Source organism: Patagioenas fasciata, chromosome 5 (genome assembly GCF_037038585.1).
Source record: "Patagioenas fasciata isolate bPatFas1 chromosome 5, bPatFas1.hap1, whole genome shotgun sequence".
NCBI classification, from domain to species: domain Eukaryota; kingdom Metazoa; phylum Chordata; class Aves; order Columbiformes; family Columbidae; genus Patagioenas; species Patagioenas fasciata.
The window spans coordinates 63208126-63463333 of record NC_092524.1 but is presented as its reverse complement, the minus strand read 5'-3'; the positions used below and the strand labels follow the sequence as shown (position 1 = coordinate 63463333).

General features: G+C 42.8%; 3 protein-coding genes across 5 annotated transcripts; 2 read left to right on the top strand and 1 right to left on the bottom strand.

The window, feature by feature from the left end:
- Positions 1 to 9813: 9813 nt before the first annotated feature.
- PPP1R36 (protein phosphatase 1 regulatory subunit 36) lies at positions 9814 to 27499 on the top strand. Its single transcript, XM_071809725.1, has 11 exons — positions 9814 to 9923; positions 11251 to 11315; positions 12521 to 12601; positions 13310 to 13431; positions 13551 to 13617; positions 14427 to 14525; positions 18333 to 18473; positions 23117 to 23156; positions 24427 to 24623; positions 24711 to 24899; positions 26128 to 27499. The coding sequence occupies exons 1-11, from the start codon at positions 9915 to 9917 to the stop codon at positions 26372 to 26374; spliced, it is 1257 nt and encodes a 418-aa protein (XP_071665826.1). The 5' UTR covers positions 9814 to 9914; the 3' UTR covers positions 26375 to 27499.
- A 20056-nt stretch (positions 27500 to 47555) lies between these two features.
- BRF1 (BRF1 general transcription factor IIIB subunit) lies at positions 47556 to 227524 on the top strand. 2 transcript variants are annotated; one of them, XM_065838810.2, is made up of 18 exons: positions 47556 to 47910; positions 62456 to 62536; positions 93502 to 93675; positions 119672 to 119703; positions 129787 to 129859; positions 138065 to 138214; positions 139868 to 139961; positions 150535 to 150661; positions 152173 to 152212; positions 152302 to 152394; positions 153093 to 153371; positions 178952 to 179013; positions 181221 to 181302; positions 181394 to 181449; positions 183295 to 183551; positions 218602 to 218662; positions 221673 to 221841; positions 223888 to 227524. In XM_065838810.2, the coding sequence occupies exons 1-18, from the start codon at positions 47724 to 47726 to the stop codon at positions 223923 to 223925; spliced, it is 2055 nt and encodes a 684-aa protein (XP_065694882.1). In that variant the 5' UTR covers positions 47556 to 47723; the 3' UTR covers positions 223926 to 227524. The 2 variants fall into 2 exon arrangements, with proteins under 2 accessions (XP_065694882.1, XP_071665824.1); XM_071809723.1 differs by lacking the exons at positions 47556 to 47910; positions 62456 to 62536; positions 93502 to 93675; positions 119672 to 119703; positions 129787 to 129859 and adding an exon at positions 136129 to 136149.
- BTBD6 (BTB domain containing 6) lies at positions 131723 to 135105 on the bottom strand. Of its 2 annotated transcripts, XM_065839823.2 has the most exons (5): positions 134580 to 135104; positions 134032 to 134326; positions 133725 to 133815; positions 133334 to 133452; positions 131723 to 133111 (listed from the first exon to the last, which is right to left on the bottom strand). In XM_065839823.2, exons 2-5 carry the CDS (start codon positions 134235 to 134237, stop codon positions 132079 to 132081), a joined length of 1449 nt encoding a protein of 482 aa, XP_065695895.1. In that variant the 5' UTR covers positions 134238 to 134326; positions 134580 to 135104; the 3' UTR covers positions 131723 to 132078. The 2 variants fall into 2 exon arrangements, with proteins under 2 accessions (XP_065695895.1, XP_065695894.1); XM_065839822.2 differs by having other exon boundaries at positions 134032 to 135105.
- Positions 227525 to 255208: the final 27684 nt, after the last annotated feature.

The following is a 255208-nucleotide window of genomic DNA, read 5'->3' as shown; positions in this document are numbered from 1 at the left end:
TTTGCCCAAAACTCGTGGCTTGGGCTGTGGTGCCCAGTTCAGCTGCGCCGGCAGTGGAAACGTGTGGGGGGGGTTTGTTGTGTTCATGTCACTGAAATAAAACAGTGGGGAAATGAGAATAACAAAAACAGTCCTTCTTGGCAGGCAGCTGGGCTTGATAAAATAGAGACTGGTTGTGGCCAGCTATATTAACTGCTGAGTTATTCTTGGGTTGCTAGTGCGCAAGCTGAGCTTTCAATATTTTTACTGAATGTGTTGGTTTTCCTCTCCTAAGAGATCAAAAGTACAGCTGCTGAGGTCCCTGAGAGCCCTGAGAGCTGAATGAGGAGCTGGGATGCTGAACTTGATAGGACAGGCAAAATTTGTAGGAGTTAAACTTGTCTGGTTTTACTACATGCCATCTCCAGAGCTCTTAATTTGTTTCGGAGGGCAGAAAAGCACAGAGTTGAGAGTCTGAGGAGCTGCAGATTAATTAGCTCTAATGGAGGAGGCTGATGACATGCACATTTTGGACTGGCTTGTCCTTTAAGGGAAAAAACTGCAGAGCAGTGGGCAGCTGAAGGAACCGTCTGCTATGTTGTTGTTTGGTTGTTCGTTAGTAAGTGGGAGTGTTGGTGAGCTGGAAACAGGGCAGGCGCTGCCCTCCTGCCTCTCCATCCTGCAAAGAACTTCCATGACGTTCCTTAAACTTGTAGGCAATGTATATTAAAAAAAAAACTATAAAAATATTCTGTGATGAGAAGGCAGACAAAAAGAAACTTATTTAGTATTTAATGATCAGTGGAGATATAAGACTCTGGTTTACTACATGGGTTTCTCTCGGCTGGTTTGCCAGGGGAATGAGAGGCTTGTAAAAAGCCTGTTTGATCAGCTGTTGTCGCAAATGATTCAAAACCACTGCGAGTTTATCGAACGGTTCGTCAGTAAGTGGTGGTGCCATCACAGGGAGACCGGAGAAGTGAGTTACAGCAACCCCAGCACCTGCTGGGGGCTCCCCTGAAATCTGGGGTGCTGGAATCAGGCTGGGTACGGTTGGTGCTTATATACACAGCATCTTCCTGGCTATCAGCTGCTTGATTTCCATGCTGTAATGTATATAGGACCCCTGAGAATGAGAAAATAACCGTGACTAAATATTTTTTTTTCCTTGGAGCTAATAGGTAAATATGTTTATGAATATCAGTAGATTATCTGTAAGTGAAAAGTTGTTGCTGCAAAGTGTAATATTTTGGCAGAAACACGCTTCCTAATCAAAATCCCACTACTATGGGATGACCATAAGGATTAGGCAGCACCCTGTTCAAATGTTCTTTTATTAAGTGACTGCTAATTGCCCATGCCACATAGTTTCCTTTACGTTTCAGCCCTTGGTGTGCATTCCTCAGCATCGCTTCCCAGTTATTAAACACATTTTTTTGTTGTTTTCCCCAAACGTCTGTTAAAGTGTATTGCAGAGCTAATGTAGCCAGATGTGTGCAGCAGTTTGTCACACGCTTGTGCTGTCATCTGTCCTTTTCCCCCACCTCAGCCACTGCTGCTCTGAGCCTCTTTCAGCAGTGGGGCAGAAGCGGGGTCCCCATTCTGATGGTTAAAATACCCCAGGGGCTGAGGACATGAACAGGTTAACACTGGAGTAATTGTATATTTCTTTTTCCTAGGAAAGGGTTATTTTTTTTTACTATGGACACACATAGACTGTGTGTGGGATATGTAAGGAACAAGAAACTTCTGACTTAGAGGACCGGAAAAATATCTGAAGTCTCAAGGTGCAAAGTAGCCTTTAAAATATGTGAACAACCCCTCAAAATGCAAGAGGCAGAAAACTTGAAGGGCTCAGAGCTAGGTTCCTTGCGTAGTTTATGAAACAAAGAATAACTTCACATTGCTTTTCGGTGTTTTGTACTTACTCTAGAGCAAAACTCCGATCCTGTTTCAATTAGTGGAAATTTGCCACTGACTCCAGTGGGTCTACATATTTTCCCTTGGTTTCTTAAAGAAATAAAGTAAATGTCAGAGGGGAAAATGCTGCTTCTTGTTTGTAAATAGGTGTATTTGGTGTGTGCATGTAGTTCTGGGGAGCAGTTGCACGTTTCAAATGAATTTGGCAAAGTCAGGAAAATAATCTTGTCTAAAATCTGCAGTATCATTGCTTCCACAACTCAGTGTCTCTCCTCCTTTGCACTGCCCTGACTCACAGGGAAAACCATCTCCTTCTGTCAAAATCCTGGGCTCCTGAGCTTTGCTTATTCTTAAAACAGGGCTGCATGAAAGACCAAACCCATAGGAAGGATATAAAGTGGTTATAACTTCGTAGCACTTATATAACTACAGTGTTAGCTTTTGACAGCTCCTTGTATTTGCTGATTGAGTTTATATGAATGGTACTATTTTATATAGAGGAACACCCATGGCATTAATACTGGATAATTTAATCACCCAAATTAAAACCATTAAGCACCTTGGCACCTCACTCCTGGCGCAGCAACGCAAAGCAATCCCTCCCATGTGCAATGCAGGTCGCCCTGCAATTCTGACCATCGCTTTGCAGCGGAGAGGGAAGAGCCTAAAAAAGACAAAACTGAAAGCATGACTGAAATAATGTGACATGTGAGAGCCCTCGGAGGGAGCTGAGGACAAGAGAGCTGTCTGAGGGCAACCCACTCAGGAGCTGGAAAGCTGAGATGTGCTCGGACCGGCCGCGTCCACCCAGCCAGCCCCTGAACTTCTGGAGTGTCTGTTTGAAGTTCTGCATGCAGGACTTAGCAGACAGGCTGCAGCCCTTGCAATATCATCTTAAAGGCAGGAATTAATATATCCTGGCAGCCTTCCTTTTATCTCTCAGGAGACAGTGCATAGAGCCCTGCAGGCTGGGCAGTCTTTCTCCTGGGAGCTGCCTGTCATGTATTTGAAAGGTTCTCCTTGAAGGTTTGGGACACCATGGGGTGCAGCCAAGGGGAGACGGCTCTGAGGGAGATGTGGCATTTCAGGACTGCACCATAAATTTTGTCTTCCCCATTGTGAGCCACTCCCATGCGTGCCAGGAACAGGAAGAAAAGGGAAAAATCTTAAGCGAATTCACGTTTCCAGTCTTGGCAGTCACTTGGTGCTTGGTTAAATGCAAAGCATCGTGTTATAAAGCATGCATGCACTTACAGCCAGCATGCATAAGTAATTTAAAAGTTCCTTTTTTCAGTCTCGTCAGTGCACTGCAATGTAATAGCATTTCAAGCTCTACTTATTTAAAAGGTGTTCCACATTTCTCCTCCTTTGCCCTGTGCCTGACATGTGTTTCCCTTACTGTGTCCCTTTAGAAAGCGCACAGTGGTCTAATCTCTACCAACCTCAGGGACACTGTACCTTGGCACATGGGAATCCGGTGATATTAAACCAGCAAAGCTTGTGGATGCTCTTACGGCAGCGAAATTATGTTCTGTAGTTGTTCATCACAGGAAAGTTATCACCCCTCCCTACCCCTAAGCGAAACAAGTTATGCTAGTAAAGCTTCTTTAGCACACCTATGTGGGTCAGGTATCACATCTCTCCACCACTCTCATCCGCGTATTTATGCAGGCAGAAGCCTGTAGCGCAGACCTGCCTCTAAAGTAGATTTTGCTTGCAGCAGCAGGGTGATTATATAGTTGGGCAGGCCAGCATTTCCAGGTGCAACAACATATTTCACTTCCACACATGAAACAGCAGTATTAAAAACCCCTGATCCACCCTTGCATGACCCATTTGCTTTTACTCTCTCCTGCATCAGTAGGGTGGAGACATGGACAAGCCGGTTCCTCTTGCCATCCCAGTAACAGTACCAGACAGCAATTTTAGAGAGGGGATAAATTTCCCTCTAAGAGCCAACTCTTTTTTTTCCCCTAGTCTTTCTTTTAAGGAAAATCAGGAGCAGTATAGGAAATTCTTGTTCGTTTTCCATTGCTGCAGACACTCTCTCCCACCATTCAGGAGCTGGTTTTGTGTGTTGACATGTGCAAAAGTTGACAGATCACTGTTGCATCCTGAACCAAGAAGTGTGAGGTCATTGTTGCTTGTGCTTAGGTAGCAGTTAGCAACACCTGTACCCTGTCTCTTGGGGAAGTTTGAAATATCACTGCTCCAAATGATTGCAGCTCAGCAGTTAAAAATCTATTTTGAATAGCATTAAGGAGATAAAAACACTTCCAGAAGAGCCAGTGCTATGTATTGAAGGCAGGACTCTACAGAAAACCCCGTGGGTTTAGGGGTCTTTGGTTGCCTTGCTGTTCGCTGGCAAGTGTCATGAAGTATTTTATGTCAGTCCCCTGGTAAGAGCTGCTCCACAGTTGAACTGACAGTCTAGCAATCACATATCACAGCTGAAAGCATTTCTTTTTGCCAGGCTGTATCTAAAAACATAAACATTTCTTTCAAAACCACGTTTATTTCTCGTTTGGCAGACTCCCTATTTTTCTGCAGACTCCCTGTTTTTCTGCAGACCTCTTTCACAACATATTTGCAGATGTAGTAACACAGCCTGCTTAAAGACAACTGATGCTACTGAGTCCTTAGACCTATCCTCAGCACTACAGGTGAAAGATAACTAAACTAAAAATTCTAATAAGCTAGAAAGTGTAATGAACTAAAAACTAAAAATAAATTATCATCTGCAGTAATTACCTTCAAAGCTCACACAGTTGAATAGAGATCTTGTCTATAGTACATCTATATTAAATTTTCACTTTTTTTTTTCCTTCCAATTCTATAGCAGGAAGACAGCTATTATATGCTACAGAAGAACTAGAAACTAGGCTATGACATTTTTGTGAAGCTCCATAGATTTCTGAGCACCTCAGAATACAGAATCAAAATAAAAAATTTGAAAATACCTAGTGAGTGTGAGGGTTTCATTTAAATACTTCTTCCTTTCTGTTAGAGGCACGTTAATAACAAAAGGTTGATTGTTAGGAGCACAAGGCAAATGCCTAGCTGCGTGCAAATAGCTGACAACTGCTGATGCTCAGTAATCTCATCTGATAAAACCAGGCAGAGGGAGTGATTGCAGGAGGATTTCAGTAAAAGAATCTGCAGCTGGTTTTTCTGGCTTTCCAAAAGCAGCCCAGGTTCCCATAAGCAGTGCTGGGCAACCATCGCCTCCTGATTTCCCTGAGACCTTCCATCTGGACTCAGGAGCTAATTCTGCCTTTGCCTCTCAAACACTTACAGCTAGTTTGCCTCTGTGGTTGTAGTTGCCACCAAACATGTCAGGTAGCCAGGCCACAGGGCTCTGAATCTGAGGCAAGACTGGTGCTGGTGTCCCAGAAAGGTGAGGATGTGAGGTGGACATCTCTCCAGTTACAATGCAGCTGTTGTGGCAGGTGCACACCTCCATAATGAGATTCTGGAGCTTATAATAGGGCAGCTGATGGCTCTTCAGCATCTTTGGTGCCTCACTGTCCCTGTCCTCACACACACACACCTTGGTCTGTGTCAAAACTCACATCCCCCCACCCCCGGGCATAGTGACTCCTCACATTTACCTCCCACTGGCTGGGGGGGCAGGAGGGGCAGGACCCTCAGTCGATAGACAGGGTCCTCAGCCAAGGAGGTGCCCAGGCCAGAGAAGCTGGGAAGCTTCTGGACCAGCTCGTAATGACCGCAGCCAGATCTGACCAGGCTATAAAATGGGGTACCATCAAATATCGCCTATGGGTGATCTTCTGGGAGCAGTGGGTCTGTGAACAAAGCCCTCCCCTGAGATCAGGGACACCATCTAAGGAGACTTCCCAGGTGTCCTCACCTTCTCCTCGGTGAGGGATTTTCTTCTGGATACATCCTTGAGTGAGCCTTTGCCCATCCTGGGCAAGTGATTATTTTCTTCTGGATACCCTTGAGTGAAAGAGGCCTCTTGTTTTTGTGAGAGGATGCATGCACGCTGTGGATCCTCGTTCCCATGCGGTTGTATGGTTTCAATATCCCCAAGCAGTACATAGAACCTGCCGTTTATTAAATGTTGCTGGAGTGCTGAATAATTTTGGATAAACCCTGTTTCTAGCTGATTTTCCGTTAAACAGTTCTAGTTAGAATAAAGTCTGTTTGGAGCTTACGTCCTGCCTAAATTGATTTCAGGGGTGCCTCTGCCTCCGTGACACTATTTAACCACCCTTTGTTTTGGATGATCCCAGGAATGGGACTGAAATGCAGCAGTGTTGGTATGTGAAAACAGTGTAAGTTGTCAAAAACAAGGAATCAGAACCTTCAATTTTGCACAAATCTGAAGTGAAAACCCACACCAGTGTTCATAGTATTAGGCCTGAGGACAGTATTTATTCCATTCATATAGCATGAACCTGTTTTTAATGAGCAGGCAGCAGCACTTGGCAGGTAAATGGTGTAGACATGGACTAAGTATTAGCTACTGTGAAACTGAATTCTGTACTTGTATGTCTAACACAAACAGTAGTAAGCACACACAGAGTCTAACATTCCCAGAGAAACCAGGGCTGACATTTAACTGCCCCTGGGAAGAGAGGAGGAAATTAATATGGTGGGTATGGAAGACAGAGACTTCACATAGCAAGAAGAAACAAGAGGCAGCAAAGAGCTGAATGACTGGACGGTGAGTCAGTGATTTTTTTGTTGAGTTTATGCATGTGTTTATTTTTTGGGTGTGATATCCAAACTAAACATTAGATGTGCTTAAAGAATGGATACATATACATACTGTTGAATGTTCTCAGCTACTGAGACGCACATGGACACACAAATACCACAAGCAACAACATTAAAAGAAGCCTATTAAGGCTGCAAGGTCAGTTGTTCAGAATTATGACCATCAGAGCAAGGTTATTTCTTCTGTCTTTATGCTTATACATCATAACCCAGTTTTAAATTACACAGTAACAGAATTTTTAAATTTTTGTTCTTCTGTAGGGCACCTGCCTCAGTTACTCTAGGAAAGTAATATTTCCCAGTTCAATGTCCAGCCCCAGATCTGGAAAAGAATTCCCACTTAGAACGTTTCCTGTAGAGCTCATCACCATCACATCTTGAGTGCTTCACAACATTAACCATTTAGTTTTCACCCCTGAGATGTGTATAATTCCCACAGAAAGAAGGTGATAAAAGAAATTAGAAGAAGCCAAATGCCATCTGTCTATCATGAGGTCTTACACTGGAAATGCAAGAGAACTGTTTATTCAGACAGATTAGTATTATATACACTTCTTGGACTGTTCAAAGTAGAGTTCCCATTGGCTTCAGTCACCACTGTGGATACTGAGTCCTGCATTTTAGACTGCCATGAAGCCAGGCGGTTTGCTCAGAAAGCAAAAAGTATGCAAATCACGGTCATTAGGGTTGAATGTGGGCTGGAGTGATTTGCCTGGTATTCTGTGACTGAAGCCCATGTGGAAATTGATTTCCCACGTAACCTTCAACTGCTTCAACCATTACTCCTTAATTTCACTTCTTATAATCTTCCGGCTCACTCATAGCTTCCAAGTCTTGCAATAACTGAAGCAGGGATCCAACGGACAATAATTTCCTTTGCCACACAATGCCAAGCTTTTCTTTATTTGATTTTTTTTTCCAGACACCCATTTGTGCCATCAGCACGGGTAGGATGTTTGGTGCTCACCTCTGCACCCTTAGCTCACGGAATACCTGGGCTGAGCTGATCTCTTCCAGCACGCACTTGGTTAAGGGTAGTACTGTGCTGCATCTGGGTACCCCGAGTCTGCTGCCCTGGTAACTCGGACAGCCTCAGGGTTCCCTCTAACACTGTTGTCTGTCCTGGCCTCTGTGCTTGGCCAGAGCCAATTCTGTCTCACTCTCCACAAATCTCTTTCATATTTGTTTGCATTTTCCCCTAGATCACCTGTCTGCAGTTATTCCCAGGCCTTGCCTGCCTGCCCAGCCAGCTCTGTCTTCAGCTCTCAGTCCCAGTCTTCACATCCACAGTTGTTCTCCCTGTAAGTAGTTATCAGTCTTAGTTTCTCCCCATCCTTTTTTCTGGGCTTTTTGTGGCAGTTTGCTCCCAGCTGCAGTACAGCTGAAGGTTTGTCTCCCCTGCCTCCTGCACCATGAACACTAACATAGGTAGCCCAACTATCTGCAACATGTCCTTTACTTTTGCCAGTTCTTTTGGCACAACTTTTCCTGGAGCCGAGACGGGCCGTTGGTCTCCTGAGACTGTTGGCAGCCTCTGTAAAATGAGTTGATGAACCATAGGTTCCATACCTCCCACTTGACCCTGATGAGGAGCCTATTTCTGTAGTGCTGCCTGGCTGCTGTGGGTGAGATCTGAGGTCGTTCCCAATCCTGCTTCTCTCATCCTCTTAAATATGTAACTTGGCTGCCAAGTCATAGATATGTACTTGGCAGCCTGCAATAGCAACTGGAAACACAACATACACAATATGATTGTCAAAAAAAAAAGTTGGCTGTAGAGAACAGAGCCAGAGCTGAATTTTCAGGATGATTTGAGATTCTTGCTTAGCTGTCCATGGACTGATTGTGTTTGCATGAATAAATCTTTAAAGAGTAGCTACAGAAGAAAGGTTGCATTGCTTGGAAGGCTATGGAAATGGGGAGAAGTTAGGGGCAGGTTGTTATATGGCATTTTTCTTTTCCCACATTGTGTTGTCTGTTTCTTCTTCCATGTGGTCATGAGCATCTCAGTGTTGCTTTCAGGAGTATTTTCTCAAGTTAGAAACTCTTGCAAAAACGAAGGATGCCATCTTTAAGAGCTGAAAGCATAGGAAATACTCCTTCTGTCCTACCGAACTGACCTGTCTGAAAGTCTTAGGTCAGGTATTCTCATCTTTTCAAAGTACATACTGACCTAGTGCAGCTATATTGGTAAAATTTTTCCACATTGTGGCTGTTTTTCACATTATAGCTGACCTGGTCTCTTGAGAGGTGTGGTCCTCCCCCTGCCCCCGTCCCCTTATCTTTACCTGCATCTCTGCTGGCCCTTCTCTGACTGTACCATAAACTGATGTAAAATGCTAACTCAACAGAAAGCTTTTCATTTATTTTTGCTGGATTACTATTTTTGACAGTTTAAGGAGCTTGCTGTGGGGAACAGAGAAGATAAAGAATCAACACAGAGATAAATGACGGGAAAACTTTGATGGGAGCAGGAATGCCTCTTCCATCAACAACTAGCTATTAGGCTGGATTAACTGTAACATGAAACCTCACCCTTCACGGGGGTTTGACTTGTATCGGCAAAAAGTGCTTTTGTCGATGTAATTTGTACCAATTTTGAGTGCAATCTGAGCAGTACCAGTTACACATGACACTGATCGACCGTGAACGCCTAGTATGAGAGATTTCCTGCTTGCAAAAAAAATGCTTCATGGTATCTCAATGGTCAAAATCCCTCCCTCAAAATCAGGCCCTTAAGTGAATTATTTCTAGGAGCAACTTGCAAATCTTGAGCTGGCTGCTCGCATAGGGACCTATGCCTCGTCACTGGAGGCTTGTAACCTGGTAGGTGTACATTTAAACCTTGCTAAGTGCCACGCTAAAGTATGTTCAACATTCAGAGCACTGTACACCCATCAGTAAGAGAGGGATTGGAGCAGCTGCCTTCACTGCTGCTGGTCCTGGGCCAGTAACCAGGAAAACTTGTGCAGCTCCTGACCGTCAGACAATGCAGGAGGCCCAAATCAGCGTCTGCGGAGATGTTATTGCATGGAAGGCACTTAATTTCCCCATTTGGACTCAAATGTTACTCAGGGAAGCTGCTTAGCAGAGCTGGGAAGGAGCAGAGCGCACAGACATTAGTCCCAGTCCACATGGCAGGCCGGGCGGGGGGCGGGATTTGTGTGCTGGGATCTGCGGTTCCCAGGGGACATCGGGCTGTCACCAGGATACGGCCATAAACAGTGCCTGCCTCAGCCCCAGGGCTCCTGGCCGTGTCCCAAGCAGGCGCCATGCTCACCGTGAGTCTCCCCACCTTTCCCAGCTCCATCTTGTTGCTGCTGGTCACGTTTGTCTCTGCAGCAGCTCCCGGGGACCACGGGAGGGCCCGTGGGGTGGGCAGGGGTGGGACCTGTCCCTGTGCCCCAGCCAGGGAGCAGGGTGCTGGGGACAGTCATTGAGCCATTTGTGTTAGTGAGGAACAGCTGAGATGTGTTTTGAAGATGCAGGAGAGGTGTTTCTCCTTCCTGTGATGCGTTGGTAGGCCTTGCTCTGCCACACTACCACCTTTTCTATTTTTTCTATTTTTTTCTCCCTTATTTTACTATTTTTCAATTTAATTTTTCTGTTTTTCTGTTTTTCTTTCCTGCTTCATAATCCCTTGTGTGTAACATAAAGGCATAGCATTTGCATGGCCTTTTTCTTCTGAGAGTTTTAAACCAGGATTAGAAAGCTGGAGCCAAAGACTAGAACAGGCAAGTTGAAATAACCACTCTTTTGCCAAAGGACTAGAGCCATGGTTTCCTAATATTCCTCTCTTTGGTATAACCATCTCATGGGCTGCTCACTGAAATTCTTCACGTGTTCTGTATCCAGCACTTTACTACCAAGTTTGGTTGAAAAAGAATTTGTGAGAGCCTTGTGGCCCTCTGGCTGAGCGGTACCTGGCAAAAAGTCACAGAAAGCCTTGAAATTTCACTTGATTTAAATTTGTAGGCAGAAGGATTTCAGCAATAAGAGTCATTTTGCTTTAAAGGTGACCTGCAAATAATAGTTTGCAGTTTGCAAGTCTCCCTTCTTAATTAAGGACTAATAGATCTTTTTTATTTCCAGGGGATTTATTAAAAGGATTAAAAAAAAAAGTAGATATTGCAAAATACTGTTACTAGAAGTTTTATCCAGATTCCCCTGAAGGGTCTATCATCTGGTGTTTATTTAAAGTTGTCAGACTATCACAGAAGTGCATAACATATTCCATTTTTAAACAAAGGTTTCCTTTCTCCTGATACTTAGTCTCTACAATTACATAAACATTATTGAAAAAACAAAACAAATAAAAGCAATGTGTTGTTTAATGCATGGCTCCATTTGCAGACTTTAAATTATTTATTCATAACCTGAAATACATTTAAAAGGACAGATACATCTTTCTTTCTTATGCTGGCAACCTTGAATCTCAGAGAACTTCTATTCAAATAGATCACCCACAAACAACATCTGGGTGAAGAGCAGGCTGGAGGAAGATAGAAAGTGGCTCATATGCAGAGTGCTTGCATTATAAATGCTTTGTTGGGCTTAGAACTTGAACACAGATTTATGACATGTACTCTACATGCTGTTTTCTTGCAGACGATAAAGCTAACTCCGGGTGTGTGGTACTGGAAAGATGATACTAACACGCTTGAATTTGCAAGGTAAAACGATGATATTTAGTTGCAAATTAGGCAGGTTTAGGCCTTGAAACAGCAGTTCCAAGTAAGGTAAAGTCAGAGTCTAATGTTGTTTTGCCTAAAGGTGAAGAGCAGGACAATTTTATTATTATTATTATTATTTATTTTTGATTGAGACTGGAGCTCTGTAACAGTTGCTCTGTGGCATTTACCCCATCATGTTAATGGAGAAAATGAGAAATATGCATGGTTTCCACACTGCTCTCAGGCTGAACCCACTACAGAGGGGCGGCTGAAAGAGAGTGTGGTGGGTCCTGCCCTGCGTCAGAAGTGTGTACCATACACTGGAGCAGCAGCGCTGGACATCAAGGCCAAATGCCACCCCAGGTGTCTCTTGGTGGGCATCCACTGAGTCCACGGACTGACGTTCCCTCTTTCCAGTGTTATGTATGACCCTGTGCAATGGTGAGCGCTGGAGGACTGCAGACCTCTAGGGAAACTGCAGCTCTGTGGGAGACAAAGTGCACGTAACCGTGCTTTGAATTTCTGCAGAAGCTGTGGATTAAGACTTTATCATTTAAACTATTGGGGCAAAAAAAACAACACCCAAACTACATGTCCCCCACTGTCTTCTCAAGCGCAGGGCAGGAAGCGCGGTGGATCGCGGCGGCGGTGGGTCGGTCACAGGCTGCCCGCTGCTGCCTGCCCGCGCTGCCGGGCATTTTCCACGCCTTTGTCACTGTGGAGCTGCTGCTCACCTCTCCCCTGGTGACACGGCTGCTGCAGGTGCCTTTCATGGTCTGTGTCTCAGCAGCTCCAGCCAGCTTCTGCCTTGGGCTTGGGAACGCTGCTGACTCTGCCCGGTAGCTCTTCAGGGAATGGAACCAGTTTCCCAGTGACCTCTGCCTGTCTTCCCTCAGCCATCTCAAAGAAAAGCTCTGGAATGGAGCACTTTACATGCAAAATCCTCCTAAAGCCACTTGAGACACCGATTGCTTGAAGGGGTTATATGGCTCAGTCTGTATCGTAGCAGGAGACGGAGCAGGAAGCCCCAGGGAAGCCCCTTTTTGCTTCTGCATTCTTGAAAGCAATGTCTCATGTGGACATCAACCACAACCTAAAAGTTTTCTTAGTGTCAGAGGCCAAAATAGACATGCCTTTGGATCATGGGATGTTGACCTCTAATAACTTAAATTCATGCTACTTCATGCTCATATTCTATATTTCAGCTCCAATACAGCAACTGAGGAAACCCTTAAGAACGGAAAAAATATTCACTTTCAGGAAATACATGTCAAGACATTAAAGAGGTACTGCAATTCGACTAGCCTGGCTCAGAAAGAAACAAGATGATTTGGGTGGGAATATTTTCCTCCATTGTCTGAGGATCATGTCTGAACAAAACACATGAATCAGGAAGCCAGTTGCCATTTCAACGGGGTGGATGAGTGGTCTGAACATAAAAACAGAGCCAGACATGCCTGCTGTTGAATGCTAGCTCCGGCACTAGCCTGGTATGACATGGTAAAGTCATTCAGCATCTTTGTTGCTGTTTCCAGATCGCTCAGAATGAGGTAATAATTCTCATCTACCCTAAAGAGTATTGTGAGGTAATTAATTCATCTGTGTAAGGCACTTCAAAGATTAAAGTATTATTATTGTTATTATTATTATTATTATTATTAATTTTATAAATTCACAACACGGTATAGCTGACTTTCATCCATTACTGAAAACTTCTTTGATCTAAATAACACAGTCACAATTTATTATATTAGCAACTAAAAGAGCAACTTCAGACGCAACCTTACAGGTGAAATGTCCTATTTCTCTCAACATCCCCAGCCTGTTTTGTGATTCTAATAGTTGAATGTTAGTTCAGGACATCTGCCAAACACATTTCACTGCCTGTCCCTTTGAAACTGACTGCAATGAAGTGACTTCATACCAGGTAGATAATATTCTCAGACTGGAATTAGCACAGTGTCCTTAAATGTTATGTATTGGCCAACCACTAGCATCTTCCAAGATGACTGCAGTGCAACACTCCCTGAAAAAAGGCTGGCTGACAGAGAAGAAAAACTGTATATGCTGTCCAAGTGGGAACCACATGAGTATGTGACTTTGGATGATGTCAAATGTGAGTAATTGCTGGTGTTCCATATCAGCAAGGCGTCACTCATACAAGTGAGAAAGCTGTTCCTACTAACAGTAGCATTTTTTGAGGAAACATTCTTTGTCTCCTTTTTATGTTTTCAGATGCTGCTTTGCTTTTGAATCAAGCAAATAAGTCACATCTCATGTTATCATTTGCAGTGGTTATGAGGTATGTAATTTAGAGTTTGTTTTGAGAATTATGTGTGTGTAGCTGGTAGTGGAGGGAATAGAGAAGCAGAATATGAAATATCAGAGATTTAAAATCTCCTGCCTGTGGGGTTCGGTAGGAAACAATACCAAATGCATTTCATCTTTGACATGCGCAGAGAAAAACTCCTATCACATGTTTGAAAGTCTTCCACTCTGTTATCTAAAAGAAGCCAAGAACTTGGGCCTGAATATAAAGAGGTTGTTATCTGTCTTACCCTAAGTTAAATTCCATGTTAGCCAGTGCATCCACAACAACTGCGTGCACAGGGAGTGCTCACATACCTGGGAGTCTGAGCTGCCTCCCTGTGCTGCTGCTGTTCCTCTCAGAGATAGAGGGTTCATGATTTGCTGCTGTCACTCACCAGCATCACTTCTCTGCAGGCTAAAACGGAGGAGGCAGCAGGCAGAGCGTTGTATCTCAGAGGCACAGCCCTGAGATCACCAGGGCCATTTACTGGCTGCGTTGCCTTTGATTTAGCAATGTACCTGTCGACATTGTTGAGCCTTACCCATACTGGCCTTTCAGAAGAGGAGTGGTGTCTGAGTTATCCGCCTTTTCATTTAAATGTGAATGACTCTATTAGTAGTTTTCTAAAAGCCTTCCAAGTCTTGGTGTGGGGCAGAGTGCTTGCTATGAATAGGTCTCAGCCATAGAGCAAATATTTGATATAATGCAGGCCCTTGAGCAGAGACTTTGTTCTTTTTCATAGTGGTGTCCATATCTGCAAATCTGTAGACTTCATAGTGACCTTTCTACCTTCCATTTAGGAATGAGAAACTGGATGAGTTCCTCATGGCCCTACTCCTCTACCTATCTTTCTACCTGGGAAAAATTGCCATGGAAAAGAAATGCAGATCCTTGACTTCGTGAGTAGAAGACTTCAGGTGTCTAAGTACCCAGAGGTTGCCCCAGCAAATCTGGAATCACAGGGCAGTCTTTCATGTTGGAATAATTGTGCATATGAGCAAAGACTGCTTGCTTAAGCAAAGATTGCATGTTGGCCCAGTACCTACGTGGAAGGCTAAGGAGAAAAAACCCTTGATCTCACTGTTTATGTACCCCATACTCTTGCCCTCTGTGCTCTCCAGGGTATAGGCTCCTCTGACTATGTAGAGACAGATTTTCTGTGAGGGTTTGAACCCTGCTTTGCCCCAGCCTTGCCCTGAAAGGTGTGTACTGCTGTTCATGTGGCATGGCATCACCACATCTCCCTTTCATGGTGGTGGCTGGATCCAGTCCTGCTGCAATGGGGTCACCAAGTAATTTGGATCCTCAAGGTAATCCTGCAATTTGAATAAACCATTACTACTACCACCAACATTAAATCTATGTGAGTGCCCTGGATTGAATTACCATCCCTTAATGCCATTTCCCAGTAATAACATTAGCAACCAGTCATTTCTGCATGCAATACAGAGCACCAAATAGTCACAACTGAATCTGCTGGGTGTGAATTTGTTCTGTGGGTCACATCGCTTTAAGACTCCATTTCTAAATACTTTGCCAAGCAGGTTCAGATGAGTCTTAGGTGCTAGGAACATGTTACAACACGAGGAATATATGCTAGGAAAGCAGTTCCCAAATAAGGGTGTGTGACCACACTTGCTACCTTGCAGAGTGCAAGTGGATATGCCAGGGGAATAGTTTAGGAGCTGCTGTGTTAGAGGGTTATATGCCTTGAGAGAAAGCAATGCAAAGTTAAAAACCATGATTGTAAGAAACTTCAGTGATTTTCTGGAGTCTATAATAGTCTCTGAGCATTGATTCACCATGTTCTTAAAACACCTACTTAACAATTAAACACTTGCTTCACAATTCTTGAAGCCTCAATATAAAGAGGGGCTGATTAACCTGGATTGAAGAAAAGACTGTTGGAGGACTGCTGGTCTTAAGGAACTGATTTGTCCTACATCCACAGATTGCCAGAAGTTTCTCTCATTGTGCAAGGAATAATTAATAAATAAAGAAAACCATCAGTGTAGTTTCATACACAAAGGTCACAGAAGTAGTTGAGGTGCTCTGGGCTGTAAATTATGAAATGATCCCCTCACTCTTGGCTGGTAAAGGAGAAGGAAGCCACTCCATGGGCCATGACATATCAAAATGGCTCACATCATCTACTGGTGTGGCAAATACAGAACCAGACTAAAACAAAGAGGAGTTAGGACCTATTGCAATATAGGGTTATGTTCCCTGCATCAAAGGTGCTCTTATTAGTAGGCATCAGCTATAAGCGCTGGATAAACCCTGCCAGGAGAGACTTTTCAGTGTGTTCTGGCATGCCGTGCTCCCAAAGTGACTCCTGCCTTTTGGTGAGAAACATGTACTCCACTTCTACAATACTGTTTTATTGAGATTCATTACCTCCCCAGAAGGGAAGTGGCTTGCTTGTCAGGATTGCCTGCATGCAGTGTAACTTCAGAGAAGCTCTAAAAGGAGACACTTAACATGCAGAAGCAGGAATTCAGGATATTGATCTGCTGAAGTATAAATATAAGGAAGGAAAATAAAATCACATCGGCTGACTTGGAGGAGCAGGGAGATATTAATCATAGTGTGAAGATCTTTCTGACATCGTGACTTCTTTCCCTGTTCAAGATCTCCCATTTCCTTTGTTATCGACCTGTCCTAACTCCCAACTTGGTATGTGCTATACTTCAAATCAAATGTAGCAAGGACTGTCTTTTCCCTTCTGTTGAGTAAAGTTCTGGAATTGTCTTCCACTACAAAGTAGTGGGGACAGGCAAGAAAACTACATTTTTCTGAAGGTGGTGCTCCATGATCTTGTGAAAGGGATTTTATAACTACATAATAGAGTCACAAAGACAAAATTACATTTGTGATAAGAACCTTTGGGTTTGTGATATGTTGATGTATTTGGGAAAATGTGAAAGAAGACTGCATAGCCATTTGTTTTCCTATATCTATCCCACATAAATCCCATGCTCAGGGCTGTTGCTACTGCCCTGCTCAAGAAGAAAACTCACTCCCCCTTCCTCCAAGATATAATTTAGTTTCAGAGGGTTTTTGCTTTCCTGTGTAATACTGGCTATGTGCCACAAGTAGAGACAGACTAGAGGCAAGACATGCCGGTACCACTTCGTGATTCTTGCTAGTGGCACCTGTAATTTGCTCCCAGTTAAACGGGCAGACAGACTCCTTGGAGACAGGGCTTGGTGACCCGCCTAGTCCTTTATCAGCCTGATGTTCCTACATGACAGACACATCCAATGGCTGTGCAGTCCTGAAGCTGCTCTTCTTGCAGACCCTGTGTGATAAATGTAGTAACACAGAAAACAAAGCTGGTTATTTCTGCTCTTAGTTGGCGTGTTTTGGGGTTCCTGCCATTTGGACTGTCTGTGAGTGATGTTCAGAGGGAGACTGTCTTGAACCTAGACCATGTAGAATTATCAGTGTCCACAGTGCCTCAACAGAACATCTAAGACCATCCTGGCTTCAGAAGGCATTACTTCCGTGCATTTAACCTTCTTTGAAAAATAAAGTATTGAAAGGGTTGCCATGCAAGAAAGTCAGGATGAATCTGGACATCTTTGACTTCTTGTGACTTTATATTTTGTTGATGCTGTACTGATTCTTTGTAAATCCAAGCCTGAGGCTTTCCCAGCTGCTTCTAAGTTCAGGAAGGTTTTGTAACTAACTTCACAAACAACTGACCAGTTCTCCAAAGCAGTGGCCATGAGGCATTCTGCAACCAGAGACAGCTTGGGAGTATTCACCTCTGAAATATGTGATTCTAAGAACAAAAACTCAGCAGTGGTGGATGAGACATGACTGGAACAAGGGCTATTATTTCTGCCCTGCATTTTCTTTCCCCTTTAGTTTCTGTCTGTTTCTGCTTCGAGCCCTTTCATGTCTTTTGACGAAAATCTGCTGAATTTTATTAGCCATTATCCTTGAGAAGCCTAGAGTAATTGTCCTAATTTATTAAAGTGGGTTGTGTAGGAAGCTTTAGAGCTGGAGGCCATCAGGGATAGGACAGATAAAAAACCCAACAACTGTGCTGAGCGTGGAAGGAGGCTGGTAACTTTCAGGCCGGCAGCGCTCCCAGGCACAGGCAGACAGTCGGGTGGATTACAGGGGAAGCAGAGGAAATAGAAAGCTCTTTGGTTGGGCATTTCCTTAGCGTTTGATCTGAAATGGTTTAAAATACAGGCTTGTGGTGTCAGCCGTTCCTGTGTAGTAGAGGCAGTCCCAAAAGCACTTCGTGTGCCTTTTTGAAGAGAAGTTAAGTGCTGTCTGTGAACGAGCCAGACCCGCCGCTCCGGGCTGCTGGTGACAGAGCCTGCACATGGAGGTACCTAAATGCACCCCCAGGACTTTTATGTAGGCTGCAAAAAGGGTTCATAAGCTATGCAGGATCAAAGACAGCAACCTGACGGGTTGTGGGCATGCAGCTTATAAGCTGTGTGGAGCAAGAGAGTCTGTCTGTGCCTAAGCCCCAGGCCTTGTGTTCCCAGCGGCATCGCCACACTGTGCTGGAAGCGTCGGAGCCCAGCCTTGCTGCAGAGGGGTCCCCTGGCAGTGGTGTCACACGGCCTTGGTTTATGTGTCTGAAAACCACGCTCACTTCTCGGGAACAGTCACTCTTTCTAGCATCCCTTCTGTCCAAACAACCTTCCCTGAAAACTTTTTTCCCTTTTTGTTTTAAACAGGACTATGGTAATAGGTGGGAACAAAGAAATGGAGGATGTGTTGACGCAGTTGGCGGTGTCCAGGATTCACCTTGCCGAGGTGTACTGTAACTTTGTCCTCAGACGAGGCATGGCACAGCATCAGCACACGCCTGGTGGAAAGTAAGCCAAGGAAACCTTTCCCTTCTGGGGACCTTCACTATGTCAAGGACCACAGCAGCCCAGGGCCAAGGCCCCTGTCGAGTGACATAAGTGAATATCCAGGGTAACAAATGTCTTGTGAGCCAAGAGTCGCAGAGGGCTAAGGGACCACAAGACACATAAGTGTCCTGATGTCCCTGCAGTGCCTGTTAACTAACTCCAAAAGTGTCTGTGGTGAACTGTTGCCAGCTGAACAGGCCACAACAAGTTGCAGCAGAGCGCTGGATACCAGACTGGAAAGATGCAGCCCTGGTATGCGGAAACCTTGCTAGATAAACAGAGCAGGAAACTTTGATGGGTTCAACATGAAAGCCAACAGGGCACAAATCAGTGCCAGCCCTGGGTCTTACCCCTGCCACTTCCACTTACTAAATCTTGAAACCAAATGATTATGCACTTGCTGGTTGCCACTGATCCCTGCATAGATTTTCTCTTATGCCAAGTCTGAGATAGCATCCAACTAATTCAGCAAATGAAGGAGACCATGTTCCTGAAGGGCAGCAAGTGAAGGGAGTAGACAGAAGAAGAGGTTGTGCTTGAGCATCGAAAGTGCAGGACTCCTATCTCTGAGCGAGGAAGACAATACATGGCTTTTTCAGAGTGGTGGAGATCAACTACTCTTTAGATGCAATGGTCCCAGCAATGAACGGAAAGGTATTATTTAATTCCCATAGTGGGAATTGAAAAAGAAATTGAAGAAGGCAGGAGAGGATGGGAGGGTGTTCTTATAGGCAGATAAACCAAGGGAATTGTGAGGACAAGAAAAGGGGAGTTTAAACAGGAGATGAAGGTGTTGTGGTTTAACCTGGCCTGGCAACTAAGCACCACAAAAAATGGTTGGTGGAAGGAGAACGTAATGACAGGGACATCATACACTGCGCTAGTGTCAGGGACTCTTTCCTCAGCTATGTGTGTTCCTGCACAATGTTTTCTTTCCGCAGTAGAAAGGAGCTGGCAGTCCCCACCCAGCACCCCAGTCCCATGGGATCTTCTCAGAGCAGTTTCAGGCAAATTTTTTGAGTCAGGTGGTGTGAAACTGCTGCCAGTCTCCCAGAGGAGTCACAAACATTCACCTGCCTTCCTGCAACGCAGCTCCAGGCAACTTTGCTCCTGGCTGGGGTGGTGGAACCTTGCTTTCCTTCTAATCAAGAGAAGGAAACCTGTGAAATGATGGAGTCAAACGGGAGCTGAAATTGCTGTCCCAGCAGAGCTTTCATTTCAGTTTGCCCCATCCCACAAAGTGCTGGACCCTAAGAATTAAGGTGTTCCCTCTGCGTCCTGGCACATCGCTGTTTCACCGGGAACTCCTGGGAGAAGCCGTCTGTGCCAAATCCCTGTTCCCTCCCACGTTCCTGCTGAGCAAAGACATCCTCTTAACCTCCTCACTGGTTGGACAGGGAGGTTGGTGACAGCATTTCATTATTTCTGTTGTATGGCCCTAATGTCTGCATTTATGAGACTCGGTTGGAGGAACTTCTCACAGAAAATTACTTGGATCCCAGAACTGGAAGCAACTGGATAAAACAGCCTGTCATATATCCGAGCAGTGGGCTCTGCTGCCTCTTCACTCACTTGTATTTTCTGGTGGATGGAAATGTGCAGGATTAGAGACAAGCAAGAGGTCTAGTGGCAAAAAAACCAGCAACATGGGAGTGAGAGCAGAGAGCTGAAACAAGAAACTCTGTTTAATATTTCCGTCACAGTGAGGGTTAGAGGCTGGCAGTGGGTTGGGATGCTGGTGTCCAGGCTGTGAGAACACAAAGGCTGGAAAGGAGCTGTGTCTTAAAGCCTTTGTTGTGTAAGGTGCTGTGTGGAGACCTCAGTGAGTTACTCATAGCAGGGTGGTGGTAGCTGACTACAGCTGGCTTCAGAATTGGGCTAATGCTGAACATGTTATAATATATGGTACTTCCCATACCATACTGAAATTATATAGATATCTTCTTTTCCAGGCTGACACAGTTTTCCCTTCAATGTTATCTGGATCCTTCCAGACCATTATATGAACTGCCAAAAACAAGAGCTTAGGGACAGAACTGATTAACACTCTCAATTACCAAAAATGGTTAGGAATTTTTTGAGCACACGTGTTCTTGGATGTAAAAGGTCCTTTGTCAAAATAGAAACTGTGGGGAGGTATACTTTTGATGAATTTTTTCAACTTGAAAAATGTTTAGATTAAAAAGATGGGAAACTATTGATAGTGTACCACCTCCGGTTTTACTAGATTCTTTTAGAACCCAGCTATGGGTTCATGATGGTGTTGAAGTTTTTGCTTTTCACTCCAATTCACCATAGCAACGTTTTAATGAAATGTTACACTATGTTGGTAAAGTGCTTTCATTCCAGATCTGCCAAATGTTTGTATATGTTCATATGGAATTATTGATTCTTCATGTAAAGGTTTCCTCTGAAATTTTAAAAAGGGAGGCTTGGGTAGAGAACATCTTAATCTTAACAATTTACATGATTTGTAAAGTGCAACATTAAAATCTAATCTTGATACTATCCCAGACTGGAATTTGAGAGAGTTCCTCCAGACCTGTTATTTGTGTATGTTAGCATTAGTCCTTTTGTGCCTCCAACGCTGAGGAAGGAATAGGTGTGTCTGGCTTTCTCCTTTTAAGTTGATGGGGGTTGTGCAACCTTTCTGTGGTGCCAGTTTCCTTATGGGCATTTGTCATAATGGGAAAAATACAGCATGTTCCCAAAGCTGCGTGCATCAGTGGTGCAAATATAGTCAACCCAGCCTTACTGATCCTTGAAGCTGGCTTAATCCGTGGGCAACTAGACTCATGGCTGCGGCAGAGGGAGCTGCCAAATGGAACAGGAGCCATTTCTCCCCCGTGTACCCCTATGCCTAACAGTAGTTCTTGTAGATGTTTGAAGCCACTCTCATTTTGCATCCAAGCCCCACACTTACTGCACTGTCTGCCCTTGGCTGTGCTCTCCTCTTTTATACATGAACTCACCCCCCCTTCCCCCCCAGCTCTGATAATCAATATTACTGTATTGCTAGAAGACACGATGCTTTTTGCTCACTCTTTCATGTTTCTCACAAGTCCTGTCCTGAATCTTCTTGCAAGTTTGATGTTTTCCTGGCCCTTTCCGTATTTTCCTAGGTAATTATCAGCTGTGCCCTAGACATGGGAGTTGCCTCCTAGTTTGACACTTATTTTAGGAAACTTTATTTCAAGCAGGTCTCTTAGTTTAATACCTCACTAGAGGGAACAAAGCACTGGGAGAAAGAAGGGTGAAGATCCCTGGCCTTATTTCACTCTATTAGTGTTATTTTCCTTTTCTGGCCTCCACATACATTCCTCTGCACCAGCTGTATAATGTTAAAAGGTGGGGTTTAAAAGTTAAAAGTTGGGTTTCATATTTAGGTTTAAGAAGCTGGTGTCACTTCAGGCTTCTCTGCTCTAGTATTCTGAAGACAGAATACTGCGCTTTACCGGAATTCATAAGGAATCAAAAACATCAGAGTCATTCTGGGAGTTCTACTTTGGAAAACACAGCCATGCCATGCTTGCAGAGTCAAGCTTCTTTTTGCTTGCACAAAGTTGGATTATGGCTGGTGAGAGCCCGGTAGGGAGATACATGGTCTTCTTGATAAAAAAAGAAAAGAAAAAAAGTCAGAAGATGGTAAACAGAGCTATAGGGCTGAAAGGTGTTATCTTCATGGTCTGCCCCGCATTGATGTTTCTGGTGTGACGGCAGCTAGGGATACCCTAGATGTGTGTAACACTTGATATTATCAGGAAGACAAGGGACATTTCAGGAGCTGGTGAGTTGATGTAGAGACAGGCGTTCCTGTGCATCTGGGAGGACCGAGCCAGATCTGTGGGATTCTGTAGGCTAGCAGGGAAAATTTGCTTTCATTTCCAAGAGGATGAGCTGTACCGTCTCCAGGAGAAGTGAGTGGCTGCTGAGATGTGTGCATCACCCTCTGCTTTAATGGCCATTTCCGTGATGGACAGTCATTTGGCTTTGCGTGAGAATCCCCGGGCTTAAGTGGGTGGCCAGAGCATCTCTCAGGCTTCCACTGGGCAAATTGCTTCTCCTTTAACAAAGGCCCTTTGTTATTCTTGGGCATGTTTTACGTTTCTTCTTGGAGATACATCAGGCATCTCCTTCCTGGTTTTCAAATTTATTGTCTCAGCACTGGCCTGGCTTTGTGCCCTTGGTAACTCTGCTTGTTGCTCTTCCAGTGATGTCAGGAAGAGTTTTTTGTTGACTTCAGTGGGAACTGGGTTAGATCAGTGCTGACCACTTTTGAGAGGCCCATTCAGGGAGCTCAGTCTAGATAGCATAGCAGGGGAGCCTCGCCTGCTCATCACATCCAGCTTTGTTCTTTGTTAGATTTAATTAGCTCAGCCATACAATATTCTGCATTTTCTCCTTCTGAGGCAAAGCAGAAATCCTGCTTTTCTCTTAGACAGTGGGTCTCCGCAAGCCAGTAATGAGGATCTACCAGCAACAACTTTATTGGGCTGGTGAAATGCCAGCTTGGCATAGCCCCGTGAGTCATATTCAGTGCTCTCTTCAGAGGACTGAAAGGACAACTGCTGCTATTAATTTTGTGCTCTTGTTCACTGCCTTAGGAGAAAAACATCATGGAAGAAAGACCGGACCTTCTTTGAGGTAAGAAAGACACAAAGATAAATGGAGAGTGTGACTGAGCGTCAGCCCAGAGCATGTCCCTCCCTTGCACATCCAAATGCTCCTTTCCATTTTGATTCCCCCAGTAGTTTACTTGCAGGGAAGAGTACCTAGAGTAAAATTTTACCTCTAGGGCCTAGATGTCCCTGTAAAATAGCGTCTCTTTGCCCTTCAGCCCAAGCCTTTTCCCCTTAGAGCTGGGGAGTTTCAGTCCCTCTGTGGCTTTTGGACCCCAGGCAGTTCCCACCACAGCCTGAGGTCCCTCTGGGAAGTCTGGTCTATAGACTTCTTCTCATCACTGGGCTCATAGTTTCGCCTCTGTAGGTAAGAAATTTTACAGCCTTCTTTTATTTCCATTGCCCTTGGTGATGTTTCTAGATGCCAAAAAGCTCTTCTGGCCTGCAACATACTGCTCCATCATCCATTTGTGAAACTCGCTATGTAGCGGGGCTTCAGCAAATGAATACAAACCAGCTGGGCCCAAATTATACCTTGTACTTCATAAACTGGGAAACCATTACTTGGAAAAGGGGAACTGTAGATTCAATTCCAAGGATACACAGCAGTCCAAGAGATGCTATACTTTCAAGAACAGACTTAGAGATTTGATTTATTTGGAGTTGATCCAGCTTATGCTAGGGATCACAAATGTTAAATACGAGCGAAAAGCTAGATTATTATTTTTTTAATCAGCAAGCAGACATGCGGAGGTGGGATGCGATGAGTTCATATTTGGTAGTAATAGTTTCTGTGATCATAATGCCATCATCGAGGGTGGGGATCATCTTGTCTACCTGCAGCTGCCCAGACAACAGCTGTCCAGTCAGACCATGCCCCTGGGCTGCCTTGACAGCCATCACAGAAAAGAGGAGCTCAGCCAGAGGGCGAATTGTTGCTTTTTGAGATAGATGTGTGTGATAGGAACCCCCACAGAATGACTCATCTCACCAGTCTATTTCCATTGATTATTGAGGGAAACTGGGTGGTGATCTGAGGTTGTCTCCTCAGCTTCCAGCAGTAAGACTAAGCCAAACTGGCCAGAGTTGAGCAAGATAAAAACCATCTGTTTCTAGCCTCGTCTGTCTTCACACCTTTAAAAAAACAGTCCTTTCAAATCTTCACTGCTGCATGGTAAAATTTGATGCCAAATGGTTGCTGGTGTCTTAATGGAGTCACACCAGCCTGCGCTCTGGGGCACAGTGGGCCTCTGGGCCTTTTCCCAGTGAAAAGGGGCTCTGTGTTTTCAATTTAGGGCTTCTACAACTTCTCCAGCTACGTGGCTTGGCTTGTGTTCAGACGGAAGCACTTCCAACTGATTCGAGAAGAAATCGGCAGGCTTCTTTTCTCCGACATGTTCAATCCCGCTTTAAAAGATGGGAAATATGTTGACTTGCAGAAAGCAGGAGATCGGACCGCTGCTGAAAATACAGCGCAATTGCCATCTCCGAGGTACACATTTGACGTACTGGTGAGTCCTTAGGGAACCTGCCCTGTTCTAATACACCGAGGTAACACCTTTATTTGTTTTCTTTCAAGAAAAGTCTGTCCCAAGCACCATTCCATAAGCAGCATGATTAACGAGCACTCGCCGATGCTCCGCACAGTGCTGCCCTTGACGAAGGATGGTGCGCAACACCTCTTCCAGAAACACGACTCTCAGGACAAAGACCCTCAACCTGGCACATATGATGGCCCATCAGACTTCTCCGAATTGTTCAATACCAAGTAAGAGGCTATTTCGCAGCAGAAGTAGATTTGGTAGTGCTGTGAGGAAGGATGGCGGACATCTAGCTCTTCCTCCCTGGGAGAGGGACCATTGGACTGAGGATTTGGTCTACACGGGAGTTAGAGAGGAACAGGAGTGTAGGTCCTGGGAGACCTGAGAGACCCCAAAACTTGCAGAGATAACACTGCTGGTTAACTGATGGCAAAGCAGCTATGGTCCATCATAGCGCTTTGTTAAAACTCAAAAGTTTTTTGGGAAGAGGAAATATGCTTTAACACAAATTTGAACAGAAATTAATCAAAACCTCTCAAAAGCAAAATAGGATTTTCCCTCTCATGATTCATTCATATTTCTTATTTCTTCTTGACTTTTAGTTTGTAGTAATGTTCTGGTCAGACATTACTGATGTACTTTATTCTGAAAAAGTAACTTTGTTGCTATATTGTAGTTTTAAAATATATTTTCCATTGCAATATAAATAGAACCTTTTCTTCTGATTGATGGTAAAAATAAAATCTCTCAAGCCTGGGTATGCTGTACAGAGGAATTCCATTTCCCCTCCAGCCATGATTAACAACAGTATCACTACAGTACTGCCATATCTCATAAAAAGGACCACTGTGAATCAGTTTCACTTTGTTGAAGTGCATGTAAGGTTCCCTGTAAGATTTTCTCCCATTAGCCTTCTTTTTCAGCCTGGAAATTAGAATTTGAGAATTGCCTTCGTTTGTCTGGATCTTCCAGGGTTCTGAGAACCTAATGAATGCTACAGTACTGTACATGCAAAATGTTTGGACCTAGCTCCAACACATGACCAGTGAGTCCAGTATTTGTGGGGTGTGAAATTTTCTACAAATGCACATGTAATTGTTTGGTGCATGCTGTGGAAGCTGGGCACATCCTGAGCATTTTGGCTTTGCAACTTATGCAGAGAGTCACGTAATTCACGTGTAATAGGGCCGACCTTTCCAGGGAGCGCTGAGATTCGCTTGGACGTCTGCAATTTATGTTGAGTGCGTTCACAAAACAGACAGAAACATGACGTGATGTGCAAGGTGCTGAGGGTATAAGCATGGTTATTTATTTTTCCCTAGGGGAGAGCCACTATTCTCTGCTAAAGGAGGCAAGGTTCCTTGCTGATTTACCTAGAAAACATTACAAATCTCCTTTCTGCTGTTTTCCTTTACTTCATTGTTTCAAGCAGATTAACATGATGTTTTCTAACAGGGTGGGCATCATTGGAGCTCATGGTAGTGAGTTAAAATCATTGATGAGCAAGCCTGTTGGGATGACGGAGGAGGATGAGGAAGAGGAAGAGAAAGAACAAGAACAAGAAAGAAAAGACAGTGATCTCTCCAACCTGACAGGTGGCCTGAGTTTGCTGTCTCTGAGAAATCCCCGAAACAGGCTTCACAGCCGGAGCACTGTGGTGTCCAGACTGATGGCAGAAGCTGACTGTAATCAGAGCAACTAGCAGACGTGGTATCTGTGTTGAGTGGCGTGGTTTCACATTGCTAAGTAAATCACTTTGAAATTGCAGCCTAAGAAGCCTAACTCATTTGTCCAAGTGGGATATTTAGCACAGAAGTGCCTTAACTGGGTGACCGGAGACCTGGGCTGTAATTCCTGGTTCTGTCACTAACAATTCCCCCTTCATCTTGATGCCTTCGTTGCACCATTTCTGAGAAGATTATTTTACTGACTTATTTTGAGAAGTGCTTTGATGCCTGAAGATGAATATGATTATTGATTTTAATGTCAACCCTCTTTTTCCAAAGGATTAGCAAAGCAATAAGGAGGCATGACTTACTCCAGTCTGAAAGTTGCAGAAATTTTGCTTTTGAAGGAAGTTACTCTGAAATCTTTAATGTATTTCATTTACTTTTTTTTTGTTGTTGTTGTTTTTTAATTTCCATCAGGTCTTATTTTGTTCTTGGATATAGCTAGCCTAAATTGTGACTCATTGTGAAATAAGTATAGCAAAGAGAAATGCTGTTATTTAAAATATCTACCAGTTAATTTCATTTTATCTTTTTCTATATATTAATTTTTATCATTGCTTTATCATGATTGGGAAAGTAGTTCTTAGATGTGCAAACATCAAATATACAGTTGGGATGTCAGTATCTTGAAATAAAATTAACTCATGGTAAAGAAGTGGTATCATTTTACTATAGGACTATCTGTACATGCTAATCATTAGCATTGGGAGGAATATTTAGGATGAAATCCTGACCTTATCAGAGTCAATAAGAATGAATGAAAAAATAATGGATGATTAAAGAGTGGAAGAAAACCAAAGCATTAGTATTTTCATCCTTGCTAAGAGGAGAAATTCCAAATATTAATGCTAGTTTGGAAGGTTTTCAGCAAAATATCTCTGTGCTGGATAAAAATAATACAATTTTTCCTTGAAACGTGTGGTTCAGTTTTTAAAAGGATGAAATTTTGCAGCACAATTATGAGAAATTTCCTTCTTCTGTGGTAGCCAGTAGTTCAGGGACTGGATTATTTACATGCGATGGCCCTGCACCGCCTTATTGAGACAGACACTTGAACTGCAGATTCACAAGCTATTATTTAGTCTCTTCACTTAGACTGGCACGTGTTATATTAAAACCTTAGTAGCAGTGTGGCCTAGGCTTGGTTTCCATGTGGATGAGTCTGTTGTGTCCTGCAGTTTCTCTCTCAAGCTTTTCATTAGGCATTAGTATAGAACAAAAAGATTTAAAAATAACCTCTCAGAAATGTTGTGGGATGGAAAACACATATTCTCTCCCAAAGGAGAAGAAATATAAAAGATTTCTATTTAGAACTGTGTGAGAGACTATTATGTCTTCCTCATATACATGTGTACACTCTATTAAAAATGTATGCTGTAAATTTGCATTTGTTTTGGGTGGGCGGTTTGAAAAATGGTGATGGGGCCTTGAGAAAGTGCATGAGCTGCAGGTTTCCTGAGAGCCTGGCTGGGCCAAAGCACATTCAACTGTCTTTCCTGGCTGCGTGGGCAACACCTGGATGGTGCTGCCTGGCTGAAGATGCAATAGGTGGTGGTGGTATCACTGCCTTGCAACAGCGTGGTCTCCCTACCCAATGATGCAGCAAGATGTTCATAAAATCATGGAATCATAGAATCATTTTGGTTGGAAGAGACTCTCAAGATCGTCAAGCCCAACCATAACCTAGCTCTAGCACTAAGCCATGTCCCTAAGAACCTCGTCTATGCGCCTTTCAAACACCTCCAGGGATGGTGACTCCACCACTTCCTTGGGCAGCCTGCTCTAGTGCTTCACAGCCCTTTCCGTGAAGAATTTTTTCCTCATATACAATCTGAACCTTCCCTGATGCTGCTTGAGTTCATTTCCTCTTGGTTGGCTAATACTTGGAGCTGAGGAAGGCTCCAGCCCAGCTTTGTCTCTTGGTCTTGGGAGAAACTTTTCAGTTCCTACATTAGGAGACCTCTATATGCCAAAGGTTGGGTCCAGCTTTGTCTCTCTAGCTGTGACACCAGCCCCTCTCTGATCTATAGATTGACATCCCACTACATTAGTCCTTGCAAAAGTGCCTTTCTTTGTCATGGCAAGCAAACAGGCATTGTATGGACCTTAGAAAGGGTATGAGGGAAAGGTGCAGGGCACCTGCAGGGCAATGTAGCCTGTGGCATTTGCTAATAACTGGGGTTTGGGATCAGTCCCTGAAGTGCCTGGGGCAGAGATTTCACAGAGTTGTACACTTGGCCTGTGGTGGGCCCAGGACTACAGGAGAAGACCAAAGGATGGAGCACACACTCGTGTAGGCAGCAAAGGTCCTGGATGTGGGCAAGCCTTTTGTGCCCTGTCACTTACCTGCAAGGTCTATGTTGCTGCAGAGGAAGCGCTGAACAGCTACTGATGTTGCTCAAAAGTGGTCGACAAGCTCCTTAAACCGAGAGATGATGTTCAACATATTATATTTGCCCCTCTCCAGATTCAAGGCAGGTTCCTCACAGTCTCCTTAAGTGGAGTGGCTCCATGGGGCTACTTTCTCACCATGAAACAGTGAGCAACAAGTGACTGCTTTCAGCACACCATTTTCCTTGGACAAAAGACAGCTCCGGACCAGGCATGGTCTCAGCTACTTCTGTCTTCACAGAGAACACGCTGTCTGGCTCACTCTGCAGGAGTTACCTGGGTAAAATCTGACGGTCCTAGTGAGTTCTGGTACAAAATCCTGTGATCATGAGCCAAGCTCTCAGCCATGGCTTTGGGTGTAAGTTTTCTGGAGTGATTTAACAACAACCTTGAACTTTCCAGAAAGGATTGAGAAATACCTTGAAGTTCTGATCCTTTAGTCAGCATAGTCTTTTCCAGGGTTGCTTTCTCAGTGTTAAGTGTCTGCTGCTTCTGAGGTAAAGTACACCTAACACAGACAACCCATGCTTGTTTAAGCATGTAAGCAAGACCTGGCAGCCTTTCACACATGACAGTGAGTCATCCTTCCAGTGGGAAAGAGTGAGTCAGAAAGGGCAGTGGACAAGCTTTATTTATCAGTCTCCTGTTATTTGGCCCAGGAGAATTTACCCTGAAAAACCCACCCCTGTTAATGACAGGCAGAGCTCAGACTTGTATCATACAACTACTGTTTGTTGTTTTGTTTTGTTTTGTTTTGTTCTGTTTTCCCCATAGGTTTGCACATAGTTTTGTATCAGGAAATCACAGCAGGTTGGCCATTTCCATGAATTTTTATTTTTTAAAGGGGTTCTGAACGTGCCAGCTCTATTGGCGTAACTCACCCGCCCTAGGGTTACCATAAAGAGCACAAACTCAAATGCCCCTCAGCAATGCAAAGCGCCTGGAGGTTCTGTGCAACAGGGTTCATGGAGTTCCCATTTACTTTATTCTCTTAGGGTTGCTTTACTCAGAGCCTTAATTGAATGCTGCTAGCGTGTCCTACCATCTTGACTGGCTTTTGATTATGGTTCTGCCACTTGTAGGCTCCATATAGGGTGTGTCAGGTTTTCCAGCGTATCTATTTTCAGAAGTTATATTGCTCCGTTGTAGAAATTCACGCCAAGCAGAAAGCTGGCAAGAAACGTTGCAACTGGAAAAAGAGACGGTGAAAAAAAAAAATCTGCCTGATAATTAATCAAGGAAGTTCTGCCCTTGGGGGTTTCAGGCATTGCAGCTGGGACAGACAGCAGTGTAGCAAGGGCAGCCATCTAGAGGTGGGGTGAGCATAATGAGTAGTTGAGTGTCTTGAGGTATGGAAAGAAGCAAAGTAAGCTCAAACCCATTCTACTCACGTTGCAGGTTGCTTTGGAGCAGTAATCTATGAAGGCAGCAACCACGTCATTGCAGGGGTATAGGGCTCAGCAAGTTCTCTGTGAGCTGGCATGGTAGGACCTGGAGGTCTTGCAGGATCCTTGTCTCTGGTCTGTCTGGTTCAGTCCTGTTCTTCTTGTCCTCTTAAGGGCCAGTACCTGATATACAGAGAAACACGAGGCAGTCTGAGCCCACCCAGTTTTCTGTGAGACAGTCCAAAAGCAGCATTTCACCAACAAATGACAAGTTTTGTCCATTTCTGCTTGGACTTATACAGGCATTTTAGTAGTGTTACACTCCAGTGAGATCAGGGGACTAACATTCCAATATGCATTCAGGAATGTGGCTGTTTTTTACCACTAGCCAAGTGGCTGGGTGCTGCAGTGGTGAAAGATGCCATCGTGTTTCCTGATCCTGCCACTGTCCCCTCTCTGCCTGGGACATGGGGAAATATTTTTCAGTCCACCTTCTTTCCCCTCTCAGAGAGACAAAACACTCCATGAATACCTGACAGATCTCTGAAGATGCTTCTTAATGCTGCTGTTTGCTCTGTGGCTCATCTTCCCTGCCTTCTCAAAGCCAAAACTGCACCTACTGACCAGCCATCCTTCCAGCCAAGGAGGACCAGTAGCAGCTCCTCGGTACAGACACATGGCACCATCACCTCACTTGCTTCTCTCCTGGGGACGGGTGTGTTGCTTCTGATGCCTTTTTACCTGCAGGTGTGCTGGGGGAAAGAGCAGCAGCCAAACTGGAAATTGCACCAGGCAGTGATTTGCAGTAGGAGGAGAGGTTGTCAGTCTGAATTTCCTTAAGCAAAGGTTCCAAATATTGGTGGTCATGTGTTCCTGCTCTGATTGGGACTAACAGTTTCATCCTGCAAACAAACTGCATTGGAAGCACCATGTACGAGTTATCATTCCTATGGCTTAGGCTAAATTGTAAATGTTTGCAGTGAGATGTTTACAACTTGCACCAAAGAAACCAAACTGCAATTCACAGAATGTGAAGATGTTCTTACCCTAGTTGTTCTTCCATGTGAGAGCGAGCATTTAAAGGTTCAAAGAATATGCTGTAAGTATACTGTCACCTGTTATAGACTTTCTATTTGTAATAGACTGATAACATAAATGTAGTGTATTTCTCCACGTGTTCTTATTTATTTACAGAAGGATAAACTGTCTTTTTTCCCCTTTCCTTGAATACAGCAGAAACAAACACAAACAAGTAGTTTCTGGACACACATTCTCAAGTCTGCTGATCCTGACAAGGTCTGATCTTAAAAGTGTCCTCGTCTATGTATATGTATTTATAAGCCAACACAAGCACATCAGCTGTGACCATGTCTGGGTAAGCAGGGAAGTCTTTGACTTTTTAAAGTCCTGCCATGGAAACTAGATCCTTGAGAGAGGGCTTTCACTGTTCATCAGTCTTTACTACATTAAAAAGGAATAGTTATTCTTTCTACTGAACCTGGAAGAGTATGTCTGACATATTTCTGACTCTAATGGGATGCGTGGGGATTGTGGATTAAAGACTTTCCCTAAGGCTGTTATTAGAATTTTTTCAGCGTAATAATCATGAGATAAAGGTGCAACATCTAATTTAGATCTTCATAGAAAGTCACCTTCAGACAGTGCCCAGATCTTTTATTGGTTGGATTGGGAGACACAGTATTGCAGACCTGGATAGGCAGGGGATTGACCCACCCATTGCTCCTTTGAACTGAGAAGCTATAAGAGCTGCAACAGCTGAAGTGCTGTGATGGATGGATATGTGCTTTTCAGAAGGAGGGAGGTGAGATGTGCGAGAGCATTATGCTCTGCACAGAGAGAAGCAGCTCAGACTCACAAAATTCTGCTATGGACTGTGTGATGGGCTGGTCAGGAGCTTATGGGCCAGGATCAAAGGGAAAGCCAACACAGGTAACATTGTGGTAGGCATCTGCTACAGATCACCTGGTCAATAAGGTGGAACAGATAAAGCCTGCTTTGGACAGGTAGAAGATGCATCACTGTTTCAAACCCTGGCTTTTGTAGGATATACTAACTGACCTGACATCCACTGGGCAGGAGACTCAGTGGAGCACAAGCAATCCAGATTTCTGGAGTGAGTCAGGGACAATTTATTGACACAGGTGCTGGACAGGCTGAATAGAGAGAAGTTTGGATTGACTTCCTGCTCACAAACAAGGAAGAAGTGGTTGGGGTTGTGATGGTTAATTGCGGTCCCGGAGAGACCAAGAGGTGGTAGAATTTAAAATAATGAGAAAAGAGAAAGGTGAGTAGTAGGAGGAGAGGGTAATAGTGGTGGTACAGGAACTGCAGTTGCCAGGAAGGTCTCTAACCTCTGGTCACAAAGATTAGCAGGGTTTAAACAGCGCTCTCTTGCTGCTCCACTCTAGTCTGTCACCCTTTAGGTGTGCTGTAGGTACTTCAGGACTTCCTGTCCTGAACCTCCTAATGCTCAAGGTGTTGGTGTCTCCAAAGACTTCATCAGACCCTACAAGATCTTTCTCCAAGAGCCTTGAATAGGCTGATAACTCTCTGAGACTGTGTTACCACAAATGTGAGCAGCTGTGGCAGCTGACAGCAGATCTGTTCTTGTTCTACTGAGCTGGCAGATGTTACGACAGCAGTAGAGTACAGCGCAGGTCTTGCCAGGGGTTAGTCACCAGCACACAAGCTCTCTGAGATCCCTGGGCATATATTCAGGTTGCTAGGGTGAGCTGGCACCTCTGCCACTGGATCCTCGCAGCTCTTGGTACCTACGCTGGAAGCTTGCGCCACGCACACCTCCAGTGCACAGTGCAAACATACCCCAGGAAGACCTTGGTTTTCTTGTTATGCTTTTACCTCATCCCTGAACAGCTGCTGTGTCAGATGATGTTGCACAGCTGCTGGTTCAGCAGGTTCACACCCTCAGGAAGGCTACCATAAGTATTTCAGTTTTAATTTAGGTTTAATCAGTGTTTTGGACATGTTAACATTCTTTATTTCAACACTATTTCAGAAGGGCTGCCTTGGAGGCTACTTAATCCTCTGGAGACTTCTGGTTGGAAGCACGAGCAGATTTTCCAGGCCCATAGCATCAGAATGTGTATCTCTACAAATGAGACACTCTGTCCCTTGCTGACTGACCAGATGGAGCCATGAATGTCCCAGAACAAAAGTCAGTGATTTTCTGGAGCCTTTCTGTGGATGACGAAATCTTGAGGAGCAAAACCTTAAAATAACTGAGTTTCACTTTGCAGTAAGGATGTAACTTTAAACAGGACAAAGCTGCATGTACTTGTTTGCAATTAAGTAGACATTTCATATTATCTCTTTGAACAGTCTTTCTCTTTGATGTTGAGTCTGAACTATTGGCCGAAGAAAGTCCAAATGTCAGTCCCATGTATAATCTTTCAGCAGAAGTTTCGCGACTATGGACATGTGAGAAACCTTACTGAGAACATATATGCATTAAAATAGTAGGTTTCTGTGCAATTCTAAGTGTTCCTTTCCAAACAGGGCTTGATTGCTGTATCAGTGTCCACTTGGCATGAGTAGAATTATATTATTTACTTAGCTTTAGACCTTCTCTCCACAGTCAGAAACACCTGACTGTTGTGACTAGAATACCACTCAAGAGGGGACATTCTCTTCAAAGAAGAGAAAACTGATGTATGACATTGAGCAGAAGGTTGATAGCAAAGGAGGGAAGTTAGGTAAAAATCCAGAAATCTAGCTTTAATATTAAGAGCAATCTACTGCTTAGATGGGCTTACATGTAATACAATAAGCACTGCAGGATAAGAATTGTGTCTGGATTTTTTTTTAATCAAAAAGAATTGAAAGATTCCTTTCAAAATAAGCATCACTGCACCCAGGAGAGTAAGAGTTATCAAGTGAGAACACACAGACAAATTAGCTCTACATTTTGAATTTCTCCATAATGTTCTAATTTAAAACAGAATAGGCAAAGAAAAAAGAAAGCAGTGGAATAGTAACTTTGTTCCATAAAATAACAGAATTCAGCTATTAAGAGGACATTTACAAACACTGTTATTAATGCCAGAACATTGTTTTACCTTTCTAGTGAAGATTAGAAACTTATCTGTATATTGTATTTTGACAGAATACTTTTCTGTGGTTTCACATTCTCATCTGAGGTATCATCCAAGACAAGCTCGACCCTGATGAATTAATATAGAGTCACACAGCAGGAGTGTGGCTCATTTGGTATCATTAGTCTAGGATCAAACTGGTATTTAATTGGTCTAGCCTGCAGAACTGACCTCTGGCTCTCACTCAAGCCACCCAGTGCAACAAAACATGGGTATTTTGAACCTGCCACATCCTTCTCTCCCCTCCCTTTCCCAAGCACACATCATTTTCCATCCAAATTGGTGAGATACATTCAGGCAAAACATGCAACTCAACTTAGCCCAGATCTTTCTGCCATGCTTCTGATTCTCATTGAGATCACCCATTTGTATGTTTTAGTTATTTTGTGTTGTCCATAAGCCTCTTCTGCTTCTACAGAGCACAGCACGTAGCAAGGCTGAAACTCCCCAAAGTGGACCTGCGAGCTGCTAAAGAGACCTCACAGCAGCAAGGAAGGACTAGAGAGAGAGAGGAGTCCATGTGGCTGATCGTATTTTGCTCTTCCTAGCTCTGAGAGGGTCGGCAGATTTTGGAGACCGAGCACTGTTATGCACAGTGTACTTACAAGTGGGTCCCAACTTCTCCGAGTCTTGGAGGGGCAGAGACGAGCCCCATGGCTTTTGAAGTCACAAACGCTTTTTGCCTTTTGGTGGAAGAGAAGGACCCTGACTGGTCACAGCAGGTACACGGCAGCCAGCAGAAGGTACTTTCAGTGCACAGCACAGGGTTATTTTGGTCTCACAAAGTGCAGTACCTTTGCTATTTATCCTTGAGTGTCTTTTACTAGCACTGCGTTTATTTATACTCACACAACTATAGCACCCTCGGTAACAACATCAATAATTCTCAGTGCAATGGCATTTGTAGTGGTGAGCAAAACACAGGAGCTGGCCCCAGGTCCAGTGACAACGGCAATTTGTGACAGAGAACTCGGGAATTCTTGGCTTGCTCTCACCTGGAAAAGGAACGGAAAGAGGGAGATGGAGTTCACAAGGGCAAGTCGCAAAGGCATCCCCATAAAGGCTTAGCGGTTTTGCCAAGTCAATTAAAAATGTTTTATGAGAAACCCGGTAGGTTTATAGGAAACCTGGAGATCTATGAATGTCAAGAGCTTCTCATACCTACAAGGCAAAGCTGTTAGCATTGTGCTTCATATAGTTAGTTCCTGAGGTACCCCATGCTTAGAAAATTCCTCAGCTCACTCAATTCATGCTTCAGTGATGATATTCTAGTTTGGCAAAAAGGAAATTAATTGTTTCCAATAACATGCCATTTTACTCTCTTCAGGAAAAGAGTGATACAAGGGATAGAGAGCAGATCCAACATACTCATTAGTTACTATTTACATCAAAGAAATGAGCTGCTCTTTTGGCTGACCTCTGAAAAAGAAAGCTGAATTTGTTTGAGCAGGACATTTTAAGTGTTTTTAAAAATCCTATTTGATAACACTACGCAATAATCGAGGCACACGTTGTATCTGGACCTGCATGCTCTGTTGGTAAGCGTGCCTTGCCCGTTCAGAGGGACACAAATTTCCTGGCACTGACAACAGTGATACCTCAGGGCTTTTTGAGGATTAAGCCTTGGTTCCCTGTGCTGACATTCTCCATAAAGGTCAGTTAGCCTTTCCTGTGTGCCCTGACAAACTCACTGACACTGAACCCCTTTCCTTTGCTAAGGATGATTCAAGCCTTGGAATATGCCCTTGACTAATGAGCTATTTTGGTTTCCAAGCCAGCTGTTCCTCTGGTGCAAATCAGTGTAGCCCTGATTTGCAGTAAAAGGAGACAGCTTTGGCTTTGACAACCTTAGCTGCTTTGCCAGTCTATCTGTTTTGGCAAACCCTCCAAGCAGAAACACAGCTGGTAGCCACAAGAGAGTGCTTTGAGCAGTAGGTTGGATTCCAGCCATCAGCATGAAGGGACGTAGAGCAGCAGAGGCTGCTTGGTTGAGGCAACGGCATCGGTACGAGGTTTAGCTCTCATCGCAATGAACGTTATTCTTTTGCAATTGTAATGAAAAAGGCTAGTCTGACAAATCCCTGGAGTGTGGGCCAGGGTTGAGGACCTGGCTGTATATTTAGATGTCCCTTACTGTCATTTTCAGTTTCTTTGCTGAAAGCCCTGTGAGCTTCTTCATTCATCAGTATCTTCTTGATGTGAGGTCTCTTAAGAACTTGTCCCTTCTCTCCCAACGTGCCAGCCACAGTGTCATGTCATTAGCCATGGCTTTGCCTGGTACAACTTGTGCCTTCCTCCCAGGCAAGACTTTCCTCCCCACAGCACTAATGCTCCTGACATCTCAACAATGATCCTTGTCCCACCAGCTCACCACTATGTCATCTGTGTGGATGAAGCCTCTCCTTTGGCTCCGAGCTTGCCAAACCTGTGCTTTGCTTGTTTCTTGGATCAGGTCCCCATTAATCTTTGAGTGGATTCTTCCACCTCATCCTGCCCTTCTTTCATGGTCTAAGAAATCTCTCTCTTCGTCTATGGCTCTGTATAACACTCTAGAGGAGCCAAACAAAGAATAAAGGGCTTTAAGTATCCATATCTCCATTTCATAGCTACATAACTTGGAGCCAGCAATATCTGGTGGGTAGTCCAAGGTCAGAAAGAAAGTCTGTGTCAGAGTCTGCAATCGTGACCAGTTTTCCTGAATCCAAGGCCCTTATCTTAGTCATTAGAGCACCCATAACAGCTCTCTTCTACACTTCTCCTTGCAGGTACTAAGGAATGTTTTTCCTTCCACATTTAGCAATTTCTGTCACGAACTCGTTTCTGTGTACTCAGACACAGTATGACAAAACCGTACTAAAGCGATGGAAGCATATACTTCTGATGAGATTTGGCTTCTTCAGCTAATAGACCAGCAAAGTTTTTTCTGATGTTGAATTTTCCTTAATTCTTGAACTCAGCGTTGAGACAAGTCCACTCGCACGACATTTTTCTGCTGATAAATTATGGGATCCTGAATGTGAAATCCAGACTTCTTACATCAGTGTGAACATACCAGACATTCTCTAGGTCAGTATTTGAAAAAAGATATCATGGCAGCTTATGGGGCAACAGTGGATTTTATACGTATGACCTATACTCTAGTTTTAGCATAGGAATATCTGAAGCATGTATCAGTGACTCATTTGTTAAAATATTGAATCTTGAAGCAAGGAAATCATCTTGCGGATTGTGTTTCTCTGCTTTCTAGTATGTGTCATGGAAAAAATTGGCTGTCATGCCAGACTTTGCCTCCAAGGCAGGTCGTATTCCTTTAGCACCTGTTGATTAACACAATACCTGAAACTCCTTTCCCTACTTTTAATTATTAAGCGTGATTGAAACCTCTGTGGCTATTTCTAATAGTTGCTGGAATGCTGAGATAGTAGATATTTACCTGTTCTGGCCTGCTGGGCTGGAAGAACCCAGAAGTATTCATTTGTTTATAGAAAGATTTCAGTTCTGATGAAGTTTTCCCCAGAAGACTCCCCAGCTGGAGGGTGCTATATCTGCTAACGTCCTGACGAGTCCTGCGCTGCTCTTCCAAATGTCCTTCAGTGCTGGCTAGATGTCATCATTTGGGTCTCTCAGGCACATTTTCTAGTACAGAGATAATGCAAAGCCTCTTGCACCCCAGAGGAAATGTCACCTAGGTGGGATTACGTGACAGTGAAGGTGTAAAGTGGTGGCGTTGTGGACAGTGGGAAGCTCTGATGGGTCATGGTCCTGTGGCAGACACTGAAAACAATGCATGAGCTACTCAGTAGAATTGCATGGAGTTAGATGGCACGTCCCTAGTCTTGCTTTCTCTCTGAGACCTGGCAGGGTCATGGTGCAGGAGAATAACCATGCAGAAGGAAAGTGGCCATGGTGAGGTATCACAGGTATGTGCACTATGAGCTTGGCTGCAGAGGAGTTTGGTCTCACATTCAAGTCATGGGAGTTGATGGAATGGATTGGGCTGATGAAGACATGAAAGGGTCCTTGGGTAAGGTGGACCATGGTATCCCAACCTTGCCTTTTGACTCACCTTCTGTTTGCTGCATGTCAGCATCCCCCCATGTCAGTAATGGAAAGCAAGAGCTCTGTTGACATGGCAAATACATATCTGAAGCCACTTACATCAGCCCTGTCCCAGCTGCCAGGCGTGTTGTAGCAGAAACACTGGATTTCAGCAATGCTGTTCAAGGTTCAGAGGCTTTTCAAGAGAACTGTCAACCCAGGCCAGTGCTGGCTGCATCCCAACTGAGTGAAAATGGTGTGGAGGAAACCTAAATCGGCAGGTTAGGATTTTATTTCTGAACTGGAAAAAGAAAATTTTCGTGTGGTTTCCCAGCTCAAACTCTCAATGTGGGCATCACTCATTTTTTTTTCAATATTCCTATAATTTAATTGTGGGATTTACTCTTTGGAGAACAAAAAAACAAACAAAAAGACAAACAAACCCAAACAAAACCAAAATACTGCAACAATCTTTCAGGCCTGTTATTCATACAAAAATTCATTAGCAGGATACATGCACTGATTAAATTAGAATGTTTATTGGTTGCTCATTTATTCCTTAAACTATGAGAGGAAGTTTTCTCTTTCTCATCTTTCCCAACCTGGTTCTGTCTGGGAAATCTGATAAAATCTCACTTTGTAACTGCCATTTCTCATCCTGTTTTTAGCAGACATAATGTTGCAAATGAAGATGACCGCAGAGGGAGTGACTAAATTGTCATTGTTGTACATTGTTGTATGGGCTGGTGATTATTAGTCACAGTGTGTATTGGGAAAGGCTCTTTATAATTTTATATGCCACAAAAAATAGTTTGTTTTTGCTCTGAGCCTGCTGAATTGCTGTTTCAGCTGGATCTTTGTTGTAGCTTGTTTGATTACAAAATCTTTGGTCATCTGGATAGTATTTCTGTAGCACGGGTGAGAAGTCACGGTAGTAGCTCTAAAGCTTTATGAGGAAGAAAGTCCTACTCCTATTGTTTGGCATGGGATAGACTATGAAGGGAAGATAGGATACTTGTTAGAAATGCCAACACTGTAATTTTATTATTTTTTTGCCATCCTTTCTACTTACATCATATATAAAGCCCCTTTCAGTAGGAGCTCTACATACGTAAAATAGCACATACAAAATTGTATGGGAACATCTTCTTCTAGCTTTCCCTTCCAAAAGAAATCATATAATAGTTAAGCTTAACATTTTCTGAGATGCTGCATGCGTATGGGTGTGGAATTGAATATGCTCAGAGCTCCCTGCAATGCTTTTCATGCTGCCATTAACGTACACACTTCACTAACAACGTGAACTATTGAGAACATTGTTGGCTACTGTACTCATTGCAATTCAATGCAATTCAATGGTTTTGTGTAATTCTCAGCAATATGATACAAACCTAATAAAAATGGTTCTAAAAGGGACTGAGGACCTCATGGTTCAGTGAAATACATAATCTGCTGACTGCTCTGTGCAATTTGGGCTTCAGGCTGTAAACTCCTGGGTCAGGTTTTTATAATCTTGGTGTGCACTGACTGATGTAAGGGCAAGCCAAATGCTCCAGATCTTACTGGCATATTACTATATCAGATTCCCTATTTGAATTTATTGAAAAAATATCTGTTTACCCCACGAGATGGGGAAGAAGAACTCAAAAATGGTGAAAGTGCTAGTCTGAATATCCAGCACCTTGAAAGACAGAGCAAAGAGATGCGAACCAACTGCTCCTCCAGGGTAGTGATGATTTCCAGACCTGTCCCTCCGTCAGACCATCAGTCCCACAGCTCCTTGTTCCCATCTAAGAGGGTGCACTGTAAAATGCAGAAAAGAGAGATGATCTCAGCCCTCTTTGAGTAAAGCAGAGGTCATCACGGCCATGGTTACAGCATTCCTCCTTTGCACTACTGCCATGGCCTTTTTTTCTGAAGAAATTGCAAGATTTACTGCTTTGGGGATGGATCCCGTTCTGCTTCTGGAGGTGTAAAAGAGATTTGCTACCTTTGGGTAAGAATGGGGTAGGAAACATGTGGCTTGCACAGCACTAGAATTTTTCTCTTAAACTATTTTTAATTAAGAAAAATGGATGCACTGAGACCTGAACTGATTATAAATATCTCCTTTTAAAAATCGTGGCAGATTTTTGATAATTTCACATTTAAAGAAAACATTTACATGATTCAAGTGATTTTTTTTTCTCAAATTATCAGTATGAAATAGTTTGATTTACTTCAAGTATTTTTATGTCTGCCCTCTGAAAAATGTTAGTCATCTGATTTATTCAACTAATTCAAGTGAGGAGACCTGCCAAATTCTCGAAAATCCTCCAGAGACAGGAAAGGATTATATTGTGGCTTCTCTCAAGTCTAGAGTTGTTTTTGTTTAGCATGGTCACAGCTTTAGGTAGTGGACAACAACTTGTAGTATTGACTGATGGTTTCTTTAGCACTGGGCTAACTTTGGTGTATTTCAGATAGTGGGACTCTCTCTACAGAAAAGCAGGCAATGACGCACAGCGCATTGAAAGGGTAATTATTTGATGTCTCTTATGACCAAACTGGAGAGAACTGGCCTCACCCACAGGCCAACCAGTACTTATCCATGCTGCTTGCTCCATTGTACCTTTTCCTGGTGCTAACGGGCTGTGTGAAGGAGAACACTGTGCTCCTTACCCTGCGTCCAGCCTTCCATGCACATTGGCAAAGGCAAAGGCTTGTGTGCGACCACAGCAATGTTCTCTCTTCTCCCTGCGGGTTTCAGTCTTGAAGGGGGCTTTGATGGCCAAAGGAGTCATGACATTATCATACAGAAATACGCACTTTTAACTCTGTGTTGACACACAGACATTTCATGGCCTTAAATAACACTTGACTGGCACATCCTTATTTGATTCTAACACAGGCATTCTGATTACGGCAGACTTTTGCCTATGAAATGCCAATAAAGAGAGTTTGGACTGTTAATATCACCTGGTGGCAGCAGGATTTTTAATATCCTGCTCTAATGTAGATAGCGAACTCCTGTTTAAGAGGTTATCTTTTCTCCTAATCCTATTTATGACTTGTTAGGTATAATTTGTAAATGCCCAACACTATCTTAGATACTTCACAGACATAGTTTATAGCATTATTTTTTAACTGCACTGGATTTACCTTGATGCTAAGCAGATGATCCACTATGGTGTAACTACTTTTCCAAACTTATTCTTCAAAACTAAAGGACACTCATATTTACTTTTTGATGTACTTCTACAGCTTCCCACTCACTGGTCTGAATTTCTGGCTTGTAGTTCCAAATTTGGAAATAAAATGAGAACTATCAGTAAGATGTATGGTTTGTTTCTGCGTCTAAGTGTGCAGATCCATCCAGTCTAATGTCATTTTTTTTTCCCTTGTACACGGATATTTATATAGTGAAAGCCTCATTTTCCGTCTAAATAGAAAATGTATTTGCACCGAAGTATCCACTTATCAAGTGTGCACACAAAAATGGCACTTAGAACAAGGCATCTCCTCATTTCAGTTCAATTTCTAGGTACATGGCCAGTTGCTTAAATAGGCAATTAGCTGACTCAAATGATTCTCTGATGGTGAGTGATAAATTCATTAATGTTTGAATGAACAAGCCTCAGCATACAAGAGCTGCAGACAAGTGGACTTGTGATTTCACAGGAATATTTGCTGTGCTTACATCCCCAAGTGATGGAGGCCTGTAGTTATTTAGTGGAGAACATAACAAATGCTTCCTTAAAAACTGTTTCCTCTTAAATGACTTCCCTGAACAGATTCTTTTGTGTTCAGGTGGTGGCTGATTAGCATCGCACTGCTTATCTGGAGGAAGAGTTGCTCTTGTGGAGTGATCCTGATTGAGAGAAGCTGTAACACAGGTGTAAAAAATCCCAATTGATATCAAAGAGATGTGATGGGGACATCTATTCACCACACTTTATAGCACTAGAACTCAGGATTACCATTTGAAATGTTCAGGCCATTTTAAAAGTTTTTCACCCAACTAAACTGTGATACACACCAAACCACCGGATGTTGTGGATCTTGAAAGCACACACAGATCAAAAACTGATGAAAAGCCTGCTAGTGTGTTATGAGCCTTCAGATGATAAAATCCTTAAGTTGCAGATGGCTAGAAACTAGGAAGGTATATCTATTTTTACCGTGCTTACGTCCTTCCTAAAAGCACTCGCTGATCAGCCGTGTATCTTCAAGTAGTGATTTGCTGATGAGAGGCTTCCTCAGCTGGTGGTTGCTTCTGCATCTTTGTACTCAATATCCCTGAACTTCCCCTCTGTTAATTTTATGGTGGATTTTCTAAGCCACGGTATTTGTGCTTTCTGCTGTACTTAGATGTGTATAATGGCACGAGGCACGGGTCCTGGGAAGATAACTGGGAAAGCCATGGGATCTCTGCCGCTTGCTGAGGGATCAAGGCACAGTGTCAAAGTGCTGCCTCTGCACAGTAGCGATGAGATTGCAAAGCGATAAGCTCAAGGGTTTGCTAAGCTATTTTACTACCTGATTTAACAGAGCCCAAAAGCTTTTATTCTCAGAATTTTTTTTTCCCAAAAGCTTTAAAAATTGTCGTGTATGGATGAACGTAATGAAAATGTCAGGAAATAATTAGAAATATTATTATTAATAATAAATAATGATGATGATGATGATAATAATAATAATAATAATAGAAGAAATCAGATGGAAATCCAATCTAACCTGGGGCAGTATTGCTATTTCTCGACCATTTCATTTTCCTCGGGTGCCCCCTCGTGTTCATCACTAGTGCAGCCAAATGCATTTAGACTGGCACGGACAAAAACCCGAAGTATCCACTTGCTATCACCTTATAAGGTCAATCCATTTCGAAATCCTTTGTTCCCCCCTCTAGCTAGTACCCGTACGACTTCATCGGCAAGGAATCCATGCGCAAATTTGCAGGTCGAATGCACAGTTTATGCCTTATCTTGGACAGTCCAAAACCAAAGAAGGTATCTTCCTCTGCCTGTGTTTTGTCCTGAGTTACACTCATCATTCAAACTTCTTGAGAGACTTTGGCAACACTCTTAGGCCTGATTTTAAGAGGAGCGATTCCAGCTGAAATGCCAGGGAGCCGAGGATGCTCACAGCAGCTGATCAAATCAAGGGATTAAACTTTCTGCCTCTAGCTGAAAATATTTCGCACACAGGCTGGTGCCTTGGGAGGCTCAGTACCCAGAATGGTGAGCTATGACCAAAAAGCCAGAGAGTCTCAGGGTTTTCTATCACATGACACTTAAGCATCTGCTTCAAATAATTATATTTATAGAACAAGATCCAGTGTGTTATCGGCTTGCTCTAGTATATTTCCTGCTGTGCTGCTCAGCATTTGCAGGAGCAGAATGGGATTCCCTCGTGCTCCAGTTTGGATTTGTACAGCCCATTCACATTCTCCCTACTATTGTATGAACAGTAGGAAAAAAATATTCAAATTTTCAAGTGAATGAGAACAGTTCCTCTCTTTGAAACCTCAATGACTGAACGTCAAACATGCACACCCACAGGTGGCTTGAATTTGGGGTTCCTGTAGACACAGCAGGAAGGAAATTGGTTGGTCTGGGCTAACAGACATCCTGATCACTGCTTTTTGTCACACTTAGGAGAGAAAACAGGTGAGAAATACAATGGCAGATGAAATGCAAAACAGGTCCTTCCCTCCTCTTAACTAAAAGGGCAAAATATTGCAGGGAATGGAGTTTTGTCAATAAATTCTTTTTTTTTTTTTTTAATTGATCAATTCTTGCTGTGGTTCAGGCTTCAGATAATTTACTGAATGGTTATTATTTTGTTAGCCTAAGTGAACCGAGCTATGGGTTACTCATTCAGCAGGCTGAACGTTATTAGTCAAGAACATTTTGGTCAACCCTCTTGCAAGAAGACCTGACAAAGATCTTACAGAGGTGAAAAATTACTTGAGTAGAAAATGGTCCTAGAAAAATGTCTGAAATATTTAAGGAGTATTGTATAAGAAAGCTTTCATGAGGCCAAGGACTTCAGCCTTCAGGGCTGGGAACCATCTTCCTTCATCAGCATTAACCTCACCTTATAAGAAGACAAAAATTAAACATACATTCTTCTTTACTATGGCATTAAATGGGTGGTTTTTTTGCACAGCAGCTGTATATTACACTCTCACTAGGGCCCTCTGCTGCTCACGTTCAAAGTGAAAAACTCCAAACTTGTTTGGGACTCCCAGAAAAGGCTTATAACACTTAAAGCAATTGAAAAGGGTGTAAACCTCAAGCCCTCATGGATCAGGACTACATTAGTCTCTATCCAAGTAAGTTAAGAAGAAACTGTTTGATGAAAAGGAATTTCATAACCGCTTTTTGCAGGATTTATTGTGTCCATGCTGGCCTCTCTCAGAGGCACAGTATATGACAAATAGGCTGATCAATTTTGACAGCTGTTAATTAAAATATTCTGATATTCAAGGGGCTTTGCTGAGAGAGGAAAATTATTTATTTCATGTTTTTTTTCTCTTCCTATTATTGCTAAAAATACATGTCTGTCAGGAATGTCTTTTTCCCCTGGCATGATGTACACAGTGCATAATTTTGTGAGATTGCACTTGGCCGCTGTGGCACTTGCTGCCTCACCAGCAGCAGGAGGAACTTTGGGAAGGAAACAAGCTCCAGAAGCAGAAGGAATCTCAGGAAATCAAAAGTTCTTATTTTCACAAATACATCTCCAAGTACAGATTAAGAGGACAATAAGAAAGCCAAGCTGTGATATAGTGGCACAATCTCCACTAAGATATTGCCATTTTCCTTTTGCAAAAGCCCAGACCTGCAAATTTTTAGGCATATGACACAATCTCATGCCTATGAGATGCTCAGCTTTTTGGATGGAACCATACAGCTTTAGTATGTGCCCCTGAATGTCCTGGAGCAGATAATTTTGTACCATCTACCCAATGAGTCCATAGAGATCGGTATTCGATACTTGGCTGTCTCTGTGTCATTTGGTGGAACAGAGATATTGACAGCAGTGAGTTGGTGAGAAAGTCAAAGTTTCTACTTCTGCACTAACTGTCTTGTGTATTTCAAAGCCAACAGATGAAGGTCAATACAAACATCCAGCTGCAGTGTCTATTCTGCTCAGTTTCTCTCCCATCTATGTCATGCCACAGTCTTTTACTACGTGTGAGTTGAGTGCTGAAGTGAGTAATAACTTCCTTGGATGCGAACTGAGTTATTTGATTTGGGAACTAATAATCAAAGAGTTACAAAGCACCAAATGTTAGTGTTATGGCACCTTTGTTACACGGAGTTCAAAGTGTTTGAGTGAAACGCATTCATTATGTCTCACAAAACCTTTATATATGTATGACAGAATGATCAAATCAGATTTTATTCATTAATTTATCAGTCTTTGAAGCATCATAAATACTTCTGAAATTCAAACATTGTAGTCTCAGTTTTATTTTCAAGGAACACTGGAACTGGCACATGGAAGATGAGAACACAAGGCTCACATTTCTCACAGCGTGCAACATATTTTTGCACAACTTTTAATTATTTCAGGCTTTTTGGGGTGTCAAAAAAAAAAAATACCACTCATCAGCTGCAGTGCAAGTTTTGTTTGTTAGCGATACTGTTTTCCTGCAAATCAAACCACCTGAACTGGGAGGAAGGAAAAAGACTGGCAAAAAGAAAGTGTTATCACCCTTGTTTTATTGTACAGAAACCACTGCACAAAGCTTTTAATGACTTATGTATAGTTACGTAATAAGTCTATGGTGAAATGAATGAATCCTGGGGAATTTTTAGGGGCCCTCATGTTCTGCCTGAAGCACAAGACCCATCACCTCATCTGAACCACCATGGGCCCTGTTCTGCAGAGCTGCAAATCACAGAATCACAGAATGTCAGGGATTGGAAGTGACCTCGAAAGATCATCCAGTCCATTCCCCCAGCTGCAGCAGGAACACCCAGATGAGGTTACACAGGTTCTGAATGTCTCCAGAGTAGGAGACTCCACAACCTCCCTGGGCAGCCTGTTCCAGTGTTCGTCACCCTCACCATGAAGAAGTTTCTTCTCATATTTAAGTGGAACCTCCTGTGTCCCAGTTTGAACCCATTGCCCCTTGTTCTATCATTTGTTGTCACCAAGAAGAGCCTGGCTTCATTCTCCTGACACTCACCCTTTACATATTCATAAACATTTATGAAGTCACCCCTCAGTCTCCTCTTCTCCAAGCTAAAGAGCCCCAGCTCCCTCAGCCTTTCCTCATAAGGGAAATGCTCCACTCCCTTCATCTTCGTGGCTCTGCGCTGGTTTCTCTCCAGCAGTTCCCTGTCCTTCTGGAACTGAGGGGCCCAGAACTGGACACAATATTCCAGATGGGGTCTTGTTCCCTGCTGCTGGCAGGTCCTCACTGCTGGCAGCAGAATATTTAAAAACTTAACTACCTGAAAGGAGGTTGTAGCATGGAGGGTGTTGCTCTCTTCTAAGTAGCAAGTGACAGGACAAGAGGAAATGGCCTCAAGTTGTGCCAGGGGAGGTTTAGATTGGATATCAGGAACAAGTTCTTAATGGAAAGGGGTGTCAAGCATTGGAACAGGCTGCCCAGGGCAGTCACCATCCCTGGAGGGGCTTAAAAGGCATTTAGATGAGATTCTTAAGGACATGGTTTAGTGCTAGAGTTAGGTTATGGTTGGAGTCGATGTTCCTGAGGGTCTCTTCCAACTGAAATGATTTTATGATTCTAAAAACGGAGGAACATAAACACAATACCCCTTCGGAGTGCATGGCCCGCAGTTACTCCTCAAGAAGCCCCTCCAGAGCCACCCCTGGTTTCCCCAAGATCGAGCTCGCAAAGCGCGTTCCCTCCACCCCAGCGAGGCCTCGGGGGTTCAGCGCTGCGCTGACGGGCTCCAAGAGGCGCTTCGGTAACGGCCGTACTCGCTCCGGAGCTCCCGCGGGGCCTTCGGGCCTCACTTCGGCGCCGGCTCTGGCCTCGTTAGAAGAGCACTCGGAGCCAGGCGTGGTTCGGTGATGGGGAAGGGGAGGCCCAAAGTGCAGTGAGGGGACCCCGGAGCCCCGGCCGGCCGACCCACCGCAACGCCCCAACACCCGCCTGTGCCGTCACTGGCGGCCGAAGCGCCGCAGCCGCCCGGCGCTGAGGGAGGGGCCGGAGCGGAGCGGCACACGAAGCCTCGCGAGAGCGCTCGGGGGCGGCCGCCGCGCTCCTCCCCGTGCCGGTCCCGGCGAGCGAGGCCTGTGCCCAGGCCGGGTTGTGCCGGGCGGGCGGCGGTACCGGCGAGAAGGAGGAGGCAGAGGAGGCGGCGGTACCGGTGAGCCGGGGCCCGGCCCGGCCCGGGGCGCTGGGCAAGATGCCGGGCGGGCGAGTATGCGCTGCCTGCGGCTGCTCGGAGATCGAGGTGGACGCGGCTCGCGGGGACGCGGTGTGCACGGGCTGCGGCTCGGTGCTGGAGGACAACATCATCGTGTCCGAGGTGCAGTTCGTGGAGAACAGCGGCGGCGGCTCCTCCGCCGTGGGGCAGTTCGTGTCTCTGGACGGTCAGTGTCGCCGGGCCGGGGGCGTGCTGGGCTGGGGGGTGACAGGGACAATGTGTGGGGAGAGGGTGCTGGGGGGACGGGCGACAGTGCTGGGGAGATGGTACGGGGGGAACAGGGCGTGGGGAGAGGGTGGTGGGGGACAGTGTGTGGGGAGAAGGTGCTGGAGAACAGGGACAGTGTGTGGGGAGAGGGTCCCGGGGGACAGGGGACTGTGTGGGGTGAGGGTGCAGGGGGACAGTGCATGGGGAGAGGGTGCTGGGGGGAATAAGGGGCAATGTATGGAGAGAGGATGTTGGGGGAACAGGGGAGAGAGTGGCGGGGGCGACAGGGACATTGCATGGGGGTGAGGGTGCTGGGGGACGGGCAACAGTGCTGGGGAGATGGTACGGGGGGGACAGGGCATGGGGAGAGGGTTGTGGGGAGAAGGTCCTGGGGAACAGAGGACTGTGTGGGGCGAGGGCGCAGGGAGACAGAGGGTGCTTGGGGGAATAAGGGGCAACGTATGGAGAAAGGATGTTGGGGGAACAGGGGAGAGAGTGGTGGGGGGACCATGGACATTGTGTGGGGGTGAGGGTGCTGTAAGGGGTGTGGAGAACGGAGAGGGCAGGGGGGTGAGGGTGCTGTGCTGGGCATGGGGCTATGGGGATGGGGGACTGGGAGTACTAGGGGGTGAGTACAATGTATAGGGGAAAGGGTGCTGTGCAAAGGGGTACAGGGTCTGTGCATGGGGGACAGCATGCTGTGTAGAGGGGTGTGGGGGACAGAGAACGTGTAAACGAATGTTTTGCAAAGGAGGGACAGGGATGGTGCGTGTGGGAATTTGTGCTGCCCAAAGGGGAAATGGGAGATGGTCAGTGATGTGCAATGTGAGGCAGAAATGGGGTGTGGGGAAGCTGGGATGAGAGGGAAAAACGAGCTGTGCGTGATGGGAGTAAGTGCTCGAGGGACTGGAGCTCTGCGTGGGGTTGTGTGGGTGCATGAGATAAGGTTTGGGGCTCTGTGTGGAAGGACTGGGTGCATGGGGAATGGTGAGGTATATGAAATTATTTGGGCTAGAGAACAGGAGAGTTGGGTGTTTGATGGGCAGAGAGTGTGCATGGAGGCACAGGAGCAGTGTGAAAGAGGCTGGAAGTGAAGGGTCGAGAGTCTCCTGTGAATAGGTGGGTTGGGGTGTTTGTGTGAATGCACTGGAGGGTAAGGCCTGTGTGCCCAGAAAAGGGCCGTGTTAGGAGGACATAGTGATTGAAATGGGAGAAAAGGAAATACGTATAAGAGAAACAAGCATAAGCAAGAAGCATGGGAAGGAGCTTAGCAGTGAAACAAGTGGGACTGCTGGATTTTATGGCTCCGAGGAAGAAAAAGGGAGTGGTGGTGGAGAGGGCAGTGCTGCATGCTGAAGTTTGGGAGTTTACTGCAGACTAGGATTTATCTGATGCCATTACTGTCTTCCAACTCAGGGTGCTGGCATTACTTCTTTTTTTTTTTTTTTTTAATGACTTATGAGCAGCTCTTGGATCCTTTACTTTTTCCTGTAGTGATGTGGAGACTACATTTTTAGGGACTTGTACTGCTTTTTCACTCCCACCCAAAATTATGGAGGACAGATGGCATGCAAGCAAGAGCTCATTTTGGGATGCCTTTATCCTACAAAAAAAGATACACAAGGGAAGGAGAGAAGTACACCATACTTAGGCTTTTTCTTTTGAATGGATGAACTACACAGTATTAAGTTTCCTAAGTTCCTTTGAGGACGTTTTTCATTTTGTGCAAGTCCTGGGATGCTGTTGTTGGCTGATGTTTTTTGATGACTGGTACATTAATTCCTCGATCTTCTTACTCTCAAAAATAATTCTAGCACCCATGAAGACAGATAAGCACTGTGATGATCAGTGGGTATGTAATAGTGAAAACACAATTGGAGCACGTTTTTTCTTGCTTATGGTGGCTTTATCTGGCTGGCACAAGATATGGTTGTAGGGGCTTCACTATGTGTTTATACTGTGATCTTGTAGCAGGTCCCTGTGTATGTTAATGTATGTATTTTGGTGAAGTGTTTTTTGTGGAAACAATAGTACAGGACTTTCAAAACAATGCTGTTTGTAAATTTTCTAAATTACTGCAAGCATGACTGCAGGCCCTGTTTCACACAGTAAATCTTTTAGTGAAATTTGGATGTGGATAGTTTATCTTAGTACAATTCTTTATGTTCCAAAACAGATGCATCTGTTGTGAATAATTTTTTTTTTTGCTTGACTTAAACTGAGTGATGCAAACTAATCTAAAAAGATGCATTGTGCAACAGCGTCTTCATGATGTGTGCTTGTCTATTATGCTTGTATGAAACTGATATAAATAAATCCTTGGGAATGGGGAGAAAAACCCTTTCCTGTGTAAGCAAGACAGAATTTGTATCTCTGAGTGTTATGCTGACTGGAGAATTTCCAATGGAATGTGTATTTCTTTTAAGTCAGAAAACATGTACTTGCTAAAAGGAACGTTTTCTAGTAAGCTATAGTTTTCAGTGACTTCTGGTTGTGTAAGCAGGTTTCCATCAAAGTTACCTGTTTTTTACACCTTTTCCTGTTGTCGTTGTAGGCTCTTTAAGTCTGTGGCTCAGAGGGATCCCCTGTATATGAAATGCATTGGGCTGATTCTCCTCAGACTGCAGCCTGTTGTTCATGGCCAGCTCTAATGTGTGGAGTGTTTGCAGTGTCAGAGGTGCCTGGGCTGCTGTTCTTGAGACCCTCAGTCAGTAGGGCTGGGTGACTCGGAGACCCTTGTCCTGTTTTTGCAAAGTATGAGAGGTCTGTCACGTTCTCTGTTGCAGAGCTGGGAGTGGAATGGGGCTTTCAGTGTCTGTGGAGTTCAGAGATCCTGGTTGTGCAACAAGATTCCCCAGACCCTTCCCAGATCCACAAGGGCTTCTGTTTGTGTGCTAATATGTGTCAAATAGTTGTAGATGCCTTTACTCATAATTTATTTTCATCTTCATCACAAAGAAGCAAAAGGGAACGGAAAGGACTAAGATACTGTTACTGATTTCTCTTTGATACTTCCAGCAAAACCTTTTGTTTTGCCAAGCTGTGTGTTAAAAATTCAGAATCTTGCATTTTTGCTGAAGGAGGAAGAGAGTCTTGCACTTTTCTATATTAATACAGTGTCCTGTCCAGATCATGCCAAGTCCTTGCTAATAAGCCCAGCAACCTCACTATAAAACATAACAAATCCCTTTTGTTCCCTCGGTGTTCGAAGAAGGTGTGAGATCACAGTTAAGTTTTCCCAGGCAGTATTTACATTCAGCTATCCGTGTGCTTATTGTAGGAAGCCACAGCCTCAACACAGAAGTTTGCTATAGCCGATGTTTTCCAAGGCAGGTGTGTGAGTCTGTTTCTTTAAATTGTTTTGACCACTTTAACAACTGAGCATTGCTGAGAATGTGGGGAGTTTTGCTTGGATATGAGGGAGATTTTGCTTTGCTACTGCACGAAGGTTTGGGGAAATGCAGACAAGTAAGTCTGGGCAAAAGGGCAGAAGCAGTGAAGGACAGAATAGCTAGCTTTACAGGTAAATGTGAGGGAAGGATGTGTTTTTGGCCGAGTGGCATGCTTTGCAGATCTTTAGGTAGGAGCTTTCTAAAGAAGTCAGTAAGTGGACAAAGCAGATTATTGGATTTGCAAAGGGAGGTCAGTGAGATCCTTCAGCAGAAGCTTTTAAAGAATTTGAGCTGCCATGGGTACAGGAAAGTCCTTACAGAGCAGAGCAACTACTCAAATGATAAGAAACATAGACTAGAAATAAATAACCCGAAGGAGGTGCCAGTGAAGTTCCACAGATTCCAGGCTGATGATCTGGAAAACAGGTGAATGGTGACTTAATGAGACTTGCTGGCAGCATTGAATTATTTGGGGTAGTAAAGACTGTAGAAGGATCTGTTGCTTTTAGTAGCTGGGTAGTAGGCTATCAGGTGGGATCGAGAGTTGCAGTCAGAGGGAGGATTGTTCCTTTCTTCCACCTGTGGCATGGTAGCATTTGGACTGTCTAGTATAACTTAGGAAGGAGATCGCTAGGTCTTAGTGGGTAGCTTTGTAAAAATAGTTAGCTTAATGTCCATTTGCAGTACAAAAAAAAAAAAAAAAAGAGATTGCGTTGGGGAATGTTAGAAGTTATCAGGAGAAGAATATGATCACATATACAAACACTGTTACATATCCACAGCACTATATGCAACTTAAATACTGTGTGCAGTTCTGGTGTGTTTCTCTCTTTTCTTGCCCATCAAGAAAACCACTAACAGAACTAGAAAAGATACAGAGAGGAGGATGGGGTGATCAAGAGGAGGGCTTCTTGAAGAGCTTCTCAGTTAGAATGACTGAATACACTCAGCCTCTTCAGACTGGAAAATAGAAGATTGGGGACACAGTAGAGGTTTGTAAATACAGTAGCATAACACAGCAAGGATGAGCAATTGTTCAGTATCACAAAACGCAAAAACCAGGGAGTGCTAAGAGATCTAGCAATGAGCTTATTTTAGAAGTTGGAAGTAGAAGGTTCAGAAGCACTAGGAGTTTGTTTTCATTTTTTTCAGAAAAAAAAATGATTACATTGTGACTCTAAAGTTGCAGATTTTGAAAGTTTACATGAGTTAAAAAATGATTGGGCAAACAGATAAAAAAGATACTATTTCTGGCTCAGGAAATCATTGAGTCACAGATCTCTAGACTCTGCCAGTTTATATGAGAGAAGTATCTCAACAAGCTTTCCTCCCATGTTTTGTTTCCACTTGCAGGCATATATATTAGTGGACTTTACCATTCAGAGGTGGGATACTGAATTAGTTAGTCTTTAAATCTGACTTGGCACAGCTGTTCTTTTGAGTCTTCAGTGGAAGATCATGTTCTTTGAGCTCTGCAAAGATGGTTTTGAGAGTTTTGAACATTCTTTTAAAACTTGTCCTAGAACTGTTGGGTTTTGCAGTGTAAAATGTAGGTGTCCCTAGGTGTTACTGGTTTTTTTTCAGCTTGTGTTTTGGGAAGTGGTGAGCACAAAGTTCCCGTGACTCTCACACTTTATATAGATATGTTATCTCTTGAAAATGCTTAGCTAATTCTTCTGATCTCCTTATGAGAAGTCGATAGTGGAGATATTTACAATTGCGAGAGTCTGTGATAAAGTCCAGAAATCCAGACTGCAAGGCGAAGATGTATTTAAGGTTTATGAAGTTGCGTATGCAATACTTTATAACAAGGATCATGAAATCTTCCCTGGTGCATATAAAAGGAGATAGCATGCTTATATAAATACACAAAGAAAGAGCTAGGCCATCCCAGTCCTGATGCCCTTTGGAGATGGGCATGACCTTTCTGTCTCAGAATAATAACACCAATGCTCTTCATTGCCATGATCTTGATGGAAATGGAGGATATGATTGCAGGTTAGCTAATTCCACAATTGTTATTAATGCTGTCTGTCTCGGGAGTGGCAAGTCCTTTCTTCTTGTGGGGGACTCCTCGCTTGCTGGGTCATGAGCTGGTAAGTTCTTTCCCTAGCATGGGGATGCCCTCTTCATGCTTTACAAGGAGGCTACTTTGTATCTTTCTATTGATCTTCTGAAAGGAATGTCCTCACAAAGCACAACCTAGTGAAAGTTTTGGCAGGTCCTGTGCTGGTCCGATTAGTTACAATTCTTAATTCTGTTGCAGGTGATCACAATCAGATAAGAGTCCAGCCTCAACACTTAGCCGTGGCCATGTTGTTGTCTTGAAGCTGTGAAGGCCATGCATTGAAACTGAGTTTCTGAGCTTGACTGGTTTGACCCTGGATAAGTCCGATACTAGTGGTAAAGGGTTGTTGTGCATGTTTGAGCTCCAGTGAACTCTGTTAATTGCACAGAAAATGTTTGAGGAATGTGCTTTTCCTATCTGAGTCTAGTTTTGAAGAGTAGCTATCCACTTTATTGATGACCAGTTCAGACTATCTCAGACTAGCCAAAAGAGTTTGTTCCCTGTGGCTTCTTGTCAAATTTGGGGAGCATTTGAATTAGAATTCCTCATTTGGCTAATTGGAATGAATGCCCCTTCCCTTCCCTTCCCTTCCCTTCCCTTCCCTTCCCTTCCCTTCCCTTCCCTTCCCTTCCCTTCCCTTCCCTTCCCTTCCCTTCCCTTCCCTTCCCTTCCCTTCCCTTCCCTTCCCTTCCCTTCCCTTCCCTTCCCTTCCCTTCCCTTCCCTTCCCTTCCCTTCCCTTCCCTTCCCTTCCCTTCCCTTCCCTTCCCTTCCCTTCCCTTCCCTTCCCTTCCCTTCCCTTCCCTTCCCTTCCCTTCCCTTCCCTTCCCTTCCCTTCCCTTCCCTTCCCTTCCCTTCCCACCTAAGTTCATAACAGACTCCTATTGGTCATAACAATTGCACACATCTCAGCATGAAGTACAGCAATACAGAGTCTAAGAGTGAGCTACGTTTTTCCTTCTCCATTATACTGTAATTGCATCCTGGAAAACAATGCTCCACCGACCTCTTTGCCAGTCTGCATCAATTTTATGGCAGCTGCTTTTGCAAAAGGGCAAGTTACGAGTTGTGTGCTGCGTTTGAAGGCAGGATATTCTCTGATCGCTCTCACTGTGTCTGGGTGGGAGTCCCTTGTCTTGTGGTAGTTGTTGGGAGAAACTGTTTTCACAAGTATTTTCCCTGAGACCGACAGGAGACAAAAAGCAGCTATGAAGCTGAAGAGAGTGAGAGGAGGAAAGCTCAATGTGGTGCAAAAACTGATGGTCCAGATCTCTCATCAGGTTTTTGTTTAAAGAAGCTGAGAAAGTGGAAGTCTAGGGCTTCAATCTGACACTAATCAAAGGAGAAGAAAACAGTCCCACCTGAGGAAGCTGATGTGCCGTCAGCGCAGCAGCAAGCTGGGAGACATGACTGAGAAAATGCAGCATGAGAAAAGGGCAAGGCAAGGCGTACTGTGCTTGTGATAATAAAACATACTGTGTCTGGGGAAGCTCAGCTGCTTTTGTTCCAGAAATCACCTTTAAATGCTTGGTAGTAAGTTGAGAAAAATAGCATCGGATAAGCTTCTTGGGCACAAACCATAAGGCAGTCTGGAAACTTGCCCTTTAGAAGTGTCGGGTGTGTGTGTGTGTGTGTGTGTGGTTTTGTGGCAGGAGAGCCCGCTGCTTCACCTGGCACTGCTGGCTCTTGCTGTCCCCAACCATCTCCTCCTTCTAGCTCTTCCTGTGGACCCCATGTCAGACCCCTGGGGATGTCAGCCCCTGCCCTGGCGATGCCACATCAGGGCCGGTCTCCAGCTCCCCACAGTCCTGCCCAGCCATGAGCCCCACTGAGCCGGCCAACGTCCCTATGGCCTCAGCCTGTCCCTGTGACCATCCTGGGGCTGTGCCTGACCTGGTTCCCCTCGCTGGGCCCCATCCTGACCCCATATGCCTCGCTTAGCCCATCCCTGGATCTACAGAAGTGCCCAATGCCCTGGGCTATGACTGCCTCTGGCCTGCTACAGAGTCTGGGGTCACATCTCTTGTAAAAATTTAAATCAGAATTATTTTATAGAAGCTTTTAGTTATCTCTTACTTAGCATGTGCCTTCAACCAGTTACCTATTTTTACAAAACTGAGAGAAACCTTTTTGTTTTGAGACCTCTGTCCCCATCTCAGATTTGTCTGAAGCTGAGTAGAGAGAGGAGGGCAATGGGCAGTGCTGCTGTGTGTGCTGTTTTCCCCAGGGAAATGAGGATAAAAAATGGAGCGTAATGAAATGCAGCCTCCATAGTCTGAGGTGACACAGCTGTGGGATGGAGAAGGTGGTGGAGCTAGGGGCACTTACCAAGTCCAGATACAGGATACTACTTCAGAGGAGGGTTATGGAGTGGCTGTAGGCCAGCAATGTGGGTTCTTACCCCACAGGACTTACCCTGCTGTTGGGGTCTGAGGTGAATGTACATTGCCTGTATGTCTGTGTGAGGCTGAACAGAGTGACTGTCTTGAGTCAGCCTTACTATTTGATGGTTGATTGCTTGGAATTTCTGTCTGTTTTGATGACTTTTGATTAAAAATACATAACAAACTAACACATATATTCGCTTCTTTAAATGCTAGGTTGGAATTTGTTATTTGATATTTACAATAATTGGTGTGAATGAAGGTAATTTGACTTACTCTAATGTAGTGACATGGACCTGTTTGGAGAGGGTCCAGAGGAGGTCACCAAGATGATCAGAGGCTGGAACAGCTCTGCTGTGAGGACAGGCTGAGAGAGTTGGGGTTGTTCAGCCTGGAGAAGAGAAGGCTCCGGAGAGACCTTATTATGGCCTTTCCGTACTTAGAAGGGGCCTAAAAGAAAGATGAGGACAGACTTGTTAGAAGGGCGTGTTGCGATAGGACAAGGGGTGATGGTTTTAAACTAAAAGAGGGGAGATTCAGGCTGGACATGAGGAAGAAATTTTTTACATTGAAGCTGGTGAAACCCTGGCCTAGGTTGGCCAGAGAGGTGGTGGATGGCCCATCCCTGGAGACATCCCAGGCCAGGCTGGACAGGGCTCTGAGGAACCTGATCTGGGTGAAGATGTCCCTGCTCATGGCAGCGATGGCACTGGATCAGCTTGGAAGGTCCTTCCAACCCAAAGTATTCTGATTCTATGGCTAGGCCAGGAGGTTTTAGGATGGTGATAACTACACTGACATCGTCATGGAAATGTGAGGCTGCAAGGGACATTGACAGCATTAGTCCAGTGTCAGCACCGAGGCAGGATCACGTCAACCTCATGGCTCTCGTACAGTAAATGTGCATTAGGACTCTTCCTCATCAAATGTACATGAGTTTGCAGGATTCTAATTTGAGTCTGGTGGAAAGAATGTTGCTTGTGGAAAGATATCTGCTCGCTTTTGCTCATAGGGAGAAAGGAAATTTGTGAACCAGTAGCCTTTAATAAACCAACAAGTGTTTGTTATAACTTCTAGTGTAGGAGGCTCCACAACATTTGTAAGTGGTCTGTTTCAAATATTAGAATATCAAGTAAAAGTTTCTTCCTGATAATACTTTGTTGTTGTTGTTGTTGTTGCAAGTAAATTATAATCAACTTACTACAGTGACCCGTTTGCACTGCCAGAGGTGCTGAATGTGTACTCTTACTCTGCAGCGTCCCTTGGCAAACTGAATGTATCTTTCTCTCTAGTAAAGCTGTGGTTATGCTCCATGTTTCAGCTGTGTCTGTGGAAGCTTACTGACATGTTTTGTAAATACTACTTTATCCTTAAAAACTTGTTTATGTTTTTTTACATTGCAGTGTGTGAGCTGCATTGACCTCAAGTGCAGAACTTTACTGGGGTTTGCCTTGATCGAAATATTTCAGTCTTTTGGGGTTTGTGGAAATGGAAAGTTGTCATCAGCAATCTGTCAAGAAGAGAGGGACTAGATACAGGGAGGAAAAAGCTTTCATTAAATTTGAGTTAAGCTTCCTAACCATTCATCTTCTATGCCTTTTTTTCCTCTAGAACTTTGTAAGATGGACAATTACTGTTGCAGTAAGTGCTAGTGAGACAGTTGGTAAAGGGGATGAACTCTGTGTTTGTATCACATTCTGTGTTTTTGTCTGGCCAGTTGTTACGTACGATAAAGGAGTCTTCTATATTTTTCACTATCACAAAAGTAGAAGGAGCAGGGGTTTTGTTTTTAATTGCTAGTTGTTAATTGGTTTCAGTGTAGGATATATTGATAGAGTAAATGCTGGCGTAAGATATTTTTGTAGTGCAGCTTTCAACAGTCCCCAAGTGGGTCCACCAGTAATGCACACACAAAACTTGAAATGAAAACCCTGCATACTGAAAAGTGAAAATAATATCAGCAAAATTCCTCTTACTTGTTTTCCAGATTTCTAGAGATAAGGCTAATTCACAGTTAATTTTAAATTATCTGGAGAGGTCATGATGTAATTTGCAACACAGAAGAAAGTGTGGATATGCTGGGTTTGCAGACCTTTTTGGGAAATCCTGAAGAGTATTTAGGTGTTTTATTTTGTGTGAGGTTTTCTCATTACCAAACTAATTCATGAGCGTGTTGGGAAGGAAGAGGGGAAACTTGCATATACTTCGTGCAAAAAATAATTATTTGCTTTACATTTTAAGTGAGATGAACTGAATCAATTTTTGCTTGTCTTCTGAAATCCTCCAGGTGGCAATCTTGCACCAGGGTTAAGTATATAGTGCTTTTTCTGGCCTTAAGTCTTTTATATGCTGTCCTTGTGATGGCAACAAACGCTTGTTTGAAGCGATGCGGCGTCGGTTGTGAAAATGCTGAATCTTGCACGTAACTTGGACACAGGCTGGTTTCATAGACTTGTGCAGCCCTAAACTCGGGGGTGGTGGATGCAACGGTATATTTATCTCTTTGCTTGGTAATTATGAAAATAAGCCCGTAGATAGCTGGTTATGATGGACTAGATTAAAAGCTTTTCTACGTAGCTTTATTCAGCAGTAGCATTTTGTCAGGCTATGGTGTACACAGGTCTGTTAACTTGCCTGTAAAAGTGAGAAAATAGTTATTTTGGCAACACACTTTAGTAGTTTTGTGTGTTCAAAAAACTTTAATCTCATAATTTTGCTATTGTAGGCATGAATTGTAATGGGACACTGACTCTCCTTTTGACTTTTATGGTCTAACTTAAGTAGGAAGGTCACTGATTTTTTAATTTTTTAATTTTTTTTTTTTTAATATTAGATTATCGAGTCTACCCTGATTATGAAACTGTTGGTATGATGCCATCTGTAGTCTTTGCCAGACCCAGATTTTATGCTGGGTGTGTAAATACGTGGGTTGTGAACTGAAAGTTTTTCCCAACCTTGTACTGCAGAAAGGGCTGGTGTTTTTTCAGTTTAAATTTCACAGGGAAGGATTTTGGTAGGACTGCTCCTATCAAATCTCAGATACACTTCAGCTCAAGTTGCAGGCAGCTTCATTCCCTGTCTTCACATGCTCATTTATGCAGAAGAAACACAATCTATAACACTGAGGCTGAAGCTGTTTCTTCTCTGGGTGTTGAATCTGAAACTCAGCATGTTGCAAGCTCTGAAAAATGCCCTTTAAGCTGCAGATGCTCGAGTGGCTGCTCTTGGCCTCCTCCATACAGAGGGATGTGATAAGTGCTGTTCCTGCTCTCTGTCGTCTTTCTGTTGCTGTTACCACAGGCTCCAACCTTTGCTTGCTCCTTTTACTGCTTGGGGAACATCTTTGTAGAGAAGCTGAGTGATGTGCCTTAATTTGTAAGTGAGTTGGTGGAGCAAAACCAGACATGGCTGGAGTGCCGGGGTCTGACCCTGCACACGGCAGCCGTGCTGCCAGCAGCAGATGTGGGGACGGCTGCTCTTGGCTGCTTGAGGGACAGTCACTGTGGTTCAGCGCTTGGGTAATGCAGGGACAAGGGTGGAGTCTGGACCTGTGTAAGCTTTGGCTGAGTATCATTAAGTTTCCAGGTAGATCTTCTCTTGCATCTTCAGTTCTCTTCTTTTGGTGTCTTGGGGCACTGTAGTCCACTGAGGGGACCACAAAAAATTGAGTAGTTGTACTTTTGAGCTGCCTAACATATCTCTCCACACGTTGTTGTCCAAAATTTCATTTAAGTGTCCAAAGCTAACTTGGAGAGGAGAGGAGAGGAAAGGAGAGGAGAGGAAGCTTCAGTTGAGCAAAGCTGAGAGTCTGAGTTAGTTTCTAAAAATGATCAGTAGATGACAATGTACCTTGGGAGGTGCTGCCTCACGAAGGAGGGTATTTGAGTTGGCTTGGGGAAATGTTAGTGTTAATGTTGAAGATTTGGCAGGCAGTACTTGCAGACACCAAATACTTCTCAGATATATTTTTGTACATCTTGAAAGCTGAATGTGAAAAGCCAAAAGCCTGTTTAATGCACTTTTGAAATTGTAAAGGGAAAATGGAAAAGGTCAAGAAATGTAAAAGTTTCAGCTAAGCTGGGATGTTAATTTGGTTGTGCCTAGCAATTGCTGTTCCTCTTCTTTGTACTTTTTAAATTACTAGCTTTGTAGGGATTTTTGTCTTTAAAAGAATTTGATGATTTCACAGTTCTCTTTTTTAAGAGTTTATCATTTTATTACCCAGCCGAACAGTTGCGGTAATGAGTTTGGTTTGCGTTCTGCTTGTAAAGATTAAAGCTGATGGTGAGACTTCATAGTCAATGGCAACATTAGTTTGCAGTTCTGAGAGTCTAAGTGCTCAGCGGACTAGTTTTCTGTTAGTTTTCAAAGCCAAATGCTAATTAGAGCTGTACAGTGTTTCCAGTTAACTCACTGAGAAATGGGCACATAAATTCTGATAGCAGAATTTGTCTTTCAGATAGCTCTGCTAGTGTTCGCAGCAGACTCTATAGCTTGGAAGGAAATGGCTTTTATGTACAATGTTATATCTTGATGTCTGATGGAGAAGAATCTTAAAGAACAAAACCGCTGAAATTTCAGTTTAATCTTATTTTGTTTGTACTCCTTCTGGAATTTAGTTTCTGAGTAAGCTAATGTATTTTGTTAATAGCATTGTTTATCACCTCTCTAAGATTGTTTTTGCGTAAGCTTTTTGGTGGCAACAGGGAAACCCGTGAAAGAGTAATGAAGCTGTTTTGACAACGACAGCCCAATAGAGTTCAGTATTTTTGTGTGTTCTGAGATAGAGGGGACTGAAAAGTGGAGCCTTTGTGCACAGGAGAGGGCAACGGTGCCTTTGCTGGTATCTCCAGCCCGTTCCCATTTGCTCCTGCTCTTACCCTGCAGCTTCTTGTCCCCTCCACCCCACTGATGCAGAGGCAGAATTCTTCAAGTTAGATTTGCTACTGAAGAAAAAGAACGCAGACATATTGCCACTATTGATGTATTTTTTTTCCAGGTAAACCATACTTATTAAATGTACATCAAAAATGTGATGTGTGCTAGGGTAGTTTGGGAGCCTCTTTGTTTTGCCTCGTTGGTTTGTTTTGGAGCACTTGTGGCAATATGAGACTGTACCCGTAAGAATAGCAGGGACACACTGCTGTCTGCAATAGTCTGGAGCAAATACAGAGTTGGGAGAGTTACCTCTATATCCAGTGAAGAGGTCACTATTGAATATTTTTCATTTCTAATGAGGATGTTGAACTGAAGTACTTAAGCTGTGGGGCGTTTATGCAAGAGCTTCTGGTTATTGTTTGTTGAAAAGATCTGTTAATGAAGTGAAAGTGAAGTTGCTTTCTGTTGTGGATAGCACTGGAAACCTAATGTAAAGGTTGTATGGGAAATTTATTTTCGAAGGCTTGTAGACAATAATTCTGCAGGAATATTAGCTTTTCTCTGTGTGTGGTTGTTTTGCCTCCCCCCAACATAGATGTATATTAAATGCAGCTGAGACTAGCTAAGAAGGTCTAGTAAGACTGAACAATTTAGGTCACAGTTTCTTGAATCACTTGTACCTGCTACAGAAGGAGCTTATTCAGGTGCGTAAGAGAAATGTCCTGAACTGCTTTCAAGTGACACTTCACTCCTCTGTGTGCTTCTGTGCCAAAGCCATTCTAGTTTGTTCTAGAGAACTGGTGCAAGATGAGAAAACATAGCTGCAATAACTTGAGGAAATAGTGTGGACATCATAGAGAACAAGGTGACTTTTTCCCCTGTTTTAAAGAGCGGACTACTGGAATTAAGTAGAAGTCCAATTACTAACAAATTACTCATTTTCAATCCCGTGCAATTTAGCTTTTTGGTCTCACTTGCTGTTAAGCTGATAGATTCAAATATCCTGCTTGAAGTAGCCTGATTGTTTTTTTTTTTTAAATCCTGCTTTAGCAGGAGACTATTTCTGTCCTTGGTAGTTTAATTCCCTGTTCTGCAAGATTGGTTTGTATGAGTAGTTCCACTGACTCCCAGAGGACTCCGCGTTCAAGCTCCTCAGCATTGGCACAGATGCATAAACCAGCTTCTAGTTTATGCTAATTTACAACTCTGGCTTATTTTTGTCTCCAACCTTTCAGGGTGTAAATGTAGCAGTTCCAGACTTGCAGTTTTTGTAGCCCAAGCGTCACTGTGTGTGCCTAATGTTAAACTGAAGTTATTTTAAAGTAAGTGTTATGTCTGTAGTAGCCAACACAGTCATTACTGAATGCTAAAAACGTTTTATATTCTGCAGTGCCGGTCATTACCTATTAAAATTCTGTGTTGAATATTCTTCAGACAAAAAAATTAACTGAGCAATTGTTTAGTCATTTACTTTGAGAAATATTTTACAATATTGATTTTCATGTTCTGCCTAAAATAGGGGTTGCAACATTTTTATACTTTCTTTGGAGCTGAGACTGGAGGGACTTTTGGAGCCATGTATTCCTTGTGATATCCTAAGGAAGAAATAAATTGCACCGTGTTTTTACTTGATGTCTTAAGCCCTTTTAGCACTTCTGTTGGCCTTCTTGATGTAATTTGGCATCTTGTAAGTTATACAGTCACTGGATAAAATGGCAGAATAAGTTTTTAAAAGTTTTAATCCAGTTATTGCATTTGACATGTCTGTTTGTTTTTCCTGATAGGTGCAGGCAAAACACCGACTTTAGGAGGAGGATTCCACGCCAATTTGGGAAAGGAGTCACGAGCACAGACTCTACAGAATGGTACTTGCAAGCTGTGATCTTGTTGATATGACCTTTTTTTTTAATTAATGTGGTTGATTACAATTAATTTTGAGTTTTGAATGTGACCTCAAAACCTTGGCAGGCCACTCATTAGTCAGTTGATAAGCGTACCTAGTGCTGATTTTACATTGTGCTCTCATTTGGTCGTTACACCTGATTTATGAGGTTGGGTAGCTGACCGACAAAGGGTAATGGCACCTGACAATACTACCGTAGTTTAAAAGGGCTTTTTCAAGGTTGAAATGCCCACTGTACCTTTTTATTATCTGTTAACCTGTTGTGGCTTTTTATTTTATAATTTTTCAGGGTTTTTCAAAATGCTCTATGCATGTTTAAATATCAATTGTTCAAATGTTTTTACGTTTATGCATTGTGTAAGATAATGCATATATTTATGCACGCTCCGTAGTAATCATGTGCTTAATATGGGACTGTGAACAGAGAGAGGAAAAATGAAAAAAAAAATAAGGTCCAGAGAATATTTAAATAAATGTTCTCATTACATGCTCTACATTTTAATTGATATGTACATAATCTACACTCTTAAAAGAGAATGAATAATAACCGTGAGTGTTAATTCCAGAAACAGAATAGTCTTCCAGTTTCAATTGCTGTTACTCATATCGATGGACAGGAGTTGTCATTTTTTGGATAGTTAAGACTCTCGTCTCATGACTCTTGGAGGTGACAGCTGATGGACTGTCATATCAAAGACTGAGAAGCTGACATGTAATTAACCAAGGGATGTTGATGGGTTTTACTGATATGGTGCTCATTTGGGGGGATGTTTTAAATAAAGATATTTTACTCAATTAAAGTTTTACACTTGCGAATCGAGCACAGAAAATCTTGACTGATAATATTTCTGCATGGGTATACAAAGGATAAGACTGACCTGATATTATAGGTATAGAAAGGGTAAGATTGATCTGTTATTGAAATATAGCCAGATTGCTTTACTTGGTATTATTCAGCTGACTTATATATGGATTGTTTTATATACAGAATGTTTTATTCAGCTGTTTGTACTGAACAGCATCGAGCCCTCCTTGTTTGGCAGAGTAAAGCTTGCACTTCATGTGGGCGAGTTACTATCTTACAAGTTTTTAAAAACGCCTATATAAAGTGTAACCTGTATGAGGAGTGGAATAAAACCGTTAGAACACCTTTTATAGTTACTGAAGTTTGTCTTTGGATGAGGCCACTTTAATCAGAACTGTAATTTTGCACAGATATTTTAAAAATAAATTGGCTTGTTGTGCACAAGGTCTGCCCGGTTCCTTGTCTTTTAGTTGTAGAGGAGTGACATGCTGAGGGGAGAAAATGCTATCATCTTGCTTTTTGGAGTGTTTTTATCCTTCAAAAACCCTTTTGGTTCTACTCGACAGTAATCACAATTAAAGACAGTGTAGGCATTTTTCTGGAGTATAAATATGGTTTCTTTCTTGGATGAGTGTTTCCTGGGGAATATGCCTGAGCATCCTCCTTCCCCACAGCTTTTGTGTGTACTGGACTCATGGGACCCCCCCAATCATACACAATGGTTCTGACTTTGCTTAAAGTCTATCAGCATCATATAAAATAAATTATAGTTGCTTGAAATGAAATTATCCCCCAAACAGTTCTGAAACAGGCAAACAATTTGTCTTTGTACCTATACCTGTCTGAGGCTCTTTATGGGTTTTCTTCTCCTTTTTGTGGCTATCCTTTATATGGAAAAGACTGTTTGGTCTTTGATTTCTGTAGCCAACCTGCATTTGTCATGCTGCCAGTCTGTCTCTGGGAAAGTTCTTTTCAAGGAGCTAAGTGATGTTCTTGCTCAGTCCCAGGCGTGACGACAGCAGCTGATATTTCAGGTAGAGCAATTGATGTTTGAAAGACTTTTCTTTCTGCTGCTGTATAATGAGCTAGTTGTCTGCTGCATTTAATCACGCTTTCAGCTTCACGTAGTTTTTAATTGCAAATTGAGCTATGGCAGTGAACTTACGAGATCTGGCACTGTCACTGTGTGCCCATGATCGTGGCACTTTTTTTTTTGTGAAACCATGTTAATATCCATTGTGTTTGGACTTGAAAATGTAGCAAAGTAAGTGAAATTACTGTATGTATTTTAAAGAAAATTATGAGGTTGTTCATTGAGTGAAACTGAAGGGCACTGCTTGTTGACTGTATGAAAAATGAGCAGTTTTCCTTGGAGTGCTATGCTGTCTGATCAGAAAAAATCCTGGGCTACTTATTTATTTGCTTGGACTACTCAGTTTCCATTTCTGTAGCTCACAGAGCTGCAGATGATGTGCTGGGATGAGCACCCTCTGGGATGCTGGTGCAGTGCAGCTCCTGAGGCCCGCGCTGCGCCTCCCCCACGGCTCTTACGTCAAGGCTTCCCGCAGCCTTCAGTAGTGCCAACACGCGTTTTTCTCCCGCGTGATGCTCTGTACGGGCTCTTGCTGAAAGGAAGAACCAGACTGTGGGAAGCGGGGATGCGCGGCGGAGCCCAGATTGCTCTGGAGATGGTCCCGGGGGTGCCGGGGGAGCGGGTGTGTGTGTGGTCTGGGTGCGCTGGCCGCCTTCGCACGGCGCTTGCCAGCAACCTGCCGGCTTGATGTGATGCGGGGAAAAGTCCAGGGACTTGCTGCTGTTTGAAAAACAACTACGTCCCCCTGCTTTCCCTTCCCTCCCCCTCGTAGTTTGGGCCAAATTCTTCCTCGCTGTAATGTCTGGCTGTTCAGGGAGGTGAGAGGGAGATGGTCTGGGCTCACTGGCTCTGATTTAATCACTAGCAAAGCAGCCAGGACTGGCTGAATGTAAGATGCTGCTCCTTTTTGAGGCTTGTAATGAAAGGATGTTTAGAGTTAGTTTTTCATTGGAATACCTAACATAATACTTCTACAATATTTTTTCCCCATCCATTCTAAAGTGAAAAAATACAGAAGTAAAATATTCCAGCTGCTCACCAGTTCTGGATTCTTCTACAAAATCATTGTTTTATGCATTGCTGTTTATCTATCTATCTGATCTAAACAAAGCCATGGGCAAACCTTGAAGGTTTTATAGTTTCTAGGTTTGTGTGAGAATGTCTAATACACAGAACTAGTTTCTGTTATCTCACATGCTTTTGCTGTATGTTTCCTCGCTATTTATAATGGGGTGGTGCTTGGCAGACTCTGCCTTTCTTTGCTGAACTTGCTGATGTTTGTGGGTGTTTGTTTGGGAACCGGCTGCTTATAAAACCCGGGGTCTTGTTTACACTTCTTAAAATATTTATGCAGGAAAGACCTAATACTGTTGTATTTGTCCATAATCAGTTTGATTTTCAGTGTGCAGCGCTGTGCTAACTGAGCATGCTAAGCTCCACAAGTTCAGCAATCTCAGGACCACAAAATGCTTTATCTCTGTTTATATAGAGCTCATTTTTGTAGTAAAAACCTGCACATCTGTGAGATGATGTGAAGAGATGCTTCAACTTTGTTTTAAGGGATTTGACAAAATAGCCAAACAGTACTGTTTTTTCAAGAAACAGGAATTATGGATAACCTACTAGTTCAGAGAGGAGACCCTTTGACAAGACTTCTGCTGTTGTCTGAGCCTCTTCAGATTGGTACAGTGTTGCCCAACTTTAATGGTTGCTTACAGGGCTGAAATGCAGAGTTCTGTGTCTTTAAATATCATTTTACAGCTCTGTGCTGCATTATACACTCTCTCTAAATAGCTGGTTTATTCTTGTTTCCTTGCAGGCAGTCTGTTCTCACTGTATCCGTGTCATAGTTACAAGGGAGTTGTTCTTGACTTGGAGCTCTGATACTTTCAATAGTCTTCAGTGGCCAAAAAGAAAGGGGAGAGGGGAAGGAAGGTCAATGGCATGATTATAAACTGAAAGCTTCAGTTGCAGATATTCATATGTGGTTTAAACTAAGTTTGAAGATTGCAGCTGCATCTAGCTTAATCCAATTTCTGAAGTGTTATACTGTGTTTTTAATAATTTCTTAAAATGAATGTGTGTTTTTCCCTCCGTCCTTCTAAATACTCAAACATAGCTAACAGTATTTTAATTCTAAAAGGCCAGGCGTTTCTGAAGATATTCTCTAATGCATTTTTGACTGTTTACATTTAAACTATTTGCTTAATTCTTTGACCTTTGTTGTCATTACTAATTTCATAGCTGGTTTATTACAAGGGATTGTGGAGGGTTCTACTTCCTGCCAGAACTGTACAGTGTGAATTAGACCAGAATGATATATTCTACATGTGAAGAATCGAAGTATCCAAAGAACAGGAACAGAAAACACACCTTTATTTAACAAAACTAAAATGATAAGGGAGGAGAATATAGTGGAATCCTAGAATAATTTAGATTGGAGGGGACCTCCGAAGGTCCACAGTCGAAGTGGTGGCTTTAAATTGCGTTTAAGCTGCTCAGGGCCTAGTGCAGCTGAGCTTTGGGTATCCCTGAGGAGGGATCTGATACAGTCTCTTTGGACAGCCTGTTCTCTGATGCTTGATCAACATCACTGTGAAGATTTTTTTTCCTTCTATCTAGTCAGAACTTATTTTGAAGAAATGTGACTTTTGCCTCTTGTTTTTATGCTGTACATCTCTGTCCGTTCTGCCTCCATCTTCTTTATAACCTCCCACTGAGCAGCTGAAGACACCAATGAGACCTCCCCCTCAGCTTCCAATTCTTAAAACTGAGCAGCCTCATGCCATGTGCTCCAGTCTCTTAAACATCTCAGCAGCCAGACTTGCTCCAATATGTCAAGGCCTTTTCTTGTGCAGTGGAGTCCTGAACTGGACAAAATACTTTAAATATAATCTTGCAACTGCTGATCAGGGCATAATAATCAGTTCCCTTGACATGCTGGCTGCAGTCTGAATCACGCAGCTCTAGGATGCAGTTAAGCTTTCATCACTGCAGGTAGGTGCTGCTGAGTCATGTTCATCTTTTTGTCCATGAGGAATCTGGATCATTTTCTGCAAAGCTTCTCCCTAGCCAGACAGTCCCCAGCCTGTATTGTCCTGCAGTTCATCTGTCCCAGGCATGAAAAAAAAAATGCATTTAGAATACAACAGAATAATTTTAGTTGTAAGAGACCCCCAGGATCATAGAGTCCAACTGTAACCTAACCTAACCTAACTCTGTCACTAAACCACGTCCCTAAGAACCTCATCTAAACACCTTTTAAACCCCTCCAGGGATGGTGACTCCACCACTTCCCTGGGCAGCCTATTCTAAGGAAGTGGTGGATTTGCCTTGTTGAACTTCACGAGGTTTCTGTAAGCTCATTTCTACAGCGTTTTAAGATTCCTCTGAATAGCAGCTCTGGCCATCAGTGCATGGACCACTCTTCCAATGTGGTGATGTCTGCAGGTTGGCGAAGGGTCCCTCCTGTTCCATTGTACATGTCAATGAAGGTATTAAACCATACTGACCTCAGTATCAATCCCACTCATAACTCTGGTTGGAGTGCTGGCTGCCTTTGAACCCAGCCCATTTTTCACAGAGCTTGCAGTGCAGCTGTCTAATCTGTATCTCCTCAATTTGGCTGACAGGGTATTGAGGGAGAATGATGAATTGGGCTGAGGGAAGAATCACAGAATGTCAGAGATTGGAAGGGACCTCGAAAGATCATCCAGGCCAATCCCCCTGCCGGAGCAGGAACACCCAGATGAGGTTCCACAGGAAGGTGTCCAGGCGGGTTTGAATGTCTGCAGAGAAGAAGACTCCACAACCTCCCCGGGCAGCCTGGTCCAGGCTCTGTCACCCTCATTGTGAAGAAGTTTCCTTCCGTATTGAAGTGGTTACTGTTTTTACTGCATTCAGGCACCATATGACCTCATTAAACGTGTGCTGGCAGTTCCTGGTCATCGTCTTACCTTTTGTGTGTATGGAAATGATTTCCAGGTAGATTTGTTCCATAGCCTTCCAAAGGGCTGAGGGGAGGCTGACTCACCTCTTGTGTCCTACTTCCTCCTCTGGAAGAAAAGTCTGACACTTACTGACTTCTAATCATGGAGAACCAACCCCGATTCCTACAGCTTTTTAAAGATGGCAAAAATGCCTCTTTTCCCAGTTCCCTTAGCATCTGCAGATGCATCCATCCGGTCCAGTTGAATTGTGTATGTAGATTTTACTAAGTAAGCTCTTGTTTAGTCTTCCTGTGCCACGGGTAATTCTTCATTTCTTCCAGACTCATGAGACCTGAAAACTGATTTACCATGAAAGACCAAAGAGGCTCATGAGCTGCCACACGCCCCACTTGCTCAATTTACGTGCACATCCATATGGAATGTCACTGTGCTTTAGGGAGATTGTACCTGAAGACTGACCAATCCCCCTGGCTCCTTTGCCCTTCATGGCGGTACCTCAAGGGGTCCTGCTTACCACTTCTCTGAACAAACTGATGCCTGCCCTCTGAAATCTGAGGTTGTCACTGTGCTACCCATCTTCCTCACGCCCATCACGATCTTAAACTTTATCATGTCCAGGTTGCTGTACTTCACGTTCTCCATGACTTCTTCCTTTCTAGATAATGGTAGGTGCTTCTCCTGATCGTTCCTGACATGCTCTAGAAGTCCACTGTGGGCTTGTGCCCCACGATGGTTCCCTTCCAGCAGGTGCTGGAGTGGTTACAGTTCACCATGAGAACCAGGACATCTTCCTGTTGTCTAAAGAAGGCTTCGTCTTCAAGATCAGGTGGTCTGTAGCAGGTGCTCATGACAGTGTTTCCCTTGGCCTTACCTCTCATCCAGACCCATTAACTCTTTATTGGCCTGTCACTTGTGTTTCAGCAGACTTACACATTCAGGCTGTTTCTTTGTGTAAATTGAGTCCCCTGTCACCTGCCCTGTTTGTCCTGTGGAGCTTGTAACCATCCATCTCATGACTCCAGTCATGTGAGCTGCTCCACCATGGATCTGTCACCCCCTGGTGAATTTGCAGTTTTGCAGCTCTGCGTAGACTTTGAATTCTTCAGATTGTTTCCTTTGCTGGATGAAACCTTTTCTTTGACTCCTTCCCCTGTGTCAACTCCTGTCTTCAATTTCCATAATGAAACTTCTAGTCTAGTCCCTCTGCTATTTTCTTGTCCTTGTTTCATTTCTGTTGGAAAGATTAGGATTAGCTTCTATCCCATCTCCACCTTCAGTTAGTACCCCATCGTGTTTTCTCTTGTTGTCTTTTAAACTAACCATTGCTTGTAGTTCTCCTTTTCTGGGTTTGTCTTTTATCCTCCTAATTTTTTTTACTCACCAAAGATTTGAAAGACTTCCTCTAGCCTGGCCCAGAGCATCGCTTCAGCTTTACCCTCTGTGATCTGTTTACTGCCTTGTCCTTTGTGAGTCCTTTGTATCATTAACAACTTTGTCTCATTCATTTCCTTCATCTTTGCATTTGAATTGATTTTCACCATCTCTCTTTGAAGGAGGGTAAGGGGCATCTTCCCCTTTTCTTTTGGGATTGTCTGATGATCTTACATGTTTTTTGTGAGTGGGTGGTTTGGTGGGTGTTTGGTTTTTTTGTGTGTGTGTGTGTGGTTTCTTATTATTTTATTTTTTTTGTTATTGTCTCAAGTGTAGCCTTTTCCTTTGGTAAGCTTCTTCGTTCTCAACATACCTCTTCCATCTAGTCCCGTGTTATGACTTGAGCTAGGGTGGGATTGAGCTGGCCAAGTCTAGATGTCTGTGAGCTCATCCTGAGCTCCTTTCAGGGTCTCTACAGAGAGGCAGACAGATTTAGCGTGTGATTAATTTAATCTGAGAGGAAGTCAAATGACTCATTCTCTTAAGTGTCTGTTTCTCTTCACTCACTGAAAGGAAGTCTAGATTGACTAAACTCAGATGCTCATCTGTGAAGATAAGGTTGATGAATCCTCTGCGTTTGTGTCTGCAGTTTGTGTGTCTCCTTGTTGACACAGACTTAACATGGCCAAAACTGAACCTACTGAATTGCATCCTACCGCTCTGCCCTTTTGCATGTTAACAACTTCAAGCTTCCTCCCTTTGAGGCTGCTCACAGCTTTGCCTCCCCCTCTCTTGTAGATCCATCGTCTCCAGTGTCTGCTAAAACAGTATCTGCTTGAGTCTCAGTATGTATGAGCTTTCCTGGTCCTCTGCTTTGATGCAGGCTCTGGTGAGTCACAGAAGCACAGGCTGCAGCTCAGATGCTGCAGTCCCTGGTGCCTGACCTTCAGGGTATCTCAATAACTTGCACATCTTTACTGGAAATTTGGTTTTCAGGATTTGCAGGCAACTTCACTAATCAGCAAAGATGAGACAGAAAAACCACTTAAAGAAAAACACACAAAAATACCTCAGAGGCAGAAAGCCCACTCTTTAGCCAGCATAAGTTATTCCAGGAATTTGGATAAAAACATCAGAAAAAATGTTTTTCCCTGCCTGTTTCCCTATTACTCTTGGGGACCCATGGAGTTTGATTCAGAGGCATCTAAGGAAGCTGAAATCCTTCTGGTACTTTGGTTTCTCCTCCAGCACATGGAGAATCTCTGTTCTCAGATGGCTGATGAGACCCTCTGCTTCATGATCTCCAGTCACCTTTGTAAAAAGACCAGTTAAGTTCATCAACTGATCTGGGACAACCTCTTGATTATGCATTGATTCACTAGTTTCTACTTGAGTTCAGATTTGAAAATTTTTATTGTCTTAAGCCTTGGGCATCCTTGTGTTTTGATAGGGAATGATGAATAAAGGACCTGTCTGAGAGATACTTTTGATGCATTGCTTGTCCTTAGAGTGACAGTATCAGGGGAAAAGGTGCTTTGTCTCCTTTAATGAGATCTGTTATGTTTCTAATGAAGAGGGTCTGTGATCCTGTAAGTAAAGAGCAGAGGATCTGCTGGAGGTAATATAACAGTAGGATTTTGCCGTGAGGCTTTTGGACATCTTACAACTTTGAGCACAGTGTCCCACCTGGTTGAAGCACGTAAGTCAAGCTTTGCTAGTCTTCCGTATTCTGTTCCTGTGTTTTCTTAACCAAAAGAGGGAAAAAAATAGAAAAGGGACTTCTGATATTCCTTGGAGGCATTGATTCCGTTGTGGACTCAGGACGATCCCTGTTATTACTTTTAATATTGAAGATTCTTCTTGAAGTTGAAAAAATAAAGGAAAAAATTGAAGTCTTAATCAAATGAGTTAACAGATGACTTATGTTGTCTTAACTAACAACAAAAAATATTTGCGTGTTCAGCTGCTTTGAATTGGCCTGTTTGTGACTCTGGAGTTAAAAGCGTCTTTCATGATTCCTTTGCTCTGTCTCCTCTGGTGTCTGTGCTCTGTCTCTTAGTTTATTAGTTGGCTGTGGGCAGGAAAACTGTTGTGCCAGGGAAACACAAATCTCTGCTTCGTTCTGACAAACAGAAGAAGAAATGTGTTCTAAAATCCTGCATGCTTGTGAAAATTCTTGCTTAGATATAAAAGTTTTGGCCTCTCGTATCTTAAAATTTCTCACTGTTAACTGTGAGAATTTTCGTGCGACGTAGAGTAGGACAATATATATCACATTTGTGGAATTCACTGACAAAGATTTATCTCCCTACAGCCTCGTGTAGGTAATTGGAACCTGTCATTTCTCTTGAGAGCAATCCTTTACTTAAAGACAGTTTACCTAGCGGGCTAATGTTTTTTAAAGCATTAGCTTTTTATAGCACCATTCACAAGGAGATGAACTTGGATATTAATAGGTCTATCTTCCTTCTTGTATGGTGTGGCAGAAAATAGGCAACTGCCTCTCTCCTCCTTCCTCCCCCTCTAGTAGTGTCTAAAATTCTGTGCTAGTAGTCTACCTCTTTGAACAAACTACTGAATTAAACTATTTTAGCTTTGGGAGGTGGTTATACAAGCTTAAAATATACTTCAGGTAACACAGCCTTGGTTTAAGTTTCATGTAACTGCTGCTCCTCTCTTTTTTGATAATGAAAGATAACTATGCCACTTCTTACGTTTGAATGTTTAAAAGACAGTCCTATACCATAGTTTTGAAGTGTTTGTGTCATTTAACAGGCACTATGGTTCAAAACCTGAGAGGGAGAATGTTGTTGCTTTTTAATGCTGTGTTCTCTGATAGCACCTTGTTTCCCTTTTCATGTGTTGAAGGTGCCTTTTTGTTTTGCTCTATGAAATAAATTGAAGAGCTGGTGATACGACAGTGCAGGGAAGCATTTCCTAAGCCTGAGGGTCTGCAAGTGTGATTTACTGGTGGAGCTATTGCAGTTTTCTTGGAAGATGGCTTTTCTCCAATAATGGCCACAGCATTGAACTTCTGGACGCTCTGTAGCAGGGCTGTCAAACTCATTTTCACCGAGGACCACGTCAGCCTCGCAGTTGCCTTCAAAGGGCTGAAAGTGATTTTAGGACTGTATAAATGTAGGAGTGGTTAAATTTATACAGTCCTAAAATTATATTTGGCCCTTTGAAGGCAACTGCGAGGCTGACGTCGCCCCTGGTGAAAATGAGTTTGACAGCCCTGCTCTATAGGATTAACAATTAACAGAGAAAATTCAGTGCCTATGTACACTGTTTCTATAGGGAAGACTATGATTTATTTGCTTGTGTTCTTACAGAGACGTTTGTACTCGTTTCACCTGCACTTTGCAGCTGGACACAGGTGTGATCCCAAGCTGCTTCCATCTTGCTGTGGGTGCTGGTCTTGGAGGAACCAGCGTCCTCCTGGTGCTGTGGGATGCAGGTGGCACCAGCTCAAGTGTCCCTGTGAAGGGATTTGCAGGCACGTTGTATTCCTGTTGTAGGGCTGTGACACACCTGCCCAGGCACATCTGGTACGGTATCTCGCAGGCATCAGCGGTGGCTGAGGGAGCTGTGTCAGAGCAGTGCACGCAGTGATGCTCCTCCACAACGTTATCACCTCGTTCCTTGTGCAGAAGGTCATGTGTGGCTTTGATCATCCTCGTTGCCTTCCCAGTTGTGCGATGTGTCCTCCTAGATGTACGAGCACTGCTGTTGTGTACACTATTGGAAAGTCACTCAGGCAAAGACTTTGGCTCCTGTTCAATGCCATTGCTATGTAAGCCTTCCTCAAGTAAATACCATACACTGGTGGAAGACCCAAACGTAACTGTAGGGGTTAGAAACTACAGGGCTCTGTACCAGCTACAAAATGTGTGTTTAAGTGGGAAGGTCCTATGTCCAAGACAGCCCCACTGGTACATGCATCAGCAGACTGACCTATGTCAGCCTCCTGTTTAAAAAAAAATAAAAAGAAATGAACAAAATACTCAGAAAAGCAAACCCTGGTCCCAACTTCAACCAAACAACTCTGCACACACGTCCCAGTTATTTTTGACCCGGATGATTTGCCATGCTCCCGGTAGGTACTTGTGTCAACCCAGCGAGCTGACGTGCTGTGCTGTGCTTTGCTGTGTGCAGGTGGGAACGCAGTGTTGTTTAAAGGGTGGGGAAATTCTCCAGGTTGTGTTGCCATCAGAGGCCGTTGTCTTGCAGAACAGCAGCTCTGGAGTCCGGTTCCATGATCAGCATCTCTAACAGCCAGCCCAGTTTGATCCCTGACTGTCCCATCCCTCAGCTGCCCTCTCCCACTCGCCCCTTCCAAACGTGCTGAGCCTTAGCTTGGGCAATGCGTCTGTTTACTGGAGCAGCGAAAAGACTTGGGTTTCACAAGCAAAATTAAAAAAGAACCAACCCTGTTTTTTATTTTCGTATTTCCCTTTGATCATTCCACTCCTCCGCACGCCACCACAGAACAGAGGAGGCAACGGGTGCCGTAGAGACGAACGGGAGCCTCCTAAACCCACTTTGCAGCAGGAGGGGCTGAACGCAGGACCACGTTGTGAGCTTCTCTCTCAAGTTTTATGTTGGTTTTTTTTTTTTTAAAGATATATTTATAACCCACTGTCCTGTTACGTTCAGTCCTGCACAGTCAGAGTGAAGGAAGGTGTTTTCTGTTCTTTTGGCTTGACTTAATACGAGTGGGAAGCTTTTTAGCGATGTTGTGTTCATTGACTGCTGCCGGCAGATGGATGCTCTCTCTGCTTGAAGTGCCTCAGGCCTTTATATCTTCCGCTTGCTCCCCCTCCCTCCGCCCAGCACACACCCTGGAGTGCGCAGGCTGTGCTAATTTAGTCGCAACTTGAAAAGGAATGATGAAGAAGAAATGCTCAACTCTAATAGAATTCTTGTCGCCTGTGATGTCTTTAGGGAGTACTTTTTCATTTCAGGATCCCTGAGGATTTTTCCAGCAATGTGTATTAGATGTTCTGTGATGCTTCACTGGAACAGCAGTAAAATTCTTAATTCATTAGGACCAAAAAGCTAATTGTGTTTATATATTAATCAATTCAGAATATGCAGCATTCATGGGATCTAGGTTGATTTTTTTCAAGTGATTTTAATAACCTAGGCTTGACTGTTTCTAATTCTGAGGTGGCCTTTCCATTTATATGAACTATAAACCAAACCTTTAAACAAACAGTTCATTAACTTAGTGTGTTAAGACATTTGAACCAATTTATGAATTTTACTGAGCTGGCTCTTGCTATGTCAAGAGCTTTCCCCACTTACTGGTAGAAGTTGACTGATGTTAGTGCTGAGGAGTTTGATTTATTTATTATTATTTCTTTTTAACAGAATCAGAAAATGTTCCTGTTTACTGCTACAAATTGCATGTATTTTTAACTGAAAAAATTAAAAACTGTACACAACCAGAATTAAAGTCTGTTCTTCTGTGCTATGCCTTATCTTAGTGGATGCCTGAAATATACTGTACAGCTAAGATCACCAGGTGGTGCTGTTACACACTGCTTAAAACACTTTCTGAAAATAAGTTTAGAATCTGCCAGTGTCATAGTTACTCAACTGTAATTTCATGGGAGGAGTGGTGAGAAAGAGAATTTCTTTCTTTAAAGTAGAGCTTTCCCTGGAAATTTTGGGTTTGCTCTTCTGCTGTGATACCTGCTAGGCGTGGAATTTCCCACACATAGTTTATGACCATCTCTGCCGTAAAAATGGTATATGGGCTAATTCAGGAGGTTGAATGCAGTAGCCTGTGTGATTCCTTCTTGGGTGATGGGTTCATGAAATCTTGCAGTGAGTAATGAGGGAGGATAACATGTGGGTACTGCATGTTTTAATCGAAGGTAGAAGGATGAAGAGTGATGTCTCCTCGTAAGCTGAACATGACTTGTTTGCTGAATGACATTTGATTTAACCTTGTGAGTTTTGAAGGGCAAATAAACCCAGCCTGCTGTGGGAGGATGCTCCTTACAAAAATAATCCAGGCTCCTAATACATGGCTTTTTTAATGTCTTCATTAAATGCAATGCTCTTCTTCTCACTTAAAAAAAGTCTTTAGATCATACGTATAAAATAAAGTCATTTTCCCCCTCTACAGTTGTACAGTAATGAGAGTGGTAAAGAAAGTTGTTTTTTTCCTAAGGCTTTGCAGAGCTGGCTGTTTATGGATAAACCATTGAATGGAAAATTATGAATTTAAAGTTGCAGACTATTCCTTTAGATGAAGATTTTTTTTCTCTTTGTATGCAAATACTTGAATAATTTTGGATAATAACAACAACTAAGTACTAGTCCTAGACTAAACTTAAGCACCGTCAATGGTGTAGATAGAAATGAAGGAAGTATGATTGCGGGAGGGTGGAAGAGTTATCAAATGCACTATTGCCGTCATTTTAGACTTCCTACATCAAGAATGTAACACTCGAAAAGTGAATTGAATTGTTTCCTACATAGTCATTTTTTAACTTTGTTTTCTAATAGAAATTATAAGCAAATGATTAAGTAGAGGCAGAAGTACGGTGCGGTCTCCTCTAACCCAGGCTCCAGCTTGGGTAAGGAGTTGGGTTCAGCATGTTTAAACCTGGTTTTGAGCTGTGCTGTTTAGATCTACTCTGCACATCAGCAGGAGCTGTGTTTGCTTGGCATTACCATTTGGGATCCCAAATGTGTACCTAGAAATCTAGCTTTAATCACCTAGATTTAAAACCTTCATGCTCTTAGAACAAAACCATCCCAAACAAACACAGCATAAAATACCTGAAAAGGTAATTGATTGCTTAGCTGTTTTAAGTCAGTACAGAGGATTCCTGCGTTGTCAACCCAAAGAGGCTTATCTTAAGTTTGAACAACAGAAAAGTCAAACATGGATCTTTCTTCAAAGAAGGGTCATTAGCACTGAATGCAGCCAAACAAGTGGCTAATTATATTCAAATATGTGATTCCCTAAGAAATTGTATTATGCTAATGAGCATATAAATTATTTTTTAATAAAATCAATTAGGAACGGGACTTTTATAAGAAAGCCATATATTCTTCCTGTATGTGCTGTAAAACCACCCAGTTGATTAGTAGTGCTTTTGGGCAATATATTATGAAATGCATAATATGAAGAAAGCAGTTTAGGATCATAGTTCCAGTTTCTGGGGGTATACACAGAGTTGGACTCATGTACAAGAATTAGACACACATGTTTTTCTATATGGTTGTCATTAGAGAGAGTGTATATAATAGTATTTACGTTGTACCTTAGATATGCTATTTGATTGCTTTTATAAAGCAATATTGAGGGAAAGCATTCCATGTACTTTTTCAGTAGGGATCATGAACTTAGTATGACTACAGAGGGAGCTGTATAAAGTTCAGTAGTTTGCACTTTGCTTTGTAGTCCATTTAGGATGAATTTCTGCAAAGGGCTTGTTCTCCAGACACTGGTTGTTAGATCTGTTCTGAGGGAGTTTTTGGTAGCAGTACAGAACATACTGAACCTGAAGGTCACTTGTTTCCTATCCTTGCAAGGTTAATGTATAAGATGCAGCCATATTTGATTTTCTTCCTTTTTAGAAAGCATCACATTAGCGTGCCTTAAAGTGTGATATAAACACTTCAGAGTCTCCAGGCTTACTCTCATGGGTAGCTCGGGTGCTAAAACACAGGTGTTCATCCGTAGCAGTCATCCTGGGACTCATTTTCAGGGTTTTGCAGAACCACTTGCTACAGAAAGCCATTTCCAGCCCCTTGGGGCATGTGTGCATGTACATGCAAGTTTATACAGATGCACAGGAATTCTTTTTTATATGGGAAAAGACACTTTTGTGTATCAGGTTGGGAGCTTGGTGTTATTGCTCATGGAACATGTATACTGCATGTTCTGAGGGAGTACATGGACAGACGTGAACTTCTCCTTCCCAACTCTCTGTAGCATCTTCAATGAATCAGAGGAGTTGCATGCTACTGATGAATTGCTTTCAAGGCTGCTGCCACTGTATTTCTTGCCAGTGCCAGTCTCATGTCTCTCCCTTGCTCTGGCTGATGCCTGCAGAAAACTGGCTGCTTTTTTGGGTTTTTTCCCCTTGGTTTGTGGCTCAGCACAAAATCTGAAGAGCCCTTGGAGCTGGTACAGGGGGTGGTGGTGGGATAGATGTGGGATGTTGGATTTCCCCTTTCAACTGTGTCTGGTAACTTCATCCTCTGGTATTTTACCTAATTTGTTATAAAAGAAGAAAGTAGATTTCTTCTAATCACTAAAAGATTAGGAAAATGCTCTTACAAAATTAAAATGATGAGAAGTACAGCCCCTGCTGCTCCAGTTGTACCTAATCTTCAGGCTGAGGGTTTTGTGCGTTCTCTCCTGTCCCTTACCCTAGGTTTGCTGTGGAGTGAAGAGAGGAAAGCAGACTTTATATGAAAAAGCAGTAAATCAGTAGTAGCTCTTAGTTTATCATTCACTCATTTCTAACTACCAACCTCCATTTTAAATGTGAGATGAATCTTCAGTATTTGCTAATCCAAATTCATCCCCATTTCCGAAGGTGAGCGCAGCTATCTTCCTATTGTCAGCAAATTGGCCTCTGTAAATGAGGGAGATTATAGAAGGCTTGCATTATTATTCTGAGCCTCATGCGGCTTGCCAAATCCAAGCAGGTGTATGTTTGGTTACTTCCCTGGCTGTGAAAGCTCCAGGAGCTCAGGGAAATAGCTAGAAATAAAATTATTGAATGTCAGCTGAAATCTTGTAAGTGATTTCATGGCAGTAATAATGTGGGTAAATAGCTTTGCAAATACAGTCCCTTTCCACCTGAAAAAAATATATATTTCTATATCCAAAAGCTATTTTTTTTGGGGACGGGTGGGAGGTGGGGAAATAATCTGAAACTTTTAGCTGCGTGAAATCTTTGTTTTTAAGCTTAAATACAAGGAAAACAATTTACAAGCTTGCTTAGCGATACTGTGGGAAAATGTGTATCTCGAGACAATTCAAAATCATCTCAAAGTAGATTTAGAAACTATGGTTCCTAACATGCACTAGAAAAAAAACCCCACTGCTTTTGATGCAAGCTGAATCAGTCCTTGAGCGTGTCAAGAAAGAACACCACTTTTCAAGTGATTTTTGGAACAAATCCAGGGTGCTTGTGAGGTGACGTTTGTTGTCTGAGTGGTCTGTGTTGTTCCAGCTGGCCCTATACTAAAAGTTAACTCTTGCTTGCTGCCAGCTTCTTTCTCAAGAGCAAACGGGTGTCTGGAGCTCTGGTGAAAATAAAATTGTTCGACATCCTGTGGATCATAAACATACTTCTGTCTCTTTCCATTCTTTGTCTGTGGTGAGTCTACTCTATATTGATGGCTGATGGTCTCTTCAGGGATAGTTTGCAGCTTAATTTCAGATCCTGGAGAACCAGGAACAGGCATGCTGTTATTTCTGAAGGATTACAGTGATGCTCACATATTCTTTTTGCCATTGACTAGACAGTTTTCCTACTGTAGGTGTGGGTAGTTTTGTTTTCCCCCTCTGCTCTTTACTTTTTACCTGACATATCCAATGAATTACATTCTAAGATCGTTGCAGTAATTGATACCAACTTTAATAAGAAAAAGTAACGTGATGTTCATCAAGGTCTTTGACAGAGAGAAATGAAGCTTTGAGGTTATTTTGGATTTCTGACAAACGCTGGTTTGCTGTGCCAGGAAAGTCAAGTTATGGGCTTACAGTGACACCAAGTATTAAATACCAAATATAATCCTAAGAAAACATCAGCAGGAGATAAAGATGAGCATGAGGGAGTTCAAGTGGTGGCATGGAAACAAAAATGAAGTTCTTCAAAGAGTATGTTTGGAGTGATTTGACTGCGAGGGCCACCTGCCTCCGTGGTTCAACGTGGAGAATCATGGGCGGTTTTCTGTCTCCGCTCGCTATTAAGCTAAGGAGAAGGATCCTGATGACAGATACCCGTTCCTGATTTAGCCTGTGGAAAGCATAAAAGGGAGACAACACAGTAACAGCCACTTGGAACAAAATGCTGTTGAAGTTTGAGTGCTGTGATTTCAAAACGGTAAGAGGCACAGTTACCAGAAGCTAAAACCACAGTTGATTTGGGGCCCTCAGAAATGTTGGGTTGTGCCGAGAGCAGCTGCCCATTTCTAGGAGCATGGCTTTCTATAGGAGTTGAATACTTGTGATAATTAAAACTGGATTAAACAAAGTGGCACGTATATTTCTCATTACGTGACAATGTAGTAGAATGGTGCTTGACTGTACAGAAATGTTAAGTGTGTCCTGAAGCTGTAGCTGCCATGGATATGTGCATGTAAGGTCATCTTGCATAAAGCCAAGCAGTATTTCATCTGCCTGTCTGCTTTTCCTAACACTCTAGAGTAAAATACAAAAGATAAGACGGAGGATGGGCCAGATTATAATTGTTTTGTGGAGGAAAAGCGTGGTCCTTGAGGTTGATTGATGTAGCAGTAGAACTTCTGAGACCTTCCGTGAGGAGCAGCTTGTAGCATAAACAGGTCTGAAGCAGGCGGGCAATTGAAGTGTTTGCTTATTCTCGTGGTTCTTAAGAGCCCAGTAAATAGAATTTACTCTATGGACTCTACCAAAGCAATATGTATGTTAAGTTCAAGAGGATGCTGATGTTAAGCGGTTTCTTAGGGTGGCTTCCTTGATTGCAGCTCCACAAAGAGGAAAACAGTAAAAACTCATTTTGGCGTTCATGGCATCTGCCTAATTGCAACTCTGACGCAGGTATATTTTATAGCAAATTCATTTTACAAAAGAGATTTTTCCAAACGCTGTCACTTATCAGGAAACTGCTATGAAGTTGAGACCTATCTGTAGTCAGACTTAGACGTTATTAAATTCAGACAGATCATTTTCACAGCTGGTGTAAGAACCATTTCTGGGGTAGGTTGCAATTGGCTTTCTTGCTTGTGTTGAACATCAGCATCTACTGTGTAGCAGCAGTGACAGTATCAGGGGAGAAGAATCCACATCTCCTTTAATGAGATCCGTTAGGTTGCTGCATAGCAATCATCACATAAATCCACTGATTTCTGTTTAAGTCTTTAGTCAGTGTGTTCTCTGGTAGCGATTTTTCACCATGCCATGTTACCTAGGGGAAAATGAATTAATAATGCATCTCGTCTTGGATATGTATGTTTAATGGATGATCTCATATCCTATCTTGGAGTCCTACTGCACAGAAAGAACCCTGTTGTAATTGATCTTTGAGGTTTAGCACATAAAGAACAGAAAAATGTAATTGTGCTTACCTGGAAGTTTCTTTAGCTGCTGAAGACTGGCACAGTAGAGACGAGTGGATTTTCTAGAAGAACAAAGGAAGTTGCTATCTAAACATTTGGTTATGGACAAAATTTCCAGACTTTGTTGCTTGTTCATGAACAAGTTGAGGTGTGTGTTGGTGGTTTGTTTGTGTTGTTTTTTTTCTTCCTTCCCAAAGTGTTGTTAATACCATATTTAATTTAGGAAAAATCAAATGCAGTGGTGACTGGGAACTTGAGTAGGTGGATCTTTGCTGCTTGGGAAGGAAAGGGTGTGGGGATTTTTCCCCGTTTTGTACAATCAAAATGATTCTGTCATGCAAAGCAGCCTCTCTTAAGCTTTAGAGTTTTGGAAAAGTGTAAGAACTCACTTTAACCTAGTCAGTCATCTTAGCCCATTTTTCTTACACATGTTCATTCCATAGCATGCCTTTTTTCTTGCCTTTTGCCCTTGCTGGGTTCATGTGTTCCAAGCAGTGGGAGTTTCCACCAGTTCCCTTGGGAAACTATTAGGAGGTACAATGAGTTTTGTTCTAAGTTCCTGTTAACATAGTGCTTACATTTTCCTTCAGCTTTACATTATTAGTTCTTAGGCATTAAACCACGCTTCTATCTATTTATGGCTTAAACTTCCATAGTCTTCCAGAAATCTAGTGATCTTCCGCCCTTCTCTTAACAAATCACGTTCGGTAATTTACTGAAGGCTGTAAGTTCAATGTCTAGGTCTTTAAACACCCATCCTCTATCCTCCCGCCGTGTTCTCCATCTTTAATTATAGGGTGATTTGGGTTCCTGAGGAGGGAAGCAAAGTCTAGTGAGAATTCCTGCTTCCCAGAAAAGTTGCTGATGACATCCTCTATGTAAAGAGTAGCTTCATATAGATGGAAGAGATCACATACATACGGATAGATACTATTCAGATACGCCAAATATTTTCTAAGAGGGTCACATTGGCTCTGTAGAAATACAGAGATGGCATTTTAATTTTAATTCTTTACTGGAACAGCCTGTACATCTGACTTATATAAATGTTATTGTTTAAAGAAATATAAGGCTGTTCCTGAAACATGTGCATTTTCTCTTTAAACATAAATTTCCTTTCAACTCCAAGCTGGAGCAGATAGCACAAGAGACGGGCTTGATAAATAGCATCCCTGATTCGCCACATTGTTTAGCTGAGATTTGTGGCAACCTTCACTTATTTTTAGTTTATAAAGGAAGGAAATGCAAAGTTGAGGCTGAAGGGCTGTCTGTAACTTCTTCCATCATTTGTGGGAAGAATACAGATAAAATCATCAGGAGCAGTCGTAGCTCTGGTCTAAATAGGCCTTTTGTCGTGGTGAAGGAGAGGAGCCCCCTCAGATTCACCCTCCTTGCTTGTTATCTGTAGCTGATGGACTCAGCTGCCAGGGACAAACTAAGGGCAGAATTTCATTCTTTAGCTGCAGCCTGAATAAAGATTGATGCTCTCCTACCTAACTGCCAGGTTTCTTATCCTTTCCGTATAAAGGAAGAAGTATTTGACCGTTCTTGTCAGCTTCGTATAAAAACACCTTAAATAAGTATTAACCTAATACATTCTTTCTTGCTTTTGTAATGACTGTGCCTTTCCCAGCTTGATTTCGCTTCTTCTCTCTTTCTGCTTCCATTTTTAGATCATGTTTTATCTCTTATCCCTTTGATATCTTTAATAACTGCTTCTTTTTCTTCACCCCCCTCAGCTACTTCTCTCTGCATCCTTTTTCCCTTGAAGCATTCTCACCGTATTTCATTTCTTTGGAGATCATTTAAGAAATTTGCCAATTAGTTGATTTTAATGAATTTTTCTTTTTGGAATTATTGTGTCATGCATCTTCTTTTGACTGTCATCGGATAAGGTTTGGATGGTGACAAAGTGATTTTTGTTAGTTTTGCATGTAGAATTAGAGGGGAAAGGAAAGAAAGAGGAAAGAACAAAACACCAAACCAAAAACCCACCCAGAACTAGAACCAAAAAGTAGCTTTGGGCTTGCAGACCTTTTTCAGTCCTGGAGAAGAAGCATCAACCATAAGTCAAGTACAAGTCAGAGCGGGTATTTGTCTCTGTCAGGAAGGTCTTTCTTGCCTACACAGTCAGATGATGGAGAGTGGAATAATTTAGCACGAGCAGTTGTATTTTGACAGAACAACTGGTGTGCAGAGGAGCAGGGCTGAGCTCTAGGGGAGGAAAATTGTTGTGCACGTGTCTGAGGACAAGTAAATTCTCAGACATGTTATGAAAGGTGAGTGTTAAAGGTGGACAAGGAAAGTGGGGAAGGTTCAGAGAAATCCAGAGGAGCCTCTTGGCAAGAAAAAGGAAAGGCTGGACTGGCTTTTTTAGCAGGGAAGGTGGAATAAACAATCTTAGTATGCATGACCTTAGCTAATAGTTGCTGCAGTGCAGCTGAGAAGTGACAATTGTTCAGCTGCGGTAACTCAATCACTTCAGCTCCTGGCCCTGTCCCCTTGGTCTCAGGAGTGGTTCTGGCCAGGGGACACCTTCAGCTCCCGCCATCTCCTCGTCCATGCGGAACGTCTCGGCTCCCGGGGCTCCTGCCGCTTCCATGGCGTCTGCGAGATGCTGAAAAATGGCTCCTGTCAGTTTTCACTCTTCTTTGCCTTGCAAAAGCTCTGATCTGCAGGGAAAGCGCTAGAACTTGCTGTCAGCGAGCAGATAACATTGCACTGATTTATATGCTGTTCGCATCTGTAAAGTTTTCCATTGCAGCAATGGGTCCTTTTGTGTTGAGTCTTCATTTTTGTTTTGTTTTAAAGATTCTGATAACTTTTACCAATAGGCAACAGATTTTTTTTTCCTATATTGTGCTGTATTCTTGAGTTTTTCTAGCTGTGTAGGTTGGTGACAGTTGCTTTTTAGTTAAACCGTTTTTGCTTTGTAGGTATGAAACAGGTTCTGATCTCTCCAATAATGCCAGCATTATGGGTTTTTAAAAAATTTTTACAGAGTGATCTTTTCAAAACTGTCAGATTATGTCATGAGTAATTTTTTTCCTTATTTTTTCCTTTTTCTTGTGATTTAGAAGAGAATTTGGATGGCTGGAGGTGGTGCTTGGATCCGCAGTAATGCTATGTGACAGCAGAAATGTTTCATTTCTTGTTGTGACAAGAACAACAATTGGTAATTGATAAGTGTGGGGAAAAAGCTTTACAGGTATATACATATAGAAAAATCTCCAAGAATAACTGTCATTTAAAATGTAATTTAAAAAAAATAAATCACTGTCCAAACAAAACAGAGAAAGATTAAAGCACAGCCTAACTGATGGTGCTTTCAGAAGGAAGCCTTGCATGCTTGAAAGCTACCACTGCCTAAAAGTTCTCGATATCTCACATTTTTCTTTCAAATTCTCTTGATGTCAGATAGGTAAGGACTATGCTACATTAATCATACATGTGCTCACAGTTCTTGCCAGCAATGCAGCCTTCCAGCTGTTCCAGCTTTGAAACAGCTGCAAATCTTACGCGAGTAAAAAATGCGGTTGACAAAACTTCTGGAATTAAAAAAAGTCCATATTTGCTTGCTTCCAAAATTAATCTGAAATGACCTGAAGCATTCTACTATACAACTAATAAACATGTTAGTGTTTGTCTAAACTGTGATAAGTCAGACTTTTGTGTAAGCACACTTGTATCAGAAGGGTGGTGAGGACTGGGCAATAGCAAGGGAGTGGGAAGAGGCACCAGAATAGTTTGGACTTTTCTTTTTCACCCATTTAGGCTGCAGTCTCGCATTTGGTTTGAGTTGATCCCCATGTACGCTGCTGCTGACAGCATTTCTCCTCACTCCAGCCACATTCTGCTGCCATTAGGGCTTGGGAGGCTGCTCATTGAGTTCTATGGGGGAGCTGGTCCAAATTAAAATTTAGCTTTTTCTTGTTTGGGCTAATTTTCAGCAGAGCAAGTTTCCTCATCTGTATCAGCATTCAGCCATGCAGGTGTGATGTTGGAGTTGGGAACTCTGTCTGCAGCAAGAGCATGGGCTTTAGCTTGACTAAAAACAGTCCTAATCCCATGCCTTCAGATTCTAGACTGCGGTGCTGTGTTGTTTTTTTAATGCCAGCATTGGCTGTAGTTTTCTAACTTGACACCAGAAGTGTTAATTAAGGACTTTATGAGCAAGAAGTTCCTTAGCTGTGCTAAAAAACCAAAATTAAGCAGGGGTAAGAAGCAAGCTAGCTGCTGTCTAAGGACGATGGGACAAGTTTAGCGATAGGTTGAAGGGGGGGTAGCAGTTATAGATGGGTAATGGGAGTTGGAATGAAGTGGCAGCAGTGAAAGTGCCACCTGCAAGGGACGCTGAATTCCAGGAACTGAATGCAAAAAGTCAGAGGAACTGCTTACAATGCCAAATTTTTCAGAGTGGGTAAGGCAAATGAATTCAAATGGCCGGTTGCTGTATATGCAAAGAAACTGACCATGTGGGAGCGGTATCATATAATCAGGGAATGGAAAAAGTGCTTGAGGAGGGGGGTGGGAGAAGTTACGTGGGCGCTTTGCAGGCCTGCTTTGGCATTAATGGAATACAAGGGCCAATTTTGAGGGGATGAATACTAGAAGTACAGATAAGTGCTGGGAAGCGATGGTAACAGCAGATTTTCGAGGTGAAAGAAAAGTAGCTCAGTATCAAATATTTAAGAAGTGGTTGGAGTAGTGACCACTATCTGGATTTTTAAGCCATTAATCTTAAAGATGCATGCCAGTTCTTGTTAGCTGAGTGGATGAATGAATATTTGACATGCAGTGGAAGGGCTTTACCAGGAGAGACAGGGAGCTGCACCTGGTAGTTGGGGTGCTCTCATGGGAGGCAAAATGGATGGGTTGGATCATTGTCAGCAGGCTGAGAGATTGAATACAGGTCTCTTTGCTCTGAGATAGTCTCATTCTGGCCCTAAGAAGATAAAGTGGAGGCATCAGTTCTTCAGTAAACAGGTCTGGATTAAGTCTTTTTATTTCACAAGGTTATTTTTAACAAGGATCAGTTTACTGGTTTGGTTTTCTGTGCATCCCCACGAACAGTTGTGCTGATGCAGCTGGTGGAATATCACAGGGAAAGGGCCGGGAACTGCTTTATTGTGCTGGGATAACAGGAGCAGAACGTTCCCTTGGGTGGCTCTGCCAGGGGACACGGTGACGCATCGGTCAGACCGGATCCCCAGCGTGCAGGGACTCCAGGTTGCTCAGCCCTGGGACTGACACATCCCGTGGAGGAGCTGGGGAGTTCTGGTGTGGAAGAGCACGGACCTGGGGATGTGGGGTGCACCCACAATTAGATGGTGGCAAAGTGGGGGTCTGGGGCCAGGCTGAAGTTAGGCAGAGCGGGGGAACGAGGCCAGCACGTTCATCACTTTCCTCACAGGCAATTAGGTGTTACTGGGAATAACTCTTGGCTTTAATAACATGATTGTGCTGCACCAGCACTGCTGTAATGCCCGACTGTGCTGCTACTTCTACTGTTCGTTGGCCTTTTTCATTTCAGGCTGGTGGAGATAAAGCTCCTTCTCGCTCCCGGGGTTGTATGTGTTGCTGGAAAAGCTCCGTGTGGTCGCTGCAGCCATCGCCTGCGTTTCCTCCCGGCCTCCCCCCATTGTTTGGGCTTGAAATGTTTTCTTGGCTTTGATCTTGGGACTCTACCCTTGATTAGACTTCTGGGACCAGCCTTCATAAGTGTAGCCCTAGTTCCTGGACTTTCCCTGTTGTGGCTTTGTTTGTTTATTTTACTTATTTGTAATACAAATAACATAGAAGCCTGGCATGGAGCAAAGAGCAGGAAATTCATTCAGGCTCTGGGCTGGAACTTGCCAAAATTGAAAGATATGACAAAGCACGCAGGGATGCCCACACATAAAAACTGCTCTTTTTCCCTTTTTGGGTGCTCTTTTGGGGAGTTTTTTTCAAATAAAGAAAATAAAAGGAGTGAAAAACCCAATGCAGAATAAAATCTGCACATAAAATTCAGTCAGTAAAGTAGTTCAAAATTTGGATATGAAAACTCAAGCAAAAACCATCCAAAATGTTTCCTTGAATAGAATCTAGTGGCTGTTACCATAGCAATCCTTTTTGCAAAAAAAGGATTAGCGCTGTTAACATGACTCCATTGCCTAATTCAGGTACTGCTGGTTTCCAGGGCCCCTCGAGCAAATTGCAGAAAGGGGGAGAAAATCTGTACGCCTGGATTTTGATGATGCAGTTTAGTGTCGTTATAACAATTCATTTAAGCTCTGGCTGTGTACTGCTTGTTATTTCCCTGGAAACTTATGCTTTGTACTGAAAAGTACCACTTTGAAATAGCGGCGTTACCGTCAGTCTGAGGGGAAGGTTGCGGATGAGCAGGCAGAAACCAGATGAGAGCAATATATAGCTGTAGCTGCTTGACATTACTGACTTTTAAGGGATCCAAAAAAAGGTATGATTCCTCTTGAATAGGGGAAGAGAACAAGATGTTTCTGTCGTAACGAGATCATAAAAGAAAGAAAATTGCTTGTAAAGAATGGGTCTGATTTTCTCCGTTTTTTTTATGTTTCTCCTATTATAACTTAAGCTGCAGTTTTACTATCAACTGCCTCTCATGTGAGCATTTAATATTATGAAGGTTTTCTGCGAATATATATTTTTTGTAACAGCAATTTCTAGCCTACACACGTTGTTTTGTAATAACCACTGTTTCCTCCAGCAAAAGAATAGGAATTTTCTGAAATAAAAGGACAGTAGCATTCAGTGGTCCTATCTGAACTTGTCAACTCAGGTCTTATGCACCTGTTCAAAGCGTTGAGGTTGGCATCGGTTGAGAAGATGATGGTGTTTCTTTCAGCGTGCTGGGAGTAAATGGGTAGAAACACTTTTTTTAGCAGGCTTGGGACTTAAAAAATGAAAAGGGTCTTTTGTTTTTAGGTGCAGATTCAGGAGCGTGATAAACTTTACTGCTTGGTAGCCTGGGAGCTTGATGTTGTGTGTTGCTTACAGAAGCGCCAGCTTTTATCTCTCTCTCTTTTTGCCTCCCCCGATGGCATGATGAGCCTTTGAGAAATAAATGGGGGCTGCCTGATATGTGTCTTATGTGTCACAAAAATTCTGTAGTTTCTAGGCTGTTTTTTTCTTTTGCTCTTTAAAGGAGAATAATTTTACTGTTGTACTGATGAGGAAAGGGGGAGGATTTTTGTAACCTTGCTGATGAGCTTGTCCTGCCTATAAAAAGACACTGTTCCTTGTCCTTTTCTCGAGGATACTTAGACACCACTTTAATTCCCTCACTAAATTGCAAGGGCAGCATGAAGTGTAAGCTTTGACCTTAAAAGCTCTGTTTAATTTGGTTTAAACAAAAAAATGCCAGGATCTGTCAAAAAACTGTAAGGCCCCAAAGAGGCAACTCTTACTGCAAGTTACTAGTAAAAGAACCACATATTAGGAGGCTTGTGTTACCTCTGTCTATTTTGTCTTATATACTGTACTCTCACCTAGCAATTTAGAAAAAAATGCAATATGTATTTCTGACTGTTCCACATGATGATATTTCTGTATAAAACTGAGACAGTAGTCACGAATTTTTATAATGTTCCACTCTAACTTTAAAAAAAAAAAATTGTTCTACTGCATGAAATTGATAAGAAAGTCAGGAGGCTGTTGTCTTTAGTTTTGTTTTATAACCCAGAGCACGGCAGGCTTTAAAGGTGTTGCAGTTCTTTTCTTTTCCATCCAGTAGAGCAGTTCAGTTTATTTGATGAGTTTCTAACGCCGCAGTGTAATCTGGTGAATACCGAGTTGAGCAGATTGCTAATAAATTGCATTGTAGTGTTGGACATTCCCACTGTTTTGGCTGAAGTGATGAGGCTTATTGCATTCTTGCAGATAGCTGGACCAGCTCGCCACACACAGGGACCATATGCGGAAAGGGCATTAACCAGCCATTAGGGCTGATTGCAGCTGTGCTGGTAGTCTAGAGCAAACCATAGAGACAACCAGGAGATAAACCAGCAAACCGAAGGTTATAAAATGCCACCCAGCTAGCGAGGAGCAGTGGGAGTGGGAGCACGTTCCAGGGCTGATAGACATAACGCAGTGTGGTTGGTTTGCTGGAGGGAATTGCTCGTCTTCCCAGACTTGGAGAAGCTCCTCCTGGCACTGACTGTGTTGCTGGGGAGCAGTCACTCGCGTCAGGAGGGACCTTAATGCTTAGCAGAGGCTTGCAGCTGCCATTGCACAGGTACAAGGCGTTTTCATGTTGGGGACTCTGTCCAGTTCTGGGCTCCCCAGTTTAAGAAGGGCAAGGTATTACTGGAGGGAGTCCAGCAGCGGCCTACGAAGATGATGATGGGTCTGGAACATTTTCTTATGATAAGACACTGAGAGAGCGGTGTCTGCTGAGCCTGGAGAAGAGAAGCTGAGAGGGGATCTCATCAGTGTTTATAAATATCTCAAGGGTGGGTGTCAAGAGGATGGACCAGACTCCTTTCAGTGGTGCCCAGCGACAGGATGAAGGGCAACGGGCACCAACTGAAACACAGGAGGTTCCATCTGAGTATGAGGAGAAACTTCTATACTTTGAGGTGCCAGAGCCCTGGAACAGGCTGCCCAGAGAGGTTGTGGAGTCTCCTTCTCTGGAGACATTCAAACCCACCCGGACACCTTCCTGTGAGATCTGCTCTGGTGAACCTGCTTTAGCAGGTGGGTTGGACTGGATGATCTCCAGAGGTCCTTTCCAACCCCAACCACTCTGTGATTCTGTATGAATGGGTATTTGTCTCTGTTCATGTTTACCAACAGTAACTGGAGCATTGGATACAGAATTTACTTTGATGGGTTATTTTCTTGTGCCCAGTTTCTCTAAGTATTATTAATGATATCTTCTCCTCAGATACCAACAGGTTAAATCACTGTATTTATATTAAATAAAATAATACAGAGAAACATTTTTCAGCTCTGGAAATGTCATATTGGTGAGATTGACAGGACAGGTTGGAAGTCACAAAATTACATACATTTGGTTGCCATCTGACTGGGATGAGGGCACAGTACAACGGTTTGGTGCTGCACTGCAGGACTGGGACAACAGCTGTTTAGCTGATACCTGCGTTTTCTTGGAGTTACCTTTTGAACCAGGATGCTTCTTGGTTCTGTGAAGGACCAGAAGGAGCACAAGGGATCTTGTGTTCCCTGTGGAGAAATCTAGAAGCACCATTGCTAATGCTAACTTTTCCAGCTATTTTTTTTTTCTTTTTTCTTTGTTAGTGTTACATAAGATGCCAGAAAAATAGAGTTTTGTTGTCGTGTTAAATTCAAGGGGCTGGGGTGGTGGGGGAGCAACAAAGCTTTTGATCTTTCTTTAGTAAATAGGAGACTGGTTACAGAATGTAAATATCTTAGATGATGCTATAAGCAGTAGCGTTTTTTCTCTCTCATAGCAGATAAGGACAAAACCAAGTTAGGCATCAAGATGCACATAATTACAGAGATGCTGCTTGGCCTGTGTTAAGTTGTTCATTTTAAGGATCAATGGCAGTGCAACAGTTGTCTTATTTTTTCTACAAAGCAGCTTGAGGGAATACTAGCACACAGAATTAAAGCTTTCACTGGTGTTAAACATTACATGAAATAGCATTTCTGAATTGGACAAATACCTTTCTGTGCTCTTAGATCTCTTTAGTGTTTGTCAGTAGACAATGACTGGTCACCCCTAAAGTAATTGAATTGTAAAACATTGATGCTGGATGAGGGGATGAGGAGCTCAGCTAAAAAAGTCTTTATTACTCAAACAAGCATACTATTTACGTAGGATGGATTATGCTGATTTATATTTCAGCTTTTGAAATTAAGAAAAGGTTAAATACTCAATATTAGTGGTAACTTGGGGATGGGACAAAATAGCTTGTGAAAGAAATGAATTTCAAATATATTTCCCAATGTTGTTGTTTTGTTTGTTTGTTTGTTTTTTCCTTCCATTCTGGTATGTTCTTTGTTACTGAAGTGCCCTCTGAGGTGTGGAGTCCCGGATGAGGGTGGTGGTGTTGGGAGAAGGATCTTGATGGGGATGGGCCAGTCAGGTGCTGGGGGAGAAGTCTCATGGACGCTTGTCCTGTTCTTACTCTGCATCTTCAGCCCATCTGAGTTGTTCTCTGGTGTGTGCCTAGGAAAACACCAGCTGCTGCCATACTGGTGGCATGAGAAGCTTCCTCATCACCTCTTGTGTGGTGGCCTGCACCGTCCTGGTCCTCGTGGAGCCCTGATAGTTCCACCATCAGCCCAAGGAGCATTCAGGAGTGCATGTACCTCTTCCTCGGTGTAGGAACCGCTGTTCTCTTTCTGTTTTTACAAAAGCTTTACCTAAATGCAAAATTCAGACAACAGTTACAATGGCTGAAATTGTTTCTTGTTATCAGCTGCCTTCATGACTTTGAGGAGACTGGACTGTACAATCTTACTTAAATGGAATGCAGCGCACTTGTGATCCCCGTCCCTGCAGCTGAGGGAAATGTACATGGGCATGAGCGTGTCTGTTTTGTTGGGTTTTTTTTTTAACGTTGTACATCTGCATGTCGTGCCTAAGATCTCTAAAGATGACAGTTCTTTGCGCCTTCATGTCGGCAGCCATGCATGGCATAACACAACCAGATAAAATAGGGAGTTTAGGTGATAGGACGAGGTGGCTTTCTGTAGCCTCAGTGATCCACGCTGGCCTCTGGGGTGGACGTTCAGGGAGGGGCTGATCCAGGGCAGCTGCTTTGCTGCCACTGCGAAAATGAGTGGCATAAAAGTCTTATTCCTGCTTCAGCATGTAGACGGTAGACCCTGTAATAAAATTGAGGGGACGGCGAGTGCTAGTTAGTATCCTGGTTTTGGGAAGATGTAATATTTGTATTCGAGTCTGGTGAGTGTCAGTCCAGGGCCTGCTGATGGCAGTGGAAAAACTATTCAATTAATGGGCTTTGGATTACTCTTGAGTAGCTTATTGTACCCACGGCTCCTGCGGAAGGTGACGTATCCTTCCTCTGCCTTTACTTCTTCATCCAAGTGTGTTACACCTGGTTGACCCATGTGCCTTAAAGGAGATGTTGTTGGTGAGGGCATTCATTGCCACCTGTGCAGGAAGGAGAAGCTGTCGCTTTGCGGCAGCTCCTGTTTGGCTGGAGTCTTGCTGACCCAGGCTGTGCATCTGGAGTCACTTTTTTATTAAAGCTGAATGGAAGCAGTGTCTTTGGCAGAAAGTTGTTTAGAGGTTAAGCATTTTTACCACATTATTAATGATGATGGTGTAAGGATTTGCATAAAATTGAGGTATGTAGTCTGTGCGGGTGCTGGTGGTGTTCTGGTGAGCATCGGGTGGTCACCATTGCTTTCTGTGAACGGTGGTGACCAAGGTACATGCTGGGCATCGTGCCCCACTCAGCAAAGCTGCTCATGACATCTCTGAAGGGAACAGATGAGCGTTTCCTGTAAATACACGTACTGGAAACATCTGCCCGGCACATTGAATTAAAGGATTTTTCTTGATGTGCCGTCTGACGCTGTATGCTGAGGAACTCCAGCGCTCTGTTTTCCTCGTGACTTCCCCCATCTTTCTCTTGAGCTGTCTTCTCGGCGCACTCTTCCGCCGCTGGAGCTGTGAGGACGGACCAGACCTCGCTTCCCGCATCTGTCCCAGCAGCTGTGCCACTTCCTGCCATGAGTCATCCAAAACACACTTTTTTAAAAAAAATTATTTAAGAGTAAAGGCACATTGTGTTCTCCTCTAACCACAAACTAACCTCGGCAATCTGGCAGCCAAGCCTTAGATGAAGGCTCTGGTGCGAAAGTGTTGGGAGGAAGGAAGTGCCTCCCATCGGTGGTGGTGACGGGCAAGCCTGGAGCTCAGCTCCTTTCCTCATGGGCTTTGGTTGTGGTCAGAGGAACTGCAAACTTCATCACTTCTTGGAGAGCTGCAGCAAAACGTCTGTTCTGTTTGCACGTCAATGTCAAACGTGCCATGATCTCTGATAGTCAGAAATTAATCGTTGCAGTTAACAGAGTGCTAATTGTCAGATGATGTTTGGAGCAGGGGGATGTAATCTTTTGGCCTGGGAAGTCTTGGCTATGTTTTGTCTCTGGGTGTAGATGCTTGCAGCTTCATTTTCCAGGGCTAATTGATTGCATGTATTTGAGTTCTAGCAATCCAAACCAAAGCTTTTTATTTGTTCTGAGAAGCTGAGGATATACAGTTCCCAAAACTTCAGAGGTTATTGTATTTCACACACAGATGAAATCCAAAGTCCGCACCCTCAATTTTGCCTTTGAAAAAACCCGTGGAAAAAAAGCCCAGCCCAAAAGCACATTAACTACAAAGTTGTTAAGCATTTGCCTTTTTTCCTTGTTATATTTTCTAGGGAAACGTCAGATTCACCACTTGGGAAACCAGCTTCAACTCAATCAACATTGTCTGGATACTGCCTTTAATTTTTTCAAGATGGCTGTGAGCAAGCACCTTACCCGAGGGAGGAAGATGACGCACGTGATTGCTGCGTGTCTCTACTTGGTGTGTAGGACAGAAGGAACTCCTCGTATCCTTTCACATCTAAAAAATAAAACCAAATAAATAAAAGGCATACTTCTAGCAAGTCAGCTATCTCAGATAGATAGACCGTGTTTCCAAATTTGCAAAGGTAAGTGGTTAGGACCTGACTTTGTCACTGTTGGTTTCATATAATGAAGTAAATGGGAGTTTTTCCTGTGGTTCAAGTAAAATTTTTCCCTTTCTAAATGTAGAATACTCACTATTTACAAGGAGCTATAAATGTTACTCCCTCTCCCATCAATAACTCTACATTTCTTCTTTCTCAACATTTTATTCTAGTATAAGATTGCATTTTCCTGTGATTTCACAGAATCACAGAATGTCAGGGAATGGAAGGGACCTCAAAAGATCATCCAGTCCAATCCCCCTGCTGGAGCAGGAGATTTGCTAGGGATTACTTGTTTATGATGTAGTGGGTTTTGTTATTGTTTTAATTTTTATTTGTTTTCAAAAGTAAAACTAACCCCAAACCTCCTGTAATGTCAGCGTTAAAGAACAGATTAGAGTTCCAGTGGGTTTTCTGTACGATATTTGAATTTCCTTCTTTTAATGCTTATGGGAAGGACAGCATTACTCCCATTTTAGTTTTGGGGAAAAAGGCATTTGATAAATACCGTAATTTTCCCAAAGATCATATGGGAAATCAGTGACTGGAGGTGGGACTGCACACAGGCCAGAGTTGCAAGTGAGTACTCTGTGCCTCTCGACCATCCCGAGTTTTGTCTTATAGAACTTCATAAAAGTTCATGTAATCTTTAAATACTGACGGCCATCCAGGTTTGTTTGTTTGTTATATTCTTTCTTATTTTCTGATCTGTTTCAGTTGCTGGAATTTGGATTTGAGTATCAAACAATCTCTTCTGTGTTATTTTAGTTCTTTTCTACTTTAAAGCAGTATGTGCATATCATCAGTATTCTATTAACTTTTTCTAGATTGCTGTTTTCATTCTATATTTTAGAAGTTGAACAGTGTAGCTGTCCTTTTAAGACTGAGTTTTGGGGTTTTTTTTTGTTTCAGAAGCTACGTTCGGGAGTCTAAAATTAGTGCATTCTGATAGTGTTGTGATCGTTGCATTTGCATGTTTAAAAAAACAAGTGGTTTTGCAGGAATAATGGAATTAAAAGGAAAGCTTCCCTGTTACACTGCTCTCTTCTAATGAAAAATCTCTGTGTGAACGTTGAACTGTGTAACTCCATCATTGCCATAAAAACAGTGTTGATTTAAAAGCATTGCCAGTATTTTTTATGCCCACGTCACATTTTTAAAGTAATTTATTTACAGTCGTTATTTGCTACTAGTGAATGATAGCCTAACCATAATATGCAAATCCATTTTTCCCCACTGGTAGTGATAGAAAAGCATTCAAAGAGCTCTGATAGGCAAGTAGGTACATTGTAATGCAGCGGCCATCTGTGCTGCAAGTGTGGGTAACTTTTCTAGAAAAGGAAGAAAAAAATCCTTTTCTTGGTTGACATATCCTTCTTTAGAATATTTCAGCATGTGCAAGATGTACTGGTGTGGTTGACACTTCATAAATACCTAAATTAATTTTTCCACTTTTTAAATTAAATTGAGATAATATCCTGTGTGATATTTCACCTGAAATAGTAGGACCCCAGGGTATGCAAAGATGGACTTTGTCTTTCTGTATCAGTATCACAAAATATTCCATCTTCATTGCATGGTTACTGTGCCACCTGGGAATCAAGAAGTGGATGCTCATGACTGTAAGGCTCAATTTTGTTACTGCTGATCTTTTTAAAAATCCATTAGATAGACTTAATTTTCTAGTTGATAGTAAGAATTTAACTGTGTTACTTTGGGAGAGTGAGTTCAGCTTGTGTTCTGCTGTTTGGGTTTTTGTTTTGCTTTGGTTTCTTAATATTTAAAACCCAGTTTAGTTTGAAAAACAAACCCCAAGTAAGTTATGGATTCTGAACGCTGAATTATAAGTTCCTTTTTTGGTATCTTATCATTTTGTTAAAAACTTGAAAACCTGTGAGCCACGGGTGCATATTGCTGACCTTTGAAAATAAAATACATTCAAGCCTCTATAGATTAATTATGATGATAATTATCAGCATGTTATATTTGTTTCCAGCCTAGATCTGGGAATACAGAAATGTGGTACAGGAGCCTTTGGTCCAGAGAGACCAAGAACAGGTGTAGGGGATGGTCTGGTGACAAGATGCTTTAGCAAAGATGAAGGTGCTGTTTAGGGTAATAACCTTGAAGTTGGGTTTGGTCTTCTGGAGAAGCCAGCAGAGGTTGGCAAGCAAAGAGGAAAATACGCTGTGTGGTATACCATACAAAGGACATACAGTATTTGTAACACTTGGAGGTTTATATACGCTGCTAAGTAGATTTACTGAGTTTGAAGTGTTCGTTCTCGTTATGGTGGTTACAGAACTTTTAGGAAATAATTTGGGAGAAATTTAGAAAAGGAAGTTAAAGACTGAGAGTTGATGTATTTTAGAGGAAAGAGAGAACATGGAAGAAATAGTGACAGGCAGCAGCATCTTCAGAGCTCAGAGACAGCACCCTAGTTTTGAGTGGCCCAAATGAATCAGTGGAGTGACTCAGGAGCTGTACAGGCAAGAGAGTTTAGCTGGGAACAGATCAGTCTCTGGAATGGAAGACAGCATATTTCTTTACAAAAATTATGGTAGAGGGAACAAAGCAAGTATGTGGTCTGGGGGGGTACAGTGGGATGTAGTTGGGAGCTGAAGTGACCAGAAATGTTGTGTCCTCTCCAGTGGCAGAACCAAAGGAGTGGGAAGTGTTTGGAGAGGGAAAACAGGGTTTAATTGTGTCTGCACTGAGTTCAGTTTGAGGGAGTGGAATGTATTTATCTGACATGGATATCTGCTTGTTCTTCTATTTTTCATAAAATAGGAGGAAAACTGTAGCCAAGTCTGCTGGTGCAGTCTGAATTATGCCTGAATAAACCTCAGCCTGAAATAGGAAAACATAAGTTCTCCTTGTTTTTTATGCTTTGTTTAATTAATACAAAACCACAAAATACTCCAGTAACACAATTTTTTTAATCTGAAGAAATAGTTCTGGAACTTAAAGCGAACAGAAAAGTTTATCTGCAGTGCAGCTTTTATTTACAGCTCTTTAAAAAGTTGAATATATAATTTGAGATCTGAATTGATTTTACACTATTTAATATTTTCTCTTAGCTTATTTGACCCAAAACCCCACAATGCGGCAACTTTGGCACAGCTTTCCATTCACCTTGCTTATATTACTTGTCAGCGTTAATGTTTTAAAGGGAAGATGGCTTTACAAGCTATTAGCTGAATTTGGGAGGTGTTTCATCCTTTTGAGGGAAAACCTGAATTTATTATTCTCTTTATGAGATGTGTCTATCTCATAATTATCAGAACGAGAGGTATAATGCCAAAAATGCATCTGGTGGAGATAGCGGTTCTTAAATCCTCAAGTTTGATGGAACGGGTTGTCCCCCTCGCAGGGGCTGAGCGATGCTGAGCGTTTCCAGCCACATCTGACTTTGGCTGGCGCTGCCAGCGCTCCGGGCATTTCAGAATCTGGCTCTTAATTTGTTTCTTGGAATAGTAACAGTCCTCAGTTGTTTCTCTTTAATGTTTTGAACAGCTTTTCCACCCCTACAATATGTTTGAATGGAAACAAAGGGTTTTTTTAGCTGGCCCTGCCGTTCCCAAGAGAGGGAACTCGGGAAGAGCCGGGCAGGGTGTCTGAGGGACTTACGGGCTGGGCTGTAACCCGGGGCTGCCCGGGGTCGCTCAGAACAATGAGAGCCTGGCCAGGATTTTCCAGGTGGGATATCAGTTTGTTTTAATCAAGGAATGTTTGTAATGCTTTTTACTGTACATCACTGTTAGAAAAATGTACAACTGTCCACTATTTTTGTAATATTTTTCCGACGCTACCAGCTGGGTTTTTTTTTACAGCAACGTGGTAAATGTCTTTTGTCCCACACACATGCACCTTTTAAATTTTATTTATTTATTCTTTTCCTTTGAAGCTGTCTCCTGTAGTTGTAAACCAAATCCTGTCTTGTTAGAGCATAGTAAATAAAACCTTTTTCACATGAGAAGAGTCCTTGCAAAGTTCCCTCACTGGCTGTCTTGTGTAAATATCCCACTGTTTGCCTCTGGAGGTAAATTCGGGGCAGGTTTTCCCCTCCCAGTAAATCTGGATGCTGGGGGGGGGCTTGCCAAGCCCTTCCCACGGCCTGGAGCTGGGGAAACCTCCTGAGATTGAGGTTGCCCAAGTTATTCAGGTGGTCTTCAGTGGCTTGGTGTGGTCAGAGGAAAGAGACGGGTCCTCCTGGGGTCAGCCCAAGGCAGCCAAGTGAGGCTTCTCTTCTGGGTTGTTTGCAGAAGAATCTTTCTGCTAAATGTCTAAGAAAAATAACCTCTTAAATAGGAGCGTTTGGAGCAGAAGGCTGACAGGAGAAAGTTTGGTGCCTTTGTGTCTTATGCTGGGTGGGGAAGCGTAGAGTGGTTTTCCTCCCCTGCTTCCTCTGCCCCATGAACCCCCCTTTTGTTTGAGGGAAGATCGTGAAGGCTTTGCAGGAGGCAAGAAGGATTTGGGAAAAAAATGGGCATCTCCTCCCCCAATGGGGCAGTACTTTGTTATTTCCTATTTGTCTGCAGTACTTGTACTTTATTGCCAAGCTGCTTGAATGCCTCCTGGTTTAATGTGTTTATTTTCATGTCAGAGTAAGGGAAGTCGGGAGTATTTATCTTCATTTCCAGGTGCAGAACTGAGGCTAAGTGACACATTCAAAGTTACCCAGAAAATCTGTGGTGGAGTGAGGAACTGGTCTCTTTAATCCTAGATTAGGCAGCAGCTACTGAGCCTTTCTGCCTTGTTGGTCTTTGCAAGAGAAATTCAGCTAATTTCCTTTGAGCATTAGCAGGCTTCGTCAGCTTCCATACTGTCTTGGGAAGCTTTGTATAACCTCGCCATGTGAGCCTTTGATGGATATATTCTTTGTTTCCCTACTAACACGTCAAGGTCTATCTTTGCAAGGAAAAGGGCAAGACTTCCTTTTTTATTAGAAGTGAAAAATTAGATCTCCAGCAATCTTTTGACCTCTACTAAAACTTCCTGGAGCCAGCAGGCCCTAGTGTTCCCAATTAAAAAGTTAACTTTTGAAATTAGACTTTCATCAACAAAATTTTAGAACTGTAGTTAGAGAGGTTAATAAAACCGGTTTCTATTTCTCATTGGTTAAGGACTTTCTTTTTAGCAACTGACCTTTTACTTTTGATTAAATACAGTTGCATTCAAAATGTGTTTTGTTAAAGTGTTGAGTGTGACAAGGACATAAGAGATAAAAAATTTTACAGTTAAAAATACATATAATATTTACAAAAGCACGTTATTTCATTTCACTACATTTTGTGTGTGTGTGTGTGTGTGTGTGTGTGTGTGTGTGTGTGTGTGGTAAAGGACACCAAGATCTTTATTCACAGAAAGTTGAATAGGATAGAATATTTTCAGTTGGAAGGGACCTACAACCTACTGGTCTAAGTGCTTGACCACTTCAGGGCTGACCAGAAGTTAAAACATGTTATTAAGGGCATTGTCCAAATGTCTCTTAAACGCTGACAGGCTTGGGACATCAACCACCTCTCAAGGAAGCCTGGTCCAGGGTTTGACCGCCCTCTTGTTAAAGAGATACTTCCCAATGAAGCATTTGTTTGAAGTCTTGGAAAAGCCTTGTCCATTGCAAAATGCAGTTTTAAAATTAGGCTGCTTTTGAGTGGGTGGATTTTAGCTGGGAGAGTTTCACCCTATTAATGAAAAATTGCCACCTGAAATAGGGTGTGGCTCTTGTTACCCCATGTTATTTGAATCTATTTCCAAATAGTTCATGTGTTTGGTAATGCTTGGCTTGTGTGATCATTCCTGTTCGGTACCATAGGAGAAAATGCTGGAGATGTAGGGAAGATGGCAGCCAGGGGCAGCAATAGAAATTTAATTTCTGGACCTTGATTTCTTGCCGTCACCTCCTCCTCCAGGCAGGGCTGGGACTGCTGAATTTCAACAGCAGGGCTCATGACCTGCAGTCATGTATGGACTCTCCTTTTCCACAGAGTGGAGGAGAATCATATGATTTTCCTTTCCCTCGCAGTACTGCCTCACACATTTTTTACCCTATAAAGAGAGATGTATAAAGCGAGGATGTTGCTGAGAGAATGAGATGTTTCATGTTTCCTGTTGGTGGGAAAGTAAAATTCTCCTCTCCATGCGCTGGCTGACGTTGTGTGCTCTGGTGTGTGGTTTGTTCTCTTCCCCGCTGTGTCCCCTCACCGCAGGGGCTGCTCCTGGATGGGGCAGGGGACAGGAGGAGCTGGGGCTCTGTCACTCTGAGGTGTCTTTTCTGCCCTCCAACTGGATTGAAGAAGAGCCTGTGTTTCCCTGTGTCATATCTGTCAGTCCCCTATAGACGTCTGTGTAGTATCTGAAGTGATGCTGGGTACTTGAATTGTTCCACTTGTGTCTGGTGATTTGCAGTGTTTCATTTTTTTTCTTTTTGAAAGAGAATTCCCTCTTAAGGAGAAGATAACCTGAAGCCTTTCAAACTGGTTGTATGGCCCCGCACCTGGGGGACAGGGCTGGGGAGATGATAAGTGGTTCTAGAGTCATAGAATGTCCTGAGTTGGAAGGGACCCACAAGGATCATCGAGTCCAACTCCTGTCCCTGCACACCATGTGTCTGGGGGCATTGTCCAGTCTCTTCTTGAACACTGTCAGGTTTGGGGCTGTGACACCTCCCTGGGGAGCCTGTTCCAGTGTCCAGCACCCTCTTCGTGAAGAACCTTTTCCTCATGTCCAACCTGAACCTCCCCTGCACATCTTCCTGCCATTTCCTCAGGTCCTGTCACTGGTCACCAGAGAGAAGAGTTCAGCACCTTCCCCTCCTCCTCCCTTTGTGATGAAGCTGTAACCGCAATGAGATCTCCCCTAGGTCTCCTCTTCTCCAGGCTGAACAAACCAAGTGACTTCAGCCACTCCTCATATGGCTTCACTTCCAAACCCTTCACCAGCCCCTCGTGTTTTCCTCTTGTCCCTTGTGGGGGGAAAGCCATAAACCTGACTTGTGCATGACTCGGATGTGGGAGGAAAATCGTGTGATTGCTGACTGGCATTATGCTGCGGGGTGCCCTGTCTCTGAAAAGTCATCAAAGCTTTCTGCAGGGAGACTGTAATTTTAATATGGAGATTCTGTACTTGGGTGATTTTTTTTTTCCTTTGTTCCTTTAAGATTTTCAAAGTATAAAAGGGGAAGGGAACTTAACATTGTGGTATATGTCAACTCAACATCTTACTGTTTAAATCCTTGTGCTAAATGCCCATTGTGGATGCTGCAGGGAGGGAGGGGAAAAGCAGCTGTAAGTGCAGTAGTGATAATTGACCCACTTAAGAGAGCTGCTCTAATTTTGCATGTTACAGCATCCTGGAAATTCAGATAAGAATGTTGATCTCTCCAGCTAATAGGATTTCTAAATATATCATCCAAAAGAAGCAGGAGGACTGTAATTTTGCGCATGTGTGTGTGCGTGTGTTCAGGCTAATGTTTTGTTTAAGAATTGCACGCTATGAAAATCTGCTTTTCTGTTAACTTGTTATTATACTAACTCAGGATAAAATAGCATTTGACCTCTGATGCTGGCAAGGGGGGGCTGATCTTGCCACATTGAATTTGCTGACGAAATTCTCACCAGCTTTTGTGTAGAGGAGTGACCACCTTTTGTCCCTTCAGGATGCTGGTACCCAGCAGGTGGCTCAAATTGTCAACTTTTCCATAATGCAGCATTAAACACAGTATCTGCAGAAATAGAGGGGGATGGGGTCACAAGATGGCCTATCAAGATTACAGATTTTGGCTGGGTTTGATATCTTTGTTTGTTTTCCTCATTTATGGGAAAATTTGAACAGTAAAGGTCAAAATAATGCTCTTCTCAAATTTGACCACAGAAATCATAGAATCATTTTGGTTGGAAGAGACCCTCAGGATCATCGAGTCCAACCATAACCTAACTCTAGCACTAAACCATGTCCCTAAGAACCTCGTCTAGACGCCTTTTAAACTTTACAGAGCAGAGTGTTTTGAGTCTCTCCCTAGACAGTTCTTAATCAAAGCACATTGATGGGTATGCTGAAAACCATGGGGTTTGCGTCAGTAGAGCTGCTGCACCTCGATTGTTTTAATTTTGGAGATCCTTTGCCCTTGCCCATCATACTTTTCTGTGTTGGAACAAAACCAGTCATCACAGTCCCTCTTTGAAAGGAAGGGACAGGCTTTACTCTGTAGGATTAGGTCCACTGAAGCCTTTGTTGCTGAGGGCTTGAATTACATTACAGGCAGGTAAGAGAAGTATTTATTGTTTGGCGATCCTGTGCTCTGTCACTGTGCCAGGCCTTGTGTAACACAGAAATATTACAGCAGAAGCATCCGAGCCAGGTTTTTAATGCATGTAATAGTGGTCTGTTGTTGCGTACATAAAAATAATAATTAATAAAATTCATTGCATGGCCTCTTAGTAATTAGGTTGCCCTTAGGGGTTTCTGAACTGATGAGACATTTTTGTGGTAAAGGTGAAGTAAGGAAAGAAACATTAGCAAGGAGCAGCAGAGCTACAAAGGTGTCAGTAAAACCAGGGTAAAAATATGAGGGACGCCCCTCACTTTGCAGCAGCACTGACAGGGAGCGATGCTTTGAAACGTGGTGGCGGAGACATGGGAAATAACGAGGGGACCGAGAGCAGGACGAGTTGTGGGTGATGGATGAGGGGAGGGAAATGTGATGGCAGAGAGGCCTCCCTCTGGTGAAATAAATACAAAGGAGGGACGATAAGGAAGGGGATCACACCTCTGATGTCTTTGACCTTCAGCGATCCTTGCATGCTTGTGAAAATAAATATTTAACAATCTTCTTAAAGCTTGTTTAAAAGAGGAAACGATTAGGTCGGCTCTCTGGTGAATTCAGAAGTTTATCTCTGCATCCGAATTTTGGTGCTTATGTCAGCAAAACCAGCCTTGTAACTGGGTGGTGTTTTGACCCGATGGGAGCTAATATGTTACAAACACCAGTTAAACAGAAAACAGCGCGATACCGCCGGTCATTGTGTAGCGCGTTCTTGCTTTTGTCAGAGGATGTGCTGGAGGTGGCGTGGGATGTGGAGGAGCCGCTTCCCCTTCCTTCCCTGCCCGCCCACCCCCCTTAAAAACAGAGAAAAAAAGAGGAGAAAGAGAAAAGTGGTACCTGATGCTTTGTTTAAATAAATGCTGGTAGCAAACACGATCAATTACGGTCGATGTTTTTGATCCGGTCACTGAAACATATTCACGGCTGCAGCCATCACTAATGTTTTCTGCGTTTTAATACTTTAGAAGTCAATTAGAAAATTAAATGCTCTCCTTCATTAAAATAATTTTGAAGATTGTGTATTTGCAAGTTAATGCTGTAAGAATGATGCCTTAGAAGATGAATTCATATTATTAAATAGTTTAATTAAGATCAGTAATGCAAAATCGGGTGAATAAAAGCCAGTGCGTTGAGACCTGTAAGCAATTTTGTGCTTGCTATCTGCAAATATTATTTTAGCTTGAAGTCTTCTAAAACTGTGTCCACTTTCATCATGTTTTTAAGTCTTATGCAGCTTTTTTGTCTTGCGCTTTTTGATGTTATAAGAACAAAGGGAAGGTATATCAGAGAAACAATATTACCTTTCAAATTTGTGATAATAAAACAGGATTCATTCTCATACCTGGCCTGTCCTCGTATCTTGAAAGTGGTCCTGATAATGATTTCTTACATCCTAATAAAGTATATAAGCCTGCTAAAAACTGATGAAAGTACTTCTCAAGAGCTGTCTTATTTCTTCAGAAGTTCGTCACTAGGATTTTATTAGCATGACATAGTCTTTGTACATAAACTTCATACTGGAAATGCTTCTCAGTAGTCTCATGCCAAGCAAAATTGTGAGCTGAGCCTTTTCTAACCTTTTCACTGTTAGGCTGCCTTTGTGGCAAGTCCGTGTCCTTCCTCGAAGGCAAAAGAAAATGTCTTTTAAGTTTAACTGCCAGACTGGCTCAGTATTGTTGTAGATACGGATGATGTAATACTCAATCACGTGGTGGTATGTCTGCTATTTTCCCCCCGTTGAGAGAGAGAATAATCTTTCCATCTTATCCAGTTTCAGCAGTTTGGGAAATAGCAGCCTTAAATGAGACCCAAAACAACCAAAATCTTTATTTCTTCCAGAACTCTGCTTTTGAAGCCAAATGTTCTTCTTTATTTTGACTTGCTAATTGGAAATAAGATGTTGAAGATAATGTGTGCTTTGAAGCTTGCGTATTGTGCGTTTTATTTAGATTTAATCCTTTAAACATTTGACAATAAAACATAAATTGTGGAGCTCTCATCTTTAGATCAGTTGTAAGTGAATCATTTAAGTTTTCAACATCCTTCCAGATTGGGAGAAACACAGTAGTCTGACTGATGTTTTGACTGTATGTGTTGGTAAAGTGCTATGAGATTTGCTAATCAGTACTTTTAAAAGGAGATATATAACTGTTTCTTCAATGGAGGAGCAGCTTGTCTGCCAAAAATAAAGTCTTAGCTTATACCTCAACAGGGAGTAGAAATCAGAGTGCTCTTCAGATTCCTTTTGTATCGGTAAGCAGAGAGGAATGGCAAATGATATATTTTATGTTATCATATATGAACTATTCATGATGGAAAGCCAATTTTGAATGATGGGAAATATATAGACTGAAAAAGAAATCCTTTTAGTGTGGACTAAAACTTTATCTAACTTATAATGTGCTCGAATCTTTTTAATATGAAGAGAAAAATGAACAGTAAAAATGCGTATTCAGCAACATGACATGTACTAACTGAAATGTGAAAGTCTTTATTACATAAAAACCAGCACAAAAACATTGCCTGTGTCCCATTCTCAGAATTTCTCACCTTATCTCTTCTACAGTATTTTTCCTTCTATAATTGGCCCTTTTAACTTTTTATTGTGCTTGTAGAGGGCCTTTTGGCCTTGCAGTTTCCAAGGGGAAACAAAGTTGTTATTGTCATTTCAGGTACTGTAATGTGTGGCACAATTCTAGGACAAACAAAGAGCTGGTGTTTCAAGTTAGACTGCAGAAAATTTGAGAGGTTACCTGAACTTTCCCATGTCAGAGAAAGCACCACAGTGTACTTACTTTGCAAGGATTTTGTCCCCTTCTAGCTAACTTGCATTAAAAATACACCTATTTTTCCCTCTGCCTAATGAAACCATGGCTTGAGAGTAATGAATTTCTGCCTATTCAGCTCCAAAGGTTGTCAGATTATAGATGCTTTTCTGTGACTTTTCCTCTTGGGCAAAAGAACTGGGCTGTCTGAATTGAGAATATTTCTTTTGAAATTTGCCATGGAAATCACCAGCAGACCATCCTTGATCTCCAGGGAAATGAGGAAAGAAATGTGAAATAATTCGAAGTCATTACTGAAGAAGCCTTCTTTTAAAGAAACATCTGGAGGTTTCAGCTGCTGTGTCTCAGTTGGTACCTGAATTCAGAGAACACTTTATTCTGTACTTACCTGGAGTTGAAAGTTTGGTTTTCCCACATGAGTACTGTTAACTTCTGCTGAACCCAAGTTGAATTTTGTGTATGAAGATTTCTGGTCCTTAAAGGATCAGTCTTCTAGAGAATGCAACAGATGGACTGCATCTGTGCTGCTGCCTCTGAGGGACTCCCAAATCGCTGCATTCTTCTCACATCTGGAGGACCCAGTTCATTGCCAATAATTATTTCCAGCTCATATTCAGATTATAGTTTTTCAGCTGAAAAAGATTTTTGTCAATGTTCGGTTTAATATTTATCATCTTCCACCGAGGCTCTAAGCTCTTACTGTGGCAGAGGGAAGCAGCTCAAGTATTGGTTGCTGCTGTACTCATTGCTCAGTCTTCGAACTGGTGACTTCAGTGTCTCAACTCTTTCTCATTCAATGATGAAACAAGAGAACGCTGCAGCCCTTGTTTTTTGCTGATAATATTGGCGGCCCTCCCAGCAGAGCTGTAAACTGGTCACTTTCCTCCTGTTGCAACTGGAGCAGCTGGGAGCACGGTCAGGAGCCAAGATCGTTGGCTGAGGTACTATGCAGAACATGGGGACTGCATCAAACAAAGAAACTGCAAAAAAAGTAGCTTGACAGAAGCTACACACAACAGCCCTTCCTGCTGACAGGTTCTAGGATGGGAGGAGAGGGAATACAGAGCATTTCCGCCAGCTCTCCAGCAGTCAGTGAAGGTGGGGTACGTGTAGGGCGATGTTTATATAGGCCATGGATCTGAAGGTGATGAAATATGGAGGAGACAATCCAGAAGGCCTGTGCCCTATGTAGGATTGTAGAATGATTTAGATTGGAAGTGGCCTCTGGAAGTCAGCTCTCCAGTCTCTGCTCATGTGCTCAGTAGATTGCTGAAGTCCTTCTCTGGTTGAGTGGTGGTTGTCTCTAGCAATGGACACGTCATACTCTCTTTAGGCATCTGGGCAGTGCTTTAGTACCTCTATGGCAATTTTTTTTTTTTCCTAGTATCTGATGAGATTTTCTCTTGCTACAACTTGTGTTGGTTGTCTTTCACTCTGTCTATGTGTGTGTGAGAAGAATTTGGCTCTGTATTCTCTTTGCCTTCTGATGAGGTAGTTAAGGCAGCATTAGATCTCCCCCAAAGCCTTCTCTGGGCTGAACAAGCCCAGCGCTCTTAGCTTTTCTTCATATACAGCATATTCCAACCCCTCAACCATCTTGGTGGCCCTCCGCTGCAGTCACTGCAGAGTATTGATGTTGTGCTTGAGACCTGAACATGGCTCTCCAGATGCAGCCCTGTAGCTACTGAACAGAGGGCAATCACCACTTCCCGCGACTGCTGGCTGCACTTTTGCTAATACAACTCAGCACGTGTTTGGCCTTTCTTGATGCAAGATGCAGGTGTTGGAACAGGCTGCCCAGGGAAGTGGTGGAGTCACCATCCCTGGAGGTGTTTAAAAGGTGTTTAGACAAGGTTCTTAGGGACGTGGTTTAGTGCTAGAGTTAGGTTAGGTTATGGTTAGACTTGATGATCCTGAGGGTCTCTTCCAACTAAAATGATTCTATGAATCTAAGAGCATACTGCTGACTTCTGCTCAATTTGTCCATGGGGACCTCCAGCTCCTTTTGTGCAAGCTGTTCCTTAGCTGGTCGCTCCCAGCCTGTACTGAAGGGGTTATTCTGTCTTGGGTGTGAGACTTGTCAAGAAGTTCAAAGACAGATGTAGCTCCTGTCAGCCTGGTTCTCCAACCTGCTCAGATCCCTCAGAATGGCAGCCCCATCTTCTGATGTGCTGACTGCTCCCCAGCTTGTTGGCATCTTCGTACTTGCCTGGGGTGCCTTCTGCCTTGCCGGCTCATTGCTAATCAAGGCAGCGTTGCCCCTGAGGGATCCCTGTAGTACCTGTCTGCTACCTGTGTCTTTGTACTGTTAATCACAGCCCTTCAAACTTGCCCAGTCCAGCTAAGTTCACGCTTACATTCTAGACCAGCTAGCCAAACCGTGATGTCTCAACAGTCTGGCGTTAAGAACCCATGGCTGACCGTGTCTTCAGCTGTGCTGAAGTCAAGGTAAAGAGCATCCATCACAGTGCCAGTTTCCCCAAGCCTGTGTTCTTTAGGCTGCCGTGTAAAATGGACAGGTAGGTGACACTTTGCTCAGAAGTGCAGCTGAACATCCTTCCAGTTGGTGGTTTAGGTGTTTGCCTAGTGCTCTGTACAGAGAGTTTTTCTTTGCTCAGAGTCCAGAGCAATCCATCTTCTGCTGGGTTACACAACAACAGATGCTCAGTGATTACCTTTTTTCTAATTTTTTTTTTTTTAAATTATTATTTTTAGGGCTGCTGACTAAAGCCCCTTCCTGAATTGCTGAAAACTCAGATTTGCTTCTGTGAGGGGAGTTAAAAGCCGAGAGGGCAGTCAGGGCTGAACCCTACCTGTTCTCCTTTTGAAGCTGCTGTTGCTGTGCAATCTGAAACGCAGGAATTGTGGGGGCAGGAGAAGAGCAAACAAGTGGAAGCTTTTGTAGGTGAATGGCCAGGCTTTGAGTGGGTGTACACCTCGCTTGGCTTCTTTCTCTCAGCTTATTTTTATGTGTGTGTTTATTTTATTAATATGTAAACAGTTCTGGCAGCAGGACGGTGACTCCAGTTTATTCCCTCCTAGCAGGAGGGTCCTGGTGATGAAGATGTAGAGTTTATAGCATTTTATGGAGGTCAGTATTACCATCCCCATCTTCTGGTTGGGGAAACTGAGGCACAGAAGGGAAGCAAACTGCCTTGCTTATCAGGGCAGTAATATGATGTAGATATGTTTGTGTCCCATGTGCATCTATACCTCATAGAGTAGTATGTTGCCTCCTACAGTTTTAGAAGTCCTGTTCTGCATATTACTCTCCTATTAGATTTTGCTAAGATGCTGGAATATACTATTCCAAGTATATCGGCTAAAACACTTGGAATTTTTAGCCAAAATCGTGAAGAGGAGCAAGGTCTGCAGGCTCACTAGCTCTGGTGTTTTATTGAGTTTGTTATCAGAATCCCAGGCTGAATTTGTATGCCTCAGCAGTGGGGAAAAAAACCCAAACTTATCATTTTTTCTTGAAAGCTTTGCAAATATGACACAATCAGCAAGCAGCTGTAAACACGAGACCCACAATAGCATTCTCGGTTGTTGTTCGAAGCAGAGCTGTATTTTTAGGAGCTTGCCTTCAGCGCGCTGTAGATTATTATTTGAAATTACATTGCTTGGTTACAATAACGCTACTGCAAGACTGTGTGAAAGGAGTCTTAAGGAGATCTTTCCCAGCATATCACTGGCAGTTTTTATTTTCCCAGAGGCAGATGATATGTACATCATTACTGTGGGGTTTTTTTCCTCTTGTGAAGAACTCCAGCAGCTGAGATAAGTTTACAGCTTCTTAAAAACTGATAATGAAAGAGCAGTCTCTGTGCTGTAAAAGAGACATGAGATAAGTGCTTGCCATTGCTACAGCATTCAGAAAAAAAAGATAATACGGGGATAAAAGTTTAAAATGCCACTTCAGGAAAATATTTCGCGTTTTCCATCTTGATTAAAACCATTTAATGAAAATTGTTAACTTTTAAGAACGTGAGAAATGCCATTTGCAAGTAAACGAACTTCAGTGTGTTCACTAAGTGATGCTGTGCGATGTTGTCTTGTGATGCTTCGGGAGTTCCTGCTGAAGTGAAGTAAATATTGACAGTAATGCCAACAGAATTGCAGTACCCATGACAAGCGGAGAATTGCAGCAGATTGCTTACTGACAACCTGAGCTTTCAGTAGAACATTGGTGTGTGTGTTCTGGTCCCTTCCTACCATTCTTGCCCCTTCCTCCCAGTAAAGGGTTTTCCTTTTGCTCCTTAAGGATTCCTTCGTAAAGTTGAGTAACCATTAAACAAGGAGCTGACACTTGCTTCATATTTTTTAACACTGTGAACTGATAAGTGTATTTACAGAGTGATTTTAGAGCAAATTGGTGTAAACTCAAATTAAATCTTAAACTGAACAAAGGAATGCAAAGTTATTATAGGAGCTTCTTAGCTTTGTGTTTTGGGTAATAAGGCATGACAATTAGGACTGGTGTACTTGAAAGGAGGGGTTGAATCTCTGATATGCATCGCATCTATTTTCATTGTAAGGCGCTGAGGATGACACTTAGTTCTTAAGCCATTTTTAGCACGTTTTGGACAGGTGGACCCACTTCTATGCTGACTTGCATATCATAAACCCACTAATTATATCAGGACGTTGCATTAAGACATGATGTTTCTTGGGTCTTACAAAGGCGAGGACATGGTCCGAAAACTAATTATTGATCATAAAGTTAGTTAATGATGGGGAGATTATAGCAGAAGCACATTTGAAAGCTTGTTTCTCTGGTCCTTTGGATAGACTTGGGAACCCCAGAGTCAAAAGGTTTATTATAATAGGAAGATAACCAGAAGATTTCAGAGCATTTTACAAAGGAAGGGGAATCTGTTGTCTTCATTATAAAAACACGATGAAGAAGGATTAAATGTTTGGGTTTTTTTTTTTTTTTAGGGAAGAAATGGAAACCCAGTGTCCTGAGGCACAGCCCACTGTTCATTTTCTTGGGGAAAACTGATTCCAAAGGAGAGGCACTTATTTCCCACCCTTTCAGCAGATAAAATATAAAGGGTATCAAATGCCTGCGACTGTATTTTCGCTATTCAGTAGATCATCTCAAAGATTTGTTCTTGTAATTAGACTCTGACAATTTAGCTACCTTAAAATCTCAGACATGTCATCCTTCTTCCCTGCCATGTGAACTTTTCCCTCTACCTGCTGTATTCTACTTGTTCAAGGACCAAATTTAATCTAGGGGCGACATTTCAAGACGTTTGTTTTAAATTTAATATTCAGTGTATTATGTCCTTGAAGGGGAATGTGTCATGTTGAGAACTGTATCCATTTCAAAGCATGATGCATCACTTGTCTTTAGCGCTGAAAAGTATTTAAAATTGGTATTTGTTATTTTTAAAGTTAGGAAAGCTATTGCAGTTCTTTTTCTTTCTTTAGTTCTTCCTGAGCGCTGGTCAGTTGGGCTCTTGGGAACTGAAGGTGTCTTCTCACCCTGCCGCTAACAGCTAAAGGAGATTTCTCCTTTGTGCATTGGCGTGAAGTAGAAATGAAGACATGTTTGCATATTGTATCTTGTCCACAGGTTGGTGAATTCATTCATGCTAACTCAGTTGCTTGTGTTTGTTATTGTATCCCAAGATACCTGGCTAACCGTCCATGGACGTAATGTGAGTTTTCTACTCCTGTACTGCTAAATAAACCTCCCTTGAGTACTTTTACAGTGGTACTCCAAAGCGTAGCCTTTGCAAGATGCATTATTTTATATTTGGTAAAACACTTTATTAGTAACTCATTTGGGATGAGCTGCTATTTATGAACCCTAAGGCAAGCCCAGCTTAGAAAATGTACTCTCTTTACTAAAAATCAGATTGTGTATAGTTCTGTGCTGTTATGACTTATGAAGGTTTCTGCTGCAGTGATTTTTTTTAATATATGTATGTATTTAGTGTGGGCATTTCTTAAAGTGAAAGCATGGGCTGAGGATTTTTCAACTCACCAATGCCGTGCATCAGTTTAGCTCCATGTTTTCATATTTATTTTATTGGAAATGACTAAACCAGCCTGCTTTGAGAAGCTCAGCCAGTGCAGAATTGGCATGTTGTCCTGACTTCCAAGCACCGCTGATAAACTAGTTCCAAGCACCCAGTTTTCAGCTCCACGCTGCGTTTAAGTTCTGTAACAAGGACAGGTGACTGGGGAAGTTATTGTGAGTTACTGTAATGCCTTTAATCAGACTTGCTTTGATTACTGCAAGACCGGTAATTAACAGTGTGGCAGCATTTGTGGAAGTATCCGTGAAGCCGTCACGTCTGGCGTTTTCCAAGGGAGCGTGGGGATGCAGAGAGCTCTCCTGCCTGCCCAGGTGAGATTTTTCTGATCAACAGGCACGCACACCATTAGGGAGAAAGGCATTTTTGTACTGCCCGCTTGCTGAATACAAGGGCTCCCTTTGGTGCACGGCGGCAGGTATCCAGTTCAAATAACCAAAAGAGATTTTTACAGGTACGTGCCCATGGGCATCCGATACAGAAGGGCTTATTCTCTCATTGTGTTACATGACATATGCTGATACGATTCTCTTCAAGGCTTTTGAGAATGGGAAATTTAACAAATCCGATGGTTGGATTTCCCATCAAAACTCATTAAGGAGTCAGCAGCCTCAGAATGGCAGGGATGCAGTTCATTTTTTTGAAGCTACACTTTTTCTTAAGACAAAGGCTCTAGTATCACAAATTTCCTACTGAGTGGCACTGTTTTACGTGTAAGATTTAAATGCTGCCTATGCACGGTTAAATCAAGTTCACTGATACTGGCAGGAAAGCAGCGTCTGAGTGTCTGTGCAAACTCTGCCGTGTCCCCATGCCGGGTACAGCAGCTGCCGCGCTCCCACCCCAGCGAAGCTCTGCTGAGATAATTCTCCAAGGAGCACTTAATACCAGTGCATTAGACTCAGTATGGGCATGAAAGCAAAGATGTAACGCTTGGCTTCTAGCATGGAAAATATAAAACATTCTGTATCTGCAGAATTTGGTTTTGTTCTGGTTTAATTGAGCACCGCGAGGCTACTTTTCAAAAAGTGTAACAGGTTTTACTGTGGGTAAACCAGAGCAGTTCTGCGACGAACTTTCACACAGGAACTGTGTGTGTACTTAAAACAAGGAAGGTGTTATCACTTTTATAAGATTTTTTGGTTTACTATAAAGCAGCTATTCTGCAGGCTTTTGCTCCTTATTTGTTCTAAGGCTTCTCTTTCAGATAAGGCAGGTCTTTGTTTTGGAGCAAGCCTGGGAGAGCTCTGCAAACAGTGTGACTTTAAAGAGAAATTTGAGAAGGTGGGGTGGGTGAGTGACGGGCTGTCTCAGGCTCCAGTTTTGATGAAGGCTTTAAGCCAGCGTGAGCTGGCGCAGCTTCAGAAAGAACTCATCTGGCTCTGCCCTTGCCTGCTCGGTCCTCCCCCACTCCATCCCCTGCCTTCTATCAGCCCAGGTGTTTGTGCAGCTACGTGTGAACTGGGGAGTTAATCCAGCTGAAAACAGGAGGGGAAAAAGAAAATAAAAGAAAAATAAAAAATTGGGCCAGTTCCTGAGGCTGGTTTGCCACGTTGCTGCGCAAATAGCAGCCCAAGGAAGGGGGTGGTGATGGGCCAGAATGAAGCCAGTTTGGGGCAGGCTGAGATTATTCTCTTCATTCATGTTGGTGTAAATTGCCAGGCAAATCATAGCTCTAACTATCTCTTTTTGTTTTCTTTTGTTTTCTTTTTCTTTTTTTTTTTTTTTTAAATCTTTCCAAACTCTTCCATTTGGCATCTTCTGCAAAGCAGACTACTGGGCTCACAGCAGTGCTGGTTTTCCTTTGCCGCCTCTGAGCAGGCAGTGATTTTTCTCTGCTCCCAGTTTTTGCCGTTTCTCTCTTTGCCCCCTGCTTTGCATTTCCAAATGCCTGTGGTGCTGCTGTGGTGAATATACAGGTATTGTCACCTCAGAATAGTTCTTCTGAGTTTTGTGAAACTTCTCTCTCACTGTTGGTACAGGAGTCATAACCCTTACAGAGTTTGCATACAGGGAAAAGAGAGAACTCCTTTACGTTACATCTTTACTCTTGGTGTCCTTCCCAGCTGCTTTTTTCGTGCCCACTTTATTATCAAATGATCATCCTGTACAGATTTTTGGACTGTGCAGTTTCATATCTGTTCATGTTTTTGACCTCTTTTCAGACGCAGGATGTTTTCTGCAGCGATTTCACTATTTACTCTTGTTTCTTTTTCCCTTACAGCTTAAGCTTTGCTCCCATTCTTGTCTGCCAGCCTCACACTTCTTTTAAGTTCTTCCTTAAACCTCACTTCTCCTAGCAACCTCTCTTGTTTTCCCTCACCAGCACTTGCTCAATCTACTGTTCAGGGGACAGGGTCTCTCTTTCTTGTTTGGTGACTTTTTGTTGTTTGAATATAGCCAACTGTTAGTTATACATGGTCACATCATCCAGCTTGAAGATTAACCTCATGTCTCTCAAAACTTTTAAATTAATATTTACATTTTCATTCTGTGCCTAAATTTTCTTTTCCCAAACTAAATACACCAACTAGATTTACCTTTCAGTAGCTTAGTACGGATATTCTTTGCATATTTTATCCATCTGGTATTTTGAATAATTGAGAGTTTACTGTATTTTGTAACAAGAAATATATTTTTTTGGTGGTGTTGTTGTGTTGGACCGTGTTAGAAATTTACATATGACTATGTAAATACTTTGCAATATCCCACAAAGCAGGTTATTCACTTGAAGTCAGTGACACTAGGAATACAGCCTGGCTCGAATCCTTTGAAGACGCTATTCTCTATGGGCAGCGTTTGCGAAAGTGCTGAATATTCAGCTAGGCTGGCAGGCTTTTGCAAATGTTCCTCTGAATGGGGATGGCTCTGAAGCCAATTATTAAGAAAAGCTACGGCGTTAGTTTAGTAAAGCTGGAGCTGTGTGTGTGTGCTGGGGAGTCCATCCCGTCCAGCCCAGCTGCCCTGGGTTTTGTCTGTGGTCACTGGAGATAGAGGAGGGGAGAGAACTGGTGTTGGGGGCCAATTCAGACCTTGGGTGAGCCAGAAAGTGACACTCATAACCTTTCAGTGATGCCCTGAAGTGCAGCCTGAAATGCCCGTTTCCTTTCTAATCACCTGCCCAGGTGGTTGTACTGGGATGAATTACTGCCCACAACTTTAGTTTAACTATGAAGGTGGAGACATTGCATGTGCTAAAAGGGAACTGTGAAAGAAGCATCCCTATTTACCTGGGGAAGGAGTGCAGCACCGCTTTTTGTCCTTAAGTTGGGGATTTGAGAATACACGATACAGAAAAATACAGTTGTATGAGGTACAGATGTGCAGCTGTGTGCAAAGAAGGAAAAAACCCACAGACCAAAATGCTTTTTTTTGCTCATGTATTAATCTACACATAAATAAAGACAGCATTTTATGATAACAGCATTTCTGCTTGCCAGTTTGATTTGTTAAATGCTGTTTTGTTTCTATACTCGAGTGTAGCCTGTGCTGTGTGGACTTATTTGCACAGATAAAATTGCAAACTTAAGAAACTTTGGGAACTGGCTCTGTAGGGTTTCAGCCTCAATCCAAAGCTTTTATTAGAGCTATCAGGAATGAGTTTTCTACAAAAGAACTGGTTTCAGTTATTATTTTCTAATCACTTTAGTTCAGTGTCATTGGGAAGAGAAGTGTTTACTTTAAACAGTTAGTGCTGCCAGTCAGTTTTAATTATTTGCTAATTAAAATGGTGAACGTTTGTAAAGCAGCAGAGATAAAGTCGTGGTAAGTCATAATCAGATATCACTTGGTGTATGAAACTATGGAAAGGGAAGGTTGTGAATTGGGTGTTGAACTGAAAGGTGGAAAACTGGGTTCAGGGCCAGCCTCATGCTGTCACTGGTTTTTCACCCTGGTATCACACTCCCTTTTGGTTTATTTCCATGTATTTGTTATTGTAAGTGCTTCTGGAAAGTTCCCGTCTCATATGTAGCTTATGCAGAACCCTAACATTGAAATAGCAAATATTTAATTTCATTTAGAACTTGGGAAAAATTTGTTTTAATATTCAGAGATGTTGTTGCTCTTCAGTCAGGTTTCCTATTAAGTTTTGCCTTTTTTTTTTGCAGCCAGCTGAATTGCTCTTGTTGAGTACAAAGATAGACTTTATGTTTAAATATTCTATATATTTAATGGATCTGGTTTTAGTTTTTGCTAGAAAGAGAAAGCATTTTAGTTTCAACTCGAAAAAAAGGTAACGCTTCATTAGTGGACAGAACGGCTCTTATGGATGTGGAATTTCTGCTGAGTGACTTGCAGTCACGATTCCTTGGCACGAGTCCTCTTTCTGGGCTGTGGCTGATTTTGTAGTAAGCTTGTCAAAATAAGTAAAAAAAGTCTGAGGATAACTTATGAAAACTAACTAACTGAATAAAATAAATATTAGACTATTCGTCGTCTCTGTGCTGCTCATATGTGCCTCTGTCTCCCACACATGACATGCTATGATGTAGTAGAAGAATTTTGACACAATAGCATGAAATAATCTGTTTGAAGGTTTCCTGGTTATTGCAGATTGTCAGACACGAAAGTCAGGATTTTCATTTATTTGTTTGTTTTTAAGAGGGGGGACAACTATTGTAAATTATAGTTTTTATTTTAAAAGCATCTTCCACAATTTATTCTTGCATCTCTGTATATAAATTTGGCACATGGCAGTTTTGCCTCCTGCTAAATGTTAGTATTGAAAACCACAGGGATTTTGCTGCATGTAAGTGCTTCATGATAGCTGGAATATGCAAAATGTGGGTCTGTCTGAAGGACAAATGCATGCTTGTTTTGTTTTTTTGGGTTTTAGGTTTCCGGTACTATTCATTTCATCACGGACTTTTGTTTGCTCTGGTGTTGAGAATGAGGTCATTGCTGCTGTGATTCATGGTGCTCTCACTTTATCCACAGATTACCGGATTATAAAAGCAGAAAGGGAGCGTTCTGGCCGCTCGGTCTGACCTCTTGTATCACGTTGGTCAAAGGATTCCCTTGAATTAAATCTTTTGAAGTAAAGCCTTTAGACTCATCTCATGTTGATTTAAAAGTCTCTAGTAATGGGCAGTCAATTGCATACCTTGGTGAAATGAATAGCAAAGGAAAAGCAGCTGAAACTGTTAATGCTTTTAGCTTTTTCGTTTCCCCTTTTATTAAATTGGGTGCATCTGTAACTTAAGTCTCCTTGTGTTTATGTCCTGTTATTTTGTATGTGTATATCTCCACTACCAGTAGCCTTCTATCCCTTTGAGAACCTTCCCATGTGCTAACAGTCTCTGTGTGTAAAATTATCGTTGTTTTCTTTTGGCTTCAAAGAAAACATTTATCTTATGATTGTATAATTTTTGAATACATATTATGTATTATCTGCTGTTTTCAGCTGCTGTTGTGCGTTTTCTTGAACTGTTCCAGCTCTGAAAAGAAGTTTGAAAACAACAGCCTGTTTTTACAACTACTTCCTGCTGATAATTGTGCTCACAATATTCACAGTAAAGGCCACCCCTTTGCCACTGCATGACTCAGATTTCCCCTTTGCTTTTGCTCGGTTGTAGCAGCTACACATCTAATCAGGGAACAAGATTGCTGGAGGCTACCTTAGATGAAATCCAGAAATGCTGCTTTTTGACTGTGACCTTTGCTTACGATTTCAGTGGACACTTGAACTAACTTCTCTCGGGAGCAAAGCTACTCTATGTTAAAGCATCTATAGCATAGCTCTGAATTGCTTCAGATGTGCCTGAACCCTGAAAGTGAAATTTCCTGTATCTTAGCTCTGCTTTTTTGTCATTATAAATGCATGCGATGCTCTCTATGCCTTCTTCCTTGGACAAAAGGTTTTGTTTTGTTTTCTTACGGTAATAAGGCCTGAGCACTTGTCGTGTGTTACTAAGCCTGGGTCTTCCACCAAAGTGCTTTTAACAGTTTGAGGAAGATGAAAAATACTTTGGTACACAGGTTTTGTGGCTGTTACAGAATCGCCTGGCTTAGAAAAGTGTCTGTGTGGCTCACCTGGGATGTGAAAGAGCCTCGGGCACCGATGTTCTCTTTCTGTCCCCTCTGTTTTGTCCCCTCTGCTCTCACCACTGCCAGCGGACAGACTCTGGGTCCACTCCATTGCTCACTTTGGTGCCTTTTAAATTTAATTTAATTTAATTTTATTTCTAAATTGCAACAAAATCTATCAGATATGAATGATAATTTTAGTTTATCTCAGTGGCAAATGTATCTCAGGGTAGGCATGGAGTAACCAGACACTTCAAGTCAGTAACACTCTAGGAACATTTTCAGACCTAGAATGTTTCTGAAGCATAGAACTGATGTAGTGATTTCTTCCTAGATCTGAGTTATTATTACATTGTTAAAGACTTTCCTTTTTTCCTTTATCACTACTTCGACCAGAAAGTTGTGTTGAATTCAGTATTGCTCTGTGTAAATTTCTGAGCTCTATCATTTACAAATTTCTTTTTGTTAGCAATTTCCATACTGTCTTAAATTTAAGATTACTTTAATGCCTTGCATAATATTATCTATAAGGGATTTTTGATTTTTTCAGAGACATACTGAGGTTTCAGCTAATTAAATATCCAGCTATGCTGTGTTCTTTTCAATGCTAAAATTAACTTTCACCAAATAATATTAACATAATGTATTGAATTTTGTTACAGATTTAGAGCATTAAATTAATATAATTTTAAATGCAAACTAAGGATAGAAATGCTCAAGGATAAAAATTCTTAGCAAGACAAATGTTTATGTATCAACTGATTACATTAACTGAATTATTCTCCTTCCACGGCTGATAATATTTAGGATAAACGTGCACTATATTACTCAGGCATACTTGAAGAAGAACATACGCTAATACTTGCGTTACCATGATGTACCAAACTATACTGACGTCCCTGTATTTTTTTTAATATTGCATTTCTTAACACATTGCTATATACACGAACGTACATACACCCCCGCATACATGTTTCCTTTGCCTCTCTCCCTCTCCTTCTCTCACACTTTACTTTGACACTCCTTTTAATGGTAAAACCGGAACCCTTTTGCGACGTGTAAGCCACACCTGAGTAGCTGTTAGGAAATCCAGCATGTGTTCCTGCTCTGATAGCAGCAAGAACCTTTGCATCTTACACTTAATCTTACACTTTTGTTTACTGTTAAGACAACATATTTATAAGTGTGCTCACTTTCAGAAAAATCTAATGGAAACTTGTAGTGGGTTTGGCTTGTTTTTAGCTATTATGAGTTTCACGTGTGCCCATAATGAGCTGTAGACAGTGACCTGGTATTTTTTTGGCAGCAAAGGGTATGAGGGAGGCAGTAAGAGCTCAAAGGTAACAGCTGGTTTTCTTGGTCAGAGGAGAGAGAGTAGCCACAGTGGCCTTCTCTTCCCAGCTCTTTGACAGGCTCTCATAGAACAGGACAAAATAAACTTACTGCAGTTTTCTTAGTTTGCTGTTCCATGTGTTTTTCTGGGATCCTGGGCTTCTAAGCTGGCACAGGAGACTGACAATGCTTTACCTTCTGATGTTATTTTTGTTATCACTGCGTCTTTCTTAGGCTGCAATATATGGTGAGTACTGTAAGTCACACAATGTGTTGGCTGGTTCTTTCAGACCATCACTCCACGTGGACAATTTACACAGTGAATGCCATGAGTGCCTAGACAGGCTGGAGAGTTGGGCAGGGAAAAATATAATGAAATACATATAGGGCAAGTGTAGAGTATTGCATCTGGGCAGGAACAACCCCAGGTTCCAGTATAAGCTGGGGAATGATCCATTAGAGAGCAGCACAGGGGAAAGGGGCCTGGGGGTCCTGGTGGACAGCAGGATGACCATGAGCCAGCACTGGGCCCTTGTGGCCAGGAAGGCCCATGGCATCCTGGGATGTATTAGACGGGGTTGGTTAGTAGGTCGAGAGAGGTTCTCCTTCCCCTCTACTCTGCCCTGGTGAGACCACATCTGGGATATTGTGTCCAGTTCTGGGCCTCTCAGTTCAAGAAGGACAGGGAATTGCTGGAGAGGGTCCAGTGCAGGGCAGCAAAGATGATGAAGGGAGTGGAGCATCTCCTGTGTGAGGAAAGGCTGAGGGAGTTGGGGCTCTTCAGCTTGGAGAAGAGGAAAATGAGGAGTGACCACAGTCATGTTTATAAATATGTAAAGGGTGGGTGTCAGGAGGATGGAGTCAGGCTCTTCTCGGTGACAACCAATGATAGGACAAGGGGCAATGGGTACAAACTGGAACACAGGAGGTTCCACTTAAATATGAGAAGGAACTTCTTCTCAGTGAGGGTGACAGAGCACTGGCCCAGGCTGCCCAGGGAGGTTGTGGAGTCTCCTTCTCTGCAGACATTCAAAACCCACCTGCACACCTTCCTGTGTAACCTCATCTGGGTGTTTCTGCTGCGGTGGGGGGATTGGACTGGATGAGCTTTCAAGGTCCCTTCCAATCCCTGGCATTCTGGGATTCTGTGATTCTGCTGGCAGGATTTTTGGGGAGCTGAGCTCTCAGCTGGGTGCTGGCTGATGGCAGAAGTGGTGCAGCCAAGTACCCAGTCACTGTTTAGTTTCTTTGACAGTTAAACCTGGGTTTATTTTATCCTTTTGTTGGGGTTGTTAATGAAATTAAGAAACACTGTCACATTCAACAAACGTGCATATTCCTTGACTTCTTCGCAGACATGTTACTTGACCTCAGTGACCTTCTTCAGGTATTGTATCTTTTTTTATTTGAAGTTTCTGTTGAATTGTTAAAGTTTAAGATTAATTGCAAGCAAAGAGCTGTCAGCGGGACATTTGGAATGTTTTAATTTCTATCTAAAAATTCTAAATTGGAAGATCACTGCCTTTGTAAATCTGAGTAACTGTTCAGTAAATTCAAATGTCAAACAAATATATTTTGCTTTTACTGCTGCAAATAATGTATCAAGAGTTGTTAGTATGATCCTTTTGTCAGGATTCAAAGTCACTGCAATGGCACAGAGTCAGATGTTACACATTTTTAAAACAACAGTTATTAAAGACAGAAATAACTTTTTTTGGTAGGTAATACTGTGTAAATGGATTAGTGCACTACAGAGATGTGTTTTATAAAATGTATTTTGAGAGAAATATGTTCTTGCTCTGTACGTGAAAACAGAAAGCTCTGCTGGCATATGCTGCCTTACCCTCATTCTCCATGTTACAACTGTTTTACATACAATGTGAGTAGGTTAGTTGCATCTATTTTTGTCCGGCCAGCTGTCTTGGTAAATGGCATCCCTCTGAAGACTATTTATTGCTTGAAGCAATCTGCTGGAATTGCAATAGTCAAATGAATATTAGTTCTTCAAATTAGTAACTTTTTTTTCTCTTTACTAACCTCTTATTGAATTATTTTGATTACTTATCATGTGTAGAATGGGAGGTTTATTTTCTTCTAACACAGGTGATTTTTCACAGTGAGTGTTATGAAATGGAACGATCACAGTAATATGAAGAATAGTCACTCAATATAAAGAAGAAGAGGTATTGTATCTGTAAATGAAAAAAAAAAGTCTTGTCTGCAGGAACAGACGAGAAAGATTGAATGATTTGTCTTTTCCCCTCTGTACATTCCAGCCAGAAAAGGTGTCGCGATGGGGCATATGAGGATCAAAAGGTTAAAGAGGGGCAACTGAAGAGATGGGAGAGACAGAAATGGGCTAGTAGTAGGGAAATAATCAATCCTGGAAAGAGGAAAATGCAAAATTTCAGTATCTTGATATGTATTTAGCTGTGTGAAGACTGCTGATGTGCTCTACTTTATAGCTTCTTTAAGGTGGATCTGAGCAAACAGGAGTCTTAAATGTTCTTGTTAAATGTAGCTATTCAGAAAGTTGTGTTTCAGAACGTATAAATGAGTTTTTCAGGTCCTAACTTGATTTCTCCTCCACCCTAAGTTTTTGTATTGTTTATTTAAAAAAACAACAACAACCAACAAAACACAAATAAACCCCAAATCAAACAAACTTGGTGGCAAAACATGTATGGCCTAGGCAGAAAACTTCAGTACATTGTGCTTTAGATGAGCCTTTGGCCACAGATCGTGTGCCTAAAAGAGAAAAGCAATTAGTTAACTAGATTGTACTATATTACCTTGAAATGTCTCTTTTTTTTTTATCAAGGACAGCTCTGCCATCCTGAAGTTGGGATGTGAATGTCATTAAAGAAAAACAAAGGTTGTTAGTACTGGTAGTGATAGCAGTGGTATTATCTTTCCAAAGTATTTGACTTGTTCAAACTCATCTACAAAATATGTCATACTGCTCCAGGTAATTGATCTTCTTGGTAAAATGAGAAAGGTGTCAATCTTGTATCAGAAAAAAATCGCATCTGAAAGCCTATAAAATGGGCTACTGTTGACCTTCGCCAACTCATGCTTCAATGCTAGTAGCAAATGTAGAGATTTTTGTTCAGAATTTTGTCCTTGATGCAGCTCAGTTGCTGGGGGAGGTGAAGTGACCTGCAGGGCTGCTGATAATCCAGCCTCAAAGTTTCTGAAGAAAGTAACCAAGTGAAACATCCTTATGGAGTGTCTTCATGGAGCCCACTGACTGAATTATCAAACCACCTTGAAATAGGTTTCAGTGCATTTGAGTGGGGAAAAAAAGCGTAACAGCCTCTTGGGTGTTGCTTCACAGCATCACAGAATGTCAGGGATTGGAAGGGACCTCAAAAGCTCATCCAGTCCAATCCCCCTGCCGGAGCAGGAACACCCAGCTGAGGTTCCACAGGAAGGTGTCCAGGCGGGTTTGAATGTCTGCAGAGAAGGAGACTCCACAACCTCCCTGGGCAGCCTGGGCCAGGCTCTGGCACCCTCACTGAGAAGAAGTTTCTTCTCGTATTTAAGTGGAACCTTTTGTGTTCCAGTTTGTACCCATTGCCCCTTGTCCTATCATTGGTTGTCACTGAGAAGAGCCTGGCTCCATCCTCCTGACACTCACCCTTTACATATTTATAAACATTAATGAAGTCACCCCTCAGTCTCCTCTTCTCCAAGCTGAAGAGCTCCAGCTCCCTCAGCCTTTCCTCACACAGGAGATGCTCCACTCCCTTCATCATCTTTGTTGCCCTACGCTGGACCCTCTCCAGCAGTTCCCTGTCCTTCTTGAACTGAGGGGCCCAGAACTGGACACAATATTCCAGATGTGGTCTCACCAGGGCAGAGTAGAGGGGAAGGAGAACCTCTCTCGACCTACTAACCAATCCTGTCTAATACACCCCAGGATGCCATGGGCCTTCCTGGCCACAAGGGCCCAGTGCTGGCTCATGGTCATCCTGCTGTCACCAGAACCCCCAGGTCCCTTTCCCTTACGCTGCTCTCTAATAGGTCATTCCCCAACTTATACTGGAACCTGGGGTTGTTCCTGCCCAGATGCAATACTCTACACTTGCCCTTGTTATATTTCATTAAATTTTTCCCCACCCAACTCTCCAGCCTGTCCAGGTCTCTGGATGGCAGCACAGCCTTCTGGCATATCAACCACTCCTCCCAGCTTGGTGTCATCAGCAAACTTGCTGACAGTGCACTCTATTCCCTCATCCAAATAATTGATGAATATATTGAATAATATAGGCCCCAGTACTGACCCCTGAGGCACTGCACTAGATACAGACCTCCAACTGGACTCTGCCCCATTGAGCACCATTCTCTGGCTTCTTCCCTTCAACCAGTTTGCAGTCCACCTCACTACCCAATCGCCCAGACCACACTCCCTCAGTTTAGCTGTGAGGATGCTGTGGGAGACTGTGTCAAATGCCTTACTCAAGTCAAGGTAGACCACGTCCACTGCTCTGCCATCATCCATCCATCTTGTTATGTCCTCATGCTTCATCCAGAAGCAAACCAAAAAGTAAACTTTAACTCCAGCTACCAGACAAAAAGATAACTGAAAGCCTGTGAAAAAGCCCATCCGTGCTTCATTTAGCTGTCTTGCAGCTGGAAACAACATTAGGTGTTTCATTCCATGTCCAGCTTACGTCCACACCCATGACCTTCAACCAGTGTCTTGCAAGCACTGGGAGGGGTCAACACCTTCTGCAGCTCACAACATAACGTGGGAGAGATAAAAGTAATATGAAGCATTTGAATCCGCTTTTACCTGCAGCTCCTTATTTGTTTAATGACTTATGATATTTGTGTTCTTGCTTGTTGTTCTGTTTAGCTTTTTCTTAAAGAAAAAAAGGAAGGGGAGATCATAAGCATGAGCGCTTAGACTCTGGTTTGTACTTGTCTTTATTGAGTTGCTTTGGGATTACGTCCCCCATTCTCTATTTAAAAAAAAAGCTGTCCCTTATGGTGTAATATGCTCTTAGAAGAATGTTATGCTGCTAAAACTTAGCAATACAGGAGACTGATTTTCACTGTTAATGAAAATCTATTCAAGAAGTCATATCAGTTTTCATCTTATGCTGATGACTGAGATGTGGGAGTTTGTCTTGTTCTACTGGAGAACTACATTTCACAATAGCTCTTGGAGCTTCAAAATTGATGTCATCTTGGAAAAAGGCAAAATGTTGTCTTTTTTTTTAATTGGAAAAGCCAGTTTTTGGTTTTTCTCCCATTTTATCTTCAGGCCAAATATGTCCCTGCAAACCTCCTCTATAAAGTGCTGTCAGCTTCAGTATGCCTCTGGTACATTTAGACTTTAAAGCATTATCTGCAATGTACTGCAAATGTCCAGACCACGGTTGCAAAACCAGGCAGAGCCATGATGAATGTTGATTGAGTTGGAAGGACGATCAGTCATCATCAGTCTCTGACAGGGAAAGCACTTGCTTATATTTTCAGATACGGCATTTTACTTGCAAATACAATCTTTAGAGAGGTCTGTAATCAGGCCTTTTGTTTGCTTTTTTTGTTAGTACAATCTAAGCGACAGGCCTTGCTTGTTTAGGAGAGTTGCAGAGCTTGTCTAGCCTTGGCCCAACTTTTGAGCAGTTCAGCTTTGCTCATCTGTTTCAGGGCACCTTGTTCCTTGCACCTGGAGAACTAGTTGGCTGAAGTTTTGATCTCAGGATGGGGAAATGCCACTTTTCGCATCCTGGGAAATGGCAATTTCTTCTTTAGCTTCTTGTAATCTCCAGTGTCAGGGTCTTTGCAGTGTGGTCATAAAAGATTTTGGGAAGAGGTGTTGGCAGTGCTTTGATCTCCAGTTTCAGCCTAGTGTCCCCTGTGGTGTGTCCTGCTGTTACATAAGGCTGATGCGTGCTGAAAAGATGTTAGACAGAGCCAGGCTCTTCATAGGAGTGAGCAGCAGGATGATTAGCAGCAGTGGACATAATTAATTAAAACGTTTTGTCTTGATAACAAAAAAAAAGATTTTTCACCATGAAGACAGCCAAGGGTTGAAACAGGTTGCTCAAAGCAGTTTTGAAGTCTCTGTCCATCAAGGTTTTCAAGATCATGAGCAAGCTGGTCTGTTGTTGTAGCTGACCTGGCTTTGAGCAGGAGGTTGGGCTGCAGACCTGTTGAAGGTGCGTTCCAACCTGAACTGTACCACGGTTCTAGATGAGGGAAGAGGGCACACAAGAAGTGAAAATCAGTAACTAGTACTTGCTTGGTCTCATCCTCTTTTGGCCTCTTTGCCACTTCAAAACACAACTCTTATGCCCTGTTTCTTTATCTTCAATTTGTCGAGTAACCACACTCTTTTCCAGAAGGATTTCTATTGTGAGTTATTTTTGGACACTTGTTTTTATTTATCTATTCTAAAGGCAGCATTGGCCTCCCTGATTCCTCTATGCTTGTCACAAATTATTCATTGACTTTCTTGCATAGATGGTATGATAGTGGTTTATTGTACTGCTGTGGTGTCAGAGGAAGAATTCTGGGACTAATGCATATGTGATTGGCAAAAGCAGACTCTCGTCCAAGTCCCCAGACTGAAGGCAACGCTTTAAAGAATAGCATGAGAGGAAGCTGCTTAATTTTGATTTGTGCCTCTCTTTGAACTGCAGTCTGACAAGCTGGGTTTGGTACATATTTGTAGTTTTGTGTGTTGTCTTTTGAGGTTAAATGTAATGTTCTGGTTGTAATATGGATCCAAAAAATAAGATTCAGTTTATTGTGTGGAGAAGGGTAAAACAGAGTATTTTTTTTTAAAGACTATACTTGCCTAGATTTTTAATACCCTTTGTTCATTTAAAGTTATTAACATGTTGACTGCATTTGCCTTTATAGCCCCTATGCAAATTGCTATGTTGATTGAGTTAATTTAAACAACCTGGTTGGGACCTTCAGGCATTACTATACTAGAAATGTTAATAATGAATCAAATAACCACAGGTGCCTCTTTCCCCAGCAACAAACACTCTCCTTAAAAACTCATTTGCTTTCCATGCTTGCTTAATTATTTAGGCAAGCAGCCATGGATGTTTCACAGTGTGAATTCTCATTGTGTTCCAACTGCCCGGTCTTTGTCTTTCTGAAAGGCAGAAGACCCTGAACCATTATCACCACTTGGAATATTTCTCCAGAATGCCCCACCATAGTCTTGAGAAACCTTTTTGGAAATTGCTCATAGCGAAAGAGTTTTGATTCATAACTTTATGGAACAAGCACAATGGTCAAGCAAAAAATTCCATTCAGTGATTGCAGCTTTATTTTTTGCTACTGTTGGGAAGTTAAAGTAACGTGACAACTGTATGAATAGGAGATTCCCTGCTTCCCAAAGAGAGCTTAAAATGATGGAGGGTGTTAGACTGATGAACAGCTGAATTCCCATGTCACCAGAAAGGAGGTATTTGTTGTTATTTCTGAAAGTGGAAGTATATTGGTATTTGTGAACACATTGGGCATGATGTGAAAGCAAGGGGAAATTATGAAAGGATCGGAGTCCCTATGGAAGTGTCCCTTTGAAATCAGCATCTGATGACTGACAGATGTGAAATGAAAACGCTGTGTCTCCAAAAAATACTGTGAAGGGCAAAGAGTATAACAAGTAGAAAGATATTTCTATAAAGATGTAGCTGAATAATAGGAAGCCATTCCTTCTACAAATGCCCCTTTCAGCTAATATAAAGTATTCTGGAACAAGAGCAGAAATTAACTGTTGGAAAGGAGAACATCTTACAGAATCTTTAGTTCTGTAAAAACTTTGGGGTATTTTTTTTTCCAGAGCCTTGGTGAGCACATACTTTTTGTCTGAAAGATGTCTTGCTGAAGAATTTAATTTAAAAAAAAGGTCCCCCCCCAAAAAAAACACCTCAGTGGCAGGTCCAAATGTTCGTAAATGTATTTCTTTAAATGTGAACTGAATGTAAAATAACTTGGTAAAAACTATCAGGGTGTGCAGGTCTTTTAAAGTATCTCCTCTGATAGAGGTCGGCACCACTCTCCGTGTTAGGTGTTGATGTTGAAGCCTGGTAATTGCATTGAGTTTAGGAAATGTTAATATCTGATCAAAATACACAAAGAGACAGCACGAGTCTTATGAAAGTCTATAAAACAGTTGTTACACTTTGACAATTTCGATTGGGGAAATACTGTTTTTCAGTATTATCCTTTTAAATGAAAGGGGAAAAGAGGCCAGAGTTGCTGTGTTAAGCTTCATTGCTGCACCAATTTGAGTCTAAGCCAGAGACATCCTTTCAGAAGGGCATTTTTGTTTATTCACCATTTTAAGGACTCGCATGAAATTAGGTTTTATGCCTGCAAATGTCACGTGGTTCTAAATTCAGAGCATTAAGCTTTTGATGGATTGGAGTATATGAATTTTTATAAGAAGTTCTTAATGAAGAAAGAACTAGAAATTGAAGTAGGCCTCTAAATTAATTTTCTTAATTTTCTAAGCTTAATAGAGTGCAAGAAAACATTAATGATAAGAGTCAAGAAAGACTCTTATCTATATGCCTATTATATATCCGTCATATCTGCCACAGGATGTGTGTGCATGAGTAATAGTTGAAATTAGTGACAGTGATATAAAATTTTAGTGAAAGGGCCTTCTTCCACTAAAACCACGAGTTCTTGAATATCGTGTTTCAGCAGTTCAATGCCATTACAGATTTCTGGCTGAGCTTTATGCTATCTTGAATTTCCCACTAATGAGAAATGTCCCAGAACCTGTGAATATCTGGTAACTTTTAAAGATGAGAAGCATATTGTTTGAGAGGGCCTGAGGTCTGTTTTCCTACTGATTTGCCAGGAAAACTGGAAGCAATTAAGTATTCCTGATTATTTTTGTGACTTTACCCTGGCATTAAAAATGTGTGAGCTTCATGAGGAAAACAATATAGAGCATGTAATCCACTGTATATTACGCTTTCTTTGTAAATTGGTAGTAACCAGAAACTGCAAAGAAATGCACTTGTGATCAAAAGAAAGAAATTCCCTGATGTACCATTTCTATTTGAATTTATTATTTTATGTAAATACGGTGCCTACACCTTAAAGTCAGTCATTAAAACACTGATGATGTGGGTGAAGTGGAAAAGCAGGTTAGTTTAAAGTACATTATTTCTCAAGGAGACCATGGATCCAGAGACGTTTAGTTAGGCCGAGAAGATAAACAATCATCGACCAAATTTATTATGCTTCAGGTTTAATTTGGCACCCACTTTGACAGTGAAAACCCTGCTTCTTTATGCCTCTTCACATTTATTTGTTCTTTGATTGCATTTATGGAAAGGTTGCATGGCAGGGGTTTCTTAGACAGTGACATGGCTTGATGGGGACAAACATCAAGTATTTGGATGTTGTGACAAAAAAAGACAGAGGGAGAAATACTTGTCTGAATTTTGGGTGGTTGGTTTTTTTTCTAGACTAAAATGAAAGAACTAGATGAGTTTGTGAAACCTCTGATGGAAACATATGTACTCGGCCCTGTTGATTTGTGCCGTGAAATCATCCTTGCAGAACAAAATCTAAGTGATGAAGTTTAAGATTTATAGTAACTTAGGCGGCCAACTTCGAAGGCTCAAGCGACAGCCAAACCCCCAGTCTTTATTTAATATTTCGTAGACAAAAGGTCAAGACCAGCCATGCCAAACTTGCAGTGAATCTAGAGCATCTCAAGCCAACTGAAACACTGCAGATATTTTGCTGGAGTAACGTCTGTTCTGTCTCTGTGGCTCATGGAAAGTCACATGCTCTCAAACTCGTATGAATTGCCAGATTCCGTAGATGCTTATTTTTCTGTATAAAATTCAGTGACGTGTTTCCGAAAAAATATACTTCTTATTAAAAGGGTATATTCACTTCCTTCCCAAAGAATAGTATCTCTAAGTTGTTTGGGATTTCAGGAAAAAAAAAAGGACAGTAAAATTTAAGTCTATACTTTTGCATCCTCTAGGCCAGTCCAACCACTGCTCAGACAAAACATGGAAGATGCTCAACTCTTTCCACAAAATATAGAATAAATTAATTACCATAATATCATATACGCTCGAATGGGCAGTCACCTTCAGGATATGTGATCATTCTCAGGATTTCTTTCAAGTTCTAATTTTTAAAATGTTTTAAATTTGAGAAAACTTCATGCTAAGGATATATTTACATACAGGAAAATCTTGACATGCACGGCTAGGTGAAAATATGTCCATGCTTGTTTTTGTTAAATGTATTTATTTACGCTGGCTTGGTAGAAGTATCTACGCACTTGGGAGGAAAGCTTGCTTTTAGACTAATGTTGGTAAAGCTCTGCTGAGAAACTGAAAGACAACATACTTAGGAACAGGATTATTTTTTTCATTTCCATAGGCTTCTACCATTATGAACAGCTCGGTTGTGTAATTGACTGCTTAGCAAACACCTTCATTATCCTGGCGTAGGAAATGAGAGGGGCAGTTCTGTTACATAAAAGCAATAGAGCATATACTATCCTAAAAATAATAGTAATAAAAAAATGTATTTGTTTGCAGCGTAGGAGGATAAAGTCTATTTTTCCACTAACTTTGACCATTATACGTGCCTTGGGGGGATTAAGGTGTTGGTGGAGCTTCGTGGGAATGTTTGGGGCTGATTGGGAACTGAAGTGTATCCTGCCTTTCTTGCTGACCACAAAAACACATCTTAAGATAGTGAAAGAACACTTCCTCAGACGTTAAAAATACAAATGTAGTTACCTGTGCTATAAATTGCAAATCAGAGTATGAGGAGTAACTCCTCCTCTGAGTTTACATGAAGGGGGTGAGGAGCAGAGCTCTACCCCTGGTTTGGTGTGATTTAGGGCTTTCCTGAATTTATTTATCTTTTTTTTAAAGTGGGGTGATCTGGGGCAATGTCCATATGTAAGAAATGACAAATAACCCTTGGGGTGTGAAGCACCACTCCTTGTTTGATGGAAAAGTTTGGTGTGCGCTTGTGCAATACTTAATTATCCCACTTCACATGACCATGCAGAGCTGAAATTTGCACTAACTTGTGAGTATTTGCCAAGGTTTTATTATGTTACAGGATAAATGGCACTTTATATATACTGATATTGTATTAAAGTGTACTTAATGCTTTAAGATGTTAGGTGACAACTGAAAATTGTCCCAAGTACTACAGAGCAGCACTGAGCCCACTGAAGAGCATGATTAACAACGTTTTGTAATTTTTTCAGTATAAACTTATGCTTTGATTTACAATGCTAATTCGCGCAGCTTTTGACAAGCACGAAGTATTATTCTATACCTATGAATATTGCTTGTATTACTTCAATTTAATTTTTTCAAAGCAGGTTCTTTAAGATTTCAAAAGTGTTTCCCCTATCCATATAAATGTTCTATGAAAAACATTTGTGGTTAAGATTTAAATAATGGAATGTTTTTGTTTTGTCTTTTAATAGGTGAATGTCTATGTGCTGGGAAAAACTTTCCTTCTGTTGGCCAGAGAACTCTGCATAAATGCTCCAGCCATAGGTATTTTTTTTTATGAGTTGACTTTTTGGGTATTTGCGTGGTAGATATGTATGTGTGTATATATACATAGTATTGTGTGCTGAATACCAAAGCGGTAACTTAAAAATGAGGCTGGAATCAATCCAGGCAGAAGAGCATTGCTGACCATGAGAGCCTGTTCTCTGTTATTTAAGAGGTTTTTGGGAGCTAGATGCTATTTTTTTAACAAATAATCGTGTTGCTTTTCCTGAGAGTATTTTAGGCTATACCAAGACAATGAGCTGATGTATAATAAATGCGTGTGTGCCTACAAGCTCGCACAGGCCTATCACACTTCAGTTCCACAGAGATGCAACATTTGATAAATATTTGCCAAATTTCCTATCTGTCCATCATGCTGAGGTGTTCAGGGCTTGAAATACAAGTGGCTTGATGGAAAATGAGGAGCAACTTTTTCCAAGCATGCAAATGACTTAATTAGTAAGTCATCACTGAAATGGTAACCCAGTGATGGGAAGGTGGGTTTTAACCTGTTAAAGGGTAAAAAAAAGCTGTTGTCTATTCTGTAGCTTTTAAGCCATGGGAATTAATGCCAATTCTAGTTAATATAGAGAGGTCTTGTGACTGTTACCCACCTCTATGATGGAATTTTCTTCCTGTATCTTTACCCACGCTCACACCCACTCTTCCTTAATCTGGACTGATGAAATGAGATGCCTTTGTGTTCAAGAACACGACACACAAGCCCTTTCCTGTGTCCTCAGCTGGGCACGGAGCTGCCGTCCTTTGCGCAGAACCAGCAGCTCGCACATAGAGCATCAGCAGAACAGCCTCCAGATAGTGTGCTGGCTTCGTTAGCATAGCTGGGTGCCTGGTAAATAGTTCTTGTTTTCAATAATTCAGTTACTTTCTTATTTTTAATTATTTTTCTTTTTTTAAGAGAGAACAGGCAGAATTTGTGTTGTATTTGTTCTTCAAGGTGAAAATTAATGCAGCTTAGGAAAAGGCAAATGGAAAACCTTCTACATTAAATGTAAAGGTACTTGTTAAACATGAAGAAATATTGGTTTAGGCTTCTCTTTGAGTATTGTTTCTAAGGTCATTCTGAGAAGACAGATTTATAAAAACCAAGTATTTCTAATTGGCTTATTTGTAATGGTTGTCAGACACTTGAGGAGAACACTTTTATCACTCTTTAAGAAAAGTGAAGGCTATAGCTATAAAATGACTGCTGATGGTAGATGGAAAGGATTATGGTTAAAACAAATAAAGGGTGGGAAAGGAAAGATCCAGCAGCTTTTGTTTAAAGTGGCTTATTTCTAATTAGTAATTTTGAGTGAACTTAAATACCATATTGCAAGTATTTCTCCAATGTCTGTTCCTAAATGAGAGGATCAGATATACATTTAGGTAGCGGCTGCCAGTATTACAGCTTTGGACTAAACCTGTGATAAAGCCTGTCACTGCATTAAGCTTCATCTGTACGGCTTGATTCTGGCCATTTATGAGAGGCACAGTTTGACAGGTGCAAGTGTCAGTGTTGCTGGAGGTTAATGCAGCTGATGTGTGTGAAATGGGTATTAGAAGCTTTCAACTATAACTGCAGGATGATTTTGAACAACTTTGATTACACTCAGGGTTTGTCTTTCTTCAGCTCAGGCAACACACAAAAATCCCTGAGCTTCCACATGTGTCAGTGCCCCTTTTTCATGAAGGGAAATAAAGATTGTTGCTGGATAGTCACAGTTCCCATGCAAGGAACACTGTTTGTAGTGATAAGTGATGGGCTGTGCATATGCACACAGGGGACAGACCACAGTATCACTCCCCCCGTTAACTGCACATGAATTAATAGACACAAGCCAGAAGATCAAGTACACAGGATTTAGGGCAAGTAAAAACATTTTATATTTCACAGATCTGTAAACTGCTCTAGTTTAGAACATTCTGTTTAAGTCAGCTGCAGTCTGCAAGTTAGTTATCTATATACAAAATAAATGCACAGTACGTGCAAAATTTAACATTTTTCTGCTTTTTGCAGTCTTAATAATTAAGTCAAATAGCTTATGAATAAATAAAATAAGATTAAATTCAAGAGCATTCCTTCACTTATTTGTATAGCCTGATGTAGCAGATAGGTAAGTAGCATAACATTCCATACTGCTGCAGTTTGTAGTAAAATTGAAAAATCCCTTAATGTGCAGCGTTGCAGTACTGGAATACAATCAAGGTGAAATGCATCATGCATAGAAAATGAGCTCAGGTATTTGTCCTCCTTGCACTCCGGTTCCATTAGTACTGTCCGAGGAGCACTGGAACTGGAATGTCACTTTCCCACACTGCACCTCAGTCATTCCCTCTTGCCCAAAGTAGCTGAGTTCATTACCATCAAGAATAGCACTTACATTGTAAAAAGTGTCTTGCTCAACCTGCACAGGGTGTTCAAACCACACAGAGAAAGTGTTACTGGAACCGTCGGAGGTAAACTTTGTCAGATTTTGAGCAAGGACAACTCCTAAGCGTTTCAGTTCGATTTTGACGCTGTATTCAGCTTTGCCGCAGCTTGACCCATACAATCCCAGTCCTGCTATAAATATCCGTTTATCTACAGCAAACTGAATACTGTCACACCGCCCTCGGTACCTCCACTGATTGCTGCGGTACGCAGACGACTGAAACCGGTGGCATCGCTGAGGTACAAGTCCTTTTCTTTTTGTCAGTGGAAACTCTAGTTTGGGTTTATTGGCGGCCGTGTACCATAGGAATATGTTGTGAGTTTCCTCGAGGGTGAGGATGTCAGACTGGGCAGCTCCGTTGGCAAACTCTTCCAAAGTCATGGTGGGAATCCGCACCAAGTACAAAGCTTTTCCTAACACAGTCCTCTTGTTGCGTGGTGTAACCGGTAGCCCTTGCCTTTTGCATTCAGCCTCTGCCCAGTTGAGAACAGCCTCAAAAACTACCACTTCCTTGGTGTTGAGTGCCTCCCGGGTTACAATGATCTCTAGTGTTTGTTGATCTATCTCGCAGAAGCCCTCTGACTTCAGTGCCATTTCTGCTTGAGCATCAATCACTTCCCAGCAGCGCTGCGTCAGCTCTGGCTCCTCGAAGAGCCTGCTCTGAGACAGCAGGACACAGGCGTTCTTTGCTTCTAAACTGGTCTCCAGAAAATTGACGCAAGCCTTTGCTAGGGCCGGCACGATGTACTTCTTGGCAGCATACAGCGTAGCCAAAACTGTGTCAGCTTCCAGGTCTATTTCATCACTATACATGTATCTAGACAGGGAAAAATAAAATAGTTTCTTAGGGGAAAAAATACAGGCCATGAAAGATTGATCTATGGTCATCATCACTGGTAGTGAATCTGACACTCTATCTTTCAGCACATTAAGTAAACAGTAATAAGTGCATATTGCACAATGCCAATTAGGAGATGTATATTTTATAAGCTACTTTGATTCTGTCCACGTAATTAGTAGACTTGTAGTGGCCACTTACTTTAATAGGATTAGAAAGGCTGCAGGTTCCACATCTGGTATATGGATTTCAGATTTGACCTCTGCGAGATCGCCATAAAACATAGCATAGAAGACAGAGCTACCAACTGCCAAAACGTACTGGAAAATAAAGAGAGAGAAGCCTCAGTAATACGTATCGGTAAGAGCTGAGCATGCTGGCTTTCGATAAGAGCTACACTTAGGGAAAGTTAAAAGCGGCAGTGGAGGCAGAAGACTGCCTTAGACTGTTCCCTTTAATTGCAGTGTTATGTGAATTACTTTTGGGATTAGACAAGAGCTGTAATTAGGAAAAAAAAAAACTAGTTGTAAGGTGGGGGGGAGAAGGCAAGACGCGCAGCGGCATTAAAAAGCCAAAAATTATCTGCACAAACCTTATGGGCAGGAACTTTCTTGGATGCCCCCGGCGGGCCCACGATGAAGTGAACGTCGGCCATGAGTTCGTTATTGAACATCAGCGCGTTCCTGCAAGCGAGGGGAGGGGGGAGAAGCCCCGTTAGCCGCGGGCAGCCCCTCACCGGCAGCCCCAGCCCCGGGCCTCCCGCCGGCGGCCCCCGCGGCTCCATCCCGGCCCGGGCCGCCCGGCCCTCCGGCCTCGCCCTCGGTTGCAGGTGCAGGGCGGGGGGGGCCGGGGCACCTCTCCCGCCCGCCGGGGAGGGTCCGGCGGGGCCTGGCCCTTACCTCTCCCGCAGGGTGGGGTGGAAGGATTGCCAGTTGGCGCTCTCCAAGTTGTTGTTGTTGAGGTTTTGGAGCTGGGGCGGCGGGGGCGGCTGGGCGCTCTGCTGCAGCTGCAGGGCGTTCTTCTTGCTGTTGGCAGCGGTGGCGGCGGCGGAGTTACTGTTTGCGATATTGGTGTTGGTGCTGGCAGGGTAAAGTTCTGCAGCCATCTTCTTCTTCAGGGACAGGGGTACTATCTCATAGCATCCTGGCACCTTTCCGTTTGACCTCACACTCTTTTTGGACTTCTTTAAGGTCTCTGGAAGCAGAAGAAAAAAAGTCAAACACTTCATGATCCTGCCATTGAGGCAACCATGGGGCAGTGGCATGAGCAAGAGAACTAACAAATCCCAAATGCGAGTCCCACTATCTGGATATTTTGTACGCTTCTAGATGCAGGGTGGCTTTTGGTATGGTTTTTTTTGGAGTGTACGCGCTCTTTGGTTATAAGCCCGACGCACCTTTCCGGGGGGAAAGGGATGATGCTGTATCGGATCGGTGCCAGCGCTCACCTTGGCTCGAAGAGGGGGGTCCCAGCCTCCACAGCACTGCCACGACTGCAGTGGGGAATCCAAGCGGGGCTGGCAGGCAGTTCCTTCCCCCGAGGAACGACGAGAGAAAAATAAAACAGAAAAAAACCAGCCAAAATCCAGCAACAAAACCCCACAAATCCAGCCGAGGCGGTGGGTCAGGACCGAGAGTCAATCCACAAATCCTCCGAGTGCAGCAGCCCAGCGAGGGTGAAGCGCAGCCAGCCGCCCGATCCCCGCCGCCAGCGACCGGGCTCCGCTCCGTCCTTCCCCTCCCGGCGGGGGCACATTCGCGGCGGCCGGGCCGAGGCGGCGGCTCTCTGCAGTCCCGCTCCCAGGCGGCCCCGCCGCCACTGCTGCTGCTCCCACCAACTTTCCTCCTCTCCCCGCGGCGGCCGCCGCCACACGGCGCTGCTCCTCCGCGCTGCTCCCGCCCGCGTCGGGGGCGTTGCTGGCCGTGGGGCGCCCGGCTCCTCGGCGGCGGGCAGGCGGGCGGCGCTGCCCCGGGCACGGGGCTGGCGGCGGCGGGATGCGGCTCTGCCGGGCCTGCCTCCGCCTCCCGCTCTAATAGGCAGCGGCCGCGCCGCGCGTCACCGCGGCGCTGGCCAATGGAGAGCGCCGGGGCGCGGCGTGGGAACCGCCCCCCGCCCCGCCGGGTGTCAGTCTTCCGCGCGCGCGCCGCTGCGCCCCTCCTGTGCCCGCCCGGGGGCGCTCGGCGCTGGGCACCGTGTCCGTGCGCGCTCCCGAGCGCTGCCCGGGAGGAGCCCCCGGGAGGAGCCCCCGGGGCCGCTTGAACCGCAGTGCGGGGACACGCGGGGGACCGGGCTGCGGGCTCCCGTGGTGGAGCGGGGCTGGCGGCCCCGGGCGCGCACCGCCCTTCCCGGCCGGCCCGGGCGGGGGCGCCGCCGCGCCGCGCAGCTCGGCTGGGGGGAGCCGGGCCGCCGCGCTGCCCCGCCGGGACCGGCAGCTCCGGAGCTCGGGGCACGGCCGGGGCGGAATTATTGAATTCAAGGCAAGCTGGGGGTTTGTTCCTGCCCATTTTTTTTCGCAGCTCCGCAGCCGCCGTGCCCCGGTTGTGCGGGTCCTCCCGGCCGGGGTCCCCGGCCAGCGCCCGGGGTGTTTCGGCGGGTACCGGCCCCTCTCGGCCGCGCTCCCGTGGGCCGGGCTGGCGGCGGGGCCGGTTACCCGTGCTGCTGCTGGGAAAATCACTTTTTTCAACAGTTTCCGAGGAATTTTTGTGTATTTCTGTGAATGACGATGTAGCATCTAGGTACTTCCAGAAGTCCCGAGTCCTGAGTAGGATAAGGAAAGGAGGAAAAGTCTTAAAACCAAATTCTCCTTTATTAAAAAATAAATTATTTCCCATGCCATCTCCCTCACGACCCCTCTATGCCTGTTAAGGGAAACCACAAGTTTTGCCTCACTTGAACTTGCTCACTTGTGTGCAAGGGTTGCAGTCCCAGGGGTCTCTCTGAAGACAAAGGGGACTCGCTGGGGAGCAGGACACCCTCTGTGCATCGCTGGTTGATGAGTACACTGGAAAGGATTGAAAGTGCTTGGGTTTTACAACTTAATTTTTTCTTTTTTTTTTTTTTAAATGTTTGCATCCATGCGGGGCATGTTTATTTTAACCTTGACCCTGCATTTAATTTAGATACCGGTAGTATTACTTTGTAGCCATTTATGGCCACTTTCACTTCAAACTAATCTGTGTGTTCATTTTCTGATGGTTTGGTAGCTTCAGGATTTAAATTAACGATGTGTAGCGCTTTATCAAACGACCTGTGGGCATGAATGCTGGCAGAACTGTCTGAACCGCTACATTGCAAATGTGTAAGTGCTCCCGAAACTCAGCTGGGCAGAGAAAGCTGTGAACTGCCCCGCTCTGCTCCGATCTGGCAGCCCCAGGAGCTGAAGTTGGGCCCTGTTGGGATAAGAAGAGATGGGGGAGCAAACCGGGCATTGCTTTTAACTTCTGATGCATTCCTTTAGTGCGAAGCTGAAAGTTTAAGTGTCTGTTGAGGCAGAGCATCACTTCTGAAAGGGTATTTTTTTGTTGTTGTACTTTGGAATCGGTCGTTTCTGTTGAATATGGTTTTACAGAATCATGCTTTTCCAAAAAACTGCAGTTGTATTTATATATTTTTTTTCACAAGCAAGTGCTTGAAGGTGGGTTTTCCTAAACATTCCAAATAAGACAGATGATTTGTCACAGGCACCTTAACATGTGTCTGCCAGGTGAGTATCTGCTATTGTGAGACATAGATAATTGGAGACAACTACCCTTAAGAATAATGTGGATTGGTTAATCCTTCCTAAACCTTTGGTCTTTAGGGTCATGTTTAGAAGGTGACAGCACTCTGGTGTCTCTTAGGTCTGGAGGGAGATGTGTTTGAAAGTTCTTGCTTGATAAATGCTTTCATTTAAATGCTTCTGCAGGGTTGACAGCCGTAATCACATACTGCGTGATCTTGATAATTATGGATAGCAACAGGGCATCATTGTTAGAACTTGGTGCTAAATGAAACTGCTTTGATTAGTTTTCAATCCCCAAGATTGTTCCAGTGTTTTGAGCTGAATTTTCATCTTTATCAGTTTAAGTGCCCACATAGGGGATCAGCTAAGGAAATTGAGTTGAGACTAATAGTTAACAATTTACCGTACATCATGGATTTTCGGTCAAGTGATAAAAGGCTGGCAGGAAATGAGAAATTGATACCTCAGAAAAAAGTAAACATGTGTTAAGCGTAGCTTTTACAAGATTGTTTGATAAATTATAAATTGGTTTAGGCAAAGCACAATCCATGCTGACAGAGTTCAGTTAGTTTGAAGCTGATACCACCAACACTTGAAATAAGTTTATACATCTGGAGGCAGATCCGTGGCCGATGTAAATTGTCATAGCACTGTTGACGTTAATTGGGTTCCGGCAGTTTATGCTGGTGAAGAGTGTGTCTCAGTGTCTGTAACAAACAGTGTTCTGTGCTGTTGGAACCTGAGTCTGAGAGGGAGCTGGATTTAGCTTTGAAGGTGTAAGCAGACTTTTGTTAGGGACATGGGATTTTAAGCAAACAAATGTTTTGCAAAGCTTAGTTTGTGGTTAGGTGTGAGATGAGACATGCAAGTTACCTTATTTGTTACTTTGCAAGAGATGTTAAACATTTTGGATGTAAGTCATGTCCTCATTCTGCAAAACGCTTTTGCAAATGCTTTGCTTTGTGCATAATGTCACTGATACCAGCAACAGTGCTCACGTGTCTGAGGCAGCCTTGAACCCTGAAAAGCATGTCAGAAAAACTTTGTGCAGTATTTTAAAGGTCTCTCATTTAAGTAAAAAGATGCTTCTAAAGCTTAGTGATCAGAAGATGTGGCCCAGCAGCACAGTTCATGTTTGCTGAGACGCAAAGCGCTGCATTTCTGGAATTAAAGGTGAGGATGAGAACTAATTGTTTCACTTTCTCTTGCAGATCCGTGTTTGTATATTCCTCGCTTTGCACACATGCTGGAGTTCGGGGATAAGAACCACGAGGTGTCCATGACGGCTCTCAGGCTGCTGCAGAGGATGAAGCGGGACTGGATGCACACCGGCCGCCGGCCCTCGGGGCTCTGCGGAGCAGGTTTGTTGGGCAATGGGGGTGTTGCTTCCCCCACAGTGGGTTGGATGGGAGAGTCTGGGAGTCAAGAACAGATGAAGACTTTCCCATTTCCTTGGTGATGCCGTATTCTCTGGGGTTTGCGCTGTCGGGCACCTACAGATTATTTAGGTCTTCATCGAAATAGTTTCTGAAGCTCAGACTTCATTTTTGCCCTTGCTCCTACATTGCTTGCTCGTATCATTTGTATCTTACATTTTGGATTTTTTAACCTCCTTCCTGGCACTCCTCTCACCCCTACTCTGCTCAAGCTCTGGATACTAAAAGGTTTTTTTGTCAGCTAAAATGACACCGTTAGTGAAAGCACTTTGATTTGTGTCTTTACGCAGAGTCTTATGCAAGAAATGCCCTCTTTGACCTGTTCTGTGAAATTATTTTCCTCTTCTTCATCTTTTTTCTAAGATCCATTGCTGTCACGATGCTCACAAAAGACCTGCTGGTTTGGGAGGGCTGGGTTAAAAGGCAGTCTGTACCAGCCAGTGAGGTCAGAGTAACGAAGACTGTAGATAGTCACAGAGTTCACATATGCACTTTATTTTATGTGAAATGTCTTATATTTTCATGCTGGAATGAGAAATAATGCTCAAACCTTAGAGAACCCAGGACTATACAATCTTCTTGAAGTTTCTAGCCCCTTTTTGTTATTACTTGCTTATTGCACATTGCAAAAAAATTGAATATAAACTCTATGGGAGAACAGCCTGGTCTTTGATTCACTACTATATCCACATGAGCAAGTAATTTGATTCAGCAGACACAGATCAATAGAATGAAGCAGGTGATGCAGAGTCCCCATCCACACAATATGCAGTTCATGTGGTTTGCTGTGGACTGGATTTAGCCTGGTTCCCTGGCCCCCATGTCTAGACGTGCCACACATTGTCTGAGCCACCGGTTGTTAGTTCAGCCCCTGGTGTTCCCACAGAATCATGGAATAGTTAGGGTTGCAAGGGACCTTCAAAAGCCATCTAGTCCAACCCCCTGCAATAAGCAGGGACATCTTCAACCAGATCAGGTTGCTCAGACCCATTTATGTGCTTAAAACTGGTTTTGAGTGCTGAGCTGCTGCATGGTAAGTGAGGGTGATGCTTCAAAATGGAGTTAATGCGCTGAATCAACACACTAATGTAAACGCAGCCAGTGCTTGTTGTCTGGCTATGTGGAGGGTCTTGCATGAGAGCCCTTGGGCACTTGGGACATTGATAGTGGTGACAGCAATGAGGGTAACAGCTGAAGTGGATTCAGTTCTGGCTTCTGGAAGGGTTCACTAGAGATCTTTTTATTCAGGACTAGTAAATTCTGCTAAAAAAGAGTTGAGAACTTTGAAAATATGTGACCAATGAGATGTACTTGTGCTGTATTCAGGCAGCTGACCTTGGTTTCCCCAATGCTAAAGCACAGAACTTTCCAGGGTGCAGTTTGCAATCAGCTTAATTTTATTCGGTAGGAAGCAAAGATTGTGAAGTCAATCACTTGGATTCAGGGACACAACTGAACATAAGCACTTAGAGCTCCTTAGCTGAAGGCTGGGCAAAGAGAGGGTATAGTTATCTGTTTTCTGCTTTTCTTCAGTAATTTTTCCTCTTTGTGACACTGACTTTCCTGCTTATTCTCTAGCTCTGCTAGTGGCAGCAAGAATGCATGATTTCCGACGTACTGTTAAAGAGGTCATCAGGGTGGTCAAGGTTTGTGAGTCTACATTAAGGAAAAGGTCAGTGCGGTTTTATTGCTTTTATCTTTCGTTTATAGTACTGAAAAGTGTAGTCTAAAACGAATGTATATCACAGAAAACCAGGTTCTTTTTATTGTCAGAAGTGCCAAGAATAAAATAAGTACAACATGTTTTAGCTGGTCATTTTTAAGTACTAACACCTGCCTCTTATGTAAGGCCTCAAATGCTCAGCAAAGATGGTAAAGAGCAATGTGCCCGTTTAACAGGTGAAGAGTTGAAGGCAAAAAGCGTTGGGTCAGAATTATTAACAGTGTTGTCATGTCCTCAGAAGAAATAATTGATTGACTCTCAGAGCTGAGGAGGTACTGGGGGATTTTTTTTTCATTAATCCAGAATACAGTGCCTAAAAGTCTTGTCCTTTTGCTGTTATTGAACAGAACTTTTCAAAATATTTTGCTGAAGTGTTCATTTTTGATACAGTTGCACTGCTAATAAATAGAAGACAGCGCACTCTGTCTAATGGTAAGTTCACTGAAAGGGTCCGAAGTGGAAATATCAGCAGAACGTGAGGCTGAAAGTTGGAAATTCCCAAGTACTTTTGCATTTGTTTATCTTTCTTTAAGCATCTAGTAGTGTTTTCCATATTTTGATGAAGTAAGCAGTCACACAGTTTCCCTCATTTTAGTTTTGAAAAGTTGTAACATATTCTTTCCCTGTGGGTTCAGTAAAAATTGACCAATGCTTTCTGTTGCCCCAGTTGGAAATGTTTGTACCACCAATATATTCTGAAGTTTGTTCTACTAAGGTTTCTCTTTAGAAAGCTCCCCTGGTGTCTCACTTTTCTTTTCTACCTCAGTCAGACCAGCTTAAGCACACCCAGCTGGGTCTAATACTCGTTAATCATATTCGCTTCTTAATGATGAAAAATGTTTTTGCCCCAGATCTTAATTTGTGGAACAGGAATGATACTATTTCCCTACCCTGCATGGGTGATATAGGGATAAATTTAAAGTGTTTGAAGTGCTTTAAGGTACTACAACAATAAGGATGGAGCAGTACAAATGCCACATTTTTTTACCTGGTCGATAGGTCATGTTTTATAATGTGCATTTTGTATGATTAATGATTTATGCATCTACAATCTACTTCAAGATGCCTTGGTTAAATAGTTAAAGAGGTCGCTCTTACTAAGAAAATAAGCATAATAAATTAGAGTTGGAAGGAAAATTAATTTGAGCAATTGTTTCAAGCGGAGAAATCTTACTTCAAAATTCATGCTTTGAAATGTTTACTCAAGTCACACACATCAACTAAAATGACAGCGTTATTTACTCTGACAGGGTAAATGTGACAGCTGAATTATTTTCAGGCAGCTATAATTACAACTGTATTTATCACGAATCTATAAATTTGATTGATGTTTTTCAAATAAGAGGATGTTATATAGCATTTAATGAAGGCAAATAAAAAATACCTTCGAATAACTCTTTCTGCACTCCATTTTTTTTCCCTCTTCTTTCAAGAATTCCTCTCAAAAAGCCATCAGGTAGAAGTTGTCTAAATTAATAAGCACTTGTTTCACATTCTTAAAAATTTCTTTGCTTCTCAGTTTGGTGTACAGTTTTATTTCCTTTTAATTATTGCTATAGTTACCGAGGTTTGTAAAGAGCTATGGCTGCTTTGTGCATTGTGAAGGTGTTGAGTGTCACTGGGTGAGCGCTCGGCGATGGACATTGGATGCTGCAACTACTGCAGATGGGTTTGCTCTTGAAGGGAAACCCAACCCAACCCAACCCAAACCAAATCAAACCAGGGTCCAGAGAACGCTGAAACGTCCAACCTGCAGGTTCTGCTGGGTGGTTTGATTTAGCTCGCAGTTGGTTTACATGACTCTTGGGGAGCCATGTAGCTGGATTTGCTTTTGGTGCTGAAGGATTTCTGTGGCAGAAATCTGTAAGGCTGTGTTGGCCCTTGGCTTGGCTGAGGATATGGGAGTGATGCTTTTTAAGAAAGCCTGCTTGGCTGCTTCTTTTGGGAAGAATCTCAGCAAGAGCCATGAAGATGATGAAGGGAGTGGAGCATCTCCCGTGTGAGGAAAGGCTGAGGGAGCTGGGTCTCTTTAGCTTGGAGGAGACTGAAGAGTGATCTCAGTCATGTTTATAAATATGTAAAGAGTGAGTGTCAGGAGCATGAAGCCAGGCTCTTCTTGGTGACAACCAATGATAGGACAAGGGACAGTGGGTTCAAACTGGAACACAGGAGGTTCCACTTCAATATGAGAAGAAACTTCTTCATGGTGAGAGTGACAGAACACTGGAACAGGCTGCCCAGGGAGGTTGTGGAGTCTCCTACTCTCCAGGCATTCGAACCTTCCTGGACACATTTCTGTGTAACCTCAGCTGGGTGTTCCTGCTCCGGCGGGGGGATTGGACTGGGTGATCTTTTGAGGTCCCTTCCAGTCCCTGACATTCTGTGATTCCCCGAGAAGGCGCTATTTCTAATCCCAGGCAATGCAGCTCATGCGACCGTGTTAAAAGGGGATTAGTTCACCCTGTTGTCCATCGAGCCCTACGTGCCCGTAGTTGATCACCTCTTTCATTGCCGCGTACCAGAGGAGCAGCTCTTGGGAGGAGGTTCACAAAAATGTGGCATGCCTTCAGGTCATAAAATCATAGAATCATCTTGTTTGGAAGAGACCCTCAAGATCATAAAGTCCAACCATTAACCTAACTCTGGCACTAAACCATGTCTGTAAGAGCCTCATCTGCGCATGAAGGACATGATCATAAAGGGGCAATTTTAAAAAGAAAAAACAACAAACCGTGGACCCCGTCACCCATCTTTGAGTCAAGAGTTCATAATTTCACCATCTGGCTAAAAACCAGTGTGTGTTTACTTTTTATGTGCATGTTTTTTGGTAGGATTGTGGTAAGAAAACTTTGTAGTTACTTCACATGGCCTTCTAGCTTTATGTTCTGAAGCACACAATTAAAATGTAAAGCTTGTTGCTGTTGTTAAAAGCGAACATATTAAATATTAATAAATGCACTGATAAGTCTATCTTATTTCCAGTCTAATTGAAATGATATTAACTTATATATCACTTTATATATTCAAAGTACCGTACAAATATTAACTAATTAGTCAAATTGTTATTTTCTGTATAATCATCTGTGGAGACAGCAGAAATTAACTTTTAATAACCGCAACCCTTTTGTTTAGTTTAATCCTCACGTTTGTGCCTGTGTTCAATGCACCTGTCTTCGCTGCTGCCTTTTTAACCTTTACACACTCTGCCCCTTCATCTATTTATTCACCTATTACATAACTTCTCTGCATATTAAATTCTGTCTTATCTGCAGTGAGAATAATTTTTGTGATATTTGTCCATTATCCAACACTGTGTGGCCCGTTTGAAGATCTTACGCACTTCTTCAATAGAAATTTAAAAAAAAATCAGCTTATCTTTGTTAACACTTGCATTTTATGCTTTGGCTTGCTCTCTTTATCTTTAAATTGAGCTGCTTTTTACGTAAAAAGTATTTCTTCTCAGTTCCATTAAATACTATCTCTTAAAAAACCTATTTGTGATGAACTTAGAAGTAAAGCTTCATTTTAGAAGGAATTGGAATGAAAGGCTAGAATGGGTTTAAAGGGCTCGTTTTTGAGGTGAATGTTTTTTCTTGCAACAAAATAGCATTTTTTGGGGAAGGAAGATGGGACTTCTTACAAAGGAATGGCTTCTGCCAGGCTGGGTGGAGATACTGCAGGTCCTTTGCTCACATCCTGGCGACTCAGCTACGGCTCTTTCAATCACTGCGTTGGTAATTTTCTGGAAAGAAAATTAAATATTCATGCATAGAGATAAATGTATCGCCTGCAGCTTTTCTTATTTTCGTTGCTGCAATATGTAGCTCACATAAACTTCATGCCCAAGCTCCCAACGCGGTCTCAAGCCGCGCAGGCGCCGTGAGGAGCAGGTCGGTGCGTGCGTCCGGAGTCGGGACGGGAGGAGAAGGTAACGGGGACCTGTGTAGCTGCGATGTGGCTGCGAGGTGACATTTTCCAAATCGCCAAAGCTGTATCGAGGGCAGGACTGAAGGGAAAGGCACGAAGAAGTCTGTGTTCAGCTGCGATCCAAGCCGTGCTAAACCCCTGTGTCTGATGGGTTGGGTGAGAGCTGTTTCCTAAAGGTGTTTGAGCACAGAGAGGGGTAGAGGATGCTCGGAACGTCGGAGGTGCCGAAGTGCTCTTGGTTAAGTGTGGTGTGGAGAGAAACTCTCAGAAAACTGGGCAAGTGCCTTCACATGAAGGAGCTTGTGGTGGTGTCTGATTTCAGGTCAGCAGCCCTGGAGCTCCTTCGCTGGCTGCGGTTGTGACAAGCTGGGAAAGTAAATTAAGTCATTTCAAGTGACTTATAGGTGATTGCTGGAAATCTTTCCAGTATGGTGAGTAAAATGCAGCTTGATCCGTGCAGGTTGGTGTTGCATACCTTTGTAAGTTGGATTGTCTGTTTTAATGAAAAAAGGTTTTATTTTTGAGGAATCCAATTTTACAGGCAGCATTCCTCATTATGAATCTGGCTTCTGTACAGCTAGTAAACTAATACATTAATTAGATTCCTAATATATTTTAGTACTTCATACTTATTTAAAAAATGTAATTTCAAAATTATTTGGTGTCTGTTACTTTGGATACTATAATTAACTTATTAGCACTAACTCAGATTTTGTAAACAGTTTTCTCTGTGTCTAATTTTCCTCATCTGAGTGGCTGGTAAGAAATGAAGCAGCACACTATTTTTCTTTTCCAGGAGATCATAGAGGGTTTTTGACAGACCATAGTGGAGGAACCACGCTAATGGAACAAAATATGAAGGAATGCTAAAGCATTTTGTTGTGTTAGCATGGTGGGAACACTTGAATCGGGGGAAAAGCAAAACAAAACATAAACAAGAACAAAACATTGCAGGTTGTTTAGGCTGACAGACGCCGGGATGCCCAGGGAGACCTGTCGGTGGGATTATTGGTGGGCCAGCCGCGTGTGCACGGGTTAACCTGAGTTAACTGCATGTGTGAGCGTTTGTACAATCAGGGCTTTAAAATTTATGCTAACGAATTTGTGATAATTTTAAATCTCTGTTTTAGTGTAAGCAACTAAAAGGAGCTAATTCTAAAGGGTGCTTTTATTTAGTACAATAAATCTTTCAAGGTACCTGTTCTTTAATACTTAGAAAAACGACAGAGCAAATGGGCACCATAAATTATCAGACACCAATTAATTAGCAGTTAATGACTCTGTGTGTGCATGGTCTTACTCATTTGCAAAAAGAGGTGAAATGTATTAATGTAGCCGAAGTTGTTTAAGTGAAAATGTTTCTCTTTACAGTTGCATTGGGCTGGAAACACAGCCAGACTAATGTAGCACAGCTCAGGTGATAAGGTGTAAGTTGAAAAACCACAGTGACTGGATCGCCTCTAATTTTGTCCCTACCTTCATTAATGAGATACTTATTCGTATAGGCTTTAAAAATACCCTTTTTTATATTGCTGCAAGTACATGTAAAATTATATATATGTACAATGATTACATATAAGGAGATTACACTTCTGTTTGTTTGCATGCTGATGAATACTAGGAAACTTTTAATGTAATGTATTAAGCATCACTGTATTAAGTATCACTTTTAGGGTATGTGTTTACATAGTTCCATAAATAGTTCATACATAAACATTGTATGGCTTGGGAATAAACAGGGGAGAGAAGGATGATGCAATAGAATGTTGACTTTGTAGTATAAAAACTAGCGATGGTTTTCCACATCAGTGCCAGTTTTGAACTTCTTTCCTATGAGTGAGTGCACAGGTTTAGCGGGGTAGGCAGCACTGATGAACGTTAAATTAGAACAGTGGGGGCATGCTGCAATATTTTGGTCCTTCACTAAGATACAAAAGTAAATCACTTTTCTGGAGTTTGCAAATGTTGAAGTTGTCAAATCAGTTGATCTATTACTAGAATATTCATAATTGATGTGACAGTTAGGATTATGTAGATAGCATGTAGGTTATTACTTAGGGGTTTAATTGTATTGTTAGTTTGGGAAAAAGCAGGGGAATTTAATTACCACCATTAGCTTATCTTGCAATAAAGTTTGTTTGGTTGGTTAGTTGGTTGGTTTGGTTTTGTTTGTTTGCTTGTTTGTTTTTATTTCTGCTACCAATATGCCAATATTCTGCTTAGTACTTTTCAATATCCATTAATCAAGTATTTCAGGTACTTTAAAAAGACTCAGCACTACTTGCAGGCTGACCGCTTGGGCTACGTTTCACGTTCACTCTTTAAAAAAAACAATTGTCTCTCAAGTTATAATGAGTTTGCCCTTCTGTATAGAGGTCCAGCACAAGACACATCTGCTCGGTGCTGCCTGTTTCTGGAGGCAGGTGCTGGCTGTGCATACGTAGGACGATGCTGGGGCTTTTCCTAAGTCATCTCTGCTTAGAAGTCCCTCTTGGACTTTGAACTTGGACTCCTGAAGCATTTATGAGTTGCACTCCAGAAAACCTTGTTCTTTTACGTGCTTTGTCGCACCCCATTGCTGCAGAATTTCAATTAAACATTAAAACCGAGCAGCTAGCTGCACACAGGAGCTTTTATTTCTTGCCTTAGCTGTCGACTGGTTTCATAAGTCTTCACTGGATGGGATCCCTGGAACAAAACGAAGTGAAAAAAATACAGTGCTCATAACTTCAAAATGACTGACCCATTTTCCCGTATTGGGAGCTAAATTAAGTGTGAACAGAATTGGTTTGCTGTATTGTGCACAAAAGTGCTTCATCAGAAGAGGAGGTGTGGTTTTGTCTATCAACAGATGAAACAAAAGCCGTGGAAATGTTTCTTTGGAAAAAAGGGTTGGGGTTAGGGGCAGATGACACCAAGCTCTGGAAAAGCTTTTCTCCCAAGGGAATTTGATTGAAAGAGTTTGCTGTGAGAAACTGTAAGAGGAGAGTTTATACTGGAAGTTGAATCTTAGCCTGAGCTGTAGTGGTTGCCTCTGCTTTGACTATAAATAGAAAATACTTATCTGCTCAGTTTCAATTTTTAGAGCCCTTTTGAATTTGTGCCAAGGAAATAATGTCTTAATTTGTATATCTGTTTATTTTCCTCCTTCTGTGCATAACTTGAAATGGCAACTCTTAGTAGTTGGTTTTTTTAATCTATTAACAAAAGTGCAAAATGAACCTGGATATCATATTTGTGTGGAAGGTAAAAAATAGCCCGTAGCTATTTTTTTTTCATGAGGGCACTCCCTCGCCCCTGAAATTATTGTGCTTATAATTAGGGTTGCATCAGTTTTTCTTAGCTGCCAAACTAATGTTACCTTGTTTCACGCGGTGCAGACTGCTGCGTGCATCAGTTTGTTGCCTTGGTGTCATGTGTCCAAACACTGGATAAAATTAAAGAAATGCTTAAAAATATGTAGACAAGATATCAGCCAATGTAAAATGTTGAGGCAGGCAAGTGGTTGGCAAACGCAGGTGTTTATTTATATCAAGTTAAAGGAGAAAGTGTTAAGCGAGCAGCTCGCTCTCCCACAGAGGTGATGCTCAAGCTGTGATCCCGACCTTCAGGGATGGTTCTTTGTTTCAGGAGGAAGGCTGGAGCCTCATGCTTAAGGACGGCAAGAAGTGAAGAAATAATGTGCTGGTCTAAATTTGGGGTTGCCGTGGGGCTGTACTGACACCGCCGGGTGCTGAGTCCTTGCTCTGTCTGGCTTGGGTCAGGGCTGAGGAAGAGGAGGGCACGGGGCTGAGTTCTGTGCCGTGGGATTGAGCTCCTCGGTAGCACCACCATGAGGTAGCTCAGCCCTGTCCTAGCGCAGATGTACTGAAGGGCTTAGGAGAGGCCCATGCTGGCATGTCATAGAATCATTTTGGTTGGAAGAGACCCTCAGGATCATTGAGTCCGTCCATAACGTAACTCCAGCACTCAGGGCTGAAGCTGGCGCTGGTGCTAAAGCCGATGCCACAGCTGCCGGCGTGTCTGCTCGCCCATGGGGGACGATGTGAGTACGTGACATGAGTCACACGACACTGTGGGCAAGGAGAGGGACAGGTGGAACCTCAGGTGTCCACAGAGACATTTGCACGGGGTTAAGTGTTGAAACCCAGGCATGGTCATCTTATCCCCAATCTTGCTCCATAAGTGACTGGTTTTGCTGCTGGTGTTTTCTGTGTTGCTCTGCACGCCTGGAGGTGTTGCTGATTTGGCTCAGGGTCTGGCTGCTCATCTCAAACTCGGAGCAAGTGTGGGGTAAACAAACCGGGAGCCTTTGCCAAAGTGCATGTTGGCTTTTTACAGTGGGAAGAGAATCACATTTTAATGAGGCGAGGCTGGTTGGAGGAAAAGTCTTGAAGTGACTGAAGTAGGACTACTTGTGACTGCATGATTCATATGTGGAGAGGTGGATGATGATAATTTAATGATGGTGGCTGGGAAGATCCTTGCTCCTAAAGTGGTGCGTGGATTTGACATTAAATGAATCCTGAATTAAAATAACAATAACAATGCCTGGCCAGGTTTTTCCTCTAACCTGGTGATGAGGCTCCCTCCTGGAAGGTGGGTAGTGCATGCTGGAAGCCTGTTAACACTGAGCAAGATTTCTACTCTGTTAATTAAAAGCTGGGTGCTGCTGCTGCCAACAGCATCCTCCTCGCCTTTCCAATTTGATCTGAAAGGCAGGAGGAGGGAGCTGGTCCCCGGTACTCCGAGGGATGGTTTTGGGTTGTCAGTCATTCTCAAATACATGGCTAATTTGGGGCACTCCAAAAGCAAGACTAGGTTTCAGAGGCTTTCTTCTCGCTGACAGCACTAATTGTGGTGGGTAGAGCTGTGCCTGGGCTCAGCGTGCTCCTTGCTGTTGGTTTCACATGGAGGTGCCCTGCTCTCCCTGTGCGTTTCATGGCATGAGATGCTGCTTGTGGCCCGTGGACTCTGTTCCAGGAGCAGAGTGTCTATAGGCAAAGTGTCCTCAAGTTACATCCCTTTGTATGGGCTGTCTTGTCTTCCTCCTCAGTTTATCAAAAAAATGGTGCTGATGAGGATGTTGAGGGAGAGTGTGGCCCCGTGCTCTTGGCTTTGACCCTGGAGTTGGTTGGAAACATGGAGTTGATTGCAGCATGGAGGGTAATGGTCTCTTGTCCCAAGCAGCAAGTGACAGGATGAGACGAAATGGCCTCAAGTTGCGCCAGGGAAGGTTGAGATTGGATATTAGGAAGTGTTTATTCATGGAAAGGCTTATCAAGCACTGCAACAGGCTGCTCAGGGCAGTGGTGGAGTCTCCATCCCTGGAGGGGTTTAAAAGGTGTTTAGACGAGGTTCTTAGGGACATGGTTCAGTGCTTGAGTTAGGTTGTGACTTAATGATCTTTGGACTTAATGATCTTGAGGGTCTCTTCCAACTGAAATGATTCTATGAAACTGAATTTCTGTCCTAGAGAAAACTCCCTCTTTGGAAGGAGTTCTATTACAGTTGGAGGCAAAAGAGAAAACCACAACTGCATTTTGAGGGGGAAAAATGCTGAAGGGTCCTGTGCTGGGAGTACAGAATCACTGTTTTTAGTTTCCTAGCTTTGCAGATGGAAGCTGTTGTCAGCTGTGCTTCCTCTGGAAGGTGGGAATATTCCAGTGAAGCAGCTGCAGACCCATCATTGCTGTTTTCCCATGGAAAATGTTGATATTATTAAAAGGGCACTTTCTGTCAGAAGAGCATTCTGCCAGACATTTCCTGACCTGGCTTTGTACTTAACCTTTTGTCTCGCTTTCTCCATCTGTGAAATGGATGTGCTCATTCTCAACCACCTGTATAAAATGCTGAAATTCGTGGATGAAGTTATGACAACGTGGTCTCATTTTAGATTCAGTTGCTTTGAAAGATTCAGCTGCTTTCATGGCAGTTCCCCATGGATCTAGTCCTACATCTCACATAGGTAGGAGCTTTCAAAATGTGAACATTACGCAGATACAAGGTATATTACAGTGAAATTACATGGATTAATCTATTCCATCTGTGCAGTGTGTGGACAAGCTCTTTATTTTACTACTGCTTCTGTGTGTCCTGGGAAGATTACTTCTTGTCCCTCTTCCAGTCTCCTGAAGACACGTTACTTTAACATTTGCTTTGCATAAATTAATCATGCTGACTATCAGGAATATTTTTTTATCATATTCCTAAACATTGTAGTTTGGGAATCTGTTTTATTGCTGTTGTTGATAACAAAAGCGATGAGACAGGAGGAATGGGCTGCGTTTCTTGTCTCAGTTTTCTCAGTCTATACTTAATTGACCTTAGTGGCTGTGATGTTTCTGTTCAGACTTTGTTCATTGAAGGAAGCGTATGTTACATAGTCTAATAAACCAAAAGCTAATTTGCGATATGAAAATATACTTTCTTTGCAGCAGATGAAACAATTAGTATCAGTTCTAATGTATTCTGCATCGGAGCCAAATTTTCTAAGGATGGTATGTTTATTCTGTAACATAGCAGTTTGATAAGTTTTGTTACTTTTAAAGAAGTTCTTAGAGTTGTTATGGTAATGTGCTGTATGCTTTGGTAGGTTGACAGAGTTTGAAGACACACCGACAAGTCAGCTAACCATAGATGAGTTTATGAAGATTGACTTGGAAGAAGAATGCGACCCTCCTTCATTTACAGCTGGTCAAAGAAAACTGAAGATACAGCAGGTGAATTCTGAATCAAATGTTCTCTGTATTCTCTCCTCTCTCCTCCCTCTGGATATTCCTTTTTTTAATTGGTTAATAGTTAATACTAAATCCAAACTGAGCAGCATTTGATAAGGTTTAGTTACATTTCTTTTGAGGTTCCTAAGAAAAGGGTGAGCCTTAGTGCTTATGATACCCATTAACTAAAGGATATTTTTTGGTTTACTGTCAAAGAGATAGCTTCCCAATTAAACAAAATATATATAGAAGTTTTTCTCCTATAGAATATTTGCTCCCTGCCCTTTCAGATATTTAGCTTCTAATGTAACTTTAAACATTCCTTGATGAGGGATTGAAGGATGTCAACTGGCTTATCCAGCTGCTGTGGGACATACAGACTTGCTGCTCTCGTTAGCACAGATCAAGACATCTGGGTGACCAAGCAAACGAGCACCAGCTGAGCTTCTGTGTTTTGCAGGCAACTGGTGTTTGGTGCTCAGCCCACGATGGCTGTATTGTCAGTGGGGGCTCAGCACACTCCGCCCGGGTGCCCCCCCATTTACAAGCTGCTGCAGTTACACTCAGCACTGTTATCTCCTTTATGCTTGGTTTCCTGCTGCGTGTGCCTTTCCCTTCTTGCACCCTGACCTTTTAGCAAAGCATCAAATCTTCTTTGTCCTTACAAAACGGGAGGCTCTCATGTGACAAGTTAAGCTGAGCTTGTGGCATGGAGGTCTTGAGTAGCTGTCCTAAAGTCTGTACTTCTCTTTTCTGTACTGTATGTGCTCTTCCAGCCTGGTCAGCAAGGATCAGGGGTGCAAAGGTGTTTTTAAGGTGATACCTGTGATCAGGGGAAGTGCCATTACATGTAACTTTTTAAAAAACACATATGAAAACAATAACCCAATTACTTTAATGAGACTGCTGGGGTTTTTTTTTGTGTGGTACAACACCTGCTTCCACAGAGATGAGTTCTCATGTGGCTTAATTTCTTGACAAACCATGAGCTAAAGCTGGCACCAGAGGAGAAGATTTGACTTTGTCGTAGCCAATTCTGACATTATTAGGTTTTTGGGGCTTTTGTTTTTTACTGTTCTAAATATGCTATCATTTAAAGGTCTGTAGGCGTGTTTGTGATGTTCTCAAGAGCCTGCTGGGTGTTTAAGTCAGTCCTTCTCTTTGCCATCGCTCTCTCTGGCCCGGGCACTGCAATTTCAGCACTGTCCTTGCACTTGCTCCCATCTACAGTCACCGAGTCTGACTGCTGAAGGATGGGGCCTTTTATTTGCAGCTTGTCAGAGTGAAGCTTCCTTTTGAAGTACAGAGATGGGTGAGATAACATTTGAAGTCAGTCAGTATTTTGGAACTTGTCTGTCTTACCTGTCTGACACTACAAAGTAGTTTGAGTTGGGATTCAAAACCTGTTTATTGCTTTTAAAATACTTTATGATTCTGTGTCTCTCTCACAAACAGTACAAAGTTGTTTTTTTTTTTTAGTAATTTCATGTTTATTTTGTTTCTTTTCATTTCAGCTTGAGAAGGCGCTATCAAAAAAGCTGGAGGATTTTGAAGGTATAAGTTGTGTTTAGTGTAACGTATCACTCATTTGTTCAAAATTACATCAATGATTGCTGAGTTTTATTTTTATTTCAACACTACAGGTGAAATATCGAGCTATCAAGATGAAATAGAGATTGAATTAGAAAACAGTCGACCAAAAGCAAAAGGTGTATTTGCAAATTTCACTAGAGATGGTAAGTGTGTAAAGTCTTGTGTCTACTGAAATAATAATGGGTTCAGATCTTGCAGGCAGCCTTAAGTGTGTGAACTTTATTGTGATAAATGTGATGATATATATGTTTTCGTAGTATAAGATATATATTGCGTTGGGGTTCTCTCTGCCAATTAGTTGGTTCAAGTATCAATCTTCAAAACAACTACATTGTTCATTACAATGACAGTTCATTAATGACTTAAGCTATTTTTCATTCCTGGTGCGGTATAAGCTCGGCACTGGCACCTGAGAATGTTCCTTTCATCACTGAAAATGCAGTGGACAGATATGTAGACGCTTTTGTCAACTGATCTCCCAGTTGACTACTTGATAAGGAAGGGCTTTGAACAGGTTGAACTGGCTATTTTAGATTTGTAATTATACCAGTAAGTAGCTGACTTATCTTGCAAAGCCCTTTTACCTGCCATAATTTGATAACCGAATACTTTTGTTTTAAATGATGACTGTATTTACGAAAATACATTTTAATAGCCAAGGTAATGAATTTGAAGAGCAGCTGGAGACTCCGTGTATTCATAGATCGTGCTAAAATATTATGTATTTTTTCTACAGATTTTCTCTAAAGATTTTTATTCTTTAAGTGAATGCCTCTCTATTTATTTCATTTCTGTAACAGATGGCATGCAATGATCTGTTGGGGTTTCCTTTCCTTTACAGATTCTATAGAAGATAACACCTCTAGCATACTTGGAGAGGAGGAGGCAGAAGATGAAGAACTGGAAGCAGCTGCTAATCACTTAAACAAGGACTTTTGTAATGAACTGCATGAGAAGGATGGAGTTAAAAGAAATGAAGACGGGGGATGCAAAAATGGAAATCAAGCTTTTGTAAGACCGCCCGCCCTGGAATCCTTGCTTGGCCCGCTACCCACCGCAGCTAGTCTTGGCATAACGGAGTCCATAAAGGAATGTATCTCCACTAAGGACCAGGAGCCTGGTGAGTAGATCAGTTCAGCTCAGAATGGAAACTGGACATATGCAGCCAGTTGTGGGTTTATTGTGTCATTTCCATGTATCTTGATGGTTCCTGTGGCAGCGGTTTCATGAATCACTGTAACGTTGAGGTGCAGGAGCTGTGGGGCTGGATGGGACCGGTGGTCGTGGTCGTTGATGTTGGTTGTTGGCATCAGGAGGCTGCAGGAAAATCTGGAGTGCCAAATTATTTTCTGAAGCCTGAGAATGTGTTTCTCTTAGTTGAGTAGATTTGCAGTCATATGAGAGCTGATGGGCATATTTCAAGCCATGCAGTCTCAATTAGGAAAGTGGAGGAAGCAGATTCCTGTAAATATGACTGGGAATTAAAACCCAAGTGTGAGAATTTTAGATCAATGCAAACGTTCTCAAGAGACATGTTACTGCATGATGCAGGCTGTCTCTCTGATTGAGGATCTTTGCAAATAGTTAATATGTTTGTATGAGGAAATAACTGGTTGTATGTTTTTTAATTTTATACCAGCTTTGGTGTGTGTTTTGGTGGCTTTGCTCAATTTTTCTTAAAACTCCCAGATCTATTTGTAACATATGGCTCTGTATAGTACAGTGGGAGCAGGACAGATCAGTTAAGGCAGGCAATTTTACCAGAGCCCTTAAAGCAGACAACACTGCAAACAGCCAGTCATCCAGGCAGGTTTGTTTGCTTTTCCTTATGTGCGCTTGTGCTTTATGGAGATGGCATTTTTAAAAATTCCTTTTGCATCTTAATGACACTGAGAATGGCACCTATCTAAAGGGCATTTTATTCTTTTCTTTATCACGGTTGATTTTTCCATCATGAGACACAACTGTCCAAATCTCTTTTGTCAGCTTACCTGGGGGCTGATGTGGCAGAACATTTTGTTATCCAAACTGTTCTGATGCTAATTTCTGTTCAACAGCACCTACTTACAATAATTTCATACAATGAACTGAATGTGTTCAGGTTCTTATTATGTTAGTGTTTGCATCCCAGAAACATAGCAGGGTGATTGCACATTTGTATTTTGTACAGACGAAATCATATAGAAAAGCTGAGTGGTTTGGGGTTTGTTTTAATTACAATTAAGAAAATGGATGGCTCGTGGCTTGTCTTTCTCCTGGAAATCAGCAGTTCATGTCGACGAGAGGTCAGCAATGGCTAGGAGCTGTTGTTGTCTGGCTAACCGGTGACCTGTAAAAATGAGTTGCCAGCGCTGGACGTTTCTCAGCTGGCGTTGCTATTGACCGTTTTAATGGCCAGGCTGAGGACTGAGGTTAGAGATGAAATGAAGCTGCTGTAGCCAGGTGTGTTCCTCGGAGTCGAGCTTCAGGCGGGTGGGCAGGAGAAGGCACGGCTGCTCATGCCACGGCTTGTCTGCATTTGCTGTTTGTTTTCTTTCAAAAGTGGAGCATTGTGCCAAATGAACTGAGTTTCAAAACCGAATAGGTTTCAGTATGTTCATTCTCTTAATGTATCTGAGAAATCACTGCGGGTGTTCGAACAAGTACTTATTTTCTTGATGTTCTGCGAAGCTCATATGCTGAATTAATGTTTTGGTTGTGTTTTGATTGCACATCCTGCTCCAAACTTTTCATTTTTTTTCAGCGACTGCTTATTTATTTTAATAATTTTAAAGTTTCACGTTAAGTCAGACTAACTTCATGTCTGTACTGTGGGATAGTCATGCTGGGGTGCAGTTCCCAGTCTCCAAGCCCTTGCCATGTGATGCCAACGTGCTGTGGGCACATCACGGTGTGTGTGTGTCAACCCCCTGAGGACCTGGTTTCCTCCAAGTCATCTGGGTTCAGGAGCAGCAGCAGAACCTCTGTGTGTTTTGGACGATTGGGAGCTGGCAGACAGACTGGGAGGTACACCTGGCTTGCAGTTGTCATGTTATTGTGTAGAATAAAGAAAACATCTTGTTAAGATGCCCCCCAGTTGGTCACCTGTGCGTCTTAGCTGTGAGCCCCAGTGAAGATGTTTCTGTCACCCCAAGCAATGATGTTCTGGGAAATCTAGGAAAGATTCGTATCTGGAGGTAGTACCTTCTATCAGGCCAACTGGTATAGTTGTAAAAAATTAGACAATTTCTATGTTTTCAGGCCCTTCTTTAAGGCTGAAAAGGAAGCAGTAGTTTTTAAATCTAAAAATAGGATGAGAGAAGTTGCTGAGAGTTTAATTTGAGATGGCACAATTATAGATCATCTCAAAACAAAAGTAGTTGGTACGTGTGGATGGAGGAAGAAAAGATCAAAAATCTTCCTCCGTTTAGCCTGTGTATTTGAATTTAGTTTAGTGTAATTTACACTGTGACTCTCAGCTGGCCATAGGTTTGCTGTGATATTTCGTGTTCCAACACCGAAGTCCATTGGAGTGGGGAGAGCGTCATCATAATGTTGCATCCTTAAGGTGATGTTTTGGTCCTTTTCCGCAGCTGTGTAAGTCATAACCCAGGAGCCTTTCCCTCCCCTCATCCATCTCCAGCCCTGAGTCACCTTCCACTAGCTGGACCATCTGGGTCAGGTTGGGTTGGAGACCTTAGTTGGCGTGAATTTGTGTCTCCTGCTGGGCTCCACGTGTTACTGGATGGGTGTATCGTGTCTGGTCAGTGCAGTGGTTGGGAATGTCGTGTCTGGTGCTGTGTGGGGAGGATAAGACACAGTGATACACTGCGTGCTTGGGCAGGTGGGTGCTAAACAAGAGCTTGACAAGCAGGTGCAGCCTGTGCAATGTTTGGCCCCCTTAAATGCAGGGTATCTCCTCTCTGTAATGAGCTCCCTTCCTCAAAATAAACCTCTGCTGTAGGTACCTTCTACAAAGTCTTTTCTTTGGCTTGTGCATGTGATAATTCAGTTTATAATTGCCTACATCAGCTGCTTTGGGAAATCTTCCACCTTTGTGCTACGATGGCTGCAGCAACAGCAGAAGGTTTCTTACAAACTGCTTAGGCAGATAGGACTTAGGTGCAGAGCGCAAGTATTAAGAAGAAACTACTGTATTTTTGCTCCACTTAATATTGGTATTTGAGCAGTGTAAGCTTGTCTATATGAATGTTTTATGGAAAGCATAGTATTTTAGCAAATTTGCATTACAAAGAGAGCATGTAAGGTACCAGGTTAATGAGTCTGAGACAGTAAAGTGCTTAGAATAAACACTACATTTGACTGGGTTTTTTTTCTACAAAGTATATTAATTTTCAGGGACACGTAAGCTGAAATCTGTTTGAGTCTTTGCAAAGAACTTCTTTCTTATCCTCCATTATGGAAGTGCTTTATTGCGAGAACTCAAGGTTGGAGGTCAGTCTGTCCGTGTTTCTGGCTGTGCAGCATCCCAGCATCCCCTCCATATTCTACGGGTTCTTTCTGGTTCTGCAGTTCCTCCAAACAGGGCACTGTTTCTTTTAGGAGGTTGCCACAGTCAAGTGCCATGGACTCTGTTCTCAAAAAATACACTCTTTGGTGTAAAATTTCCCATTGCAATTTATTTTTATGTCCCATTTATACCACTTCAAAGAATTTATTGTCTTTCTTGCTGTTTCTGTCCTTCTGATGTTTGCTGGCTGTCACCCTGTCCTTCCCATGTCACGCTGCTGGCTGTGCACCAGCAGTTCATCTCTTGCCACATAAATCAAAAGCCATAAACTTAATTTTGTCCAGGGCTAAAAGTGAGGAAGGTCTGACAAAAACAGAAACAAAGGTAAAATACAGAGTATAAGTTACCAACTGACTTTATATACCTTCTCCTTCATAATCTAGGTAGCGTTCGAGACCTGATTTAGTTTTTGTTTTGAATTAAAATTCACACGCAGTCATTTAGGGCAGTAGTTTTAAATAGCGTATGTGGGTGGGAACGTGCTCCTGCACGTCCTCATGAGAGTGAGCGGCTTTTGCAGTGAGAAATCACCGTGCATGTACCATCTTGTGCTTGGTTAGGCACCCAGCTAACCGCATTCGCTGCTAATTTCACGAAGAATACATGAGAAAGGTTTTGTACTTGTTCATAATTAATAGTTTGCTCATTTATTGCTCCTTGTATTTATGCCTCCATTAGTGCTGCAGGCATAATCTGACACGGGCTGAGGTCGAAAGATGTTGCCATTGATTTCTGTGGGTGTTAAAGACCCCATGCAGACAGCGTTCATTGATCGAATAGTTGTCCCTGTGTACCAGTGCATTCCAACTTCTTGCTTAAAGGAGAACGTGAAAAGTGGCTAAAGATGAAGTTATACGAGACAGGGATGGGCTCATCCTCCAGGATCTTGCTCTTGTCCTCTGGATTTCATCCCCCCCCAGCTGCCAGCTCCCACTTCTTACTTTGTCCGGGTCCTGGCACTTGCTGGATCCCTCCATGGACAGACTCAGCTCTCTCACCCAGTGAGGAAAATACATGTGTGCATGAGGAGACTGAGGGGTGACCTCATTCATGTTTATAAATATATAAAAGGTGAGTGTCAGGAGGATGGAGCCAGGCTCTTCTTGGTGACAACCAATGATAGGACAAGGGGCAATGGGTGCAAACTGGAACACAGGAGGTTTCATTTAAATTTGAGAAGAAACCTCTTCACAATGAGGGTGACAGAGCACTGGAACAGGCTGCCCAGGGGGGTTGTGGAGTCTCCTTCTCTGCAGACATTCAAACCCACCTGGACACCTTCCTGTGGAACCTCAGCTGGGTGTTCCTGCTCCGGCAGGGGAATTGGACTGGATGAGCTTTCAAGGTCCCTTCCAATCCCTGACATTCTGTATTCTGTGATCCCCCTTTGGCAGCAGCAAATGACCAGTGCCAGCAGCACTGCGGGCAGGGAAGTTTGCATGAACATGACATTTCCAGCAGGGTCTGAGCTGGTATGGAAGGATGCTTAGGGGCCTGCCAGCTGCAAACGGCTGGAGAACGGTGGCCATGTGTGCCAAGGAGGGTTGCTCGTCCCATCAGGATCCCAGCTTGGATTCCTGCATGGCGGGGACAGGCCCACTGCTCTTGCCATTGCTGCTCCGTCAGCAGGTGGTGTTGACCCCCTCGCTGTCCTGGTTTCTTTCTCCAGCATCCTCCTTTCTTCCTCAGATTTTGTCTGAATACATCAGCGCCAACTGTTTGAAAATTTGTAAATGTATATGTGCATATAAAAGTATACGAAAAGATATAATCAGTAATTAGGGAGAACATTATGAAGCCCTATTAAATCATAATTACTGCATACACCAGAAATAAAGCTGCTGAGTTTAGTACTAATAGTGTTACATATGCAAAGTACACTTGGTCATCAGCACAAGCATGTGTGTCCCCATCCTGATCGCTCTTCTTCTGGCTCTGGCTTCAACGCTGCAGTTGCTTTTCTGTTTTTAAGCCCCACCGGTGGCAATGAGCAGTGCGTGTGACCTGCTCAGTGCCACCTTCTTCATGCGATGCTGTGGGAGCACTTTGAGGGTTTGCTCTTTGTCTCTGTGTACCACTTGCTCATTGGAAAATATTTTCTGTGGCAAGACCAGCTCTTTCCCAATTTTGAGATCTAAGCAATAAAAGCCTTGGTACCAGCTCATTTTTCTAATCTAGCCTCTGTATGCCCATGTTTGGCAGTCCTGATAGACTGTATCCCTGATTGAGCCTTCATTATGCTGCTAATGAGATGTGAAGAGCTTGCTGCAGCCAGCATGGTAATAGGAGACCACCAGCTGCTTTGACTGCGGTTTTTTGATACCTGAAGCCTTGAGTATGAATTACAGATGGCATGATTTTTCTTACTTGACTGTGTATGTCACTCACACACAAGTATTGCATGTGCATGTGTTACTCCAATATCTGTGTACGCATTTCTTCATGCATGATCTTAGCATTTCGTTCAAGGATAGGAATGCTATAAATTCATTCCATATTCATGCTGCGAGTAACTAGGAAGGTTAAGGGATGAGAACTAATCATATAGTTTGGCTGAAAGATTTCCAAACAAATCTAGAGAGGAGTTTTGGAGAGAAACCTGCAGTTTGTTAGAGCCATCAGGGAGATAAATTTGAGTGAAGGCGTAAGCTGAAGCATGTGAATACATTTTTAGAACATTTGTGGATGTTTTAGGAATTTTCCAAAGGATTGATTTATGAATACAGACACTCTTTATAGGAAAATGTGTGTCATTTTTGTCAGAAGGCTTGGTCAGGAAGAACTACCCCAGGGTAATGGATGCTGTGGCCAGGAGAAGGGGATGGAGAGTGGGGTTCAGGTTCCTGAGCTGAACAGACCAAACCCATCTCCTAAACCTTAACTGGCCACATCCCATGTGAATGAATTCTCTGACCAGCCTGGCTGTCCTGTTAGCCTGATTGTTGTTTGGTTTTGTTTTTTTTGAGGTGTGGGGAGTGTGTTTTTGTCCCCTCTCCCTCTCCCTCTCCCTCTCCCTCTCCCTCTCCCTCTCCCTCTCCCTCTCCCTCTCCCTCTCCCTCTCCCTCTCCCTCTCCCTCTCCCTCTCCCTCTCCCTCTCCCTCTCCCTCTCCCTCTCCCTCTCCCTCTCCCTCTCCCTCTCCCTCTCCCTCTCCCTCTCCCCTTTCTTTCATAAAATTCTGGTCTGGAATGGGAAGTGTTTTGTAATCTTTAAAAGCTTTTCTCTGTTTGGACTTTATTTTGCCTGACTCCTGCCTCATCTCAACTGCTGAGTGGGCAGTGGGCAACACGTCCTTTGTATCTGAAATTCCTCTGATAAAAGCATGATGCAAAAATCAGCTTTATTTTCAATTTGAGTAGCATTAAAGCCTTACGTTGGCCTTTGATGAGGCTAACCAGCCACATAAGGCCTCATCCTCCCTTGCTTGAGGAAAAAAACAAAGGCAAAAAAGCTGTTTTCCCTCACCATGAGGGAAAGCCCAGGTCTACTGTTGTTTGCTCTACCTGGGCTGAGCCTTAAGGAGGTGGAAATGTCCAGGAGCAGAGAGCTGGGCAAGTAGGGAGAAGAGCAGAAGCTCAGCTGGGGCTTTAGAAATGGTCCTTTTCCCATACCTAAATAAGAGAATTACTAAAACAGTTGTTCCCCAAATGGCAAGGGAGGAGTGTGTTTCATGGTTGACTTAGATGCCTCAGCATTTTTAGGTGCCCATCTAAGGTTTTCATTTTGTTGTGGCTTCTTTTCAAGGTTTTCTTCTACTGGCACTGCCTGTCATATAAAAAGATGCGGATTCTCAGTGTGGGAGATACTTTCAGGGGCATTTATAATTGCTCCTGTCCTTCCGTGCACCGATTCTCAAGGAACCTGTGGAAGCGTAACCATCTCAGGGATCACTCTTCTGCTCCTAAATCGTGGTTGAAATAGGTTGCAGATTAAAACAAGACGGGGGGACGTGGTGTTGTGGGGTGACGACACAGATACCTACAGGCACACAGAAACCTGGCTGGAATAACTCCCTGCTAGAATGTGAATTTTATTATATTTCCTTTTTCTGCACCTGCCAGAATGTGAGCCCGTTAATGCTCACAGGTATTTGGTTAGGTGGCCAGTTTGAAGAAGAAACGGACATTCCTACTCTGCCCCTTCTGCCAAAAAGGAAGAAAAGGCTTTCACCAAAAAACTCAACTGAAAGCTGAAATTGTTCCTAAGAGAGCTGCGGAAAGCAAAATGCATGAAGGCTATGGAGAGCACGTTAAATTTGCACAGAAAGCTGCCTGTTCAGGAGGATGTTATTTGAGCAATTCATCACGCTATCTGAAATGTCAGGAGTGGAGGCCTGGGTTCAGTTCAGGGAGGCTTCCTGGTCTCAGTTGTTATTGAGAATAAAGACTTATTAACTGAGGTCAAGGAGCCACAAAACGTGCCCTTGGAAGGAGGAGGTACAGCGCAGAGAGATTTGCAAGGCTTAGCTACTTTGGATTTAATATGATGAGTAATAAATCCATGTGCAGTGCTGTGATGGATCCTGACCACTTCACATTTGTCTTGCATCTTCTTAAAAAGCGAAAATAATCCTCCATTTCGTACTTTATTTTCTTGTGGTACAGGTTCAGCTGGTAAAGGCAATACCTGCCAACTGAAAATGCACCGAAGCGAAGCCTTCAAATGGAGTTCTGTTTCTGCGAGGCTTTCATATTTTTGTGTAGCGGTTTGTTGTTTTGCTTTTGTTTGGTAGCTTTGAGTTTAGTTTGAAAAGTTAATTCCTATATCCTCTTAAGAATTAACTTCATCACACCCCTACACACTTGAGCTGTTTTTTCTGTTGGTCTGAAATCCACAGGACTGTCATAGTAGTCAAGATAAACGTCTATGCGTGGGTTGGACCGCGACTTACGTAGATGACCCTTGTAATTAGGGATTTCAGATATGGCCCTACAGACTGCTGATCAAAAGAGTCAGGAGTTCAGCCTTGCATAATTGTAGTTTGACATTTTTGGTTTGCTAGGTGCTTTCATAACTAAAATGGATGTATTATCCAATAGAGGAATAATATTAGTGTTGACACTGTTGGCAATTAAAAACCGTTTTGGAAACTGAATTTGACTACTCCTGATTGCTTTTGAAATAATTTGTTTTTCAATGTTACTTTAGGATTGGTTCATTTATTAGGTCTTTTTTTTTCCTGCGTGACAATGAGATAATTGCTATTTAATTTTTATCCTGTAAGCTATTATAATCAAAGCAGCCAAATATAGACTCTGCTTTGACCTGGAACCAGACTGACCTGTCAACATGAGGCTACTGTACTCTTCAGCTTTTCAATTTAATTTTATTTTCATATGGACTCACCCGAATACATTCAGTAGGGCTGAAAAAATTGCGTTTAGAGTTTTTGGTGTTCGTTAATTACAGTGGTGCGAAGCCATAGAAGACCAGCTTTGGATTGGTTATTAATAACAAAAATAATGAGCTTTTATCTAGGATGGCGTGGGCTGTGTTGGGTCAGGAGTGCCTGGAGCGGTCGGATGAGGAGATGCTGATGGGCTGCGTGGGGAAGGGAGTTGCAAATTTTGGGAAAAATGGCAAAGAGTTGACTCCAGGGAGTTCTCACATCCAAGTTTTGCTAAAAGGAAGCAGAAAATTCTTTCACTTTTAAAGTCAGCAGTTTAAGGTAAAGCTGAGCTTTCATATGGAAATGTGTGCACTTAAGATTGTTGTTTTCTGTGACAAAAGACCCAGACCTTTACAAGGGTGTAGCAGAAATAAGGGAATGAATATGAAATGAGAGAGTAAATAATCACAGAATCACAGAATGTTAGGGATTGGAAGGGACCTCAAAAGATCATCCAGTCCGATCCCCCTGCTGGAGCAGGAACACCTAGATCAGGCTACACGGGAATCGCAGAATTGACTGGGTTGGAAAAGACCTCAGAGATCATCAAGTCCAACCCTTGGTCCAACTCCAGTCCATTGACTAGGTCGTGACACTAAGTGCCATGTCCAATCTCAGTTTAAAAACCTCTGGAGATGATGAACCCACCACCTCCCTGGGCAGCCATTCCAATGCCTGACCACTCTCTCCATAAAGAATTTCTTTCTAATATCCAGCCTAAATTTCCCCTGGCAGAGTTGAAGCCCATGCCCCCTTGTCCTATTGCTGACTGCCTGGGAGAAGAGACCAATCCCCACCTGGCCATAACTTCCCTTCAGGTAGTTCTAGAGAGTGACGAGGTCACCTCTAAGCCTCCTCTTCTCCAGACTGAACAACCCCAGCTCCCTCAGCCTCTCCCCATAGCTCTTGTGTTCAGGTCCCTTCACCAGTCTTGTTGCTCTTCTCTGGACCCGCTCCAGCACTTAAATCTCTTTCCCGAACTGAGGGGCCCAGAACTGAACACAATACTCCAGGTGTGGCCTCACCAGTGCAGAGTACAGATCACTGCCCTTGTCCTGCTGACCATGCTATTTTTGATACAGGACAGGATACCATTGGCCTTCTTGGCCACCTGGGCACACGGTTGGCTCATGTTGAGCTTCCTGTCAATTAGTACCCCCAGGTCCCTTTCTGCCTGACTGCTCTCCAACCACTCTGTGCTGTAGTACCAGGGAAGGAATTCAGAGCAAGAAACAAGGTTCTTGCGATCAGTAGAAAGAATCACAGAATCATAGAATCATTTCAGTTGGAAGAGACCCTCAGGATCATCGAGTCCAACCAGTATAAACGCAGCAGACAGAAGTAAACAGCTGTGCAGTGGGTGGAAGGATACAATTTTTCACAAAATTCACTGCTTAAATGTCGTGTTTAGTTACAGTGGGGAAGCCGCGGTGTGCTCACAGATGGGAAGAAAGCAAAACAGTGCTCTGTGACCAAGTCGTTAACACTTACACAGGAACAAGGCAAATGACTGATTTTTGGAAGTTATGCTTAATGGTCCTTACTAATTTCCTGCTAAGGGTAAAAAATGCAACTCCACATGACCATAGAAGTCATGTATTGAAACGCAGCAACATCCATATCAATATGAAATTGTGTCGCTGGTGGTCTCATAGTATTCTGGCGATGGTTTTTTGTTAAAACGTACTTCAGTGAGAAGCTGCTTTTCCGTAAAGTCTCTCTTTGCACAGCAAGCCAGGATGTTTGGTGGGAGCACTGCTTTCCGTGCTGCCCCCGTGTCCCACGGCTCAGCAGCTGCTGCAGAACCCACACAGTGCTCCTGTGCTAAGTTCTTCCCCAGGAGCAAAGATAAAATCCCTGTTTTATGCTGCTCTGTTTGAGTTTGTATCAGGAATGGTCTGGCCAGCAGGACTAGAAGAGTCATTGTGCCGCTGTACTCGGTGCTGGTGAGGCCGCACCTTGAATCCTGTGGTGGTTTGGGCTCCGCGCTATGGGAAAGACACTGAGGTGCTGGAGAGAGTTCAGAGGAGGGTGATGGAGCTGGTGAGGGGCCTGGAGCACAAGTGTGATGAGAAGCAGTTGAGGGGGAACTGGGGCTGTTCAGCCTGGAGAAAAGGAGGCTGAGGGGAGACCTTATCACTGTCTACAACTACCTGAAAGGAGGTTGTAGCATGGAGGGTGTTGGTCTCTTCTCCCAAGCAGCAAGTAATAAGACAAGAGGAAACAGCCTCAAGTTGCACCAGGGGAGGTTTAGATTGGATATGAGGAAAAAATTCTTCACAGAAAGAGTTGTCAGGCATTGGAAGAGGCTGCCCAGGGCAGTGGTGGAGTCACCATCCCTGGGGGTGTGTGAAAGGTGTTTAGATGAGGTTCTTAGGGACATGGTTTAGTGCTAGAGTTAGATTATGGTTGGACTTGATATTCCTGAGAGTCTCTTCCAATTGAAATGATTCTATGATTCTAATTTGATTCTAATGTGGAGTGGGTGTGTGGGATGTGATGTGGGTGTTGTTGGTTAAGAAGTGTCTTACCGGCTCATCCCCCTCATCTCTGCTGGAGTTCGTGAACATGCAACTGCCTCACTCACCTGGGTCTGCCAAAAATGTCATGGGCTCGTGCAGATGTTTTTAAGAACAGGGTTATTTCGAGAGATGTGTATCAGGTAATGATGCCTTGGCCAGGACAGCAGCAGGTGGGATGGAGCTGGTACCTGCTGCAGAGGGATGGGGCACGGGGCTGAAACCAGCTCCCCCAGTTCAACTTTGGACCATGTCTTTGCAGCAGCAAAGGACGCGTGTTTTGGAGACTGAGAGTGGCGTTTGGTGATGGAGAGATTTTACAATCTGTCAGTGAATGGGAACGGGCAGTTCCAGATGTTCTGTGGCCCAAGAGCATTTTATATGCAGGGTCTTTGTACAGGGAGTAAGGTTGATGCTTGAAGTTTAGCTCCAGAAATGCAACACTTCGGAAATCTGGGAGCAATGAAGAAGTTTGGTTTAACAAGGTGGGGAGGGAATTCAAAAATGGTATGCTGAATTCTCTCCTGAAAAAAGCCTTCTTTTAAATTTAAAGTTCATTGCTTTATCTTGACTTTTAGAAAGCTCGCTTGAAACTTTCTTGCCTTTGAAAGCGTGATAAAAGCTCTCAAAGTACTTTGACTGAAACAGAAAATTTAATAGTCAGGCATTTTGAACACGGAACGATGTTTGTGGGCGAGTAATTTAAACAGGTACTAATACGAAACGGTGTTGTACTTGAAAGGCCACAATCAGTGTACACGCACAAACAGGGTAGAATATCACTGGGAGCAATAAAATGTAGGAATTCTTCATACTGCTTTCATTGCAAACATTTTTTATGATACGGTCTCTGAAGCGATTGAAATGCAGAGAGCTGGCACATCACTAGATTGATAATTCCTCCTGCTACTTAACAACTTATTCTTGGTACAGATGTCCCCAGTTCTTTCTTTCTGTCACATTACAGTTTCTTGTCTGCTTCAATTTCATGCCTGCATCAAACACAGCATTTTCTGAAATTGTCCGTATTTTTTTTTTCTCTTTAAAAGTTTCTATCAGATGAAATCTAACCGCTGGTTTTTATCCTAAGGTTTACACTTAAACTTTTAACAAGCTTGTTTTTGAGAACAGTCTTCCTTGAGAGAGCACTTGGCTGATCCATCAATAATTATGTAGTAATAAAGCGACTGTGGAAAAATGGTACCTATGTGCTGAACAGATTGGTTTGCAGAGCCACTGACAAAGATGAATGTTTATTACGTTTTACTACTTTTGGTTCTGCAGATGCAATACAGCTATTTTCTTTTTGGCATCATGAAAAGTAATTTCCAGTTGTGGAATGCTTATGATAATAAGGATGTATAACTAGGCAGAACCCAGACTGACTTTCAAATATGACCATGAGTTTGCTATGCTGGTAATTTAGAAAAGAAAAATCAAAGAATATTTTTTATTTTATTTCTTTGCTTAACAAGTTTTTTAAACAATCACTGGGACAGAACAGACAGGGAACCCTGCTGTGTCATGTAGTTACTCTTCTGAATTAATTGCTGCTATATTAATTGTTGATTACCCAAAATTTGGCAAGCTTCCTCATTCTCTTTGCTGCACCTGAAGATTTCTACCTTTAATTTTACTGCAATATTGAGAAAAACGTAGTTTCTAAAAATAACATGAAAGCCTGAAATTGTTGATCTTGTGTCCTTTATTTTTTTTAAATGCCAGTATAATTAAGGCTGTGATTTAGATCGCTTTGTATTGTTCAAATCTATCCTCCTCTTTTGAACAGAATATGGAATAACATAGCCTATAAGTTTTTATGGCAGGAGATACAGTCAGTTTGGTCTGTCAAGCTGACTGACTGCGGTGTCGCTGAAGAGATCAAATCACCTCTTGGTAGCAGTTAAGAAACACCTTGAGAATTAAACTTTTGTGGATGCAGATGTTGGGATTTCTTCCTCAGCACGCCTGCTGGTGCTCCTTCGCTGGCTGTGTCTGTGGCAGTGCCGGTGGGCCGCTCTGGCTGCCTGGCCGCGGTGTCCCTGGTATAAGGTGCTTCCATCGACTTGCAAACCTCTTCTGAATGAAGGCCAAAAGTCACAGGTTCTCTGCTGTTGCTGCCTGAAACAGTGACTTGGCCTTATCTTGGGTCTGTTATGCCTGGTTTAGAGTGAAGGGCGCAGTTGGTCCTGCTCCCGGAAGGCCTTCAGTCCTTGCGGTGGTGGCAGGGTTGAGCTCCACGTGCCTGGTTCTTCTCGGCAGGAGCCGAGGAGCTGTTCCTGGGGGTGGTGGAAGCGTTGAGGTCCATGCACCTGGTTCATCTCAGCAGGAGCTGATTCCACAGGCCAGTTTGCTTCCACAGCCCTGAAGTCCTCATGGTGACTTGTAGCAAACACTTTCAACCCAGGTCATTCATTTCGGTTGGCAGTCGCTGACGGTGATGTTCCTTTGCTTGGCTTTATTTTAGCACTTTAAGATTTTTATGTTGATTTTGATGGCATGAATGGAATTGCATGGGAGTGTTTTGTCTGGACTTTAGTATTCTCTGCTTTATCTTGCTTGTAAGATTCAAAATCTTGCACTTTCAGGAGATGGAGCTTTTGCCTGTGCACCTTGCTGTCGCTTCCCTCATCCATCCTGTCTGTCAGCCCATTATCCTGGGCTTATTTCACTGCACAGTTAATGGTGCTGAAGTCTGCTGTGGAAAGAGTTTACCTAGTTAAAACTAACATAAAGAGCAATCGATCCTAGTCTTACCCAAAGAAGTGAAAGGAGTAAAGAAAAAAAGCAAAAGAAATAAAAGATTAACATCTATTCCATAGGAGAGGATAGTGGATCTGAATTTGAAATTGTGACCTGGCGATTTGGGTTTCATTTTTTAACGAAATAGTAGAAAGTTATCCAAAGCTTATTTTCAGAGGATGACTTTGTTTTAGTTAATTCGAAATAAACTTTGCTCATTTCAAAGAAATCAATATTGCATTTAGTGCTGAATGTGTTTAAATGAATCTGGACATAAAATGCGCATCACTCTCTCCAAATGGGCTGTGGACATGTAGTTGTGTTTCTGAGAATTGGTGCCATAATACAATATGTTACAGTGAACTTAGATTAAGCCTCATGGGAAAGCATCGTTATTCAGTTAATTAAAGAAGAACAACTTTGATACTGTGCCATATGCTGTAAAATAAAATGAGTGCATGGCAGAAGAACCATGAATCCTCTTAGTGTATGTGAGACTGAGCCATGATTTGTGACTTTCTCCTTGCCTCTGCAATACCATGTTAAGAAGAGGCCGAATATGTTGAAATGCAGAATTAATTACATGTGGTGGGATGTGGGACCTTATCTTTTCCAGTGCTCTCTTTGTAATGTGTTACCAGTCTACCTGGTTTTTGAGACTTACTAAAATCTTTCCAAACTCATCACTTTGCTCTGCATCTAATCAACATTTAAACCGGGTCTTTGGGGTGTCTGTACCCTGGAGAATGGCAGATTGGTGAGAAACTGTAAAATCAGCAACATGTAACCTAGCAAAAATGACATATTAAACAGAGTTCTGTTTCTATATAAGTTTTATATACAAAGTCAGATGTTGAGATTAATCAGAATGACAGGTTGTACAAGCATATGGCTGGCCTTTCTGATAGCCATTAGCTTGAAAGGCCGGCTTTGAAACCAGCTCCATTATTTATAGGTGAATCATGCTGCTGGGCTTTGTCGGGAAAAGGTTATTTCTCCAGCTCCACTGAAACCCCCTGTGAACCAAAGTGCCTTTTTCCACCATTCCTGGAGAATAAGACAAATTATTCTCCAGGAACTTCTCCACAACTTTCTTCTTTTGGAAAGTTGTGGTGTCGGAGGGCATTCCAGCACTGTAATGATGGATCTCAAGCATATGGAGTACACATGGTAATTACGCTGTGCTGATGGTTCAGCCTCTCCAAATGCCAAGGCATCGGGACCTCAGAGCTGCTGCAGGCAAAATGTTAAAATTCTTCACCACCGTCTACTGTGCATCTGGGAAAATGTTTGCTGCAGTCCCCAAAACATCTGGGGAGAGGCAGGGGAACAAATGCTCGTCCTCTGGAGGAATTTGCTGCAGTATGTGTGCTGTCTGCAGCAGGACCATGCTGCAGTTTGGCTGCATGACCAAGTGAGCTTTCCATGCTCCACGCACACCTGGAGCCACTCACGCAATGTGGAGGTCCTTATATGCTTCATAGACTGGCCCAAATGGATGCAAAAATGCCTTGGTCCTTGGGTCAGGGCTCCTGTGTGAGTTTTGGGTTCAGAGCAAGACAAAGAAGTACTGTACCACCTACTTCTCAGCCTTAGACGTGACCAGAGACAAAAAGATAGAGCTTCATCTAATATAAAATGGCACAACCTCCATGATTTTTATTTAAAAGCATGTTCTGTGCTGGCTGCAACCATCTGTTGCATAATGAACTGATGCTCTTAACAGAGTCACAGAGTGGTTGGGATAGGAAGGGACCTCTGGAGATCATCCAGTCCAACCCACCTGCTAAAGCAGGTTCACCAGAGCAGATCACACAGGAAGGTGTCCAGGTGGGTTTGAATGTCTCCAGAGAAGGAGACTCCACAGCTTCTCTGGGCAGCCTGTTCCAGGGCTCTGGCACCTCCAAGTAAAGAAGTTTCTCCTCATATTCAGATGGAACCTTCATTCTGTGCCCCTAAGCCCCGTTAACACAGATGGGCATTTCTGCAGCTGCCACCTTTTAAGAATTCAAAACCATCTCTCCTATTTGCAGGTTTGTAAATCCCAACTGGTGGTTCTGGTCACTGAACCAGAGTCAGGATCTTACGTGTGTGATCTCTCTCTGCTCCATGTCCCCGGGAGTCCTGGTGGCACAAACCACTGCCTGGTAGGTGCTCTGAGCCTGGTCCCCATCCACCGCAGAGCCTTTCTCCTTTGGGACAGATTCCCACCTAACTACTTCATTTACAAAGCTTTTGCTTTTTCTGCAGGGGAGTTTCTGTTCTTGTTATTCTACAGTAGTAATAATACATAATATGAATAATGAACAACCTTTACCTTCTCTTTCCTCTCCTCTGTAATTCCCTGCTTGCTATTTCTCATTAGCAGTGAAGGAAGGAAGAAGCTGGGTAACAAAATGAGAAATTTCTTACCTGATAATTTTCCTTCAGTTAACAGCTTCTCACCATTCAGCCTGACCGGACAGTGCAGTAAATAGCCAGGATACAAATTGATTTTTTTTCTCTAAATAAGGACTCAGGTATATAATTTTGCACACTATACTGTGGTGTTGTCTTAATACTAATAATTGCCTGCTGAAGCATTTCTGTTGTCTGGGTGGATTCTGGTGGCTGGCACTGAACTTCTCACCAGATCTACCATAGATCTAAACCTCAAAGGACAGGGTAGAAATTAGCTCACCTTTGCTGATGGAAGGTAAGAGTGATTAGAAGAAAATTATAAGTGGAAAGTTCAACTCCGGTCTTCTATCTCTCTCATCTGGGCTATTTTTAACCTGGAGCAGCTCTTTGGTCCAGACCACAGTGCTGGGAGCAAGAAGAAGGCTGCGTCTTCAATGGGAGAGCTGACACAGGCAGGGTTGGCATAGATGTGAGTCCATGGCCTTTGGATGCCCAGCACTGGCCCGTGTTCCTGTCCCAGAGAGCTGTGAGGTGGGAGTGTGAGGGTAAGTTTGCGCTCTTTGACCTGTAAGAGATGTGTTGGAGTCAGGCTGGGTGCTGGTTTGCGTCTCCTCGTGACAGTTCAACCTTTTCTAATTCTACTAAGAGAAAAATCACTCTAATTTTTGGGCCGTCATCTGAGCCAACTGTGACTTCTCTGTGATGTCCTAGGAAGATGTTAGCTTTGCTCTGGAGTTCAAATCACTCAAATTAGCCTCTAAAACATTGTGAGCCTCCTTGAATTTTTCCTGTGTCTTTGTAGCTTGAAAACTGTGTGTATATATGACTGTATACATTTAAAATTTCTTCCTGCTGGAACAGAAATTGTTTGATGATTAAAAAAGAATATAGTAAAAAATAATCCAAGCAAAATTCCAGGATTTGTTTTCAAGTTCTCTGTAATGCAGAGCTCCCCATCTCGTTTTATTTGGTGCAGGGAGGGCAGCACGTTAGAGGAGTAGATTTATTTCTCCATAAAACATATGTCCTTCTGCTGGGGGGGCTGAGTGCTGGCCGGGAAAGGATCCTGGGCTTGCAGGGGGAACAGCCGAGCGTTTAGCACCCGCAGCAAGACCTGGCCGCTTCACCGGCGAGCTGCAGTTGCCGAAACGATGCTTCAGCACTTAACCATTAAACCAGCTGTTCCCTTTACGGCCGGCTCGGGTGTAAAGCGCCCTTGCTGATTTTTACACAGTGGTCTGGCAGCACAGAGAAATGGAGCTGGAGGCTGATCTGTCGGCTCTCCGGGGCGTTGTACGGCCCTCGCCTTCCACAAGAGATACGGCGACGCTTCGCGCTTGCGGGGTTTGGAGAAGGGAACTGATTAAGATGCCGGTCAGTTCTTCTCCCCGGCCTCTCCCTTTATACAAACTGTTACTGTTGGATACCCCTGCTGAGATAAAAAAGAAATAGATGCAGAAAATACAGGCCAGAAGGCACCAAATAGAAGGAAGGGTGGGGGAAGGGAAAGGAGAGAAAAGATGCCAAGAACAGCATAAAAGACAAGAGAGGAAAATACAGGGGGGAATTTGTGATCGGATGGAAAACAGCAATAAGTAGGGGAAATCTGTCTTTATAGTCTCTATTTAAAAAACTTTTAAGTCTGTAACTACTCAGGCAGGAGAGAGCGAATGTGTGGAGAAACGCTGAGATGCAACTATTGCACCTTCAGCAGGAACGCTGTGGTCAACCTTGGTGTCATTAGACACAGAAATCACGGGTTGGAGAAGACTTGTGTCTTTGCATGGGCGTTTGTACCATTTCTGGGCTTTGGGGCTGAAAAATATCATTTGTGTTAGCTAATTATTATGTTATTTGTCAAGTTGGTCATTGATGGTTATTGGTTTAATCAGCAAAAACTAGCCTTTGCCATAATGTTGAGAAGAGCCGTCCTCTGAGCACTTGGTCATGGCAAAAGGGTTGGGAGCTTGAAAAAGAGCGACGAGTTGCATCAAGTAGGTTCATAAAGGATGCTCTTTTTCACTATTTTTTAAAGGTGTTCTGGGGGACACAAATGTTATTCCAGCAGAGGAACATCTGCTTCTGGTTTTGAGGACAGTGTCAAGATGTTCTTCGGTTCAAAAGCTTAGCTTTCTGCTGTATTTATTTTGAGAGGTTGAAAGAATTTTTTCTTAAGGGCTTTTTATATTGCTATGTAGTTCAATAAGCACAAGCTTACCTTTTCACAGAAAAATCTTCAGAATCAGAAAGGCATTGGTTATTACTGGACTATTTTTGTACTACCTGCTTTAAAAACCATGTATTGCAGGGGGATTTCTGGAAGCAATGGAGTGATTAACTGTTTTTCTGATGAATTAATGTTCAAGATAACAACTTTCCATGCCTGTTAGACTAGTGGCGTAGCCTTTAACTGCATAAAAAATGCATGGTTGAGGTTTAGTTAGATTCTCCGTGAACTGCGAGGTGAAACAATAGCATTTGTTTCAGTTCAGATGTGCTGCCAGAAAAGCAGCAGGGTTGGTGCGTTGGTTTGGGTTGCTTTTTGTCTTTTTTTGTTGAAAGTGAAATTTAATTTATTAAAAATGTGTTCAGTATCTAATAAAAATTCTGTGAAAAATGACTGACGTAGGAAAAACTTTTCTTATAATTCATTCCCATATATCACTGAGCACACAAATTTGGAATTCTGTACCTGCCATGGGGTAATGGTTCAGTGCCCGCTGCAGGAAGGCGGCTGAGGCTGTTGGGTGTCAGTCAGCTGCTGCAGGACAGACCTGACACCCAGAGCTCAAGTCTCAGTGTGAGGACATAAAGATGCAGGCGCTTAGTAAAGATGGGTTTGTAGTTCTGCGCCAGGCTAAGGTGGAATCTTGTAGGGAAACCTCCTTCTGCCTCCAGCGATGTGGGGGAGCAGTGACTGCAAACCAACCAGGGCTGATCCTGGCTCCTGTCCCACTTTGCTCTCTGAGAGGGTCTTATTTTCAGGAGAGGGGAGTGGGAAAGGAGCTAAAGAGCTTGTACATCCCTGCTTTTGGACAGGCTTACCTTGCACAGCTGCTCACTCACACTTGCCGTAGCAGGGTATCTAACAAACATGTGGAATTGCTGTGGTTTTATTCAAGTCTTTTCATAGAATCATAGAACAGTTTGGGTTGGAAGGGACCTTCAAAGCTCATCCAGTGCAACCCCTGCCATGAGCAGGGACATCTTCACCCAGATCAGGTTGCTCAGAGCCCCGTCCAACCTGGCCTGGGATGTCTCCAGGGATGGGGCATCCACCATCTCTCTGGGCAACCTGGGCCAGGGTTTCACCACCCTCATGGGCAAAAATTTATTTCTCATGTTTGGCCTGAATCTCCCCTCTTCTAATTTAAAACCATCACCCCTTGTCCTCTCTTTGCTCTTCATTTGCACCTCTTTGGGCTTTGCCCAAGCAGAGGGCCTGGCCGGCAGGCACCGCGCGGTGCCAGGGCTGCGTGTCCCGGTGCTGCCGGGCAGGCCGGCGCCGGCCGCCATTGCCAGGAGCCAAAGCCTCTGGGAAGAAGGGGCCTGGCTCTGCATGGCGCTGTGTGTTGGCTTCCTCTGAAGGAGCTCACAGGCTGGAAACTTGGCTTCGGCTGGGGAGGACCCTGTAACCTTGCCTTGGCAGAAGGAAATAATAAAGTGACAGACTTCATTTATCTTTGTGCTGTATGCGTGGCCTCCTGTGCTCCGTATGCCGTCAGACTGAAATCCTGGTGTCAAACTGGCACTCTGAAGGAGTAGGCTGTAATTTTCAAGGTGGCTTCAGGTACAGTAAAATAAAACACATTTTCACTTAAATATGAGGATACATATCATGTTTTTTTGTGACCTTATTTTGTCAGTAAGTGCAATTAATTTTGCTCTGTCCTTATGTCTTGGTTTTTTGGTGTACTTCTGTTATAACAGCACACGATGACGTTGCCAAAGGTGACTGGGGGTACCCGAGCCCTTGGCAGCTGCGGGGTACATGCGGTGGGATGGGGACACGGCGGGGCCGGCTGGAATTGCACAGAGATGCCTTATTGATGAGATGGGCAGCAAGCTTAAAAGTGCTGAGATAAACTCCCAGCCTGCTCCGGGGGCTCCTAGAGTTATAGAATCAAACCCCCATAGTAATAAAACTCACAGCCTGCTCCACTCGTATGGCCCTGTGCACCCTGAGCACACCTGGATGAGCAACGGGTTCATTTGCACACCCGTCTATCCTCGTACACCATGTTTCATCCCGCACCGCTGCTGCAGCATTTTCACACCCGTTTCTCTTTCCTACCTGATCGTACAGCACTTTTTTATCTGCCCTGCACCGCCACCGCTCACCTTCCCTTTCCCAGGCTTAATGACTATTCTCTTCACGCCCCTTGGTAAATCAGTTATCTTCCCCTCCAGAAGGGTTCTTGTCCCCTCTGATCAGCTAATCAATTAGATTCTGGTGCGGTTGTGAGGTGCCTTTTTTGACGCGAAGCTGCCGCCTTCCCTTCGCACTCCTTGCAGCTTCTGAAGTGGCACCGGCCTCGCTCATCAGATTGAGCTGCGAAAGCGTTTCTGCTCCATCACGTTCCTCCGACGATCTGCAGGAGCTTTCTTTGGCTCCTGTTGGTTTTAATCCCTCCCTGGAGAGCAGCAATCAATCCTGCTCAGGTCATTTTTTTCTTAAGGATTTTTGTTAGTGAAAAAGCCTCTGCCAACTATTTTCAGACTTTGTTGTGCACTAGCCCCGAAGTGTTTCTTAAATGCTGGGGGTGCTTAGCATCTGGTGCTGTGCTGAATAGGTGGAAAGGTTCTTTGTTTAAACTCTTTGGGCTCTTTGGATGTTGTGAAATGGTGTGACAGAGGATATATTTGCTGCATGGGACCAGAGCACCGAGCGCCTTCTGTTCTATCTGCTCCGGAGGATTTCCTGGGAAGTATTCAGCCTCCATGTCTGTCTGTGAGGAAATCCTCTTATCTGGGCAGAGCAATAAATAGTGCTGCCTCCTGTAATAGAAACAGAAAAACGCATTCTTCACATGGCTCTTTTTAAAAATGCGGGGTTTAAAATATATCAGTTGGAATGATTCTTCTGTAATAAATCCCCATAATAGTGTGCTATGTGTACATTTAACTAGCTGCACAGAGGCAGGGAGAGGGGGAGATGGTGTGTTAAAAGAGGGCTTAGCGTGCATTTAGTAATGACAAGAACAGTAAATAATCCTACAGGTTTACAAACCTAATCCCCTGTGTCTGATTGTAGCCCTCGCGTCTACTAGAGCTGGTTGGAAAGATGTTAAAAGGCGGTAAAGAAAAGGCTTTTTAGGGTTTTTATTTTTAAACGTTGGGGGAGCTGGCTGATGATTTTAAGTGCCATGAATGTAGCTGATTCGGGGCCTTGATGGAAAGCTCTAGACGTGCCTGTCCTCCTCCACTTGGTACAGAAATGTTAGATGAGGATGAAGGAAGCTGCTCCTTGCTGCCTCACTCTATGCTCTTCCCAACAGTACTTTAAGAACTGGATTGGGAACGGGGGTGGGGGATGTTTTTAATGCCCAATTTATTTTTTGCTTGTACTCTGCAGTAAAGTAGTTGTTTTTCCTAACAGGAGAAATCCACAATGTCTAAGAGCCATGCCACGTGATGCCATTGCTTTTAAATAAGCTTTTAAGAGGTTGGACCAGATGTTGGCCACATCTGTGTTTTTATTTTGTCAAATGTTTCATTTCGACCCTTTTATTACAGGAGAAAATGATCATTTGGAAATTGTTTTGAAAGTTTAGCAGCTGGGAAGATGTTTCTGGTATACAAAAAAGCAAGGGGTTTCCTTTCTCTGCTGTGGAGTGAGCCGTATAAGATCGAGCAGATGGATATTTATGGCTGGTAGGGTCTACTCATGTTGGAAATGGTTGCCATGAAAATTTTCAGATCAAAATGGATGTATTCTGTTTTGAACTGGCATTCTGTAACAAAAGAGTGAAAGCATTAAACTAGGGATGTGAAGGCACCTTCTCTTGTGAAAAGCCCCTCGTGTTTAATGATTGCTTATCGCCTTGGCAGGAAAAAGGATGACTTGCCCGCAGAGGGATATCCTGCAATTACATCTTTTGCTGCTGTTATGGGGTCTAAAAATGCTTATTATGTATAGCTTGCTTCTGGATTCTTCTCTGCAATTTACCAGTTGGAGAATGAGTTTTCTGTCCCTATTACTAATTGATCCAGTGAGAAAAACTGGCACCTAATCCAGTAACAAGTTGTATTTAAAATGACATGTGAAATTGTTCATGGTGCCTGAAATTACATCATTTTCAGTCTGGCTTGTTAGGGCTGTGTAAAGGAACAGACACCTACTGTACTGTGACATACTAAATTTTAAATCTCCGATCCAAAAATACAGCAAGGTATAGGAGGAGCGAGGTGTTTAATGATGAGTAAAAGCAGTGGCAGCTTGATTTCAGTGGGGTATTTTTATTGTTCTTAAGGTGCTGTGGCAGTTTTTACAACAAATAATTTTAGGATGCAGTTTTATGTAAAGTTGAGCAGTGACTCAGGTAGTTCTGTCACCACTTCCAAATTTTTATTTTCTAGCCTGCAACTTTCAAAACTTACCAGTGATTTTTGAAGTTGGCTCTCTTTATCCCAAATTTGAAGCCTGTGTGGATAATTGACCTTTTAGTTTACCTAGTGTAATGAATATTGGGGGGAAAAAAAATCCTTTATTCGTTCAGATAAACCAAGTTGAAAGTTGCCTTTTTGTTTTCCTCCAAACCCATGAGGGAACAAAATCTAGAGAACACAAAGACAGGGGAGGCCACCCCCTTCTCTCCTACAACTTGGTGGTTAAAGCATTTACCCAGAATATGGCAGACCCAGTTTGATTCTTATTTTTGCACAAACTCCTTCCGAGCCAGGACACAGGTTATTCTGGCCTGGGCTCACTCTTGCACTCTGCTGTCCAGCTGTTTTATTTTGTGTAGTGAAACATTTCTTGGACCCCTGTGGAGAATCTCCTGGGAAGATGTCTCAGACACCAGACTACAGTATTTACTCTTTTTCTTGGCGAATCTGGCGCTTGGCACTAAAGTACAGTTAATTTCTAAATGCAATGGCAGTGAAAAATGTTCCTTAAGGCCTTTTCAGTCACATTAGCATCAAATTATCTGAATTGGTAAATTCGATCTCACATTTACAAGGCAATCTCAGAAAAAAATTAGAGCGCAGTGTTATGTCATTCCTTGTGACAAGGCCTTTTTGTCAGGTTGAAACCTGTTTTGTGTATGACTTGATATGGAAGGAGTTTAAAACTTTCTGTTGGTTGTTTAAGGTGGATTTTGAAAAGACGTTTGTAAGTGCTCAGTGTCTGATACCAATAAATGTTGGTTGAGCCGAGCAGCCAGACCCTTTATAGCACCTCAAGAAGTGCAGCCTTTATTCCTAACCAGGTGTTAGGATTGGATTCCCAACCCTGTACTTCAGGCAACTGGTTTAAACGCCTTGAGTTTTGCCAAGCAGAGCATCGTTTGCATCTTCTGGGAATGTTCATAATTCCTACCTTTGCTTGTCTTCACCATTTGGTGCTCCTCAAGCCTTGAGACTCCACATTGGGTCAAAGAGCTGCAGCTGCCTCCCCCCATCACTGGTCCTGTGCTGTGATGCTCAGGAGCGCTGCTGCAAGAGAATCATAGAATAGTTTGGGTTGGAAGGGACCTTCAAAGCTCATCCAGTGCCACCCCTGCCATGAGCAGGGACATCTTCACCAGCTCAGGTTGCTCAGAGCCCCGTCCAGCCTGGCCTGGGGATGTCTCCAGGGATGGGGCATCCACCACCTCTCTAGGCAACCTGGGCCAGGGTTTCACCACCCTCAGTGTAAAAAATTTCTTCCTCATCTCCAGCTTGAATCTCCCTTCTTTTAGTTTAAAACCATCACCCCTTGTCCTATTGCAACAGGCACTGCTAAAAAGTCTGTCCCCATCTCTCTTAAAGCCGCAATAAGGTCTCTCTGGAGCCTTCCCTGCTCCAGGCTGAACAAGCCCAGGAAGCACCAGGCTGGGAAATCCAACCATTCAAAGTTCTCGGTTTGTGGGGAGACACATCCCCAGGACTGGGGAGCAGGAGCCATGAAGCTGCCAGGCTGTTCTGCAGCATTTCACTTTTAATTTGTTATTGCGAGTTGTTGAAACTTAATTTGTTTATTTTTTCTGCAAGTAAACTGGTTAGGTCATCTCTTGTCTGGTCTTGGTCAGATGTAATAGAGATGACCAAAGATTCCTTCATTCCCCTGCGTAAGTCTTTGTTGAATAATTTGTTTTCTTCTCTACCTGAGCTGTGATGTGGAAAATCAGGTTTTGCTGCTGTACACTGTGCCAATCCCAAATTAGGCCTCAGTTCTGTGCTGTTATGCTTTTTAATGGATAGAATATTAAAAAAAAAATGTTTTCAGAAGAAATTTAATAAATAAGTTAGAAAAATTACAGTGAAACTGTAATTACAGAAACTCATTTTTATTTAACATTTATCTAGACCCCTCCGTCACTTGTTAAAGTTATTTTTAAAATTTGGAAATGTTTCAATAACTCCCATTTTACAGATAGAAAATCTAATACACATCTTTTTACAGAACTGGTGCGAGGTGTTTCAAATAATGATAGATCAGAATCAAGAATAAAGCCGTGGTGTGACTGTCAGTGTGATGTGGTCCCTGCTGCTTCCCTGAAAACAGAAAATACTTTCTATGTCATAACTATGGATGAATCGCTGACTTACAGGCCAGGGAAATTCGTGTTATGATGAAAGAAAAATGGTCACCTTCCTAAAATGGATTCCCTCTCTTCCTGTTGAATGTTCGTAGCTGTAAATTAAAATGGACAAAGAAAGGCAACTGGAAGTGTCTCACAGATTTTTAATACTGTAGAAGATTCCTGAATTTTAAATGAATTCAATATGGTAAATTTGTGCATGTGTGTACCCCCATATTGAAAATACTCAGCAACATGTTAAATCTCCTGGAGGAACGCGGAAGGATGCAAATCTCTGAAGGACAATCGTTAAATGTTGCTGTACTGTAGAACTTAAATTGCGATTGATCTTGAACAAATATCTGCCTAATTAAAATGTGTTTGGGTTTGTTGTTTTTTTTTTTTTTTTCCTGTAGATGAAAATACAGGAGATGGTGAATTAGATCTGAGTGGAATCGACGACAGTGAAATCGATCGGGTAAGGTGCCCTCGTATCCCAGCCCTCTCTGCATTTGGATATCTGGAAATGAAAAATGGTTCTTATCTGGTTTCTGGTCTCCCCTCGATACCTCTTCACTCTGATCTTTAGAGAGGGTCAAGTGATGTCAGGAATCTGAGATCAAAACTTAGGTTCACGCACACCTGTAAATTTGTTTATTCTTGCCCATTTTGTGTGTCTGTGGGACTGCTGCTGTTGCTCACTCTCACCATGCTGGAGTAATTATGTTTTAGAATGTCTTTTTTTCTGAAGAAGGACTTCTTAAAGTTTGGTGGAGCTCTAAATTCATGATTTAATTAAGATACATTCAACATGGGAGGCTGCCATGGAAACCAAACTGTACAACCAGCATGTACAACTTCTGCGTTCTTTCAAATATTTCTGTGACGTTTTCTGGATTTATTGTTATTTGTGTGACAACAAAAGATACCCTTTACCATATAGCCTGGGTATGATGGACAGCTGTGCCGAACAGCTGTTGAAGGCCACACAGAAGGTCAGCGCTTGAGCATGCAACAGAGTCCAGCTCACCTGATTCTGAGCCTAATACCCTCTGCAGCCACCACGCTGGTTTAAACCATGATTTGAACACATAATACCAGTGCTAGAAACTCCCTTTGGGGTACAAAATCATTGAGAGTGATGAGATTGCATAGAGGTTACTGATGCAGAACGTTGTTGGCGATGGATGAAGGAGCAGGAAAATGCTCAGCTTGACTTCAGCCATGAAGCCGGGTTTTGCTAAGCTGGTTGTTGAGAGAGGTCTTGTGAATCAAGCAGATGTGATATGGAGGGAGCGGGGAGGCTGAAGGTTTTCAATATAGCAATTCCATAATTTAAACAATCACAAGGGAAGAATAAGCACATTTTCTCCTCCTCCTGGGCTCTGTGATGAGCTCATAACTCTGCTTTTATGACCTCATGTTCATTTCCGTCACAATAGCTTGTAATATTGTAAGCCCAAGATTATGAGCACCCTGAAAGCATAAGAAGGATGAATAAGTGAGCTGGGAGGGAGTTTTACTATTACGGCTCACCTTTAATAGAAGCAGATGAAAGAGTGAAAATATTGGTCTGATAAACCAGCACTTGCACAGCCGTCTGCAAGCCTTGTTTGCCCTCAGAGAAGAAGCTCCTCCCTACATTAGTTTCATTTGACTCAAGTTATTTTTCTCACAAAATCCTGTATGTACATTTTACTTCAGAGAAAAACATCCAGTTCTCAAACCCCTGAGATGGAGAAATCTCAGCTTGTTTTTCTTGCACTTAAGCTTCGGTTTACAAGTCTTGGTTCCGCTACTTAAAGTGTCATGTTCGTGAAGGATGCCCCAATTTGTCTTCTCTGTTCTGCTGAAGTTCTTCACTCCCAAACAGCATCCACTGTAGAGAACTTCTGTTTCACGGACAGTTGTGCTAAATACTGGGTTTACTTTTCCATTTAAGTAATTGAAGAGATCTATCTACCAACCTGCCAGCCTGCTTGCTACCTACCTGTTTATTTCTGTAATTCATATTGATAGTTCTAGATGTGTTTTACAGCTCCACACCTAGTTATGATGTTACCGAGACTATGTGGAGGTAACTGAAAGAAGCTTATATGTGGTTACTGAAACTAGCTCTCTAAAATCTAGAGGACTAAAACTCCGGCATCCTAAGCTGGTTTCATTCACACAGATGTGGCCAATGAACTAATAATCTCAGTAACTGCGCCCAAACCTCCACAGAAACCTACCCAGAAGGCACATGTTTCTGTTTTGGTGGCACAGAGCAATGGTTCCCAAACTGTTCTGAATTACAGACCACCATCAACACGCAGAATTACTTGCAGACGACCGTGTTGTCATGATACTGTCTCACATCATCTGAAAAAGATCATAAACCCAGGATCATTTTAGGTTAATTACAGAGCATGTACAATGAGTCCTAGATGGGTTTTGGTCACCCCATCATAGTCTGGAAAGCAAGCACTGTTTTTTGAAAACATGTTGTTGTTTTTTGCCAGCTTTAGAAGTTACTAGAAGTGCTCTCTGGTTGTCACATCTTAGTCATGTTTTCTTTTTATTAATATTTTTTTTTTAAAAAAAAACAGAATGTGGATTGACCTTGCCAGTGATTTTTCAATTCAGTTTTGCTCTATGGTTTTCAAGTTGATTTCTGAAAGTAGGTAAACTTGTTTTGTCTTTTAGTATATACTTAATGAAACAGAAGCTCAGATAAAAGCAGAGCTGTGGATGAAAGAAAATGCAGATTATCTGAAGGAACAGAAAGGTAAGTGGCTGGGATTCTCCTTTTGGCTGGTGTTTCTGAAATCTGCAGTCTGTGTAATCTTCATGCTGGTTACCCTTTTGTCATCTTTCAGAAAAGGAAGCAAGAATAGCAAAAGAGAAAGAACTTGGGATTTATAAAGAACACAAGGTATTAAACTGTGTGCTCATTGTGTCTGTTTGAAAATGTCCTGGAAATTCATTACATTTGCTGATCAGCTCCATGATGTATGGGCATAATGGTACAGGTCATCACTAACCAAGCAAAAGCTTTTGTATCTCTACCTGTTACTGAATTACAAGGCTATAGTTTTGCAGGTGGTGAGTAAAACACTTTCTTGCCCAAGCTTTTATTTTAAATTGCTATTATGAGAAAACTCTGTGCATGGCAAAGTCAGCTCTTTGCATTTATGATTGCTGTCCTAATTGCTTGCTTATTTCAATACAGGTCTTAAGACATGCCTAATATTTTTTTTAACGTGTGCATGGGTAATTTGTTTGTACTTGCCATAACTTCAGTAGCTTTCTTTGCTCTTACAATAATGATTTCTTTATGAAGAACTGAACAGATCCTTGTTACAGTCACTTGAAAGAGTATTTTGTTCTACCTTTCATAAAGAATGCAACAGTTATGTTAACAAATGGCATGTCCTGTCTCCATCTTTAGCAGTTTAAAGCAGCCTAATTGGCTGTACATTCCCGATTTATGGCATAAGTATTTTGTGTAATTGAGCAAGTGACAAGTCAAATCTTCCACATGCAACTAAAATCCATGTTAGTTTTTAGTGCTTATATGCTCTATCTTTTTTCCTGACTAATGCGAAAGACAGAATTTCCTACCTCCCCTAGGTATTTCAATAATAAAAACAAAACCAGACAATGAAACACTGTTTCATGCATCAGAGTTTCTCATTCATCCTGCACCTACACAGACATGGCAGTCTACCAGCAATTTTTAAAATTGTATAACTTTCTGGCACCGCCAAGTAACCCAAACACCCACCTTTTTGTTCGAACAACACAGGAGTTTTTCTCTGACTCCGTATTGTTTCTGACAGCTCGAGTAGAACTTGATTAATATAGTGCTTTCCAATTTCAAGGTAGCACTTGACCCATGTAGGTAAACAGAGGGCCTATTATCCATTAAAAATAAATCTCCTGCAGAGCTTGGTGTTAAAACCTTCCTTTGAAAAGGAAAATGCTGAGTGAGAAACAGAGGTTCTTTTTTTTTTCTGAATGTGCCCAGGCCTGGAAACGTTCTCGGGTGTCGTTTCTCTTTGGCTCTGCACAGCATCAGCCTCGCTGTGTGACACCGGGCTTGGGCTGGGCAGCTGCAGGTGACGTTGTCGCTGCCGGTGACATTGCTGCTGCAAGTGACATTGTCACTGCGCTTGTGTGTCTGCAGCCTCCTGCTTCCCATCATCGGCACTGATGCCAGTCCACTCCTAGAAAGCTGCTGTGATTTAAATATTCTTGGCCTTTCGCAGTGTGGAGGAATTGGGTAGATGCTCTCCCACGCAGCATTTGGACTTGATATAAAATACCATGGCAGTTTCGTTATGAAGTTGTCGGTGCTTAGGAGAGTCGTGGCCCAGCTCGACTCTAAAGTCAATTTTAGCAGGAGAATTTCTTTATTTACATGCTGGGTGATGCTATCAGGGTCCCTGTTCCTGTAGCAGGAGTTCACTCCATTATTTTTTTTTCATGCGTGAGAAATGACTCGCGTTCCTTCTCTGGCAGCATTACAAATACTAAATAAAGAATTGGTAATAAACTGTGTGGGCATTTTGCAAAAAGCAAACACTTATCTCTTGGAGAAAACAGACCTCTCGGTCCCAGTGAGTGGCAGGAGAGGGAGCGCTGGCTGAGCCCCACCGCGTCGCCCGCATCCCCGCATCGGCAGCACCTGAGCCGGGGCTGCTGACCCGCAGCTCGCCCTTCTGCTTCACGGAAACTTTGTTTGTATCTACAGCACTAATTTTATATTTTAATTAAGCCAAAGAAATCTGCAAAGAAGCGGGAGCCAATTCAAGCCAGCACAGCAGGAGAGGCAATTGAAAAGATGTTAGAACAGAAGAAAATCTCGAGTAAAATTAATTATAATGTGCTAAGGGACCTGAACAGCAAAGGAAGTAACACACCAAAGAAAGAGGATGACAGCACTGATGACAGCACCAACACCAAGAAGCTGTCAAGAAGAAAATCTATTGCCAGTAGGAGTATAGCCAACCCTGTAAACAGTGTGGGAAAAAGGTACTGCAATTGTTCATTTATATTTCTGTCTGTGAGACTGTCTATGTATCTTTCTGAGCCAGACAATGTAGGGACTGAAACATTTGTTTGAGGCTAAAATAATGTCGGGGCTCTGTTTTTATTTATTTTGCCTGCAGTGTCACAGCAGCACCGTATTTATAGTTCACATATCAGAAGGCTGCTTTGGTGTGAGTTAATCATCCTGAAGCCAAAAAAAAAAAGTCAATGGAAATTCATAAATGTGAATCTTTCAGCTGGGGACACCTTTTCTTCATATACTCCTGCTGTCCTTCCTTTCTCAATTGTCTGTATCAGCTGACATGACACTAAATGTTCAAAAGCTTGGGTTTTTTGCTTGATTTGAAAAATATAGTTCCCATCTGTTTTGACAGCTATTTGGTTTGATTCGCTTTTATTTTAGTTTTATTCCAAACTTTTGTTGTTAATTGATGACACAAATGTAAAGCTTTACAGTAAATACGCATGTCGCTTTTCTGGTCTGCATTTGCAAATGTTTTATAGTGTGATGAAAGCTACTATTTTAATGAGTAAAATATTCGACTTGCCGAGCAGATTTGTAGTGTGCTGCAAAGTGTATAAGGAGGTTGATGTGTCCTATCTGAAATAATCGAGTATCTTTATCATCTCCAGTTTATGAAATCATGTTGGCTGATGGTTTGCATCATGCCCATGTGTAGTAATTTCTTACTTAGATGTTATTTATTTATTTGTTTGTTTAGTTACTGCCTAAAATACACAGCTATAAGTATTTAATTCTGAAACGTAAAATGATGTCTTTGCACTGTAGTTCGGATTTAGGTGTGTGTTGCAACCAGATGAAGGACCAGGGAGGGTGGGAGCCCCGAAGTGCGAGAAATCGTCTATTTGTACAAGAAGGGGAGATGTAGGATACCTGAAAATGTGAAGCTGGGAAGGGACAGTCAGTGGACGTCTGTCAGAAACTGAGCAAAATAAGAATGACTAGATGCAAACCTCTTATTTTGACTTCATTTGACGGTGAGGCCGGCAACACCGTCTTTGATTTTGGGCTGAGAAGCCGAGTGCCGACGCCAAAGCTTAGCTTAGCTTTGGCGTCGGCACTCGGCTTCTCAGCCCAAAATCGAAGACCGCCCCACTGTCACCTGGATACAGGTTTTTGCAATGCACCAAGCATCTTTTCCTTCTTTATTCTGTATTTTTACCAAGATGGCTTCATCCTCCTTCAGCTTCTCACCCTTAGTATCAACAGCTTTGCTTTCCCGTTCTGAACTCCCCATGGGTTTTAGTCTCTTGTGTAAGTTACTACTTAAGGTCATGACCCAAGCACAGACGTTTTCCACTAGTGAAAGTGAAGATGCATTGCGGATTACCTAACAGTGCTTAGCCTATGCTTTATTTGGATTTAATAGTTATTAATGAGCCATATTTCTGGTATTTCTAGTACAACACGACCGATTCGGTTGTCTGAAATGAAACGCTGCAATGGGACGCAGGGGCAGGTCAGGATCCCGGTTGCGTTTCAGGGCTCAGCAGTAACATCCGCACTGGAGCTGCTTCACCACGGCCAAACCTCGCCACTTCTGAGGTTTGCAGAAACGCTGGGCACTCGAAGCCCCTGTTGAAGTCAGCGTGTTAAACTCTTTAGCAGGTGTTAAACTCTTTGGAAAATCACGCCATAAATATTTAATTTAACAGTGGTGCAACTTGAAAAGGTTTCTAAATAAATACGAATCAGTATTTTCCAAAAGCAGCTAATAAAACATGTTTATTTTTCCTCTTGAGAGCATAAAGTACGTCCTTAAGATGCATAACAGAGTTTCCTGATGATGATTAGCAGATCTCAGTTACAATGAATTTTGCAGCAGAACACTTCAGAGGAGGTTGGGGATGCAGATACATGAGTTCAGGAGATTTTGCGCTCCAGAAGCAGGCAGCGTTCTTACTTAAATAATATCAAGGACTTGGCAAAACATTAGTTGGACTCTTTTTTCTTTTTCTTTCTCACAGTTAAAGATTTATGACATACTTGTGATTTTTCTTGCTGGTAGTCTAAATGCCATGCCTTTTAAATGGCATGCATAAATTTCTGTGCTCCGCATTGTTCTTACATGCCATGCATTCATTGCCTGTGTTCAGCTTTGTTCCGCTGAGAGGTGAATGGCTAAATACTTTACAGTGATACAAAAATCGCGGTAATTTATATGCAATTAATAATAATAAAAACCCTGAACATTGCTCATTAGAAAATGAATGAAGCACGTAATGTGTCTTTATCCAGGAGGTGTTTGCAGAGATCTGGGTAACCGTTTTGATTTGTAGCGATTTAGAGTCCTGCGTGTTTATCTTTCTATGTCTTAAATATTTAGTAAGCTGTATTTGACTGCAATAGCACTTTGCATAACCGTGCTTTGATCCAGTCCTTTAGTTCTTCTGAGTTATAGTCAGATTTTAAAGAACTCCTAATTTAGCCCTGATCTCAACTAGAAGGCAGGAAAGTAGTGGGTTTTGTTTCATTGTTTTGTTTCTTTTTTTTTTTTTTAATTAAAAAATAAATCTTTATTGCTTTCCTTTTGCAAACCAAGATTTTACATACATCACCAGGCTTGGACTGATGATGGAACCAAGTTTGTCATGTGTCTCAGGAATCATCTTAATATACAGCATGTAGCACCCTGGAAATAGGAAGCTGATCTTCATTTCCATCTTTCTAATTGTCACTTGCTATAAAATACTCTGCACTGTTATTGCTGCATCAAGAGCTTCAGATTAGCTCAAAAAAATGGTTACCCCAGCCAGACATGGTACAATACAACAAGACTGGTGAAGGGACTTGAACACAAGACCTATGGGGAGAGGCTGAGGGAGCTGGGGTTGTTCAGTCTGGAGAAGAGAGGCTTAGAGGTGAGCTCATCACCCTCTAGAACTACCTGAAGGGAAGTTATGGCCAGGTGGGGATTGGTCTCTTCTCCCAGGCAGTCAGCAATAGGACAAGGGGGCATGGGCTTCAACTCTGCCAGGGGAAATTTAGGCTGGATATTAGAAAGAAATTCTTTACGGAGAGAGCGATCAGGCATTGGAATGGCTGCCCAGGGAGGTGCTGGACTCACCATCCCTGGAGGTTTTTAAACTGAGATTGAACATGGCCCTTAGTGCCATGATCTGGTCAATGGACTGGAGTTGGACCAAGGGTTGGACTTGATGATCTCTGAGGTCTTTTCCAACCCAGTCGATTCTGTGATTCTGTGTTCTCTGGGTGTTTTTTATTTTTTTTTAATATGGTGTGAAATAACAGTTTTAATGTTAATCCTTTAAAAATACTGGGAAAGCTTTTGTTTACTGATGTGATAATGATAAGCAAATTTTACAGTCTTGTAAAAAGTGATTGATTTACAAGAAATTTAGAAAGAGCTGGGATGCTCAGCATGGTCCCGGGAGCATACTTAAACTGGATATTCTTTCAGTTGGTGTCTCTTTTAATATGGCTTTATTGACATTATATTCACTCTTGATAGTTATTTGGATTCCAAAGGTGATATAGTTTATCTACATGTTATTTTATTTACAAAATCCTGATTTTGAAGTCTCAGAAAGGCTTAGTATTTCTGAAGTTTTGTTAGGAAGGTACTTTGAAATAATCCTTCCAAAGATCATGCAGATTACTCCTCTGGAGAGGAGTAGGCATTATATACATCAATATGTTGAGAAGCAACCTGGATTTTTGAACAGGTTTCTTTACCGTGAGTGCTATTCAAGTTCTTCAGTTTCAGAAAGAAGCGTACTTTTCTCAGACACATCTCCCAGAATTATACTGGGGTTTTACTTGTTGTATCTATCAAGATGGTGGAGGATCGGTAATGACAATGTGAGCAATTTTAGGAAATGTGTTGTTGCGTAGATATATTTCATTACATTTCTTAATACGTTTTTGTTCCAGTGGGTATCACAATTGTCGCTTCATACACAAAAGCCATTTCATTCTCTGTATGCTAGAGATGTGGCACGGTGGATGTTACCATAATAGATGCTGCAACTTTAAATTCCATTACCAGTTGCACAGTTTATTTTCACTAATGTCTTCAGTGCATATGAAGCATAAGAATAATATGTTGAACTCTTAGAAAAAAACAGTTGCCACTTTGAGCTGCTTGAAACCTGAACTCCAGTTAGAGCTGTGCTGTGCTCTGCAGCTCTTCAAGTCCAGTAAAGAGGGTTTTTAGGACTAGAAGCTTTTGCCTAGAAGCTTAATAATTTATTTTATATTTACTGGGGCTGAATCTTACAACATTACTTGTGAAGTGAAATGTGTTGTACCAAGAAAATGCGGGAACAAGAAAGCTTTCAAGTTACTACTTTTAGAAAAATCTAAGCCTATTTATTGCTGTGTGCTTGAAATTGGTAATGATATCAGAAAAGACAGGATATATTATCAGGGGAATAAATGTGTCAGGTTAATCTCCTGAAGAATTTGCCTTGAAAGAAATGAAGCAGGACTACGAAGCACAGCTGAATCCGTTGTAATGAAACAACGTTGTTCTGAATGGAAGCGTATGAATATATAATAGAAAACCAAATCATGCCTGCTCTGAAATGACAAAAGCCCTTGGTAGAGATCTCAGATTTTTGTTAGCTTTGGAATTCACCTCCAAATTCTCTCCATGGTGTGACTCGTATTTACCAACTCTCCATTTTACTGGTACACGTTGGCACATGGCTTCACCTTTGCTTCGGAGCCACGGGACCTGGGTATTATCTGCTCTGGTTACATTTTTGTTGGCTCATCATTGGCGTCATGAATCCAGAAAAATCCCCCTTATTATGTCTATAATGCTTTTCCACATTTTTCCAGGTTTTGGCATCTCATTTAACCTGATAAATTACATGGTACTTTCTTGGCTCTGGTTGGAATCACATTCCCCCAGGGGGTAAGATATGGGCAGAAGCCTCATCTAGGTGCTTTGGAGGAGGGAGCCTGGGGAACACAGCCCCAGCTCCCCCCAGCTCCCACCTCTGTTGCAGTTGGCCCCAGCTGGTGTCCAGGATGGGAATATTAACCCATAAAGCAGAAGTTTGTTTCCATCTCATTGGCTTTGGTTAATTATTTTGGGTACCTTTATGGAAGAGAGAAGAACGGGATGCTCTTTATCATACCCAGCCTGAAAACTTTCTCTTCACTTGTTGAAACTGCCCCTGTCCAGCAGAATCTGTGTTTCTTTCTCCTGGGGAATGAGGAGGGAAGATGCCCCAAACCAGCCATTTCCCTCACATCCAGGATCGCTGATAACCATAAGCACATTATTTGTAGTTTTACTGTTTAGGCGGGTGGAGATGTTGTGCCCTGCCATGTCCTGGTTGGGTGCTCCTAACTAATGTCCTGAATGCTTATTCCACATTGACTGTGCCTTATAGTTAATTTTTGTAAACCCAAAGCAAGTGGGTTTTTTAATGTACGGTATTTTTAGTTTATTTTACACTATGAGACTGGTATTTGTGGAGGAGAGGAACATCAGCTCATGTTTTCCAGATGACTTAGATTGATCCAAACCATCTTGAAACAAAGCTCAGCTTGGATAACCCAAAGGGTGTCTGAAAAACCTTTATATCTGTTAGACTGAGGTGATTATAAAGGTTCAAGAACTCTTGATTCACTGTGTCAAGAAGAGAGTTATTATTTCAGAACCTTTTTCATTAGGAAAAATGACATTACAGGAATGGCTTAAACATTTGGGAATGGATATTTTAGAAGGTCATTGATTGCAACTGATGCAATGGAGCCTGGTGGGCTGATGGGCACCTACAGGGAGCGATTGTTATAGCAGTTTAGCAATGGGTGATGGAGCGGAGCTTCTGAAGAGGGACAAGTCTCCATGTTAGGAAGCTTTTGAGAGAGAGTCTTTTCCCTGCTGACTCCAGTGGCATGCGTTCCCTGTACAAATTGGTCCTTTGAGGTGGGATCTTAAGGGGGTTTTTAGGTGCTTTAATTTTTCCACCATATATTTTTATTTTTCAGAATTGCCTTCAACTCTTTGTCTAATTTACCTTTGATATCTTGTTTTTCTCTCTCTGCTTTGAAGTCTATTACATGACTTGGAATTCATGTGTATTTACTCAAAGTGGGAAATTTTATTTCTTGTCTTGTTGTGCTTCAGGCCTTGTTTTTAAATGTGACTAGTGCACTAGCACCAATTTCCCACCTGGAATAAAATTCCTTACAGAAGATACTGGTAGTACTTATGGAGATGTTTTCTTCTGTAGCTTAATTATAATTTACTTGGTATTTTTGGCCTTTCCTGTGGAAGCAGTCTCCTGTTGGCTACAGGATTAACCAGACTGTGATTTCTGTGTATGAATGTACATATGGGAGCCTTCCCATTGAGAGTGTGGAGTCAGCTTTTGGTTTGAATTTTATGTACGTGGTGAATAAATTCTCTAACCACTTTGACATAACTGTTTTCTTACGTGATCTGTGCTTTGAGAGTTTCTTTGGAGTGTAATTTTATGTGTGTTTGTGCTTTGCTGTGGTATATAATCATTTAAATCAAAGGTTAATCAAAATGATTACTCATTTTGAACAGGAAAACGGTGACATTTGGTAAGTACCTCCACTTAAAATAAATCTTACCAGTATTTTCCAGTCTTGTAACTTTTCAAGGGACAAGCTTGCACAAATTATGTTTAGTGTTTTATTTACGAAAAGCAAAGCCGAGAAAAAATATGAATTCAAGACTTCCAAGGTTCTGCTTTTCAAGCCATGCATCTGCCTTATTAAAGTTAGCTGTGCGGGGGAGAGCTTTCCGAGTGACCTTGAAAGAGGCTGACACGTGCATTTACTTGTTCACAGTTGATTTGAGGAGTTGATCTAGTAAAGCCTGTAGCAATGTTGTAACCTGGCTAATGCTGCAGGTTGCTGCTGTTCATGTGAGCTAAGCAGCCTTTGGTAATAAGGAGATAAATCGGAGACAAGAACTGGGAAGAAACATATCTGACCCAACATGTTTCAAGATGAGCGTGTGTTTTTAACTCCTGAAGGCTAAAATGTGACGACCGGTAGCCTTTCCCTCTTTATTAGGTGAGGACACAGGAGGGAAAATGCATTTCTTCCGTGTGTAGCACCACGGTCCTGCGCAGAGGCGAGTGAAGCAGATGACACCGTGAGACTGGGGAGGCAAGAACCAGCAAACTGGCTGGGGAATGGCACGGCAGGTGATCCCCTTACCCTCAAATTCACTTCTCTTGACACTAAGATAGGACAGAAGGATGGAGAAATACTATTTTTTTTATTTTTCCCCAGTAAAAAGGGAAAAAATAAAACCAAGTTCCCCAAACCCATCCTTCCAGAAGCTGGCTGATGTTTGTCAGGATTTGATGCTTTTTCTCATTACTCAAGCTACTTTGCAGACTGATTCCCCTGCTACCGATGATAGCGTATTTCTTTCTCATCTGCCGAGCCTGATACCCCTAAAAATACAGCCGTATTAAACTCTGAAGCACGTATGGATGGTGTTTCTCATGGCTGTGCTCCGTACCACTGAGAAAGGAGCTCTTTTCCAGCCGTCACCCGGCCCCGCTTGCGTCCTCAGCCCACAGGGTCTGGCTGCATTTGGGCTCCTGCTGCAGGAGCTGCTTCGGCCGCCGCCTCCCAGCTCATCTCAACAGTTTCTCCTGCAACTCTGCACTTTTCTGCCGTGCGGCATCGGTTCGTTAGGGTGAGATTACCGAAAAGCTCATTCCTTCATCCTTCATCCCTCAGTCCTTTCCGTCCTCCTGCAGGAGGTGAGTTACAGAATCGTTTTGCTCTTTCACGCCTGTTCTGCCAGTGAGTTAAGAGTAATGAAGTTAAAGGATTTCTAGCTTGTTATATTATTAAAATAGAGTATTTTTCCTGAGAGCCCCACTTTTGGAGTCATTCAGTTTTGAGCACTGGAATAAAATACCAGTATTTCAGCAGGGCAACAAACCCACCTGTATTTTCACTCTGTAACATATAATTGGAGAGAAATGTCCCTGGAACAGCTTGATAATATGAGAACTAATGTAAAAAAAAAAAAAAGGCACTTTCTCAATGTTAACTGTACCAATTTCTGTAAGTTCAGTGATGCTGCAAATCTAGTTGTACATCATTCATTAAGAGCATTCAAATTTTATAGTACAGACGTTTAATGTTGTCAAGATTCAGTTTAGTGTAAGGTTAAGGGAGCATGGTCTGCTGGGACTGCAGAGGAGCGTTCCTGAGCTGTCACTTATTTGGACTTACCAGAACCCTTCATAAATATAAATCTAGATAAACCCGTCAAGATTGGGTGAGGACACATCTAGGCAATAAGAAAAGTCTGCCAAATCCAGTGCTCAGTTCCGTTTACCCCAAATGATTCGAATGCCTTCAATTTAAGACTAAAAAGGCATTGATCTGGTTCGACCTCATGGCCCAGACCCAGGTCAAGCCTCCTTATTTTTACAGCAGCCTTCTTGTTTGTTTAATATAAATTGGATATTGCTTTTCCGCCTCCCACTCAAGAAAATCGTCTCCTTGCTGGATTCCAGGGGAGGCCGGCTGGGCAGTGCAAAAATGCAGAGGGGATTTTTGCAACTGTCTGAAATAATTTTGCCTTGTGTTTTAAGACCAAATAGTAGCAATTTTAGCCCAGAAGATAATTTTGTGTGACAGTTGGATTGCGAACGCCTTGTTTTTCTATGTTCTCATTTTCAGGTTGGTTATAAGAAAATGGTCTGCGAGCTTTTTTCTTCTTCCAAATTACACTCAGTAGGTCTAATGGGAGACTTAATATAAATATGTATGTTCAGTCTCTTGAACCTTAATAGTGTGTTAACAAAAATAGTTATATGTGCTGTGGGGGGTGAGGAGAGTGGGGAGAAACAAAGAAATAGAGCACGTTATAGCTCTTGGTATCAAACCCTGGAGGTGCCTGTCCTGCTGTCACGGCTGAGAGTGCTTCAGTGCTGTGAAATGCTCCCTCTCAGGCTGTAGATTTTTCCAATTTATTTCTTTGTATTTTCACGGGTGGAAAATGGTTGGTTTCTGAATTGATTTTCCTTTGACCCCGGCCCAGCAGAGTCTGCTTGTTGATCTTTACAGTATATATATATGCTCCTTTTTTTAGTATAAACCAAGTGGTGTGTATGTCCGCTACATTTTAGATTTGCAAATGAACTTGAGTCTTCAGCAAATATTTCTAAATGTTGAAGGAAATGGAAGAAAACACAGACAAAATGAACTGTTTCTCGCTACAATATGGCATATGTTATTTTACGAAGACTAATACCCAAACTAGGAGAGCCGTCACATGAAGCATTTTGTTTCTTGGTGTTTGCACTCATTGCCAGACCGCGTAGCTGGCAATCATTATGTGGTTGTGACTGCAGTTCTTTCACCATGGCTGGGTAAAGTATTGGAAAGTTATAGCAGTTTGTTGCAGAACTTGAAGTACTATTTGTTCACATAATATTTAACAGCATCTACGTAATTAGTTCTAAATTGGCCAATGTACTGTAACTTAGCCATTTATGTAAGTGCTGTTCCATTACCCAGGGATGTTTCTGGTGTGCTGGCTGATTTCAGTTTTACCTTACTGCAATTGTTACTAAATATAGGATGAAACATACTGAGATAACTTCTAAATGTCTTCTTGGAAGATATATGCAGCAAATTTAACATTTTCTTCTGTTGTTGAATTTCCAATTTATTTAGAGTGAGAAATTTCTGCCCAGCGTTTTCCCCTTCCTCCAGTGCAACACAACGATAGGCTGAGCAAACCCATTGCCGTGCTCAGGACAGGCAGGAACCGACCGGCTCTAGAGCCACCCATCTCCTCCTCTTCTCTCATACAGGCCCCTTCCTTGTAATCCAGAAAGAAATAAGGGAGGAAACCAACTATTTGACATGTATTTTCAAATATAGATTTGAAATCTGTATTGATACTTGGAGCAGGGTGCAACCTTGCTGAATTGGAGCACTGAAAGTTGCTTGGACAGTGAGAGCGCTTAGGTCTCGTACAGAAGTGTTGGGCATCTATAATATTTAATAATCTGTCGTCTATTCAGAAACGTTTTTAGATGTGGTATTTATGTGAAAGAAATATATGCTACATTGCAGCATAACATTCTTTTAAGAAGTTATCAACATACTTAATCTGAGTGTTTTGAGGTCTGAAGTATGAAGGACACGCATACAAATTTGGAAGTGGAATAAACTGGCATATTTCTTTTGTAGGGTTATCTTTGCCTGTCTAGAGTGGTGACATGGTAGTTTTAATAGAAAAATGGCTTTATACGCTTCTGCATGGATTTTATCATGCAGCAATAAAAAAACCAAAGTAATTTGGAATCCAAACTAAAACTATCATTGCTGAAGTTGAGTGAAACTATCGTCAGGTTAAAGCTGTAGTTGAATCAATCAGTCATCTGATGAATTAGTAATGGAGGTTAAAGTCAACAGTGAATCAAATGATTAGATGAAGAGAAGCAAGACAGAAATCAGGGTGGTTTAAAACATACGACTGGTTATTACAAGGCAGAAAGCCCAGATACCCGATGAGCATCGTCTGCTGCCCGGCTCCGGGTTGCAGAGGCAGACCCTTCCAGTTTGTGTTATAGTAAGTCAATTTAAGGGTTAATTCTGGGCCTAAATGTGCTACTTAGATGAAGGTGCTTTAGAGACTCATTCCTTTTCCATTCCTACCAAATGAACTGTGTGCAAGCAATATTGGCTTAAAATATTGATATGCAAATATAGCATTAAAATATAGCATTAAACATGTTGGCACTTTATTCAGACCTTTTCGAATGTTACAGAACAAAATTGATGGGAACAGAGTAGAAGAAAGGTGATCCCCTCTGTGTCGGTTGTTTGTGGAACAAGGTGCGTGGGAGAGCAGCTGGGGTTACTCGTGTTGCTGATGGGTGATGCCTCCTGTGGGAATTCCTCTGGGTATTCCTACATCAGGCTGCACCTTCTGTGGCCTCTCCTCTTCCTCCTCCTCCTCTGGGCAGTGTGCAGGAGATTAGAATCACTAATGGCTCTCAGTGATGTGGCGGTGCAAAAAACCTACCTTTTGCTGACATGTTCATTTGTGGTATCGCCTCTGCCGCACCTCTTCAAATCTGCTGAACGCATTGCTGAAATAAGAGCTTGCTTTGCATACAGCCTAGTCTGGTCCAAATGGGATTTTGACCTTTGGGCAACCTGGGATATAAAAAAATTGTTGGGCCTTACTGTCAGATTTTATATGATTAATTTTTATTTTTCAAGTTAGAACATGTATACTCCAAAAGTACAAGACAGGCGCTTGCTGGAAAAGCTTCAGTCTCATCATGGAAAAAGTTCAGAGTATATAAATCTTAAATTTCCTTAAATCCCTGTAGGAATAGAACTACTTTTAATCCATGCATCCATATTTTCATTTTCCTATTATTTCTTAAAATATTCTTGTTGCTTTTCACCAGCAAAGCATTTGGGGTAGTGAAATAATTTGAATTAATTGGATTATGTACATTGATCTTATATAGCTCAGATAGACTGTCTTTTCATCAAAATAAACCTAAATACTGATTCATCAACTCTAAAAGCATGAAATGACGATAGTTTTGTTCTCTTGAAAAAAAACACGGAGGGGATGCATGAAGGGAAGACAAAGAAAGGGCTAATTAAGGATTTAGAACCACTGGGGTTTGGGGTTTTTTGCAACTGGTGAACTGAGTCCCATGTGAAGTGTGGTGTGTGTAAGCCATAAGAAATCATAAATTCTGTATAATGCGAAGTAACTTAGTAACAAGTGACTGACTTAGCCAGAGAGGCCTTGCTTGCAAGGGGAAGGTTTCTGTAAAAATTAACCTCATCTCGCTGACCTTTGCCGACCCCGGCTGCCTGTCTTTTAATCTGACTTGAAGAGATTAGAAAAACCCTTCACATCAAAAAGAACCGTGGACACTGTTGTCTCCCGGAGCCCCATTGTGTTCAGCAGTGATTTATCGGAGCCCCATTGTGTTCAGCAGTGATTTATCGGAGGCAGCCTCCCCCTTGCTCCAGACACTGCGCCCGCTGGCACCAGCCCTGCAGCCCCGGCTGGCCAGCAAAATCCTGCCTTGGGCAAACAACCTGATGGATGGGAAACCCGACCCCGGCATTCGCTTGCCCAAACTTGTTTGGAAGGTTTGCTGGTTTTACTGAATCAATATTTTTCAGGTGCTTCTTGTATTGTATTTGGGAGTGGAGAATTAACTCATATTTTGTTCAGCAGCTACACAAAATACAAATATAATTAAATCACATCAAAAGTTCATCTTTCAGCACATGGTAATCTTGAGGTTCTGTATTTTTTATTTATATATACCTATATATATATAGCCATCCCCAGAGATGTTTAAAAGACACATAGATGAAGTTCTTAGAGACGTGGTTTAGAGGTGGACTTGATGGTGTTAAATTAATGATTGGACTCGATGATCTTAAAGGTCTTTTCCAACCAAAATGACTCTATGATTCTCTTTATATGCCCATATGTGTCTATATATAAACCCACAAGTTTTAAAGAAAAAGTTCTTTAAATAGCTGTTGGAGGAAAATGCAGGTTTTATGCATTTATTTCTATCTCATTGGGAGGATTTGTGACAGAGAACATTTCTAAGATCCGATGATTACTAGGCTGCAGTTTTCTATTAGCTTTGGGTTGCAATTTAAAATTTCTCCTTAAAACATAAGGAAGTCTTACATTACAAAGCAGTAGGAAATCCTGAGATCCAAGGCCTTGAGTGGGCTTGCAGTATAGTATATAGTCATTATTTTGTTGCCACTTCAGTAGCTCACAGGTATTAAGCACAGCATTATAGTAACTTTTGGGTGAAAACCAGACACTAGAAAACTCAAGTTTATGGTTCAGCATTTGATGATAGGATTTGCAACTCAGGGAAGTCCAGATTTAAGACGGGTTTTGCAGAGTAGCCAGCCACAGTAACAGATGCATTTTTGTCTAAATTACTTTCCCTCTCTTTTCAATTTCAATATCTGCTCTTTTCGTTTTAAACCCCATTTTAAAGCAAATGAAATAGCCAAGACTTTTTTCGAGCTCAATAATCAAGACCCTTAATACCCTCCCTCTCTCCAGGCCAGTTCTAAGAGCAGATGTTTGTGGTGCTGTTACCTGTGCTGGGCATACACTGAGGGACACACAGTGGAGCTGAGGGCATCCATATTAGGCTCTAATTTTGAAGTAATTTTAAATCTTGATCTTCAGGCTTTTATTGGACGACTTATCTCTTCGTAAAGCACTCGCAACAGCAGAGCTTCTCTCGCCTGTGCGCCGTGCTCCACGTGGCAGCTCCAGAGATATCTGGCCATCGTCCAGTTTAAATTCACTCAACAGGGTAATCTGAAATGATTTAAACACTCTCAGTTTATCACCATAACCAGAGGGTCAAAGCCAGGAGCTGTACAAGCACTAATGTTCAAGAGGGTTTTTAAAGAGGAATTTAGATGTAGCTGCTTTAAAAATGTCATTAAGATGAGATGGGGAGTGCTTTAGGTAAGTGACTTCAGTCACCCAAGTCTTCTATTAATGACTCACGTCAAGAATTTCTGTACTGTAACATACCTAGAGCTGGAATTTTGTCCTACTGACCTTGGTGGACATTTGTTCGTGCTGTCAAATGGTGGAGCATTGTGTATTTTGGTTCATATGCAGGCATGCAAAGAATTGTGAGACTTGGCTCCCACCAAGGCAGGTCATTGACTGAATGGATGTTCTCAGGCTTTGTGCAAGGTTTTCAAAGGAAATGGTAATCTACTTAAAAACATCTAAATTTTTGCAAATTTGTGCTACAGCTTTCACTGATATTACCAAACATGCTGTCTATCGCTATTGCTGCGAAGATTGTCCTTCCTTTGATATGGTATTTTTTAGGATGGGCATCACCCTTGTGTTTAATGATCTTGCTTTTCTTTGGCTCTTATCAAGTGTTGTTTACTGTCTTTCTGCCTAACTTAGGCTCTTAGGTAGTTTTGACTGCAGTCTTTCTCCAAATCTAGAAAACGAATGTGTCATTTTAAAAGAAAAGCAAAAAATAGCTGTGTTTTTTTCTTTTCCTTTGAACTTCAAAAGCACAAAAAAAGGATTAAATAGGAAAACGGAGAAAAAATAGTTTAGAAACACTGAAAAGTGCTCACTGATTAAACTGTAGGGAACATTCACATATCTGCCATTTGGTCTCCTGAAGATCAATACTGTAAGACTAATCTATGATGCTGGAGCAGTCTATAATAACTCTAACGTATTATCTTTCAGAGTATTATTACTGGAATAAAGATTGCTGAGTTTAAATTTTGAAGATATTGGGATACTCATCCTGGCATTCATTATTTCATAAAATGGATCAACAGTGTTCTCTGTGTGCACACACACAGTTCGATATTCTTTCAAAATGATATTGAAAGGCGATCGTGCTGTTCCAGTGATCCTGTCCAGAACAGTTACACTTGGATGCTAAAAATAACAAGCAAAAAAGCAGGGAAAAAAAACCCAAGCAAAATGTGGCTGCTTTATATGTGATGCTCAGTGTTACAAAGATGTCATCCCATTCGGCTGATGAAGGGAAAGCAAAGGAGTGTCCCCGTCATCATGATTTTGCCCAACGAGAGTCGCAAAACCAGCTTGAAAGTTTTTTGTGTTGACTTCCAGCCTTTATATGTTAGGTACTGGGAGTTTGTAATTTGGTGAGGATGGAGAAGCATCTTTAGTAATGTATTTATTGCTGGACCGATAGACAAGTTATGAAGTTTGGGCTAATTATGATTTCCTGTGTCTCCATAAGTGGATTCAAAATGACTCGTTTGCTCTTGTGCTGTACTAACTTTTGTCTTTTACTGTTTTTTCTTTCAAGCAACTGAATGCCATGTTGCCTCTAAATTGGGAAAATATTAGATTTCCTTAGCCTAATCGTAGAGCCTTGTTTTTGCAATTATGTTTTGAAACACAGATGGGCAATAGTCAGTGAAAGCAAAAAGGCAGAATTCTTACTGAGACCAGATTTGGAAGCCTCTGTTAAAAATATGTTATGAAGCAACCTGTGCCATCAGCAGTGGAAATAGTGAAGTCTTATTTTCTACCAATTGTCGTCTTCTTTCATTTGGTCATTCCCTTCCTCCCCCAGAGCAAGACACTCAGTTCTTGGGTGTTCTGGTGCAAGGCACGTAGCTGTTGGCCAGCTGCTACCTGCATGGGATGCGGTCAACTCTTTCCCCTTGGTAGGGGGACTCTTGGGTCTCCTCTTTCTGCTCTAGATTTTCACAAAGGATGCAGGAACTTGGTTATTTTTGTGACTTCTGCCTCAGATTTTTTGGCCCCTGGGTGTTTGAAGGGCTTGGAGTAGAGTGAAAGAGAGATGGATGGGCTGTCAGCCTGTCACATAGTTATGCTTTTATAATTCTATTTTCCATACAGTGGAGGGTGCACCTTGTGTGTGTAGGCAGACATGAAAATAAGGAGCGAATTTCTATTACATAGTAGCTGATTTAATAGTACTTTTGGAGCCTTTAGTGGTGGGATTTTGGTTTGGGTTTTTTTTTTCCCCCAACTGAGCTGCTATCTAAATATCTTCTAACATTTAGTAACTTGTTCTTTGGAGCAATTTTCAGGGTGAATCAAAAATCACAGCATTGCTAGTGAAAGATTAATCTTTCACCCGCAAAAATGCACATGTTGAAGTTGCCCAGTATTGGCAGTAAATACGTAGGTGTGATGCATTTTATCAACTTTGCTTGTAGCGAACCAAAGGGAGTTTGTCATAACATGAGTCGCTTATTGATGACACTGTTGTCTGTGATTGATTAAAAGTGGCAGATTTATTTCAGCTTCAACTCTTTCCATTAGCATTCCTATCGACCATCTGGCAGTAGAAAACCTCACTTGTGAGATAGACTGGGATCTTGTTAAAAAAATTACAAGATTTCTTGGGGCCTTTTTATTTGCCAGTGTCCTGATGAGCCAGAAATTTGTCACTTTTAGTGACAGTTCTTATTGCCTCAAAGGGTTGAGACTGATGCTAGGTCAGCCTGTAGCTTGTTTTTAATGGTTTTTCATTATTGGCTTGATCACAGCGAACATTTAGTTAATGGTTATGCAAGTATCATTTTGTGGGCTTTGTAGCTCTTTCATAGCATTCAGTTGTTGGTTAGAATGAGAAGGAACATGTTGCTGTTTAAGTGGGAGGAACAGAGCAAACAACTTTTCAAAATGGTACCTACTGAAAACTATAACTTTCCCTGAATTACTCGATTATGAAAATGTCGTATCATAATCAAAATCATTTGGCTGTGCTTAAGATGCCCTAATCAAAGACATCTGAAGATCATGTACCAAGCAGGGATACTTAAGGAGCAAAAACCAAATTCTAAATGCATTGTGATGTTCCCAAATGTGGAGCTGCCTGTATGTCCATTAAATGGTAGATATATACATTGATAGGAGAGAAATATGGAGCTGTCGTGTGATGGGTGATGAAACCTCAGGACATTTAAGGGGCTCCTGCAACAGTACATTGAATTACATCACGATCTGAAGTGCAGCAGCTGCTCTGGCCCTCCCGTCCCCTGATGAGTAATGGTGCATCAGGGCTATCATGGGTAAACAGCTTTATGAAGCTTTTCTGCTGCAGTGTTTGGCACTTGGAATTGTAATACTGTCTCTGGCTTCCCACCTGCGGCATCCCCTGCTCCCTAGAAATACAGTAATTCAAAACAAAGGCATGAAATCTTGTGGTTAGGACCCCTTACATCTAGATTTTATAGGGGACATTGTGAAGATTTACGTTATCTGTATGTTGCAGAGGGGTGAGTTATGGACAGGGAAAACATATTCTGTATAAGTTTCCTGTATCTGCAGGGTTTGCTTAAAACAATGCTTTGAAGTCTTTGTTAAACATACTTTTTAGGAAAGAAATATTTCCATTTCTCAGAGCATGACAGATTTCTGTCCAGAATCTCCAGGGCTTGACCTTGGTGGCCATAAATATTTTAAACAGTTCCACGGATATTTCAAGCTTGTGGCCTCTTCAGGCATAATGCACAAGGGACTTCTTCCTAAATGGGCTCCTCGTTGCACTTAGACTCACACAAAAGTTGCAGCAAGTGGAGGTGTTTAAAAGAAAATGCATGAAGGTCAAAGTGACAGGTCCTATTAGGAGATTACTGGCAATAGTTCTCTTGAAGAGTAATCTCCTAACAATTTATTCTCTATTTTGTATTTAATTTTGGTGTTGAGGCAGCGTTAAGATTACAGAGATGGTAGTTACTTGTGCAATATTTAGCATTAGAAAAGAGGTCTTATTTTGCATCATTAGTAATGTTTATGCTGGAGGAGTAGCAATTTCTGAAAATGAAATGTTTTTGGACAGTTAGCAGGGATTATCCAAAACACATACATAATGTATAGTGTAATTCATTTAAAGGTCTCCTACATTATCCTTTTTTTGGTCTTAGGTAGGATAATATTGGAGTAAAAATTTGGAGGAAATTTATTCAGCCACTTGAAGGCATTTTGTGGAGGATTAAGATTTGTTTGGTTTTCGGTGTTTCACAAAAAGTGCTTCTGTGCTTCTCTTGTCCGCTGTTTCAGTTGTGCCATCACATCTGTGAAAGATCATTATCATATCCTTTTGTACGGGCATTACTCCCTTCCAACCATCCATAGACTGTTTGATACAAATGCCTCAAAAATTGAGCTAATAGCCAAGGCACCATCCTTGTGTCAGAAAGTTACTTAAATTGCCTCACCTACAGGTTTATTTGTCCTACTTACTGCATTTTCTTTCAGAAGCAATGCCTTTTGGCAGCTCCTGTTGTATTCATACTGGTTTTTGGATAACTGGCCAGACTTACGCACACCAGCATCTCAGTGCACTCTTCTAGATCCCTTGCCAGTTGTCTGCTTGAACTCCATCTGTTCCTGGCAGGAGTTACCTTCAAATACCTAACAAAACAGGTCATGGGAAAAACCAAAAATCTTCCAGGAGCTAATGGTGTTAACATAACCTGCTTCTCTAATGCCATCAGTGTTTTCCTCGTAGCACTTCAGGAAACTTGGTCTATTTAGGCAGATTCTCTTACCCCAAGATCTTTCATTTTGAGGAGCGCCATGTCTGCCCTAGCAAACAGTGAGGACGGTGCTAACTTGCGAGAAGATGTTTTGTGGAAAACTCAAACAATGTGTGAAATCCAGTCGTACTTTGTAATGAGATGGAGAACTGCGCTAATGAAATCTGCAGGAGACAATAAAGTGAGTCATGCAGCAAAGACGACTGAAAACGGCCGTGCGGAGCAGTGCCACTAAGAAAAAAACTATCACTGAGCGCAGGAAATAAAAAAGAGCATCTTGGAAAATATCCAGGCTAATGCATCCAAAGAAATATAATCTGAAATGCAGACATACATGGGAGCAGAAGCTGTAAAAGCCATAAGGCTGAAAGAGATAGAGAGATAGGGGGCTGCAAATTAGATATGAGGCTCTACTAAAGGACCAATTTGGGCCGCGCATTGGAGAAGCAGCACATGACAGATTAGGGAAGGCATTAGACCTGTCTTGGAGAACCGTTCTCTTCTGCGGATGAGAGAATTGGAGTCATTAGGGTGATTTTAGCAAGAAACAAAAAGGATGATGGTCTGGAGGAAACGCTGTCACTGGTGTGATGAGAGGAGCCTACACCTGTGTGAGCGTGCGAGGGTTGAGAGCGTAGGTGAGGCAAACAGCACAACACATGGCATGGCAGAACTAGACTGCAGTGAGGAAAAAGCCCATTTCAGGGGGATGCCAGAAGGAAAGTCTTGGTGACAATAAGGTTGAATGCCGTGTTTGAAGACAGTCTAGTCGAAATGCAGGTTGAGGGCCAAATACTGAAGTGACATAAGAAGATCCTTGTTTCTTTTTGAAGCTGTATCCGATTAGATTAATCCTGAAGTTGTTCCTTAAGTCACTCATAGGCTTGAACAAAGATAAATGGTGATGGTGAAGCATTTGCTCACTCCCATGGGTCCACTGTAGCTGGAGGTGAACTCGAACCACATCAACGCAGAGGGTACCGCGTGTCCCCATCACTAATGGGTGCGAGAGCTGAGCTGAGCTGGCCTTGTGTCATCTCCCTGCCTGAGAGTCAGCACCCTGAGGCTTTTTTTCAACTAACCACCCAAGGAAAAGTGTGGAAAGGTTTGAAAACATCTTAAAATAAGTTTGTAAACCCCTGGGGCCAGTTTGTTTCTCCTGCAGGAGTTCAGCTGTCGCAGGCTCCTTGTGGTGGGGGCAGCTGAAAGCTCCTGCCTGTGACCGAGGGGAAACGCCTGGGAGCAGCAGCAGCCACCAGGTATGAAGGGGACATGTCTAGACCTCTCTGCACCGTTGCTTCTGTTGACCCTGTTAAAGTGGGTTTAGTCTTAAAGAAACAAACCTTCAGCTGATTTTTTCCCCAGTCCAGTTGCCATTCTCATAGACATTCTGCCATTTTAGGTCGGAACAGTTACTTCGACAGAAGGGGAGACTAAAATCTGATTTACTGTGATCCTGGATGCAGGTCAGTTGTTCATGTCAAAAAGGTTATATGAAAACAGGTTACTTAGTAATTTTGAAAATGGTCCAGCTTGCTGCTTAATAGGACTGCATTTTGCAGAGCCTGATTATTCAAACTCCTTTTTCTAATATTAGCGTTAATTTTCTTATACTGGTTTTATCAAGTTGCTTATTTCTCAGTCCTTTTAGATGTGGGAACCTGTCTGTAAGCACAGTAGAAAGCTTATCAGCTCAGCAGCCGCTGGTCCTTGCCAATACTGTATGTTTGGTAAATGCTCCCAGTCAACCTTGAGAGTTTACGGACATTGGCTTGTGTTTCTTTCTCTCCATATTTCACTGCACTGTTTAAATCAAGAGTACTAAAAATCCTGCTGAATTTAGAGAGAAGGAGGAATCTGTGAATGTACCAGCCCTCCCACAAAAAATGCATCTCCTGGCCAGCAAGAGCTGGAGGCAGCCAGGGTGTGAGGGGGCTTAGGGGGCTCTGCAGACCCATCCCCAACAGCAGTTCGGGGGATGCAAAGCAAGCTTGAAGGGTAATTTGTGGCTTTGTCAGAGGAATGAAGACTAAAAGAGCCTCCCAAACAGCACTTTTAGTAGCTCAGAGTATTTTTTTTTCTCCTTTCAAATGTTTTTGTTTTATTATATCTGACACCAGTCAAGGAGAGAGGGAGCTCTTTAACCTTAATGCAAATAAAACAGTAGTGCTTTAGAAAAAAAACGTGTTCGCTTTATACCTCTAGGCCGATGGTTCTGACAGATCAGAGAATTTAAAAATAAAATTACTTGTTAGTTGTTTTCGTTCTTTTTTTCTTAATCTCTTTAGCTGTATCAGCCTGGTTTTTGCTTAAGAGGAGTAAAAAATTACCTATAGCAATAAATCCATCTGTCTGTCATGCTGTTTATCTGTCTATCTATCTGTCCCCTAAAGACTTTAGAATGTTGTTTTTTATTTCTGTACCGTTACTGAAAATCAATTGTGACATTTTCTGTTTAGCCTGCTAAAGGTTTTGGCAGATAGAACATGGATTTTGTCTTTTGATGGTGAATTCAATTCAGCATTTATTGCAAAGTCCTCCAGTGTTTAAACGTGTGGTGATAGACAACTGAAACTCCCGCTATGTTCAATTCCCCCAGCTCTCTTCAGTAGTTCTGCTATTCAAAAATAATTGGGACTTGTTTCATCTGTTTTTAATAAATGTGAGGCTTGCACACTGTTTATATCAGAAATGAAGCCAGCTTTGCGTTGCAGTTTGACATGTAGAGTCTTAACTTTTTAGGTCTTGCTCCTGAAGATACCTGCTTAACTTATGCTTTTGCTACCCTGTTAAAAATGTGAGGGGCTTGTGCATCATCTTATCTACACTGCGATCTTGAAGTGGGCACATGAAAGGAAAGCAAAAGCTGGGCTGTAAAAATGCTGGTTGTGTAAGAGAGTACAGACCTCAAAGTGCTTTCTGGCCGAGGTGAAAGCCAGTGTTTGGGAGCAGTCAGCTTTGGCTGGGTCTTTCATGCTGTTGCTAAAGCTGGGGAGAGTTTGATGGAGTCCTCTTTTGAAAACTGGAAGATGAGAGGAGGACAGAGCCTGATTCGGTGGTTTGGGCATCAGCCTGGCTGCTCCTGCATCATCTTGGACAAATTGTTTAGGTCGGGGCTGTCAAACTCATTCTCACCAGGGGCCACATCAGCCTCGTGGTTGCCTTCAAAGTGCCGAATGTGATTTTAGGACTGTAACTACATTTATACAGTCCTAAAATTACATCTGGCCCTTTGAAGGCAACCACGAGGCTGATGAGGCCCCTGGTGAAAATGAGTTTGACACCCTTGGTTTAGGTGATGCTGACAGGAGAAAGGGTTTGGTGATCCCCAGCTCCAGCTTCCTGGGACCTGTAACACGCTGTAGGCATAATTTTATGTCTGAGCTTGTGTGCATTAATTGCTGTCAGCTGTTAATAAGGGCATTGAGGTTTTGCAGGGGTTGACGTATGGCAGATGAGGAAGGGCTGTTCTAAAGTGGTTTTGCCAAATGTGTTGGCTGTGCCGCCAGGAGCCCAGGCGGTGACCGCTGGGACAGCGCTCGCTCAAGGGCTTCCCCATGTTTCATTTGTCAAGAGATGAGAGAAATCTGCTCCAGGGATCTCTGCATGGTGCTGCCATTTGGTAAAAATACCACATCACTCGTATGCCGTTTCTGAAGTGTATTTTTTTGCTTTTGTTCTGTGAGATGGATGAGGAATTTGCATCTCTGGATTACTTGCATGGACATCATAATTCAGTGGGAAGATGCAGAGGCAGTAAATAAGTTCAGTATTGGATGGATAAACTTTTGCCACCATTGGCAATTGTTTTTACCATCTTTGTGTAAAGCAGATTTGTGGTAGAAGCATGTGTTTTGTTTATGAGGTTTATGCTGCTTCCTTGTTAATCTTTTAAGATTTTCAAATAAGTTATTAATACTCACAAGTGTAGAGGTAACAAGAACCTTAGGGGAGCTTCACCTCTAATTTCCCCATTGAGGCCAGGCAAAACATAACACTTCTCAACTAAAACATTCTTGCTCTCAGAACGACTGTGAAAGTTCCCTCAAAGTGTTACTAATTGCTACCAAACGAACTTCCAAATGGAAGTCTATCCTGCATGTGTTTAAATTTTTTTCAGTTGCTTTAAAACTGTTTACTCTGAAAAGCTTTTTCCATAAAAATATGCACAGTGAAAAGTGTTTACATTACAATATGGTACTTACATTGCATTAAAAAAAACCCCAAACTTTATACATCTGTTTATTTGCTGTAACATTTTACTAACCAACTGAGCAAAGTAACATGGGGATCTGTGGTGTCATGTTAAAAACCTAACTGTTAGGTTGCCAAGTATTGATGTTCCCACGATACTTTGTGGACACAAAAAAACTAAAGCAAACTGGAATGATGCTGTAGTGCTGATAAAGGAAATACAGTGTATGGAGATTAAACAGCTGAAAGGCAGACATGTATTACGAGTGAGTCTGTGCAGTGCTGTCTCGCTGGGGCCAAGCGCTTCTTAGGCATTTACTGCATGTTTTGGCCAAGTACAGAATGTAGGAAATCTAAACTTCATGCATTCAAGACTGATGTTCCTTAAAGAAAGGAGGAGGGTGTCCCTGTTCGTTGTTTTTCTATTAGAGGACTTATTTTTAACTGATGTTTCAAGAGTACCTTTAGAGCATGGCGATGAAGAAGAACAGCAGCAAACTTGCTCATTAGGCTTCGTTAAAACTAAGTTGATCATCAATACAAATTTGCATTATTTTGCCGGTGTGGCATTCTGTACCAACTTTCCTCGGTGTGCTTTTGTTTCGGTTGACATTTGCGTGAATGGCCAAGCGAGTTGGCAAATTTTGTGCTACTGGTCTTTGAAGTTGTGACTTCAGCCCCAACAGCCTCTTTGTGTGCGGCGGGAGCCCCTTCCCTTTGCCAAGGGGTGCGTGCAGCACAAAGCCTCCAAAGGGTCCGTATATACCACATCTCACAATGCTTCTCAACGCTTAACTTTAAGTAGTTCAGGTCTTGCAGTTATATTGGCTTCTTTTCTGTGAATTTTTAATGCAAGGAGTTAAAGGTTTGTGGGTTTTTTTTGTTTTTGTTTTTGTTTTTTTTCTGAAAAGGTAGAAGATTAACCTGAAAGTACGTTTTTTATTGATCTTCAAACATAGGTTAGTATTTAGAAGGGTTTAAACTACAGTGGGAATTTACTGTCTTCTCTGTTCAATACAATTGTTATTTCATGATGTGGTTTGAGGGCAAGCTCTCCTCAGTACAAAGAGAGAAGCAGGGATTTACTTGAGGCGGATGGTGTTTGTTTCATGTTTTTTCTCATTCTCACTCGAGCTGTACTAAAATCTGCTGTATGTCAAAAATTGTCTGAAAAGCTTGACAGAATACAGTGACAAAAGAAGAACGATAGAATGGGAAGGAGGAATTTTATATAAATGAGACAGTGTGTAAGTATCTATTTATTGTAGTATTTGCACATTTCACGGTCAGTTGAACTCCTTTTACTGTTCACAGCCCATAGCTTAATAATTGTGGTAGGAATGTAGCTTGCACAGCATGTCTGTGACTCTTCAGGTGGCCTGGTGTCATCCGTGGCTGTACGTGTCCCAGGGAGCAGCGCTGGGCTGAAAGGCGCCCGCAGCATCAGAGCTTTTCAGTATTGCCGTGTACACAAAGTTGAGGATGCGCATGAGCAGTTTTCGGATAGAGCGTTGTAGCTGCAGTAATTTTCTTTTTAATGCATCTTCTGTAGCTACGGTGAAGCGAAGGAAAGGACGTTGTTCAGCAACAGGAATCGCTTGCCTGACTTTTACTCTGACCTTTCTCAGAAGGTGGATTTTTGATGACCGAAGAACTAAGCACCAGGGACCACAGTTTCTAGGAAGGGATGGGTAAAACAATGAGGTGGAGTAAGGGTTTTTTTTAAGCAGATCTTGTCACATGCGTTCTGCTGTGTTTTGCTTTGACGAGGAGTGACTAATTCCCAGTTAGAGGACTTTCAGCCATCTGAATGTTTAAGAGTGGGGTCAGCCTGCCACCCGTCCCGGTGAGGGCTCGGTGGGGAGGAGGCATTGGGAGCCATCTGGGTGGGCTGGAAGCCAAGGTCAGGGAAACATCTTCCCAGCTGAACTCAGCCGCTTCTTCCCGTCGCTCAGATCTGCCGGCTGACCTGCTTTTGCAAGCGCCCTTTCACTGATTTCGTAAACTCCAGCAATTTCGAAGGGTAATAGTTAGCAAAGGTCTCCTTAGGCTGACCTGGCTTGTTTTGACTGAGCCGAATTAGGGACTGGTGGCCCGAGCAGAGCTGCCCCGCTCACCGACCCCATGCAGCCGACTGCGGGCAGCGCGGGTTTCGCCTGGAGAGGTTTTCTAATTGATCCAGTTAAACCAGCACGAGAGGCTGTGAGAGGCATCTCCCCTACAGCTTGAATGAGGTTTCTGTTGGTTAATTTGTATTTGTTAACACTAGTATTAAGCTGTATTAAGGCAAACCACTATTAAATATGTCTGCTTTACGTGTAGGAGCCCCTACAAAAGCTAACCTGACTTAATTACAGGCATGCAACGTGGAACTTACACAAGACATCAGAGAAGATGGTGCTGGGTGCTGTCTGCTCCCCGTATCACAAGCAGTGTCCTCTTTTCTTGAAAGGAGCTGTACATATTGTACACAGGTTTTAAACCAGCAATTAGTTTTGTTTTCCTTCCTAACATTTCCATTTGGAATTTTCTTTCCATAAGAAAATGTGGCTGTGTTTTTACACTCATCTATTTATCTGTACCAAATGCATTGCAAAGGAGATAGGACTTTTATAACATGAAGAACTTGTGTGACTTGGTTCAGTGATTTATTGGTATGTATCAGTATGTGTGAGCAAGTACCCGTAGTGTGCAGCAATGCATCTTTTAAACTTGTATGGTATTCGATGGTAAATAGCCGTTTTCCCAGTGATTTGTACTGTTTTTGCACTTCATTATCCTTGCATGCTTATGCCACAGTAGAGATTGCCATGAAAGCAGCTTCCGAGGTTGGAATAAAAGGGTACAGTTCACTTTCTGGACCTTTCTTATGTCAGTAAAGGTTGGATCCAAAGTTATGAGAGACCTGAGTGAACTTGCAGTTTAACAGGAACTTTGACTTGGAGGGATATTCTTCTAGCCGAGCATCCCGTTGGCTTTTTGTGATGCGATGTGGAATCAGCCTAACTTTAACTTTGAAAAAGGCTGTACAGATTCACATGTACGTGTTCACAGTGCATGCTGACATCTGACTGATGCATGCAGTGGATGCAGCCTGATCCTGCCTGTTGCTGAAATGATGCCATTTCGACTGTTTCTGTCGGGTTCCCCGGTCCCTTTGGTACAGCATCTCCTGGTGAGGTGAGAATAGGTGTCCCACAGTGTACTCGGGAGGAGCGGGGAAGCCAGATGCAGGCACACGGGACATGGCCGTGTCTGCGGCAGCGAGGCCTGGCCTGCCCTGCTTGGCAGGGCTGGGAGGAAGACCTGACAGACCGGTCCTACAGGCCTCATTAGGGAGCCCAGTTTACACAAGACAGAAAGTACCCAGGTAGTTAATACAGCAATCACATGCCAGCCTGACTTCAGCCATCAACAGAGCATTGCTATGGTTATTAGCTAAGTATTTCCATAATGTGTGTCTCCACAAGTTATAATTAGAGCCAAGCCTGCCCCTAGCTAATTACAAGCTTGCTTAGAAGTATAGTTTATATAAAACTCTTAAAACTTTATATGGGGAAGATCTACATCCACAGGCATCATAGGAGTGACGCCTTATTTTCAAAATGAAATTTATAGGCTTTAGTGTGTGTTTCTCTCTCTCTTTACAGTTTTGTATGGGCTTTTTTGTTGCATCCTCATCCAAAGTTTATGCCAGAAATATTACCCAAGTTTCACCAACACTAAGCCAGTGATTTTTGAATTTTCTTCTGAGTGTTTTGTTCTCACTGCAGAGAAAGTAAACCAGATGTTAAGATGTCTTTGAGCTTTGTGTTTGGAGAAGATTAATAAGTAATACTTAGACCTCTCATAGAAAGAACGTGAGTTTTGAAAGTGGCGAAACTTTTTGTTGAACATATCAGCACAAGGTCTATATAAATAATGATCCATCTGTGGAGATTTGCTGTGTGTTTGTGTAGGTGGTGCTGCACCCGCATGTCTTCAGTCTCTTAGGAATAAAGTGAAGCTGCCGCGTCACCCCGTTAGACCCCAGAGCAGGAGTACAGGCAAGCCTTGGTGACGAGATGCATCATGAGTAGGACACATGGTTGTGAGGTGGGTTCCATAGCTGTGGATCTACCACAGCATTGCCCACATCCCAGCGGTCACTCTCTGGCGTGACTTTGGATAACTCTACAGCACAGGCAAGGCCAGATGGTGCGGACAAGGTCGCTGTTCTCCTTCCGTGATGTTCTCTTTGGATGTGCGCTTTTACTTGCTGTCTTCCATTCCACGCCTCCAAGTGCCGCTCTCTCAGCAACAAATGGTGTCCAAAAAGGAAAGGGAATACAGGAGAGCCTGCAACACTCATGCACTTGGCTTTTGACACTTTGGATGCTCACATAACTTCCATCACCACTGCTCTTTGTGAAGAAAAGCAGAGTGGGGTGCCTAACTCTCATGTGTGGCTGAGGAAGCAAAACTCATCAGATAACTCCTGCAGCTGATGAATTCCCTCTCCTCGCTTCTGTCTAGCCATTTTTGAATTTGGAATTAGTTTGATTATTCAGGTCAGATCAGATTTAGGTCAGTTGTGATGGACTTTTTCCAAATCCAGTTCCCTTGATTCCTACTGTAAACGCTTACCAGATGACACGATGTGGAGCTGGAACAGACTTGAGCTGTGCGATGACTGAATAAAATCTCAGTGGGAACCACTTCCACGTTCCTGAGATCAGTTTCTCATGTAATAAATTCTGTATCCAAAATTGTATCAAATACTTTTCTGACAAGAGAGAGTTTTTTTTCCTCCTAACGGACAAATCCCAGCAGAGATATTTATAAGAAGCCTCTCTCTCTTGTGTTTGCACTCACATGCCTGTTACTCAGACCTACAATGAAGAACAAACATAAGTAAAAAACTTTTCCTTGTGCTTTTGGACCCACCCTGTTTGGTCTCTTCTGACATTTTCCCCTACATTTCTTTGATATTCTTCTGTTGGTAACAGTTGCTATAGGAAACCACTGCTAAAGACTTCTCCCCAAAGGAACAAGCTGGATTTACTTGGTGACACCTTTTCTTTGCAGATGGTTTCACCGCTTTGTTCTGCCTAATCCTCTCCCGGCCGTGAGGGATGGGGAGGAGGGATGTGAGGGAGCGCCGTGCCGGTGCCAAGCGCCACGGTGTAGGTCAATACCTGCAAAACCTCGCACGACAGAGCAGCCGAGAGCGAGAGTGCCGGGGTGGTGTGCGGTGGTGTCCGGTGGTGTCCTTTGGCGTGGGAGGAGGAGGACGGTCCATTTCTCAAATGCAAATCAATGCGCGGGAAAAGCTGCTTGAGTTGGTTTTTTATTATGTTTTAAATTTAGAGCTGCATTCTTTCACCGTTAGCTCCTAAAACGAAATTAGAAAACATCCAGAATGGCTTACCAGACCAATCTACAGCTACTTCTCCTGTTTCAGGCTCTTTATTCATTTCCTGTTGCGGTAAAGGGAAGCCTTGACACCAGACCTCCCTGAGTTGTGTCCTGGCTCACGTATACCTACGTGTCAATCTCTTCTGCATTAAATCAGACAGATGAGACCTGTGCCTTCAACTTTGAAAAGTCCGGGAGTACCTGGGCGCAGGGGAGAGCGGGTTCTTCCACGTCTGTCTCCTCGGTGGTTGCAAAAGGCACGTTAAATCATCGTTCTGCCATTCGGCTGCTTGATTAGGTGTTCTGTGCATGCCTCAAAATATGTGATGTTTTAAAGCTAGATTTGCTATTCAAATGAGAGGTTTGCCTTAATTGGCTGTTATAAATTACAAGCAAGAAGGAATGATTTATTGCTTATAATTAGAAATGAGTTACGAAGGGGAATGTTGGTAATCATAAAATAAAGCTTGGAATACATTGATTTCCAGATGGCTGGCAGTGAAATTGCTCTTTAATATATAATAGGCCAGACAGAAGGAAAAAAAAAATGTGTCATCCATCTTTATTCCTTGATGGATTACTTGTATCAATCTATAGTTACCTGAATTTTGATAGATTAGTTTTGGCTGCATAATCGGATGAGAGAAACTTAATTTGCACAGTGGTATATACTATCAGAGATGGTGGAAAAGGTGAGTTAGTATTATGCCTAGCATGATTTTTGTCCTTGTAAAGTCAGTGGGGAAGATCTAACAGAAAATCTGGCATCACCTTTGGGTATAACAATCTCAGTGGATTGTTCTCAGAGACTGCAGGTTACTGAGGTGTTTTTCTTTTCATCTTTTGCCTCATTAGCTGTTTTTATGAGGTTGAGATTGATCAAAACACCTGTCCAAAAGCAAATATCTCTAATCCTCTTTGTTTGAGTCTAGAAAAATGTATTTATACCAGAAACAGAGACAGCAGTGCTACAGCTGAGAGCTTTTCAATAGCATAATATTTCTGTTTAGAGGATAATGTGTTCATTTAACTTTTTAAATTTCATTTGTATTACTGTAGTTCCAAGTGTGATTTAAAAATGATTTATATTTGCCTTGTATGCTAATAATGGTGCTTTCTGCCATAACAGATGCATTCTGCACTGTTGGCATTTGAAAGACGGTGATACAAGATAGTTAGACCTATTTGGATTGGCACCACATGAGTTATCTCACACTCATGTTTTACAAGTGACACTGTCATTAGACTTACTTAACTGAGACCATCATGATTACTCATTTACCTTCATTAAAATGCTTCATAGCTTCCTTATTTTAAGTAGCTTTTCCCAGCAAGGTGCAGATTTGCCTTGCTGCCATCATTTCATCTGGAAAAATTTCCATGGTGAAAGGAATAGAATATTTTCAACTAATATTTTCCTGACCTGTGGAGAGATGAGCTCATCACTGTCTTTATTGACAAACCCAGGAAGAAGGTGTGTCGACCAGAAATACTACATCAGTCAACCTTTCTTGTCCTGAAGCAATTGTAATTTCCCATGGTCTGCAGCAATTTCCTTTAGAAGCAGATATGTGCAGAGATTGTTTTGAATCTGCTGCAGTAGCATAATTCATTTGGGCCCAATAAAGTGGCCTTAGATTTCATTCTTTTCATTTTTGCTATTGAAAATCTTTTGCTTTAGTCAGTGGAAAGAATAGCAAGTTGCCATTTTGCAGCATCTAATTGAGGAAAGAGTGTTGCACCTATGCAGAAAAATATTGCCTGCTGTGAGTTGGGTTATTGAAGGCATTTCATCGCCTCTGCCTCTCTCTGAGAAGCCTGAAGTAGGTGTATAGTTCATGATACATTAGCAAAGTTTCTGCTTTTTAATAGTGTATTGGTGACTGATGTAGATGCTTGGTTCCTCACTGATAAATATATCCCCTAGTAATGATCAGATTGTTAATTTTGCCAGTTTACTCCTGTGCATTTTGGTGCCCAGATACTTAAGCCAGGCCATTTGCTAGAAGAGGCCAGTCTCATTAACACTGAAGATGTTCTCAGCCCTGCGTTGTCTGATGCTGCCCTGATGAAAGCAAAGCTCCTCTGATCCAGCATGAAAGATGACTGAGTGGGAATCAAAAGTGGGAACAATTTCTCATTTCACTCTAGGTTTTGTTGCCACTTCAGCTTTGCTTTTTTTTTTTTTCTACTTGGAATGGCTCTTTCTGCCACATTGCTTGCTCGGAAACGGAAGGAGAAGGTTGGCTGTGTGGGTGTAGTTGTTGGAGTTAACTCAGGTGTGCCAGAGCAGCCTCAGGCGCTGCTCAGCGCATCCTGATCTTGCTGCCCATGTATCTGGTAATGTCTGTCAGGGCTCAGACCCTGCTTGCTGCTCCAGCAGTCACATTTGTGGAGCTGGCAGCACCGATGTTAGCCAGCTCCAAGGGACGTCACTGTGCATGAGCTGAGCTCATTGCAATGTGGACGTGCCCTTCAGTTGATGTCTTTTGGTCACTGGTTGGAGTCTCTGCAACCTATCACTGGGGAGAGTTATTCAGAGAAACCCCCAGGGGCTTTCACACTGATGGTGAGGGTGAAGGGTTGGTCAGCCTGGCCTTCAGAAAGCCAAAAATACCTGCCTGCCTCACATTCGGGCACACGCAGTTTCAAGGTGGGAGCATCAGAGGTGCTTTGTCTTTCTGCAGAGCGTGGTGTTCTCCGTGGTTGTATCTGGACTTCTGCTGTGCCATGGTGCACCCTGACACCTCAGCCCCCTCCTCAAGGCATCAGGCAGCCATTCATTAGTGTGACAACCAGCTGTGGCCTTGGCTTCAGTTTCCTCTATAGGGGTGGGAATGGCTCCTGTGAGCACCCAGCTGTGAGCCAGAACCAGATGTAGAAGACGGTGGTGTCCAGAGCTGGATGTGGAAACCTCAGAGTGCTCTGGGGTTGCGGTTGTGATTGCAGTCTCTGTTTCTCCCTCTGGAAAAGTGCAGTGGTCCGACTCCGGGAGGGTCACTCCTTTGTCCTGACCTGATGGCAGAACAGTAGGTCGGTATCTCCTGATGCTGTCGTGTTTCCAACAAGAGCATTAAATCCTCACAGAGACGTAAATCCCAGCTTTCCGGTAAGGATAACATTGACGGTACCTAATGAAAGGGCACTTTTAACAGGGTAAACATTTATATTGATTTCCTTCTCATGCAGATGTCTGGTAAACTGACCTCCCGAGGCACAACCATCTGGCCTCAGGTGGGGGGAGGATCTCAGCCCATGGAGAACCTCACCAGGCTCTTGCCAAATTGTTGCTCAATAGCTTTTTTCTGCCACTGAGGTGGCTTACGTCTCAAAGACCTGTGGTATGGATATATAGGTTTTATGGGCTTTTGTCTTAGCTGACCTGCATAATTATACTGCGGGCTCGTGGCTGCGGGCTCTGTTGTATCTCTGCTTTCCATCGTATGTTCTGGGATCATCCACGTATAAAATTAGCGTGGGCGGTAAACAGCAATAAGATGTTCCCTACTTGGATGGATTAAATTAAAATTCAGTAAGAAACAGAGCTTTGGGTGAGTTTCCAAATTACTTGCAGGATTGAACTGAGGAGACTGTTATGGTATTGTAAACCTTTTGGGTGGGTGAACAGCCTGATGCCAGTCAGGTGGCTTTATTGCCTTGCAGTGTTCTTTCAATTTTATGTACTGTGCTGTGTAATCTTTTGTTATTAAATAATAAGCAAAATAAAAACAGTTGTTTGTCACAGCCAGCTTGTTTTTCAGAGAATTTGTTCGCTTTGAAAGTTCAGTCTGTGTGATCTCCAGCCTTGTCAGGAGCTATTATATTGAATCTTCTTTTAAATTGTGAAGCTGGAGGACAAACCTAGATGTTACTGTGCACATCTCAGCTGAGAGCGGAGCAGATTCGGCAGGGAGCAGCCTCTGATGCCATGTACTGTGCCGTTACTTTTTGTCACAAACATGTCAAGATTATCTGCTTCCAGTGTTACGTGTGTTGGCTGACATGAGCATTTGTAGATCTGCATAATTTTTGAAGTCGTTCAAAATGTGGATATAACACTTGGGCTTTGTGAAATCTGTTTCTTTTTTTCCCTCTTTTATGGATCACATTGCTGTTCAGAAGGTTGCTTGTTTTGTTATTCCCTCCCACAAGGTACTGCATTAATTTGTAAAGTTCATAACGAAAGTGCCCCAAACTAGAAATCATCATAAGTAGTGAAAAACTTCTGAAACACTTGGAAAGACCAAGAGCCCCATTACTCTCCCCTTGCAACATTTCCTTTTAAACAGAGGCTGTTGTTGCTTTGGCATATATAGGATCGTATCTTAATGCAAGATATTGTTATTTATGGAACTTGGCAACCCTGAATTCAGTCTGGGCTTTGATGGATAGGATTCTTCGCATGTAGTGTATATGTGCATGTGTGTACCTTGGTAGCCTTTTACAGATGAAGTTGAGTCACGCATGTTAAAAGTTGGGTGAGATACTTCAGCTACTTGCTTTTTCAAGCTGCTTTTTGATCATTAATACTCAAACCTATCCCAGCCTTGAAAGCAATCATGCTCTTCCATGAAGACACTTTTTCCACCCTCTGTGGTGCAGCCAGACAACAGAAGGAGCCCGTATCTGTAACCATGGCAGCCAGTAATTTATTGCTCCATATGGCTGGTGTGGCAGCAGCTGCTCTGGTTTAAGGAGGTCAGGGCATGGGGGCATTTAAGAAACAAAACCAAACCCCAGTTTAAAACCTTCCTAAATGGTTTTGTACAGTAATTGTAGAGTTCCCCATAGAGAGCCAAGGGGATAAAATAACTTTTATTTTTATACATTTATGACTTTTATAAATTATGTATGATTTTAATCAAATATGTTATTTCGGGGGGGGAAATAAGTTTTTGTCTCTTTTTGTGATGGTTTTAGCTTTTTTCAGAGTGACCCCTTCGGGTCCGCGCACCAGCCAGAGCAGGAGCAGGATCCGACCTGCTGCTTTGGGATGTGTTAGATGCTGTGCCAAGAGGGAAACTGTATTGCCCAAATTGAACAGCAGCACTATATTTCTAGTAATGAAGTGAAAATGTATGCTCCGTGAGCAGTTATCAGGGAAAGGAAATACAGGTTTAATTTTGGTTGGGGTGTGAGAATCGCTTGCTGCTGAAGAATAGTATAGAAGGGCTCTTGGATTTAGCACTAGTTTGCAAATACGCTTCTCATAAGTGTGAATCTTTTTATTTTCATTAAGGGACCATTCTAATTAAAATGAAACTGGAATGTTTACTCTTTGCTTCCTATAGCTGTGATTGTTATTTTCACTGTATGAGCACATGTATAATTTGCTCTAAAAGAAATGTCAGCAGTTTCTGATTACCTTGCAAGTCTTACTCAACAGCTTGATTTTAATTGGGGAGAAGAAAGATTTCAGGGTGCTCCAGGAAGGTCTGATGTCTTTTGGTAGCAGGAGGAAATAGGTGCTATCTTTGGTACAATGTTAATTGCAATAATCACTAGTACTGGTTTAAAATAAAGGTCCTTCATTTCTTACCCTTGTTGGTTTTTTCCAGTCATGTGAATGAAATACAACCGGTTTGGTAATTAGCATCCTTCAGCTACATAACCTTTTGACATTGCTGCATTTGTGTGTTTGTAAGCATCTAAACAGGGTGACTTTTGGAAAACAGTGATTGACACTAAGTAGATAGTCTCAAATTTTAGGAAATAAGGAATATTTTTATGATGAGGGTGATGAAACACTGGCCCATGTTGTCTAGAGAGGTGGTATATGCCCCATCCCTGGAGATGCTCTGAGCAACCTGATCTGGTTGTACGTGTACGCGCTCATTGCAGGGGGGATGGACCAAACCATTCTATGAGTCTGTGAAAACTCTACAATTCAGGTTAAATAAAGAAAAGATAAAACTAGTCACATGAGGAGGAGTGCGTCCATACCTTCAGGTACATTACTCTCTAAGCCTAGAAGTCCATCAGGATTTGCAAGTAATAGATAGTTTATGTGGGTCAAAAGTATCTCTTTCTTGAAATTTTTTATAGTTATGAAATACGACAAGAAGTATCAGTAACAGAATAATGTGTTCTGGATTCTTCAGTGGTACAGCCCCTGAAGCGTTCCCATGGCTTCTTTCTGTTCAGATCTGCTGTGAGGAGGTACCTTAGACTACGTTGGTTGCTGAAATGCCTTCAGGGTCTTGCAAAGCATTTCAGAGATGACCAGTTTCTGAACCTTTTTGGAGCTTAGCCAATATAATGTATTTTAATATTGTCTTCTCCATCAGAGATAATGATCTGAGTCTCCTCTGCTCATTCTCTGGGGTTTTGTTCCCTCCTGCTGATTATTTGAAATATATAAATAAGCAGGAAAACAACCAGCATCTGTGTGTTAACAGGGAGGAATGACTAATAGAAAAATGAGAAGAAAGATACTGCTTATCATAAAAGACTGTATCTCTGGAGACATAAATTGGTATTCATTAAGTTGTTTGCCCAGACTTAGTTAAAAGACAGAGTTGAGGAGCTGTCTGAGCAGTGTTTCAGTAGGAAGCAAGTCATCGTCTTCGTGACTAGATACATCCAGATGAGGAGGAGAGCCCAGAAAGCAGCAGTAAATGATGGATTGAGAACAGCCTTCATGGCAGTGAGGAGACAACAGGCTATGAAATGCTCTTCAGAAAGAACAATATTTAACACTTAGCTGTGGGGTAATACTAATCCATCTTTTCTCCCCAAATATGCAGATCATTTTTTCGTATCTGATGGAGAATTATTAGAAACATTTATGTTCCATTTGTGTCACTTTTCATGCAAGGTGTGCAGGGTCCTTTTGATTTTGATGATGATTTCTGTAGGTGGAGACTGGAATTTCGCCTGTAATGGTTATGATATACTGTGTGTATAATCCTACTGGTCTCTTCAGTATAGCATCAGATACAGGAAAGCGGTTGCAGAGCGATGCTGGGTAATTCAGAGTGTGGCTCATTTTTTGCCATGTCTACATTCTTAAAAAAAACCAAACAGTTGAGTCTTTTGGCTTTTGTAATATGTGACAAAACCACCTGATTCAAAGACCTTTGGGCTGAGCTGAGGCTGCAGATTGAGATGAGGTTTTGTCATTGTGCATGTTGACAGGTGTCTTTTCTTGTTATCCCAAACTGGGGCAGACGCTTACAAGAGAATGTGTATATTAATTATTGTGGAGTCTGTGGCTCTCCGCTCTTTATCTTACATCTTTAAAAAAGTAATTGCACAATACAACACTAACAAAGTGCTTTCACTGCTTGGAGAGTGAATACTCTGTGTCAAACTCTTGTGCGTGGTGTAACTTTTCTGATGTTCACCATTCCTTCTTTGCAGATTAAGACCCTTGATTTCAACACAGCTCGCCAAAAAGGCTAAAAAGGCTGCCACTGAAGAGGTATGTAAAGTCCAGCACTTCTCCTCATGCAACAGTTTGAGTTTGGAAATTCCCACAAGCCTTTCTCAGCCCCGTTCTGGTTATGTGGTAGATATGGGCAAAAGAAATGAGATGTCTCTCTGATCAGACCAGGTTAACTGCAAACACTGCAAAGCTGAGGTTGCCTGTTTTCTAGTCAAGACTTACCCTTACTTATCTGTGAGAAACATTGGCACAGCCTCATAGCGCCTGTTTAGGCAGCCAAGAAGAGAAAACCCTGCAAGTATCTATTATAAAAAGGTACATACCAAACAAGTGAGTAGGGGGAGTAGGAGCGAGCAGAGCTCGTGCCTGTTTCTCAGCACTTGGACTGTCCCCATGGGGAAGGGGGACGATGCAAAGCAGTGTCTGTGCAGCCAGGGCCGGCCCAAGGGATGGCTGGACTTCTGCTTGAGATGAGTGACAGAACACAAACCGATGGCTTACCCTGTAGAGCATGGCTTACTTTGGGGTTGGTTGGCTCGTTGATTGGTTTGAAAACATAATAGGACCATGGAAAAGTTAGCACTAGTAACCGCCCGCCACCAGAAACCCTCCGTGGGTGGCTTTGTGCACCTGCATTTTCTACTGAAGGGATCATGATTATTATCATAGAGCAATAACTGCTTTCTTTCACTATTATTTTCACACTATACAGTGTAGATGTATGCATTTTGTGTACAATAAAATCACTGTCTACTGTGTATCGAAAAATTCTGTCCCTAATATACCAAAGGTATTTGTGCTTCTTCATTTTCCCATGAACGTGTGACACTAGCACCCTTTTGAAAGTGAACCAGTTAACTGGGTAGTTTAACATGCTTTGCCAATTGCCCATCCATACATAAAGCTATATGCCAAAATAAAGTCCAGGATGTCTGGAAGTGGATTCAGGAAGTTCTATTTAAAGGTGTTGTTTGACTGCCTTATTTTTAAAATTAGTAAAACCCATTGATTTTCAGAAACAGTTTGATATCCTGCCTGGGGAAATACATTTTCACTTCTTATGCTATGCTCATTAGAAAACTCTGCACATTTTTAGAAGTATAGCAGTCTGGAAGTGGACATGGTAATTAGAAAAAGGTCACATTTTAATTAGCATGGTGCAATTTTAAAAAATAATGACTCAATTGTAGCTCTTTTATATTCACCCACTTTTCAGAGCAGATGGATACTTTTAAGCATATAAATTGATATATATTATGGTGCTGATTCTTCTCAAACTGTTGTGTCTATTTCTGCTTATACCAAAACCCTAAATGGACTCAATTTGATCACTCTAGGGCCAAAAGCAGTAGTAGAAAATATAAAATAAACTGGAGGGAAATTCTTTTAAATAATATGATTAATTTGAGCATTAAAAAATCATGAAAACCTGTCTTTGAGAGATCCGAATACCTAAATACTTGATTTTCGATTAAAATTAATGGGTGTCTTTGCCCTATTAATGAGCTATTGGAGCAAACCCTTAGGTGACTTTGAAAAATCTCAGGCAGATTCTTTAGGTTGACTGGCGTGGTATATGACAAGTTAAGGAATAGCTTTGATGTTTGAATAATTAGATCATCAACTTTCCGGTACAGGGACTTTCTCTTCTGGTGTGTCTCTCAAGTGCCTGGAGTTACAGCATCCTAAATAAATACATTTATAAATAAATAAAAATAAATTACAATTCTGAATCAGAACTTACTAACAATGGAGTTGGAGAAGATGCGGCAGAACATATTTCTGTGCTGTAATTTAGAACATAAAGCACTGTAGGAGTTTTCTTCTAGTAGAGACCAGAGGATTTGGGGTTTGCTGGTCTCCTTTGGACCATCCATTGTTAGGAGCACCTTAGCACTGTCCTTCCAAAGGAAGCGCTCCCGGTCTTTTCCAGTCTCTCCTAGCAGAGGAGATGATGACTCCGTGCTGATAACTGCTGAGTAGTGACAGGCACTACTCAGTGTCCCCATTTCTCACCACTGCTTGCATGACAAAGCAGCGTTAATGGTTAATGTTCTTCAAGTTTCCACGAGTAGGTTGCCTTTTTGGGTCACAGGCTCTAGTGTACAGACCCCAAATAGTCCAAGTACAGAACAGAGATGAAAAGTGCCCTGTTGCAGAGCTGGTGGAGATGAAGCCCCTGTGATGGTTCTTCCCTGGATGAGGGAGGGAGATGGAGCCCTATACTGAGGACACCACGGAAATGGGAGCTCCAGAGTTCCTGGATCAGTCATTAGTGAACTGAAGACAGTATTGCCTTCCCCTCCAAATTCACCTGTCCCAGTGGTGTTGCCCTTTCTCTCCCTCCCTGCTGTGTCCTGCCTAACCTTGGAGCAGCTGGGGAGGTGCACGTGTGGAACAGGTCCCATCAGTGATCCAATTCCCAAGTTAGTGTTCGGGAATCATTATTTTGATGAATTTCATAGGTAATGCTACAGGTGCCAGGGTGTGTTATCAACCTAGTGCTCTGCCATCACATTAAGTGCTGTCTAAAGAGTGCTATTTGTTCCACAGCTCGTTGTGCCTCCAAATAAATCCAACCAGAGCTGTCAAAACTAATACATGTTGAGTTTTTTTCTGATTTGAAGGGTACATTTTTGCTATTATTAAAGTGTCAATAACATTGTTAATGTGTAATAGGCCTGATGTGAGTTAAACACAAGGAGGAAAAGGTGGTAAGTTTTCCCACAGAGCACTGCTGAGGAGCCTTCACTCCTAAATTTCTCCTTATCTTGTGGTTGTGAGAAGGTCTTGTTACCGTCTCTGGATATTTCAGTTACCTGGCTCTGCATTATGTTAAAACTGTGGATATTTGTTGCTAACTTTAATTTAGGCAGGGTTTAACTGGGCATCTTGCACATCCCTGGAAGAGCTAAGCCTCTAGCACTGGGTGTGTACTTTCCCGCTCCCCTGTCCCTCTCATTTGGAAGCTGCTAACGTTTTGTACAGATATTGAACAAAAGGAATGGGATGCTCTACTGTCCCCCCTTCTTTTTTTTTTTTGCAGATGACCTTCCCAAATGCACAGGCAGAAGCCCCTGACGTAGAAAAAACAGGAGCTGTGCTAGTGGAGAGTGGCCCAGTGGCTTACAATGCTGACGAAGAGGTGGAAGAGGAAGAAATAGAAGAGGATGATGATCACTGCATGAGCGCCTTGCAGTTAATGGGAGGAAACGGTAAGTGCAATGCTGTCTAAATTACCGCTCCTGGTGCTGTGGGGCTCCTGGCCTGGAGTCACCCTTGGCCAAAACCTGACCTTCTTAGAGACTCCTCCTGAGAAAACTTCACATCTCAAGCTTTAGGCTAAGAGGGCCCCTCAGAAACAAACTGAAGTTATGTCTTCTCTACAATTAGGTTTATTAACATGCATCTGAGGAATTACAGGGTCCGTAACCCCTCCATTAGCAGAGCTTGGGGCTCATTGCTCCAGCAACATCCAGGTTGTCCGTGAGCCTGTGGACGTGGCGGTTCAGCTCAAAACAAAACAAATTTCACGCTGCATTTCTGGGGAAAGTGTTAGGAGGAAAGAGTTCTTCACAAAGTATAGAAATTGCACTGAATGCATATGGTGTGCTGTATGGTACACAGATGTGGGGCTAATTTCTTTGGGTTACCCAGCAAAGCCACTCATTTAATTAGGCTTCTTTGCTGGCAGGAAAAGGCAGTATCCTTTCCGCTGCGGTTTTTCCTAGCTGGACACATCCACATTTATCCTTTATTAAAAACTTCCCCATAGAAGTTAAGCTTTGAAAATGTACCAAAATATTTTTTAAATGAGAGCTGCAAATTATGGGAAGCAAGATGGGAATAAGTTTCCTACTGGAATGTTATTTACTGCAAAAATCTTTCCACTACTATTAATTCAGCTTTCGTGGACAATATGTATACATTTCACAAAAATGTGTGTTGCTTTTAAATTGATTTCTCCGCTGGAAAATGATTGCTGAACCGTAGGAAAAACAGTTTGTTGCCTTGGTTTATTATTAGAATAATGTTCCCAAGAAAAGGCACCCATGTGGGGGAGGGTGGGTCTATGTTTATTAATAACCCCCCCACAAAAATAGAATAAAGGTCACTGAGATTTTTTTCTTTGTTCATGTTACTATTTTTAAACTATTCTGAGAACATTCTGCTACTCCCTGTCTGGTCTGGACGACAGCTGAAAAATCAGAGCTAAAAAAGAAAGAGAAGGAAAAGAGTATTCCCAGAATTCAAATGCAGGTGTGCAGAGCTGCTCAGCAAAACAAATAACTCCTTGCGAGCTGCTCTCTTCGTGGGTTTTAGGCCTGTCTGCCTAGAATAACTGCAGGTATTACAGATGGTGAACTTCACCCATCCTGCACAAATTATTATTGATTGCACTTAATTCTGCTTCTGAGCATTTGCTTGACTCTTTGGATGAAATGTTGCACTGTATTGAATTTGGAATATAAAGGTTAATTTTACTGAATGCTCATTTGTAACAGTTATCCTTAGGTTCGACTTTGCAACAGAAAATATCTCCCGCTGCATTCAGAAGCACGCAAGAGAAATCGGTGCATTAGAAACACGCTTCTGACACACACATTGCACAGTCTTTGCTCTTGGTGTTGTTTCAGAAAACAAACCTGGGTGAATAAACGGGGCAAAATTTGAAGTTGTTCCTCTAGGAGTAAGTAGACATGGGAGATCTGAGTCAGATGTGTTGGTCAGGACTCGCTGCACGACTCTTTTGATGTTGATGGGAACCCTGAGCTATCTCCGAACCCTTGCAGTTTCAGCTTATAAATCTGTGAATAACATAAACAAGGCAGCTGTTTTTGTGGTGGCTCTGTCTAGTAAAAACTGTGCTTACTTGTAAACGTGTGCTGCTGCTTATCAGCCACCTTGTTCCAAATTGCTTGTGACAATCAGGCTTGATCACCCTAACCTCTAAATTAAACCAAGTATTTCACATATCCGTGTGCCAAGTATTCCTAAATGAGGGGCCAGTGACAAGTGAGAAGAGACAGTTACACACACATGCTTACAGATAATTTTATTTCATTGAGGAAAGTACCTGCAAGAACTTTTTGCTTAGCCCTAGGAAAATATATGATTTTTTTAAAATGGTTGCTTAAAGCAAAGCTTTCCATCTAGTTATACAGCAGGAAAACAACCTGAAAGTAGCAATACTTTTGTTGTATCTTCCACCTGCCTGGAATATTTGCATTTTTATATGCCTTTGCCTTTGTGTGTTTCAGATTATGGCTGTGATATGGAGGATGATGATGGCTATTAGTTCCATTTACTTCCAAAGGACATGGACTGTGTCTTTTTCCCAGCAAATCTTCAGTCTTCAAACTGTATGAATAGTGAAAGAAGCTGTCTATGGTCAGCAAATGTTATTGAACAATCCTTACTTTTGTAAAGCGAATTTTAGGTTGGTATTGACTCTGGTCAGTTTACATTGACCCATAACCCAGCAATAAAGTTTGGGTTTGTACTTGAATTTTTTTTTTTTTTTATATTTTGGTGGGTCATAGTTTGAGGATGAAATTAATAGGAGTAATGTTTCCAGAGAACAAAAGAAAAGAGACAAAATAGGCTGCGTCTGTGTGGCTGAAAGCAACACATGTCTTATTTATGTGACTCTTCTTTTAGGCACGCTGTTGAAAGGGAGCAGATAGAAGGACGGATAGAAGGACAGGGAAAAATGAGAAGTGTGCCTGTTGATTATTTGAATACAATAGCATTAGTCGTCTCATGATGCTACAACCGAAAGAAAACATTTCCAACCTGTATTGTAAATATGACCCGGTTATTGTATACAGGCTTCCTTACCCAAGGCTATCAAAAATTAATGACAAGTTATATATTTTCAGGACAGTATCTATTTCTCTGAAATGAAATAGTTCTTTATGTTAATCAATTCATAGATTTCTTAAAAGGTATGACAGTAGAAGGCCACGTTAGCAGTGAAGAACCATCTTCCACTGCCAGTCTGGTGCGGTTTACATGGAAGGAGGGAGAACACCTGGGTGAGGCAAGAAGTGTAGAGAGCAAGGAGGTGATGATGCTGACCTCCTGTGCCTTTGCCGGGCGCCCCCAGGGACAGCCAGGTCTTGCTGTGGCCGATGTTGCTGCAGGAGGGTCCCTCTGGCCGTGGCCACAGTGCTGCTCTTGTCCGGCTGAGCCACAGTGCAGGTCTGCTCCCAAGAGCTGACCTTCCAAAGCAGTTGGAAGGGAAAGCTGGGCTTTTTAATAAATGAGCTAGCATCTGCTTTGGCTGAATTTAATTGAATGTAATTTATTTAACTTTCTCTGGGTAAATTAAAAGTTGCCACGCAGCAGTCTTGACTTTTCATGGCTCAAATCCCACCCTCCAACAGTCACTGCTGCGTGGATAACAGTGGAGCTCCAACCCTGTGCGCCCTGCAAAGCCAAGAAATGGATCCTTCTTATCCAGTTCCATCAGCTCTCACGGTGCCGTGGGAGTGAGGGTCAGGGATGGAGCCCCTGTTGCCATATTCCAATGGCAGTTGCCATCCCCTGTTGCCTCTGACCTGTCTTTCCCTGGCTCCGAGGTGCTCGACTCAGCGGGAAACGCACTGCGCTCCGGATCATGGTCTGGTTGACCGCAGCTGCAGGAGATAAGATGTTTTCAGCTCTCTCCCATGCCTACTGACAATCATGAGAGCTGTATCCCTGTAGAGATATCTATCCCTGTCTTACACCAGGGAAAGATGGTTGTTTTTCTTACCAGCCAGAGTGATGATGCTGCCCATGCCTGTGGTCATCACCAAAGAGGAGAAGGGCCAAATGACTTTCCATACCTCTTCTTTCCCTGCATAAGAGAGATCATGTAAAGAGGACAAGAGTGAGTGCTTTTTTTCAGGAGCAGAGTTGATATTATTTGGCTGGTAAATGTAATTTGTTGGGTAGATTGTATCTGCTAGATATTTTCGAGCCCTGTGCAAGGATATTTCTGCAATGAATTCTTGAAAGCAGAACTTGGTAACAAAAATGAAGTAGTGAGGCTAATGGGAAGAAGAGCTCTTCTGAACCAGATTTCAGTTACTTAGCTTGCAGCACATCAGTGGAAAGATTCCATATAATTCATAGGGGAAAAGCTGGCGTTTTCGCCGAAAGTCCCTAGATTGTTATCTGATACTTTTTAAATACTGCACAGAAAATGATACTGAGGAGATAAACCTTTCTACCTCTCTTTTATCTACACCATAAATTCAAAATCATGCTATGAGCAGACAATTTTTTAAAAAGTAGTTTGTTTTATCGAAGTTCATGCTCTGCAAGTCTTTGAGACAGTTGAGTTTGAGCTTTTGGGTTTGAATTAATGTGTCAATAGGGTTTGAATTAATCTGCCAATAGCACTATCACAAATACCCATAACACTCTCAGTATATTCTCAAACCTCGGGTTTTATTCCAAGGTACACGTTATTCTCTATGCAGGAAATAAACAGGCATAAATAAACATCTGTATGACCCACGTAGGTCGAGTGCTTTTCTTAAATGCATGTTGGCTCTTAAAGAAACCGCTAACATTAATTCTTAATTGCTAAGGGTCTTTCCTCCAGTCTTCGTGTAGATTTTCATTGGTTTGTTCCCCCGAAGGATACTAAACCTACCGCCATGTACTGATGTTATGAGGAGGAGCTGAGAATCCACCCAAATAGCTACTGCTAGTAAATTCGAATTTCAGTAGCATGTTGTGTTTCTGAGAACATTGTTTCCTGCACTGGAAATAGAGGATTGCAGTTTTTGAATGCTTTTATATGATTTGGTTAGGAAAGGCTATCGCATAGTCTGCTAGAAGGGCACTTGGAAAGCGAAAAAAATAAAGACCTACAATTCCATAGTGTCTCAGTATTGCTGGTGAAGTTAATGACGTGGTTTCTGTACAGGAGTCCTAAAGGACAGGCCATGGTAGGGGATAGTCAGACTTCACTCGGAGCGTTGTAAGGTTTCTTAAGCTGTAGTGGTTATGTGCATTTTTAATTTATTGGTGGCTTACCGGGATTTTTATAATGTTCATTCCTTCTTGATTTAACTAAGCTCAGGAAATGTAAACAGATGAGAACATGCTAGTTTCTCTTTTTATAGCTAGTCATTAAAACGTAAAAAGATTAACACTGCATTAACTCTGTTTACTGCTGTTGATGTATCTGGACGATTTTGTTGTATATAAGCGAGCCTAAATTCACTTGGAGTAATTTGGACCCTGCTTTTCTCAGGATTCTGATTATAATGAAGAGAGCTTGTAAGGCCTCAACATTTGTTGTTCTTAGGTCTTCGTATTTGAACCCACACAAGCTGTGTATCATCGGTTTTGTTGCATAAAGCATGTCTCTTGCTGCAAGTCACTTTGCTTGACAGGCAAAACCCTCCAGCTGTCGCATCCAGCTTGTCTGCCATGCAGCCTTTTAACACTTTTATATTGTGGGAGTAAAAAATGAAAGAAATAAGGAAAATAATGTGATTCTTCACTAATGTGAGTGCATTTTCAGTGTCTTAATCATCTATGACGTTTCTTTAAAATCACTGTGTTCAGTACAGCAACTTTTAAATGGTGCCAGACAGCCTTGTCTTGAGGCTTGAACATGTTTGTTGAAAAAGTTCTTGCCATCCTGATGGCTTGTTTGTATTCTTTGGATTGCGTTGAAACTCCAGTCGCAGATGTGTACAGTCAATGTAGAGTTTGCCTAATAAATGTTCTGTTTCTTATTTTTGTGTTTGGTTCAGTTAGTGCCAAGGAAATTAAACCTGTTTGATGTAAGCATACGTATCATCCTTACACAACCACAATATGAGCCATGTTAAGCTTTTTTACTGTAATATATTTGCTGTAAATAAAAAAGTAAACCCCTTGCATAACCCATCTTTTATGGTGCTCTCCCGCTAATTTCTCATTTTTCTGTCTTCATTCTTTTGAACATTCATTTTTGATTGCTGCCTGATTGGTTGGTAGTGGCCAAAATCTGTAATTCAGAGCTTTCTTTCCTCTCTAAATGGGACGACACATCTAATCAGAGAAGTGTTTTTACAAGGTATTGTTCCAGTGATAAATGTAGATACTTTCTATAAACTGCTTAACCTTAACGAGGTTTTTCCACTAAGCTGTATAATTAACTAACTGTGGGAACAATATAGAGTGTGTGTGTTTAGTGGAATTGTTCCAGTGCTTGTTTTTGAAAGTTGTATCTTGATAAATAAGGTGTGTGCTGCGGAAAAAATTATATTATTTTTTCAACAGCCAATTGCCACAGTTTTGAAGCCAGAATCCACATCGACCCTTTGTACACATGAGTATTTGCTGCTTTTATTTTTTTCTGTAAGTGGAGCTACTACTGGATCCTGAAGAAAGTTTACTGCCAAGTTTTAGCATATCGTTGGACAATTAACAGGAGTTCTGCTAAGGTGGTAAGTGTGTGACATTCCAGCCTTTCCCTGGCTCCCCATCCTCTCATGTAGGTGCACTTCTGCTCTCATGGACATCGAGATGCTTTTATCTTTGTTGTTTTTCAGCCATTCCAACCCTTTCCACTGACGGTTGGGAACTTCTCCAGTGATGCCCATCACTGATTCTCTCACTCATAACATCTACTCCAGGGATGGCAAACTCATTTTCACTGGGGGCCACGTCAGCCTTGCAGTTGCCTTCAAAGGGCTGAATCTAATCTTAGGACTGTATAAAGTACATTTTATAGTGTAAAGTTACATTTAAGCTAAGCTGATCTAAGCTGTTAAAAAGTACTGGCCACCTTGGCCTTGTATTTTCTATTGTACAGTTACTGCCTTTATCCTATATTTTTTCTCTTCCTTACTATACAAGGCTTTCATAACCAAAACCAGTTCATTCACCCAGCTGTCTTCATCAAATACGCCTCCCTTAAGGCCCTGAGAAGTGAAATAATGTTAATAAAGCTGAAATCTTGCAAAGCTTTATATTAGCTTCATTTGTCACTGGTAGATCATAGCACACTTGTTCTTAGGTTCATGTTTTGTAATGCAGAAGAGGCTGTTGTAATTTTTACTCATATCACACGTGTAGGAAGAGTTACAGCATATTATTGAGTATTTCTTATCATCACCCCGGTACCTGGCAGTGATCTTGGTGAGTGATGTTTTTTTAAAGGAGTTAAGCACACAAGAAAGGAGTCTGGGTAAAAATTCATTACTTACAGTATAACAAATTTACTTGGCGTGATTTACTTAATAGTAATTGGTTTTTTCTTATGGGACTATTGTGCATTTTCATGGAAATGAGGGAGGCGCATACATTTCATAAAAATGCAAAATGAATTTCCTATCCTGCCATGTGACTCTAGGAGCACAGGATTTAATGACTTTTAGCATGGAACTTACATTTGTTGTTGTATGGGTCGGCAGTAAGTGACAGTGTACTGGACATTAGGATGGCAGTCATTGTATTAGGTGTCTCTACTGCAAAATTGCAACAAGAATGTCTTCTTATTGCTCTGAGTGTTCTTAGTAAAGTTCCTTAGTTCTTCCAAACCAGAAGAATACAGAGAATTAAAGGAATTTGAACAATACAATGAAAAGAAACAGCACCAACACGTGCTTACCAGGTAATTTTTCTACAGTGCTCTTCTGTGGGAAAGGTAAAAGAGACTCAGAGGGGAAGAAGCTGAATGTTGGCAGGAGCAGAGGTGAGGCAGCATTGCTCGTTTTCCCCACAAGAATTCCTGGCTCCTCCTGTTTATATCCAGCACCATCCTCATCATTTGTAGACTGGCCAGTCCACCAGAGCATATTGAAAGGATTAGTACACATAGCCAGGTAAAGAAGGGGAGAGGGCGGCGTGTCTTTGTTTTGCTTGAGTAAAAAACAAAGGAGCTTAATTATTTAGGGGGGTTTTAAGGGCTGAAGTTTGATGTTAAGGACAAAGCTGTGTTTAAAAACATCAGTAAGAGGAGGAGATATTTCATTGTGATGATGTAGCCACAGCAGTGAGCATAGGAACAGACTGTGGACAATATTCATGTCTATGGAAACCCAACTGGTCTCACTCCTGCTTTAAAAGAATTGAAGTTTTTGGCCATGCTGCTGTTGCTGACATGCGTCAGGTGTTGTCAGGTGTGATTTCTAACTGCCCCCGTGCTGGTTAATGGATGGACGTGTTCCACACCTATGGGCTGGTGGTCACATTTCTGGCTTGGTGCACATGTCTGCTGTCCCCCATCCGTGGCCACTCAGTCCTAAAGCAGAATTTGTGAGGTTTTGGGGAGGAAAAAAAAAGCATGCCTATTTCTCAATTCTGCTTTTTTGCCACCATGACAAAAACCAGGCTCAACTGATAACTGCACAGCCCAAGCTGGACTTGTGTCCCACCTTGCCGTGGAGCAGTAGTGCATGTTGGAGGGCAGCTCGTGGCTGGTAGAGCTGTATTGTCCTCAAGTGACTTGGCTGGTAGTGTGACTGGCAAATGCTCCCCAATTCCTGCCCTTTTTGATGAGGGTGTCTTAAGTCTGCTGTTCTTGCAGAAGTGCTAATCCTGGTCTTTGTTAAATACGCCTGAACACATAAAGATTTTGGAGCAACCATTTTAGAGTAGAAGTCCCATGCAAAGAGCGTGATTTTTGCCCTAAGCAGGTGTCGGCAGTGAGGGATTTCCAGTCCACAAAAATGCAAATGACTGATTGGAAGGTGTTGTGAAGGCATCCGTGATAGATACAGTTGCTGTAAATTGGTGCAGTCCCTGCAGCATCAGGTAATCAGAACTTTTCTGGTGTACATCGGTTGAGGATCTGTGCCACTAGCAACAGTCCCTAGAGGTGGTGGCAGTAGTGAAGGAAGAGAGTGAAGTGCTCTGGGGTGAAAACAGTTTGTGATATTGTGGCATGTTGCCCAAAGCCACTTACTTGTCAAGCACAACCTACTGCTTTGCCTAATTAACCAGCGAAGGCAAGTTACCAATTCTTCTGATTTTAAAATAAATGAGAAAATGGAACTTCAGCGATAATAGTAGGGCAGGGCATGTAGTGCATCCTTCTTTGGCTCTGCCTGGGAATGGCTGTGGCCGTCAAAACTTCCTCTCTCCAGGTGATCATAGACTACTCTGATGTGGATCTTTAATGGCATAATGATTCTTCAGAGCAGCGTCATGTCTGGGAAACAGGCTGAATCCTTGTATCTGCTTTGATTCCTGCCCATACTCTGAGACTTCACTGAAGGAGGGTCCACACACACCTACCAGCACAACTCAAGTGAGATTCATGGTTTGACTCAGGCTAAAATATAGCTAAAGCAAATGGTTTCAAAACTAGTCACTGTTTTCAAGCAAACTCTTACACAAGGCCACTGGGAAATTATTTGATGCTGCAGCAGGCTGTGTTAAATCAGTAGGACCTACCATAAGGTCTGAGGTCTCCAACAGCAAATCAGTGCCTTGTGAATCATTGTGTTTTCTTTCTGGACCATCAGGCACCACAAGGAAGAGTCTGAGTGGATTTCGCTGCCTCCGGTAAGATGAAGGATCTTTCATCTTGTTGATCTTCCCTGTATATTTTATATTGCTTCAGAGGAGCTGGCTGCACTGCATTAATAAAATGCCATCTCAAACACTGTTGGTGAGCGTCCTTGGCACACTTGCAAGTGTAGACTGCCTGATCTCCTCTGCCACTTGTTTAGCAAAAGGTCTGTATCAACAGGGGTATTGCAAACCATTGTAAAGCTGCCAAGCATAGACCTCAAGTATTGTTGCTGCTTGTGGGATAATACTGGTGTGAAAGGAGCTGCATCTCAGATGAGAGACAATGGTACATCTGTTAGGAGATCGTGTTTGTCCCAGCCTGCTGCATACATGAGCAAGGAGAAGCAGTTGTACTAATACTACTGTGCAGAGATGTGGTTCGTGGGCCCTAAGGGCTGTGCTCAGCCTGCAGATCAGTCCCATCCATTAAACCACCTTGAGAACTGCAGCACGTGTGATGCTCAGGAGGAGATAAGCTATTGAGGCACACCTGGCACCTCCAGTGAAGAACAGCAGTAGGCAAGATGAAGACACAGTTATCACAAGACTTAGCTGAGGTTTGGAAGGAAGGCTGTGGCTCTTCCAGTGTCATTTCAAGCCTACTTTCCCAGCCAAGCTTAACTATCACTAAATTCTTGGGTAGATCTTATGCTGATTGGGGCATAAGATGGCTTGCCATCCAAGAAAGTGCTTTTGTGAGGTGCGTCTGTGTGTTTAAGTTACTCCCTCTATTGCCATACATTGCAAGGACCTTGCTGGGGTTTGTAGCTTTCCTTCACAGACTGAGGCATACGAGGTTCCATCTGAATATGAGGAGAGACTACTTTGAGGTGCCAGAGCCCTGGAACAGGCTGCCCAGGGAGGCTGTGGAGTCTCCTTCTCTGGAGACATTCAAACCCACCTGGACGCCTTCCTGTGTGATCTGCTCTGGTGAACCTGCTTTGGCAGGTGGGTTGGACTGGATGATCTCCAGAGGTCCCTTCCAACCCAACCATTCTGTGATTCTAAGCAGAATGCTCAGTGCCCAGCACAAGTAAGCAATCACTACTGAAGATCGTCTATGTTAAATTATACAAAAAAGTGGGGGAAAGCAGAATTGTGATGAAATTGGAGCATGAAAACATCAGTTCCTCAGGTGTTGGAGCCAGGGATGTCCCACATTGGAGGTGGAGAAGCGCTACAACAACAGTGGAAGTAATCTAGTCTGGTAAGCTGTGACCTGAAATTCCTCCTCAATTCATCTCTGAGACATGCTCTGTGTTTCCTAATTTTGCAAAGGAGGGTGGTGAAACTATCTCAGGTGGCTCCCTACAACATCCCTTGTTCTTCACCATTAACTACTCACATGGGCATGGTGCCCAACGTGGTCTCCTCTGAGCAGTGACTGTCACACGCTAACTGCCAAATCCCACTCAGATCCACATCTCAGCAGGTGAAGAGTCTGGGGCATCATAGCAACAGCTCCTTTTCCTGGAAGGGGAGCAGGGCTGTTACTCGGGGCTCTCACCCAGCTCTGAGTCTGGCTGCTTTTCTGTTTGATGTATTTTACCTAGACAATATCTTGGGGTTTTGTATCATTTCTTGTGGGTAGCTTAAGGAGATGAATATGGGAGCTGAGGGAATCTAGAACCACCAAGGGCTTTTGGCAAATTGGCACAGGATGCGAAGTACTTTTTACACAAAGACCCTTAGACTCTGTGTTCTCTGCTCTTCTTTGTAACATACCAATTGCTAGTATTTCTAGAAGAGGATACAAAATAATTTCTGGAGATGGTGCTTTAATTTGCTGTGTTAGGCAGCGTGGCAAATAGTGTGAGATCAGTGAGCAGCAGCAACATCCCAGCCACAGCACCATCCAGAAGTGCCGAAACAAAGAGCCGTGAAGAAGAAAACAGTCCTTGTGTCTGAGGGTGTAACATGGGAGAAAGGGCTGAGCTGGGAGCACGGCACAGTCTGGTTTAACTGGAAAACAGGAGTGACAGCTACTTCCCAGCTGATGCCAGAGGAGAGCTTTAGGGACAGGAGTGGGTTCTGCTTCTGGATGGCAGCTCATCAAAGCCTTGGGCTGCATCCTTGGCTGGTGCAGCCAGTGGTGCAATTCCTACCTCATGGTCACCCCATCCACCAGCAAAAAGGGAAGATGTCTCTAGAGGAAGCAAAATTACCCCCTGGAATCCCTGCAATCCGTAATAAATAATTGAGGTGTAAAATGCTAACAAAACAGAATGGAGTCAGGCATGAAAGTGAAATCTGCCTTTTTAAACTTGAAAACACTGTGATATCAGCAATGCTGCAGTGTCTGGGAGCAGTCTGAGTGAAAATGTGGATGCATTTAGGAATTATGGTATTTGTACAAGAAATGTTCAAAGGGCTGAAGTCTTCAGTCTCTTTAATTAGTCATGGGAGCAAACAACATTGGCTTTCTGTGAAAGAACAGCAGATTGTTGCTGTTCTGTCTTTCTAAATACATGTCCTGTTTCCCCCTTAGTATATTTCATTATAAAATACAATATTAAAGCTTTAAAAAGTCTTTATTAGCTAGCAGATGGTTTTGCAAGTCATTTTAATGAGATGAAGAAAACTTTAATGGCAGACATTTAAAATTGTGCTTAGACAGACTATTGCCTTTGGAAAAATCTCGGGAATGTTTTCTCCGTGTTTTTGGCAGAGCTTGACACCAGATTATGTACAAGGAAATAGAAGGGGAAGATTTATGCTGACTGATTCCCTCCCAAGAGTGGTTTTATATCAGTGTGACATTGTTGAGTTCCCCAGTCACACCGTGATTTAGGGGTGCAAAGGGAGAGGGAAACGCCATTAACTCGACGTGGTTCAAGAGAAATATCGCATTTCTCATATACTTACCTCATTCCATCGCCACGGTCAAGAGATTTTTTTGGGAAGCTTACAGGCAGCGCCCTTGCAGGCAGGGCAGCAGTGTGCCAGCCACTTCTGGCCATCTCTTTCTGGATATCAGCATTGGCAGCATGTGGGGTTAAGAAGGAGGAGGTGGAGCACCGAGACCCTGCCCCTGCGGGACAGCCTTGAGAGCCTTGGCTTTCTTCTTCCACCCATGCTGAATTTCCTGAGGTATAAGATACTTGTGTTGAAAGCAGGTAGGAACATGGTTGTTGTCAGAAAAACCTTTCAAGGACTTGGTGGTTCTTCCAGGTCTGTATTTTTTACTTGAGCAACCAGTGCCATGTTCTTTGGAGGTTCAAGCTGCCTCATAATCTGGACTCACATCTGGAACAGCCAGTTCACAAGGATGGTTTATATACATTTAAATATGCAAGTCCTCTCCTCTCCTCTCCTCTCCTCTCCTCTCCTCTCCTCTCCTCTCCTCTCCTCTCCTCTCCTCTCCTCTCCTCTCCTCTCCTCTCCTCTCCTCTCCTCTCCTCTCCTCTCCTCTCCTCTCCTCTCCTCTCCTCTCCTCTCCTCTCTTTTTTTTTTCTTTTCCTTCACAGTGAATGGTTGCTGACTTTCAGACCTGCTTCCTCCAAGGATTTGTTTTGGCTGTGCAGGGTCTTGGCCTCATGGGAGCAGGGAATAGGGAGCGTGTGGTGATTCATCTGCACAGCCAGAGGATTCACTGTCCCTGCACATACTAAGAGATGAATCATGCTTCACAAAAGCAATAAAAAATGCCTATTAAATGAGTAATTGCCTGGCTGCCTTCTTAGTCTGCCCAATCCTTTGTTCCTCCCCTGGACTGCTGACCGTGTTATACCTGGCCAAGCTTCACCGTCAGCTTTTTACACTGTTGGAGACCTTTGTTCTTCTAGTTTTTCTAGATCTGGCTCATCTAATCTCAAAAGCCATTTTTCAGATTTGGAAAAGCCTTGCAGCTTGCAGGTCACTAAGGAAAGCCTTGTCCTTTTTCTCCACGTAGAGTGCGTAGGATCGCCTACACACCGGCAAGAAATAGCGTACTGCAATGTATCTAGTAACTATAGTGATGGACTTGTTAGAGATGTATAGAAGGGAAAATAAGAAAGTTTGTTGGGACATTAACACTCAGCAGAGGATAATTTCTCTGCTTGTGAACCCCAAGGACCCTAAGTTGCTCTGAAGAGCCCTGTGATCTCCAAAAATTTGGCGTGAGGAAGGTTCCTTCCTCTAACAGTGATGTGTTTCCCTGCCCCACTGCTCGGGAGTTGCTCGGGAAGGAGGTTGGGGTGAAGTGCCCTTTGAGATCTAAATAACACAGGTGCGTCTGTATCAAGGGATGGAACAGCTCTTCATCTTCTCCCATTTTGCAATACTAATATTAAGCAGCAAATAGGGGGAATCTGTTGTCATTTTTTCGCCATCCCTACAGTTACCTCCATTAGCTCCAGGGCTACTCTTTGGTAATAAAGACCCTTGCCAGTCTGCTGTTTTCTCTGTCCAACAGTGGGTATTTCTGCGGAAGCCTGTCCTGAAAGAATGAGTGCTTGCCAAGAGAAAAACAATTCATCTGTTTGCCAGGGACGGATGAGAAGCATCTGTGCCCCCAGTGGCAGATGAACTGTAGGATGGGAACATCTCCTCAGCACTGGCACATGCCTTTCTTGTGGTCACAGGGCTGTTGAGCAGCAAATTGCCATCCACACTGTTGTGACTCTTGCAGAATGAAAGTCAGACCACTCCTGCTGGCTCTGCTGCTCTCAAATTACAGCGTTGACTTGCGTGGTGGCCAAGGTGACAAAGGAGCAATATGGTCCTCTGCCATTTCAGGTGGGTGAAGAAAGGTCATTGCAGTTGGGCATGTTTCCAGGTCAGGTCGTTCTGGGAACAAACAGACCCCCCTTTCCACAGTCATGCAAAAATATACAGGGTCTCACCTTCTTGCTCTGTTTTGACAACGCACCTTTGCTGTGGCCTATTTATCCCACTGACTCCCAGATTCACCACTGTGGGCTCTGAGGTGCAGCAGTGCCAGGCATGCCTGTATAAATACAGGTGGATATCTACTCTGTAGAGCTCTAAACTCTCGAGGAACATTTCGCTGCATCATCTTTGCTTAATGACTCTCTGGGCTGCCTGTTTCTCTCCACTGACTATAAAGGAGCTGCTGGTGAGTTGTTGGGACAGAGCTGTTTGCCTTGTAGGCACCAGGAGTGAGGTGGGGTGCCGAAATCCCATTCCCATCTCTCTCAGCCTTTGTTTAAAGTCATAATTGTTCTAAAGAGCAATAGGCTTGAGTTCCTCCCTTCTGCCATTAACTAGACATAATGTGCCACAAAACAAAAGAGCTTTTAATATATAGCTAGGCTGACTAGGCATTATAAAATGTTGCACCATAAATATCTTAGATTAATAATTTGTTTATTTGCCACTGCACAATAGGCAGCGGGAGCATTTGTGAGGCTGCTAAGCGATGCTCATTGCAGCTAAATTTGGCATTTAAAATATGCTCATGCGACAGGCATCACAAAAAGTTTGTGAGGAATGAAGGCAATTTAAAATGTCTGAAGAACATGCAGAATAAACTGCAGCTGGCCTATTTGCCCCACGCACTAATTACTGCTGCTAGCTTCTTTCTGTGGCATTTCCCACACTGCAGATCTATTACTGAAGTTGTGTCATGTCTCGCTGTGTGTGCGTGGTTAATTTGGGCTCCATCAACGAAATCCGAAGCTCACATGAGCCGAGTTAAGCCACATCCTGAATGCTGCGAATCTCCTCCTGTTCCTGGCTCATGGCTGCAGTGCCTGCGTCCTTGTGCTGTGACTTAGACTCATCAGAAACCCTCCAAGAACAATCCCAGTGTGCTCTGATCCTTCCAAAAGCATATTTTCTAACTGCTTCTTGAGCGCTTTTGACCCAGGGTCACAGTGACCGTGAACTTTCTCCACTCTCTAAAACTAAAGTATGTTTTGGATCGAGTTGCTTCCCAAGAGAGCACATGGGTTACACCGTCATATGGAGCTGGAGATGAAAATCCTGCGCAGCACTGACATCCATCATGAGGTATCCCCAGCAGCTGAGGTGCCTGGTGTGTCACCAAGGATGGGGACTCAAAAGGTGGAGATGGGAAGGCAGGAGCTCATTAGGGCCCAGCACCAGGTGCCTCACACCTGGGCTCAGTAGCTACACATATACATCCATGTAGATCAGTAGATCAATGTGTAAATGCCTTGCGGTTGCCTTCAAAGGGCTGAATGTAATTTTAGGACTGTGTAAATGTAGGAGTAGTTACATTTATACAGTCCTAAAATTACATTTGGTCTTTTGAAGGCAACTGTGAGGCTGATGTGGCCCCTGGTAAAAGGAGTTTGACACCCCTGATGTAGAGGTTTGTGCCAACCATATGGATTGGAGAAATGCTACATGGTGCAGGTTGTGTAAATGAAGTTTCATCTGAATGATCTTGTTTTCAGGCATGCCAGTGTGCTGGAGAATGGAAAGGGGAATTTTTGTCCCCCCCTGAGGCGGGGAGTCATTAAGGGGCCTGGCAGATGTGTGAGGCTCTAGGAGACTCATCCCACAGAGCGCAAGCTCCTCTTGTTTTAGTTGAGCAAAACTGGCAGGCCATCTCCTATACAGTAGGAATAGGCTGAGTTTCTGGGAAAATGGTACAATTTGCCAGGTCTCCTGGAAGGCTTCAAAGGTGGGCTGTGGGCACAGGTGGTCCTTCTTGCCAGTGAGGTGTGCCATGGGCCAGCTGGCAGGGCTGGCTCGAGGTTCAGGGCAGCTGCAGGGCTGGGGCGAGTGATGTGGTTCCCATGCCGCCCTAGGGACACTAGACGCAAATATTTTTTAATTTAATTTCTCCCTGGCTTTTACAAACAGTTGTGATTGTTATGCCTGTTTCACAGGGGCTGAGTAAATAAGTGCTGCTATTGACATTTTACCTTCACCTCGCTTGTGTCAGATGTGATTTAAAGCACCTGTTTAGCCCTGTTGCTGTTCTCTATCAGGGACTGGGCAAGCCTGTGAGCAGGGTACTGGGACATAAATCCCAGCATAATATGTTCCCAGTGCCTTGTGGTGGGGTCAGTGAGAGAGCCGGTGGGTCAGGTCAGAACTCTGACTGCAGGCTTGGGAGAGGCCATTGGCACAGCCAAGAAAACCAAATGAAAAGAGTTCAATTCCTCCCAAAACAACTCTTTGGAAGAGCTTTATGTGTGATGGTGAGCTTGATCTGCTGTGTGTCCATGAATTGCAGAGCTGGGTGTGAGCTGCCCTGGGATATAGAGGTTGGTGCACCTGGGGAGCTGCAGCCATGGCTGGATGGGCAGCATCCAAATTAACTAAGGGCAGTGTCCCTGCTCTGCCAGCCCATCATGGAAATCTGGTGTGGGGGGGAGGCATCTCAGACCTTTGAGTCACATGGGAGATATCATCATCTTGTGCTTTGTTTTTCACATGTCTGTTGGAGTTTGAGATGTTTTGTTATTATTTATGACTGCACAGTAATGCTCATTTTTGCAGGGTGCAAACAGGATTCTATTCTCTCAGGAAAGAGAAGCAGCCCCATCCAAGTTGTACAGCGTGTTAATAGTTCATTTAAAATTCCTGTGTGCATTTGTTTATGAAATGAAGTGAACACGTTAGAGCCTTGTCAAGACTGTCATCTGGGTCTCCCTTGATACGCACCCTTGTATTTTACCCCTGCAACCAATGACCCTTTTTCCAACATCCCATCTCCTCCCCACCCCTCCACATGGGGACCATTTCTGCCTTTGTTTCCCTCTGGTTGTTTAAAATCCAATATGCACTGTGCCAGGATTGACTCTGGGGCTCATCGCTGCTGCTGCAAACCTGGGGCTGCGGATGTGCCACCATGGGAGAAGACCCCAATTTACCAATGCAGCTCCTGCCCCGGGAGAGCCAGGCTGGGGAGAGATGCAGAATTGTGAGGACGTTGCCTGCTGCTGGGTATGAGGCTGTGCAGAAAGGCAGCTGGTGTGTTTGCTGCTTCCCAGCTAAACTTGTTTGGATAGATATGGGCTGCGTTTCTGAACGGGCGGTTTTAATCCATTTTTTAACGCTAAACTCAGGCCCAGGGTGAAGCTGCGGTATAAATTCCCATGGGAATTAGTGCAGAGCCAGAATGGGAGAGTCTTAAAGCTCTTTTCACTGTTTTTCCAGAGCAGCACTAGAAGAAGATGGTATGTCAGCATTAAACTGGAATTTCTTGTAATTTGTCAGTTTTCACAATTCTGCAATTATTAAAATGAGGTTTTTAAATTTTTTTTAAATTTGCATTTGCTGGATGCCGTGAATCAGAAAGTGGCTGGAACAGTTATCTTGCTCCAATGTAATTTGATTCTCTCTCCCCTCTCTTAGTATTTGATGAGAAACCTTTGTATTTTCATGCTCTAATACAATCTGGCACATAATTACAAATGACTCATAGATAATCTTGGTCATGGAGCTCTCTGAAATTAGATGATAATTTAGCCTGGAATTTCTGTAGAAAGAACGAAGGAAAAGACAATTATAATTATTCTAATCAAGATATCTTTTTCTTTGCCTGGGGTATTGCTCTGTGAGCTGCCAGAGGCCTGAAAGTATTTAGACCGTTTCTGCCGCTCGCTGTTTCCCAGGCAAACACCACTGATCACCGTGTAGCTTCAGCACCGTGAAATTCCCCTAAGTGCTGCTGACAGAGAGAAGAAGATGAAAGGCACGGGGGCAGAACCGCGGAGCTGCTGGCTGGTGGGGTGGGAGCAGAGCAGACACCAAAAAGCGATGCGTCCAGGAGCTTTGTGCAAACCTTGAGGCTTCACACCTTGAGGGACCAAATCCTGCACTGATTGCCACACAGGGATTGAGGCATTGCAGCTGGCAGAAAGGAGGGCCGTGTGCTCCCATTCACATCATGGGATCTTGTGCACTTTCCCTTCCTTGGCTTTGATGTTGGTTTAGATGCTTCTGGTCAAGTGCTGGGCTGTGGGGACCAGAAATCAACGTCCTCGTCCTCACTGTCAGACCTGGTGCTTGGGGCCCATTTACAGAAGACATGTCTGGCCCATGGGACATTGAGCAAGAGAGAAGTCACCACGAGATGTGGCCCAAAAGGAGAAGGAGGTGATTGTGTGAGGCTGTCCCCGGCCTGGTGCGTGTGGCTACTACATCTCATGTCTTGGTCACCCCTGTAACGTGGATGGACATACAAACAGATTGGTAGGAAAAGAGACTCAGAAGTGTGTGGCTTGTCTCACCCAGCAAAGAGGGGATCTGAGTTCAATCTATAAATACTTCAAAGGGGCAAGCACTAGGGAAGGGAAAAAGCAAAGAAAACAAGGTTGCATAAGAATAAATAAGAGTAAATTAACCGTGAAGTAATCTAGGCTGAAAACTGGAAGATTTTTTTGTATTCTGGGGAGTCTGTCCTCATTTTATGTTCTCTTTATTTGGGGGAGGAAGATAAAGGTTGTTCCCTTCATCCCAGAGGATTAATCTGAAATGTAATGACGGGCGAGGTCCATGACAACATCACTGACCATCCTGCTGCTGATTGCTTCTGGCAGCAGCATAAAATTAATGTGCTTAGGAATGATCCAGAGCTCTGCCCTGCACCCACTAATGGGCAGCACCCTCCTTCCTGTCCTGCTCCTGGTGGTGTCTCAGACAGGGTCGAGCACTGGTGATGTAAAACCTCTGGTTAGAAACCAAGAGATGTTAGGTGAATAGAAAAGTCAAACTGAACAGAAAGATGTCACGAGAAGAGAGGAGGGATGAGCTCGTGCTGATTTGCATGATCACTTTTGTTATTTAATGAAATAAACTATAGTTTTTGATCTGTGATGGGTGCAGGTTTCTCGGCCAGCTGCCCCATATGCAGCAGTGTCTGTACTTCACAGGACACAGCTCACCAGGTGAGCGGGACCTAGGATGGCTCCAGCACTCTGGAAGATGAAGGTCTCTGGCACACAGGACCCTTGCAGCAACCCTCCTGTGGGTTATACGTGAGCTCTACCTTGGCTGCCTGCCTGATGGAGTGGCAAGGGCTGGTGAGGTGACCTGCAAATGCAACAAAGACAGCTCCCTCCCCTCAGGTGATGGGTGACAAGTGTCACTTGTCAGATGAAGCTGTGTGTTAACAGCTGAAATCTCACCTCAGGGTTGCTTTTTTTTTTCCTGCACCTTTATAGCTCCTGGTTTTTCCCTTGCCAGCTCTTTCCCCCATTCCTATTACTTCCTGGCATACACCATATCACAGCGTCACACCAATCACTTGGTGAATAGACCCACTGACAGGGGCGTTGTGCAAAACTCTCCTTAAAGCACATTTGAGCAGTTTCGCCTTTATTTCTTTCCTAAGTAAAAACTCTCCTTTGCTTCCCAAGCTATGGCTGCATTTCCAGTGCGGTGCATACCAGGATGTCACCTCAGTTTAGCTGGCAAACAAAGCCAAAGTGAGATGTTGCGGCCAGGTAAGGATAAAAGTCAGGAGTGCTAATGTGCTGCAAAAGGCACTCTAAGGCTGAGGAAGGTGACAACATTTAGTTAATTCTGTTTACCAAGCCACCATTTGGTTTTGCAGATGTGTCCTCAGCTTCAGTTCAAACCCTGCTGACAGCTATATCCTGGCCAGTGATCTGTCCCTGCACTGACACAGGCTCTGCAAGGAATGAGGGTAAAGGGAGTTTGCTACAATGAGTGAAACTGGAGTTTCCCAACTTGTGTTAAAGGCCTTCATCCAAAATGGTGTTATCTGCCTTTCTCAGGAGTTCACGTCTGCAGGTTCTTGGGGATGACCTTCCCATCCCCAGTCTTACTGCACTGGGGTAGCATCTTCTCACTGTGCTGGCTAAGTTTGTGCTTTCAAAACAGTTAAGCATGAATTGCGTGTTGCTGCAGGATTATGCAGACAGCACTGTTATCCTGATGGAGCTCATCCCATCACCCACAGGAAAGCAGCCAGCAGAGGCTCAGATGGCTGAGGATTTGTTTTATCTTTATTTTGCTATGATGCTGTGCTGCCAGCAAGTGGGACGTGCTGGCCTCAGGCCAGGCCAGCACAGAGGCTGAAGGAAGCTAAAAAAGTGGCAGGTTTCATGTTTCCCCCTTGTATTTATTAATAGCACATGCAGTGCAGGCTGTGAGGATGGAGGGTGGTTTGTCTCCACCACATGAATGAGCTGCAGCCCTGGGGCTGTGAATGAGCTGGGCTTCCCGTAGGATGCTGCTCTGCTGTGGGATGGTTTGTAGCACACCTGAGGGCACAGCGAGGCAGGGTGCTAGCAGGGCTGCCAGGCGATGCTGCCACGTACACAATGCAAAATAAACACCTTTTCCATCTGTGATGCAAAATAAACACCTTCTTGTAGGAGGAGCAAAATGCGACCACGCTGGGGGACTCCCTGGGGCTGTAGGTCCAGGTTCATAGAATCACAGAATAGTTCGGGTTGGAAGGGACCTTCAAATGTCACCTAGCGCAGCCCCTTTGCAATGAGCAGGGACATCTTCGCTCAGATCAGGTTGCTCAGAGCCCCGTCCAGCCTGGCCTGGGAGGTCTCCAGGGATGGGCCATCCACCACCTCTCTGGCCAACCTGGGACAGTGTTTCACCACCCTCATTGTAGAAAATTTCGTCCTCGTGTCCAGCCTGAATCTCTCTTCTTTGAGTTTAAAACCGTCACCCCTTGTCCTATAGCAACAAGCCCTGCTAAAAAGCCTGTCCCCATCTCTTTTAAGTACTGAAAGGCCACAATAAGGTCTCCCTGGAACCTTTTCTTCTCCAGGCTGAACAATTCCAACTCTCTCAGCCTGTGTTTATAGGAGAGCTGTTCCAGCATCTGATCATTTCCTTGGCTCCTCTGGCCCCTCTCCAACAGATCCATGTCTGTCCTGTGCTGAGGGCTCCAGAGCCAGATGCAGAACTCCAGGTGGGGTCTCACCAGAGCAGAGGGGCAGAATCACCTCCCTTGACCTGCCATCCATGCTGCTTCTGATGCAGCCCAGGATATGATTGGCTTCTGGCCTGCGAGGTTCCATCCTGTAGCCTCACAAAGCACAAGGAACTGGGGGTTTTTTGGTGCAGCTTTCAACAGAAACATGTGAGACCACCCTGTTTCCCCATTGCCCAAGCCCTAGACAGCAGTATAGCTGAGGTGTCACTGTTGCCACGTCAGTGTTTGAGCCTCAGGTGTGCGTGGAGGGCTGCTGACCCTGTCTGTGCAGGACAGGCAGGGCTGGAAACCTTGGTTTCTGTCTTACCCACCTGAACTGCGCTGGAGCAGATATGTCAGCAAACCCTGGTGGTTCCTGCTTTCAGAGAGATGTCGTACCTTTTTTTACGTGCCTGCAAACCCTCATTATCTCAGCAACAGCACAATCTGCTTTGCTGGAAAGCAGCTTGTGAGAGGAGGGCCTGCTCTGCTAGGGGTTTCCAGGGGCTGCCCTGCTTCCCAATGTCTGTCAGAGTTGGTTTTTAAGATGCTGTAGAAGTAGCAGGAGAGTAAAGTCTCTGATAGATACAAAAATAGCAAGATCAGAGAGAAATGAGATTCGATTCAGAGCAGCTGCTGGGAAACAGGCTCTTCGCAATAAACTGAAATGCTCTTAGCACTTGATGTTTGTGCACTACAATGAAAACATCTCTGGTACAGTACGTTTATTTTAACTACAGAGGACAGAACCTGCCAGACGAATGCACAGCCCCTGATTTGATCTGGTTCGTTTTCATGTGTGTGTTTTTTCTGCTCTTTGGCAGCTATTGTAGGACTTGTTGAGGCTGATTTACTGGTGCTGTTTGGAAGGTGGGCTTTATGGGAAGCCACTGCCTCTGATCCTCATGTGGAGATACATTATCCGTGAGCTCAGACCAGACAGAAGAATTAGCAGGATGATGACGGATGCTTAGATTTGCTAGCTGAGCCAGAACACTGAAGGGAAAAAACCTGTAGTTCTAAACATTTTGCTTAATCTAAATCCAGATCTCTTATTTCACTTCAGATAAACTTTGTATTTTGCAGTATTTATTCCCCCTAGACACTTAAATGTAAGTTACATCTAGATGTACATTTGCTCTAACATTTATAGCAAGGGGCTGTATGTAAACTTTTGGAACACTGCTTCAAAAAGACTAGATGATTTTTTTAAAAAAAAGCCACATTGTAGTCAAACTTTCCTGTTAGACAATCCTTTAGGCTCCCTTTTGCTTTAACCAGTCTGAGACAGATCTGTGAGCTCTTTGTATCCACCTGAATCTGCATTTTTGATGGCATAAGCTCTGAACAAAGAGTTTTCCTCATTGCTTTGGAGAAAGCCGCTGTTTCCTCTGCCCCCAGTGCATTCACCTGCCCCTGCTCCTCTCCTGCCTTTTGTTCTCGCCTGGGAAGAGTTCACATCGCTCCTTTGCTACAACAGCAATTTCAGGTCTTAAAATAGGAAAGTGATGTTCTGTATTGACACACTTGGCATTTTCAGGGGTGCGGCTGGGGCCTCACTGTGCTCCCTGCTCCTGGTCGTGCTCTTGTCTCTGTGGGGATAGTTTCTGCCTGTCCTCCTGCTGATTTCTGAAGGAGAAAATTAATAGGCAGGGAACCAACAGCTTTTCAGAGGGGAGTCTTCACGACAGAGAGGGACTTTGGTGGTGCTGTGAAAGGAAAATTATTTCTATACAATTTAACATGAATGAATGTCTCTTGAAGATAAAAAAAAAAAAAAAAAAAGAAAAACCCTCAAAACACCACCTGAGGAACGAAAAAGAAAACGCATTTGCCTTTAGCACCACGGTGGTTGTGCTGCTCGGTAGTGGATGCTGGAGAATGGTGTCGTTTTTGCCCAGGCAGCACGGACAGCAGGGCTGGAAGCAACTCTCACCTTGGCTGGTGGGGTCTCAGCAGGAACAAGGCTGGCAGGGCTTCTGGAGACATGGCTGAGGTAGGTGTAAGGCCCACCTGGACCCAGGGTGGCTGCCCCATACTTGTGTCGTTCAGTTTGAGATTCTTTCTAGAGCACTAATTGCCATGGAGGTGTGGAAAAGAGGGTAGGCAGTCATCTGTTTCCTCTTTGCATGAAGGCACCACCAGCTCTTCCTCAGATGCCCCGAGAAACCTTGTCCTATGTGTAACTCTTCCCACTGTGGCACCTCAGAGAAAAGCAGAGATGTGCCTCTGGTCGGCTCACTGCACGGCATGGATTTGGGAGTGACCTTCAGAAGCCTGTTGGCAGGGAAAAAGTTTTGCAGTGCTGTGGACCCAACTCTATAACGTGCAGCAGGCAAATCCACCAGGTGTCCGTCTTGCTTCCTGACATTACCCTCAGATTCCTGTAATTAATCAGCTTTTCTTATGAAAAGCCTACCCAGGACATTGCAAACCAGCAATGAGAAAGTGATTGCTCATAGATATGTATCTAAATTGCTGAACTGGTACCAAACAAATAACAAATGTGATTTTGACAAATGTTCCTACCACAGGCAGAAGCTACAACACTTTAAGTCACAGAATAACTCAGCTGGCAGGTACTCGACTGCAAAATTAATGTTTGATTCTAGATTCTATATTTATTTTGAGGCATCACCTTCATTTTACTTTCTCCTGTACCCACCTGTGTAGGGATGATTGAGTGCAGAGAGCTGATTTACACTCAGTGCACCAATCCGTAACACCCTGTTGCAGCATCACCCATGGACCTCAGGAAACATCGTGATGGCACATGGTCCTTGGACCCCAGGACCAGCTGCTGAGGGACGAATTTCAGAGGGAAGAGATGACTGCTGGGCAGATACAGTATGTTCATAGACGAGAAAGGTTTTATATTTGATTTATGATAAGTGGAGTAAGGACGGGACTTCCCAAAGCAGCTAAGGGAATTAGGTGCCTGATTCCCATTGATTTCCCTCTGACAGAGATTAATGTACTGTTTTCCACTTTGCGATGTGCCCAGATGCGTTGGCAGGGAGGATAATATATCAATCAGTGAGTAATATGTCTGCTTGCTAACTTCAATGAACAGTAGAAGGATATTTTACGTTAGGCTCTGAATCAGGATTCTGGCTGCTTATCATATTTTGTGTTGCGTTAGAGTGGGTTTTTTTGGTTTTTGTTTTTGGTGATTGCAAGATGTATTTGCAGGGGTTTATGGGATACTGCACCAACAGTGGGTGAGGCTGAACTGTGAAGTGGTTTTTTAACGTGGGGTGAGGCAGCAGCAGGTTTTAGAGAGGGGAAAAACTCTGGCTCGTTTTCATTTCCCCAAACTCACAAACAAACACAGGAAGAATAATTTGACTAAATGATATTTTCCAACCACCTTAGGCGTTCTGCTGAGGCTGCATTTGCATGACAGAGCTTTTTATTTTCCACCTTCTGATACTCAGCAGGAGAGAGACATTATTGTCACTAGAATATTCCCGATTCAGTGAAATTTGAGTGGGCTAATTAAATAATGTAAAAACCTTGCCAAAGCCCAACAGTTCTGTGTGAAAGGAAATGGCACGCCATCCCCTCTTTATTTAAATGGGAGGAGAGGAAATATATGAGTCTAATGAACTCTATAAGTTCCTGTGGCTTATTCTGAGCAAAGCAACCTTTTGCACTATTTGAATTATTAATATCCCAGATGGGCAAACTGGCTGACACTTGACACCAAATAAAAATCAGATGGAAAACCTTTATTAACTTCTTCCTGCTGTCTTCTTGGGATTCCTCCTCAATCTCCGGGAGCGAAGGCCACTTCTTGGAAATGTGCGGGAAATCGTGAGCCCTTTCTGGCTGCTCTCTATATTCATTTCATATACTGTTTATTTAAGGACTGTAAGTTTCCACCTTGGAAATCAACACCAGGCTTCCATTTGTGACAGCTAACTTTAGATGAGGCACGTGTTGCTCCAGGTTTTTTCAAGAGGGATGTGATCTTCCATCTTGGCAGAAGGAAGCAGCCAGGCCACTGGAGAGCCATGCAATTTTGGTTTTAGGGAAATTCAAAGCATTTGCATGCTCCTCAATATCTCTGTCACTCTGCAAACCCTTAGAATCATAGAATTATTTCCATTAGAAGAGACCCTCAGGATCATCAAGTCCAACCATAACCTAACCTAACTCTAGCACTAAACCCTGCACCCGAGAACCTCGTCTGAACGCCTTTCAAACACCTCCAGGGATGGTGACTCCACCACTTCCCTGGGCAGCCTGTCCCAATGCCTGACAACCCTTTCTGGGAATAATTTTTTCCTAATATCCAATCTAAGTCTCCCCGGCACAACTTGAGGCCGTTTCCTCTTGTCCTATCACTTGCTCCAGTGCCATGGTGGGAATGATGGTCTCACCAGGGTCACCGGGGGCTCAGCGGCACTGCTGGGGTCATATCTAGATGTGACAGGAACACAGGTGTGTCTATGAGAGACCACTATACCCTTCCTTGCCCTGATGATAGCTGAGGGCTTTTTTGAATCCCTGAATATCAAACCTCTGAAATTATCCAGGTTAAAGAGACCCTTCTTTATTACGTGGCCTCAGCTAAAAACCAAACCAAACCCAGGATGATTTCAATGTCCATTTGCAATGGGGGCTGCATAGTCAACTGGGGAGGAGGAACCTCAGAAACAGGATTTATCACCAAACCTGGGGGCTTCTGAATCATCACCCCCTCAGCTGTAGTGGAGCTTCTTCCTTGGCAGAGCAAGCAGGGGAGACCAGAAATGCACCTTGTTCAGGAGCTACTCTTCAGTCCATAGCCTGGGGATGCTGCTGTTCCCATTGCCCATCCTTCATCTGTCCAAGTGACCAAGGTGGTAAATCCAGGGGATCAGGCAGAATTTTTGATCTGTGGTACCACATGAGGTGCCTACAGATTTGTGTAGAGCGTCTAGGAATACTGTGTTGTGGCCAGGCAGGAACTGTAGGAGAAACCTCAAGCAAAAGCTTGCAAATATTAATAGCTAAAAGGGATTCCAGACTTTTCAGGAGGGGCAGTGTGGGAGGATCCCACCTCCTGATGTGTCAGGTAAGTTTATGGAGAAATTATGTCTCTTGCTCTCAAGAGTTTAGGATTAGGAGCCTGGCAGGTTAGATTTACACTAGGAAGATGTCTCATGATTGTTTTTTTTCTTTTTCCCCTGTATAACATCTGAGATATGGTGAGAAGAAATGCTCAAATTGTTTTGTGCCCAGATTTCTGTTACAAGTGAGAGCCTAAGGCTAAACGTTTCTGAATGATTTCACTGTCCAGCCAGGACTGTTGACTCTGCTCCATCAGGAGCAATGTGTTAAGCATTGCTCAGCTTTTAAAAGGCCTTTAATATATAACCTACATTTGTCAGTGCTCTGAGAAACTTTGCAAGGTTCCCAAAAGGTCAGGCAGACCTTGGAAATGTCTCAAAATACTTGTCACAAAATGTTTGCTGGAATAAGAGCTGCTCTTCTGGCTTCACTGTCCTGTATGAGCAGGCAATGCACCCACCTGCCAACCCCTCTAGAAACTGCAAAGTGCGCAAGTGCGGGCGTGCTTTTAAACAAGTGGATATTATTGTTAAAGCAAATAAGGCCATTCATGGGCCTGGTATTTGGTTTGCGTCACACACTGCTCTCAGGGTTTGCAGTTTTATCATCCTCCCTTGTGCATTTGCAAACTCCCCCTGCTCTTGTGCATGCTTTGAGCCCCCGTCCTCTGCATGGCTGTCCCCTGGCCAGCTCTGCATCCCTCCCTGTGTCACTCCCTCACTCTGGCACTGACATGGTCCCGGTCCACTTGTCTTGCCACAGGAGTATTTTATCCCTATTGCTCCCCAGCTCCAGCCAGTGGCCGCATAACAAATGGTTCTGCAAGCACAATTGGCAGGAGACTGTGAACTGAAGAAAAACATTATCAAAACTGCAGCACTTGCAAGTTGAGCTGCGCATAAAAGTTTGCTGCAGTTTCCAGCCTCCTCCTGAAATGGGCAACAGCTCTGTGGCTTGTGTGCAAATGAACAGCGGATGATACTTGGTCATTGTCATCATTGTTGTCCCCTCCTTGCTGCCCACCAGGGAATTTGGAAGGACCTTTTCTGCTCTGTGGTTGTGCCAGGAGTGGTGTGAAACCACATCGGTATTTCTTCCACCTAAAAGGTTAGTCTGCTTGCGCGTTGGTTCAAAGACCTACTGAGACACAGCTCTGCTGTGCCTCTCCCTCTCTTCTGGAAGGAAGAAGAGCACGTGGCCTGTGCTGTGTGTCCCTGGGGTTGTGCTTGTCACACATGTACATTGCCGTCTCTATCCCAGGCTCTCTGCCCAATCTGAAATCTGCAGACCTTGAGAGCCCCTGGTGCTTTTGCGGGACATAAGCCAGTGCTGTGGGATGGGGTGGGAAGAGGTCCCCATATTGGGTTGCATGGGGATGTGTGTCCCCAAACGAGCGCAGAGCAGCAGCTCCTTGTACACTGAGGATGTCTGTCAGCCTCGGAGCGGGGCGTACGAGCCAACCGTGAGCATTTCATGCTGAAAGAATGAGACTTCGCAGGGCTGAGTCTGGTTTTGGGCACCACCAAATCATACCAATGCACGTGGGATGCCAGGGACCACCATGAATCTGGAGATGAGCTCCTGTGGTCATGAAGGAGAGGTGTTCATAAATATCTCAAAGGGTGGGTGTCAAGAGGATTGGACCAGACTCCTTTCAGTGGTGCCCAATGACAGGATGAGGGACAACAGGCACAGACTGAAGCACAGGAGGTTCCATCTTAATATGAAAAGAAACTTCTTTACTTTGAGGTGCCAGAGCCCTGGAACAGGCTGCCCAGAGAGGCTGTGGAGTCTCCTTCTCTGGAGACATTCAAACCCACCTGGACACCTTCCTGTGTGATCTGCTCTGGTGAACCTGCTTTAGCAGGTGGGTTGGACTGGATGATCTCCAGAGGTCTCTTCCAACCCCAACCATTCGGTGATTCTATGACACTGTCATGTTGAGGAGGAGTCATGTAATATCCTCCATAGGTTACAGATGCTTTTCGGCATCCTGTAGCACCCCAGACTTTTTTTTCCTTTTCCTTTTTCTCCTAAGGAAAAAAAAAAAAAAAAGAAGAACAAATTTCAGCACAAAGGGTGCAGAAGAGGCTGAGAGATCAACAATGCCTAAATCTCTGCAATGACAGTTTCTTGCATAACTGCCCCAGGAATTTCCCGTGCTACAGAGGGTACAAATAGGTCCTCGCGGTCCTTGCCAGTCTGATCACTTGACTGGTGACAGGTTTAAATCCAGCATACTTGGAGGCTGAAGGAGAAGTTTGTGTCCTTAAGCTGTCTTCTCTGCTGGGCCAGTTCTTGTCCTCTCATTTTATGTGCTTTCTGCTTTCTAATTTTATCCAGTGTACAGGTTTGCTGAGCAAGAGTGCCCGCAGTCATTCCTAATCAGCTGCCTCCCCAGTCACATCTGGATAAAGAGGAGTGTAACATATGCCCCAAATGGCAGAACTGAAAAACTTCAGTGACTAATCACTGTGAAAGGGTGCATCACAGCCACCAGAGCCTTTTTGCTAATCTCAGGCTAAAATTCCCAGGGCAGATACTATTTGTGTTGCACAGCACTTCAGAGGCAGCACTGCAAGAAAGCAGATAGACAGAAATGAAGGTCAGTCCGGGCCTTTCAAACACTACATTACTTAAATGGCTTTTGCTGCCTCAGCTGTCTTGCCCTGAGATTAGCCCAACTCCAAATGAGGAGGGGTTTTTCCCTGCTACAGTAAATCACATGCATATTTCTGTACTAGTTCTGAGGCTGGAACATACAGAGAGATCCTACACATTTGCAAACCATTGCTCAAACTGAACGCAGTCCCCAGATTGCATCAAACCTTTGGTCTGCTGGGTGTTTAAAAAACCCCAGCAACTCATTTTCTAAATTGCTGTCGAGTCTTTAATTTTTTAGATACATAAAGCGGACATGTGAACACATCCATGTCTATAGCATAACCTTGGCTTCTCTGAATTTATAAGAAGCTTGGAAAAATCTAAATGATTAAGTTACTAAAATATCTTTCAATGTAATTAACACGCATTGCCTTTCCAGGTACCAGGGAAATTGGATAATTGAAGTTCAGGTGACAGAGGTTGCAGGGCTCTTTGTAAAAGTGCAGAGTGTCCGCTGTAGCTCTTTGAAGCAACCTCATTAGCATCAGTAGAGCAGCATACTAAAACACTGAGCAGATTATGTTTTGGGAATAGTTTCTGCTACTCTATCATCATATTTTTTTCTCTGATAGACTGGCTGGAAAACCGGCTGGGTGCTCATGACTGAGGGTTGGGTCTTTGAAGATGCTGCATTCAGGGAGATCCAGAGATGCTGCAATGACTGAAGGGTTCGCACGTTCTGACACTTTGTAGGGGCAAAACCCAGACTCTGCATTTTCAGAGCAAGTGTAAATCCAGATTTAGCACCCTATGGGTTAGAGACTTAATCCCGTATAACAGAGAGCAGCATGTGCCCCATACTTCAGAGCTATCAGTGGTTCTCGAGTAATAAAGCAGTGGCGCAGATCTGAATGCCTCAGAAACCATCTTTCCTGACCATGACCCCACCCTGACAACTGCGTGCTGCAGGAATGCCTGTGCCCTGGCTTAAAGTCACATTTACCAGCATAGAAGTTAACTGAGCACTTCTGTACTGTTTGTAATTTGAGTGGCTTGTAAAGGCCCCTGTGTACCAAAATTAGTATGCCCTTGACCTATTGCTATTTAGGTAGATTGCCAGTTTATAAGTTTATGGGTTTTTTTCCTATGTTGCCTAGAACACCTGTAAACCAGCACAGATGCCCTGCAAGTTGTCTCTCAATCAGCTGAGCCAAGCACCCTGGAGACCTTTGTTCCAGGCTCTCAGTAAACTCAGGAAAATCTCTCTGCATCAGCTGCATTTCTTCTGCACTTTGTAACTTTTCTTTGCAAACAGAATTTCTAACACTTTTAAAGACACCTGAGACACTTGTGTGTGCTCAGCTTCCATATCCTGAGAGGAACTGGGCAAGGTGAGAGGTACCAGTGTTCCCTCCTACTGGGTATCAGAGAAGCGAAAGAACCTTTTTTGGGTCATAACAAAACAGAACATCCACTTGAACGCAAGGCAATTTTGCAAACGTTGCATTTATCTTTTTGTTCATTGACCAAACGGAAAACAAAGCTCAAGTTGAATCAGTTAAAACTAGATTGTTTTAAAAGTATTTTTGCAAGGTGAAATATTAAGCAAGATGTCTTATTTTACTGAAAACATAAAATCTAACTGTTCAGATACTTAACTTTGTTATTTTTTAATTATGAAATTTGAAACAAAGCCATGTGTTTCATACCTGAATTTCTAAGAATTCCGCTTCCCTAATATTTTTTTTTTCCTTCCCTGTTTGGAACATACCCAAGAAGTTCAGCCCAACCTAACAAAATCTGACCATCTTGAAAACTTCATTTTTTAGTGAATTCTTGTTTCACCTTAGTACTTCTGGCTGACTTTTCTACATGAAGCACCCAATGTGATGCCCTCAAGTCTTGCCTCTGGCATCATGCCCCGTGTGAAAGCTCTGGGTGAACTGACATTTGTGTTGTCAAGTGTGACTTTGGCTTGAAGAGCAGCAGGTCCTTCAGGATGGTCTCCAGGGCAGCTTCCCAGAGACCAGGAGTTTTCTGAGCAGCAGAAGGACTCAAAAACATTAGGAGGGACAAACTTTTAGGCTCTGCTCTATGTAACCATCACAGTGAAAAGTCTGCCTGTCGCATGGCATCCACTCTGTAGCAGGGCATCTTATTTTGGTAGCTGAGTGTGATATCAGATCCAATTTAAAATAAAAGAAATAAAAATAAAAGAGCCTAAGCCCTGGCTGAGAAAATAGTTATGAAGGACAGCAATTAAATGCATTCCCAGCCTTAAGTGTCTATTTAAACTTGCTTAAATTGGACCTAAGAATGCACCTGAAGGTGCTTATGTGCTTTCCAGAGCTCAGTTAGTTCATTGCTGCCCAAAAGGTTTCTGTGGAAGCTGTTGCCTCCTTGGGTAAAGAGAATGTGCCTAGTGTACAGTTTCCAAAAGTGTGGAAACTGTAATTAAGTGAAGTGGCAATAATTGGATTTATCTCATCTAAATATTACTTGGTATGAAATCTCCTGTCTGTATGTGGGTAAAAGGATTTCTTTCATCTTTGCGTAAAAACCAAGAAGTTAAAAAAGTGAGAAGGCATAAACATATTCTTCAGCTGCAAGTGTTGTGCGTCTTGGCAATTCTTCTGCAGCTGAAGTGAAAAGACGTTGAATATTACTATATTGTAGTGTACACATTAGTAGAATATTATACAAAAACAATGTTCACTGTTCTCCATTAAATAGAGGTATATATGCATTTAAATAGGCACATTATGACTTGGGTTTATTGCACTAATATTTTATTTATTTATCGCAAGCTTATTTTTACTGCTGACAAATATTTTCTGTGTAGTTTGAAATTCAAAAGAAATAGTCACAAACAGTCATTAATGTTTAAAGTCACAGGTTATTATTTAGTGTAGTGCTAGTTATATTATACATTATGCATTAAATACTTTTCGGTGGTATGCTTATTAAATACAAATTGAGGCAAACCAATCCCTCAGTGGGAACAGACCTGCCAAATAACTATTTTCTTTTTACTTTCAGTCTGACATGCAAACGGAGATCTTCTGGATTTCAAAGCTGCTGCTGTTTCCCCCCTGCTTCTGCTTTCAGTGTGGATTTCCAGGGCTATGGGGACTTGTTAAGGAAAGATCAAACATCATATATACATGTATTAATGCATGAAACAGATATATTTACCTCACAGGGGCACTGAGAATTAATTAGTCACTGATTAGAAAGTGGTGGAAAATGAAAACCACTATCTAAGCACTCAATACTATTTTTCCTTTGAATCCACAGCTGAAAATGAAGCGGGTGGAGATGGTGTCGTGGGACGCGTCTGCAGCGCTGATGGTCTGGGCTCAGCTGGGACGCAGCCTTGGCACAGGTTGCCTGCGTGGGCATGCTCCGTGCAGCTTATCTGAGTGAACTTGTGAAATAGCCTGTTTGGACTGCTTAGGTGTGAATGATTTTAATGAAGTCGGTCTGTGCCTCACCCTCCGGCTGTGTGGCAGGTGTCTGCAGATGAGCTTGCTGGTGGAGTGGCTTCTCCAGGTTATGTCCGCGGGTTGCTGGGTTTGGCTGAGCACAGGGACAGCCTAGGGACCCCAAAGGCTGCTTGTGTGCCTGGATCCCGGCCACACAGGGGAGAAGGTAAGAGCAGAGCAAACAGGAGCTAAAGGTTCCCCTCAACAACCTGCAGCCCCTACCAGTGTTTGGCTCAGGGACTTCCCAAGCCTGATGTGGTGTCTGTATGCTTAACCATCCCCAACAAGATTTATTTTCTGTGGACATGTTCATTTTTCCCTAGAAGACAGCTAAACCCTGAACATCCCTGGGGCAATGCTGCAAGCATCTTTCATTGTTTTTAACCTGCTATCTGGTAGTTTGATCCCACCTTATTCTTGTGCTGTGGAAGGCAGTGAGACATCATTCCCTACTCCCTTTATATTACTCCTGAGTTTGTAGGCCTTTACCACATACCCCTCAGTCACTTCTCTCCCAGTGTGAGAAGCAAACCAAAGCCTGTTTATTTGTTTCTTGTGTAGGTTAATTTTCCTGAACCCTTGTCTAAGGACAAGGCCCATTAAGCCAGTGCTGAGGGATGGAGAGCTTGGTAAAAATGAAGTTACAAACCATGAATCTTCTGGCAACACCTTTGGGAAGAGGAAAGCTCTGATCACACTGGGAGGGGAAGGAGTGGCACCAGGAGATGGGCTTAGAAGGGAGATTTTTGTGTCTAGATCAGTGTGTTCAATTTCCGTTCCTGTGTGAATTTTTGGTTCTGAATGCTATGACAGTTATCAGGATATTCTGATTGTCTTTTGTTATTTAAATCCTCTATATACAGTCAAAGCAAGGTCCCGAGCTCTCTGGCTGTCCAGCTCACACCTAACTCAGTGAAACCCATTTAAATCATGGAGGCTGAGCCAGGTGTCCCTGCTGTCACAGCTCCTTGCTAAAACAGGGGAGGATAAAAAGTCTCTCTCCCACCTCAATGACTGGGTTCAGTGAACATAGTTTGGGTTTTCATGTGGGTTGGAGGATGGGGGTACGATGGGTGGAGGGTCATGGTGTTCAGC

Bases quoted from the DNA above. Each gene is read 5' to 3' on its own strand.
- BTBD6 (XM_065839822.2), bottom strand. From the start codon at position 134,396: ATGCCACTGCCCCATGGTTGCCTCAATGGCAGGATCATGAAGTGTTTG. The intron at 133,816-134,031 runs GTAAGGGCCAGG...CCTCGCTTGCAG, and splicing joins CACCCCACCCTGCGGGAGAG to GAACGCGCTGATGTTCAATA. The intron at 133,112-133,333 runs GTAAGTGGCCAC...TTCCCTGTCTAG, and splicing joins GCCTTTCTAATCCTATTAAA to ATACATGTATAGTGATGAAA.
- BRF1 (XM_065838810.2), top strand. From the start codon at position 47,724: ATGCCGGGCGGGCGAGTATGCGCTGCCTGCGGCTGCTCGGAGATCGAG. The intron at 119,704-129,786 runs GTATTGTATCTT...GTCTTTTAATAG, and splicing joins ACCTCAGTGACCTTCTTCAG to GTGAATGTCTATGTGCTGGG. The intron at 138,215-139,867 runs GTTTGTTGGGCA...CTTATTCTCTAG, and splicing joins CTCGGGGCTCTGCGGAGCAG to CTCTGCTAGTGGCAGCAAGA.
- PPP1R36 (XM_071809725.1), top strand. The intron at 12,602-13,309 runs GTACTGCAATTC...GCCAACCACTAG, and splicing joins CATGTCAAGACATTAAAGAG to CATCTTCCAAGATGACTGCA. The intron at 14,526-18,332 runs GTGAGTAGAAGA...TGTTTTAAACAG, and splicing joins AAATGCAGATCCTTGACTTC to GACTATGGTAATAGGTGGGA.